The sequence below is a fragment of the Sebastes fasciatus genome, chromosome 2 (assembly GCF_043250625.1).
Source record: "Sebastes fasciatus isolate fSebFas1 chromosome 2, fSebFas1.pri, whole genome shotgun sequence".
In the NCBI taxonomy this organism is placed as follows: domain Eukaryota; kingdom Metazoa; phylum Chordata; class Actinopteri; order Perciformes; family Sebastidae; genus Sebastes; species Sebastes fasciatus.
Window position 1 is genome coordinate 27,076,477 of NC_133796.1, and position 288,358 is coordinate 27,364,834.

General features: G+C 40.8%; 4 protein-coding genes and 1 long non-coding RNA gene across 28 annotated transcripts in view; 4 read left to right on the plus strand and 1 right to left on the minus strand.

The window, feature by feature from the left end:
• The first annotated feature begins 13,943 nt into the window (after positions 1-13,943).
• LOC141762080 (uncharacterized) lies at positions 13,944-25,646 on the plus strand. Its single transcript, XR_012592721.1, has 3 exons — positions 13,944-14,109; positions 14,385-14,496; positions 25,109-25,646. It is a non-coding gene; the product is annotated as an uncharacterized LOC141762080 (long non-coding RNA).
• A 3,463-nt stretch (positions 25,647-29,109) lies between these two features.
• On the plus strand, positions 29,110-44,006 carry caprin1a (cell cycle associated protein 1a). Of its 2 annotated transcripts, XM_074616635.1 has the most exons (17): positions 29,110-29,267; positions 32,098-32,232; positions 33,637-33,699; positions 33,967-34,053; positions 34,434-34,675; positions 34,871-34,953; positions 35,904-36,059; positions 36,153-36,205; positions 36,335-36,418; positions 36,532-36,693; positions 39,812-39,920; positions 40,066-40,127; positions 40,434-40,565; positions 41,464-41,623; positions 42,250-42,438; positions 43,171-43,277; positions 43,408-44,006. In XM_074616635.1, the coding sequence occupies exons 2-17, from the start codon at positions 32,098-32,100 to the stop codon at positions 43,492-43,494; spliced, it is 1,911 nt and encodes a 636-aa protein (XP_074472736.1). In that variant the 5' UTR covers positions 29,110-29,267; the 3' UTR covers positions 43,495-44,006. The 2 variants fall into 2 exon arrangements, with proteins under 2 accessions (XP_074472736.1, XP_074472747.1); XM_074616646.1 differs by lacking the exon at positions 40,434-40,565 and having other exon boundaries at positions 29,122-29,267.
• A 525-nt stretch (positions 44,007-44,531) lies between these two features.
• Positions 44,532-52,879, minus strand: nucb2a (nucleobindin 2a). Its single transcript, XM_074616659.1, has 14 exons — positions 52,739-52,879; positions 52,226-52,372; positions 50,307-50,414; positions 49,485-49,617; positions 49,223-49,326; positions 48,561-48,746; positions 48,230-48,320; positions 47,910-47,968; positions 47,734-47,826; positions 47,492-47,581; positions 47,225-47,395; positions 46,871-46,931; positions 45,795-46,791; positions 44,532-45,730 (listed from the first exon to the last, which is right to left on the minus strand). The coding sequence occupies exons 2-13, from the start codon at positions 52,370-52,372 to the stop codon at positions 46,571-46,573; spliced, it is 1,464 nt and encodes a 487-aa protein (XP_074472760.1). The 5' UTR covers positions 52,739-52,879; the 3' UTR covers positions 44,532-45,730; positions 45,795-46,570.
• A 1,123-nt stretch (positions 52,880-54,002) lies between these two features.
• Positions 54,003-153,251, plus strand: plekha7b (pleckstrin homology domain containing, family A member 7b). 14 transcript variants are annotated; one of them, XM_074616576.1, is made up of 32 exons: positions 54,003-54,273; positions 55,159-55,367; positions 62,903-63,097; positions 63,197-63,273; positions 63,389-63,446; positions 107,328-107,411; positions 113,349-113,460; positions 115,070-115,174; positions 116,305-116,377; positions 116,831-116,931; positions 123,449-123,627; positions 125,301-125,723; positions 125,855-126,395; positions 129,760-129,843; positions 130,671-130,805; positions 131,715-131,783; positions 133,060-133,143; positions 135,993-136,064; positions 137,205-137,285; positions 137,421-137,570; positions 139,387-139,488; positions 140,028-140,139; positions 140,361-140,569; positions 141,633-141,824; positions 141,921-142,035; positions 142,210-142,301; positions 143,617-143,868; positions 145,855-146,082; positions 147,127-147,260; positions 147,911-148,059; positions 150,096-150,260; positions 152,610-152,750. In XM_074616576.1, the coding sequence occupies exons 3-31, from the start codon at positions 63,015-63,017 to the stop codon at positions 150,245-150,247; spliced, it is 4,248 nt and encodes a 1,415-aa protein (XP_074472677.1). In that variant the 5' UTR covers positions 54,003-54,273; positions 55,159-55,367; positions 62,903-63,014; the 3' UTR covers positions 150,248-150,260; positions 152,610-152,750. The 14 variants fall into 14 exon arrangements, with proteins under 14 accessions (XP_074472677.1, XP_074472606.1, XP_074472635.1 ...); XM_074616505.1 differs by lacking the exons at positions 54,003-54,273; positions 55,159-55,367 and having other exon boundaries at positions 131,715-131,768; XM_074616534.1 differs by lacking the exons at positions 54,003-54,273; positions 55,159-55,367; positions 150,096-150,260 and having other exon boundaries at positions 152,610-153,251.
• A 9,067-nt stretch (positions 153,252-162,318) lies between these two features.
• The window catches only part of sox6 (SRY-box transcription factor 6), a 152,265-nt gene continuing 26,225 nt past the window's right edge, over positions 162,319-288,358 (plus strand). For 2 of the 10 annotated variants that reach the window (XM_074616674.1, XM_074616711.1), the window contains exons 1-13: positions 162,319-162,599; positions 185,077-185,146; positions 194,659-194,710; positions 217,170-217,410; positions 220,969-221,179; positions 239,456-239,545; positions 251,132-251,304; positions 253,209-253,277; positions 269,716-269,839; positions 274,408-274,487; positions 283,979-284,128; positions 286,317-286,506; positions 286,639-286,826. In XM_074616674.1, coding sequence (XP_074472775.1) covers positions 194,676-194,710; positions 217,170-217,410; positions 220,969-221,179; positions 239,456-239,545; positions 251,132-251,304; positions 253,209-253,277; positions 269,716-269,839; positions 274,408-274,487; positions 283,979-284,128; positions 286,317-286,506; positions 286,639-286,826 — 1,551 coding nt within the window. In that variant the 5' untranslated portion in view covers positions 162,319-162,599; positions 185,077-185,146; positions 194,659-194,675. Of the gene's footprint in view, positions 162,600-164,093; positions 164,286-164,819; positions 164,919-185,076; positions 185,147-194,658; positions 194,711-203,729; positions 203,917-217,169; positions 217,411-220,968; positions 221,180-239,455; positions 239,546-251,131; positions 251,305-253,208; positions 253,278-269,715; positions 269,840-274,407; positions 274,488-283,978; positions 284,129-286,316; positions 286,507-286,638; positions 286,827-288,358 lie in introns of those variants that run through there. The other 8 variants (XM_074616692.1, XM_074616702.1, XM_074616706.1 and 5 more) reach the window with 8 other exon arrangements.

Below are 288,358 nucleotides of genomic sequence, written 5' to 3' on the forward strand. Positions count from 1 at the left end.
TTGAACCCTCCACCTGAGCTACATCTGCCTTCCCAGTATAGGTAACAACAAGGGGACCAGGCCTCACACTGCAGTACACACTGTTGTTTGTGAGTGTATGCTTAACAACAAAGTTACCAAGAATGTATGCGGCAGAAAAAGCTGTTGCCATTAATCTTTATAGCTATTTAGCAATAACCCACTGGTATTTAAATGGGTAATGCGTGGCATGTTTGGTAACCTCTCTTGCCCAGTGTGTGCCTCTACAGTACCTATAATTTAGCCGTACTGGCTCTACTGGGCGGGAAGCTTTTAGGGAGGTCTTCACTTGGCTTTACGATCTCTGGAAACCACGGCCACAAATATGTCCGCAGGGCTCCTCAGAGGATAATGACACTTGAACGTGGTGATTGCGCAGCTGACAGCAACAAATGTGATGGCAGTGTTTCAGAAGATGCTACTGTGTGTGTATTTTCAAGGACAGGGCAATTTATGTACTTTAGGTTACTGTGTGAACAATAACAAGTTGTTTTTCCATCACTTTCATTCATCCAGAATGGTGGCCAACTTTCAGAGAAAGGAACAAAGTGTCATTTGAGGACGAATTTGGAGGCGTATTGAAACTTCAGGTAAATCTTTTCATTGTTTGTGGGATACAACAATTGAAAAGATGCCCTTCATGCTTTCCAGTGCCAAATAAGCCAAAGGGCAGCCAGTACAATTGAAGTAATACACATTTTTAAGTTCCACTGCATGGCAAGTGTATAGGTGAGACTTTTTGAGATCTAGCTAATTAGGAGATGACAGATGAGGAAGTAGGAACAGGAGTGTCAGTGGGAGTTGCTTAGGTAAGAAAAGGCCAAGCTGGAAGTGTGGTTGTCTTTCACTTTCTTTCACACACTGATATCTACAGTAGGGTAAGAGACCTGCAGTGACTTTTGAGGTGAAGTTGGATAAGGGATTTATATCTCTGTACTTCTCTTAGGAAAGCTGATTTAACACAGCCCTCCCCTCTCTAATATGCCATTGTGGTTAGTCATGACTTTATACTAATGTCTGCCAACATTATATTTATTATGACTGTTGGGAGGTGCTAAAATGGTAATCTGCTCACATTAAGGGAAATACAAATACAACATTTTCTGCTGATGTATGCCATGAAATGTTATACTGTATTTACTGAATATACTATATACTGGTTGTTGTTGACCCCATGGCTGCCTGGTTTGTGTGAACTTAAATATCCGGTACTTATTGAGAAATATCTATAAATCAAAAAGGTTTTGAAACTGAAAGTATTTTACACTGATGTGCCCCAGTTAAAGGCAGGGTTGGCAATGATTTTAGAAACATTTTTTGTTATATTTGTTTGTCATTACATCCCAACAGCAAACAATAAATCAAATGCTCTAACCAAAAAAAAGAGAAATCTGTGGCTGTCGCAGGACTGTAATAAGCCTGCCTACCTACCTGTCTACCTAGTGACGGACTGTCAGTGTTGCCAACTTGGCGACTTTCTCTCTAGATTTAGGGACTTTTGGAGCTAGTGCTGCTACTTTCATTGGAAAATAGTTGGTAACACTGAGCTGGTTTTTAAAAATCTAATGTGCTCTTGCTAGTTTCTCAAGATCACCGACTGTGCCTTTAATTTGTCCGTCTTTGTCTTTTTACTTCCAGTCAAGTGCCGATTATTATCCATTAGGTTTTGTTCATTTGTTTGTTATTGCTACCTGCTTTTAATATTTTTAAGACCAACTACGCTGGTCCCTCTGTAGGGTTTCCTGGTGGCAGCAAGTAAGTGCACTGGGGACAGTTTCATGGGATGTAGCACCTGGATATGCAGTGGAGTGGTGTGTGTGTGTGGTGGAAGGCCCTGACACTCCAAGCCGACAGTCGGCCATCGAACAGTTTGGGGCCGTCGGTGAGCGTCTGTCGGCCTAGTTTTTGCGGTGTGTCCCGCACCGTTGGCTCTAGTCTGCCCGTGTTGGAGGCTTTTTGGCCGATTCAGCATGTTCAATCGGCGGCGGAGCACTCACTCTGATTGGCTGTTTAGCTTAAATTAATCAGTGCACGAGAAGAGAAACAGACGTGAGGAAAGCAACCAAACGACTAAAGTCAAGAGGAAAAACACAGACGGCTCTTCTTATTTCTCATCTTCATTTCGTTTGATCATTCCAATACACGGATATTTTCACAACGACATGGCCATCTGGAATGAAGCTAAGTGGTGAGTGAAAGTGAAAATGGTTGGTAAATGCCGCTTCGTTTCATGTAAGTATCATAACAACGGCATTTATATCCGCAGTCCTCTGTCTTCTGGTTTCACTTTTTGAATGGCGAATACAGATTACCGCCACCTGCTGGTGTGGAGAGTTATTTCATCTCACACATGCGCAGAACGGTACGTGGTAGTTGGCCGTTGGCTGTCGTCTTTGCAGTGTGTTCAAATGCAACTTGTCGGCCAAGACAAAGACGACGTGAGGCGACGCAACAGTCGGCCTTCACCGCCTCTAGTTCTTTGATGTTGGCTTGGTGTGCCTGGGCCTGTAGTTTGGGTGTGGTCACCTTAAGTTGTGTGAGTGGTGTGTTTTGGTTGTAGTGATAGATCTTTTACCATCAGTCTTTGATGCCACCTTGTGCTTCCCTCTCTGACCTCTCTCCCTTCAGGCTCTTCTTAGCAGGATCAGCAGATAGTTTTATTAATTTGAGTAGCAAATAAAACTGCCTGTAACAGTGCTGGAACTGGTTATTTTGACTGCTGTGTTTATTCAGAACTACACGTAGCTGTATTCATTACATTTTGTTGTCAGTCCACAGGCTACATAAGTAAAAAAAACAAGCAGTAGAGACATGTGATACTAATGTGTACCAGTATGAAGATACTGCAGAATCGCTGCACTGGCACCTCACCCGACTCTAACCACTTCTGAGAGATAATGCTGTGCAAATAGGTTGCAGGCTGCAATCTAGAGGACACTGTATTCTGAATAAATTACACAAATGTCCAGCAATTTGTTGTCTCCCTCCCTATACCACACTGTCTTTGTAAATGTCCAGATGCTGAAGTGTTGGTTGATGCTGTCAGCTTTTTTTGCTCCATTGGTTCTCCTTTCATTATGCAGTTTGTTGTTTCACATACTGTACGTATTTTTTATTCTTTCAAGTGTATACTTATAAAATAGTTTAGGATTTTTTTTTTAGATAGACAAGAATGCTGAAAGTCAACAATGTTAAACTGCTAAGGTCTGGTCTAGTGTAGTGTCTGTTCAAAACGTGTCTGTTCAGAACGGGCTGAATGCTTGGCCTGTGGTATTGCTGCTTCACGCTGGACGCTGCGCTGCCTTGGGTCCTCCTGAGCATGGATGTATAAAGAGAACTGGAGGCAGCGTGGGAGGGCGGGGCCCTTCATTCCTGCTAAATGAAAGTTGTTCAGTGGCGCATGAAGCCAAAGTGGCTCGACTGCCGAGTATGACTTACAGACGTCTCTTTGTCGATGTAAGTCTATGGGAAAATCCTTTTGGGCCCAATGGCATCACGTGATGGACCCGTGAGTTGTGATTCCACAGTTTGGCCTCTACGACAATTGGCTATAAAGCCCAGCGCTCTTCCTGGGGAATTGGTCCTCAGCAATACACGCCATGACATAGTTGCATCCCTTCGCAATGCTAGAGTGTACGCGTCATTTGGCTGCAAAAGCTCACATGAACATCAACGGGGAGCGAGCTGTAGTCCCGTAGATCTCAAGTGCGAGCGCTCGACACTGCACTGCCTTGGGTCCTCAGTAATACACCCGCTAAGTGTGATCGGATGAACGGTTGTCGAGAAAATTGAAGGACACACAGACAGACATAGACAAGAGTTGGGTAGAGAGACAGACGGAAAGAGACCTCTTCCATTTTTAGTTAGATGAGGCCACCTGTCTTCAATTTAGATATTTCCAAGGTCGCTTTCTGAAGATCTCCTGCCTCATACTAACCTCAACCATGTTTCTAAAATTTCAATACCCCACCATGAACCTAAAAAATGAAAGTTGATATTTGATAGTTGATGTTCAACTGTTTTCCAACTGTTTAGTTTCAACAGCAGATTGCTTATATCAGAAACCTTTATGGGTTTATAATAGTCTAGTCATATGAATCAGTGTGTTTGGATTAAGATTAACCACTGATTCAATATTTTTTTTTATATCTGTAATCTTCTTATGCAACAAAACCCTTAATATCTCCCATTTAAAGTTGTACTGAGTGATTTTCTGGCACAAAGTTGACAAACTCACAAGTGCGCTGATAAACTGTATCTTCCTACTGTATATGGCATATTCATGACTAATGTGTTAGCAAACAATTATACTTATCCATCTCATGATGGGCAGGTAGCGCACAACCAGTCTGAGCTGGTTTGCTGCGACTCATCCAACCCAATTAATTTATATTAGCAAATAAATCTTTTAGCAGCAAATACAGGTTTTCATCAATTTCAAACTATTTTTAAGATTGTGTAAATACAATCTGGAAGAAACAAAGAGCTACACAGATGTTGAGATTGGTAGAACAACACATTCACATACATGTTATATGTAACATATGACAAAATATTGCAAAATACTGGGCAGCACAGCTTGAAAAGATGTTGCATCCATTGAAGAAATGGAAATTAGTAATTTAGTTTCTAAATAAAGATAGACTGATATATTCTCATACAGTATGCTTTTACCTTTTTGAGATCCACAGTGTGCAGTAGCATGTGAGGAATGCAGGGAGGGGAGCAACGTTGTCTTTCGTGTTCCTGCAATCCTCTCATTTTTCTCTTGTATATGACTGCCATATGGAAGCACTTGTAAAGAAAATTAGGCACAAATAAAAAGACTTGACAGCCCTATTTATAGTGAGAGCAGCCCTGGTTGTTTTTAACTCCCCGGGTCATTTCTCAGGTGTTCCCTTGGGTTGTTTTATTACTATCCAGTTACTGTATGTTTCCCCGGATCAATTCAATGACAGTGTGGGCATAATTTGAGTTTAAAAGAGGGCATTTGTTTATTTCGTGCATGGCACAACTGTGTTCTTAGCTTTCTGGCATAGATGGTTCTCTGAAGGATTGGATTGTAAAATGCCGTGAAATTAAATTTTGTCATTTTTAAAAGGGTGCGTCTAGTTTTTGATGTGTTTTCTAAGACAGATGTGGACTGTTGTGTACTTCACTTGCGTTGGTGTGCATATTTAACTCTTTCTTTGGCTGTTTAAATGGGAGAAGAGAAAAGAGAAAGACAAACAGATGGTGGGGAAAAGCTCCTCAAACAGGAGTCCAGCAAAAGAAAACAGTCAAAACTCTCCCTCCACCGGAGTAAAGCCACATTCTGTGGAACAATGTCGCTGGGATAAAAGTTGACTGTGATCTCCGAGCTCGACCTTTGACCCCGACAGTATTTTGATTAGAGAAGGCAGGATCTGTGCATCCTTGGCGTTTAATCTCTGAGACTCAGTCAGAGCTGGACGGGGGGTGTTGTGGGAGGGCCGGAGCAGAAACCTCCTGTGTTTATTTTGGTGGGCAGATAGGAGTCTCGCAGCAAGGTGCTCGCTGTCATCGCTGTGACCTACGAACTCGGGCCGCCGGACATCACCAAGACTCCAGAGAAGAGGGCCACGGCAGCATGTGGGATGCTCAGTGGAGAGGTCAAAGGGCAGGGCTGCTGCTGAACATGTGCACAGATGTCAAGAAATAGCCCCGCTGAATTTTCTTTGACTTAGTGCAGTTTGTTCAAAAAGATTTGAGGAGACAGCTAGCTGAAAATAAGTAGCCTGCCAGCATATTTGTAAAAAATATACACCTATATCAACTATATCAGTTTTTTGTCATGTGGAATATGTTTAGAAGATTAATGAAATCCAGGTAATGTTCATATACTTGTGCTCTCTTATGATCGCAGCCTTTCCTTGCATGCGCTGGGGGGAAATCAGGGAAACACCATTGTTAAGCTGGGCAGGGCATCACATGGTTTACAAACACATACACTGACATGAGAACGTGCAAATTACAAACTTTGCATTTTAACACAAGAGAACATTTAAACTCACAGAACCAGCATTGCATTGAGGTTGATTAATTTTACGTGACAACTACATGAGCTCAAAGGTTCTCTATTCTACAGTCAGAGCAGTAACATAGTAGAAAACAACTATTTGCTCTGTAAAGATATAGAAAAGTAATGTCTACCTGAGCAGAGAATGAAGTCACTCTCTCTGTGAGTGTGTGTTGTAATCAGAGCCTCTGTTTCTGTGCTTTGTTTACGTAGCATGTGAGCATGCCCCAAAGGCTAATTTTTGGCCGCTGCTCTGCATATGATATAATAATAATATAATAATATATGTTACAGCTGATAACTCCGTCCCGACCGACGCCATCGTCGCAGAAGCCTAGCACCTACCCTCAAGTTTCCTCCTCAGGTAAACACTGTTAGCTCTGTCAGCACTTTCACCGTTGTTTGCACTTTCAGCACCATTAGCTGCAACTCCTGGTCGTGTCTAGATGGTAACCCATATGTTAAAAAACTCTCGCAAGATGGTCAAGGTTAGGCATTGACCTTGAATAGTTAAGTTTTAGCCAGATTTTGCAATTTGTGGGTCACTCTCTAGACACGACGAGACCCTGCGGCTCAGCCGTTGCCATGTTGAGAACCGTTGAAATGCAATAGATATGATTGTAATTTTGCGTTTAGCACCTTGAAGGAGTGCTTGATTCCAGTATTCAGACAACAGGTCAAAGCAGTCCCTGCCTATCTGTGGAATAATCTCTACATGAGGGAATGAATGAACTCTGAAAACATCATGTCACGCAACAGTTATTCTATTTCCTGAAATGTCATTCACAGGATACATTTGGTGTCATTCCTTCATGTACTAAGTGGTAAAAAAGACTCTCACAAAAGGCTGTCTGCATGTACTTAAATGGAAATGTGTTTTCTTCTGTTGCATCATGGGTACTGTATGGCTGCAATGGCTGACTGTTGATTGGCTGCACGAGAGAGACACCACAACATTTTAAAATTCAAAGCCAGTAAATGCCATTTTCACAATCAGGAATCATGTTTAGAGCACCATGGGGGAGGATTAGTCTCATAAACCAAAGAAGAACAAATGTCCTAATGTAGCGGTAAGGGGTTGAGGCTTATATCTCAACATAGTTAGAGTTATGGAGCTTATGCTGTTTCATAAACATGACGGTTCAGTAACACTGCTTACAGCTGCCTCAGGAAATCCTCATGTTAGCTCCAGTATGTATGTTTTATCTTCACTTTCTACCAGGAGGCACTGGATTGCAGCACTAAATGCTTTAGATTCATGTTTTTTGTGTCCTACCAACTCAAAAAAGATGCAAAAGAGCCACAAAAAGGGACGGAGGCCCTACAGAGAGATCCTCAGAGGGTAAGGAACCTTTTTTTTTTATTTTAAATCAGATGAAAGCTTCTACCGAGTTAACAAAGTCTCTGTGTGAGAGCTTTTAAGTTGTTTATCCTCACCAACATTTCTTCGTTGTCCAACACAAATAGGAAGTTGCATCTGCTCTGTAACAATAATGAACAAACAAACAATAAATACAATTTTCAGTAATGTAATTACTTAGAAACAGGGTAAATACCGAATTATAATCAATGTTTTGACATCAGCTGAGTGCTCGTCTATAACAGCAGCAGCAGTATAGAGTCTATGGCGAGAATGGGTGATCACGCATCGCTGAGCTACTGAGACGTTAGGCAGTGAAAGAGCATCGATGACCAGCATTGACCTCTTCAGCAAAGGTCAGAACCAAGAGAAAACAGAGAGCTCACTCACTGGTCTAATATCCTGGAATGTCCTGGAAGCTGCGAGGGAAAAAAAAGGTCCTTTCAAACAGGATCTTAATCAGAGTCATGTTCTTCATTTAATTGGGAGGATATTGGCACAGACGCAGAAGCCCCTTTATTCAGTCATGTATTCACTTAAGGAAATTTAAGGAATCACACGACAATGAATGGTTACTATTTCTGGGTTCATCAGTCCTGAGGCCTTTCCTCCTGTTAATGTATTCCCATAAGAAAAATGTGGAGCAGCTAAGGAATGAAAACCCCCCAGATATTTTATCCATACATGACAGCTTGTACATCTTCATTGGTCTGCCCTTTCTTCTGCGCCATATTGCTGTATTGTGTTGTTGTTGTTATTATACAATACGTGAAACTATCAGGACAAAGGAATAAAAGATAAACAAAGAACTGTGAAGATTTGGGTAACACTTCATTTTACAGGTTCGCAAATGTCATGGTAATTAGGTGATAATTAGCAAGTAACCTGTTTGAAATTTCTTTGGAATTACTGCCAAATTACCCCAATATTTACCTCAAAATGTATCGAAAATTACTTTATTATAAACCTTATTTAATAATTATATTATGCTATTTCCCAATAGCTGGTAAATTATTTAATACATTTCCAGGAAAAGAATACAAAGTTAATTGATGTGCTTTATTTCCATGTCTGCTGAAAATAATTAGAAAATAACTTATTTGAAATGTCTTAAAAAACTCCCTGAATCATTACATCAGCTACCAGGTTACATTTGTATAGACAATTAGTCACACAATGGTGAGATTTGTGCCTGATCAGAAGTGTCTTCTATTAGTACCTCAGATGAAGAGCAGCACACAGCCGCTTCTCACGCCTGAGGGCCCTATTTTAACGATTATATGCTATTTTAGCATATAATTATCAAATAATGTTTATAATAAAGTAATTGTTGATCAATTTTGAGGTAATTTGGCAGTAATTCCAAAGAAATTTCAAATAGGTTAATTGCTAATTATCACCTTATTATCATGTAATTTTCGGACCTGTAAAATGAAGTGTTACCAAGATTTGAAAGAGAGGTCCTAGTTTGGCTTTGTTTGTTTCTCATAAACACAATGGTACACTTACCAGCAGTTTATTACATCCTACATGTGCATGCATTAGAATACAAATACCTCTCAATATAATGTAACCCAATACAAAACAACCACTAACTGCAAAGTTAAATCAACACCTTAGTGTCAACAAAACTGAGCATTATAATATTAATAAAGGGATTATTCATTCCAGTGCTGTTGAATTGGATTTCATTAGATTACACAGGTCAGGCTGTTCTCATACACCGTACAGTAATCTGTAATGAGTATAAAGTATATCCCACCAAAATCAATTTGTGTGTAATTCATGCAATCGTGAACCAGGAAATATAATTAGCGGGGAACGCTGCGTAGGGAGGAGGTCTGGGTTGATGGGTGGGTCAAAAAATACCGGACTTTCGCCAAGGAGACTGGCGTTTGTGTCTCGTGTGAAACCAGAAATCAATGTTGATTTATTTGTCATGTAACTTCTGTACTTAAGTTACGCCACTTCCGTAGTTATTATAAGCCAAACCACAATCTTTTCTTAAACCTAACTAAGTAGTTTTGTTGCCTAAACCTAACCAAGTTGTTTCCTGTGAAGACAGAAGTTTATTTTGAAAAGACTGTACGCATGTAATGAGCGTAAATTGACACATATTGCTTGACATTTGTAGGAAATACCAAGAAAAAAGGAGGAATAACTTTTTCAGAAGATATCATACGAACCGTTGTGTGAGAATATGATGTTGCACAGGTGTGTCGTTGTATCTTACATATGCATCTTCTATCTTAATGACTTTAAGTCTTGCTACATAGAACAACAGGTGCTGTTCAGCAAGCATGGATACATTATAAGCAGCAACAACAAATAATGTATTAATAAAGTTGATTGCATTTTGTCAATAACACATTTTCATATGTTCCTTGTGTGTTTTGTAAATGAAATCAAATGTTTACACAGAAGGAGAAATTATAGTTTATTATCTTCCACAGCATCTTTGTAATGGTGATTTGAACATTGTGTTCATCATGTGTACACGCTCTCAACAAACAAATTATTGCATTGGATTGTATCATATTTTCCATTTAATTCTGTGTACTCTCCGTAACCTACTTTATTAATCACACACACCTAAAACACTGAATCTTTTGATTATTTTTAAAGTATCCAATATTGATTATAAAACCTTCAAATTGTGTTTAAAAATACTTTTACATGTGCTACGTCTGTGACAATGCATCAGCTCGGTATAGGGAAACATTTCAAAGTAAAAGTCCTCTTGGTAATTAGCAACAAGTGTTTGTAAATGAAAAACATGCCTCTGTGGAGTTATGTCATGGAAATTTGTGTCATTGTGTACTGTTTTTTTTAGAAGTCTGGCATTGCTTTTCCTGGTCTTTGTCAGACTATAGCTCATTGAAAAACATTGTTTGATTGGAATTCTAATTAATCAGTTAAATTAATTTCCCCACGCGATCATCCCACTGTTATTCTGAAAATATCTCTTATAAATCCGTAACATATTTCAGATGAGATTAGACCAAATGATGGCCATCAAACGAGACCAAATTAGGGAAACTGACTGAAATACTTTAGCACTAAATGAAACTGAAAGTATTATATTAACGTAATACAAATAATATTAAAGAAAATATAACTATTTTTTTTACTTCATGTCATTTTCAACATCATCAACATTATGACTGTCCATTTCGCTATAGTCTTTATTAGTAATACTATTATTATTTGCAGTAGAAGTACTAGCAGCAGCACAGGTTAGGCTTTTTGTTTGTTTTTTTTGGTTTCTGTGGTGCAGCCAGCTCTGTGGAGATGTGTACGTCAGGTTGTGGGAGCTGCCATGCTGGCAACAAAGCCCTGTTCATCCTGCTTCAGGGTGACCAAGTGATTCCAATTAAAGCTGCATGTGTTGTTTACTGAGGCTGGGGTCGTGCAAGTCAAACATGAAGGAGTCTGATCTTACCAGTAGAGAGCAGAACCTTGGATCACTCTGACCTGAGTCTGTTCACACAAACACTGAGATACACTGTGTTACTTTTCCAACCAGGTGATTAAATCAGTCTGTCTGCCATCTGAGACCTTTAACAGTATGTGTCTATATATTGTTTTCTAATTGATTACCAAAAACAATAAACCTTCATATGCAACACCCAATATATACAGCCATGTATGCAGAAATACAGAAAATAAGACTGAACTGCTGAACTGAACTGCTCAGATTGAATTAGATGCGACTAGGAAAAAGCAAGACAAATCAATTAGTTTTAGTAGAATGTGACATCCGCTGACTGAAAGAGAGAGGTGACCCGTCAGAGAGGGCAGAGGAAGGAGAAGATGAACGAGGAGTCTCAAGTGCCTGAGGAAAAAAAACACACACAGCACTGAGTAATGAGGCCTATACGCTCTGACAGAATCTTGTAATGCAACAGTTTTATCATCAAGCTTAACTTGTCAGACTTTAATAGTTGTAACCCACAGAAGACAATCTGCAAATGTGTCTCATCATTTTTCATTTGTGTTGTGTAAAGTCATATCCACAAAAATACAGAGCGATTTGCATATACGCATAACTTACTCTGTAAGCATGTATTTTAATTTCACATAAACTTGGACTATATGACACTCAGGAAGTTTTTAAAGCCAAGACAATGAAGTTAAAAGTTTATAACTTTCAAATGCGTAACACATTATCACTGTGAGGAACAGTGGTGTAAGGTAGTTACAACAGACCCAGTGCATGCTAGTTACTTGTTATGAAGCACACACACCATTAGGAATATACATATTTGACCAACAATATGTTGGATTTTCAAATATGTTACTTAGGCAGGCTGTTCTCATACAGTTTACTGTAATTCGTGTATATAAAAATGAGGAATAATTTTTCACAAGATATCATACGAACCGTTGTATGAGGATACGTTGTGACCTAGGCTACTATATTAGGAATAGCTCCCTCTCTACGGGCCCCTGTGCAACCGCCCATGGTGAGGGATTACTGACAACAAAAATGATAAAGTAAGGGTTAAGAAGTTAGTGCTTTTACAACAATGACATAAAGGAGAATGTGTAGAAGCAGCATATGGTGATCAAAGTCCTGCATTACTCTTGATATGCCAGCTGTTGGAATAGGAAACAGTGCTGAATGCTCAGTGGCAGTGATGTAAAATAGCAATAGCTGCACAGCAATTCAAGGTTTGTTTGTCACATGCACAAGTAAGTGTGGTGTGCTCCGAAATACTGTGCTAAAAGAGTTTGCAAAATAAGGATCAGAGTGAAGTTTCAAGTTCAAAACAGTTAAAAAAATTGTAAATATATTTTTTAAATCAAAATCTACATATGTCACAAGTGCAACTATGCGGTGTGCAGGGCAAAGTAAAGGGTTCAGGACAATGTAGCCAACTGCAATTCGGAAAGAGCGAAAGTTGCTAGATGAGCTTGGTTCAGCTCTACTCTTAAATTTTCCCCAAAATAGGCTATGGCTATCTTGAAACATACATTTTAACATATTACTGTAAAGTACTGATGGTCATTATGAAAGACTTTCCCAAGGGTATTTTTCTTATGTTGGCAGTCTAACTCCTGACCTTAACACTAAAATATAAATGGCACGGCGGCTCGGTGGTTTGTTGCCTCACAATAAAAAAGACCAAAAAAATGTCTGCTGTGAAGAAGGCCTATTGTAATGTTGCATCTACCAAAATTAGAAATTGAAATTGTTATTCCTCTATTTTTTTTGACAGAATTTTCTCCTTAAAGGAACAGTGTGTAACATTTCAACGGATCTACCAGCATAAATGTAATATAATATTCATAACTATGTTTTCATTAGTGTATAATCAACTGAAACTAAGAATCGTTGTGTTTTCGTTAGCTTAGAATGAGCCCTTCATATCTACATAGGGATCGGGTCCTCTTCACAGAGTCCACCATGTTGCTCCACCATGTTTCTACAGTAGCCCAGAACGGACAAATCAAACACTGACTCTAGAGAGAGACTTACACGTTTTTAGGTTACCTGAAGGCCACCGCAGTTCTCCGACACGCTTGTGAAACTGCTGTAACGTGAGCCGAAGAGTGCAAAACCGTAGTACCGCCAGCCGCCGTCTGACTTCTGTTGCTCCTAAAGTAGTGTTATTATGGTAAGGATGGACTCTGAGCGAGGCAAACGGCTTTACCACGGTTTTGCGGCTCACGTTACCGCAGTCCTGGAAAGGGAGGAGTGAGCGGAGGGGTACTCAGTTGGTTACAATCTGCAACCACACCACGAGATGCCGCCAAATCCTACACACTGTACCTTTAACATGTCAAGTTTACACTAAATTCACATACAGAAAGATGACACCGTTGATTGTTACAAAAAAGATATTTAAGAAAAAGTTCAACCTAATGCCCAAAATATTTTGTAAGTCTAAGACCTTTGGATACGAAACAAAATGACACACGTACTGAATTAATAGCTTTGCATGTGAGAACATGAAAGGCAGACAGGATAAGTTGATTAAGTCGAATTAAGACGAACAAAGGAGTGTGTTTGGTTGGACTTCACTCCGGGCCGAGCAGCAAAGGGCAGACTGTTGGCCGAGTGTCGACATCAGCTTGTGACTTACTGACTGTTAAAGTTAGGGACGGTGACTGTGTAGGAGGAGGGCTCGCTGAACAAATGTCCTTTTCATTTCATGCTTTGCGTCCATACACTCTGCTCCTCTGCCGCTGATTCAATTGCAGCTAATCACCTCAATTGAAATCACATGTATGAGGAAGTAAATAACCCATTCAAAGGATTGTGCACAGAAATAACCTTTTCTTCTTCAAGATGTCTGACAAAGAAGCGGATTCTGGTGTTTCTTGTGCAAATCGTATGACAGAGTTGTAGTTTTGTCATGTCTAATACATTTTGGGTTTTCTCACTGTTATTTCACATACGTGTTTTCCTCGACTTCAGGACACTACAAGCAAGGAAAGAGCCATGATGCAGCTTTGCTTGTGGTAGCTTTTGCCTGAAGAGGAGGAAGTGAAGGAAGGAAATAAGGTTTGGCATGTTGACTCAAGACAGAATGTCCCAGGAGCCCTAAATGGACAGCTATTAAAGGTTAATTGCTCTCTTTGCCTATAAGAAGAGCTGTGAGAGCACCGGAGTACATTTTGGAGCTACTGTGGGTATAGGAAAGCTGATGAAGGAGTTCCATGCTTGACTCACACCTGTTGCTAAAAGGTTAGTGAAGAGAAGCACTGACATACGTCCACGCTGTGTCTCAGAAGTTGTTGTATCAAAAGTAAAAGGAAAAAATAACAAAAGCACGATCCAGAGGAAAAAGGGTGGATGACAACAACACTTAAAATTTCCAAATGCCATCCCAATTCCGCCCTCATCCCAGAAAAAAAGACAGAGAAAACAGAGAGTATCTGAGCTTTGTTTCTCAATTATTTGCATAATACACTTTGATGGGTGGATACTCATCTCAATCCCTGGCTCTTTTGTATCTGCAGATTACAAAAGGCCTGTTTCCAGCGCCGTGCAGGCTACCAACAAGAGACTATCAAAGGGAAGGAATGGGCTTTCAAGTCAGGACCCTTCGATTGTGTTACAGATTGGTTCCAGGTGAGGCAGCTTTGGGAAGTTCAGCCGGAGGAAAATTGCCCCTCCGTGCAGCGCTTGTGAGAGGCAGGGAGGCTTCACGGTTGGCATGGTGCTCCGGAATTCCAATACCACTCACGTTTGGTGGGATTTCTGAGGGATGAACGCTGGGCCTCAAAAATCTTGTTGTGGTTGATTGCAGCTACATTAAAAGCTAAGCCCAGACAAAAAAAAAGGGTATACAGAGTGTCTGGCTGTTTCAAAAAAAGCATGCTGAATAGCTGGATAGCACCACAGTCCGCAGACAATAATTGCCAACATAATGTTCAAAACATCCCTTTGATTCGCTCATAAGATAAGTCCTGCATGGATTTATTTTTCAAAACAGACATTTTCCAGTTCCACTCTGGTGTTAACGTGATTTTCGAAATGAGCGGTTCATGTTCTTCTTTTTCACACATGCTATTACGGCAGGAAACTATCTCAAGGACGCCTGGCAGAGATGTAACAAACACATTTCAGCAAATAGGGCTCTAAAGAATATCATTAACCATTGTTTTTTTTCGCTCTAACACTGCATTGATTTATTGTCTTTCTCAGACCACACTCGCTGGAGAAAACTAGCTTTTGATCATTAGGAAATATATCTATCTAGATTTGACTGGCTGTCTCCTTCACTCAACTCATTTCATTGGGGAAGCAACACGCTTCAGTGGATCTCCAACTTTGGAGAGTTTTGGACAGATTTCCTGAGGATTTCGACCGACAAAAGAATTTGACAACTTATTCGGTTTGATGCAATTTGGATACAGTATTAAAGCCTGTCATCTCATTTGCCAAATGATGTTACCTTGACAACTTCACAGACTCCTCCAGTGGCGCCATTTGTCTTGTAACCGATATCCTGCCATCATCTTTATCTTCTTTTGATATGCTAGTAGTACCCACCCCACCCAGCCTCAAAGCCAGGGCCATCTGTACAGTTAAACACATCTTAAACAAGTCCTCGGGGAGACTCTAAACAGACCCTCAAGTGTTTCACACGTATGCAGAGAGCGATGCTGTGTGTCTGCTGCGCACACTGTGTCAGATCTGATCCGAACCAGGCTATGTGTGGGGAGGACAATTAGGCAGAGACAGAGCTGAGCCATGCACAGGCGTGCCAGGCCATGGCATTATGCATCACTCACCTGTCTGGCCAAATAAACCAAGACAGGGAAACATCTGCTCATGTTTTCAAACTTGGCAAAAAATGTCTGTCCCATTTTGTTCTCTGTGCAGCAAAAACAGTCAATTTTAGCTCTCTGTTGCAACATGGCATCACTAACATCTGCAGGCAGTAGTCACAAAAATAAGGTCTTAATATCATTAATGCTGCTTGTTTATTTTTAATTTTCTGTTTGAAATCACAGTCATTGCAAAAATATCAGGTATCTGTGGCTGTCGCAGGACCTTAATAAACCTGTCCAATTATTTCATTCGGCCTAATGTGATGATTGGATGGCCTACCTGCCTGTCTACCTACCTGCCTGCCTGTGCACTCATTGCGTGTCACCGGAGTGTTCCACAAGCTGCTAGGTTGACAGCTGTGAGTACCAACAATAGCCACGTTTGTTGTTTAAGTTCATTATGATATGTTTACATTCATAATGATAATTTTGTTTCTTTGGAGGGAGGCCTGAAGCGACTGTCAGTTTTGCTGACTTGGCGACTTTCTCTCTAGATTTAGGGACTTTTGGAGTTAGTGCTGCTACTTTCATTGGAAAAGAGTTGGCAACACTGGGCTGGGTTTTTCACTAGGTTGGATCATTTTTAAAATATAGCGTACTCTTGCTAGTTTCTTAAGACTACCAACCCTAGCTTTAATTATTCAATTCTTACTTAATTTCTTATAGATTGTCCTTTTTAATTTGCAGCATCAGGTGCATGCTTGTGAGCAGTGCACCTGTAAAAACCGCAGACAAAAATCAGGAGGGCTGTTGGGGTTAAATCTAATTTTACAATGAGTGAAGAGATTGTTTCCACCTCCGCCGAGCACTGCGGATCTCCATACATACAGGGCCAAGGCCACACAGAGCAAATAAGCTGTTATTCCACTGTTGTTTGGAAGGATTGTGAAGAGATTGGTCCTGTAATGAAAAGAAAATAGAAGTGATGTTCCCATGACGGATATGGTAAACTAAATTGAGAGAGGCCTCTCTGTCGGCTTGGAGTTCACACCTCTGGTCTCCCCCGCTCCCCCTCACATTCACCCTTCGTCCTTTAACCTCATTGACTCACCCTTTCCAAAGAAACTGATCCGGCCCAGAGGCCCATGCGCTCATGTCCTGTCGAGGATTTGTTGATTTCTCTAATCACTGTTCCAGCTCTGCTTGTCTTTGTTTGTTTAGCAGAACAAGCAGCAAACACAAGCGCTTAAGATGGTCCTGTGGAACAAAGAGAGGAGAACTGCTTGAGGACACTGAACTCTTGATTGCATCTGTAAGGTCACTGTAATTACTTTGCATGCTTTTGTCCTGAAGTACACTGCAGCAATATTATGTCAAGTGTAATTATGGATGAGATTTCTTTCTCTTTTTTTAGAAAGATGGCTCTGTCAACATGTGAGTGGACTGTGTTTCTTGTCATTTTAACGAGGTTCTCCACAAGTGGACACCCTGTCCTGCCTAATTGGAAGTGTGGGTATATATTTCTGTGTGTGTTTTTGTTTGCGTAAGATCTGGGAGGAGATGCACAGGGTGGAAGGAAAATGCTGCCGAGAATGAAAACCATGAGGAGGAGGAGGAGGAGGAAGTGCTGTATTTACGCTGTTCATGGTCTCCTCTCTTCACTGACAGGGGGAAACAAGCCCTGCTGGCGATCTGCACCGATTGGCCTTATTTCACTGACAGGAGAGTCTGCATTCTCTGAAGCCCTCTCTGTTCTTACAGTGTGTTTAAAACAAGAACCACAGCTCTGTTCCTATCCCGAGGAACCCAGACGCGTACCCCCTGACCCCCAAAAATGTTTATTGATATGAACTGAATAGGCATGATGGAGGTTTTCTTATGTTTTGCAAAGAAAGGAGTTCTTTTTGACTGAGTCAAGCCAAGAAAACTAGCAAAGAGACATTAAGAGTGACAGTTCATTTTTAGATAAGGAGACTAATATAAAGCGAAATACTGAATAAGCAACAAATAATGATTTTAAGGACACAGGGGCACATGGGACATCAAAGGCCTTGAGCACAAAGCATCACTGCAGTCTCCTCTTCACCACGCAGTCACGGAGCAACAGGAGGGATTAGCCACAGCTTGATATAAGTCAAAGCAAGACAAGCCAAACAGATGTCATGTTTGACCAAGATACATATATGGTTAGCACACATGGAGGCTACTGCAGCACTATGTGCTGATTAGTCTTGTTAGTGACACAGCCAATGGATTACCAAGCCAGAAAGTAGCAGCTTTCAATGCTGATTCGACTGTTATCATGCCAATAAATAGGCGTTATCGTCACCATAAGTGCCATAGATGTGGGTCAGTAGGGGCCTACTACCCCATGTTGTAAAAGTGAAACTTAAAAGCAACACGTTCTAACACATAAAACTGCATGAAACGTTATGTTTTGAACTCAAACAAAAAGGCTTCTTCAGGTTTAGGCAACAAAAACAGATAGGTTTCCTTCTTTCAGGGATCTACCATGTGAATATATGATAAAACCTACTATTGGGTGTAGTAGGTCCCAATTGACCCACATCTATGGCACTTATAGAAACCAATAATGCCTACAATATCTAATAGCCTGAGAATATTTTTTGAGTTTTGGTCATTTGCTCAATGAAAACAAGTTTGGAAAGTCTCGCTTCCTTCAATTTTCAGAAGTCCATTTTTGATCCCACAGTTTAACTCAATCCAAATTCAACACAGTCACTGCTCACTCATGTTGGTACATACAGTAACTGCGAGAGTATTTGCGTCAGAGGTGGTGTTAGGGATGGGGCTGCCCTTTGTTGAATTCTGCCCTGTTACCATTTTTTTTTGTCTCCGATTTAATAAAGCAACTTAATTTAATGGTTGACGTTGGGAAAGTAGCCAAGCCAATTTTCTGTGGCCTGTTTTTTCCTACCTGATGTAACATAAGGCTGCTTCACAATGAATGCATAGTCACACCACCACCAATACCACTTGATCTGCAGCTTTAACTACATAATGAACTGGTGCGCCTCAGATGTCAGTCACACACTGTCTCCCTCTCTCTCTCTGTTTCTCTGCCTGTATCCCTCTCCACAATCTCTCCCCCAACGACCATCGGCACACTTTTTTAACAAATTACGCTTTGAAAATAATTCAGTTTATCTACCAAGAAGAACCGAAAAGATGTAGTTGCTATTTTATTTTTTCTGAAGAAACAATTGAACTATAAGAAATTATTTTCCTTTGCCCATTCATGTTTTATACATATGAATTAACAATCCTTTTCTATTTCTTCACAAGAAGGAGGTATAATATTCGATGCGTAACAGAACGTCCTCAGGACATGATACCAGAAACCAATGTTTTTTTCTTTAAAAACAAGTTTTAGAATCAGTGATGTGCTATTTTTCATTTACAATTCTAATAGTCTTTGGAAACTTTGTGAGTGAGTAAGAATGCCACAGTAGCCTAATTTAAAATACACAGTTAAAGGCAGGGGTAGTGATCTACAGTACACTAGATTTGAAAAATTATCCAACCAAAAAACCCAGCCCAGTGTTGCCACCTCTTTTCAAATGAAAGTAGCGAGCAGTAATCTAGCGAGAAAGTCGCCAAGACTTCAACATGGACAGTCCATCCCTTCAGGCCTTCCTCCAAAGACACTCCCCCAAAATGATCATAATGAACGTTAAAAAACGCACCTGGCTATTGTTAGTACTCACAGCTTTCAAGGTAGCAGCTTGTGGAAGACTACGGTGACGTGCAATAAGGTCACGGGCAGAGTGCGCGCAGGCAGGTAGATAGACAGGTAGGTAGCTACTGTTTATTACAGTCCTGCAACAGCCACAGTTAACAGTTTCTTTTTTTTTTTCTGTCAAAGCATTTGATTTATTGAATGCTGTCTGGATATAGAGAGAATTTCAACTGATGTAACAAAAAATTTTTCTAAAAACTTTACCAACCCTTCCTTTAAATCGAATCAGCACTAAAACATTTTGCACATGAAATACCATTCAGTACTAAAAATGATTCATAGTTACAAAAAAATATTGTTGCATCACTTCACACTAACATCACATCTCACACACACACATTAAGGTTGTTTTCCACCCCTTTCTTGACTCAAACCCGCGCTGTAAACACGTAACATTAAAATGAGTTGTGTGGTTTGAGATGTTTCCATGAGATCGCTGAAAGTGTGCCTTTTTCCTTAACATGCAATGTTACCAAGGCACAAAAGACACACATGCAAACACACACAGTAAACACAGACAGCAAAACACAGCATAGTGCAACGTATATATACTGTTATACCAACATAGTAAAAACACATGACCCCCGGTTTCACACGCACATATAACAGAAATGGAGACTTGTTGTTGACTAAAACTGGGTCCAGTTGTGTACTCGTGCTTCTGGTACTTTTCTTAAATAGACGTCACTCTTTGCGTGCCAGTGTGTGTGTGTGTGTGTGTGTGTGTTTGTGGTGGAGTATAAAGGTGCTGGTTGCTCTGTATAAATCCACACACTGTGACAGATGCCTGGTGCATAATGTCAAAAGCCTGCCTTTCCTTAAAAGCTCTTCAGGCTCAATCCAGAATCTGACCCCAGATCATCCGCAGAACACCTGCCACGTCGGCCCTTCATCACCATCACAACGCCCACTCACTCACTCACCAGCTCCAGACACGGAGCTCCAATATAGCGCTACGACTGTGAGGGATGGGTGGGAATGACAAACACACAGCTCCATGTTATTCCCGTCATTTGAAATAGCAATCAAAGCTGATCTAATTAAGCCAGTCTGTATAATTGAGGCCTTTGGGGAAACGCTGACAGGGTCCAGATACTCTCTCTTTCTGTCCAAACGCCTTACCAGAAGCAAAGGGAATTCTGGGATACAGGGGGAGTCATGACAGAGACTTTTGTCGAGGATGTAAACCAGACGTCAACCGCCTGTGTGTCCTGATGTTGCTTATATAGGAAACAATCATGCATATATGAGATCTCTGTGCACGCTCTTTTAAAACAGTCATGTAGTTGTCATTGTCCAGGTCTACACTTGTTTGTTTAAGCTCATATTTGGCATATGATGAATGTGTATTACATTTCTCATTTAGGCACGGTGTGTTTCCAGGCCAGTCGTATAGGCGTTTTCTGTCCTCTTGGTCTTGTCATCTATATAGACATTAGATTTAAGCTGCTGCTATTGAAGCTCTGTTTATTTGAGCTTTCCTGCCCTTAAAGTTACGGTTCTATACCTGAAAGTAATAATTAAAGATTTTACTTTTTACGGTTGCAACACAAACTGTTTTTCTTGAGTAAATATTCAGACATTTTTTGTGGCCAGTCACACAGTTGGTGGTTGATACCATCTTCACGGTCAGGCTAGGTCCAAGTATGTTTCTAGTTTGACTTGCTTGGATGAAACATGCTGTATTATATCTCCACATCGCTTTTGTTTTGGCTTTTCAGCGGGGATAGATTTCACCCGAGGTAACAGTGGAAGTCCAAAAAACTCTTCCATGACTTTGTTATACACAGACCGACAGTGGAGGTTATTTGGCACCGAGTTTAGGTTTAATATTTCATCCAAATTGATTTGAATCTAAACGCAGAGTAAACATGACACACTCCGTCCGCTTTACAGCAAAATGTATTGAGTTTTGACGAAAACCACAGAAGGTTTGAAAGCGATGCACGGCTATGTATTTCAGCTCAACTCATCTCCTGTCATCTCTGGTGAGGATCTACTAAAATCTGCCATCTGCCTGTTTTGACTTTGACTATGTTGATTGTGTGTAGACCCTGTGTTATTATCAGTGCGTAGAAGTGCTAATATACACCTTTAATCTGATCTGCTATAAATGGACCTTTTTTATTTTAATCCAATATCTATCAACTTGTGTATGTTGCACCAAAACCGTGGCTAAGAAGTTGCTCTGTATTGTTATTCCCTCCTCTTCTATTAACATCAACATGCTTGCTCTTGAATATTCCTTTTAAATGTTATAGATACAACTTTGCGTATGGCATGCATAATTACATTTGTAGCACTTCTATTTCATTTAAAGCTATATTTTAGTCCAAGAAAATGGTAAAAAAAAGAAAAGAAAATTCAGAAAATGAGTTGATAAATAATATGTGTGTGACTGAATTGATATACTGTAATGGTGAAAGTTGAGACATTTTAATTGTATAGCTGGAACCAGAGAGCTGTCCTCACCGCATCCATGACTGACAGATGTTATTCCAAATCTAGTTTCAGAGGTGGTCGAATGTCTGTGAACCTCTGTTGGTGTTTCATCCCCGAGCCAGCTTCCTAAGAGTTCTCATGATGCCCTCTGGGCCAGGCTCTGTAGGACAGGAGAGCCAGGTCTGCTCTGGTTTCACGCTGCCAGATAAGATCAGTTTGTGTGTTGGATTTCTGTCACTGAGCAGACCAGGTTAGTGCTGACCCAGTGCTGGGGTTTGGGCTTCAGGAGCCAACACTAGTCACGCAATGCAGAACAGGAAGTCAAAGGTCAGAGTTTACCTTTCCTCCACCTCCTCAGTAACGTCATTCCTCACAGTGATAGCTGACCAACTAACAACAACAAATACCTGAACTTCTCTTTGTGCATGGGCGATATTTCAATATTATAATACAGGAAAGCAAGATTCACAGGTTATAAAGCATGCTGTTGAGGCCTCAAAGGTCATATATGTAAGACATATTGTATTTTTTTAGCTGAGATGTTATATGGGGACACAAATGCAGAACAAAAAAACAGTAAAAAGAAAGATGACTCAGACAGTTGTTGTTGTGCACACCCTCCTTTTACCACATGTGAACATCATTTTCAATATGTAAATACACTCTGACACGACAAAGACTGCATCAAAACAATTTTGAAAAGCTGTTTGTTCTTTTTCTCACAAAGAGTGCTGACTGTGGTTGAGGAGATATTTGAACAACACATCCTCAGTTACATTTTTGGAGAATTTGTAGATGTGTGGCTTTTTGCTATGTGGCGAATATCATTTGTCTTATACCTGCCGTAATTACTGTCTAATTCAGTAAGTCATTGCTGCTGATAACTTGCGTTTTTCATTCAACTCAAAATCTTTCACTCATAATTCTTTTCATTTGACCAAAATACATGTTTCATTAAGTTCTGGCCTTTAGACTGCTTTTGGTTTTTTTAATATCTAGTATTTGGTTAAGTTTATAACAATACAATTTTAAATATGCAAACTGTTCTTGAACTGTGTAATATGCAAAGCACATGTTCTGCACTTTTTAACCAGCTGTCACATATATCAAACTATGATGTTTTTAATGGGTTTTAAAGTGACTTCTGTGTGGCTTTCTGATGCAGATTAAGAACTTGTAATGAAAGAAAACCTAAACATGCAAACAAGTGGAAAACTGGAAACACTGGCAACTTGGAGGAGAAACCTCTGCTCTGTCTACCAGAGAATGGTTTTTAACTTATAAGTCATACAAGTTACCAACTTTGTTTTGTTGTTGTGTATTACCAGCTTTTACTTTGAAATAAAAATTTAATATTTTTACCATCTGGTCCCACCTCAAAAGTAAAAAAAAAATGTTTTAGGGCTGTTACAATATCAGATTTACACTACACGATTATCTGGCTAAAATTATTAATTCACGAAATCAATGTAATTGCAATATCTATAGAAAATAGAAAAAAGTAATAATAATGATATTGGTCAAATTCATCTTTAACTTTGTTTATCGTGTGTTTTGTCTCTTTTTTGGTAAATGAATTACACTCTTTTGAGTGTGTGGTGTTGGGGGAGAGAGACAAAGCGAGAACGGAATACAATATTATATGTGTATTATTAACATGATATAAATATTTCATTTTTTAAATATCATGGCTATCGTCAATACCGGATATATATCGCGACAGCCCTAATATGTATATACTGTGTATTTTTCTTTATCATATAAATAAATATGTTTCTCTTTGCGTTCATCATAACATGTGACACCAGCTGTGGACGATAAACAATCTAACAACCATCTACTCTCACACAACTATGTACACACATAAATGTATAGTGTGTGTGGGTCTTCAGTTACATTTGCTTTATATATATCTGAATCAGATTTGGATGATTGACAGTTCAGGTGTGTGTTCCTCTGAGCTCATGAAGTTATGGAAGATACTTTAATAAAATCATACAATAGTCCTGATTAGGAGAGGCAAACATTTTTGTGTCTGCATCTTTTTCCGATTAATGTGAGTGTCAAAATGCTCATCATGTGATGCTCTCACAATACTGGGTTACATTTTAGATTTGAGATGCAGACAGAGAGACAAAGATGTTCGGGTTGGACTGAGACCTGTTGTGAGGTACTCCAACAATGAGAAAGAATAAATGACAAAGAATACATCTACCGGGCGCTTTATACCAGCCCACTGCTCCTAAATGCTTAGGATTAACCCATCCTTTGTGTATGTAGCTGTAATGATTCTAATAAATGTTTAAGCTTTACGTTTTAAAGTTTAAAACTGAGGAACCGTCCAGAATCAGGTTGGTTACCAGACATGGATGGATGTGCATCTTGATGGATGTTTGTGGTAATTACCAGCAGGATCACCCTGCTCCTCTGCCGCTACTATGACACCTTTTGAGATACAACTTTTAAATCTACACATAACAATCAGAACATGGGCCCTTACAGAGCAAAAGGTTTGTAGCTACTGTGCCCTTCAAAAAATAAGTCATAAATGGATAGCATTTTCACAGCAACTCTCTGTGGACATTTATTAGTAGTCATTCGGCAGCTTTGAAACTTCACCAAAGGCATCACTGGTATGGTCTTGTGAAAGCGCTGCAGTGAGAAAACGTGCATTTGGTTTTCGTATGTGAAGGACTGGAGATGCTAATCATCATCGTTTGTCCCAAAGGACTGCATTGTAAACAAATCCACCCTTGAACCACAATCCAAAATCAAACCTCAATCGCATGAATCGCAAATTGCAAGATGGTGAATAAAATTCCCCGGCTGTAATAATGATAATGATGGTACTTAAGTGGAGATGCTTGTAATCTGTCTGTAACACATGTGGGCCATGAATTATTAATGTTGTCCAACTAACTAAAGAGAGGCTGTGAGTGGAAAAAAGCCGCTCATCCTCCCCAAAAAGTCTGGAAACACCCAAGATCCTGATTTCACCTCCGTGTTTCTGGTGACGTATCATAAAATAAAAACACGTTTGGGATGGCATGGTTAAGATGAATAAGAGTGTGAGAGTGGACAAAAACATATAAAGATACTTAGTTTGAAATGGAGGGTATAGAAACGGAGAAAAGGGGAAGCCAGAGGGGTTGCAGATGAATTCCTGTGCTTGCCTTCCTCTACATGTGGTCTGGGGGTGAAGTGTTTGTGGGGCTCTTGTGGTTTTTCAGCCAATAAATTCTCTGCACATATTTAATCCGGTCAGATGTGCTGCAGGAGAGGAGCACTGAAGGATGTACGGCCATTACTCAGCTGCCCACATCAGAGAGAGGAGCTAGATATCTGTACACCCCCCACCTCACTTGTTACAGACGTGGCCATCATCGGACAGAGAGCCAGACAAAGGGATCATAAAGGAGGTGTGAAAGTTCATTGAAAGTCTGAAACTCTGAAGGTTTGATAATATTGATGCTCTTGTATGCTGTTATTTTACTATATGATGTAAATGAGAGATATAAACTTTCAAAATATAAATATGTTTCTGAATCCTTTATTATACAGCCATAATGGAATACAACTGGACTTAAGTGATTAGAACATTTGAGAAATGTCTAAATGCAAGTGTTTGTTGATTACACAACATTTTAAATCTGTAAAACTTTCCAGTATTTTGATTTGAAATATTAAAACTGAATTTAAGACATGCGTATTAAATCAGCACTATTACTGTTAGTACACAAGTGTACTGGACTGTGTTTTGGCTTGGTAGTATATAAAACCTGGTCTTTACTGTAAATCTGGTATAAAAATCGGATGAAACTCCTGCTCTCTTCTTTGTCGTTCCACTTCTGTATTTCACTTGCTGCTTATAAAGTTCTTTCATTTCAGCAGTTAATACTGTGCACATCACCAGATGGTTGCTGATACATTGAACTGTACCCTCTGCACCCACTGAGAAACCATGTAAAGCACCATCCCGGTGAACACAGGATCAGCTACAGGACTTGGCTTGGGATGGTTTTAAGCACATTTAAGTCTGATACCCTTCCAGTGTATGGGACACCTGCGCCATCTTCTGTTCATGCTTTGCTATCACGAGGCGTCATTTTTTATTTCAGTCTGAACATCTATGTCCTCTAACACCATCATCAATTTATTACATCCTGAGATTTAACTTCTGTTCAAAGAGAGATCATGGGCTTGGGACTAGAGGACCTTTTTTTTCTTTTTAACCAAGTTTACACTCGGTTTATGACAACAGTAGCTGGGTTCAGATCTTAAATCTTTTGCATGATGCCATACTCAAATAATTCAGTAAACCTTTTTGGGATGTTTTGGAAATAAGTGGTTCAAGAATGACAGTCTTCCAGCACATTGCAAAAGTGAAATGATGTGTGTGAACCCACTAACCATCAGGGCTGAAAGCCGACTGACTGAGGTCATGTCCTCTGCTTTTTTCTGAGAATATAGGGGGGGTTACATTCATTTTTAAAAACCAACACTTAGTGGGAATTTTATAGGCTGATTCCAGTATATTTAGACTAAATATATTTAAAATTGACTGCAACAAAAACATATAGAAATAGATGAATAAACATTTGTATTCTTAGCAGTGTGGAGAAGGCTTTGAAACTGAAAGAAATTACAGATAAACTTAAACAATCAGGGCTGAAAGCTGACATTGACTGAAGTCGTGTCCTCTGTCTTTTTCTGAGAGTTTAGGGGGGGGGGCTTACATTATTATTATACACTTAGTGGGTATTTTATCGGCAGATTCCAGTATATTTAGACTATATGTTATATATGTTTAAAGTTTATATATATATATATATATATATATATATATATAAAATAGATGAAGAAAGTATTAATTACCTCCCCATCAAATTTGTAGTCCTGGCAGTGTGGAGACGGCTTTGAAACTGAAAAAAGAGAGAAAAAAATACAGATAAACTAAATAAATTCTATAAATAAATAAATATTTCAATAAATCATTCTTTATGAATTGCTTAAGTCTATCACACTCATTTTTTAGGCGTTTTAGTTGATGAAAAATTAAATTGGAAAAAAATATATACATTTTATTTGTAATAAAACTGTGAAGTTACTAGGAATAATCAGCAAACTAAGAAGTTTCATAAATGTTTCTTGTTTATTAACCTTATATTATTCCATGAGTTATCCCTATTTGATTTATGGTAATATTGTTTGGGCAAATACATACCCCTCCAATCTTCATTAACTTTATTTGTTGCAAAAACGAGTTGTAAGATCGGCAACTTTGGCAAACTCTAAGGATGCTTCTGCTCCACTGTTCAGGAAACTGAACCTTCTTTCAGTTTATGACATAAATATTCATCAGATATGTGTGTTTATATATAAATATATGTTCTTACCTTCTTCTTTACCATCATCGTTGAGCAACTTCTTTAAATCTAATTCTCAAATTCATTCACATAATACTAGACAGGTTAATCATCTTCACCTGGCTCTTTACAAAACAAAACATGGCCAGTACTCCCTCAGATATCGTGGTGTACAAATATGGAACACCAAAATACATCAAGAGCTCGTTATCCTTAGAACATTTTAAAAGGAAATTATCATCACATTTAATTAATGATGTCTAATTATCTTTTGATATGTTTAGATACATTTTCTTTTTTTGTCTGTACTGTTTTTTTGTATGTATTTCATTGTTTTTATTGGATTGTTTTCCATTGTTTGGTTAGGGTTTTTCTGCACATTTTGTGTTGTTTAACTTTTGTTGTATTTTTAAAATTATGTTAGTTTAGATCTTTCTTCCTTTTTTGTTATTGTTTTTTTTTTCTCCTGGGGTTGGGAGGAGGTCCTTTGTATAAGCCTGTAAGGCTTCTTGACCTCTTCTGACACATTTCTTTTTTTTTTTTTTTTCATTGACTGGATTTTGTGCAGTTTTATATATGTGCAAATAAATAAATACAAATTGGCTAAGCTATTTGTGTCTGTTATTGAAATCAAATCAAGCATTCAAAACAAAAAAAGTGCATAACATAAAGGACACGCTTTGACATTTAATAAGGTGAAATAATTTCAGACAGTGAAAGGAGGACCAAATAACAATAGGATGATGACTCCTCTATCCATGTTAAAGGTCCCATATCGTGCTCATTTTCAGGTTCATAGTTGTATTTAGTGTTTCTACTAGAACATGTTTACATCATGTAATGTTCAAAAAAACCTTTATTTTCCCCATACTGTCTGCCTTAATATACCTGTATTTACCCTCTGTCTGAAACGCTTCGTTTTAGTGCATTTCAACGGAATTGCAACGGAATTGCAACGGAATTGCGTTGCTAGGCAACAGTTCGGGTCCATGTTTACTTCCTGTCAGCTGATGTTCTTCTACCAGGGCACCATAGAGAGCCTCCTGACAGGCTGCTTCACCACCTGGTACGGCAACTGCACCAACGTGGACCGTAAGGCGCTGGAAAGGGTGGTGCGCTCGGCCCAACACATCACCGGGTGCGAGCTGCACGGCCTGCCGGAGCTGTACACCCAGCGGTGCCTCAGGAAGTCCCTGAGGGTTATTAAGGACAACACACACCCCCACAACAGACTGTTCTCCCTCCTGCCCTCTGGTAGAAGATACAGGACCCCAGGACTCTAACCAGCAGACTGAGGAACAGTTTTTTCCCCCAGGCCATCAGACTTTTAAATAGATAATTCGACACGACACCTGCTCACACAAAAATATATCTTATACTGTATATACTGTATATGTTCTTAATATCCCTGTATATATATTCTTAATATGCCCTTGTACAAAATATTCTTCTTTATAATTGTAATATAAATGTAATTGTAATGTAAATGTAATATAACTTATTATTTTAATGGAGCTTCCCAGCAAAAAGTATTTCACACGTTTGTACCTGTACAACCGGCGTGACAATAAACATCTTGAATCTTGAATCTTGTTATTTACATACACTGCAACAGGAAACAAACTGGGACACATGTAGAATGTTTACGTTTAAAACCGTGTACTATTTGTGACATCACAAATGGACAGAAATCCAAACGGCTTGTTTCAAACGCACAATTTCTGAATACGGGGCTGTGAGTATATTGTATATATCCGTATATTGAGCGTTTTGATAGTTTAACAGTATTTTATATAGCACTTAAACTTGCTTTATAATGTAAAAGACATGAAAAATCACTTTTTTACAATATGGGACCATTAGTGTTCATTTACTATCAGGCAGTCTTGAAGCCGCCTGAGGGGTCCTTGTAGCCGCTACCGTTAGCTGAGCAGCAGCTAGTCAGCTCATTGGCTAGTTAGTCTCTGAGAGCATCCTTCTAGAAACACCACTGAGAGCACAAGACTGCTCTTATCACAGCTAAAGAAGGAAATCTCTTTGAAGACAAAGAGTATAAAGGTAATGGATTCACAACAACACACAATAGATGTATATTAAACTGTGATTTGTTGAATAAACCGTCTTTAGTGGAGCGGACTGAGCTAACCGAGGCGACGCAGCGTCAGACATGCTCTTTGTTCTTCACACTCACTAACCGTGTCTATCGACGACACTTCTTCTAGTATGTCGTAAAGAATAAGTGTTTTTTAATTGGTTTATGTTGAAATGACACATCTGGTTAGCTCTGGTTATCAGCTAGAGGCCCTTTAACGGAGCTGTTAGCTCCTCCGCTAACAATGGAGCCAGAGGAGATTAGAGGAGCAGTCTGCTCATCACACTGATGTCATGTCACGGTAGCTAGCTGTGGTTAGTGTTGCTCTACTGGAAGACTAGATAGATAACTATGTTTATAACGCTGACTGGCATTAGGTGACTTAGTGTTAGTAGTGCTAGTATCTGTGAGATAAAGGATAGCCGGTGTCTCAAAGGAAGCTGTGGTTACTAACTTTCAATAGAAGGCCCACATTTTAACTTGTGCTTTCTATCTTCCTCTGTCAAGTTAAGAGTTTATTTCAGCGTCTTTACACGTATATATTCACAACTAACCATGTAAAACACGTAGCTACTAGGATTATGTAACTATAATCTTGTTTTATTCCTTTCTTTGCCCCAAAATCAGAGACTATTTGCTGGATAACGTCGGTATCACTTCCCCTGTCCCAGTGGTTTACAGTGGTTTCACTATCCTGATGTTAACCCCTGGACGAGATTAAACAAAGTTCCTAAAGCACTGTTAGATAAACATACCAAACGTTACTTAAAGTGAATAACATCATCCTGGGCAGGGTCTGAATTTAACCTTTTTCCTCACCTGCCACTGTGGCAGATTACTGAACATCTCTACCAGCCACTTCTGATATCTAGGTAGTAAACTTTAAAACTGTAAACACTGAGTCAGTGGTACCAGACACATTTCATGGTATTAGGTGATAATTAGCAAGTTACCTGTTTGGAATTACTGTCAAATTACCCCAATATTTACCTCAAAATCTATCGAAAATTACTTTATTATAAATATAATTTAATAATTATATGCTAAAATAGTATATAATGGTTAAAATAGGGCCCTTATTCGTTTCTTTGCCAACATTTTAACTTGTGCTTTCTTCCTTCTGTCTAATTAATAGTTTATTTACACGTATATGTTCCCCCAACTAACCATGTAAACACGTAACATGATGTTATGTCTCAGGATAACATTAATTATACTCTTGTTTTATTCCTTCCTTTGCCCCAAAATCAAAGATTTGCTGGATAACGTCCGTTTCACTTGCCCAGTCCCAGTGGTGTGTGGGTGTCAGTATCCTGATGTTAACCCCTGAAATAGTTCCTAAAAGCAATGACAGCACTGTGAGAAAAAACACACCAACGTTACTTAAAGTGAATAACATCATCCTTCCTGGGTAATCTCAGTATATCAGATGTATTATATGTGAAACCTCATCCTTGTCGTCAAGTGGCAGTCGACCCAGACAGTAGAGCAGGATCTGAAATTAAGTTTTTTCCTCACCTGCTACTGTGGCAGGTCACTGAACTTTCTACCAGGCACTCAATACTTTTGTCTGACACTTTTGAAATCTATGTAGAACGCTTTAGATTAGTTAAAACAGTAGAAATATGGAATATATAACCTAAAGCTAGAGTTGGTAATATTCTTAAAAAAACATGTTTTATTATATTTATTGAAATTGTCATTACAGCAATCAATAAATCAAATGCTCTGACAAAAAAAGAATAAAGTCCAGCATCTGTAGCTGTCGCAGGACTCCAAGCTCGTCCAATCATTTTATTTGGCTCAAATATTCCTTATTATAATATTCCTTATTATAAGGAAACCTTATTATAATATTCCTTATTATAAGGAAACCTTATTATAATATTCCTTATTATAAGGAAACCTTATTATAATATTCCTTATTATAAGGAAACCTTATTATAATATTCCTTATTATAAGGAAACCTATCTGCCATGGTGGCAGGTGACCTGAAAGTTTTACCTGCCACAGCCAACATTTACCCTGTATTTGGCAGGTGGCAGGTGCTAACATTCTAATATAAATAACATACATGTCTGCATATGTATAAATACCCAAAATGAGAGACCTGCCTCATCATTTTAAGTAATTGCAGGATTAGAGATACTTTTGTACAACTATAATTTTCTCCATTTTCACTCTGGTTGTCTATACACAGCAGGGCATAACCCTTATTCTCCCTCCTTTATGTTAAATAATTTCTTACACTGCACTGTAACTTTTATTCAAGTATATTAACCTGTCTTATTTTATTTAGCTTTGTTTTTAGTGTCTAATCTTTTGGATTTTTAATGACTGTTTTTAATTGCATTTAAATGCCCTTTTATAATGTGTTTCTTTTGCACTTTGTGTCGATGCTGTTGGTGTTTTATGTAAAGCGCTTTGAATTGCCTTGTTGTTGAAATGCTAAACTTGCCTTGCTTTGCCTTGTCATTGGTGGTTTAGAACAGAGCAGTCCATGCGATGACCCCTTATCATTGTTGGAGCCATGCACTTCCCTTCAGTGAACTGCGTGGTGTTATCTATTGTGTAGTTGGCGTATTGTGTCTTTGTCTATTCTTTGTGCATGGTGGCAAACCAGTTTCCCCTTTGGGGATTAATAAAGTTCATCCTATCCTATCCTATGTACTATCCTATCATCTCATCTGTACTTCTTTCAAAAGATGGACTTCTAAATCGCTATAATCTCTGCTTATCCTCAGGACTGAAAATGTAAAATCTTTTAATGCAAATAATAAATTTTCTCTCCATAGATGCCTTCAGTGATGGTTGGCAACAATGCTGTCCAGTCTGCCATTCCAGACCTGGGAAATGCAAGTAATTCTGAGACCATGAAACAGGTTCTTGCTGTGATTGACAAGAAGGTTCGCAATATGGAAAAGAAAAAGGTATCTCTAGTTCATTATTTTCTCTTGTTTAATTCAAAGCAGTGTGAGATTTGTGTTTTGTTTTTTGTGTATGTGTTGTAGTTGATGTCATCAAGCTTTCTTTCCATAGCATAGGATATGACATAATTATCCCTTTTACTAATTTGGGAGAACACAGATGAAGATATCTACTTTAAGCTGAGAAAGTTAAAGTATGTACTCAATGTCAGTGGGTTTACTAAGTGGGCTCTAATAGTACATTTAAAATGCTAAGCAGTATTAACTGCCCATCAGTGAACAGCAACTGAGTCTGTACCTAGTCCTGTCCCTTTCCCAGAACACGGCAGCTTGGTCAGAAACTGTCTTTGATTTCACCTAATCATTCTACTAAATACTGTTTTAGATTTTCAAGATTCAGAAAGCTTGCCCCAATTTGCTGCAAACAGCAGCAGCCAATTAGCTATCTGTCTTGGTTAAAATCCTAGGTCTTGGTCCTAATTTGTCCTCCATACTGCCATAACTTGTGTATAGCAAAAAAAAAAGATTTATCCTAGGTTCCACCTTTTATTTATAAAACCACATTGATAAAGGAATACTTCACCCTTAAAATGAACATTTGTATATCAATTACTCCCCATGTGTTACCTTGAATTCTCGAAGAAAACTTTGTTTTTCTCACATTCCTCCGCGGTGAAAAGAGAATCCGAAAACAGAGTAATCCTTGATGAATTGAAAAAAGTAAATGGAGGCCAAGTCTAACAACAGCAAAACTATATCAAAACATCCGTTTACAAACTCCCACACAACTCTTGCAGTATAATCCAAGTCTTGTTTATCCAGTCGTATGCTCAGTACTTCCCAAACATGTTTTTTTCCCCAAATCTTACTATTCAAAACACTTCCTCCACTACCGTCTCATGCACGGACTCGCAGAGTGCAAGCATGAGACGGTAGCTTTTTGCTCAGTGTTGGAAATTAGCACCAGCCACCAGCCAAATGCTGGTGTTATGTGCAAGTGGCTGCTAGATTTGCTTCACTCACCACCAGCCAAAAAAACAATGGTAATCTATTGATAGATTTTGGAATCCACCAGCTACATACAGTGGCAGATGGACAAAAATGTAATTTCCAGCACTGGTTTTGTTGGCTTCCATTTACTTCAATTCATCAAGGATTTATTTCGTTTTTGTATTCTTTGTTCACCGTGGAGGCATGCGAGAAAAACAAAGTTTTCTTCAAGAATTCAAGGTAGCACATAAGTGAGTAAATGAGTAATTGATATACAAATGGCCATTTTGTGGTGAAGTATTCCTTTAAGGCTCTCTCACCCAGCTGTGTGAGGGATCAATTTCTGTTATGCAAGGATGTGATTTCTTCATCTGTTGTTCATGAGTCTGTTTCACATTTTTCTCAATATTCTTACAGTCCAAACTGGATGACTGTCAGGCGAGGAAGAGTAAGGGAGATCAACTGAATCAGGATCAGCTGGTAAGATAAGACAATGGCAGTTTGTATACAGCTTTGCTTTTATTGCAGTCTGCTGCAATGTAAATGCAATGGCATCTTATACACCTACATAATGATAAATGAAATATAATAACAAAGATACCTTTTTAAAATATAATCTCATCAGTGTTATCAGCATTCTGAAAAACAGAGCGTCTTTATCTGTTACTGTATCCTGTTCTATTAGACTATTAAATCATTTTTAATTAATACACAAATCTCAATTTTCTTTCCATGATGTACCTGAAGGATGCCTTGACAAAGTACCAAGAGATTGCCAACAACCTTGAGTTTGCTCGAGAATTGCAGAAGAGCTTCCTGGCATTGGGTCAAGAGGTGAGTCCTTAGTTAAGATTGTTCCCATAACTTACTGGGGTTAATCAGTGGCTCTTGAGTAACATTTAGTGCTTACAAAATCAGGAAACCCTGTATTCCTTCTCAGTCTCCAGTCTTTATAAAACCAAATTATATATCGAGATCTTGCTTACAAATATCACCGTTACCATGACCTGTTGTAACTGATACTCTACACCAGGGATATCTTAACAACCAATCATGACAAGTATTCACTGAATACAGACTGCTTCAGAAAAGCTTGAAATATTGGAGGTCATAGAGAGAAACACTAGAGTGATTGGCATCAGCAATACTTGTAAGACTCTACGATTTGTTTTGAGCCCTTTTGAAACCAAACGTATGTCTGACTGTGTGTTCAGATTCAAAAGGCAGTGAAGAAGACTGCTAGACGGGAGCAGCTGCAGCGGGAGGAGATGGAACAACGGCGGCTGAAGACAGTGTTGGAGCTTCAGTTTTTACTGGACCAGTTGGGAGATGAGAGTGTCAGGCAGGACCTTAAACGGCCTGATGCCACTGGTTCCCCTCTGCTCAGTGACGCTGACCTCAAATCCCTGGATGAGTTTTACAAGCTGGTTGGACCTGATAGGAACTATGATGTCAGGTATGAGCTGCCACTAATATTTAAGTGCGCAAGTTATGTCTAGTTCTTACGGTAGAATTATCACTGCTTAAATTATGGTTATAATTTGTCAATAGCTGCATTTGTTTAACTGGGTAATAAATAATGGATGTAAGGATATTGAGGGCCAATAGCATACTACCAAGTTCTATATTCACCCTGTTGTGTAACTTGCAGGTTGACTGAACAATATGAAGAAGCATCATTACACTTGTTGGAACTGCTTGAAGGCCGGGACAAAGCTGTGGCAGGGACCACATGTAAGTATTATCATGGCTCTTGATCCCCCACCACATAAACACAAATCATTAGAAAATGAATGTGTATGTGTATTAGGGGTGTGAATCTATCTGAAGCTCACGATTCAATTTTGATTCTTGGGGTCACGACTCGATTCAAAATTGAGTCTCGATTCAAAACAATTCCAGATTCAAAATTGATACTTGACTCAGGACATAGGAGTGGTTTTCAGGATCTACCGAAGTCCGCTGTGCGCTAATAAAGGCGATGTGGCAAATTATGGCATGAAAGCATTGTAAAGTATGTGTGTATAAGATTATGGAGTTTTTATATTTGAAAAAGTTGTATCAACTGATTGCAATAATCTAAACACACAAAGGCAAAAGGTAACATTTATTCATGCAAAACTTGCACAAATAAACACTTTCTCCATTTTTTAAAAACAAGTTTAAGTTATACTAAAAATAGAAAGGTTGCCTGTTACATAAATTGGTCGCTCGCTTTGAAAGCGCCGCAATGGATGAGGAACAGCTGATTTGTGAAGGGGAAATGAGGAGTTACCTGATACGATACCTCCTCATTTCACTGCAAAAATCTAAATAAGGTGGCAGCTGGCTGAAAGGAGATTGCCTGAAAATGTCCTACTTGCTGTTGGCTATATTATAAGTCATTTCCCGTAAATAGGCCTATCACAATATAAAACGTGTTTTCTATTTAACTCTGTTTTCAAATTTAGGATATTCGTTGACAGCCCTAGTGTGTAGGATTACTGTCCATCAGTAGCAATATCTAGGTTCTTTTGTTGAAAAAAACCACATTTAAAATAGTTTTTGGAAGTTGTGAATCGATTCAGAATCTTAGAAAATAAGAATCTTGATTCTTACCTCCAATAGATTTTTTTCCCCACCCCTAACGTATATCATTAAGCCATGCTTTTGTTTTCTGACTTGTCACGCTGTCTTTGTTCCAGACAAGTCACTGAAGGACACTCTGGAGAAAGTGCTGCTGAGTGGTTACTTTGACAGAGCACAAACTCATCAGAATGGGAAGTGTGAGGAGGAAGAGGAGCAAGAGGAGCAGACTGTGGTGGCTGAGTCTAAGGCTGGGAAGCAGCCATCAGAACCTGGTAACTAACAACACATTAGCAGATATGTGTGTGTGAGATTTTTCCTTTTACCCAGTAAGAAAACTGTCTTCATGTTTGCCTTTTTTTCTCCAGAAGCATCAGCTACTGAAAAATACACAGAGCCAATTCAAGTGGAAACCACAGAGGTGAGATTTCCATGAGTATTGCATTAATAATGCATAACAAATCCCACAAATCACAACTTTGCAGTTGAACGTTTTTTTTTTATTATTTGTTACGTTACATTTTCTTAGTTTTTTTTTCTTGTGTTATAGTTCGTAAACAGACAGTTCATTCCAGAAACTACGTACAGCAGTACAGAAAAAGACCAAGTGGAGGAGTGGACAGTGGAGGCTCAGGTGATGCTACACCACTGCATCGGCACAGTTCTTAATGCCACTGTGCGTATGTCTCAACATCTTGTATTTGTGTGTATTCTAATGTGTCTGTCACGTGTCTGTGTGTTGAATAGATGGTGAATTCCCTCCAGCACCAGCCCCCTGCCCAGCTGGCTGCAGAACCAACCGCTACTGTGAACCACGGCAGTCCCCCTCCGGCTGCTGACCCAGTGGTCAGGAAGCAGGTCGTGCAGGACCTCATGGCCCAAATGCAAGGGACGTACAACTTCATGCAGGTAAAAAGGTCCAGCATACTGTGTACTGTAATGTCCAGGGGTCTCATTTAGAAAACAGTGCGTAGGATCCATACTTAAAATGTACGTGCGCACAAAAGCTGAAAATGGCGTGCGCCAAAAAAAATCTGACTTCTAAAACTGTGCGTACGCACACCTGCAGGCAATGTTCCCTTTTATAAATTCAGTACACCTTGAAATGTGCGTGCTTGGATCCGCCTCATAATCCGCTCTCTACACGCCCACATTCAACCATAAATGGTCGATGCAAAGCACCTCATGAATGTTTCTGTATGTAAATGAGCCTGTTGATCAGTGGAGCTTTACGGTGAATCACAGCAACTACCGAGAGGAAGACCAAGAAAAGCATTTTTTTCTGACAGAGATCGAGGTGCTTATAGGAGGACACTTTTTCCCCTCCTAATTCTTTCATTCACGTCACGTAGTCCTCAGTGCCGGTATATCCACTACGCAGCATGTTACGAGTGTCACCGCTGTGTTTATATGTTTACAGCCATCAGACGGATCGATTCACAACTTGCCAATCACTAATATCCACCACCTGGATATCATTTGAAAAAGGAAGTTTGATAGGTGAACACTATTTATTTATTTATTTAAGTTTGTTAATGGTGAACTTGGCCTGCATTTAAGATTTGGACTGATAATGATCATGAGGATATGGAGTGATTGTGTGAAAGCTGTCACTGGCTTTATTTACACACTTTGTTCATTTACACAATCCATAGTGGTGAAGATGTGCCGGGTGGAGGTGACTGGAGGAAGCGGAGTGTGTGTGGCGCACAGCGGTGGCGCACTGGAGACACAGTTGCATCGGATAGCTGTTTTTTCATTTTGTCCATGTATACTGTACCTGTCCCTGTCCCTGTCCTTATCTAATAAACCATAAATAAATGAATAAGTCATGTCTTGTTCACTGCAGCGATTTTTCACACAACAACTTTATGAAAACTAATATCATACTTGCTGATATATGCACACTATTAGAAGATATTATTAAAGCTGCTGGCGCTCTGTTCTGCCACTCTTTAATGCTATTTCATATAATCTTGGATTCCTACAACCCAATGATGATGAATTCAACAGCTGCTCCACAGCTGACCACGAGTGTCGGGCGTGATGGTGAGACAGCGCTGATGAGATATGAGCAGAATTTGATTTGAGTTGGTTTATATCTTTTACATTTGTACGGTGCTTATGGAATAGTTATGGCTCACGAGCACAAATAACACTGCTGGTTTATATGATTATGATAAAATGGATATAAGTATGAAGTGAAGTTAAATGTGTGAGGGGCATCATTATACATATAATCACATTTAATTTCTACAGTCTGGCTTCAATTCACCACCTCACCATCTTCGTCGCCAGTTTCCCCTGCCTCCATAATGTGCGTACGCGTGGTCCAAAGTTTCCGTTCAGGTGCGCACATTCTCCCGTTAAGTGTTTTTATAAATCACAACTGTTGCGTGGTGAAGTGGTGTACGCACATTTAAGGCCCCATTGTGCGTACGCAATGATTATAAAGGAGACCCCTGCTCAGTGCTGTTGCTTCTCAGACACTTAATGTGTCATTCATACATTAGCATACCTATGTGATTCATATAGTGAAATTGTCTTTTTTCACTTGGAGGTCACTGTCTAGCAGTCAGGTACGCAAAGAACTGAGTATGAGTAAAACATTTCTTTTATGGCACTTTTCAAAAACCAAATTATAATGTCTCACACGTGGAAACAAACCTACAATAATAAAAGGAAATGGAAAAACGTAGGTAAAATACATTAAATGGGATCAGATTACTAATAAAATAAGGTCAAACAAATTCCAATTACATCCAACTATAAAGCAAGGAATCTCTATGTCCTTCGCTTATTTTGAGAAGCACTCATCCGATCTACTTCACACTTGGCGGGTGTATTGTCGGGGAACCAAAGGAAGTGCTTTGATGAATTTGGTGTAATTTGGCTTCACGACACGTTCGATATTAATAAACTTTGCATAAACAAGCGTGTGCAGGGGCTTCAGGGCTCTGCAGACTAAGCCGAGCATGTCGTCCGCAGCAGGCAGCTTGCGGCTCATTGACTACAGTTCACTGCAGTTCCCCGGGCTCCTCTTCACTTCCCTGGAATCAACACAAGCATATAGCCAACTGGAAGCAGAATCAATTGTATTTCACCGGCCTGTGTGTTTCCCCCCCCGTGTGTAAGACTGTATTTCCCTGGTATAAGACTTAAAATTAACTTATGACACTAATAACGTTACCTCCAGCAAAATACCTCCGATAATTAAATCCATGCGCTACTTTATAACCGCAGTGGTTATGTCAAAGAAAGCGACTAATACGTGACTAATTACGTCCGCTATTTCACCAATGTTTCTGACTGCGAGTAACCCCGACTTGGGTGTGTTTTTCAGGGGCGGATTTAGTGAGGCAAACACCGTCTAGCTTTACTTTTCACCCTTTCTCTAACTGGGAATGTTGACTAATCTGAATCTGCAACGTAACTAGTAACATTTCTCTGTCCGGTAAATGTAGTACTTCAATGTTTTCCTCTGAAGAAGTACACATTAAGTAGTATACAGTCGAGTTGCATATTTCTTTACGTGCTTTGGGGGCTTTTTGTAAGATATTTTTGGGTTCGATGAGTTAGAATAGTAACATAATTCAATCATTTTCATATCTAAACATCATAATAGCTGATTGGGTTCCTTTTAGTTGGGCCCCGAAGCCCAGGTTGCCTATCTTGCCTAACAATAAAGTCTGCCCCTGGTGTTTTCCCCCGTGAATCATAGTGTATTTCACCAGTGTTTCTGACTATGAGTAGCAGCAACACCACAGGCTAAGCATTCAGCCCGTTCTGAACAGGCATGTTTTGAGCGGGCACTGCAAAAGTAAAAGTATATTTTAGGAAAAGATTTAAAAGAGGATACTGTCCTCTCAGCCAGCTGTATTCTCTCAGCAGCTCGTTTCAAAGCCATGAGCAGGGCAAATTCTTGCTTACATAGGAGACTTAACCCAGATCTGCCTCAATTCAATTTGCCACTGCGCCGCCCCTACATCTGATCCATGACCCAGCAACTGTTGTTTGGGTTTCCCAGGACTCCATTTTGGAGTTTGACGGCCAAGCTCTGGACCCAGCCATCGTGTCCGCCCAGCCGATGAAGCCTGGGCAGACTGTTGACCTGCAGCAGTTGGGCTGCCCTTCAAGTGAGTGCCAGTTAATTTACCTAGACTCTGAACAGATTCTCTCGCTGAGGAGGGTGTTGTCACTGTTTTGTGATGTGGATATATTATCCTAAAAGCCTATAATGCATCACTTAGTAACATTCTTTTTTCTTTTTCTTCCAAACAGCCCACTCAGAGTCCAGACTTCCTCAGACAAGTGAAGTGTCTGGACCACAGGAATCCTCACAAGTAAGTCGAGTGGAAGCACAACAGGAAGCGGTTGTTTTGATTTGCCTGAAAGAGTGGTAGTACGGGTTATTTCTTGTATTATGTGGATCGTATTTTTAAAAGCGCTACAATGTGGATTAAATGTGATGCTCTCTGACATGTCATGATTTTATGTACTGTGTATTACAGGGTGATATTGGAATCATGTGAATATGATGATATGGTAGAAGGGAGGGAGGGAAAAACAAAGATCCCATCTCTCCTGCTGACCTCTCCTCAACACTTGTTTCCTTACCTTCTTGATTCCCTCCTTCCTCCCCTCCTCAGGCCTCGATGTCTCTGTCGTCTGAGCAGTCCCCTGCCCCATGCTCCCTGTCCCCTGCTTTCCCACCTGTCTCCAAACCCACCCACACTGGAGGCATCAATGTCAACGCCGCACCCTTCCAGTCAGTGCAAGCGGTACGCCTTCTCTCTGGGTCTAAGTGAACAATACAACAGTGAACATGTTTGGACTTATTTAATACATTCTGTTGAAAACCGTGGGCTCGCCACAATAATGACATTTTTCTGCATCCGGGAGGCGTGTTCATGTGTTTCAGGCAGGAAGACATTCTTTTTTTAACCTAGGTCAGCATGTCACAGGAGTCACAGGATCTGTTTACTGATTGGCTGTGGGTTCTCTCTGGCTGCACTTCACCGCTAAAAGTTAAACTATCATCAACTTTTAGTTTGGCCGCTCTTAGCTGAAGAATCAAAGCAGCCTCAGCTCTCTGAGCTCGGAGCAGTCGCCGCAGCTTTCCATAAACATCAAAGGTCAAAGGTCAACTTTATTATCCCACAAGGGGAAATTCATGTGGTCATATACACGTCTCATAAAAACAACATATAAAAACCTAACACAACCTAACAGTGTACAGTGTACAGTATAGGGTGGTCTACAGCCTATTTGCCTCTAGTTTAGAAGTCTAATTGCCGTCGGCACAAAAGATTTGCTATACCGCGTTGTTCTAATTTTTTTCTGCAGGAATCTGCTATTTGATCTTTTACTCCTTTTGAGTTTCTGATAGAGAGGATGGGTAGGACCGTTGAGGATCTGATCTGCTTTTTTTAGAATAAGGTCCCTGCATGGCAGCTCGCCGCAGGCCGCACTATATCGCTGCGCTGGGTTAGCAAAGTAAATCAAATATTTAAGGCCAGTTAACACGACTTATGAGTAGCAGCAAAAAAATTGTTAATTATTGGAATACCATCTAAACGGGCAACAATTTCACACGTCCCCTCATTTCCCAAACCTACAGTACGTCTTGTTCTATGGAAATTGTAATTGTGATACAAAAACTTTTCTCTCCCTATTCAGGTCTTTAATCTGAATGCACCCGTACCTCCAGCCACTGATGGCCAAGCAGATCCTCTGAAGCCGCCCAGCCAGTTCCCTGGTGGCTACGGACAGGGCTTTAGCAGCCAGTCAGAGAGTACTGTAGACCAGCCTGACATCCCACAGGAGACATTCCAGTCAGGTGAGTGTATAGCTTTGGCTGGTTGCATATCTTCAGACCAAGAAGTTGACATTGTTTATTACACGGCTTTGTTGAATACTGGATTCTGATTGGTCAATCACAGCGTTCTACGGTCTGTTATGTCTTTATAACAGACCAGTGCTATGTATAACAGACCAGTGCTATGTATAACAGACCAGTGCTATGTATAACAGACCGTTGCTATGGGCACAGTTCTGATGTTGGACTCTGGCGGATCGTTTTTGTGTCAAATTATTGATTCCTTAAGTAAGTAGCTGTGTAATAAGCGGGATAATGTACAGCTAGCAGGTCATTTTTGTGAAATAAACCTCTTCAGAATGATGCAAGACCCTCAGGGTTTATTTCACAGCAATGACCGGCTCGCTGTACATTATCCCTTACTTGTGTGCACAAGGTAAAAATAATGTCAGGATTTCAGGGGGTTCCATGCTACTAGTCAAGATATCCCTTCAGTGACGATAAAGCTGCAATAGGAGTCAATCAGCATGCCATTAAGTGAAAAAGCTGCCTTTTCAGCTTGCAGAAAGTTGTTTTAAACTGCAACTAACCACCGACTACTGCATCATAAACTTATAAAATCTCCTGTTTCGTTTGCTTCTGTCCAGTTGTTGGTGGGTTCCAGCCCCAAGACCAGGTCATGCCATCAGCAGGAGGCCATGAAGAGCCCTCTCCAGGCGCAGGGTTTGGACAGTCAGGTCAGTCCTTTTACAACAGCAGGGCTGTGCCCAGGGGCGGACCCAGGACCGGCCGTGGCATGATGAACGGATACCGGGGCTCCTCCAATGGATTCAGAGGTACAAGCATCAAACTATGTTTTACAGAGATACAATATCGTGTGGCCTCATGATTCACTGTTAAGACCAGGGCAGGAATTTCACCGGCGGCCATGGCTGCCATGGCCCGTCTGTCTGGCTTTGATGCCCCTCTGAAAACCGTATGCCTTGCGGACACAGTGGCCTTGATGCCCCTCAAGCACTGCCCCAGCTGATTTCTCTGTTTTCTCCTCTGACTCTTTCCTGTCAATATGGTTTTAAACACCAGTGTCTTTTGTTGAGATTCCGAATTTTATTTGGGCAATATCAAGTGAAACGTGGCCCACATAACTAGTGGTGGGTTTGAATTCGTGCCTGGTATGAACCATTGGAAAACCGGGCTATTAATGAAGGGGCACAGCTACGCCGTGTTCCGGCTGCAATGCAGAGCCCAGACTCCCAAAAGCGGTACCAAATTATTTTTGTGAAATAAACAGCTTTTTAAAATCTTTTATTTCACTGATAGTTATACTATGTAATTGAAATAAAATCATCCTTGACCCTTTAGTTAAATTAATTATTTCCGTGGACTTAAAATCATTGTTTTATTTGATGGCCTTGCTGCTCTGGCATTTGGCCTTTGTGCCCTCAAAAACTTGACAACACCAGGCCAAGTGGCCTTGCCCCTAAAATGATGAAATTCCAGGCCTGGTAATGACACAATACATGTTTTTATGCAAGTCCGTTGTTAATTCTAATGTATTTTGTCATCAGGGGGATATGAAGGTTATCGCCCTCCTTTCTCAAACGCTCCCAGCAGCGGTTATGGTCAAACCCAATTTAATACTTCTCGGGACTATTCCAATAACACCTACCAGCGGGTAAGGGTTCCTTTCCTTATTAACATAATACACTTTATGTACCAAAAAACTCATATAATATCTGTTATTCAGTACATTTTCAAATTTGTAAGATTGCCAGTTATTGTAAAATCCCTGTTGTTTCTTCAAGGAGGGATACCAACAAAACTACAAGCGGGGAGCTGCCCAAGGAGCTCGAGGTTTGTCGAGAGGAAATGCTCAAACAATGCGATCCTAAAAGGATCCTAAGGACCGTCAAGTCGCGCCACGTTTAACATTCAGGATTTTTGAATGTGTTCGCCCCAGCTCACTTTTATAACAATGTTTTGTTTCTCATTGGTAATCTTATTTTTTTAACTCTTGGCATACTTATCAGAGTCAGCCTGCTTTGGTCTGTCTAGATCCTCTTAATGTTCTAACACAAAATGCTGAACTTCACCACATGTAGGATTATCAGCAAGTCTGTGTGATATAAAACAACAAATAGATATTCCTGTAAACTTGAAAGATTTCATTAATTTATTTTTTGTACAAAATAAATGCAAAAAATACCCTGCCACTGTCGATCTGATTCCATGAGAATGATTTTCTCCTGCCCTGTGCTGTCAGACACTTTTTCCTCTTGATCTTATAATTTCCATAAAGGCATTTTTTTTTTTTCTTTACCCCCCCCGTCACCTCTTGCGCCAACACCTCTTTGTACGTTGATGTTATTGGTTGAGACTGTTTCAATAAAGTTGTGTTCTATTACCTTCTGGTGTGTCTGGCAAGACGGGTCCTGCCCGTCACTCAGCCCTTCGAACCTATGACAGATGGGAGTACCAGTAGTCTTTCTTCTGTCAGTGTAATCAGGTAATTAAAGCCACTATGAGGATTCACAGCATTTTTTCAAATTACTTTGATGGCATCCATTTGTTCGTTGAAAAATGAGACAATGCCAGTGTAAATTGGTGAAAGGCTATGTGTTGTGTTCAGCCTGTTCACTCAAAGATGTGGCTTGTACTACATGTATACAGAACAATGAAGCCTGCACATTAGTAGCTCATGCCTTCGCTCGGAATAAACATGGTAAGAACAAACATCGCTAATTAAATCCTACTACAGTATTAGGGTCCATTCTTCTACGGTCATACTGAAGCTTTCTGTTTCAACAAATAAGGTGCCATTGCTTTACATTTAATATATTGCTTGTGTGGATTATCCACTTAACTGTGTACATTGTACTGTAAGAGTTTGATGGGTAATTCATTAAGTGATAAAATCTGTTACACAAACTGAAAGGTCATAATAACTGTTTTATTATCTTGAACTGAGGTTGTCAAATGACTGTATTTTATCCAGCAGCAAGCGATCGGAAAAACGCAATCTGTACATTTTGTGCAAATTATGATGCAGTATTGTCTCAAAGGAACACTTGGCACACAGAAAACAAATGACACCACAAAAAAAGAAACATATTCCTGAATATATCTAAATTTTGTATAAAGTAAAACCACAACATGTCAGATCTGTTATCTCACTGGATGCAAATGAAGCTTTCTTCAGTAAAAAGTGGCAATAGGTAAACAGCCGATTGCCATGGTCACAGTCTGACAGCTAGAAGAAACCACATTACATGAAAAAAGCAACCTGGATAGAACAGCAATTACACCAAACTGGTCATTTGTGGGGAAATATGCCATGCCGTGTTTTTCAAATTAGAACCAAGTAATACACATCTGGTGCCAAATACAATGACGTAGACTGAAAGCAAATTCAGAGGTTTTCATGTCACACTTTGACTTTAACAGACAATATTAAACAGATATAAAAAGACAGTGGTATCATCAGACTCAGCTTTGCCCTTTTTTCTGATCAAATCTTTAAATTAACTGAACTAGTTTATTAAATCCAGCAAAATACTTTGACGCAGAACATTGTGAAGAAAGACAACGGAGTAAAAGTCTACACCTTAAATCAGCAAAACTTGTTATATTAAAACAAAGTAAAAGCCATGACCAACTCATATACATATAAACATGTCACATACACTTTTTATGTATGAACAATAGACCAAAATCGAAAAGCCCATCATACTGTTGAGTGTACCAAAGCAAATGGATTATTTCAGAGGTAAGTAGCCTAAAGCTCCCATCATGTAAGCATCTGCAGGACTTTGGGCTGTAATGACGGAGGGGAAATAGTTGTTGAATGGAGGGCTGTTCCACACCTATCTTTATTTAAAGAACCTAGCACCTTTATTTATGTTGACATTTAAGTCAGCGGAGAGCAGCTGCAGTGTTTCTGTAGACCTGTATCCGATGTCTTTACAATTGAGAAAAATCCGAAGATGTTTCAAGGTAGGTAAACATCTGATGAAACATATGAAACATTAAGAAAGTAGCAAAAGTATTGGTAAGTCTTGAAAAGTGAACAGTCTGGCTTCATGAGGGCGTTTCTGGTTAAAAGACTGGAATATTTTGTGACAGTCGCGGCTAGAGATGATGGAAATAAAATGTTTTGGACAGATCGGACCAGACTCTTGTGGGTTATGATTACATGATACTATACGTGTTTGCATCAAAAAGTCCTTAATTTTACTTTTTAGGTGAAATAGTTCTGATTAGGGTGTCAAGATGCTGCACATTGGGTAAAATTGCTATAGTGCCTTTTTTGCTTTCAGGCTCTTAATGCTGTAATAGAAAATCTTAAAAATGTCTCTTGCACCCAATTTCTAAAATGTTTGATGCAGTCCAGTGAAACACATTTCACCATAAGTCACACATGTAAACTCTTTTTTTTTTTTTTAAAGTGTTTGGGGGTATCTTGATAGTCAAGTCAGAAAATCTAACTCAAAATTCAAATGACTTTTTACACCTTATCCCCCTCAACCGCTGCACTGTACATATCCAACCAGCTCTTAGCTCAGACCTATCAGGTTGTAGAGCCAGTAGCATTGTTAGAGGTTCTGTACGACAAACATCGGGTAAAGAAGGCTCACAAATATTATATTTTTGTATAATTGTATTACCAAACATTCTGGATAATTTCTGTAATCAAACACTCCTTGAAAATGTAACTATGCACGTCCATGGTTGGTCATTTTTACTATTGTAATTCTGTTATGTTATCCAAGGATTACAGTTATCAAACACCGGTGTCATTCAGCAGGGATTCCTTTCGTTCTGCTCTCCTTCATCTCAAGTGTCCTCCAAACCCCTAAGTCATGCTGGTTAAAGAGGCCCTAATACGCAGGAGGAACTGCTCCTCTGCACACTGGAGTGGAGGTGCTGCGAAAAGTCTGGTTTGTGGAGGTTCAAGTTCTGACAGCATTGTTATGGCAGGTGATGCTGCTGGCCCTGTGCAGCTTCCTGGTGGCCTGGTGGCAGATCATGGTGTGTCTGGGGCAGACCATGCTGGGCCAGGTCTTCATGGTGTTCCTGAGGTGTATATTGCGGATCGTGGGGTGCAGGATGATGCGCTTGCTGTTGGGCCTCATGTTCAGGATGCAGCTGGAGGTCGACTTCGTGCATCTCTGGGATGGCATTTCCTTCAACTGTAACAAGGAAACAGTTTGACATTCTCAGAGGTCAGGTGGTAAAATCACAAGACAGAAGGGTGCGATCGAAACTCACCGTGAACCTCTGGAGGGGGTTCTACTTTCTGTGATTTCAGCCGTTCCATGTGCTCGACTGCCTGTAACGAGTTTTCATATTGTTATATTTGGTGAATGCACACAGTACTGTGGATAGTCAGAGTCAGTTTAAGCTTAAATACAGAGGGTAATTAAGTCAGAAAATGTAGTTACACTGAGATTCTACGCACAGATTTGGTGTCTTGTTCAGGTGAAACCTCCTACAGAACTACATTTTCCTACAAAACTTACAGAATCAAGTTTGGATGAGAACAGTCCACTGTTGGAATAAAGCTACTGTATCAAACCTCGCCTGCAACTACAATATTTCCGATAACCGTGTACCACTCCGTACCTGTTGCAGCTCTACTTTCTGTGCATTCAGCTGCTCCTGCTGTCTCTCCAGCTCCTCTCTCTGTTGCTGGAGGTCAACAGACTTCTGGTTGAGATCCTGTTCCTGCTGAGTAAGATGCTCCTCAAACTCCTTCATCTCCTCGTCTGTGTAGGCCTGGTTCTGCTCCAGGGTCTGAGGAGCACAGAGCGGACGTGGCACCAGCTTATTACAGTCCTACTTCTTTTGAGATGACATTACTGTTGATGTGATAAATATATTGTGTCTCACCTCCCAGCTATCGGGCTCCAAGAATTCCTTTTTCTTTGTAGCAACCAGGAACTCCTCTAACGAGACCAGTCTGTCTTTGTTAGAATCCACCTATGAGGAAGACGGGAGCGAAGAGCTTAATGCAAAGAAATAAATCACATACACTATAATTTATTGACTGTCAAGGCAATAGATAACAAATGGGAGGCTCTATGCATATGCATATGCAAAAAACTATCATGTAACCGTGCAACTTACTGTACCTCGTTCATAACATGCTCTCTCATACGCAGCCTCTCTTCCTCCATCTCCACCATATCATCCTCTTCATTGGTGGGGTCATAGATTTTTTCCAGCTAAAAATCACAGAGACCAACAGTCAGTGCAAAGACCATTCACTGAAACGTGACACGTTTTCAGATGCCATGGCTTTACTTACCTCTTTGGTGAACAATGCCTCCAGTTCCTGTTCATCAAAATAGCCATCTCCGTTGGTATCTGCAGTATAAAGAAAGAAAGGAAAAAGACTGTGATGAACAAATACACCATTAGCAAGGAATAGCAACGGTCCGGTATAGCGCCCGCATAACTGCAGGCGCCGCACCGAACCGCCTTTCCATCTCCCACTCCATTTTACTCTCACTCATGAACAAGACCCCGAGATACTTAAACTCTCTCGCTCCCCCTCGGCAGGCAGATTATGTATAAATGAGCATCATCCCCTCAGCCTTTACAGTTGCCGGTGGATAAAGGTCTCACCGTGCAGGTTGAAAAAAGTCTTGGGGTCAAAATCTTCAGGGTCCAAGCCATCAGCTTCCTCCCACACCTCCTTCAGTTGATTCTGGCTACCCTGCAACATGGAAGCAAAATCACATTTGAATTACAGCTGGATAAATAACAACACGTTTCAACATTCTGGTAGATAGTTCACGTCAATACTGGACATACACTCCGTAGAAACCCAAAACCAACCATGTACTGGTCTGGACTAAAGAGTTTCTCTTCATGAAACAAAACACATCATATCTGTGTTTCAGGTTGCCAGCCATGTGTGTGTGTGTGTGTGTGTGTGTGCCTGAATCAGACTCACCGGGTGGTTGACTTTAGGGTGGTCAGCGTGCTTCTTCTTCATCTCCTCATAGTGCTCCTCCTCTTTTTTCCTTTCGTCGTCATCCAGCGTTTTCAGGTGTTCCTTTCTGTCGTGCTCTTTCGTCATCTCATACTTCTTGAACTCCTCGTGTCTCTCTTTGTCGTAGTTCTCCAGATCTTTAGTGGCCTTTACACATGGGGGAAAAAATGACAAAGGTTAGAAATCCGCTTTGATTGAAATTTATAAATTAATATGGTACAATGTCCTACCTAATAGTTATGGGGGAAATTACCTTATTTCACATTGTTAGCCCATCTGGAAACTAAACTAAGCTTATTTATTTAACTGCATGCATTCAGCGTATAGTACCGTTTACTGAGATGTCTGAATGCTTCTACCCCCCCAGGCTCCATTCATGCTGTTGCTTCAATTAGGTATGAAAACCAACTTGTAAAGACTTCAAACCTATGTCATGCATTTTAAAATAATTAATAAGAAATGTAATTTTCTTTGAACAGCAAATGAGCTAGAGGAGCAGGCCTAAACTTGTCCCCTCAATCTTGACAATTTGTGCTAATAATGAACTGAAATGAAAACTGAAATAGTGTGAACATGTCCTCAATTCAACATTCTTTATGGCATGAAGTAGCAATGAGATTTACCGATCTGATGAGCCGATCCAGGTCATCCACTTCAAATGTATGTGGGTTCATGTGGTTCAGGTACTCAAACTGTTTGAGCATAGCCTGGTGGTCCACTGCAATGTCTATTCAGGGAGGAATCAATGACATAAATAACAACATACACAGATACATAACATAGAATTTTCCTTATAATTTATTCACCTTTATGTACTATTTAAGTTGTAGCATCTAACTTTAAATATAGATCAAAATGAAATATAAATGTTGTTGCACAACATACCGTTCCCTCCTTCAAGGTCTTGCTTGGCCTTAATCAGAGTTCGGAGTCGGCTCACCTCCTGCCTCTTCAACTCGTCCAGCTTTGTTCTGACATGATGGCTGACAAAGTCCAGCTCTTTGGCCAGCTTGCCTTGCTGTATTATACATCAATACATTTGTGTCAGCTTGTGTTAATGAACACTTAGAGTTATAGCAGTACATGTAATAAATAGATAAATTCAACGTTTCACTAATATTATTCTCTAAACTTGAAAAAAAAAAAAATGGTGCATCGAACCAAAATTTTAAAAAAGAAGAAGAAAAGCTATTGGTAGTATTTCTTAAAGCTGCTATAGATAACCTCCCCTCTCCTCCCCCATTCCATTGCATTTACTTTACAACAAGTGGTTGCCAGATTTACCATCAAACTCAGCCATTTATCTTTTTTTTTCTACACTAACTGACGACCCAGAGATTCCATGTGATACCAACATTGTACTACTATTGGCTCACAAGCCTTGTTGGAAGAGGGAACCAAACGTCAGATATATTCCACAGATATAAACAAAACATTCATTTTAGACCCGCCAACATTTTTAAATGATTAATTCACAATCATAATAATCTTTTTCAGGAAAAGCAATATTTTTATTCGGCACCTTTCTAAAGGCTCTGTGGATGTATTCTTTTTTAATATATCCACCGAGCCTACATATAAATGTTATCAATAAGATCTTTAACAAATCCATGATCAAGTGAAAGCCCATAATTTACCAGTCAGAGTAATGATGTACGAGTAGTTTACACATGGCTGATAAGACTAAACAAAAGAAAAGCAGGCTACCTTGATGTCTTCCATGTCTGTATTGTGGAGCTTTTCTCTGAAGTGCTGATCTTTCTCTAGAAAATCAATGACTTCCCTGAGGTAGCGGTCGTAGTGGAGTCCTGTGTCCTATAAAATGGAACAAATCAAATGTCACTTAATTGTATATTACACATAACACACCAAGTAATCCTACAATGATCATCACTTTTTGTTTATTATGTTTTATTGTCAGCACTTCTTCAAGAGGGCTGATGTAGTGAAGACTGTGTAAGTGAGTGACGGGATACGCATCTGCTGACCAACAAAACAGATCCTCTGTCCAGATGTTTGATGTAGAGATAACAGGTTTTGTTATAAATGTCTACAAATGGTATTACTGCCTTCTGCAAATTGCCATATGCTGCAGCTGTTCTGTAGTTAAAGACCACTTATTTAATTCTCCATAAAAAAGGTTGCATTTGTATGCATTCTCACCTCAAGACACAATCTACATGGTATTTGTTTAAGCTCTGTTAACCCAGTAAGTCAATATTTAACATGGACAAACTCCTCCTGAGGCAGAAATCAGAGACAGAGCAACGACATCTGGAGCTGTTGTACTGATGATGAAATGGATGTGTGATTTTTGAGTGGAGTGTCTGATTGAGGTAATTTAATTGTAGCGCTAGAGACATAAGGCCATCTCTCATTTCAATTAATCTGGGTGCTGTTACCAAGCTCTCTCTTGTTTACTGCCTGTGAAGCAGCTGATAACAGCGACATAACTGCACAGCACCAGGGCTGTAACTAACAAGTTATTTATGCTCCTTATTTTCTGAACATTGATTAGTCATTTTCTGTATAAAATGATTAAGGCCTATCCCAAGTTACATAAGCCTACATACATTCTTAAATATTCATAATTATACGAAACAGAAAAACAATCTCCATATTTGAGAAGCTGTAGATTTGGGATTTGTAGTTGATTTAAAAAGATGTTAATTATCAAAGCCAGATAAAATGTTGGTGTAGACTCTTTAATCTGTTGTTTAATTTATTGTTTTTGCTACCAACTATGGCTGTAAGCAGGGAATGAAATTAGCACCTGCCACCTGCCAAATATACAGGCTAAATGTTGGCTGTGGCAGGTGAAAATTTCAGGTCACCTGCCACCATGGCAGATCGGTTTTCCTTATATTAATTAATATATTGGGTAACACTTAATTTTACAGGTCCACTATTTCTCAATAGCTGGTAATTTATTTAATACATTTCCAGGTAAAAAATACAAAGTTCATTGTTTTGCTTTATTTCCATGTCTGCTGGTAAATAGATAATAATTAGCAAATAACTTAATTTCATAAAAAAATTCCCTGAATCATGATATTAGCTACCAGGTTACATTTGTGTAGACATAAGTCACACAATTGTGAGATTTGTGCCTGATCAGAAGTGTCTTCTATTAGTTTTGGTTTTCCATGACCGATGAAGAGCAGCCGCTTCTCAAGCCTAAGGGCCCTATTTTAACAATTATATACTGTTTTAGCATATAATTATTAAATTATGTTTATAATAAAGTAATTTTCGATACATTTTGAGGTAAGCGTTGGGGTAATTTGGCAGTAATTCCATAGAAATTTAAAATAGGTAACTTGCTATTTATCACCTAATTACCATGAAATTTGCAGACCTGTAAAATGAAGTGTTATAAATATAGTCATGCATTAAGGTTACATGATATATCCCATAATTCTACGGTCTGGTACCACTGAGTCAGTGTTTACTATTTTAAAGCTTTCTACCTAGATTTCAGAAGTGGCAGACAAAAAAAAAAGAGGGCTGGTAGAAATGTTCAGTGACAGGAGAGGAAAAAGGTAAATTTCACACCCTGGCTGTAAGACAAAATAACAGGAATGATGATTTGCGTTATGATGTGTATACATCTTGTGTCTTCTTACCACACTAGCTGGAGTCTCTTCGGCTTTTATCTCTGGCTCTCGGAGGACTTTTGTCTTATCCATACTGATGGGCACTGCCTCTAAATACAACATCTGGACCAGCAACAGAAGAAGCCTGCCGGAGAGAAGGGCCCTGCTCCAACACATCTGGAAAACGAAGACAATTAATGAACAGTTATACATACTATAGTATTATTTACATTATATACAGTATGTGAAGATAAACAGTCAACACGGGTCGTTGTGTGGCCAGCTTCCTCATGTACCCTGATTGAAATAGCTCCTCTAGCCTGCACATAGGTTGCATATTATTGTCTAGCTGCTGATCTATGCAGAGGAAGCTGCTGGTGTAGCTTTAGCTCTGCCACTGACAGATTGAGCTAATCACAGTCAAGCACCTAAACTACTCATGTGTGAGTCAGTCTGAGCACAACATGGTCATGACACTAAACGTTAAAGGTCAACAGCTTCACTACAGAGCTCCATAGGTGAGCGTTTTCCCTGTATACTCACTTTATTATGGATCCTGGAGCTCGTCTGCTCTGCTTCCTCTCAGCTGGACTTGTGTCGGCAGCTAGCTGTGTGAGCTAGTCAGCAGGGTAGGTTGTGTGAGTGAGTGGCAGCGTTAACCTCATTGGTCAATTCAGCTGTCCGTCAATAATGGACTAGCACGTTAGGCTGCAGTGAGTTGTACGTGGCGAGATGACGACAGAGCAGGTGGGCGGGACCTTCTGGTTTCTAATCGAATCGATACCAACAGATTAAAAGAGTGAAGGTCAAGAAACACACATAATACATGATCATATGATACAGGGAAGATAAAGATAAAGCCTGAGTGATGCTAAATGATACATTATGACTCTTTTTTTATGAGCACAGTTTTTGATTTTCACCACAATTTTCGGATGAATTAGTGATTTATTTATGATTCGTAACCTGTGTAGGCTACATCTGTCTTGTTTATTATTTCATTTGTGAAAACGATAATTGCTTTTGAATTGAATTTATAATAATAATAATAAAAAACAAAATATATATATATATATAAATAAAAAATATATATAAATATATATTTATATAAATATATATGTAAAAATATATATATATATATTTATATGTATTTATATATATATATATTTATATATTTATATATATATATTTATATATCTATATAGATTTATTTATATATGTAGATTTATTTATATATATAGATTTATATATATATAGATTTATTTGTACATATATATTTGTATATATATATTTTTGTATTTATATATATATATTTTTTTATTATTTATTTATATATATATATAAATATATATAAGAAATAAAAAAGAACAGATTTGGCAGCTGTGCCAGAGAACATCGGCAAGAACTGCAGATATATATCTGTTCTCTGTTAATTTCTTTATTTAAGAAATATATATATATATATATCTATATATATATATATCAATTTATCAAACACATAATTAGTTTTAATTGTCTTCTTATTCTTAATGGTTCTTATCATGGTGCCAAATTGATGCAAAATTGCAATGGCAAATTTGTTTCTCATTACCTTCAAAACATATAAATATGTCTTTATCCTGAAATTGAATTGTTTGTCAAGTTTTACTTTTTTAAATAATGTTGAACAGCATCCCCAAAATATTATAAGTAATAAATAAATAAAATAATAAATTCTGGTATACATAACTTTTTTTTTTTATTCTGGTATATATTATAAAATCTGTGGTTCTTCCTTCACCCAGTGACTTGACAGTGACGTTGCTGTGGAGGTAAAGGAAGAGCAGAGTGCCTCCATGGTGCTACTTCAGGTTTGGTAGCTGCTGTTCAAACACTTCCTTGTTCTCTTTGCCAAGTGTTACGTTTCCAACAGTGAAAATGTCCTCCCAAAATATGAGTGCAGACGATGTTATGGACGAGGATGAGGACAACCCAGAGGGCGAGACGTGCAGGTGTTATTATGCATGAGAGTTTTCCTCCTCACCTGGACAGGTGTGCTGGAGCTGGACACCCTATTCAGCACTAAACTGCAGGTTTTGGTGAGTTTTATTTAGTTTCTGTCCGGTTTGAATGACGTGTGTTTTATGGTGAGTTAGCCTGCTTTAGTTCAGTGAGAGAAACTTGCGGTTGTTGTATTTTCTCGTAAGAATATACCTTCATTGACTTGTTGTGAGTTAATTAGCTCACGCGCAATGCATTCTGGTACATGTAGTCACAGCAGGCACGGCTCTGCAGCAGGAGAAATCAGTTTTTTTTTTTTATCAATTTAGCATGCACTGGGGAATTTATTTCTTCAGTGGACTACATTCACCATCAACACTGATTGAATATCCACATAAAAGGTGCTGAATTATCCCTTTCGCTGAAGTAAGCATATAGGGCCTGCAATATGTCTACTATTATTTCACTGCACAAGTAGTGGACTTGTGTAGGCTAGGCTTTTCAAATAATTTACTGAAGTGAAAATAGTAGGCTTATACCACAGTGTAAAAAATACATGATTATACTATAAAATGTAACCTAAGTAGAAGTACATAAGTAGCGTATAACCAGCAAAATGTTCCAAATAAAAGCATGCTTTATTCAGGCCCCTGATAGTATATTGCATATTATAATAGTGAATTGTTATTACTGATGCATTTATGTGTTTGCTGTATTGAGATGTTGCAGCTGCTAAAGGTGGAGCCAAATTGTAACAAATTTAGATAATGTTGTTTAGTCAATATCAAGGCATTGTTGGCATATGTTATGTAGGCCTATGTGTGTAAAATATTACTCTGCAGATTAGCTTGCAACTAAAGCTGTAGTGGATTCGAAGTAAAAAGTAGCATAAAATAAAATGGAAATACTTGTTTAAAGTACAAGTACCTCAAAATAGCCCTTATGTAAGTACAGTACTTGAACGAATTGTTTACTCAACTCAGGGAGCAGCAGTCTGTGATTAATGGGTCCAAGTGCACCTCTCACCCCACCAGCCTCGCTGACTGTGCTCAAGGGGAGATCTTACATGGAACGTGGTGGCTGTACTTACAGATGGATACACTCCTCTGGATGCACCCTGCAGCCTGCACCAGCTGATGTAACCAGCACGTCTGTGAGCTTTCTGGAAACACTCAAAGAAATTGTGAGAACTGTAAGTAATCTGAAAGAAGTGAACACTTTTCTAGGCTACTGCTTTATATGCAAATACCCAAACACAGTGATCCACTAATGATATGTGTTATAAACTGTTATGCACACATCTTATTTCCAATTAAGCGCTTACAATGTGATTAAGAGTAATTTATCAAATGATTAAACTCACTAGTAGGTGTATAGCTTTCACTGCCATCAAATGGAATGTAATCAAATATGTTACTCTAGTTGGTTAGTCATTGGGGACAGCGTTTTGTCACAACAGAGACTGAAAGTTGGTTAATTTAGAGCCACACTTTGTAAATGATCAATTGAAATGGAGGCTTTGGCTCAGGAGGTTGAGAGGATTGTCCACTCTTCCTAGAGCTCCTGTGTGTGTGTGTGAATGGGTGAAATTGTAAAGCACTTGGATGATGTAATATAAGTGCAGCCATTTACCATTTAAAGCTTCAGTAGGCAACACTTTTTGGCATCATTGGGCAAAATTCCATAATATCTTTTCAGCATATTGTAATTCAAGTGCTCTGAGAGAAAACTAGACTTCTGCACCTCCTCATGATGATCGGAGACTTTGACCAATTACAGGTTATTTCAGAGAGAGAGAGAGCGTTCCTATTGGCTGTGCTCCGGCCATGTGGGCGATGCTTGGTATTTTCTCAAGAGATCTCCACATGGCTGCCGGGTCACAAACTTTCTAATTTTACAGCTAAACCGTACACTACAAGATGATTCTGAAAACATTTGAGGAGAGAAATAGGCATTATAGTAACAGAATATTGATTCATATTTGATCAGCGCTGCCTAGTTTGACCGTTTGATCGGAGTTCGCGAGTGAATGACAGCTGCTCATCGACGGCAGCTGGATGGCAGACTCCAGATCACCTCTGACTGGTTGTTTTCCTTCGGTCTGTGAAATCTTGCAGATGCCATTAGGAGCAGCGGAGGACACAGAGGCACGTTTTTTGTTTTTTTTCAGATTACCTCTCTCATGTACTACTGTCAGGATATAGCGTTTTATAAAAATAACTTTTTATTATCTCCAATCTCACCTACTTCAGCTTTAATGCTTTGATTTGATCACTTCAACATTGATGTTATATGCAGAATCATATACTGTATACACACATATAATCCCCTATCCCTCCAACAGAGGGTGCTATTGTGCTGTATTGGCTGAGTTCCATTATTCCAGTCTGTTCATAGTCATGTAGAACTAGAAGTCCATGATAGTTTAACTGGTCAGGTAATGCCAGGAGCCACAGGAGATAATGAGTGCATGATGAAAATAAACCAGAAGCTATGGTCCTTGTTAGCCCCTGCAACGGTACAGCAGTAGTTGTTCTATTTATTGAGTTTTAGTATAAACACAGACAGATTAAAAAACGAGATTCAAACTGTGTTCAAATTAGATTCCAGATGACCCGTTTCTTTTATGATAGGGGGCATACATTTGTTGCCCAGGAGTTGTAAAAACAATGTCTTTGTGCTGGAACGATGAGTGCTTGAATAAAAACCCCAAAAGGCTATTTATGAGTCTTGGCAGGTACAGCAAGACAATGAATCTAATTTTTATCTGGTTCGGTTGGCTTATGACTAAATATAACATCCCTGCCCTGTAGATGTCAGAGTAATAGTTCAATGAGCTGGAAGGTAATTAATCATTGTCTTAGTTCCAACTAATATAGAAAGTGAAAGAATGCTAGAGCAGATGGGGAAGATCAGCACTTCTTTTTAATCAACAACTATACAATGATTAAATGTGCCGCATAATGAACAGGAGACTGCTGTCTAAATATTATCATACACGGTGTGTACTTAGTAATTCAGGCACTTTGAGTCACCTGTAAACATTCATTTATATAATATACCCTGCTGAGATTAAGGGATAATTAAAAAAGAAAAGAAAATGCATTTCTCACAAGGTGTTATTGATTTCCTTTGTGGGCATCTGCCAGATAGATTAGGACCCAAACTGTTCTGAGATGAAAGTCAGAAAAGAGAATCTTTATTACGTTTTCTACTCAGCACCTTTAGTAAGCTGTGATTCAGCGGGAGGAGACTCTCTGAGGAGAAGACAATAACATTGAGTCACCTTGCTGCATTGTGAGCCTCTGGCAGCCGAGAGGCAGGAATCAGCAGCAGCAGCAGCAGAGACTGTACTACTGCAGAGCTGCACTGGACTGCGCATCAGCTACTGTATGTGTGTGTTTGTGTATGAATTAGTATGTGTAAGTGTGTGTGTGTGTGTGTGTGTGTGTGTGTGTGTGGTGGGGATGATGATGATAAATCATAGCAAGGTCAAATAACAGCAATTGAGTGGGGATAGCGGATGATTACACTGCAGCATGGGTAATGTTGCAGCGACCCTGTGCTTCATTTTGCAGACTGGTTGAGGATAACACAACAAGTTGCATAAAATTTAAGTACAGCAATATCAATAATTGTTATTGATTAATCCAGACAGTATTTATGCCTATTGCAGACTTCTGCTGGTCTCTGCTTGACCTTACAGTGCAGAACACTGCAAAATGCAGCATTCTTCAGATCGCTGGTGTTGGCTGTTCTCTTATTGTTACCGAAGTAATATATAGCATTTTATGATCCACATATTTGACTTGTTCCTTTAAGGTAAGATATAATGAGTACAGTACACACAAGTGTGATATTAAAGGAAAAACCAACATACATAACAGGTGTTTTGGTATGGTGTTGGGCCACTACGAGCTGCCAAAACAGATTTAATGCTCCATGACATAGACTGATGATGATAGATGGCACTGACTGTCTAACACTCCCTTAGGTTTTCAGTTGGGATTAGACCTGGTGATTGTAAAGGCCAAAGCATATGATTCATATCATTTTAAAACTCATAAAGCCATTCAGTGCCCCTTGTGCCTCACAACACGTTCTCATCTCAATTTGTCACATTCTGCCTCTTTGTCACACCCCTCGGCGTCACTTTATTTTCAGCATCAAAACCACTATAGTAACCCTTGGCGTCACTTCAGAATTAGGCAACAAAACCACTATAGTTAGGTTTAGGAAAAAAATACATGGTTGGGCTTAAAACTACTATGTTTGTACAGTGAAAATGAAACTGAACGTTGTGAACATGGGATATGAACGAACAGCTGATTGTAACGTGACGCACGGGACACAAACAACGGTCTCCACTTCCCCACCCACCCACCCGGTGTGTCTCTTTTGCTCTTTAAACTACATCACCACACTTCCGGCGCACTTTATCGGAGCGTTTACTGTTGCCACGGGTGGGTTTACATAATAGTTAATGGAAAAAGCCTGGTGCGTTTCATACCGGCGCTAAAGGGTGCCTTGTGCGGCGGTACTGACGGCCGTGACAAAGCATCGGTATTTGACGCCCTGGGAATGAGAATGGGCTGCTGGTATAGAAGCATGTGCATAACCCGGTCTCACGGGGAGGCGTATAAATAGCACGACATTACACAAACATTCCGCGTGTCATGACGCCGCATTTTTGGCTTTTTTTGTGTCATTTGTACGCCACGCAACAAAACTACATTAACGTCCGCAGTTTAGTTTAGTTAAGTTAGGTTTAGGAAAAACGTCATGGTTGGCCTTAAAATATGTACGTAAACTAAGTAAAATACGTACGGAAACAACGTAACATCAGTATGGAAAACACGTCACAAATGTCACTAACATATCTTACGAAACAAAACAAAATACCAGTCTCGAACAGCAGTCTCCTGGTTGAGTCCTGTGTTTATTGGACCCATCCACCTCCCCTCCCGCCCATCATTATCAGTCTTTCCTCGCTTTTTATTCTACATCACTAGCTCTGATCGTAGCATATTTACGCAGATGCGTTTACATTGCAGTGCAGACTACATGGCGTACAAATGACACGCCTAAAGCAAGGAAGGTGTTCTTATTGCACGCTAAATGCCTCGTACATTATCGTGGCATTCATACGCCTTTTTCGTGTGAACGGGCTGGTTTCTAAATATATTCTGTTTTTTTTTTTCATTTAACGTGTCACCCATCTGTAGATCTCATTTACATGATAATTAATTTCTTATTATGTGTCCTATATGAACAGAGACCCCATATGTAAGGTTAGAAACCTATTATAGCAGGGAAAATCATTTTGTTCTTTGAGTTCTCTGTCAAGCAGATAGGACTAGAAGGTGTACAGTGAATTGGTTTCTGCACGGCAGCTGCACTATACTGCTTTTTTTTTCTTTAGAGGAAACGTTTTATCTTTCACTGTCTTTGAAGAACAGTGCCTTAAACCACTGGAGAGTGTTTCAACAAAGCATCCCCAAAAGGGAATCACAGATCAAATATTTATAATGTTGACAGATGCTCTCTGCTCACTGATGTGCACCCCATACAGTATTATTTTCCTTTCACAAAGGGCACATAAAGATTACTGTAATCTACACCTCCCAGGAAACACAAGGGGAAGGTATTTCTGCATGTCTTCATATGATTGTTTGACATGTTTATTGGGATACCTTTTGCTCTTCCCCATATGTTTCATCATATTAATGATAATGCAGTTATATAAGAGAACACAGCATGATGACTTGCTGCTCGTCTGCCCGATGCTCAGCAAAATAACTCCTGTGCCAACACTACTGTGACTTTGAACATTGCCTGCTCTGACATAGCCCAAGTGAAATTTATGGGCAGCACTGGTGAATTGGGCAGGTCTGTTTGATGCAGTGTAAGCATTATTGTAATGTGTCATGGTCAGGAAGGCTCTCTGTCCTCAGAGCGTGACTGCAGTGAAGGTGATGTGAAGCTGACGAACTTCATCTAAAGCCTCCATGCATGGACGTACATTCATTCACACATGCAGGCATTCCCCGCTCTGAGCACACGCACACCCTCTCACACACGCACACGCACACGCACACACACACATAGTTTTACATAGACCTTGTAGCACTCAAATGCTTTTTATTTCTTTGTCTCAAGGTAATACGTGTAATTGAAAAATGTATGCCAGCCTCTCTTTCCATACTCTGGGTCATAAGTGTGGTTGTGCATTTTTCCATTCTTGTCGTCATGCAGTACTACAGTTACCATGAACATAAGGGCACATACAGTATAGGGTAACATTCATAGAAGGATTCTTGGAGGGTTATTGCAAAAGCAATACAGTATATCAGAATCAATAGATAACTTTAAGTACTTGGAATATTTTCTTCATTGTACATTTTTCTGCTCAGCACCTTTAGTAAGCTGTGAGTAGTTTCAAGAAAATTACATCAGTAGAAGAGGGTCTATTGCAATGTTCTCCGGTGCTCCTAATGGCATCTGCAAGATTTCACAGACCGGAGGAAAACAACCAATCAGAGCCGAGCTGGAGTTTGTCGTCTCTGAGCAGCTGTCATTCACTCTCAAACTCTGATCAAACGGTCAAACTAGGCAGCGCTGATCAAATATGAATCAATATTGTGTTACTGTAATGCCTATTTCTCACCTCAAATGTTTTCAGAAACATCTTGTAGTGTACCGTTTAGCTGTAAAATGAGAAAGTTTGTGACCCGGCAGCCACGTTGAGACCAAGCCCCCAGGAAGAGAGCTGGTCATTGATTCCAATTTCCGTAGTGGCCAAATGGCGGTACTACAACTTCCGTGTCTGTCACGTGATGCCATTGGGCCCAAAAAGACTTTTCCCCATAGACTTACATTGGGAAAGAGACGTCTGTAACTCAGCAGATAATTTTTTTAGGTAAATCAACTCCCTAGTACCAACACTCTAATAGCCCTTATTTATATCATTAGGTCCTAAAAGTTGTAAAACGCACTAATAGCTGAATCCAAAGTTATTTCCCTTCCTCTGTTTACGTGAATGAGACCCAGACCGCGACGACAGCGCAAGCCGTGACGACAGCGTGACGTTGGGACCCTGTGCGCATGTTCTATGGGCCCAATGGATGTGGAAGTTTGACAGAAGATCCGGGTACTTTTCCAGACGGATGTCGAGCCATTTTGTCTTCATGCGCCACTGAGCAACTTTCATAGGAATGAACGGCGCCCCGCCTCCAACGCTGTATCCAGTTCTCTTAGTACATCAATGGTTGAGACCAGTTGAGGAAATACCAAGCACCGCCCACCAGCCGGAGCACAGCCAATAGGAATGCTCAATAGGAATGCTCTCTCTCTGAAATGACCTGTGATTGGCCAAAGTCTCCTGTCACAGGCTAGATTTGTTTAAAGCCTGAAAACAGTGGCACGAGGATGTGCTGGTCTAGTTTTCTCTCAGAGCACTTGAATTACAATTTTGCCATATGATGCCAAAAACATTCTGCCTATTGAAGCTTTAAGCATGTTAATATTTTGGTTTAAAGGGACTGTTTGTAACTTATTACACGTATAAATCACCCGGGTCGGTGTCCCATGCGTGTTTGCATATGCGCCAAAACCACAAAGTTGTATCTAGTGAAGCCCGTCTTGCAAAACAGTGTTGGCCACGGTCAGAGGACGCGGGGGAGACCGTAGCTTTGGTCTCTAGGGCCGGAGTCTCTGCTGTACTCTGCTCCTCTGCCTGCTTGCCTTCACTCAGCTCGCTCCACCTCACGTGCATGCGCGCACACTACACACTGCAGAAGACTTCGAAACTCTGAGAATATCTAGTGAATGTGCAGTGAACGTCTGTCCAGAAATAACTGCTGCAGCTCCTCCAGACCAACAGAGGTTTTCCGCGTCTTGTGAAGTGACGGGGTTCCGCAGCGAGAAACATTATCGTCTCCGACTGGGTGCCGGTGTCTCCCCCATTCCCTCCGTCCGTGGTCGGTAGGCTGAAGCAGGAAAAGCCAACACTAGGATCAGCATTGATTCATGGAGAGACCTTCGTCTGGTCAGCTAACATTACTGCCAAGCAGGTGAAATATAGAGTGATATTGTGGTTTTAGCTGACGTGTGTCGCCTCACTGTGTTGAGCGATGCTCGTTCATGTCTATGTAGAGCGAGCAAGCGCGAGCCCGACGCTGACTTTCGTTGACTTAACGGCCACAGGTGTCGCTGTTAACAAGCATTTCTGATTCTTACAAACAGTCCCTTTAAAAGCCTGAAAACAGAGCCATGAGGAGGTGCAGAAGTCTAGTTTTCTCTGAGCACTTGAATTACAAATATTGCCAAATGATGCCAAACACATTCTGCCTACTGAAGCTTTAAGCGTGTTGATATTTTGGTTTAATTGAGATATTCCTGTAATGTCCTGTAAAGGACTTTTTTTGCAACTAGAATTGATAAGATTGCTAGGATGTTTTCTTAATTTTATGCATATGCCAAACACCATTGTCCTGAAATGTCCCAGTCAGTCACACATGCAGGCTTTAATCCAGTGCACTTGTAGGCTCTACTGCACCCTGGGGGGCTACACCCTACTTCTCTCTGCAGTGGACTTCCGTTTAGAGATAACAGCTTTGTTTCCATCTACCACACTTTGTTTCAGCCCTTGAAATGAAAAACCGAGTCGTGGAAGAAGTGGTCTGTTCACAAGTTTGGTATTCTTCCCCTTTAAATAAAACTATGCAGCCCTAGCGGTGGTTTCTATCTCGGCTCCCTGGAAAAGTGTTTGGAGAGAGAGAGAGAGAGAGAGAGAGAGAGAGGAGGGACGAGCCGAGCCGAGCCGGAGAGAGGAGAGATCATGGCGGCTCCTCTCGGACGGGACACCCTACCTGACCACTGGTCCTATGGAGTCTGTAGAGACGGCCGGGTGTTCTTCATTAAGTGAGCAGGCTTTTAACTACTCAACGCAGTTTACGAGGCATTATTAATACGGGTTTTTGTTGTTTTATTACCGCTCAGTAACAGGTGTCTTTCTTGCAGTGATAAAACTCGTAGCACTTCTTGGCTACATCCACGCACTGGTGAACCTGTTAACTCTGGGCACATGATCCGCTCAGGTACGAGACTCAAACTATCTGATTTTGTTGGGACAACCACCAAAGGGGACATTTTCTTCTTCTTCTGCTGCAATGTGTGTTTTCAGTCTGTGTGTTTTTTTTGCTCGTGTTGTAGATTTGCCAAGAGGATGGGAAGAGGGTTTCACAGACGAAGGAGCCAGCTACTTCATCAAGTGAGTGAGCATTGGTTGCAGGCTGTTTGTTACCTTTTTGATCCTGTTATAGCTGTGTTGTTTTAAAGTGCAATGTGTGTGTGTGCAATGCTTTTTTTTTCTCTTTTCAATCACTGTGCAGTAGATTAAAAGGCTGCACTGTTAACACACTATTATCTATGAACACATGTATGTATGCAGCATGCAGGCTTCATCATGACAAATGACACAGAAACACACATCAGCATATGGATTAACACACAGGAGGTCCCATCGGATAGGTTGGGAGCAATTATCTCTGCCTGCATTGTTAATGGAAAGTGGCAGTGCCTAGCAGGACAGGAGGAAGGTTATTAAAATTCTCCTCACATCCTCCCATGCAGGACCTCTATACTCTCTCCATTAGATAGGTGTACAGCCTTAATGTGTGTGTGTGCATGTGTGTGTGATGGAGAGACTGTAAAGGTTGCAGGAGAGAGGGGTGTGACCATGTGGTGACAGAGATGTATGGCATGATTGCATTATTGAAGCAGAGAGGACAGGATTTACAAAGTCACAGACCGCAGCGTGAAGTTTTTTTTTTTTTTTGTCACATTATCACATGTCCTTCACACATTCAAATATAGCAGGATTCAGGTTTGAAAATCACCACACCATCAGTACCACCACACTGAAGGATTATGTGCATCACATTTGCATTTCCAGATTCTGCAGTGTTTTATATCGTATATATGTTTGCATGGCGGTCAGTATATGTATTCAGATGGCTACTGTGAAAAGAAACCTGCAAAATCATGCTGAAACCAACGAGATGAGTCAGGCTAACAATGACACACTGTAAAACAAAGTGTGAGACACATTCTTCACTGGAGCTGGATCATTGTGAATTACAGTGACTCCTCCCTCTGTAGCTTCGTTTAAGCATTTGTAGTTCCGCTACCCGTCGTCCTGTCGTGGCCCTTTTATTTTGCCCCATTTGTTCCAGACAGAGGGGCTGTATGGAGAGGGTTTATGCCCCCATAGCTGCAGTCTGTCGGAGGTTGGTGGATCCTAATAAGAGGTCTTTGCTCAGAGACATGCAGTGCTCTGCAGACACCAGTTTGCACCACTGACTTTACACATATACAAACACTTTTTTCATTTTTGTAATGCCTGCTATACAATCAGTATATAACAGTGTAACAAAAGAGATACTATAATAGTTGAGCCAAACGAACGAATGTCCATGTCATCCAAAGATGTCGGCTTTGAAAAAAGACATAAAACGGTTTCGGATAACACATTTGTTGTTGCTGACACTTATAGGCTATTGTGTGCATGATAAAGGAGGTCTTTGTGTTTCCCTCGTTCACTCGCTAAGAAGTGAGAACAATACAACAGTGAAGTTGTGATATATGGTAGTCTGAACGTTAAAGGCTATTAAATCAGTCGACTACTTGTTGCCCAGTTGGCTTGGTGGAAGGATCCTGTGTTGCTGCTGCTCCCTGCTTGTTTCTGTGTTTTCGAGGGCTAATTTCCTGGACAGGAACACACCAGGACTGCTCTCTTCTACCATTCAGTTTATCTTGAGCACAGTTGACATCTTTCTCTTGAGTGAGTAGGTGAAACTGCTGGGTGATTATTTTCATTCATGATATATTTGTATTTTGAGATATTGCTAATACAGAGATATCTTGGTTCATCAGTTCTGAGTTATGGCGGTCACAATATCAGATTTTCACCACACAATCATCGTGGCCAAAAGAATTCACAATAATGATATTATAGCCATATCTATAGAACTAAAGAAAACAAAATAATAATGCTATAAGTTGAATTAATCTTTAACTGTTTATTGTGCGTTTTGTCTCCTTTTTGGCAAATGAAATACACTCAAAATACGAGTGTAGGGAGGTGGAGAGTTTACGTAACCATGACTGTGCTGTACGGAAATGACTTGAGAGGTGTGTATTTTTAACATGATATCAATATTTCATTGTTAAATTTCACAGTTATCGTCAATACCGGTATATCGTGACACCCCTACTCTGAATAATGACGAGGTGAAGTTTACCAAAAGCGGATGAAATCTTAAATACATGAGAATGATCAGTATACATTTGTTTTTTGAAAGTGTAGTATTTATGTCTCCCTTTGCCTTGTTCACACTACACAACTTTAGCCGTGGTTTTCCACTCGCCGACAGTTTTTGGAGCTCCCCGACAAAAGCCCCAGATCAGAGGCAAATCTGCGTTGGCTCGCACATCGGCGCTAAAGCGCTCTGTGTGAACGGTTCAAAGACGCAAGTTGAAGAGCTCGCCGGCGCATCGCAGACGCATTCCAGATATCTAGTAGGGCTGTCCTTCTTGACCAAAGAAATTCTTAGTCGACTAACACTCATACGATTTTGTCGACTGATCGATTAGTTGATTTAATCGACAGATCTGTGAAAGTTCTGCACAAAGATCACACAAAAGCACCACTTTAAATCTTGTGTTTACCAGAGATGTGCTCTCAAATTTCTAGGAAATATGTCATTCAGCATGAAAAAAGCATATGCTCTATGTCATATAGGAAATAGTAAAGACGTATGGAAACAGGCTATTATGTGAACGCATGTGCAAACGACATCAACGAGCATGACTGTCACTTCTCACGTGTTTTCGTGACAAAACATAATTTGGAGACCTCATTGAGGATTCATATATATACTTTTCTAATATTTCATATAGTCAAAATGAACATATATATATATATATATAAGCTTGTATCATGTGACTTTGACTTGAATCATATGGATAATTACTTTGTGAGACAGCTGATTGGTGCAGAGCTTGTGATGAGCACAGCTTTTCCATTACAACTCAGTGGGGGACATTTCAGTTATTATGCTCTGGTGATGGAGTGCTGTCATTTTCTCGTTGTGGAGAGGTTCATCTCTGTTGGTTTATTTGATTTATTGCAGACCTGGATGATGCCTAGTTTCTGTATTTGTCTCATGTATCTACAGGGTAATTACAGGAATCGTTGCTTACCTGGCTTTTAACTCCAGCGCTCAGCTAATTATGCTATAAGAACAGGTACACAGGCCTGGTTAATTTGTTAGTTTGTTTGTTCTTAAAAACAAGAGTTGGTTTGTCAGATTAAAGGTTAAAAACAGCCTACTGTACTCTCCATGAATGTGATAACAGCTTTGGTTATTGATGTTAGCTGGCAAACCTGAAACACTGAAGACAGTGAAGATGCCTCATCTCAGTGGGATTATTCCTGACATCACATAAAAAAATTGGAAAGGGATTGGACAACTTGGACCGCGGCCCTATTTCAGACCATTAAAATCATCACAAGTTTTTAACTGGCTACAACTCAGCATTTTAAAATTCCCATTAATACTACAGGGACATCCCCCATTAGCACTCAGTTTAGGGGAGTTTGTTTTTACTGCTCCAGGGTGCAAATCATGGTTGTTTATGTCTGATGAAACGTCATCTCACACTTTCTACTTGAACATCAGACTTTTATGAGAAACTCTGTACGTGGAATCTGATTTTCAGCACAAAGCGAGCAGGCTTTTTGATATAAACCACTGGTCTTCATCACACTTCTCGTCTCTTAGCTGTCCAGGAAGCAAACAGCAACAAACTCAAGCAGGACTGAAGTCCGCATTGTGCTGCCGTGACAACGGTCGGTAGATTTGGTTGTGTGTCGGTGGTGGAATTCAGCTGAGATGGAGTACAAAAGAGGGATTGTTCAGACACGGCCGCTGGGGCAAAACATTTATTTACACCTCGCTGTAGGCCAGCCTGCAGACCTGAACTATCTGATTAATGGTTGCTGATGTTATGTTTGTTGGTATGTGCCAAAAGTGTAAGGGTCTAATCTTTTTCAGTGTCTAAACTCAAACTAAGAAGGATTTATTGATGATAAAATATAGTTTAAACCACGCAGTTTACAGTTTACATTAACAAATCAATAGATTAAATTTAATTAAATTTGGAGATTTGAGGAGGACGAGGTCTGTCGCCATCAGAAACAGATTGAAATAGAGTTTCTCTGCCTGTCATATTTCTGGCAAATCTCCAAGGAAGTGACCCAATTTGAAAGTCATCTTCCAAAATCCTCCCCCCTTCAATCTCGGAATATAATATGCCACAGATGAAACGGGTCTGTGTGGTGAGGTAAACATGTGTAAAGGATGCATATCAATGAAGAAATTTGACAGCAGAAGAAGGCTGAAAAACGAGATGTGTGGCAATGAGATGCGTATAACATATTGTATAACTAGATACAGTACAGCTAAGTTAAGCTTCTTTTTCAAGTTATAATAGAAGGAAGCCTCAATTGTCATGGACTTAAACGCATCCCTCATGTGGTTGAAGCTGGGGAAACTGAGTTCAGTGTGATTAACTCTCCACCACATCACTGGCACTCACGTAGCATAGGAAATGTGCAATTCTATAGCTCCCAAGGGAAAAAATGACCCCACTGAGGTACAATGGTGTCCTGTTGAGGACACAGTTCACATTGTTGAGTGGGTCTACAATGCTGTGGAAGGGAAGTCCAGGAAGAAGTGTGTGATGTATAACTCACATAGATTTCTCTGTCTCAACTTCGTTTACTCGTCAGGTGCGATAATCCCATCAATATTTTATAGTGTTTATCTTCCCATTCTCCTGCTGCTTGTTATGTTTTTAGGTTGCGCTTGCATTTTTTAACAAGCTGATTATTTCAGGACAGTATGAGTTAATTAGCTATGGGATGTTTTGGGAGTTTTGAAGCAGGGCATTTTAATGGGGGATAAAAAAGAAGTTTAAGATCCCTGCAGGCCCTTATCTTAAGACTGTTTAATGAGGGTTTCTTTTTCTGCCAACACAGCAAATCCATACCTCATTGCTGAGTTCAAAACATCATTGCCGAAAAAGATAGAAGAAGAAAAATGAGCCACGAGGTCCTTCAAATGACCTTTGCCCTTGTAGATTTTAGATTATTTCAAAATGAAAGACATTTATGTGTAATTCTAGGGTTACCATCGTGCTCTGTCAAGCAAGATAAACGCATGCCAGAATTCCTCAAATACTAAAAAAGAACTTAAGTTGAGCTATGTGGGAATATTATGTCTCTTTCTAGAACTGTCAAATTGTACCTTTGACACTGGACCATGGACTGTATATAAAAAGTGGACGTAGTCACTGTGATGTCACTCATTGGTTTGTGGACTTCCGTTTTGAAGCCTCGGTTTTGGCATTTTGGCCGTCGCCATCTTGGTTTTTGGCCGTTGCCATCTTGTTTTTTGCAACCAAAGTGACACGAGAGGGTGGAGATAAGTACAACCGAATGCTGAATAAGACATTTCTAGGTGACCAAACAATTTTATAGTTACCTTTTAATGAACTGAAAACACAACGTGAAAGGGTTAAAGTGGTGAGACAAAAACACAGACAACTCCCAGACCGGACAACGCCGTGTTAATGACCTGTCAATCACAAGGTAGCCACGCTGTAAAGCATACCCTGCTTTATGGTCTATTTGACTCTAAATGGGACCATCATTTACTAAATGAACATCATGCTGTATTGAAGAAGACTTGAAACTAGTGATTGAGATCATAAACTCATGTTTACAATGTTTACTGAGGTAATAAATCAAGTGAGAAGTAGGATCATTTTCTCATAGACTTCTATACAATCAGACTTCTTTTTGCAACCAGAGGAGTCGCCCCCTGCTGGCTATTAGAAAGAATGCAAGTTTAAGGCACTTCTGCATTGGCTTCACTTTTCAGACCCAGAGGTTGCTGCCTGCACTGGACATGACTTTTTAACTTTTAAAGTGAGTTAAAACTTGTGTTTCTTTGTGCAGGGCCATTCTGACCACAGTGGGTTTAGGATACGAGTTTTAAAGTGTTTTCCCAACTGGTCATACTTTGGGCTCAGGCTGGAAGACAATCCAGTTTTTTTTTTTTCAAAGAGGCAAAGAAGCAGCAGAATCTCACTTGTGACTCCTTTTAGAAATGGAGTGGAACCTCAAACTTCACCTTTAGGTATACTGTATATTGAATCTTAACATATTTCACTGACATTAGTCTATAATTCCATTGAGTGTTGTAGATGAGACAGACTACTGTTAGATTTGCTGATTAACCTCATGTTTGCACAAAGGGACATTCATGTAAGGGGATGTTGTTTGCAAATCTTTGTCGGGTGCCATTGGAAGTAATGAAGAAAGATTGAGAACACATCACAGAATACCAATCAGATAGAGGTCTGCCGCCCGCTGGCAGCAGGCAGGGGAAGGATCAGTTCCAATACTTAGTTTCAGCAAAGCTGAGGTGAGGGTGACAGAAACAGTGATGCAGTTGTTCATCCTCACTTAAAGTTACTATGAGGAACTATTAACTGGCTATGAAACAGCCTCAGTTTCATACTGATGCCCTCCCGGCTGGGAGCCAACACACCACATGACACCACCCTGCCGGAGGCCCAGGCTGTATTGCTGGGTCTGCTGGAGAGAAGGGAGGCACGGGAGAACCAGAACCAGAACTGCGTGGGGCTGACTGCCAGACTCTGCTGCAGTAAAATGAGAGGTTTTCTAAAGGGACTCTGGTGCCCGGAGACACTTTTGTCCACAGGGACCAGCAAAATCAACACAAAATTAAAGTTCCTTGTAGTAGCCTTAAGTAGAGCAGTCCTCTGTGTATCATAGAAATTAATATCTATAGATCTGTTGTGTTGTGATGTTACAGACTAGAAGGTATGGATGAAATGTCGTTGGGTTCATCCAGTTGGAACTTTTTTTGTCACAGATGTTTCACTTAATAAGATCCCATAACACCAACAGCTTTCCTACTGTATGTGTGCTCCAGTGAGCAGATATTAATTACATATTTATATAGTGCAGGCGTGCAGGTCTGCCCTCATACTTGCTCATGCTTTGGCCCACCTTGCAGACCGTGTTGCATTTGCCCTACAATTCCATGTCCAAAGCTGTGCCAGCTGTTGCTTGTTGAACTGGCTCTATAGGAATCAACAGAGTACAGTAGGAACCATATTTCTTGAAGCAGCGTCTTCAGACTCTTATAGCATCACTTTCAGTGTAGTTTATGCACCTTTTGCAGTGTAGCTTAGGATCCACTTAGTCTACATCACCACAAAGCAAAGATGTTGACATCAAGGCATCAAAGGAACTACAGCTGTTTCTAATATTTTTCTTTCTTGATACATCCTGGCTTTACTGAATCTGCTCTTGGGCTGTAAAATTTGCATTATGCCACTTTGTAGGCTCTAAAGAGCTTTTTTGTCTGCAACGGGATCTCACCCCTGATCGTCATACTTTGCTGCGTGTGCATAAGTGGCCTATTGCGTAGTATCTTGACGGAGAAGGTTCACGCAGGGTTAACGTTGTGAAACGCTTGCGGTTAACGTTGTAACTAGGGCTGTGTATTGGCAAGAATCTGGCAATACGATACGTATCGTGATACAGGGGTTATGATTCAATATATCCCGATATATTGCGTTACTGTAAACGAGGCGATATATTGAGATTTTTTAAATCTATTTTTAGGAAAACTGTCATAGTATTAAGAACATTGAGAAATGGTGGCAGTCAGGTTTAAGCAACAAAACTACTTGGTTAGGGTTAGAAAAAACCATCATGGTTTGGTTTGAAATAGTTACGCTAGTAATGTAACATAAGTTACGGACGTAACTTCATGGGACTAAGTGGAGTAGCGTCACGTAACATAACGTCAGTAAAAATCACAAAATTTTTGGTTTCACATGTCACCCACATACATTCATGCACGGGACACGAACACTGGTCATCATTAGTAAAAGTCCCGTTGTTTGACCCATCCAGTACCCGTCTCCCGCCCTCAACAGACTTCTCGCTCTTAATACTACGCCTGTTGCTCTGAGCGTCTAATAACAACGCGGATGGGTTTACATTGGAGTTAGTTGAAAGCCCAGTGCGTCGGGCTAAAGGGTGCATATCTTGTTAGTAGATATCAAGACGCCGAGGGCTACTGCCCAAGCATCGTCAGTATTTGACGCCCTGGGAGTGAAACCAGGCTGATGTCTGACAGAGATTCCCGATAAGCACAGGATCAGCACAAGCATGTTAACATTCAACTTAACAACCAAGCTGCATTATGATTTGATTTTTTTGTATATTTGAGCAGAAACACAAAGTCAAAAGGGCTATGTCACCTACCAACTTGTACAACTTATACACTTCAGCCCGATGAACTATTAGGATAATCTAACTTATTGATTTGTACATATTTGTTGTGTGACTTCATTCAATTTTTGCACTCAAAGTCATAAGCCAAACATATAACTATACAGTAATATAGACTAGCACTGTCTCAGTGTGAGCTCGCATGTAAACACAGTTCAGTCTCTCCTTTTCTCTTCCTCCCCTCAAGCTGTCTGTTGAGACGGTGACCTTCAGCTGAAAATAGATACTCTGAAATGATGGTGTCATTCATGACAGGCAAAATCCTGATGGATCAGATTACTCCTGCTTTATTTTGAAAAATAAAGAAATTTGATTTTGGGGGCATTATTACTATGACAGGGGACTAAAAAGCACTGCGTTCCTACACTATGTTGCAGGAAATGCTTCGTCAAGTGAGACAGACTTCCTCCCTTTATGCTGAAAAATGCCTGCTGGTTGGAGAATGTAGTTATTAGTTATTCTATGATTGAAACCTCCTCATCGTGCATTTAAATGTACTTGCTGATGAAATTAGAAAATCATCATATGATCAGCTGAAAACATAATATATGGTCCTTGGTTGTTGTTATTCCAGCATTAAAGTCCTAGTTTTTGACAAAATACCAGCACCTTAGCTTGCACTGCCTCATTTGAATTTAACTCCCAGCTTGTTGCGCTTCTCTTCCCACCATTGCACCATGTGTGCCTCTCAGGGAATGAGATTACTATTACTGAATGAAAAGGCTTGATGCATTTCAAGGTCAAGAGAATAGCAACATGATGTAGTTCTCTTTTGCACCATCATAAACGTGCCCAAAAATTTTTCTTTATTTTCTTTCTTTTTTTACAGAAGAAAATGATGATTGGAGAACTTGATTTCTCTCTTTCACACACCCACACACACACACACAAACCAAATGGAACATTACAGACACTTCATTTCCCGATAACAAACGTGCATAGACAGACACACAAGCTCGCCTTGAAGCACGAATCATTAATCCCGTGAAGATGGCAACGGTGCACATGCCAACACTGTCTTCAGCAGCAGATGCGGGAATACTGAAATTGAAAATTAGCATTCATGGCCAAGAAATTGCAAATGGGGTGTTGGTGAAGTAGCGCGTCCTCTCACTCCTGTAGGGTGATTTATGTTGACCGTTTGTCATTATCAGTAGATCCTCGTATGATGTTGAAATTGTCTCCTGCTGTTATGTTTGTGCATCTATCTTCTCTCCGTGCTTGTGAGGCGACCTGAACCTTCACTTGTGGCCACAGCGTCGTATAAACGGATCTGTGTTGTCAATATCATGTCATTTGGTGACTTATTACGAGGCTTGCGACAGTTAAACAATACATACTGTACAGAACTGTCGGGGCCTACAAATAGAGTCGGAGGTTAAAGCAGCGGAGTGAATAAAGACGATGAAAACAAAGAGTAGATTGAGAGTCTGGTACAGTGGACGTTTGTGTGCTGCAGAATACAAAGGAAGCTTTCCATCAGGCCTTGTTTGGACTTGCAATATTTAACCCGGGACCCTGCAATGAATACATTAAGAGCTGCGGGCCTGAGGTGTGCTCCTCTGTGGGATGATATGCATTATCTAGAATGAGTCACGCACCGTCCAGACTGCTTGAGCAGGTTGACCAGTCAGAGCTAGAGCAGGAGTCGGAGCAGAAACAGGGCAGGGGAGATGCCCGAGCCGGGATGGGGACCTGCTGCTGCAGTTGCCTGCCCCTTGGCCAGGGGACTGATCCTGAAACAGGTGTGGCTGCTGAGCTGGAGCCTTCCAGTTTGGAGGAGGAGAGGCAGATTGAGACAAGGTAACACTGGTTTAATGGTATTATAACAAATTTGTCTTTTCCTATGTGTAAAATAAATGTTTTTATACATAAACGCTTCTACGATCTATCTGTAACATGCTGTGATAATGTGCAGCAGATGTAAATGGACCTGGCATGCAACACAAATCTAATTACATAGAAAAACAAAACTTTTTTTACCCTTTTTTTTGTATCACTCTTTTTCATGTTGTTAAAGAAGGAAGCTCTGCACCTGAGTAAATCTCATCTTTCCTCCGGAGAGGAAAGAAAGAGTTTGCATCCCCTCCCTCTGATTGAATTCAGATGACAGATCTTTCTGCCGCATTCTGTCAGAGCCCGAGTGTGACTGGAGCCGCTGCAGAGAGAAGCAGGTCCCACACTGTTCTCATCGCACCAGACGTGTGAGAGGAGAAGTGATTAGTTAGCAGCCAGAAAGGTGGAAGATGGATGTCGTGTCAACAGAGAGAGTCTTTCTAGAGAGCAGGGTTCCAGTGTTTGATGTAAAAGTGATGAACAATAAAATAGGTATTTTAAATGAGAAAAGCTCACATCACCAGTAGAACATCTCATACAGAATAGTGTAATGCCATTGATTTTGTGCAAGCATAGAACATTTGCATTTAGATCAAAAGAGCTTAGGTTCAGTGAAGGTGTCCGTCTGGTTGAAGTTAAGATACTGCATGAAAAGTGTTTCACCAAGTCAGGAGCGGACTGGGACTGAAATTCAGCCTGGGCCGAAAATATTTTTGGCAGTAATATTTACTAGGGCTGTCAATCGATTTGAATATTTAAACGCACGATTGTCCATTGTTAATCGCGATTAATCGCAAATTAACCACACATTTTTTTTATCTGTTCAAAATGTACCTTAAAGGGAGGTTTGTCAAGTATTTAATACTCTTATTAACATGGGAGTGGGCAAATATGCTGCTTTATGCAAATGTATGTATATATTTATTATTGGAAATCAATAACCAACACAAAACAGTGACAAATAGTGTCCAGAAACCCTCACAGGTACTGACTTTAGTATAAAACAATATGCTCAAATCATAACATGGCAAACTGCAGCCCAACAGGCAACAACATCTGTCAGTGTGTCAGTGTGCTGACTTGACTATGACTTGCCCCAAACTGCATGTGATTATCATAAAGTGGGCATGTCTGTAAAGGGGAGACTCGTGGGTACCCATAGAACCCATTCACATTCACATATCTTGAGGTCAGAGGTCAAAGGACCCCTTTGAAAATAGCCATGCAATTTAGCGTAAGTTTGGAGCATTATTTAGCCTTCTTCGCAACAAGCTAACATGACATGGTTGGTACCAATGGACTCTTTAGGTTTTGTAGTTTCATATGATGCCAGTACCTTCAGCCCGCTACAACCTTAAAAATGGCAAGTTGCGTTAGTGGCGCTAAAACGAATTTGCGTTAACATGTTATTATTGTGTTAACTTTGACAGCCCTAATTCTACCACTAATACAGTATAAGGGCTTAGGTTTGCAACACTGAAAGTAGATTGGCCCAGTCTGACAGGCACTGTTACGCTCTGTGCTCTCTGCGGCTGCAAGGGCCAGGCTGGCCCATGCCAGGGTTGTACATTTAAACTTGTAAGAAGTCAATAAAGATCTTTATTAAAAAAAAAAAAGTTTAGACCTCACAAGACCGGCATACTGGGAAATCGAGCTTCCCGATGACCAGTCCACCCCTGCACTAAGTTCTACAATCAAACTGCTACAGAGTGCAGTACATGCTAGTATACATGCTACACAGAGAGCAGAATGTATGAAATGTCTTCTATCTGAATTACTGTTTTATAGTCTAAACAACAGTGTTAAAGCTGCACTAATTAATATTTTTATATTAACAATGGATCAAATGAATAGGTGTAATGTGAAAGGCCTCACTGGTGGCAAACCCACTTAGAATATCAAATCAACTCTGCAATCTTCTCCCATCTAAAGGCACACAGACAAAGTTAGTTACCAGCTGGGGAACACAGTGGGCCACTGAGCCGCTAAAGAGAAGAGTATTTCCCTCAGGAGCTGGTGGAGACCAAAAAGAGCTACGGAGGGAGTGCATATTTGACTTAAATTCATCCGGTGGCCAAAAACACGGCTCCAAACGACTGCTAATGTTTTTCTGTGTCTGCTGGAATTTCTAGCAAATTTCTCTGGCAACAGTTTGCTAACAAGTTTGGCACAACAACTTTATAAGGTGATATGTCAGATAATGTTGATTTTTCAGTTTGTTCCACTGACCTGCATGTCCAGATTATTAGCAGCCGTGACAGCAACGCTGGTGCTGTTTTCACCTTGTGAGTCTGTGTGTGTGTGAGTCCTGTTGTCCTTTACATTTCTGTATGTGGACAGATTTTGTCACCACGATAGCATCGCAACCATGCAAGATGCAGTCACAAAACTTTACAGATGCGTAGTTGAGATTTAAATGAAGGTCGAGTTCAAAGATGGATGTGGTCCGAGCAAGGGTGCCGGAAGTAGGGAGGTAGGAAATGGGAAAGAGGCCACCCCATACTTTACGCCCCCTGTCCTGATTTGGCGTTGTGTCTGGTGTGATCCCATCGCAAGATGATCTCTAGTTTATACTGCTTTAAGCAAATGCTCAATTAGAATATGACATATTAGCGTCTACAGTGTTTACATGCAAATAAGGAACAAGGTTATTGTTGGGAATCAGGTAACCACAGGAAATCAGAGAACAATCAGACTTGTTAAATGCAAGATGACCTTCAGCCTAACTGATTCTTCTGTGTGCTCTGTGGTCTTGTTGGAGAAGGAAATGGTACCATGTCCTAATTGAAAATTAATTATATTTTCTTGGGACCAATGGACCAATAGATTGCAAGTTCTCCTCTGTACTCACACCATTTTTTAACCTTAAAGCACCTTGAAGATCTGTACAGATTTGTCTGCTTAATCTGACATTTATTGCCTGGGTTTTGTAGCAATAACGGTGCTGTGCAGTGTTTTACTCCATACATATTCCTTCAGGTATATTATCTGAAGTCTGAATAACCTAACACTTCAATAAGCTTATGTTTCAGCAGCAGATTGAGTGCATGGGCTCGGAAAATTTTTTCTCACTGTGGATTACTTGATTGAATATTGCTGTTCCCATTAATGGAATATTGAGTGTGAAAAAGATGAATGAAAAAGCCCGTCTGGCCGCTGCTAGCGGGAGCAGATCTGGTGGTTAGGCCAATTTCACCCACTGCAGCATTTATTGAACACATTGACCGCACAGCTGTGTGCCTTCTCACAAAGCAGTCCAATTTAATTAGCTTTAGTGCAGAGATGTGAGGCTAATTCCTTATTCATCATCTGATTGATTCTCCTTTTTTACAATTCAAAATCTTTTTGATTTGATGATTTAAGATCGCTGTGATCAGTCATCACCTCCGACCATCCGTTGTTTGTAATTTGCTCAGTGAGATGGAGCTTGGGATTGTGCAGCAAAGATGTGCTGCTGATTTTGACAGAATATATTTTACATTTGGAAGTTTTCAAATAACTACTGTAACAACTGTTTGACTCAGTGATGATATATCCGACAGTGAAGCATTGAGACCTGGTGGAGTAGATGTGTAGGCATGTTTGTAATGATGTGCTGTTCCGTAGGTGGCCACTAGATAGTGCTGTTGAGTCTTTGTCTGTGTGGCAGTTTGATGCAGTTTCACTTTTGTTTTATTTCATCTATCATTAAAACAGGTAATACATGAAGTGTTTTAAGCCTTTCTTATTGTGCAGGCTGGTGTCTACTACTTACCATGTTGAAAAAAGTTTATATTTACTAAGGTTTAACTTCGTAACTGAGTTTAACACTTCAGTTATCATATGATCGGAGGGTAATAATCATTTCTCAGTTATATGACCCTTTTCCTGTATTTGACTGAATTTTTATTGTTTCAGTTTTGCTTTGCATTCTTACTTGACAATATTTCCTGAATTTCTGTAGTATATTTGCAAAGCCTTTATTCTGGTTTGATGAGTTTAAGGCTGCAACTAACGATTATTTTCTTTGCTGATTAATCTGTCAATTATTTTCTCGATTAATCGATGAGTTGTTTGGTCTGTAAAATGTCAGAAAATGGTGAAACATGTTGATCAGTGTTTCCCAAAGCCCAAGATGACATCCTCAAATGTCATGTTTTGTCCACAACTCAAAGATATTCAGTTTACCGTCATAGAGGAGTAAAGAAACCAGAAAAAAATGTCTCAAACCGTTTAATCAAACATCAAAATAGTTGGCGATTAATTTAATAGTTGACGATTAATCAATTAATCTGCAGCTCTCCTGGGATTATTATTATTATGGCTTTATTTTGTTATACAGCCAACAGCCAGGAGGACAACAGTGGAAGCAGGTGATAGAGTGAGGTTTGATTGTTAACCTGACTATCCATCATACGCATCGACCTAAACCACCCTCATCCAGCCCTCTGCTCTCTTATCTATACGTCTGTCTGTGGAGTATTGAGCCGGCACTGCAGCAGCCTGAGCCGGCCACTCAGCTACAGTCTGCCCTCCATCCTCTCTCCCTCCTTCTGACTGACTGGGACGTGATCTGATAAAGAGGACTCGGGGTGAGACTGAAGGCTCTGGTTGCAGTCAGAGACCAAGGTCAGCACTTTACATTGACCGGACAACACAGTGAGGTGAATACAGCTCATCTGTGGTCACTAGAAAGAGTGGTGGCTTCAGAGTTTCTTAACAAGTCGGGCCCTTCCTCCTTGTCTTCCTCCCTCTCCCTTTTCTTTAATATACGGGCTGAACAATGGAGCGTTATCATTTTATTCTTCCCTGGAGAGGCTAAGTAGAGCTACATACTGTAAATGCTGGCGGTGTTACTGAGTGATCCAGAGTAGAGAGAGAGGGCTGAAACAGCAGTTATACTCCTATCTGACTCCACTCTTTGTGCCCGTTACAGCACACCCACCTAGCGTTGTGCACACACAGTTAAAACAGGCTCAGTTAAGAGAATAGAAAGGTACACTCCCTAATGGTCGTCTTCAGGATCAGGACGGATTTGGACGTTTGAGACTTTTGAATTGGACTTACGGCTTTCCATATCTGATCACTAACCGGTGAGTAGCAATGTAGCTATTGAGAGGACTCTGTAGCTATGAGAGACATACTGGGAGTATGCTGCTGAATACAGTAAGATGAGGAGGAAGAATCCATTGAATATTTGTTGGGACGTCAGATATTGTTTCCTTGGAAAAAAAATAAGTATGGCCTATCTTACAGTACAATGGAAGGCTAGCCAGTTCAGTTTCATCTTTTAAAAACTATTTTTAAAAATCCATTGTAAATGTTTAACTAAGATAAGAGTACAAACATAAAGAGGCATCAGTAAAAAAATAAACAAACAAGATGTTATAAAAATGTAAGTAAAAACTCAAGATATAGAAGTAAACAGTAAAACAAAATAAAAATATATATATATATATTATACTGTGTATATATATATATATATATATATATATATATATATATAGCTAGATAGATAGATAGGTATAATAAATAAAATACAAATGAAATGTTTTATTCCCTTTTATTATATGTATTGAAATGTGTCATTGCTTTGTGATAGATGGGTAAAAAGCACATTTCTATATTTCAGTCACTTTCTATTCAGAATATTTGTTCATTTCTATTGTGGTCATGCAGTTTATTGAGGGTTATGCTATTAGCTCTGGGCAGTGGAGTAATAAGTAGAAAGACCTTTTACTTAACTAAAGTCAAAGTCATTCAAAATATACTATATAAGTAAAAGTATATTAGTATTAACAGCAACATGTTCTTGAAGTATGAAACGTGTAAGTACTCCTTGTGTGGCAGAGACCTCCTCCCTCTCAGTGTTATATTATTATATACATGTTTTTTGATTATTACTGCATTACTGTTAGACTTCTGTGTATATTGTTGGCTAATTTAACAGTGCATAATACTTTATAAAGTGATCACATTTTGTATGTAAAACCTAAATCTGCAAGGTAACTACAGTATATCTGTCCAATAAATGTGGTGGAGTAAAAAAGTAAAATATTTATCTCTGAAATGTGTAGAAGTGTACGGAAGCATAGGATTGAAATGCTCAAGTAAAGTGCAAGTAACTTGTATTTGGACTTGGACTTGGACTTATATAGCGCTTTTCTAGTCTTCCGACCACTCAAAGCGCTATGTACAGTACTCAAACAAATGTACTTTGTTACGTCCCACCACTGCCTGAGGGTGGGTGTAGGTTATTATTTATATCACTTTCATGCTTGGATCATTCTTTTAGTATTGCAAAACATTCCCCTTTCGGTCATTTTATCAAACCCATATTTCATTAGTACATGAGTTACTACAGTATGTGCATCCTTTGTTACTGCAGACACTTTGGAACCATTCTGCTCTCTGGCTGGTCGGTTGTTTGCCAGCGTGTATGGCTGTTTTACATTTGAATTGTATGCATGTTGTATTTTTTCATTGCAGTGAAATGGATTACTGTGATGGACAATTCAAATGACCATTGGTGGTGGTTAGCCCCAGAGATCTAGCACACTGGTATCATCTCCACAACGTTGAAGAGGTCTTTACTTGCAGTGCGAGTGCCTTCGACTCCGGGGGTATGCTAACGAGATGTGAAGGAGAGTGTAGATGGATGAGAGAGAGCAGCAGAGGATGAAACTCCGGGGATAAGGCCAACAGCAGCTGGATGCACTACCTGCATGTATGTGTGTGTATGTATGTGTGCAGGTGCTGTCAGTTTAATCTGTGAGGTGACTTCCTGAGTCCTTAGCTTGAGCAGAAAACATTTTTCACCTCTATTAGCTGATAGAAGGCGTTTGTAGCATGGCATAGTCATCAGTCTCTCCAGCTGTTAGGTCATAGCCCGGTCTTCACTTCCATTTCTCATGTTGTGGATTATATCTCCCCCAACTCACACTCTCCCTCCTTCATCTGATCTGGCTGCTGTTACAGTATTTCCTGTTTAAGCTAGGGCTGGGCAATATGGCCTTCTATCATGATATAGGTAATCTCGATAACAATGTATATCATGATATAGCATGTTTTCTGGTAATTCAATAAATAGTCTACTGTACATGAAATAAATATATATAAATAATTATAAATATTTGATATTTTATAGATTATTTTAATATTATTATTATTTAAATATTTTATAAATGTTTGACAAATGAAAAATACTGAGTATTTTCTCATGTAATTAAGAACTTTAATGCAAAATGAACAAAACAGTTTTGAGTGAAATTATAGAGAAAAATATAAAATATTTCACATCAGATCAGATACATTTCTGCTTGTTATTACAATTTAAACAATGTTATTGTGTATCACGACATCTCGATATATGATTTCATCACGACATGATTCCATTAAAAGACGATAAGATATCATATTGAATTATCGCCCAGCCCTAATTTAAGCTGTTGTCGGTCATCCTGCATAATAAAATAACTAATTATCGAGTTGAGATGTTGTTGTCGTTGTTGGACACTGTTGATATTCTATAATGACACTCATGGGGCAACGTATCCTCATACAACGGTTCATATGATATCTAACGAAAAGTTATTTCAAATTTTTTTTGCGTTTCCTACGAATGTCCAGCAACACATCACGACATCCAGTCATTACATTCATACAGTCTTTTCAAAATAAACTTCCATGTTCACAGGAAACAACTTGGTTAGGTTTAGGCAACAAAACTACTCAGTTAGGTTTAGGAAAAGATTGTGGTTTGGGTTTAAATAACTCCAAAAGTTGCATAACTTAAGTACGGAAGTTACGTGACAAATAAATCAACGTTGACTTCTGGTTGACCCCCCAACCTCCTCCCTATGTGGCATTTTTTGCTCTTTATAATTCCTGGTGTACAATTACGTGGATTACATACAAATTGATATTGTGCGATATATATATATACGAATTACAGTGCATTTGTTTTGCGGTTATAGCTATGAACTGTGTATGAAAACAACCTGCATGGAGGCAATGTCCTTATGGTACAAAATTATACCATAAAACATTTCTTGCATACTAACTGCAAAGATCAGCACGTTGTATATACTTTATGCAATTATCTATCATAACGTAATGTGTAACGTTAAAGTTACAACACACTTTCACTCAATCACTTCCTCATCTCTTTCTCTTTTTTTCCCTACTCCACTACTGTAATTCTCCCCCCTCATTCCTCTCTTCTTGCTCCCTGTGCATGCTGTGTATTGCCTGCATGACTGCGGAGGGAATGGAGCAGAGAGGGCGTCCAGTGCTCTGACGTTAGAGCTCCGCCGAGGAACGCATATATTAGAAGAGAGCAGAGGAGAGGTGAGGAGAGCGAGAGAGAGAGAGAGAGAGAGTACCACTACAGGGAAGGAATGTGAGAGAAGAGAATATGATTATGGCTAATGCTTTGTACCTGTGGTTTTACTTGGTGCTCTGGGGCCTCTTACATGATGTATTGGTGAGCTTGGCTGGCTTTAATAATACCCATCACAAGCCTAATGCCCTGGGAGACAGGGGACAGTCCAGTGATTACGTGTATTTTTAGCTCCACCTCAGCAGCCCAACACATGGAGAAGCGGGAAAGAGGATGTTTTGAATGAATCGACGCTACGGTGCACAGCAGAAGACGTCAGCAACGGCAGCACTACCAGCTGAGAGGAGTACACACACACAGACACAGGCACCACTGAGGAGAGCAGAGCACAGCACAGCACAGCACAGCAAATCACAGACCTGCAGCTAACATGTTGGGCCAACCAGGACAGTCAACCTCCCACGTCCCTTACAAGAGGCAGCCAGTGTATCGTGCGACTCACAGGTGTGTATCCCAGCCCGCCACATATGTGGGGATTGTACCGCTACGTAGCGACTCAGGAGGTGTGTCTGCTAAAAGCTCTCCAGCAGCTGCAGGAGATAAAGTGCATGCCGTTAAGTGTTTGTACAAAGTATATGTGCAGGCAGGAAGATTCACGCGCATGCTGAACAGTGTTCTGTGTATCGTCCGTTTTTTTGTGGCAGAGGAGGCAGCTGACTGTTTTGCTTTAACAAATCTTTGGATTGCCTTCGGGGAGTGCGGATATCAATGTGTACTAATGGTGCAGTCTCTCCATGAATGAAAAGCAAGAGAGATGCTCACTGCAGTGCCTCATGATTGCAGGTCACTGCCCGCCGTGTTGATGTCAGCAGAACTGTGATCTCTCAAGCTGATTATGATGCTCTTCCATATACATTCCATATACTCTTCCATATATCTCAGTGAGCCAGAGATACACTTCCCAAAGGAATGTACATGTTTACATGGGTTTTCTTCTCATTCCTTAGCACAGCTGCTATTAGGGCCTAGCCCACACACAGACAGATCCACAGATATATATACATATATATATATATACAGACACAGACATGCAATGTCACATCTGCTGACTATTTTGCTCTCTTTTTGCCTGAAGTGAATATTATTTGCATCGTTGACTTAAAGGTACTGTGTGTAACATCCTGCGGCATCTCGCGGTGAGGTAGCAGATTAAAAACTCTCCTGTGTGCCAAGCGTGTAGAAGAACTACGGTGGCCGACGTGAAAACGTGAATGGCCCTATCTAGAGTTGTTGTAGGAGCAGCGTTGGTCATTTGGTGAATAACAGAGCCTGTGTGTGTATGAGACAAGTGAGTGGTGAAGCCAGAGAGTGAGTGGTGGCGAATGTGTGTCAGCGAACAAGTGAGCTAGTGGAGCAGAAGACAGTTAGTTTAGCTTTGAGAATATCAATTGAAAGTACAGTGGAAGTTGCAGGACTTTCAACCAGGAGACCCGTTTGTAACGTTGTAATTAGTATCTTGTCACGTCAGTCTTTAGTCAAGTGACTCGTCTTTATCATCAGTCGAGTCCCGTGAGTCGTTATTATCTTCAGTCACGTGAGTCGTTTAGTATCGTCGTGAGTCGCTAGTCAGTGAAGTTAACGTCAACCACGACCGTTTCCTAACCCTAACTGAGTGGTTGTGTTGCCTAAACCTAACTTCCTGTGAAAACGGAAGTTTATTTTGAAAGGACACTATGCATGTTACAAGTGTATATTGATGCCCACGTCCCTGGCCCGTCCAAAAGTGGCGAGGGGCACTGACCAAGTGGCGGTATTTGACGAGTTGGGAGTGAGAACGTGTTGGCTCCCTATGTAGATATAAACGGCTTATTCTAAGGTAACGTAAACACAAAGACTCTTTTTTTCAGGTGATTATACACTAAAGAAAACATACTTATTAATATTATATTCCATTTATGCCAATTCATCCCCCTACATGTTACACACTGGTCCTTGAAGCAGCACCACAATTAGCTCTCTAACCAAAGTGTTTCACCTATCAGCATCAAAGTGACCTGAACATGTATGCTGCTGTATATGGCATGATATACATTAACATGGATTGAAAGTCACTGTCAGGGATTTACCAGCACGAATATGGTCATATTTCCGGGTATATTAAGTGGCAACCTACAGTTTTTAAGCTGTTAATTCTGTCTCTTTGAATGCGACATGGAAATGATGCCATAGATCCATGCACAAGATATCAAGCTTATTATCATTCTGTCAGGGTCTCGATGTCAGCCGCAGCGAATAAGGTTACTTAGCCTATTTATCATTCCTGCATGTGCTCCCTAATCGGCCAGCCCTCCTGCTGTGCTCTCTCAGCCACAGAGGCAATGGGCTGTAAACACCAGACCGCAAAATTTCACCTACAGCATGAGGTTCAGATAATAGAAGATTGGATTCAATATTATTTTCATTGCAGGATATGTAGCTACATTTATAACCTAGCTCTTGTTAAACTAACGTCAACAAGCCTCTTGTGGGTCTGTCCAGTCTTGTGCGGTGGTCTGTTTTTAATGGATTATGCAATGGTCGGCTCTAGCTTAGTCTGGTTCTACTCAGGGCGTTGGATAAGATCAGTCAGTTCCAGTAATGTTGAGTACAGCCCAGTCACACCCAGCCCAGCTCATTCTTCGCCTTTCATCCCTCGGCCACGGGGTGAAAAGTGGCCACTGCGCTTCGTTTATATGCTTAGCTCTGATATAGAGGTCATATTTTTGTTAAAGTGTGGCTTTGAATAGCTGGACCACTTCAGTCTGAAAAATGACACACCTATAATTGGTGCATGGGACAGAATACCCCTGGATAGAGGGATGACCTCTCCTTAAACACAGCCATTCTGCACATTTCCAGGGAGACTTAGTCCTTCTAAGAATAGACATAATGATGATACCCAACAGGAGGGTGAGGCATTTGAAAAAGGGAGTACATTCTCTGTGTATTAAGACCGTGACCTTTTAAATTCCCCAGATTGTGATCAGCCTCTGTGAGTGGGATAGCAATTCTAGGGATGGGACTGTTGTGGTTAAAATCTCCAGTCTGTAGTTTGAGAGCTGTGCACCAGATGTGGCCTACCTTCCACCGCTGATGCCTGACTTAATAAGTCTCCTAAGTCCTTACAAGCTCTCCCCACACTCTCAGGATGCAGAGATTTCTAAAAATAGCCTCTAAATTCAGTCACCCTCTGCCAGCCAAGTGGAACCTCACCTAATTCATTTAATCCATCTGTTTAATTTCCTTGATAAAATGATAATGTGATAGGGCTTTAGCAATCAAAAGGGACAGATGGGCCAAAACCAAATTATTAAATCAGTTTTTATAATTTTTGTAACACTGTGTATTATGTTAAAATAACCCCGTATTTGATGTCAGGTATTTTATGTCACTTCTGTATTAGAAAAAATGGCACTTTTGTGATCTAAATCTGGGAATACCAGAGAATAAATAGATAGTTTAGAGGGATCAGATTGTGAGAGAAACCTGCAGTGCTTTGATAGCTTTGTTTACAGCATGTTTATGCAGAACAGATGTGAAGACACTGTTATTCTTCTGCATAATACAACAAGACATTGACACTAAAAAAAATCAGTTTGCATCCTAGTAGATGTTGCGTCGACTGGGGCCTTTGTGTGCGGTGCCTGCGTGTTGTTCATTCATTGCCACTGAGCATTGCAGTCATGGAGTAGCTGTGTTGTCTTAACCCGGTGTATCACTGTAATGTAACTCCCCAGTGGGAGTGTGTTCAGTGGCTGCTTTTGCTCTGCGGCGTGTGTCTGCTCAGATTCTGTAATGAGAACTGCAGGAGAGACGTCCCTCCAGGCCTGGAGCCAGTCTGGACACAGTTAGCTCACAGTAGACAATAGATATCGCACACACAGTCAAACATGTCCTGCAAAGAGGGATAGTGAGAGAAGAAGGTATTCACCAATGATGAGAAGTCAGAAATGTCTTTGTTTTCCTGTTATAGATATACTGCACACACTGAAGCAAACACTGTTTAGTGGAAAGACAGGTCTGCTGCAGTAAAGTGTACTGCGCTATACAAGCCTGGACACCCTCAGGGCAAAGATTCTCTGCAGCAGAATTTACCAGACTAATCAGATTTCTTCCCATACAGTACCTCCTGTATTTTTGCTTAGATATGATGACTTTATCATTTACCATTGTTCCAAACCCCAAAGAGTAATGTAATGTAATCAAAGGTCTGAACAATAGATTTGTCTAGTATTGTCTCCCAGTATGCTTTACAGAGCATTTTTCAGCACTGGGATAATTTGATACATTCCTCCACAGTCATCCTGCTGACTTGAGCTTCCCAGTGTTAAAACACATCTTTGTTTTTTCATGTGTGTGTGTGTGTGTGTGTGTGTGCACCTTAGGATTGTGCAGTTAATCAAATTTAATTTTCGATTACGTTTTCGGCTTCCAACGATTATGAAAACAAGATAATCAACATAAAACGATTATTGTGCCGCCATTCCATTTTGCAATGACACTCTTGTGCTCGCTGTGCCCTCTCTACCTGCGAGGAGGGACGGAGCTCCCTTCTACCCGGTGCGACTGTCAACCGTGGTGGACTGTCCTCAGTGCGGCGATGTGTTGTTTACTATGCTTTGTTGGTGTGACTTTTTGGCTGGACCCCAGAGGGGCAGCCCTACACACGCAAAAGTCTGTCAATGACTGACTGAGTGATGAAGTTACAGGATTGGTCGGCCGAGTGTTGGAGTTTCCTCATTGGCCGTTGCCCCTTCAAAATGAAAAGGCAGAGAACAGTCCTTTATGCAAATGAGCCCGTGCAGTGTTACACATCTGGCTCACGAAACTTGGACCAAGCTGTCAAACTAGGCGATCTAGTTCTAAAAGGAAACGAGACTCAGCCGTGGCATAGCCGATTTCTCACTTAAAATGTTTTCAGAAATAGATTTTGGTGGATTGTTTAGACGGAATAACTGAAAATTTATGAGCAGGCCGCCTTTTTGTTTCCTGTTTCCATCAGGTGCATTCCATGATAGGGTACGTCACGGCTTGAACGGCCAGTTGAGTGGAGCAGCGCGTCAACTAGCGTCCTCCCGGACCTGGTGGACATGTACCGCTAGATTTAACATTAAAGACATGACCACTGACTATTTTTGTAACAATTTAGCCACAAATTCACAGACTGACTAAACACGGTCCAGACATATACTCGGTTGTTTACTAGAGCACAAAGTTCTTCATAGATCTAGCCTCTTCATTTTGCTCTCAAAGTGCACCAGATTGATGCATTTAACTTTAAATATTAGGCTACTACTAGGCTATTGTCTTTCTAAATGCATGATGTTTCCAAAGTCAATGAGTAATCGTGTTTGTGATCTCAATATTGACCAAAATAATCATGATTATGATTTTTGTCGTAATCAAGCAGCCCTAGTGTGCCTGTGTGTGTGTGTGTGTGTGTGTGTGTGTGTGTGTGTGTGACGGACAAGCGTTGGGGGTAGAAGGAGGGTATTTAGTGTTTGGATGACATAATATTGCCTCTGACATGATTGTGTAAGGGGTTTAGACGTGTTTCACAGCATGAGGGTTAGCTCAATCCGATTGTTAGAGGATCCAGTGGCTGTTTATCTGCCCCTCTGTTTTTGGACAAAGGCACTGGCAAGTGACATGGCTTTCATGAAACGGTATCAGAAAACAGGGATTACCCTGGTTCAGATAATGTAATCCGTAAGGACACAATGCAATTCAACTACGCCTGTCCTGCTTTGTTTCTCTACATTATAGAGAGCGTATGGTAAAACAACATGAAGACACTGTATCTTAACATACTTCCAGGCCTTGGGTTGGACGTTTCATATTTATTATTATATTAATGTATTATATACTGATATAAATGTCATTATATTTAAAGAAGAGATAGATGAGAACAGTTGTGCTTGAAGTATTGAGCTTAATTACTCTGACATCCAGCTCTTAAAGTAGGTGTCTCCCAGGAGCATGTTATTGATTTGCAGAAATTGCAAATATTGATCCACAGAATAAGCTGCGCTGCCGTGTTCACCTGTGTGCTGGCCCTCATTAGATAGTTTACCTCCAGCCTTTACACCCCCTTTTGCCATTACACCCAAGTGGGATGTCATCAAAGCTATCTACCTCTCCTCTATCACCTCTTCTTCTACCTAACTACCCACCTACCTACCTGCTATTTCCATTATTTCACAGGGTGGACACCAGCTCCATTACAGCAGGGGTCGGCAACCTTTTTGTTATGAAGTGCCATTTTTACGTTTTCTTGTTCATCAGTGTGCCATATCAACATGACACCACATCAAAATTAAAATCTCCAACAGATCTATAATTTATTCCATCCATATAGGCAACGTGCACAGCAACATTTAAAAAAAAAATTAAAAAAAATTCTCCCATAATCAGGACATTGTAATTATAGGCTTTATGAGAGCACTATAAAAGAAGGCTGCCGTCCTCATGAAAACAATCAATCTTTATTAGTCATTTCATTTTTGTGTAAGTCCCTGGATTTTTGTTTTAATAACAGCAAAAGGTGAACTGGAATTTCTGTCTCTTTAATCTGATGTTGTCGTGCGTTGTCTTGTACAAACATATTTAGAGTAGCCGTCTCTGCCTATTTTTTGCCATGCTCCTCTGATGTTTGATTTATTTTCGATGTTGCGGGATTACGGGGTTTAGAGATCAAACGGATAATCTGATCATGAACATATGCAATTTGTGTCTGTGTGTGTGTGTGTGCGCCTCTCTGCGTGCGCTCAGGGGAGTGTGTACGTAGTATGACAGATTGCCTAACTTTGGCTGAATCGGACGGAGTCACGCTGTGGATCATTCATTTGGTACCACCGGGAGCTGACAGACGTTTTGAGCTTGAAGACGAAGAAAAATGCTTGGAGTTAGTCTAGCAAATGATGAGGGCTGCTGCATGGGGCTTGCATTGAGAACCTGCAGGTAGGCCATCTTTTGTTTTGGTACACCTGCTCTATGCATTGTATCCGTTTGTGACCGACAGGACTGCGTTTGGAAGGTGCACGTGGCGAGGTATAGATGCTGACGGTTTGGTCTGTTAAACATTACTGCAGCTGTTTTGCTGCACAATGCTTAGACCTTTGATAGAGTGAGGGCCTCTATCTTGGTCTGTTCTTTTGTAAAAGCTCTTCTAACTAGTGACTAGGAGGTCTTTTAGCAGAACAAAAAGCTGACTATAACTTTCTTCACTTTTTGTTTTGCAACCCGGCATACTTGGGTTCCTTTTTTTTTTTTTTTTTTTTTTTACTTTTTATGATTACTGAGGGTGATTGATTGTGTTCTTCTACAGACAAAGCTGTCATCTCCGACTGACATCTGTGCTGCAGGATTGCTGCAGAATTCAGGACAAGCTGCCTCACCATAAATTATCTTAAAGACCTAAACAGCTGCATAAGTAGGCACTTCACATGGATGTACACATGCACCTATAGGAAGATGGTTGAGAGGCTCTGTGCGGCGATCCACCATCTCCATGCAGAATCAGTTTTATCACAGGGAGGATGCTGTGGCAGTTCTGACAGTGTTCTTTTTATGAATATCAATTGATAAATGCAGTTACATGTAAGTAAGATACAGAGCCTGTTTTCCCAGAATCCTCTCCTGTCTCCTAGCCTGTCTCCTCTCCTCTTCTGATTTTGCTTTGGCACGCATCAGAGAAATAGTTGAGAAACATATTTAATCGGATAGGATGAGCTGTCTGCTCTGTAAACGCACGTGTGCACGTGTATGTGTGTGAATATTGAATAATCTTCCTCCATTGTAAACAGAGATGGTCGTGATGGGGACATCTAGGGGGATGGAGAATGGTTAGGATTGCTGTACTTCACTACTGCATTGATAAGAACAGCTATTCTTGATCATCAGTTTCATTTGTAAATGCCACCGTTTAAACTAGTTGATGCACATTGACGACATTGATGACAACATTTCTAAAATAAAAATGGTGCAAATGTTAACATTTTCATAACAAATCTTTTTTTTTTCTTTTAGGTATAAAGTATTTCCACTTACATGCTGCTTCTACATTTCAGATGCATTGACTGCAATCTAGGCTGCTTATTGACAGATCTCTGCTTTTTAAATATTTTGACCAGGTCATTGGAGCTAGATTTTTAACCTTTGCTCTATCCTCTTTGAGGATACTTTACACTATGTATTTATCATCACTCCTCCCATTTAAAGGACCAATATGTAATATATATTTATTGTATTGAATCATAAAATGACCATCAGAGATAAAGGAAACATGCTGAATTGAAATACTGGCTTCTTTGACAACAATGCTACAGCCAGTATGTTCTCCTTTTGAAATTTCCATTACGGTCCGGAACGTCTGTTTTTGTTTTGGGCCGCTGTGATCCCGTCCACGGCCCATTTCAACACCCCGTTGCCATATATATGAAACAAACTGGCATGCAAACGCAGCCTTCTGCAGCTATGGAAGCAAGCAAATGAACTGGATCAACAGAGACATTGGTTAACGTTACATTCTACCCGACCTGAAAAGCCACAGCACATCTCTCTGTGGTCCGTGTGCAGCTGGGTTATCAAGGCAGCGAGTATTTGAGACACACAGCCGGTGAAGTGATTCTGACTTCTGCTGGTGGCCAGAGGCTAATGCGGTCGTGTCTAGAAGGTAACCCTCAAATTGCGGAAAAAATTTGCGCTAACTGCTATCAGTCACATCAGAGGAGCAGACGGCCAACAGATCCAATGTTTTGAATTCGGATTACCCATTTTAAATGCTAGCTGTCAGTGCTACACATTGTTCTTTTAAGACATAGAGATAAGATGACAAATTCTGCAGTTGCTCTCTATAACAACTAAAGTAAACGTAAAAGTGGCGTCCCAATTTCAAGTATTACTTTGTAATTGGTTGTTTTTTGCCTCTTGAACTTGAACATGACATCATGGAACACTTATTTTCATTCTTTACCTTTGTACACCATGTGACGGCAAGCATCAGAGCACAACAAAGTCTGCCTTTGTTGGCTTGATCTTTGCTTTTTCCAGTTGATGGGCAGACTCGATCCGTTATAGTGCTCTGCTGCTCTCGGATGCTGTGTGTGTGTGTGTGTGTGTGTTGTATTTGGTTCGAAATTAGATAGAAGATGGGGAACAAACCTCGTATTTCCTTCTAATATCACAGGATGTCTCCGACTTTGGAGGGAATTATGTATTTGGTTCCTAAGTTACCCAGCTCGTGGATAAGGATAATGAGGTAAAGTGGCAGGAGAGAGGACCCAAAGTCTCTTTATCTTGTCTGATTCTTTCTTCGTTGAACCTTAATTTTTATTCTGCTGACAGTGCGATGATCATTTTGCTAGTTAAGCCTCCTACACATGGGTGGAGCCCCCTGAAGGGATTCAAGGGTGAGTCGGTCAAATTCAAATGAATTACTACTTTAGTCTCTTTCTTGGGGATGTTAATAAAAGTTCAATCAGTAACCACCATTTCACACTACATTAATGGTCTTCATTGGTGCATTTTATTAGTAATGAAACTGACTGTTTTTTAGATATTTGGTGATGTTGTTGCCTGTGAAAGAGATATTCTCTGCCAGTGTTTTACATCCTACATAAGGTTTTGTTTTGCAGTAACGTCCCTTGGTCTCTTTGTTTTGTTTAGCCATATATGACAGTACATTCCCACTGGTCTTCCCTGTCCCGAACATGCAGTTTTCAAGCCCTCCGTCTATCTCCTGCCTGACATTTTCAGCTTTAACATTCCCCTGCACTTCACATCCCCTCCTGTCCTGCATTGCACAGTTAAGTGATTAACTTCGCAATGTGGGTTGGACTTTGCATTTTTACACTCAAGCAGATGTTCTAGCTATTTAGCCACAGGAAAGAGAGTGTGCAGTGTCAGGTTTTAAAAAAACAAACAAATTTAATCCACTTTGCCAGTTTAGATGTGATACTTGATATTTGATTTAATTGTTTTGGGTAGATTTGAAAGGGCCATTTTGTTTGATGGTTGTGATTCCTGTGTGTACAGCAGTCTCAGACCTCATTAGACTGGCAAATGAGGACTGTGCTTCAGCGCATCTGAATGGCTGGTCATAGCACACAAATTACATTTTGGAAATCATCCATGATGCAGATGCAGCGGAATGAGCTGGGATGTCTTCCTGGCTGCCTGCCCATCATTTCATCATGTCAGTAAGAGAAGAGCTGTGTCAGCGTGGGAAAGGCAAGGCAAGAAATGATTTTGGGTTGAGACGGAACATAATTACATGCATTTGATTACATTCATTCTAATTAGGGACCATTGCAGATCATCCAGCCTGCTGTGCTGACTGGCAGTTGCTCGTCGTGCTTCATTCTAGTCAGGTTCCCCTCACTGTGTGTTTCTATTTACGAGACTGCTTCTGTCGAGACGTCCTTCATCAGGACTGACTTCCTTTTTACGTGACCTGGAATCATTTGCTTGAACCCAGAGACCTCATTCTGCTTTCCCTGGACTGACTTTCCTAGGCCGACTAACTTGCCTATCATATACAGTAGCTACAACTTGCCAATGCTCGTCTGCCACAAAGGTCAGATAGAAGAGACGGGTTAGAGCCTTCTGTTCAACAGTGCACACATTGATAGGCATTACATTTATTTGAGAAATTTGACACTCCGTCTGGGATTCCGTGTTTTGCAAGCCCACCGGCCATTCAGGCGTAAGTTGTCCCCCCGCTGGGCCTATGCATCAGGGAATTACTTATTTTTAAGATGTTATTTAAACTAAAATGTGTTATTAAAGTAGAAAACTCCTTTAAGGAATATAGGCTCTTACACACCAGGGTCCTGACAAATAAACGACACAAAAATGCGAAATACTCTATATGTAATATTATATAATATTATATGTCTAGGGCTTTTTTTGTGAAAGGTAAGATTGGAAGGAGTGGATCTGGTCTGCGCTGCCTTAGTCAAGGTTGAAAGGAGAAATAAAGTTTGCTCTCCTGGTTCAGTGTACGGAGTCGCTGTGCTATTGTTTCATAAATATAGGTACAACTCAATCTGTTCCTCACAACCTGATTGGTTGATACCTTTATTCGCGGTGCGAAAGCTCAGAAAAATCACCCTTGGTTGGAAATAAGTGACACTTTTTTTCAGAGTAATATCCACGTTGTGTGTGTGAAAGTACACATGACAAAAACAATACCCCTAGCGAATAATTGAGGCCGTCTTTTTGGCTGTTTTGGATTGGTGACGTTATCTATAGACACGCCTCTGCCTCCACTCTTAAACCGTTAGATTCAGTTTATCACTCCGCCTTAAGATTTATTACCGGTGACGGTTATTCTACTCATCATTGCATTTTGTATGAAAAGGTTGGGTGGGCCTCTCTAACATGTCAGGCATTGGTTTCTATTTATTTATAAAGCCCTTGATGGCAACTTGACATCAAATATCACCTCCTAATTAAATTGGTCCTGTAGTCATTATTTGACTCGTTCAAGTGATTGTCTAACACTTTAAGTCCTGCGTGCGAACACTAAATTTGGGGGAAACTGCTTTTAGTGTTTTTGCTGCACACACTTGAAGCATATGTGTATTTATTATTTCTTAATTGTACTCTCGACATCATTAAAAAGGAGGGCATGCCCTCAATGATTCCTCGGGACTTAAATAAAGGTTTAGTGAATGAATCAACTACTGTAAAAAAAAAAAAAGAAGACAACTAGGGTACCAGTCGAATTCAACAATTTGGGACTCTTGTCTTTTCTTCTGGCGTATAATACACAAGCTCCTGTTCTTTAAATGCCCCTTTAAATCAGGATTCACTGCTTTTTCTTAAGGTATCACTAGAGCTAACTACTTGGCAAAAATTGAAGATTAACATCTTTTTTTTTTTGCTATAAAAGGTTCTCCCTGTTCCTCCTCTCCTATTTTTCTTTATCATCCATTATCTACCATAGCATGGTCTTTGCTGTCAAATCCAATTTGCAACCTCATATTTTCAGTAAGTGGGGCCTGTTAGGTATCACTGCTTGTGAGAGTGTGTTGGTGTAATGACATTAATAGCACAAATATGCTTAGTTCAGCTAAGCATATTTGCTGGAAAAGTGCTACCACAGTAAACAAGCTTTTACACTGATGAAAATGCATGCTTTAGGTGGGATTTTGAGTACTCGATGGTCCGCCTACATTTTGACATGACAAATAGGCAGTGGGCAGCCTCCGGGTCTGAGAAATGAATCCAATGCTTTAAGTGCCTTAAACTTGCATTATTTCTAACAGCCAGCAGGGGGCGACTCCTCTGGTTGCAAAAAGAAGTCTGATTGTATAGAAGTCTTTGAGAAAATGAGCCTACTTCTCACTTGATTTATTACCTCAGTAAACATTGTAAACATGATTTTATGTTCTCAATCACTAATTTCAAGTCTTCTTCAATACAGCATGATGTTCATTTAGTAAATGATGGTCCCATTTAGAGTCAAATAGACCATAAAGCAGGGGAGGCTTTAGGGCGTGACTACCTTGTGATTGACAGGTCGCTACCACGGCGTTGTCCGGTCTGGGTGTTGTCCGTGTTTTCTTCTTATAATACAGTCTATGGGTGTAGGTGGCGGACAAATAAGAAAAACCCTGCAACATGATAATGGGTGAGAAATTACGGACCATTCAACACTTGATTCTTGACTTGTTTATGGAAGTGTTTTCAACACTGTTTTGTAGAATAAAATGTTACCATTTTTTCTTAGGGCCACATTGTTGCTATGATTGTAGAAGTAGAGGGTTTTAAAAAAACAAACAAACTGCTATATCAACGTGTAAAGCAGTACTGCAGTGTGGGCAGTAACAGGACGGGCATCTGTTGTCCTGCTGAGTGCTGACGCGTTGCTTTACACGACCTACCTGTACTTCATCTTTCATGGTCAAATCCGTTAGTGTCAGTCACTGATGTACATCTCCTTCTGAACTACAGTGGTTGAAAGCTGTGCATAGCACCTATGGAGCCTCTGGAGAATGGAGGTCAAAGGTCACCATGTTACTTCTTATTAAGCTGTGTTCCCAAAGTGAGTGACTCATGTTGTCATGTCATCTGAGGATGGATCAGACCTTTGATGATAAAGCTTGACTCAGTGCTGAGGAGGTGTGTCTGTATGTCTGTGTGTGTCAGTGAAGGGAGGCAAAGTGCCTTTGAGCCTCCGTTATTGATGTGCTGATCACAGTGGGAGAAAGACTGGCATGAGAGAAAAGAGACATTGACTATTCTCATTTCATGAGTTTCAGAGCTGGCTAGAGGAACGATTTGAATAGTTTCCTGTCAGCTTATAACCTTGTCTAATTGATTAGACATTATAAGATGGACTGTCAGAAAATTATCAGTAGATGAGCTCCACTGAATATCCATGTGCAAGCAAGGGCTTACAATTGAGATTAACAGCATGCCCTGATGTGCTTTGCAGACTGTCTCTCATCTCTTTTGCACCGTGAGGTATGGGATGCTTTTGCTGATTGTGTGGTTTTGTCTTGGTAAGAGATAGTTTGCTTTGCAAAACTTTCCCTCCCGTAGCTTTTCAGTGCCCCAAGAACAGATTTGCCAAGCTAGATGAAATGTCAGAGCTTTCAAACCAGCTATGCTGATGTGATGTTTAGAATTACACAAGGCAAGATTTTTATATATGAAGTTTAATCAGATTAATTCCAGATGCAGCGCTGCAATAGAGACGAGCATCTCTCTATATCCTGACAGTAGTGCGTGAGACAGGTAATCTGAAAAAAATCATGTGCCTCTGTGTCCTCCGGTGCTCCTAATGGCATCTGCAAGATTTCACAGACCGGAGGAAAACAACCAATCAGAGCCGAGCTGGAGCCTGCCGTCTCTGAGCAGCTGTCAATCACTCGTGAACTCCGTCCAAACGGTCAAACTAGGCAGCGCTGATCAAATATGAATCAATATTCTGTTACTGTAATGCCTATTTCTCACATCAAATGTTTTCAGAAACATCTGGTAGTGTACTGTTTAGCTGTGAAATGAGAAAGTTTGTGACGCGGCAGCCATGTTGTGATCAGTTGAGGAAATACCGAGCACCGCCCACCAACCGGAACAAACTTTCTAATTTTACAGCTAAACAGTAAACTACAAGATGTTTCTGAAAACATTTGAGGAGAGAAATAGGCATTATAGTAACAGAATATTGATTCATATTTGATCAGCGCTGCCTAGTTTGACCGTTTGATCAGAGTTCGCGAGTGATTTACAGCTGCCTCCGCTGAGCAGCCAATAGGAACGCTCTCTCTCTCTGAAATTACCTGTGATTGTCCAAAGTCAAAAACTGTTTTCTATTGAGTTATATGATCTTATTACTCTTGGTCTTTTCTCTTCTTTTTGTCTAGCTTTCATGTGACCTTCCTGTTTGCTAAAATTAGATTCAACACAATGTTTTAAGGCTGTTATTGACTGCCACAATTGACTTTGTTGACGCCCATGGAGAAGCTGCTGCGGATGGTTGGTTTTTCGCACTCTTACAAATAAAGCAACATTTTAGTAACGCCTGGGTTGAAAACCATTGAGGCAATTTTTTACCTATTTCAAATTTCATTAAGTGTGCAACAGTATCAAACATCTTATATCCTTTCCCCCTCCTCACACACACTCAGACATTCTCACCCTTCAGATTATGACAATCCTTGTTAGCACAAATGAAAAGATGAAATAAAGATGACTCCTGGTTGCTCTGGGTCATCATTATTCAGTGAGTAAGGTGCAGGATAAATCTGTGGTATTAAATATTGACCTGAAGCTGCAGGGGCCCTTCATTGATTTATTCTCCAGAGTAATGCTCTCGCCCCAGAAAACTTCCTAACTTTTTCTTTGTCGCAGCCTATCCCCGTCGCTATTGATCCCTGAGATAAGTGCTTTTGAAAGTCACTTTATTGTCATGGTTGGAGGCATTATAAAACCACAATTTCTTTGATGAATTACTTCAAATCACCCTTTATAAATATTTATCAGTCAGCTAAATTTGTGCCAATGGAGCAAAGGAAGTGCTGATGTGCTCACAGTCCTGTAGGGATTTCAGGATCCATCTCTCGCTGAGGCCATTTTCTCTCTCGCTGCAGGCAGCTGCTGGAACAATTTCAGGTTTTAACAAGTTTATACAGTAACAGTGCAACCAAGAGCAAACCTTCCTGTGTACAAGATATCGATTTGGGTTTTGGGCTCTTTGTGAAGCCTGTGTTTGTACTCTGGAGTTAACCCTCTGAGACCCACTTAGACTGGTTTTTATCTTTTTTAGGGGGAGACAGCAGGTCAACAGTACACACATAGAAGTCACATAGAAGTGGTGTACATCATCTGAAAGCTGGGAACCTGAAGATTAATGTGAGATGCAGCTCAGCACTGTGTGTCAAGTTGTTCTAGTCATAAATCTGTACTAAACATTAATTAATTTATTAAAATAAATTGTAAAAGTGTATAAGGGCTACACTTATATCTCATAAGCTGTTGCAGACATTTTTAGGTTGATACCACTAAATTGAACCATTTTCGAGAATCGATAAAAATGGTCAAAAATCCCTCCAAAATATCACATTAAGACACCAAGACCTTGAGGATCAGTATAGAGAAAGCCATGCTGTGATTTGGTTTCAATGATTTTATTTCTGCAAGAATGTTTTGGCGATTGGATGGCAAGTACCTCTGTTGTGGAAACTGCTCAGAAACCCCCTTATTGTCATTATACCTAGGAAAGCCACCCATCCTCTGAATGCTCTAGGTCTCTAGTTTGTGGTTGTAAAGTTTCACGAGGCTGTGATTATCCTAGAGGTCACCAGAGGTCATTTTATACAGAGAGGTCAGGTTTATAAAAATGGTCTCACTACAATGAAATGTCTACTATGGAGACTAACATCATCACACATGAATACAGTTGGACTCATTGGATCCACAAGAATCTCAGCTGTCAAGTGATGCCCAATTTATGTAAATCAAGACTGTTTAGGAACCCCAATACGCAGAAATATTCAAACAGACCATTTTAGTATAGGCAAAAATATCACTATTACACTGCATGTATATAACTGCATGTTTTTTGCCCCAAACTGCATGTGATTATTATAAAGTGGGCATGTCTGTAAAGGGGAGACTCGTGGGTACTCATAGAACCCATTTTCATTCACATATTTTGAGGTGAAGTCGGTTGCGAGGGTTCCAATTGTCCTTTTTGCTGTCCACTTAGAGTTTGAAAAATATAATTTCCAAATGAGCTGGCATGAAATGAGATGTAACTGATGAGCAACACCTATTTTTTATATACTTAAGTGTCTGGACCAGGAACCAATAAATCAACATTTTCACTCAGAGTGCTGGTTCTTTATCAGAATTAGTTTCTGTGCATGGGGAGTAGTGTTTCCTTGCATCCTAATTCGGTATTATTGGACCAACACAGGCTTTTCTTGCATTCACTGCCATGCAATTAGCTGTTGCCTTGCTTATGTTTTGGAACGGCACGGCCTAAAGGACCGTTGTGACTACAATGAAATGTGCTGTGTCAGAACTGTGTGTGCGTTGAATGTTAATGAGGTGACAGCTCTTTCAATTTGTGCCAAACCTTCTGTCTGACAGGGTTTACAGACACTGGCACCTGTTTCTGCTCTCCATTTGGGCCTGTTTGAGCCTGCCTTTGCCCAGCGCTGCTTGAGTGGTTTGCTGGATGGCTATAAAAGCAAAACTTCTACCAGCGTTTTTCCTGTTTCATTGATGCTATTTTACACTATGCATGTGTAGAGAGGCACAACTGTTCACCAGTAGGGCTGTAATCACTGTGTCGTACTATCAACTCAGCCTGGAGTTGCTGCAGTTGTAAACAATGAAGATGATGATGATGATGATGATGATAATAGTCAATGAGTGTAATCACAGGGAAAAGCCAGTCAGTCAGTGTGATATGCGTTTCCCTCATTTCCATTCTGTGTGACGGTGGAATCTCACAATAACTCTGCCGGGATAATTCCTCCACAAATGCCAGGGAAATGAAGCAGAGCGAGGCTGCTGCAGTGCTCTGCTATGAAACTGATAAAGGTCAGTCAACATGTGCAAATCCTGCTGCAGAATGCTTATCTCCTTAATGGCTCCCTGTGTCTGGATACTGAGCACAAACTGCTGTTATTAAGGCTTAATTAATTTTGCCTGCCAGGCCTGCGATGCTACAGGGTGCTTCTGGTAGTCCATGATATCTCTCTCTCTCTCTCTCTCTCTCTCTCTCTCTCTCCCTCTCTCCCTCTCTCTCCCTCTCTCCCTGTCACACATGGGTGGGGTGTCGTACACGTAGAAATGACTGTCATTACAGAGTTCAGTATTGGTTCATGGCACCTCATTTAACCTCTCATGTGTTGCAGTCCTTCTTTGATTTGCTTTTCTCTTATTCTTTGGGTTTTTCAGAAGCATATCATCTGAGCATTAACAGCTCCCTGTTATTAATGAGACGTTCGTCACAGATAATTGAATTGGTCTGGAAATGAAGTCAACAGCCCGACTAAAATAAACGATTTCCGTCGTGTTCTCTGGTGATTAGAAGAATTGCGCAACATTGATTTGTGTCTTGGCTACAGTGTGAGGCCAAATACAGGCTACTCTAGGACATTTATTACACAAAGCTGTTTCAAGAGATGAGTTGTAAGATAGAGTTGACTTGACATCACATTAATGGCAACTTATACATAAAAAAATATTCACATTTAAGAAGCTGGAATCTGTTTACTCTTTTTTATTAAGAAATTACTCAAACCAATTAATTGATTATCAAAATAGTTGGCAATTAATCCAATAATTGATTATCGTTGCAGCTCTACTTTATATATATATACAGTATACAGGAGTGTGACCATAAAATAATTATTGAAGTTCTTAGTGGTTTATTACAATCAGTACATATCAGTAAATGTGCCAATTAATATTTTTAAAAATCCTTTGTTAAGTGTTGATTCTTCTTCTTCTTGTTCTTCTTGTTCTTCGCTCTTACTGGCTGGTCCTTGGCTTTGCGTGATTCCTCCCACTTGTTGAGTTTTCAGACACCCCATTGATGCTGTGATGCTTTATTACGAAGGCCACGTGGGGGGAGACAAGAGGCTCTTATTGCTCGTGTTCACAGCACTGAAAATAATTGCTTGCTATAAGAGCACCTGTTACTGGGCTTCCCTGTGGGTCGAAACTTTTAATTTAATTTTTAGTGTATCACATTGTTTGAATGTATTTAAGAGAGAGGTGTCATTGAAGTAAACAGCTTCTAAATTGAATATGTGTGGGAACGGAATGAAACATAAGCTTGGGGGCGAAACGGCAAATTGCTGCTTTTATAGCTCCCCAATCCTTGGTTGTCAGATTCAATATTTATACCACATGCCACAGTATGTTGGTACCACCTGCTCCTCTGGGCCGCATTCCTCAGGATTAGTGCCAATTCCCTCTAAGCAGAAGTCAGAGGTCAATGTCACTGTTAAACCAGTGCTTCAAAAAGTAAACACCAACAACCATGAGGTGCCCTTGAAGAAGTTCAAGTGTTTTATCTGTTTTACAGGTTGCAATATGTTTCTAGATGCTGGTTTAAATACTCAACTAATTAGTATAGATTGTGGATGACTTGGCCTGTCAAAGGAGGTTATCATACAGATCGAGAAAAGCTAAATTACCATCATGCCCTCTTGTTATTACTTTAGTTACAATGCTGCCACTCAGAGGATACTAGCGGTACGCCTGGGTGACAAACACTAACCAAAATCCATCCAAACATACAGCAGCTTCATTAGTAAAGGAAGTTTGACAGTTGAACCGACTTGAACAGAGTAAAAAAAGACGCTTTTCACAATACTAATAACAGTATGTCCACTTCAACAGCAGCTACATAACTTACTATTTCCTCGGAAGAGATGCTGTTTATCAGATTCTGGGAAAGAGGGGGTGACAGGTGGAGAGAGGGACGTAGAAAATGGAAAGGGAGGAGGATCTGATAAGCAGCTGAGGTATCCCCTGATGGGAGGGAGTTAGATCTCTACTATCCACCCAGCAAGCGTGGGGTGAAACTGTCAGACAGCACGCTTTGAGCAGGAAAAAACATAAAGAGCTCCCCCTCCCGCTCTCACCCTGCTGGCTCCACTTTACTCAGCTCTTTGCGGTTGCCAGCTGCTATGAGAGACCCTCTATGCGTCTTCCTCCTGCCCTGATAATGCCAGGAGGATTTCCATGACCTGCGGCAGCACAGCGAGTCTAGCAGCTGATTCACTCTCACAGCAGGCGGGACCGTCTCCACTGTGTGCATGATACAGCAGTGCATAGTAAGTATAGCAAACGGAAGCAGAGCGATCTGCGCTAGTAGTGGGGACAGTTTGGGGAGTTTTCTATTTCTTCTAAAGGGAAGACTGTAAGGTGTGAGCTCATGTCTTTGATGTGTGTTGTGGAGCAGTTTGTAACTTTCTATTGGTGTGTGAGAGAGAAAGAGGCGTTCCTGACCCGGGTGCCCCCGCTGCCAAGACTTATCCGCTGTGTTGGACAGGGATTACTCTGAGCCTCTTGTTTTGCTGCAAAAAAAATTGGTATGGTGTGCCAGGGCTGAAGCGTGGACTCCAGTTGTTGCAGCATTGAGAGAGAGAGAGAGATCTTATGGTTTGAGCTGCAGTACTACTGTTTCTGCACATTTCTTCAGAGAAGCTTTTGCTGAAATCAAAACTCAGGTTGCTGCTCTATTCTCAGGTTACTCATTATTCACAGTCAAGTTTGCCCACTTTACATAGTGGGGGTGTAAGAAAATATTGAGTATCGCGATATAATGTATGTGATACTGTATTGATTCTCAAAAAAACACTGTATTGATTTTTTATCAAGATGAACTCAGTCAACACTCAACAAAGAGATGCATCCTCTCAGTGTATGTGTCCTCTCAAAGTAGTGCTATGATGTTACAGGGACTGTGATACATGCAAATGCAGATTCTTTTCTGATCGCATAAAAAAGTAAACTTTTTTAAACTCAGATGCATATGATGGTGTGTTCTTTATACTATGACAGTTTTCCTAAAATTAGATTAAAACAAAATAGCAATATATTGAATCGTATCCCCCGTATCATGATATGTATTGTATCGCCAGATTCTTGCCAATACACAGCTCTACTTTACATCAAACTAAACTCAGTTTATAGAAAGTCCTTAATTTGCTGATGTAAGGGTTTATACATACGGATACAGTTTGTGTTTTTGCTTTGCATTTGGTAGTTTATACCTTACAGCCACCTCTGTTATCAGCTAGGGTTGAACTCAAGTCGTGTTTACATTGTGATAACACTTCTACTGTACATGTAAACACCTGCCACATTAGGAAAAGCCCTCTTGAGCCTCTCCGCGTTTAGAAATGCCAGTCATTCTTTCTCCTCTTTATCTGGCCTGATGGAAGCACAAACTCTACTTGACCTGATGATGGTTGGTGTTTTGGGGCCCTCTAACATGCTGGTGATGAGAGGCAGCGCCTGTTTTTGGAATGAAAATGTTATTTCCCTGAGTCTAACATAGAACTTCTCTCAGGATAAGTGTTGTACTGTTGCACAACATGTCTCTGCTGAGGAGGAAATATGTTGTTGATTCTTCCATCTTTTGATCTGCTGAATTATTGATAATTGTCAGCGTACGCTACCAAAGAACACATATTTACAAAAACGCCTGTGCCTCACTGCTGTATCGCTATATGAGGCTACTTACTGTATGGTGGCAGTGGATTTGTTTTTACTTACTTGTTACATTACAGTACGCGCGGCTGTAGTATAAGAAAGTGGAGCATTGATTCTCAAAGTGGGGTCCGTGGCACTCTGTCAGAGGGTCATTAAAATAATTTGCTATAAATTATAATAATTGTGCTGTATCATTAAAAAGTACATGTCTACAGATGGGGACCATTTGCACCAATAAAACAAGCATATTGTGTCCATATCTCCCACCCACATTAGCTTTGGGCCAAAAGAAACTCTGATATGATTGCGACACACAGCAATAAGTGGAAGCACTTACTGAAAGTCAGCTTTAGACTCTTTCTACACTATGAAACAGGTCTGAAGTATTTAGGTTGAAAGGCTTTAGAATACAAATAGTTCCAGTGGCATCTAAGAGTACAAATGGTAGTAAGCATTATGCTTAATTGGTGTTACGATTATGAGCGGGTCCTCGGAAAATATTCTCCCCTGTGAGGGGTCCCTAGCAACAAGTTTGAAAACCCCTCAACTAGAGTGATATTTTTATTATGATCATACTTATTTTGAATTTGAAGATAAATAACCTGAATAAAAACTACACCTATGTATTTTTCATTAGATTTATTTACACATTAATAAATACATTTGGAGGATGAGATGTAAGTAACAACTTGGTATTACTTTGTCAATGTTTACACCGTATCCTTAAGATGTTTTTGCCTCAAGAAGCACAAGTTATTGATTTAGATCTGCTGTGATTGTTAATGATTCAGAGCTCTCAAATCAATGTGCAAAGTGAAGACGAAATGAGTTGTTGTGATCTAAATCATCTTTCAAAAAGAAGCAGAGGTGATTGCAAGGTGTTTTTTTGTTTACCTCATATAATGTTTTATATGATGACAAACAATCCATGATTTATGTAGAGTCACTGCACAGAATCATATTTGGGTAGATACTAGCTACTACTGGCTGGCTCTGATAACAAAGCTGTTTCTCCTCCAGTACATAATGTGGAAGGCGGTGTGTGCTATACAGCAGCTCCTCTGCAGCAGGAGTTCATTTTCTCCTTTGGGACAATATTGTCACAAGCGTTGATGGAAGCTAGTTTTCTGCAAACAAATGGACCTACTGTGCTGCAGTGTTTGTACTCCAACCGGGGATGCTGCAAATTCTGTGACAAATAGTTCAGAAGTAATGCGGCTAAAACAAAAGCCTCAAAGAATGCAGAATCCTAATTAACAGGGAGATGCTGGTGCAGTGCTGTAGGAGCCCAGTGCATCTCAGCAAATTATGAGTTGTTACCAGCAACAAGCCTGGCCAAGCCTATGTATGTGTGTGTGTATATGTATTATGTGCTGTTTTTACATGAATGTAATGATTGTTTATATTTGATATTATGTTGTTTGTGTGTGCAGAATCACTCAGCATTACTCCTGTTCAACACCCCCTCTGAACTTTTCTGAAATGTCATCTCATAAATCTTTCCACCCCGCTCAGTTAGTCTCCCCTCCCTTTGCTGCATGGTGATGCAGTGAGGCACCACTTTCTGTTTTGGATCCTTCTGCACCTTTATAATACTGAAGTGTTGCAGCTGTCCTTCAGAGGATTCACACATTACTGCTGGATACATAGTCATTTATTTACCCATGGCACACTTTAAGTTAGGATAGTGTAAACATGTTTATCTTAGTTATGTCTTTATCTGTACCCATGTGTATGTGTATGAAAAAGCAGCATACAGCAGCAGTATTTACTCTATGGCTTTATTGCACACTTGTGTACAGTATTTCACAGCTTCTGTTGAAGAATAGTGTTGTGATTCTGCTGTAACAGATTGTGTATGATGGTGATGGGAGAAGATAAAAAAAGGGTTATGGGGAATGAAATACAACACTAGCAAAACGCCAGGCTTGAAAGCACAACACTGCAGTTCAGTGTGTTATCACACACGGTCAATCTCTGCAGTTTTTCAGCGAGCCTGAATGGGACGAAGACGACAGCAAATACATTTATATCTCTAGTCCTGATACTGCAACCTGATATCACGCCAAAGTGTGTAACTGACCCGCCTGTCCACCAGAGGATGGCGTATCCGTGTCACATTTTGCCACTCGGAGGTGTGAATATTACACATGTGCATGAAGGTGTAGTACCAGCAGGGGGCAACAAAAACTATTAGTTAGGTTTAGGAAAAACATCATGACTAAGTAAAATACGTACGGAAACAATGTGACATAAGTACAGAAAACACGTCACAAACACCACTAACGTAGCTTACAAAACAAAACACCGGTCTCCTGGTTAAAAGTCTTGTGTTTGTTGGACCCATCCTCCTCCCCTCCCGCCCGCCATAAGCGGTCTTTCTCGCTTTTTATTAGGGCTGTCAAAGTTAATGTGATAATAATGCATTAACGCAAATTCATAACACCACTAATGTCTTTAAAGCATTGATGCAACTTGCGAGTTTATGATTGTAGGGGGCTCAGTTTTAAAGCTAGAGAGAAGATATTGGTGTCAAACTGGGAAACCTAAGGAATCCATTGGGACATGGGAACCACGTCATACTAGCTTGTCAAGAAGGTCCAAACTTATGCTAAATTTTGGAGAGGAAAAACTGGCATGGCCATTTTCAAAGGGGTCCCTTGACCTGAAAACTGGTTCTATGGGTACCCACGAGTCTCCCCTTTACAGACATGCCCACTTTATGATAATCACATGCAGTTTGGGGCAAGTCATAGTCAAGTCAGCACACTGACACACTGACAGCTGTTGTTGCCTGTTGGCTTGAGTTTGCCATGTTATGATTTGAGCATATTTTTTATGCTAAATGCAGTACCTGTGAGGGTTTCTGGACAATATCTGTGATTGTTTTGTGTTGTTGATTGATTTCCAATAATAAATATATACATACATTTGCATAAAGCAAGCATATTTGCCAGCTCCCATGTTGATAAGATTATTAAATACTTGACAAATCTTCATTTAAGGTACATATTGAACTGATAAAAATGTGTGATTAATTTGCGATTACTCGTGACTTACTAGGGACAATCATGCGATTAATCGCTATTAAATATTTGAATCGATTGACAGCCCAACTATTTATTCAACGTCACTAGCCCTGAGCATAGAATATTTACGCAGATGCATTTACATTGCAGTCAGTACAGACTACATGGTGTACAAATGACACACCACAGGCTGCATACTCAGACAAATGGCTGTTTCCTCACTGGCTACACCTGAGTAGAGAAAACACACAGGCGTTTGCTGCTAGATATTAGTAGTAGTGCTGCTAGATTCTTCCATAACATTACACTGTATAATGTCTCTACAGAAAAACAAGTCTCTGAAGCTCCACATTTTTATATGTGCATGTGCATACAAACTAAAATTGAAAATATCCAAGATTCACTAAGGATCAGAAAGCCAGCAGGATCTCGAGGGCTGTGTCACAGTTTGAGGGGATGATGGATGGCAGTGCTGAGCACCAGTGGCAGCAGCCGGAGAACCAAACACCTTAAAGGCCCTCTGCAGTAGTGGGCTTTTCTGTAAATAATGAGAGAAACTAAATGAAATAGAAAGCCAAACACAATGAATGATTGAAGCTTAACCAGCCTTGATGGTTAGATGATAAAGTCCGGCATCGGATAAATACATCTGTGATTAGAATCTCTTTTTGTATAAAGCATAAGAAACATCAAGTAGCTGAGATCAATTTGACTATGCTTCCATGTGTCATACAGTAGGACTGTTGTGGTGAAGGAAATTCTCCTGCGGTAATAAGGATTTGCTCAACAGCGCAATATGCGGTATTATTGCCATTTTTTTTGCAAATAGACAGAAACAAAGTTTTAAAACTAATTAAATACTTGTGTATTATTAAATGCAGAACACAGAAGGACAATGGGGTGCAGCGTTTTTTCAGCTGAGACGCTTTGGTTGTGGACCCGCCGGTCTGTGTGTATTAATTTCTCCTACATTATTGTTGTTGTTCAGCACTATTACCCTCCTCAATTGTGATTGGACGGCTCGGTAAAAAAGTGAGCGCACTGTTTTACCCAAAACTGACCGTTTTTCAACTCTCTGCAATTGTAGTATAGTGTAAATATGAGATGATCCCATTGCAAAGAATTAAAAAAAGAAAAAATGTGAACATAGTGGTTGTGGTGGTTGTTTGCAATCCCCTACAGTTGGCCTGTCAATAACACGGTATTGCAATATTGCGGTTATTGCTACAGCCCTATCATACAGTGTGTGTAGATACTAAATATTTTCTAGGATTTAGTTTTATTTTGTTGTAGAACTGCAAATGAAATAGCCCAAATCTTGTCCATTCCTAGTCACAAATAAATATACGATAGACAACAACAACAGTTAGGGCATAATATTTCACTCCTCTCGACAGCAGCACCACAAGCCACTTGTCTGATTCTTATTCTGTCCTGTGACACTAACATGCGTTTATGCTCTAGTTAAAGCAATGAATGGCCCCATCTAACTGTAATCAATAAAGCCTGGTGAGCTGGCTACGGGAGAGTGCTGAGCCCTACACTTTGTGTAAAAGAATATGTGGTTCCTGACCCGGCTGCTGCAGTGCTGCCATAGATTTCTGTTTTACAGGTTTTGTGGTTTTGTTGCAACCTCAACCAGCAGCTAAATAGAAGTATAGATGTGATCATGCAGCAGTATGAATAATGACTTGATACTAATGTTATTATTTTTCTCCCTTGGTGTTGTTTTCTCTCCATCCTCCCTCTTTTCAATCTCTCTCTGTTCTGCAGCCACAACCAGAGGGCTGCATCGTTTCGGCACCCTGTGACCGGGCAGATATCCCCAGAAAACACAGAATACACACTACAAGACAGGTGAGTCGTCGTTTTTTTTTATTTCCATGGAATGATGCATATCCTGCATGCTTAAAGGTACAGATAGGTTGGTTCAAGGTCATGCTTTGGGAGTCCAGAAATAGACCAGGAAATAGCCTGTCACCCTCCCTGATGAAGCATGTCACAAGGAGGGGGAGTTGTCTATTGTCTAAAGCAAAAACAGTTTCAGTAAAGTGTTCATCAGGAAAATGAGCTGCGACGGTCGAAGTCAGACCACATAGTAATCATTTTCATCAAATTGAATGTTTTCATTACCATCATGGCATTCATAACTGACTGCACTCACTTTGGATCCCGGAGACTCTGAAGTATTATTCTTCAGATAGCCTTAATAGGAGTTATGGTAATGGCAAGATTGACACTCGCATATGCGTTTGACCGTGTTAATATCACATCTGGAGTCGTGAATCTGTCTCATCCATCAGCCAAATTATTTATTCACTTTTTTTCTGGTCCATTCAGGTCATTTTGCTCAGTGTAGTTGAAGTCATAAAAATGGAAATCTGACTGTGTGCTTTAACTTGTACTATCTAACTTCTACTGACATTGACAGAATGTCCCCAAGATTTTTCTGTGCAAAGTAGGTAGATGACGGTCGGCACGCCCCCAGTTTGGAGAAGCAGACGAGAGTTAGCGCACAGAACCAAAGCAATGTACTGCTGCGGACGGGGCTGGCAGCAAAACATATTTTAGTCACCTAAAAGAAAGACTCACCTAAAAAAATCAATATCAGTTTAAATGTACGCTATATTTAGAATATTTTCATTGCTTTACCTTTCCCTCAACTGAACTGAAGCCGTTGTATCCATATATGCTCTCGCCAAAGCCACCAGAATCCATTGCAAAAACCTGTAATTTTACCTCGCAGAACATGGGTGTTGCTGGTCTACCGCTGCCTCGATCGGTTAGTTAGTTTGTGCTATTGTGTGACTTTAGTGAATCCAAACTAACCAAAGTCACACAATAACACAAACAAACTAACCGATTGAGGCAGCGGTAGACCAGCAACACCCATGTTCTGCGAGGTAAAATTATTGTTTTTTTTCAATAGAGTATGGTTGACTTGGCGAGAGCATAGATAACAGCGCCAATTCCTCGTCAGAAACATAGACTATATAGATTTTTCATGGCAAGGTCAACCGGCGAAAATATTCTAAATATAGCGTACACTTAAACTGATATTGATTTTTTAGGTGGCTAAAATACATTTTGCTGCCGGCCCCGTCCACGGCAGTACATTGCTTTATTTCCATGCTGGTCTGTTTCTCCAAACTGGGGTTGTGCCGACCATCATCTACTGTAGGTATTACACTGACTATGGATAAGTACCTCGTACAACCCCACTTCAAAACATCCAAACTATCCCTTTAAGGATGAGACTTCTTTGACATAAATATTGTGTATTAAATACCAACAAGTCTGTGACATTTTGAGAAGTGGAATTGTACGGTTACATTGCGTTGTTTTCATTCACTACAGTATACATTTTTTGCCATGGCATGGCAGTTGGACTTATTGTCATTGTTTTATGACATTTTGTGAATCTCATCCTGTGAAGCCATCAAAGCTGTACGGCAGGTTTGGAGCACAGTATAGGGCAGCATGTGTCTGATCATATTTAAGCTGGCTGGTGTAAGATGATCATGCAAAGTGCAGATTCCACTTAAGGCAGAAGCAGGTTTAGAGACAAGCATGTGACCTTCACATTTCCAGTAATTAAAAGATGTTCTGTTAAAGCAATGCAAAACTGATTGTAGTTCATCTGCATCCTTCACTGTCATTCACTTTTTGAAACTCTTCATTATCCCTCGTTCAGTTCTGTTGAGCCATGGATTTATATACCATCAAGGGGCTTTAAAGTTATGCTTGCCTTACTTGCATATTTTCAACGGTGATAGACTAGATAGATTCCTTTACTTTGAAATGCCAGTCATAATCTCCTCAAGCTATGGTAAGAATAGCATCAGTTTAATGACAAGGTTGTCATGAACGGGCAGGACAAGGTTAAGAAACCGAAGCCTTGTTTCCACCAAGAAGCTCCTCGTAATTTTAGTCCCGGGACTACTAAAAAGGTGCTTTCAGCCCATTGTTGTTTGTGTCCATAGCAGCCTAAAGACCTACAAAGATTAGGCAAATTAATTCGCTGACGTGTGAAAACGCAACATAACGTGACGAGGGCTGCTGGTGGTCGTAGGGGTAAACACACACTGCTTTTTTAGGGGGTAAAAAGGCCCCAGAAAATGTCCCCAGAACTTAATTTAGACTCTGGTCCCTGCGGCCGAAACACTATGAGTTCCTCAAAAGGTTCCTAGTTCCAGTGGGAGGTTCCTGTGGTGGAAACGGGACTCTAGTCTCAGCATATACAGTAATAACAAGTATAAGTAATAACAGTAACAACACTCTGTATACCTAATTATTATTTGTATTATTAAAGGAACAGTAACAACATATCTATACATGCTGTCCATCCCACTGTCCATATGAACTCTTCAGCAGTCACCTCAGTGTTGGCAACTACTGTATAGTTGAGCTTTCAGCAAACAGATTGAAGTTCCTAAATCCTATTTTGATGTGGTGGATGACACATCGTACAGCTTTGGGCTGAGCATATATCCACTTTAATTGTTTCTTCTTACTTCCAGTCATTGCTAGGCCACAGTAAACGTAAAATAATTCTTTTGTGACATGTTCTCTTTTTTATTGTTACTTTCTGTCTTCATCAGAGAAATTGATGACTGAGAAAAAGCTCAATTGACACTTGTGGAGTGATGTCACATCAGTAAATGTGAACATTTGAAGCAGTCTATCAAACATCAGCTTTAAACACCCGTTACATTTCACGGTATTTCACGAGGCACGTTATCCTTCTCACCATAAATCCTCAAACTGCTTTAAGTAATAGAATTATGTTTGTGCATTGTTCTATGTATAGCTCAGTGTTAACGTAAGATTATGCAAAGTTATCTGGAAGAGGAGAGATGTGGAAAAGGCAGGTTTAGTGCAGATGTAGGTCAATTCAGTAACATTGTAAGTTATACAAAATTGAATTGTGAATTTGAAATAGCTATTTTAACTCCAGCACGTACATTACACACACAATGCTAACTGATGTGTCATACTTTTTCTTCTAAACCAACGTCTATTTACTTCATTGTAGTATTTTTGTGCCTCTCTTGCTCCTTTCTCTTCATAATGCTGTTGTAAAGTTTAGTGGAGAGCGTGACAGCCGGGTTGCAGTGGTGGTATCTAATGTGTGCGACACAGGAATGACTTCACTGTGGCTGCAAAATGTTGCTTCTGTTCACTGTCACGGTGATGTTATGGGCTTCTTTCTGCGTATAATGGTATCTGAAAAGGAAGTTGGTTTCTTCCATGAATCATTGACTGCCTTCCAAGTAAGGAGAACCTCAGTGTGTTCCCCGGAGAACCGTATCGGATTGAGGACAGAGCAGGAAAAAGAGCTTCAGGAGGCACTTCCCCATGGAGGGGTCGATCAGCCTCTGCTCTGCTGGCCTGGAGGCTTTGACTTTGTTATAGATTATCACACCATGATCAATTCGTCAACTCTCCCCATGTGCCACTGCCTTAAAGGATTAAAAGAAATGTCAAATATGCCCTCATTTCTATCATACAGTAGCAAGAGAAGCAGAGAGAGATGGAGCTTAGTGTCTTTTCCCTTTTTACACCACGTGATATATTGCTCCTCTCCACCACATGCCACAACAAATCTCCTGGGGAACTGTTTCAATGACAGTGGTGGTAAACAGTTTGAAAGCTTCACATAAAACAGGAGAGTCCCCTTGATACGACAGAAACATCCTGTAAAAATGCTGGCTGCAGTCCAAGCTGTGAGTGCAGATACTGTAAGTTTTATTCCACTGTGGTCTCTCTCTCTTTTCCCCCCTTGTTCTACCAGCTTATCTTTATTTCCTTAGCTTCAGTGTGGTGCAGCAACACAAAGCAGGAAAAAACAACAGGGTTAGTGCTGCTTTTAACCCCTTTTGCGGAAAACAATGCAGAGACAGGTCACACATTGTTTCCTATTGTAAGTTCACCGCTGCAGTCAGGAAGAGGCTCTGCCGAGTGGTGGACAGTTGCATGTCAATTATACTGGTTGAATAGCTGCAGATGATGACGATGATTTTGAAACCTCACCGAATACCTTCAGGTCATTCAGGCTTCAAAACACCCAAACTATCCCTTTAAGAAGTGATATCTATTATTTTCTAGGCCTGTGAGAGGCCTTACTCTTCCAGAGTTTACTAAGAATAATGCAATTGAACAGTCATAATCTCAGGATGATTCCAGGGGCATGACAGTGACTTCCTTTTAATCCAGTGGTCTGCACAGTCTGTATTTGTGGATGAAAAATATGCTGCAACTGCATGTCATTACTTAATCGGCACAGACTAAAATTCCTAAGAAACGTTTCTGGGACCTAGTTAAATCAAATTGATCCTTGTCATCACCAGTGTTCTCGTTATCTATGATGCAGCTCTTTTTGAGTACATAGGACAAATCAAAAGCGACAACAGCCTGGAAAAAAGTCCTTGCCATTATGGGAATGAATACTGATTAGGTCATAACTGCTAGTTTACCTTCTGGGTGATATTTCATTGTTGGATTTGCCGTTGCAGCAAATCACTTCATTATTATTATTATTATTATTTTTTTTTTTTTAGGGTTATTATATCATTCTGTAGCTTCCCAGTGGTGTTCCTTATGTATTAAAAAACGAACATTCAAATTTTGGTCAAAGTATGTCTTAGCGTCAAAATGCTAGTTTCCCAAGAACTTCTAAAAACTTTTTCCCACGTGACCTGACGTAGGTTTCTGCATGGTGACGCAGCTACATGCACATTATATAGACATCCTTATAGTCAGTGTATTCATTTCAAATACAGTAACTTAGATGGCGGTCGGCACGCTCCCAGTTTGGAGAAGCAGACAGGAGTACCGGCACGGATGATACAGTAAGCAATGTATGCAATGTATGCTTCCTCCGCTTTACCTCGACGTCACAGCCTGTTCTGATGGTGAACTGAAGCAGTTACATTGCTCTCTTCAAAGCCACCAGACTACATTCACAAAAGCAGTAATTTTACTTTGCAGAACACAGGAGTACACACACAACCCCACTTCAAAATCCGATCTAACCCTTTCAGTTATTTCCAAACTTAGCACAGCTAACTTTGACTCAGCTAGTGCTAGCGTTCACATTATTCATAACCTTATTGATGAGCTTACTTTGATAACCTACGTCACTGCTTTTTGCAACGGCTAAGTGGGCATTTCCAGTTGAAAAAAACTAAACGGAGCGCAGATGGACCCGCCCTTTAAAACCCACCACCACAACACAAATGTACAGTATATACTATGGTTGGTTGAGGATTAAAAGACCCTGTTTAAATCTTTTTAATAACGTAGTCTGCAATACAAAAAGGTGTCATTTGACACCAACTGTCACTTAAACTGTATGGGCTGTGCTGTATGTCTTCGATGTTAATTTTTCTGAGTCCATAGCAATATGATGATGTCATGAGGAAATGTGAGGTGGGACGTGGAAGCTGTCCAAAGACGCAAGGCTTTGTTTCTTTTTTAGTTCGCTTTGTTATCTGGGTGTGTGTACGATGTGTGCCCCAGGAGGAGTGTCAGACAAAGTTTCACTGGAGTGTTTGGCACACGGAGCATCCACTGTTAACTCATCCACCGCAGGCCCATTGGCTGTGACAGGTCGCGTGGCGGTGTCAGGAAATGGTCATATCCTTTATATGTGAAAGCTCAGCACAGGGCTGCGCTCTGTTTCCCTGCCTGTCTGTAGTTTGTCAGAGGAATAAAGAAGCAATATCACATATCCAATGCTTCTCATCCCGTCTGTTACACTGATCTTCTTCACCGCCGCCTTTTCTACTGCAGGATAGAAGCCCGTATGTCCAAGTCAGCGGCCAATCAGAGATCCCCGAACATGGTCACAGAGTCCTCCAAGGCTGTGACCTCAGCAGCAGTGGAGGCCACCTCAGGGTCAAAGGTGAGTGTCGGTGTTTGTCTCCACAGAGAGCCCAACCGTTTATGTTGAGTATGTTTTACTTGTGTTAGTCAGTTTTACTGTAAACAGAGAAAATTAATCCTAAAACAGAGTCAAAATGGTTTTTTTCAGGTTTTCTTATTTGACGTTTATCGTAACTGACCAAGCATTTCTTTTTGAAGTAGCGAATTTATGAGCTCATGTTGATAAACTGGTTTAATTAACTCTAGAAGACATTATCTCATTCTGATTAACGGCCACAGAGAGCAATAATCTAGTCATTTTTCAGGCATAATAAAACTCAAGTACACACCCTCTGGGACTGGACAGGGGTGCGGTGCACAGTGTGCATCTTTGTGATAGAGTTGCTGTTGTTTCCACAGTGATCATGGAAACTTTCGCTGCGAACATGTTTTGTCACTGAACATGGGACACAGCACAGAAGTACTGGACGAATAAAATCACAGAAAAATGATCAAAGTTTCAAAGCAACTTAACGTTAGAGGCAAATATTACTCTGATGGACGTGAATGCGTGAATACTTGCTGATTGAAAATAATTGTGATTTTTTTCTATTTCTTTGTTGTAGAGCTGAAATGATCAATTATCTAATCAATAATCTACATAAAATTGATGAGCAGCAATTCTAAAAACTGATTAATTTACAATACATTGTTTTTTTGAGCAAAAATGCCAAACGTTTGCTGTTTCCAGTCCCTCAAATGTGAAATATGAATATGACAATACACTAAATATCTTTGGGTTGTGAACTGTTGATCTGACAAAACGTTACGTTGGGCTCTTGGAGCTTGTGAGGGACATTCTTAACTAATTTCAAATTTATTTTATAGACCAAATGATTGAGAAAATGACAAGCAGATTAACAGATAACATAAAGAATACTACTTTGTCTGTGTGATGATTGTTCTCTGTGACTGACTCATTTTGTCTATTTAAGACTCTGTATGAGGAATTGGGTGTGCATATTTGTCCCCTCAACATTTGTGTCTTCTTTTAGCCCACTGGTCAACCCGACAACTCCTGGTATATCTTTAGAAAAGCACCTGAGAAAAAGTAGGATGTGATTTTTACAGAGCAAAAGAAGTTTGAAATGACCTTGTCTAAAAATATGCCTGATTATAAATGGAGCACTTATCCCCAGGAATAGACAGTTGGTATTTCCTCTTTTCGTTACGGGTGTTAGAAGGAAGAAGTTCCAGGAAAGTTATTTTTTCTTTCCAAAGCCCCTTAACTTAGTTCTCAGACTTTTTCTGTCATGGCCCCTTCAGAAGCCAAAACAAATTCATGATCCCCCTTACTCGAGTAAACTGATTTCATTTTTATCAATCTCTAACAATATTGGGGAAACTACAGGTAAAACAAGCCAAGTTGAATTTAATATAAACCATTCAAATTTAATTTCATTCCACACTTTTGGTCATCTCCACAATACTGGATCCACAGCTTCCCAGTTTGAGACCTCTGGTATCTATAGAACTAATCTCTAGTGATTACTATATGTTACCTCAGGTAAGCATAGTAAATTGGGTTTCAGTTCTTCAGCAAAGCCACCGCATAATCAAGTCTTTTGGTTTTTCTTTGCTTTCTGCAGGGCTCCAGAGGTACGGGGAAAGTACACAGTTTTGGCAAAAGGGATCATGCTATTAAAAGAAACCTCAACATCCCTGTGGTGGTGAGAGGCTGGCTCTATAAACAGGTGAGCTGGGCTTCCTCTGCTCTTATTGTGAGTCTGAAAGAAAGACCCCACTTGTGTCACATAGTTGCACATGTTGAAGAGGTTTGTGTAAAATCTAGGGCTGTCAATCAATTAAAATGTTTAATTGCGATTAATCTCATGATTGTCCATAGTTAATTGCGATTAATCGCAAATTAATCACACATTTTTTATCTGTTCAAAATGAACCTTAAAGATAGATTTGTCAAGTATTTCATACTCTTATCAACATGGGAGTGGACAAATGTGCTTGCTTTATGCAAATGTATCTATATATCTATTTTTAGAAATCAATTAACAACACAAAACAATGACACATATTGTCCAGAAACCCTCACAGGTACTGCATTTAGCATAAAAAATATTCTCAAATCATAACATGGCAAACTGCAGCCCAACAGGCAACAACAGCTGTCAGTGTGTCAGTGTGCTGACTTGACTATGACTTGCCCCAAACTGCATGTGATTATCATAAAGTGGGCATGTCTGTAAAGGGGAGACTCGTGGGTACTCATAGAACCCATTTACATTCACATATCTAGAGGTCAGCGGTCAAGGGAACCCTTTAGAAATGGCCATGCCAGGTTTTCCTCAGCAAAATTTAGCATAAGTTTGGAGCGTTATATAGCTTCCTTCCCGACAAGCTAGTATGACGTGGTTGGTACCACTTGATTGAGCCCGCTACAACCTAAAAATTGCAAGTTAAAGGAATTAGTGACATTAAAACGAATTTGCGTTAACTTCTTTTTATCGCGTTAACTTTGACAGCCCTAGTAAAATCTGATGTTCTATAAATTGTAACATTTTCAAAATGAATGCTCATACTGCCCTTACGAAACCATTTTTAATCTGGAGTGTTTTATGAGAGCACATCATTTTACAGTACAGAGTTACATGTAGAGTCTGCAGCTTTGTAAAAAAGTAAAAAATAAACTTTAATTAAATTATTGTTCCAATCATATACGTAAAGCCTTTTCTCTCCCCCAGTGCTCGCTGCTGACGAGCGCCGTATTCTCAAACGACACTTTTTAATTAAAAAGTGAATGAAAACGTATTCCTGTGAGGAGGATTTCTAAATACACTGTGTGTTTCGTTTCCCCCTTCACCTCCAGGACAGCTCTGGAATGCGACTGTGGAAAAGGAAGTGGTTTGTTTTGTCAGACTACTGCTTGTTTTACTACAAAGGTGAGTCTATGAAAAGTGCACTTGGCCAGGGTTTAACAGACAAGAATCAAAATGATCATACAAACATACATGTTCCCCTCTGAGGGAAGGTTCATTTCTTGATTAATGACAGCTTATAATTAGATGTTTGACATATCTCGCTATCTCTTCCTCCCACTTCTCCTTCCTTATTAACTTGAGTGTTTTATTATGGGATGTAATCTGTGCTTGTGTTGCCAGAGAATCCACCTCCTCTACTCCATTAATCATACTGAATAATAGATAAGCCACATACCACCACGTGCCACATGCAGCCACATGGTCTCGACCAGACAGGAGTCACCCATGAATTATGCCTCGCTAATTTTCCTGCTGTTCATAAATCTGCAGTAAACATCGTAAAAGTCCTTGGCATAATTAAAGATAGTTGATTTGGATGTTTCAATACTCTGTTTGTGTGTTCTTGCTTCACAGACAGCCGTGAGGAGACGGTGCTCGGTAGCATCCCGCTCCCCAGTTATGTCATCGCACCAGTTGAGCCTGATGACCACATAAACCGCAAATACGCTTTCAAGGTAACACTGAAGTGGTATTGAATCAGAGAGAGTCATGACAGAAGTTATCATGTCCATGTGTAGCCAGCAAAACCTGTTTACCACTTAGCTAGAATATTCATTACTAAATCACTGTTTGGTAGCAATCCTCACATACTGTGGTCTCTGTAACACAGGAAGGATGGTTAGGTATTACCTTGCTGCAAATCTCCGTTCTTCTTTTTTCTTTTTCTTTTTCTTTTTCTTAAGACTTGATTGCTGATTTACTATCATGTTCTGGGTATTGAACTTGACTACCAACTGAAATGTGTCCTGTGGAATCAGGTCATAGTTTTGTTTAGTCATTGTTTGATCAGATATCTTCTTACTTAAAGAGGACCTATTATGCTTTTGTGTTTTTTTTCCTGCTCCTGAACTGCCTGAAACGCCTTGATTGAAGTCCTGCCTTTTTTTTGCGTAATGTGGTGATGTCACCAAGTAACACATTTGCATAGTACCTGCCTAGCGGCTAGATTGGCACGCCCTCAAACAAAGCTAGTTAGAGCGGCGCTGTAGCGGAGTCTGAAGGGTTTGGTTCAGCTGACCAATCAGAGCAGACTGGGCTTTTCGGGGAGTATGCACCTGAAAATGAGCACAATGGGTCCTCTTTAAATTATAACCTTTCTCTTTATAGATCATTTTATTTATGCAAACTTTTACGGCTCCTTGTATAACAGTAAGAAAGAGGTTTGGCTTATTTTGTTAAATTAACAAAAAAAGGTTTTGCATAAAATCAAATTCTCAAATTAAGTTAGGGAAAAAAAGTATTGTTTTGTTATCAGTGCCGAAGCAGGTATTGTTTTGCATTTCTTTTCTGGAAAATTTCAACTAGTGTTCACATTTTTGTGCAAGAAAGATAAGATTTTGCTTGCAACTCAGCTTCTGATATCTTTGAAGACTTCTTTATGATGTCCAGTTGCGTGGAGTCTGATGGAACTTCTGACCTCCAGGTCGCTGATCTTTTTTAAACACAAACCCAATAGTGTTACAGTGGATGGCTGCAGTACAACCCTTTATGTATTCTGTTCACTTGTGCATGGTCTGATTTTATTAACCTATTATAAAAAGGGTCAGAAGTTCAATTTCCACTGTGTTTTCTGTAGCCCTACCAGTGTGCTGCAGAGGCTGCAGCAGTGCAGTCTTCAACATGGCGTGCACAGTGCAAGAGCTTTTCTTTCATTGAGATCTGAATGGCACAAAGCTCCCGTGTTACACTGTACCCAACAGAGTGAGCCCGCATTTGCAAATAGTGTCATTTTTATTTAAAAACCTGCGACAGAACTTTTCCTTGCATGCGGCAAAGTCTTTTTCTCTTTTCCGTCTGTGAATTCTGCCAGAGGACAGCAAAGGGATTTATGTCTTTTGGTTACGGCAAGAGTGTTAACATTATCCAGCTCCTCCTTTGTGGAAACACAGAGCTTGTTGCAAAGAACAATAGTGCCTGAATGTTTGATGCACCGCTGCAGCTTCAGGGCATTCTGTTGCAATCCTTTCAGCTCCTTTGTACTTCGGCTTTTGTTCTTGGATTGTGTGTGTGTGCGTGTGAATATGTGAGTGTGAATGTGTGGTACGTGTCTCCTGTGTTTTAAATATCATATTACATACAATGGAATTTGTATGATAATTGTGCTGCTGGAGCTATTAATTATGCATTCAGCCTGTTCACCGTCTCCTCCCACCACTTGCTGGGGAGTATATGTAAGGTTAGGTGAGCTCTGCTGTACCACCCTGTATTTAAGAGCTTTCTATTCCCCTCAGCTCTCTCTGAGCCATCATGCATTAAAGAGCAGGAGATTTCATTACGTGTATGTGAGGTGCTTTGGAAATTTTCCTTTACTGCTAAGTAAGCATGACAGCAGCTCAGTAGATCAACAACGGGATGTTTCAGACTGTTGGAGCTGCTGACAGACTACAGTTTGTGCTGAAATAATGAGATTTGGTGACACTAAATTTATTCTCTAAATAAATTTGATTAGCAGTTGAATGGAGAAGATATAAGAAAACCGGTTGTGTAAGTCAGTAAGGGTGGAGGAAAAAATCGATACAGCATAGTATCGCAATATTTTGTCAGGCAATATTGTATCGATGTCAAGTATCGATCTTTTATTATATAAACTATTAACCTCTTAACAATCTGACGGTGAGCCCAGCCGCTATTCTGTCTTTCAGAAGTTGTAGCAGGCTCAGTCTTAAAGCTAGAGTGAAGATACTGGAATCATATGAAAGTAAAAAACTTAAGGAATCGATTGGTGCCAACCATGTCACAAAAGCTTGTCGGGAAGAACGCTAAATAACGCTCCAAAGTTACGCTATATTTTGGCGAGGAAAAACTGGCATGGCCATTTTCAAAGGGGTCCTTTGACGTCTTACCTCAAGATATGTGAATGAAATCTCTGTGAAAACTGTATCTTATTAGATAAAACAGATGTTGACAAACTGCATCATTTGCATCAAAAAAGGTAATAAATTACAATATATCTTATAGCAATACTACTTTAAAATCACAATAAGATCAGATTGTGACTTAAAGCTTCAGTAGGCAGAATATTTTTGGCATCATTGGGAAGAAATTCCCTAATAACCTTTCAGCATATTGTAATTCAAGTGTTCTGAGAGATCACTTGACTTCTGCAGCTCCTCCTGGCTCTGTTTTCAGGCTTTAAAAAAATCTAGCCTGTGACGGGAGACTTTGGCCAATCACAGGTCATTTCAGAGAGAGAGCGCGTTCCTATTGGCTGTGCTCCAGCTGGTGGGCGGTGCTTGGCATTTCCTCAACTGATCTCAACATGGCTGCAGGGTTACAAACTTTATCATTTTACAGCTAAACAGTACACTACAAGATGATTCTGAAATTATTTGAGGAGAAATAGGCATTACAGTAACATAATATTGATTCATATTTGATCAGCGCTGCTTAGTTTGACCGTTTGATCGGAGTTTGCGAGTGATTGACAGCTGCTCAAAGACAGCAGGCTCCAGCTCAGCTCTGATTGGTTGTTTTCTTCCTGTCTGTGAAATCTTGCAGATGCCATTAGGAGCACCGGAGGACACAGAGGCACATGATTATTTTTTCAGATTACCTGTCTCATGCACTACTGTCAGGATATAGTGACCGTTTTATAAATATAACTTTTTTAAATCATATTTGCTCCATTTCTACCCACTGCTGCTTTAAATATCGTGATAATACTGCTGGGCCTCTGGTGATTCCCACCCCTATAAGTCAGTACAGTACTTCTCTGAAGTATTTATACCATTTTTTTTTCACCTTCTCTGAAGCACCAAAGCCGGGATGCCACAATGATGTGTCTGATTGTAAAGTGTCACAACACTTTCGATGCTGCCGCTGTTACTCATTCTTGCTTCTGTGATGACTCGACTGCCATAAGCTCACAGCTGGAGCCATCTCTGCTCTTTCTTATTGAGTCAGCAACTTCCTGTTGTTTTCTGCTGTGCTCTTATTTTTGCTCATCTCAATGTGTTTCTCTCATTCCCTGTTGGTCAATTGCCTCCCATTGTGACCTGGTGTGTGTGCGCGGGCGGAGTGAGTACTGTTCTCTGCGGGCGGGCGTCCTCAGTCACGCTGGCTTCCTGTCTTGCATGAATAGGTATTTGATTTCACTCTAGCCTCATCAGTGGACCGCCATCCTCAGCTCATTTTGTTTCACATCGTGCTAGCAGCTGCTGAATGCACATTTTCTAAATGTGCATCAAAGTCTCATCATGTACAGACGTGACTACAGTCAATGCCAGAGCACACAGGAGTGCCGTTAGTTTTAGTAAACAGCTTTAATGTTTTTTTTTGGACAGAACAGAACTTTTGTTTTACATGTACAGTACAGTCCTTAAGTATTTGGACAGTGACACATTTGTTATTGTTTTTGCACAGTACTCCAGCAAATTGGATTTGAAATGAAAAACAGAAAATTGCACATTCAATGCAGGACTCATAACTCTTTTTATAGTCCCCCAATTCTTGGACAATGTGATAGGACAATGACCAGGCTACAGTACTACAGTGTTGGTGAACACCGATTTTGGTGGAACAGTGTAGGTCCTACACAACGGCAACGGTTAGCCAGTTGCTCATTTTTATAAATGTGGTCAATGGGTAGAACAAGACACATCGCCAAGGTCACAATCTAATATACGTATATGCTGCTCAGTGGCTCTGGTATTTGTCTTGTCAAGCTGCGTATCATTTATCACACCCTCATCGTCATCGGAGTGGTCGGATGACAGGTTCTCACACTCCTCCCTGATTTCATTGCATTTTCTTTGGATGTTTGTTGCCATCAGCAATTTGCCCCCCTACTGTACATACATTCATTTTCTATTGTTTTACAATAGAAAATACAATATACACTGTTAACTTGTTTCTCTACATCTGTTTTTAAGCAGGTCCCTTGTTGGGAACTTTGCAATGTTTGGCTTCTCACATATTGCCGAAAGGTTCAAGATTTTTTTTTAGTAGAATGATGCATTCACTTTACAGGCTTCAGAATTGATGAATCATGGTGATGATTGGCTGGCAACAGTCTTTTGTTTTGAGAAGTTTTTTAAGAAGCTAAAGAGGTCAAAGGCTGTATAAAGTTTATTCACTTTGAAGTTTAAAACTAACAGTGTGTAAAGCTGCAATGATAAGTCAACTAATCAATTAGTTGATCGACAGAAAAATAATCGCCAACTCTTTTGATAATTAATCGATAAATGACAAAAATGTCATTTTCAGCCTGTCAAATATGGAGATTTCCTGCTTTTCTCTGTTTTATATCAGTGAATATCTTTGGGTTTTGGACTGACAAAATAAGACATTTAAAGACATCACCTTGGACATTTTTCACTATTTTCTGACATTCTATTGACCAAACTGCTAATCGATTAATCAAGAAAATAATCAGCAGATTAATCGATAACGAAAATAATTGTTAGTTGCAGTCCTAACAGTATGCAACCTTTTGTAAACAGACTAATAAAAGGGCAGAGCTCCCTTTACAGTGAAGTCAACGTTATACATATATATATATATACTGTATTTTATTATAGATTAATCGGTGGAGTTCTATTTGCGAGGATAAATATGATAAATCAGAATTGCAACTTCATAATTACCAAGACTTTTTTTCTGTGTCACTGTGGATATGTTCTTACAGATTTTGTTTATTAAGCATGTTGTGGTATTGTACTCGGTGAAGACCATGCTTTTTCCACGATGTATATGATGCAGCTCAGTCTTGTGTTGTGGATGCTCTTCTGGTATTGTTGGCGGCTGTTCATGAATTTTGTTATGCTGAAGTTACAAATAATGTGAAATAATAATAATAATAAAATTAACTTTATTTGTGTAGCACTTTTCAAGCTGGGAGCACAAAGTGTTTTCCATAGACAGCATTAAAAAACAACCACAAATATAAAAAAGACAGGATTTAAAAGCAGAAACAGTGTCAGCAGATCGAATACTAACTGGAAGACTGATCCAAAGCAAACGCTCGATCACCCTTTGACCTTAACCTGGACTCTGGAGGCCTAAACCAGCAGATCTGAGAGGCCTTTTTGGACAGTAAGGAGTTAAAAGTTCACTGATGTATTCTGTCGCCCGGCTGTGTAAAGCCATGTAAGTCATAAGTAAGATTTTAAAATGGATTCAAAAAGAAATTGGTAGCCAGTGTAGAGAGGCTTAAACTGGGGTGATGTGAGAAGAGTGTTTGGTGTTCTGCACAATCTGAAGTTTAGCTGTATCTCAGGCTCTGAGGCAGGGAAATGACTAGCATCTTACACTAAAACGTTGATTGTGGAGATATGCAGTATGATTAAACATTACTAACTAATCCTTTGCACTCTTTGACTATATATAGAGTAGATCAGTACAACATATTTTGCAGATTTAAAATGAAAAGGTAATCTGCATGATTATTAAGTAAAAGGAATTTTGCATTTGGGGTGTAAATAGGAGATGAAATACTCAATAGCTATGAAACTGTCCATAAAGGGGCTGAATGCTCCTTTACTGTGGTATATCCATCAAGCTATTAGGACAGATTTACACCACCACATAGAAATAACAAAGGGTAAGCTAATGTTTATGATGTGTGGTTATGATGTGTATCCTGATTAAAGTGATGACAGATGCCTTTTTTGTTGCCGCTGTACAGTCGTTTGCTGCAGTTGCTGTTTAATATCTGTGTGCTAAAGAGATTGTATATTTTTGCTGAAGCTTTTTTAAAAAGCAGCTTGAAAATGTAACCTGTGTTGTGCTGTGTTTTTCTTGCCAGAAACAGCACAATGTTCACATTGTTTCTGCTGCAGCACTTTGCTCCCTCCTTTTTCTTTGCTTCCAGTACAATGTTGCCGCAAACTTTGTCCTCACTGAGTCGACAGCTGTCAGTCTCAGTGAACAAGAAAGCAACGTTTTTTCACTCATGGCAGCTTTTTCCTGTCGTCAGTGAGAAGTTCTCACATCCGTCCTCTCTCTCTCTCTCCGTCTCTTTCTCTTTGATAGGCGAGCCATACAGGAATGCGCTCCTACATTTACAATAAGAACTCTGTGATTGGCTCACAGGCAGAACACTGCGGGATGCGGACATATTTCTTCAGTGCGGACACACAGGAGGACATGAATGGCTGGATTCGGGCCATGAACCAGGCTGCGCTGATGCAGCAGAGTCACACTATAAAGAGGTTGGTCTCGCTCTACAGAGTAGGATTCATTACTCCCATTGGCTGGGCTTCCTTCTGCTGGTACCAACATCTCGCCATCCCTAAAGCACAGCACTGTCCGTGAACTGGATATGTCTTGAGATGATATCATAAAGGGCACCTGGGTGCCACAGTAATCATCCGTTTCACTAGAGCATTATGTGTTGAGGTTTTTATGCATCAACTACATTGTCTACTGCTTTAATATCAGTTTCATAACTGAAATTTGCTTCTTTTTCTTGCCTTCATGTGCTTTATTTTAACAGTACGAGCAGCCTTCCACAGCAGGGCCATCCCTGTCCGTATGTTCTGGGGCACTAAGATGTCTGCAGGATTTGTGTGTGTGTGTGTGTGCTGCATCTGGGTCTAGGTCTGGTATAGATGAGGTTTACTGCAGCCCATTGCCAGCTTTCTGCAGCAGTAATCACAATGTACAAAGCAGATTTGTCAGTGGCAGAAATAGTCTGCAATACAGTCTGATACTCTGTGACTCCTGCATCTGCGGTAACTGCATTTAGACATCTTAGATTAGCTGGATGCAGTGCATGGTTTGAATGCTCTGTGCAATAATGCCACCTAGAGGCCAATGTAAGTCGGCACTCATGAAAGTATATGCCGACTTTATGCAAATGTATATGTATATATTTATTATTGAAAATCAATTAACAACACAAAACAATTATAGATATTGTCCAGAAACCCTCACAGGTACTGCATTTAGCAATATTCTCAAATCATAACATGGCAAACTCAAACCCAACAGACAACAACAGCTGTCAGTGTGTCCGTGTGCTGACTTGACTATGACTTGCCCCTAAACTGCATGTGATTATCATAAAGTGGGCATGTCTGTAAAGGAGAGACTCTTGGCATACCCATACTTACCCATAGAACCCATTTTCATTTACATATCTTGAGGTCAGAGGTCAAATATCCCTTTGTAAATGGCCTTGTCAGTTTTTCCTCGCCAAAATTTCGCGTAAATTTGGAAAAAGAAAGAAAGTTATTTAGCCTGCCTTATGACATGGTTGGTGTCAACGGATTCGTATGATACAAGTATCTTCAGTTGCTTAAAACTGAGCCCGCTACAACCAAAAGCTCGCAAGTTGAGTTAATACATTAAAGAAATTGGTGGCAGACTTTGAGAGCCCTACTACTCATATTTTGTCTCTTAGGAGTTATTTATGTCTTTAGTTTCCCTCAAGTGTAAGCAGTTTGTAAAACTATCAATAACATTTTGGCAATCAGACATTTCTTATTCCCTTAGGCGGGAAAGGGATTCATTAATTTAAATGTGAAACCTACTGAACACACTAAAAAGAGTGGCACACTACCCGAAGCTATTTCATGAAGACAGAAGTCATTTCTGTTCCCTGGGGATTCGCTCTGCATGCATTGTCCAGAAACTTTCCTGCTTAATGCCATGTAATCCCTTGTTTCAAGAATAGTGCTGCACTTCATCATAATATACGGTGAAGAGGGGGGGATTAGATGATGGTTAAATAACTGAACGAGTGTGTAGTAGTTGAAAGATGAGGTACTTTAACACTTCACTGCATTCTCCCTGCGTGCTGTATAAAGCCATTTATTTCAATTGTCTACAGGCAGGACTAACTTGTGTTGATATACTTAATCATCATGTCTTACTTTTTCAGAGAGGTGGAAAATCCAAAGAAGGCTGTGCAGCTGGCTGTTCCACAGACCAACCATGTCCACATCAACCAGAACTCATCTCAGCCAGAAAGCCTTCGCAGGACAGACAGAGAGGAACCTTCGGAAATCCAACTGGCTCATAGAGATGAGGTGAGGTATGGATTAGAGGTCCAAAGGAGGCCCAGCCAGTCAGCCGCAGAGGAAAGACTAGAGAGACTCTCTCCAGACTCTGTCGACGGTGTCGCCCACAAGAACGGACAGCCAACTGTAATCCAAGTGGCTTTACCACCAGAGCAGAATGGAAATCTCGTCTATCAGAGGGGCTTTGTTACGCGGCCAGACACCGAGAAACATGTGCAGAGGAAGAATACGCTGGCGCAGGTGGAGCAGTGGGTCAAAGTTCATAAAAGCGACCCACCAAAGAGGTCAGTTTGAATCTTTAACAGCAGCATGAATGATGAGTAAATGCCTCCATCTAGTGGCTAATATGAGGACTTATGGAAATATGACATTGTTTATATGAAAGTAAAAGTCATCCATGTGTTTTGTGTCTCAGTGCTCCCTCTGCTGAGTACAACCTCCCTCGGCGGACTCCTCCATTAAAGCCCAAAGCCAGCACAGCGGACGCCACCTATCAATCGTTGCCAAAGTCTCCCCGTCTCCCGTCCGGCAGCAACTCTCCTCCAGCAACATGCAACCTGCCCAGCGACTACAAGTATGCCCACGACCGGCTCAGCCACTTCCGCATGTCCACTGATGAGCGCATGGCCACCAAGGAGGGGATGGTGTGGCAGCTGTACGAGTGGCAGCAGCGGCAGCAGTTCCGTCACGGCAGCCCCACAGCTCCTATCTACACTGGCCCTAACTTCGCAGACTCTTCGTCTTTTAGAGTTACCGTGGAGATGCCACGCTCCATCTCTGTCCCTCCGTCCCCGTGTGAAGTCCCCCCGTCAGTCCCCTCATCCTTCAAACCCCTTTCGCCTCGCAGGCCACACACTCCCTCAATCAGACGCACAGTCAGGCCCCTGGATGAAGTGGCACCCGGGGACAGCACAAGATCCAGCTCCCCCGGCCATATTTGTGCCCATCTTTCTCAGGTAGGACACATAGAGAAACTCCCCCAGGTTATTTATACAACAATAGAGCTCATTTTTGTAATATGAAATATAAAACAGCATTTACTTTTTTACCAGTCAAAGTCTGAGATGTAGAGTATTACATGTAGTTATAAATACTCTGATACAAAGTCAAATACTGTGCAATATAGTGTCTTAAATACACAGATATATTCTATTGAAAGAATATTATTAATGTATTTTTTTATTTATCCCTTTGATATTTTATATAATGTATTATAGCTAGGATAGCAAACATGCAGCCTGGTCCAGGAATAAGTTACCCATGTAGAGCAACAAGTCACCATTACTCTCTATAAAACTAAAACATGCTAACAATTTGTGTACTAATTAACTTGATCTTAAGACATTTTTAAGAAAAGATTAGGCTACATTCACACTTAAACATTTTAGTTTTAATACAGCGTTTTAAAACAAAACTGATCTCCGTACACACGAGCATTTTAGAACCATTTTAGAAATAATCTCCTTCCATACTAACACGCCTGAAAACGCATATCACATGGCCATTCACGTACACTGGGCATACGAGTGCTGGTGTAAACAGGAAGCAGATTTGCCTACTCTGCGGTTGATTACTTAGTTACCGAATAATGGCTTGCCTCCTGTGCATGCAGGCGGTAGTATCATTATATAATGCAGCATTTAACTGAACAACAGCTCCGTTTCAGGGGTTGTAAAATGCCGGAGTAGTGTGGACGCTATGCACAAATGTAGCAAAAGTTATGCGTTTTAAAACTAAAACCTATTACTGTGGATGCAGCCTTAGAGGATCATTTAATAGTTCATATTTTTATAAATATCAACAAATACAATGAAAGCCATTCTACTAACAAGTATTGTCCATGTTGCCACAGGCTAATACAGCTAACGCCGCACTGGCTGACATATTCATTCATTATGATGAACATGGTCAGTGTAGTTAACTCCTGTTAGGAAATGAAGTCAACTAAGTTTTTATTTAAACTACATGTACTGGACGTTGGCCAAGTCGCTGGTGATGGACAAAGTCTGAATACTTTGAATGTTGGTGGGTTGTCATTTTAACCCTAGGGTTAAAATGATTGGTCAATTAATCGATTAGTCAATCGACAGAACATTTATCAGCAACTATTTTTATCATCGATTAATCGTTTGAGTCCATTGTCAAGCAAAACCAAATTATTCTATTGTTTAAGATTCCCCAAAGTGAGGATTTGCTGCTTTTCTTTGGGGTTTTTTTTCTGCGCCGGCGACAGCCGTGGCCGGAGGCATTATGTTTTCAGGTTGTCTTACCGTATGTACGTTTGGTCCATTCTTGTGGACACGATATCTCAGGAACACCTTGAAGGAATTTCTTCAAATGTGACACAGATGTCCACATGAACTCCATGATGGACTGATTAAATTTTGATGGTCAAAGGTTAAGGTGTCTGTGAATTCACAAAACCCGTTTTTGGCCTTACCTCAAGAATTCATATGCTAATTATGACAATTTCACACAAATGATGAAGTGAAGACGTTTTGGACAGACATGGATGTAAACTGCAACTTGATTGGTCGGAGGAGGCATACAACCGTGAGGCGGTAATTCTAGTTTCTCTATTGGAGTTTTGAACTGTTTGTCCAACAAAACAAGCAATGTGAATAAGTCTCATCTCACATCTCATCAGTGTGCCCTCAATCTGGCAATCCCACTGCTATCACAATCAGTCGGAGTGAGATATCTCATATGTTTCAGTTAACAATAAAACACTTGAAAATATGATTTTACTGAAGTCCCACCCCATAGACTAGCGACTAGTCCAGGGTGTAACCTGTAGGATAAATGGGTATGGATAACAGAGGGATGGAAATCCCACCCTTGATGAATGTATGTGCTGACACTCAGTCAGTGGTGTTTTAACACTGTAATACTGGCACCCAGTAAACACCAGTAGCCTGTCATTGGCATGGGACTGAAGCAAAATGTGATGATTCACATGTAGTGCGCCAAATGACAAAGGTCTCATTCTCACGGGAGGTTTGGATAGTGGATGTGAGGTATCTATTGATGTCGACTTAAAGGGTGTTGTGAGCTCACATGGGACGCCATGGGAAGATTAGCAGGAGGAGCATGAGAAGACTCCGACTTCACACACTTTGATGCTCATGTGAATCATTTGCAGATTCACACAGTCCACACCCAGGCCCGTTCCACAGGTGGTGTGAGCGTGTGTGAGTAAAAAGCTCGCTACTCCGCCGTTCCCCATTCCGTCGTAGCGCTCAGACAGCACCACCGCCGCCGCAGGAGACGGAGCGAGGGGCCGTCCTGTCATCCACACCCTGCGCTGTCTTCCCACCACACCCTCCACATGTGAAACGATCTCGCTCCAAACCATCACCACATTTGCCAACACACACAAGCCTCACAACCGACCCGTTGGCCTCGCACAAGTAAACAAAGTGACACAGATGCTCTGTTTCCCTCCATCATTCACATCAGTGTCAAGACACTAATTATAACCATAAAAATACTGTGACGCACAATTATGGAAAGCCCTTCAGAAGAAGATACATTTTTAACAAAGGGAGCCACAGTGACGATGTTTATGCAAACTAAATTTAGTGTGCAGTGAACTTAGTTTTGGTGCATCCAGCATCTTTGAGGCTGATGGTGCTCTCTGGCTGGAGTGCGCTTAAGTAATAGCAATCTGTATACCTCTGTGGAATATCATTAAGAAGTATGTTTTATTAGAAGCTAATCCAATTTGCCCAGGGCTCCTCAGCACCCTATAAACATCTCTACTGTATCTCAAACATCAGCAGCGGTCTCTTTCTTCTGATCTCGCATTTAAATAAAAAACCTATTATACAGCAAAAAAATAGTGGCATGGGAATCTCAAAGGGAATGGCTTACAGTGCTTCTCTTGCTGGTAGCAAACAAATGTTATTTTAAGAAAGCAGGTTTAGTATAATTTATGTGTAGTTAATTAAATCTCTTGTTGTTTGTGTCCTTTTAAGGTTCGGTGGTGGGCCTGGTTTTCGCTAATTCTGTGTGTTAAGCAAAAACGTCAGATTTTCCCAAGCCCTGTAGCGTCTCAAACTCAGGGCTCACCTTGTTTAGGATAAGAGTAGGAGTGATGAAAGGGAGAAAAGGATAGATGAAAAAATAAATCTGCGGTGTAGTCAAATTTGTTTGCAGACTCGGAGGCAATGGTTTAACTTTGATTCAGTGTGATAAAGTGGTCTATCTTTCACTTCCAACACTCGCATATTGAAGATTAGTTTAGTGAATTAGACATTCTGTTTGATTTGACTCTATAAGATCTGTAATAACAAGTTGATGAATTTTGTTTCTCCTCAGGCTTCCCAAATAGAGAGAAGGTCCATGCCAGCCATGGGCTACATCACACACACTGTCAGTGCGCCCAGCTTACACGGCAAAACGGTATGATCCTCTTTATTACAGTCACAACAGAACTTGGTTTCATTATTAAAGATATCTGTCATATAGTATTAACTAGGGCTGTCAAAGTTAACACCATAATAACGTGGTAACGCAAAAAAAAGCCACTAATTTCTTTAACACATTAATGCAACTTGCGATTTTTAGGTTGTAGCAAACTCAGTTTTAAAGCTAGAAGGAGGCTAAATAACGCTCCAAACTTACGCTACATTTTGGCGAGGAAAAACCGGCATGGCCATTTTCAAAGGGGTCCCTTGACCTCTGACCTCAAATTATGTGAATGAAAATGGGTTCTATGGATACCCACGAGTCTCATTGCTTTGTGTTGTTAATTGATTTCCAATAATAAATATATACATATGCATAAAGCAAGCACTGCCATGTTGATAAGAGTATTAAATACTTGACAAATCTCCATTTAAGGTACATTTTGAACGGATAAAAATGTGTAATTAATCTGTAATTAATTGCGATTAACTATTTTAATTGATTGACAGCCCTAGCATTAACATAGTCCAGTAGTCTAGGACAGGAATAACTCATTCCAAAATTTGATTTGTAAGGCTCATCTTGGTGACAGTATCAAGATGTAGAATCTGGAGCTGAATGGCCCCTATGAAGCTGGTTTAAATGTTATGCCATACGATATTTGTTTTAGTGTTATCAGCTCTGATAACCCTTATCTTCTGATAGCGCAATACATCATCTTCCCAGGCTCAGTTCCTGTAGCTCAGCTACTGTACTGCCCAGATGGTTCTCAAGTATTTTCTCTCATCCCTCTGGCCCCCTAAACCCGGGCTCGGCTGCAGCCAGAGGAGCTGACTCTGCTCCTCATTCAGCTTCGGAGGCACCAGGCCAAGATGGCTGGCGTGCATAGCCCCAGTGAAGCGTTCACTCACCTGCAGCACCACCAGCACAACGGCCTTCTAGGCCCCAGCATGCAGGTCAGGGGACATCGAACTTCCCTAACCTCCTCTGCAGCACACTGCAACAACCCCTGCCAGTGCATCGCGGTCCCAGTCTCCCCAGCCAATCCCACACATTACTTCCCTGTCATTCATAAGACTATGCGGTCTGTTGGCGTTGCTTGGTTGTCTTGTTCATTCAACCATTTGGGCATGGGCTGTATTGCACTTCAGACTGTCCAGATTGCCTTTTAGTGTATTTATAGTTGTTGTCACTCATCTACCTTGTTCAAAAGCCTCCAGGGGCTTGTGTTATACTATTTGTAAAAAGTAAAATGCCATATTTGAAGCATGTTGCTTGTCAACTGTGCCTGCATTTTATACTTTCCTTTGCTTGATAGACGTCTGTGCCTGCACAGCCACAAAAAGCACATGTGTTAATATTACATTTCTGTGTGCTCTGATAAATCTTTGGAGTTGTCATCCTGAAGCAGCGATCAGTCTCCCTTAGGAGCTTGTTCACAAACAAACACAACAAAGTGCTTTGCTGTGAGACTAGAAGACCACAGCGGAGCTGCAACAGTGCTCAGTAATGACAACTCCACCCAGTTTCTAACATCCAACCATTCTCTGACCATCCTCCATGCTTACGAAGAAACATAAACACTCGGTTTGACCACATGTCATGCACAAGACCTGTGCATGAGGTCAAATACGAGACATTAAACCAGTCCAACAATTACACGATTACTTAATTACAGTTTGGCTCTACTAATTATAGATGCAAATTCAGAGGTAGAAAAGTAACTTGTAATTGAGACCAAGTTAAGTAAAGTTCTGTTAGCAAAGCCTGAACAGCAAGTAAAGGCCTTATAGGAGTCATCTGGTTACCAATTCTCCTTTGCAGCTTAATTTCAAATGATTTATCTCTCCACTGCTCATTTAAAGGCTGATGATACTTACATACAACTGAAGAAGGACCTGGAGTATCTAGATCTGAAGGTGGGCCCCAACAAAGTAAATGCCACTTTATCCTTTTCATCCTCTTCTTCATCTCCCTTCTCTGGACTGCAATCTTGTTCTCCTGCTGCTGCCTCCAACATCTGCCTCCCTGTTTCCCCTTCTCCTGTCCTCCCTCTGTCCTGCGCTGTGCTTTCTACTGTCTCCTTATGATGGAATTAATGTGTATTTTTTTAACGTGTTTTCTTATTATGAAAGTTATCCATTGAGGATAAAATGAATCTGCTGAATCCAACAAATAGTCCAATATGATATCAATGTTTGGCTTCTTACTTAAAGCTGCAGTCGGTAACTTTGAGCAAATATGATACAAAAATATATTTTTATAAACCTGTCACTATATACTGACAATAGTGCATAACACAGATAATCTGTGACTTCCTAGTGCTCCTAATGGCATTTGCAAGATTTCACCACGCCTGAACAAAAACAAACAATCAGAGCCAAGCAGTCTCTGGGCAGCTGTCAAATCACTGCTCACGAAACTCACAAACTCCGATCAAACTGTCAAACTAGGCAGCGCTGATGAAATATGAATCAATATTCTGTTGCTGTAATGCCTATTTCTCAGCCTCAAATGTTTACAGAAACATCTTGTAGGGTACTGTTTAGCTGTAAAATGAGAACGTTTGTGGCCTGGCAAAACAAAACCAAAGCTCCGCCCACCAGCCGGAGCAGACTTCCTAGTTTTTCAACTACACAACTAACAACTAAAACACAGGAAGACGTAGAGGAACATAATTTTTTTTCACAGATTATCTGTCTCATGCACTACTGTCAGGACATAGTGACCTTTTTATTAAAATAACCTTTTATCATATTGGCTCAAAGTCACCGACTGCAGCTTGAAGTAGAAGTTCTGATGTTCAGCCTGTCACAAAGTTTTCCATTGGATGATAGTGCTGTACTTTCAGATGCAGTTATGTCATCCCAACACATGTTGATGCTAAGCTTGTAATGATGGGAATTGAAGTTTTTTACAAGCACATGGCTGAATTGAGTCATGTGAACTCCAATTCCTGTGTGAATGTTACAAATCGTCTAATTGCAGAGGCCTATTGCTGCTGTATCGGAGCAATCCGTCTCATTTAGCTAGCTACTGGCATATATTCCATTTGCACCTCTGCAAAGCGTTTGATCCTAATTGATTTGTATGTTTAAACACCACAATGCACTAAAGGTTAAATCTGGGTTGTGTTTTGGAGTGGAGGGAGGTCGTCTGACGATGTCCTGTACGTCCTGTAACTCCTCTCCATTTCCTGTTTCAAAACAGATCCAAAGTATTGACCCGATGATCGTTTCAGTACACAATGTGTTTGAAAACTCCACTCCACAGAGTTTTGGGTATTGTTGGAATGTAAGGACGGTGTGCATACAAAGTGAATCAGACCATCCCACTGCTTTTCAAAAGGAATGCGATGCATCCCTGGACATTATGCAGGATTTTGCACATGGATACCGTGATCCGATCATTCACTGCGTGATATGACTGCCTTGAGACTTGAGATGATGGGAAGGAAGTTGTAATGGCAAAGGGCTTCCTTGCATGCTCTCAAGCATTTGGGAATGTATTGAATGTCTGTTTGATATCTTCAGTTTGCTATTGTTTTGCTTGTTACAGTATAAGAGATGACCCAATGGTGCTCTTTAAGAAATATACTGGCAATGTGACAACTTCTTAGCATCTCATCAACATCTCCGGGCCTCTAGTTTCATCGTCGTAACTGGCACAAACGGACGATAACATGCAGTGGTGTATGTTCACTGTGGTCTAGACTACTAGACCGGTAAACACGATGTATGAGAATATAACACAGGCTCCCTCCAGAACCACAGCATACATTATAAAGCTGTTCTCACAGGCTGTGTAGTACCCCACATGACTAGTAATTGCCTTTGACATGTAAAATAGGTGGAATGCCCCTTTAACTGAGTCTCCCATTCGCACTGGTCCATACCGCTGCGTTGGGTGTGGTGATCCTGATGTGGGTGTGTTATGAATATTCCACCCACGCGTTTCAGCTTCATACATTACTAACTGTGAGAGATAACTGCCAGACAAATCTCTGCCCTGTTATCTGGAGAAGCTCTGGATAGGACGCACAGACTGACAATCCCTGTATTATTATACTGATAGCAAAATAGAGAAATATCATGAAGTCACTTCTAACTTCAATACAACTGATTACAGAAAAATATACGATTTATAATAGTGATGTTATAAATTACCTAAAATAAGAATAAAAGAAGAAAGTACAGTATATTGATCTCACTGTAAAGACACTAAACCCGACCAGATTATCAGTCAATCAAACTTTATTTATATAGCATCTTGCAAACAAGTCAAATGCAATTCAAAGTGCTGAACAGACAAATGCAGAATGTCAAAAATGGATTTAGAGACCAATGCACACCATAACAACCAATACAAAAGTTCATTGAACAAGGTAGTCCATATAGGAATATAGTAGGAATATACATGCCCTGAAATGATACAGTGAGTAAACAAGTGCTCCAAATTTTGTCCACAATTTTCCACATCCATTGGGCCCATAGAACAGGCGCAGTAGCGTTTCCTTTAACTCCGCCTCCCAGCCCATTCATTCAGCCGCGGTTTCAGGCTCATTCATATGAACGGAGGGAAATAAAGCTGGATTCAGTTATTAGTGCATTACACAACTTTTAGGACGTAATGATTTAAATAACGATTATTCAAGTGTTCATACTGGGAAGTGGATTTACCTAAAAAAAAAAAATATCCGCTAATTTACGGACATCTCTTTCCCAATATAAGTCTATGGGAAAAAGTCTTTTTGGGCCCAATGGCATCACGTGACGGACACGGAAGCTGTAGTACCGCCGTTTGGCCACTACGTAAGATTTGCTTCAAAGCCCGGCGCTCTTCCTGGTGACTACGGGCGAGGGGCTATGTTTCTGGGGTTCCGTTCCGAAGCCTGCTTGAACGTGATTGATCAATACTACTCAGACTACAAACAGAAACCAGAACACTTCCGATACCAAAATATTAAAGCAGAATCTGAATATATTTTTTTTAATTATAGAGATTATACCTTTTATGCATATGGAAATGGAATTGGTTAACTAAAAATAAATTAAATACTAATTTAACAGCATAGGAGACACATTTATTAGCACATTTCCTTATTTGTAGTCATGCTAGTGGCATGGCTCTAGGCATAGCAATGTCGGTCTTTCTGTTGGTCCACCACCTTGATCCAGACTGAAATATCTCACCAACTACAGGGTAGAGAAAAAAAATGTATGACAGAAAAAAATGTAATCCCTTTGTTGAGTCTACATCTAGTGCCGTCATCTGGGCAATTTTTTTTTCTTTTGTTTAATACCAAATACCTGTACCTGCCAAACATAATACCTGCTTAACATCAACATGTCAGAATTGTGCATGTATATGTACATATATACATATAGCATGATGAGGTTAGCATTTAACTCAAAGCACCGCTGTCCCTAAGTACGGCCTCACAGAGTCGCTAGCATGGCTGTAGACTCTTGTTAAGACGATGGTGTTTCTCTCAAAGCTGCAGACAGTTATGATCTGTTTGCCTGTAAGCAGAGGGATCTCATTGGTGAACTGAAATTTTACAGAAACAAAGTTAAGTTAAACTGGTTAAGAGGTCCATTATATCCATAACGCCATGGCAGGTGCAGGAACACACACACACAGACACACAGCTCATTATTTTTCATTTTTCCCACCTTTTTAGTCTCTACATACTGCCTTACCACACCGCCATGAAACTAGGGGCCCTACAGTTGGACATTTACCAAGGTGACACATAGCTTTTTGAAGTTACATAAATCTTTCCAGTATAAACCAATATGTTTCTGAATCATAAAATCATCATATATAAAGGAATTTACTTAAAGAAATAGGCAGCCAGGAAAGAGCAACTCACTCTGCATCAATGTTTTTGCACTTCTGCACAACGTTTTGTTCCAGCTCATGCTTTCTTTTCTTTTATTTTGGATGTGTGATTTTTTTTTTCTTTTTTTTCTTTATCATTTCATCTACTTCAGATCCATCCAGCTTGATTTGTCTAGCAGGCTCACTGTATGTTGACCCACAGCTGTTATCTGTTTACTGGAAGTATTAAAGTAAAGGTGTTCAAAAAACGTCATTTGATTACTGATATTAAAACATTTTATTTCATTTGGGAATTTCAGGTTACTGGACGTGACAGTTTAAAAACAGAAAGACCGGCGAGGCCTGTGAAAATCGCAGAAAGTGATGCTGACGTAAGTGAATCATTTTGTTCTCAGGATTTAGAGAAACAGTCTGATATCCACCCTGTTTATCCGTCTCTTCCTTTTCTTTAAGATCTCCGTTCCCGACTTCTTACAATCCACTACAGAGAAGCAGCTGACTTTAGTCTGACTTTACTGTGTGTTTTAGTGTGGTTTCTGTGTGTGTGTTCTTAAGTTGTGGTAAACAGAGGCGGCGGAGGGAAGGGAACGTATGTACATTGCAACACTGTGGGGACACCCATCCACGCTGCACAGTGAGGGCCTGAGAGTATCGACCACAGCTTTTATTTTCCTCCCTGCAATTTAAAGGGAAAAATACATGTAATGGGAGTTTTAGAAGTTGAGCTGTTAAATTTTTCAGTTTGATTTGCCTGACCCTGCTTTTCTCATTCTTTGTTTTCTGCTGAATGGAGGTAAATAAGATGGATGTCCTGGCTTTTCATCATTAGCATTGTTCCACTTTAACAATTTATAAGAAATTGCCAGCAAATTGTCTGAACAATGAATATTTCATGCAATTAAAAACAACAATATACGGCAGCAAAAATAAAAACAGCTTAATTATTAATTGAACAGAATGATAAATAGATCTGAGAAAAAAATTCACTGTGTGAGAAAGACTGTGAACTAGGCAGTCTTATGTTGTTTTCATAAACACATAACCCATTTCTGGGAAAACAAATCTGTCACTCTCAATAAACACGGTTTTCTCCAAAAGTGAATGTGAAAATATGGATTTTTGATTATGATTACTCATAATGGGTATTACCAGATCTCTCCCCCAAACTAGACAGTATGGAGCCTTTTGATATTTCTCGCTGCGCTGATGAGAGGAATTCCTCGGGGGCTTTTCACATAGATGAGCCTTATTGACATATTTACAGACAGCGAAGACGGCAGCAGACGATCAATTCGTCTTATCTGGCTGCGTTGTTAGAATAGAGTTGAAGACTAGAATGAAACGGCCTCTGTTGTAAACAGATACTGTATCTCGCTGTTTTGTCTCTCCTGTTTTTCTGTTGCATTATATCCACACTCTATACGTGGTTCTATTAGAAGTAATAAGAAGGAGAGGTAAATGTAGATTTTATCCTTTGTTTTTCTTATTGTTTCAATATCTTTTTCCTTCAGGTGAAATTAAGTCGACTATGTGAACAAGACAAGATCCTACAGGAGCTGGAGGCCAGGATACGCACTTTGAAGGAGGACAAGGTTTTTCTTTTATACTTAACATAGAATGTTTCTTTTGTATGTACAGTATTTATATGTGTCAGTTTGTATTGGTGTATTGGTGTGGTCTATAAATGCTTCTTGTGATATGACGGCGTCTCTCGTGTCCCTATCTAGGACAAGCTGGAGTCTGTGCTGGATGTTTCCCACCAGCAGATGGAGCAGTACAGAGATCAGCCGGCTCACGCCGAGAAGATCGCCTATCAGCAGAAATTACTACAAGAGGATGTGGTGCATATCAGGGCCGAGATATCTCAAGTCTCCACAGTAAGACACAAGCTGCACTCTATTATGCTCTTAATAGAAAATGCAGCTTCTTTGACTTATTTGTTAAAATATGCAATGTTATAGGGCTCCCTTCTCTTAGTCGATTAGTCAACTAATCCAGTGGTTCCCAACCTATTTTCCTTGAAGGCCCCCCCGTCACGTCATCACCCTAAAAAAATTACAAATCCTCGAACATAATCCTCAATTTGAATAAAGTGATTCAGTGTATGAAATGGGTTCAGCAGGACAGCAAACTGTTTTTTGACCGCATTGAAAATATTGTTGAAAGGCTAAACGCCAACAAATATGGATTTTGGAAATGATGACATCTATCTTTTCTCAATACATTTTGACCTTGGAGTTATTGGAAATGTTTGGATCACACAAGACGCAAACAATCCTAAGCAGCCTGGGAGCTAATTCTACTAATAGTGTAATGCTAATTATATTAGGGTAGCCTGATCTTTATTTGCAACTGTGCAGAAATACCATGTTTAAACTGAATGTGGCCCACTAAGTAGCAAAATTGTTTTTATACAGACTTTTGTATAAATTATCCAGTAAGTGTGTTATTAGGATTTTAGTTTTACATGTGCAAATCTAATTTTGAAAACCTCAGAGCAGACGAATCCTGACCCCAGATTGGGAACCACTGGACTAGTCACTCTTCTTGGTCTTGGTCGACTAAGATTTCTTTTGTCGATTAGTAATTTTGTAATGCTGAATTCTTTTCAAGGAACTTATGAGCACATCTCTGGTAAACACAATATTTAAAGTGGTGCTTTTGTGTGATTCTTTGTGGAGAAACTTACAGATCTGTCGATTAAATCAACTAATCGATTAGTCGACAAAATAGTATGAGTGTTAGTCGACTAAGAATTTCTTTGGTCGAGGACAGCCCTACAATTTTCATTTAGGTTTGGCAGGTAAGATACTCTGAATCAAACTATTCAGGCTGTCTCCACTAGTACATGCTACCACCTGCGGTATGTTTTTATTGGCTGAAAACGAGAACACTTATTCTCTTTTGATGGTTTCCGCAGCTGGCACAGTGTTTCAGTTTGACTGTGACTATCAAGATGAGTGCTCGGGGACAAACCTGAGGCTGCAAAGAAACTCATGAGTAACATTTTTCCGTCATTCTGAAGAAATGTTTTAGTCAAAATGTTCATTGATATTCAAAATACTCAGCGTTAAAATGAAAGACGAGTTTCAAAAGAACATCTATAAATAAACCGCAATATTACGCAAGAGTAACCAAGACTATTTTTGGCTCTCAGTGTCAAAGACATTTCCAACCACCATTTTTGACGCTCACATTGGACGCCTTAAGTGTAATAAAAGACTGACTGAACATTGGAAACAACAAATCAAATCCAAGTGATTCAGATTTTTAAAGATTTCTTCAGTCAATTAGTCTTTTTCCAGCTTTTTTCATGCTGAATGACTTATTTCCAAGCCACTTATGAGCACATCACTGGGAAACACAAGATTTAAAGTGGTGCTTTCTTTGTGGAGGATCTCAGTTTCACAGATCTGTCGATTAAATCAGCTAATCGATTAGTCCACAAAATAGTATAAGTGTTAATTGACTCAGAATTACTAGTGAGAAATCATGATAAAACTGAAGTAACTCAACACACGCTCTCTACTACACCCAACTGCATCTCACCGCACATGGGCTCACTATATGTGTAAAGTGTCACCGTAATTGTAAACTTGGAACCATGAAAGAAGTGTTGGCTCATGAGATGAGTACAGTATCTGAAAGTCTTGTCCCATTCGAATATGGAATGTGATCTGTTTTGTTTTGCAGGAGATGGAGAACGCGTGGAACGAGTACAGTCTGCTGGAGAGAGACGTGGACTGGCTGAAGTCGGCCCTGCAGGGACAGATGAACCGCATCGACCTCACTCAGGTCTGTGGCTCAGAGATCTCTGTTAACACCAGTGTTGTAGTCAAGACCACCTAAACCTAAACCGAGTCATAACCAAGACCAGACCGGTGCGAGTCTCGCACTGCGTGACACACTTACGATAAAATGTTGAACATGCAAACCAAAGGCACTCCTCAAATTGATTTAAAAGCACCACAGTAACAGAATATTAATTCATATTTGATCAGCGCCGCCTAGTTTGACCGTTTGATCGGAGTTTGCGAGTGATTGACAGCTGCATCCGTTGAATGAACAGCTAATAGGAACGCTCTCTCTCTCTGAAATGACCTGTGATTGGCCAAAATCTCCCGTCACGGGCTAGGTTTTTTGAAGCCTGAAAAAAACAGAGCCATGAGGAGGTGCAGAAGTCTAGTTTTCTCTCAGAACACTTGAATTACAATATGCTGAAAGGTTATTATGGATTTTTTTGCCCAATGATGCCAAAAATATTCTTCCTATTGCTGCTTTAAAGAAAATATGTCTATGTGTACGAATGTGTTTCTGTGTTTCTCTGTGATCAGCAAGAGAAAGTTCAGATCAGAAAAGAGCTGTGGAGGATTGAGGATGTCATCGCAGGCCTCAGTACCAGTAAAGCCAACTACAAAGTCACTATCTCCTCTGTTACCAACCCAGGTGAGACACCTAGAGCTTTCATGTGTACAAAGCAAAAGATATTTTCTGTCTGTGCAATACAGTACAAGCCACATGGTCATGCTAGTGTGTCTCTCACCATTGAAGCTCTTAATCATATACTCGATACTAATGCCTTGAACATTTCCCATGGGAAGAGAAACCACTGTCTTTACAGCGTGTGTGTATTCATGTTACATGTTCATATACATCGCATTCCCCAGAGAGGAAATTTGTGCCTTCAGTGTCGGCGTCATCAGTGCCTTCTATGTCTGGGAGCCCGTCTGCTATGGAGATGAGATTGTCCCAGCAGCAGCAGCAGCACAGCCCCCACCTCAGCCCCAATAGCCACACCCCCACCCTTTCCTCCAGTCCCAGCCAGCAGCCCTTACACCACTGGGTGGACGCAACCATCATCAGTGGGCTTAAATGGGTGAGTGACCCCTGCAACATCTTTGTATGAAAAACATAAAGTCTTGTGCCGTGCCGTTTGTGTAGCTTTGCTGACTAAACTAGTCACACTTTTCATACGCCATCTCCGATTGTGTGACCAACTGGGATTGGTCGAAAATATCACATGACTTTTCACTTTTGGGTCAGTATTTCCATTTACACCTTTTTTCAGCACTAGTTTTAAAGGGTTGCAACTGTCGATTATTTTCATTATTAATTAGTCCGTCAATTATTTTTTCCATCAATAAATTAATTGATCAGTTCTGTTTTATTTACTCTTTTGTAAACATGCCTTAAATGTGCCTTAAACACACAGTATGTACACTGTGTCTTTCCTGTGCGGTTGGATTAACATGGGGGCGGGACCACAGGGACATAGTGTTGGGAATCTGGTGTGTGAATTTATTTTATTCATTTATTAATTGATTATTTTTTATATTTTATTAATTTAGTTTTATAATTTGTATTTATTTATTTCTATTTTTCTATTGAATTATTATTATTACTACCAGTTTTTCTCCTTCCTTGTTTTTTAAAAATACTTTGTTTTTCAATTTACAGTTACTATCTGTCACTATATGTACACATTACTTAATCTGTTATGGTTTAGGTTGTTGTAGTCATTTTTCTTGAGGAAACAATAAAAGGCATGATTAAAAAAAATGCTTAAATAAATTGTTCAGTTAAAAAAATGTCATAAAATAGCTGAAAGCAGTGTGTTTGCCCAATAAATAAAACGATTAATTGATTAACATTAATTGTAGAATTTTCTGTTGATCGACTGATCAATTAGTTAACTACCCATTTCATCACTATCTAGATATAGCTCTAGTTTTGTTATTTTAAGATGACTTTTGTTGCCATTTTTGCCTTCATTGGATATCAGATGATATAGAGACAGACAGGAAACAAGGGGAGAGAGTATAGATGTGTACGTAGCATCAGAGAATCATTAAGGACTGATGTCACAGAGCAATGTGAGGTAGATGTTTGTCATTTCAAGTATTTATCAATAGTTTTTACAACAGTTCTGGTGTGTGCAGGGTGAGGAAGATGTGCCTCCCAGACCTCCTCTACCTCAGCTCTACAGTCCTGATGAGCATCCCCCTGCTGTGCCCCCGTTGCCCCGGGATACGACGGTTATCAGACACACTTCTGTACGCGGCCTCAAACGACAGTCAGATGAACGCAAAAGGGACAGAGAGATTGGCCAGTACACTAATGGAGACAGTAAGGTACGTACAGTATGTGTGTTTTTGTGTGTTTGAGCTGCTTAAATGTCTAAATTTCAGTTTCTCATCTGTTTTGTAATCTCTGTCTGTGAATCTCAGGTGGAACTCAGGCCTTTTCTGAGCGATCCAGAGTTTATGGGAGCTGGGGACGGCTCTAGCCACGTCAGTGTAATAACACCTGGACATGGCGGTTACCAGACGTTACCTAGCAGAGGTACATGGGTGATAGAGCCAGTAGAACTGGTTTATTTAGCTGTAGCATATTGTTTGGTTATATATATATATATATATATATATATATATATAACCAAACAATATATATATATTGTATATATATATATATATAAGTGGAGAACAGTGTTTTAAATAATTGTTGGCTTTCCCTCAGGAGTGGCTGGCTCCTCGCTTAGGCTAAATCAGTCTTCGAACATCTCCTCATATGTGACCATCCGAAGATCAGCTTCAGCTGTCGGCATGAAGGTGAGGCTCCGAATCAAATTGTATAGCGTGAATCAAAAGTGAGTACCCAAAGCAGCACAAATACAATACTAACTCCAATTCTAGATGATATCTAACTATAAAGCAAGGAATCTCTGTCTGTGTGTCCTTCGCTTATCTAGAGAACCGTTCATCCGATCTACTACACACTTGCTGGGTGTATTACTGGGGATCCAAGGGAGTGCGGTGTCGAATTTGGTGTAATTTGGACATGCGACACGATCGATATTAATAAACTTTGAGGGGCTCTGCAGACTGAGTACAGCGTGTCATCCACAGTGGGCTTTTACAGGCCACAACTTATTGACTGCAGTACACTTTTGCTGCTGGATAGGGCCAAGCAATCGGCCTGCTCCGAACAGGCTTGCGCTCCGAATGGCCACGTCACGAACGGGCACTGCACTAGTCTAAGAAATTCATGAATTAATTAATCGCGAGTGTAATGTGTTGATGTTTGGAGCTCATATTAATAATTTACTTCTGACTCGCCCAAGTCCTCCATCAAACCCAGGTGGAAATGTTCATTGGTGGGAAGTCAGTGAGGGATCATGTTTCTATTTCTGCCCTAGGGACTTGAAAGAATACAATGCTCTGAAAAAAAGAATCATGTATTTGTAAAATGTGGTGAATGGTAGCAAATGGAGTTTGTTTGCCTGATGGTATTATTTGAGTTAATGACGTTTAAAAGCCAAGATGATTAAATGTAGCAGCATTTTAAAAATGTCATGGCTTGTTTAATTTGTAAAAAATCATTATAATAATTCTAATACAAATTTAATTTTGTGATCATTTTAACAACATTATCTTAAGATTCAGATCTTGATATTTAAATTTTCTAGTATTTAAAAATCACAAAAAAATATGTTTTTGTTTTTTTTGGTGTTTTACTAGAAAAAAAATCCTTAATTTTCAAAAAGTATGTTTTTAATCATTCAGATATCAGACATCAGACATCATCAATCATTCAAATCTTGAACTATCATATCTTGATGTGAGAACTTTGTCAAGCTACAATTTTATGGATAGATGATAAATAATAATATTGAATTGCTGCCCAAACCTGGGACTGGACACTTTTTACAGTGTTTATGTGATTGTCTCTGTTTGCTCCCATTTTAACCTCAGAAATGTCTCCGTTGTGAAAACTGAATATTCTACCGTGTTCCTTTTTCATTCCTTATTAACATTAGCTTTCACCTTCACGTTAGGTTTGTTTTTATGTTCTTCCACTTCTTTCCCTTCTGCTGCACCTTTTGCTCGTGTTCGTATCAACTCTGTTTCCTCCCACTCCTCTCAGGAGAGACCAAAAAGTGCCTTGGAGCGTCTGTACTCTGGGGACCCGGCACAGCAGCAGCAGCAGCAGCAGCAGCAGCAGCAGAGGGGGAAGATGAGTGCCGATGAGCAGCTGGAGAGGATGAAGAGGCACCAGAAGGCCCTCGTCCGCCAGCGCAAACGCACCCTGAGCCACGGAGACCGCCACGCCTCTTCATCGTCACGCACCTCGTCCTCGTCCTCATCCCCGCGCCCGCTTTCAGCAGACTTGGGATCAGTATGTTACTAGAACAGTATCACACGTCACACTCTCACGCATGACCACAACCAAACCGAGAGTGGCGGTCTACAGTAGTAATGCGTGCATTTACTCAGTGTAGTCTGTCGTTTCTCAGTTCCTGACATTACTGATAGTTATACATTAGATTAGTGCAGTATGGCGATTCACTGTGTGTGTGCTTAATTCATGCATGTTGTTCTCAGACTTTAATAGGCCTTTTTCACAGCAGTCATTTTGACTTGTCATAGTAGGAAAAGCACGGTTACTAATAACATCGTAACGATGGGTCTGAAAAGTGAAGCCAATGCAGAAGTGCCTTAAACTTGCATTCTTTCTAACAGCCAGCAGGGGGCGACTCCTCTGGTTGCAAAAAAGAAGTCTGATTGTCTAGAAGTCTATGAGAAAATGAGCCTACTTCTCACTTGATTTATTACCTCAGTAAACATTGTAAACATGAGTTTATGGTCTCAATCGCTAGTTTTAAGTCTTCTTCAATACAGCATGATGTTCATTTAGTAAATTATGGTCCCATTTAGAGTCAAATAGACCATAAAGCAGGGGATGCTTTAGGGCGGGGCTACCCTTTGATTGACAGGTCACTACCACGGTGTTGTCTCGCGTCACTTCTGGGTGACGTCACGGTGATTACGTCCACTTCTTATTTACAGTCTACGACTGACATGTCAAAATGTCTTCCATGAAAAAGGCCTATACAGATAAGTGGATAACAGTTTCTACTTACTACACTTAACTGTTGCACAAAAAGTGTGTACAAGTCAGTGTTCATTATGAAGTGGAAATAATTAAATTCACAATGAACAGGGATGGTATTCTTGCTTCATAAGCTTTACAAATAATATATCTTGCCTATCAAACACATAACACACTAATTACCTCAGACACAGGTCTTCAATGTCATCTACCCCTCACATTCATGGGTATTTTTTCTCATTATTACTTGTTAGAGATCCCTAACATTGCTTCATCCATCCATTCTCACCTCTCCTCGCCGATCTTTCCTTTTCTCGGCTATGGTTGCTTTCACTCTGACAATTTATTTTAAATCATACTACCATAGTTTCTTCTACTCTTTAGCAGTGGTTTGTGCTTTCAGCCCTGTCACTCCTCATTTAGGTATCAGTGCACGCTGTTCTTCAATTAAGTGTTGTTGCTGTCTCTAAGCAGTGTATGTGTATGTGTGTGAGAGAGAGAAAGTGCCTACTTATTTTCTACTGACCAAATCATTGACATACTCTGAGCAATGCCTATTGAAGCCCATTCATCTCAACATATTCATGGCATTTTTCTTACTTTTTTTAACTCAAATGAAGATAGAGATGTTCTGAGTTTGTTTATGGATCGGGGCCTACTGTTGTCCCATCTCCCAGTCTTTATGAGAGACAATACTAATAATGTGTATGACGTCCATTTCATATCAAAACATAGGTTATACGTGATTTCAGTGTTTGCTCAGTGTCTTTATCTGCTAGTTAATTGTTAGTTATAAGAATGCTGTGTTTGCAAATGAATAAACATTATTTTCTAATGGACTCATATTGCCATGTTTTTTGTTTATTATATATTTTTTTCTCTGAATACATACAGTATGGTTGTGTTTGGTGAAACTGTCATCAGTACGAGTGAAGTGATCTTTCTTATTTTTGTCTGTGGTGTCGTGTCGTCTTCTTTATCACTGTTGTAGAGAATTCACAGCATGCTGAGACAGCATAAGCATGCATACTTTATCAATGCATGCTCCCTCCTTTTTTTTCTTTCCTCACCTGTACACACACACACACACACACACACACTCTCTCTCTCTCTCTGCAGCCTTTAAAATCCTGTTAGCATACCAGTGTGTTGTACAGTACTTGTTACATGAAATTATGTGTGAAAGCAAGTGAAACATTTTCAGATTGACTTGATAAGTGCTTGATGGCAGCATGCTGTAATTTGTTTCACTGTCTATTTTTTTTTGTCCAGTGGAAGAGAGAGCAGGAGTTTGACCTGCAGTTGCTGGAGAGGGCTGTCCAGGGGGAGGAGGCGCAGGGAGTGAGGAGCGTCCAGGGGGAGGAAAGACCTCCCGAGCACAAAGAGAGACCCCGATCGCACTCTGACGAATGGCTGACCCTGCGCTCCACCGCCACGACCCCTCCCGCCCATGAGGTCGACCTGGAACCACTAGAGTATGACCTGGACCTTAACAAAGAGGTAAGTTATCTTTGTCTCAGCAAAGAAACACAGCTGATGAGTTTAATGTTAATACATAAATAGGATGAAGGTCGAAGAAAATACATCACGCTCAACCAAAAAGGAGCTGGTGTGTGTAACCACAGTCGAAAAAAAAGGATTTGTACACCCAAATCACTAAGATTGCTCCTTTTATTCAACATATTGAATCTAAACACTGAGAGCTGACAAAAAAAGAAAACTAGCTGATTTGGCTGTGTGATCCCTTTTTTATACTTTCTAAATGCAGAAATTCAAGAAAAGACCTCAAAAGCTTTGAGCTGATCACCTCTGGCCTCAACCAAGCTGGAGAGTAAAGTTCAATGAAAAACAACCTATACAAATTTTTAAACTACAGTTCAGACCACAAGCTCTCATAAAAAGGTTTTATCATGAATACAGAGCCGTGCAGAGTCGAGCTGAACAGTTGATGAACGACAACGGCTGCAGCGGCAAACACAGCACGAAGTTGGTTATTTCCTCCACAGTGTCATCCTGCATGATGTTCATCGACTCTCAGCCTGAGCTTGATCGCAGGTTGTATTCCGAGGCATGTAGTGGAGGGTACAAAGACATTTGCTGACCACACAGTGAATACATTTCTGACACATTTTGTGTTTGAAATTATGGGATTGCTTGTTTTGTTCTCACAAAGATCGTGGTATCATCACTCCCCTTTTTGTTCGGTTGGTTAAACGGACATCTAACATTACTTAAAACTAACTTACAAATAATGATCTGTTAAATAAAATACAGTCGCAATCAAGTGCTTACAGCTCTGACCTATCAGCCGACATGTGCAGCTACCGTCTGGTCTGTGTTGTTAGATCAAAATGTCCAAGAACAGTTAAACTCCTTGTTGTAGGCTTAGCTTAGTGAAGGTCGTATATCCCACTTACAGTACATCCGTCTGCGTATCCTTCATCTGTGCAAGTGGACCGATTCTTTTTTGGGTATATGACCTGATAGCAAGGGTGATGATAAAGCAGCCTAGACCTTAACACACACTACATCTGTTATCTGTAGCTTTCCAAGCCTCAGAAAGTGTTGATCCCGGAGCGCTATGTGGATTCGGAGCCTGAGGAGCCTCTCAGTCCGCAGGAGGTGGAGGATCGTCATCGTAAGGTGGAGCGCATCAAGAGCATCTTGGCGAAGTCCAGGTAAATAATGTCCCATTGAGATCAAAGGTCTCTATTTCAAGAGGGAGTCCTTGGCCACGAATAGCAGCAACACAGAGTTTCGACAATTAACATAAACAATTAACCTAAAAGCACATAGAATTGATTAACATTGAAACTTATCATATAAATCATTTGCATACTGACATCCTTGACTCAGTAGTACTTCATAGTTTTGAACTTGTTCAGGATTGTTATGTTTTGAAGCTTAAGATCAGTCTGAAGATTGTTCCATGCAGAAGGTGCAGAAGATTGTAATTTCCATAATTCAAATTTAAAAGAGAAAATAAGTAGATAAGAAAAGCTTTAAAAAAAACAACCAGTTAAACCGAAATACTCGGGTTCAAGCCCACCCTACAGACTAAATTCCCATCACCTTCAAAGGCAGCGGGCTGTAGCTCCTCTCCTGCAGGCGGGCATGTGGCAAGAGAGCACCCTCATAGCATCAATGCATTTCCACTAGGACTGTCAATTGATTAAAATATTTAATCGCGAATTAATCGCACATATTTTATCAGTTCAAAATGTACCTTAATACATTATTATTAACTTTGACAGCCCTAATTTCCACATTATCACCAATGCATCATGTTTTGTCAATTCGGTGTTTTATTACTTTGTGCCCGGGACAGTGTGCAAATCCTCACGCCCACCGTGACTGTGGACAAGCCAGAGGTCGGGCTGGTGGCGCTGGACTCGGCTCTGCAGGAGCAGGAGAGGATCATCACCATGTCCTACGCTCTCGCCTCGGAGGCTTCGCTCAAGAGCAAACTAGTCACAGGTTGGTCACTTACACAATTTCAAATAACGTTCTCTTCATTTGAGCCTCTGGGTTGTTGTAGGTCATACATCTTTGCTTTATAAAGAATGTAAAAATCATTATTCCACAGAAACACTTACAGAAATAATAAGCTCACCCGCACTGACAGTTTCAGTAAAATTTCTCCCGGCATCAAATTGACATCTTTTGGTTGAAGAAGGGATAAAGAGCGGGAAGCAGCCTTTCAAGAATGCTGGATTGATGGAGTGGAGATGAGAAGGGCGTAAGGTGCAGAGTCAAGCAATAAGGCCGTTCATTTCCTAATAACTGAACATTATTCCTTCTTAGGAGCTCAGATAGTCTCTAATTGCGGTCCGTGTAGAATCTTTCAGACATGGGAGGAATAGCTTGATGAGGCCATTTTGTGTGCTGATCAATGACCCAGTCAAACTCTGCTCTCCTTCTGCATACCGTTGGTGCTGCTTTGAACGCAGCTCTGAACCTGCATAAAAGACACTGCGCTCACTTTTCATCTCTTTCATACTCTGCGGCAGACAGGCAAGTTCGTTTTCACTGGAGCTGCAGCAGATTGTCAGCCTGTCTGCCTCACACACACACTCACACACACACATGCACACATACATCTGTCACACACAGTAACACTCAAGCTGTCAGTGTGTGTGGAGGCTTAATATGCACAGTGATGCAAAGTCAACAATTATAACATTATTTCCAGCATAGAGAAATGTCAGAGAATATAACTGGTGGCATCTTGTCAGCGGAGACTGAATCAATGATTTTCTCTCCCTTTGGTGTTAAAGTAAGGTATGCTGGTGCTCTTTCAAATCCCTGAATTAAAAAGAAGAGTCTTTTTCACAGTATTATGCATGAGACACTTCAATAATGCGGGCATAAAAGCAGGAATATGTAGCGCTGCAATTACATACAGTATATATTAAAAAGGTGTTTTTGATTGTTGAATTTGTTATTCTAAAACGTTAAATAATTTGGTATTTTTGTAATTACTTGTCAGGGATATTGAAGGGAATCTCTTAAATTTGTGCTGGAAAAAATTATCTACAACATCAGCTTCCTCATGTATAGCACCTCTTCAACTATTCATTGCTTTCTTGTCTTTTTAAGATGATGAAATGTTTAAATGATGAAAAAAATAAAGCACACATCACACACGGCTGCGTACAGATTACAATAAAACGACTGATGGTGCAGGAGATATTAACTATCAACATTTACCATCCTGATGACTTTATTCTTATCAAATTATTCTTGGGATTCTGAAGGAAAACTCCATGTTACTATACTATTTTATTAGCACAAACTTGAAACCTGGTAAAAACATTATAACAACAAATATTGGATTAAGATAAGGATTTAACTAATGCTTATTTTCATTGTCGATTAATCAGTTGATTATTTTCTCGATTAATCAGTCACTTGTTTGGTTTATAAAATGTCAGAAAATGGTGAAAGTGTCGATCCGTGTTTCCCAAAGCCCAAGATGACGTCCTCAAATGTCTTGTTTTGTCCACAACTCAAAGATATATAAAAAAATTCAAAAATATTCACATTTGAGAAGCTGGAATCAGAGAATTTTTCCTTTTTTTTCTTTTAAAAAATGACCCAAGACGATTAATCGACTGTCAAAATAGTTGGCGTTTAATTAAATAGTTGGCGATTAATCGATTAATCGTTGCAGCTCTAGATTTACAGCATCAATGTGATGGAGTACAGGTATTTATCTTTTGGATTAACAGAAAACAACGACATTTCTATTGGTTATTTCAACTAAAAAAAGGTTTCTAAACTGACTTTCCAGAATAGCGATATAAAAGCAACATATACAATGATTTTATCCATTTCGCCCACCCTCAATGTCATTAGTACAGAGAACACAGGAAGTTTAAGTATAATTGTGTGTCCTAAACCAGTTCCAGCTTTCGTTGTGGCCTTCAAACTGTCCCATAACTGACCATTTGACTAACAAACCAATGTGGTTTTCTCCCTTTTCTGTTTTCCTTCTGTCCTCTCCTCCGTAGTTCCACCACAGGTTAACCTCCCCCCTCCTCCCCCACCTCCTCCACCTCCTCCGCCTCCTCCTCTTCCTCCTCTTCCTCCTGCTCCTCCTGTATCTCTGGCGCCTCCCTCTCCCTCTCCTCTAAGCAACGGAATTCACTACACGTTTGTCTAATCCGAGAAATACAGTAAGGCCTGACTGCATGTGTTTTACGGTGCTAATGTGTTCGAGGCCTCACTAATTCCCTCCAACGCGGGGCTCCTGTGTGCTCTGCACCGCGCTGCATGCTCGCTGCTCTGTTGTGATTGTAGGAAACACATCTTGTCTAGGTTAGGGAAGCCCTGCCTCTGCTCCCATTATAATCAAAACAAACATCTGCAGGCAGTCTGCTCATCCCACTGTGATAATTGTGTGTAAATTGTTTTTTTATTTCTTTTTTTTTTCTTTTTGTACCACTGCCAAAATATTTATGGATGGTTGAGGAAAGAAAGGGCTCAAAGGAACATGACTGTTTGTAGCATTGTGTGTAATTAACAAAAGAGACACCTTTTGATTTAGCACCTTGACAGTTCAGTAGTCAGCACAGCTGCATTCACAGCACCAATTAGCTCCCCATCTGTAGCCTGGCAGTGAGAAGTCAGAAAAAAAAATATCAGTGTTGTTACTGTTAACGCAGGAAGGGGGTTTTACTGCCTTATTAAAAAAAAACTCCCATCCATCAGCCAATAATGGGAAATATTTAATTACTACATTAACTCTCTGATTTCTTTTTTTACCGTTAGCCCTCTGTGGATAGGTAGGAAATACATTAGATTAGAAAATGTGGCACACATGGGCACATAAAGTAATCAGATGTTGATAAATGAACACACACACACAGTAACAAAGCGTCCATCTAGCTGTATTTGACCTTTGACCTCATGTCTTGTCAGAGGAAGTTAAAGCATGAAGTGACTCCTTGTCAGCCTGGCATGACTTGAGTCGTCATTCCTTGAGAACTTGTGTGGCTGCATGCTTTGCTGTGTATTGTTATAACTATTTTACTGTAGCTCTCTCATCCCAGGTTCAGGTCTGAGGGTAGTTGGTTTGTAAAAGTTGCCACTTAACAGTTTTGTGTTCATCGCTAAAGATCAGAATGACATACAGGATGTACTAATTAGATTTATTTTAAAGGGATAGTTCAGGTGTTTTGAAGTGGGGGTTGTATAAGGTACGTATCCATAGTCGGTGTATTACCTACAGTAGATGACGGTCGGCACGCCCCCAGTTTGGAGAAACGGACAGGAGTGCCGGCACAGGAGCAAAATAATACAGTGCTGTGGACGGGGACGGCAGCAAAACATTTTTTGGAAAGGTTCACCTAAGTGTACGCTATATTTAGAATATTTTCCGACAACTGAAAGTGAAACATATCTATTGTCTGACGACAAGATAAAGTGGTGAAAATATTCTAAATGGAGCGTACACTTATATGCGTATGCGAATATACAATTTTTTTAGGTGGGCCTTTCTTTTAGGTGACTAAAATACATTTTGCTGCCGGCCCCATCCACAGCAGTACAGTGAATAGAATTGAATAGAATTTCTTTATTATCATTGCACAGAATACAACGAAATGAATTAACAATCCTGACGGTGCATACACATCTTTTAAACAGTAGTACAAATAAAGAAGAGTAAAAAAAAAAAAAAAGATATATTATAAAGGATATAAAGGAAAGCCATCCATCCTATGAATGCCCTAGGTCTCTAGTTTGTGGTTGTACAGTTTCATGAGGCTGTGATTATCCTAGAGGTCACCACAGGTCATTTTATACAGTGAAGTCAAATAAAAAAAAAATGGTCTCACTATGGGGACTAACATCATCACACATGAATACAATTGGGCTCATTGGATCCACAAGAGTCTTTACAGTCTTTTATTTAATTCAAGACTGCATGGTTTTTGCCCAAAACTGCATATGATTATCATAAAGTGGGCATGTCTGTAAAGGGGAGACTCGTGGGTACCCATAGAACCCATTTACATTCACATATCTTGAGGTCAGAGGTCAAGGGACCCCTTTGAAAATGGCCATGCTAGTTTTTCCTCACCAAAACTTAGCCCAACTTTGGAGCGTTATTTACCTTCATCCTGACATGGTAGCATGACATGGTTGGTACCAATTTCATATGATACCAGTATCTTTACTCTAGCTTTAAAACTGAACCTACTAGAGCCTCTGAAAGACAGTAAAGTCTGTGGGGATCGCCCGAGACCCCGCACGTCTCAGGGGGTTATTAATGTGGTTGGTAGGATGATCTAATGTTTACTTGTCTATTACGTTCTCTATGTCAAGGAAAACATATGAATGTTGCACGTGTGTTTTCAGCTGTGGTGCATGGACAGGAACGACCTCTTTGAAGGCAGCGAGAGACCCTCTTTTTGGGGGATTCATTCATTTGTGGCAGCAAGAAAAACTCCAGTATTATTTCATTTGGATAGATTCTTCTGTCTTGTTTTCTGACTTTGTCTTTCTTTCTTCTCACTTCTCAGCTCAAGCAATTTCTGGACACTAAGGTGCTATTCCACAATGACAATAAAACAACTGCATTCTGCAAGAAAAGAGGATTTTTGGACATTTACGCCTTGCAGCGGTACAGGAACTGTACTAAACATGTAACCTGCTCTCTGAGGCTCGCGCAGCATTGACTCATTGACGTGTTTTCTAGTTGCTGAAAACGACTTTGCAACTGGAGCTGCTGTGCTTATTAACCATGGAAGTGTCTAACAAATGTTAATCCCATAATAATATTTTCTACATGTTATTGCACTTTGAATTGTACACTGTATCATGTTTTCACAGTATGACTGAGTTGCTTTTACCTGCAGTGTGATCTCAAACTGGGAACTTGTTTGTGTTTTTATTTTTGTCAGGTACAGAAAGAACAAGAGGTACTAAATGTGTCATGATGGTAGTATTTTTGTCAAAACTCAGATAATATTCTTACACCAAACCACTTGAAATATCATATGTACGTACCTGTAGCACTGCCAATCTCCTTTTAGCTTGCCAAAATGAATTTTATTTTTGCTTACATCAGGATGAAAATAACCTTTGACATATTTTCTGTGCGACTGGGGAAGGTTGCACAATGGAAATTTATAAAAATGTGAATATTAAAGATATTAACACAATATCTGGTTCACTGCATTGTATTTTTTTAAATGATTTTATTTCATTTTTATTTGAATGAGTTGAATAGTATATAGGATCAGCTGTCACATCAGCCAAAAGTATAAAATTCTGTGATATTTAAAGGGGGATTCAATAATATGACCTTCTGTTTAATACACATCTTGCACTGCCTTGTAATTGACTTGATTTGAGAAATTAGTTTAAGAAAGGCAGCTTTTACTTAAATGATTAACTTTTAACATAAAATAGCCTTGGCTCCTTATTATATTTCAGTGATGCGTTCATCGACCGTATCTTTATTCTAATCATGTACAAAGGAAAAGTACAAAATGTGCACTCATCACAGCTCCAAGATTCTCTTTGAACCTCCACATTGATTGCCTTGACCCATTAAACTTCTTTCTATTATTTGAAAAGGGAACCAAACTATGGCATGCTCAAAGGAGGTGAACTTTCAATACAAAAAAAAGAGAGGCTTCTTGAAATGTTTCTTAAGTTCAAAGCTTTTTCCATCTCAAAAGGGCATTTTTAATTCCGTGTATTTTCACCCAAGAAGGTGGATACTAATAACTCTGGATTCTGAAGTACAGAACTCATATCTTTAAATCATGAACTATGTCTCCATTGCAATTGTAAAAGAAACCTCTGAGAAATACATGTATTGACCTTCTGATTCAAAAAGAAGAAATGTGTTTCAATAGAAAGTGGTTGCCGTTATTATCAAAATTCTGCCGTTTTCAACACAAATATTTATCATGTTATCGTGAATCCCTCTGGAACTGATGGGGATGCAGCGCCCACGCCTTCCTTCGCTTGTCTGAGCCGTTGTTTTGCAGCTCCCTCCCAAGTGACATCTTTATCTTTAATTGGAGAGTAATCACTTTCACTCGTCTGCATCGCGGCACGCTTTGAAAACACCTGAGAGAGAGGAGTCTGCACCTCCCTCAGCAGCCACATCCTCCTCTCTGCCTCCGTCTCTCCTCCTCCAGGATCGGGGGCCCCACAGCGCCTGCTGGCCCTGGTGGCTAGGAGACCCATCGCATCCTCTGTTCTGCTTATTCTGCAATAAAATGGGATGTTTTTCCCTCCTCCTGCAGAAAAATTCACCCAAGACCCTCCACTGAGGATTGTGGCATTTCCATGTATTGACGTTTGGCTGGTGGTTCATATACATTTGTTATTCTATGCTCTGGACTTCAAAGAGAATGAAAGAGGGCCTATTATGCTAATTGGGTCCTGTTCTGTTAAATGCAATCAAGGCCTCCCGCATTAATCCGTAACTAAATACTAGCTGGAGTCAGAGATGCTTTTTTATCAGACACATACTGCTCAGTTTCCTGACAGGGATGTTTGTTAGAGAAGAGTTTTTGTATAAGTAAATAAAAGATAATAAGTAAGCAGCACTAAATGAAAAGTTAAAGTGGCTCATGCCAATGTTAAAGGTGACACTGGTCAGGTAAAGCTGCTTTTTTTTGGTTAGGTTTTCTTCTCTGTGTTGAAAGGAAGAGCCCGTTGAGACCCTGCTGAGGAGCCTGACCTTGTTCTCAGCTCTATATTGTTCACCGCTGTGTGAAACATATTCACACTTTCCCCCTGATAGGGGAAGAGAAAGGAGAGATTCCCACTGATACATATTTCCATCACATAAATATTATTGTTACTCGCCGTGAATGTTAGATTACAGTGGAAACACAGCCGGGCGCCTCCTTTGCGCGCCGTGGGGATCCAGATTGTACTCCAATTGTACAAATACAAAACCAAGGAAGCCGATGCAATAGGTGCTTTGATTTCAAAATAGTATTTTATGCTGTTTTATCATTTCCAAGCTCCACGCACGGTACATTTTTTAATATGTAAGAAATGGAATGGTGATTTGTTGAATAATTGAAGAGTTAGGAATCACTGAATATTCTTCTGAACGTGCGTTCGTGCTATAAAAAGAATAGAGAGGCGGCTGAATTACAGTCATGCTGCTGCACCACATTGACCTCGCTATTTGCTCTAACTGAAACAATGCCTTTGTGTAATCTTTTATTTCAAAGGTTTTTACAATTGCGCTATCATTTGGGAGATGATGCAAATGTAAAATATATATTAAATATTGAATAATACGTTTACGGGCTTAATATATTAAACAGTAAGAGAACACAATTCCTTCAACATAAATGATCAAGTGCTGTGTTACATTAAACAATGAATTAATCTCATGTCCCTTAAACGGAAGGCTTTTACAATACCTACAGTGAATTGGGCTTTTTGTACATAAAAGCAATTGCTTTGTAAATGAACCAAATGCCCCTGGGCCTCCTCTTTAATCTACCAGCTCCGTGCACACACACACACTGATCTAAGAGAAATTTACTATGTTCGGCGACTCCAGTGAAAACGCTACAAATGCATCTACAGGAACTATCACGGTGAAGCATCAGTCTTTTCACATCATTTTAGATACAAAGTAATAAATGAATACAGAAAAATCATGTGGTGACTGTAAGATTAGGCCGTAACTTGAGATGCATTGTAATGAAATACTTAAAGGTGCTATTGATAACATTGAAAACATCCACTAGATGTCGCATTTTCCCTCCCCCGTTCCATTGCATTCACTTCACAACAAGTCGTTGCCAGACTTACCGTCAATCTCGGCCATTAATTAGTTTTTTCCACACTAATTTACGACCCAGAGACACCACGTGATACCAAACGTCGTTTTACTCCCTTTTTGTGTCACCGTCATGATTACGTCACGGTGTTAGCTGGAGGCAAAACAAAGGAAAGACTGGAGGCGAAAATTAGCAGTGGGCTAAAGTTACACATCGAAAATGTGATCTTGCTGTGTTGTTGGGCGCCAGAATCGAGACATCACATACATTTGAGATGACAAACTGTGATTCGAGGCTCTAGCAAGCTACAGTCCCGCCAAAATGTTTAAAATCATCATCATTCACAGTCATAATTTTTTTCAGGAAAAGCCATACTTTTATTCAGCACCTTTCTTAAAAGCTCTGTGGATGTTTTATTTTAAAAACAATATTTGTTTACATAAATATAATATCAATAACACCTTTAAAAACACAAAGGTTGAGGCCGAAGAACAAAAAAATCATACTTATGTGTCGATTGCTTAAGAAGAAGAAGAAGTTTTCACCTAACCAGATAACATAGTGTAGGTAATGCATTTAGAAATACAGTATAAGACCATACCTACTTGATTTAAAGCGTATTCATGAGTACTACAGAGTTGATATTTGTAGTAGTGTTGGCATGGGCTGTATGATGGTGTCCCTGATAAGTATATAATTAGAATTGGCATGTTGCACTCCTTATTTCAACACGATTAATCAGTGGTTCTCTGTTAACTTGAAAGGAAATATTAGATCCTGACTAAACTTTGATGAAATCCAGAGTTACAAGTAAGAGATTTGGGTCAACTAATGAGAACAGAGCGTCCCACTTTGCAAGTCCAATTGGGAGAGAGGCGATTTCCATGTATGCAAATAGTGTTTGAGTTAATTGCATAACTTGGCATTTGATAATGACTAAGTTGTGTTTGTGGATGTCGGTCCTGGACTGTGTCAGCGGTTGAGACAAGAATCGCCTCACTGATGGCAGGTCAGGGAGTTCACTGAAGTTAGTTGTGTCACGTCTTCTATACATTTCCGCTTTTTATAGAGCACACTACAGAAAAACAGGACAATGCTTCAATATGGGCAGCTGTTTACAAAGCAAGAATCAACATGACCTGTATTTATATTCAGAAATGATACATTTCAAACATAGATGTATAACTGATAATGTAATATAAGTGAATTACAAAGGTATGTCTGCTCTTCAGCACATTTTCTAAAGTCAGGATGCATAGCTATATGCTGATTAAGAATATATGAATTAAAGATATCCCTCAGTTTTAATAATGAATAATTTAATTTGATTATGCACACGTACCAATCCTTTGTAGGTTATTGTTAGAGTTTAAAATTATATAGCAACTCTAAGATATTTATACACTGGCTTCTAACATTTTTAAAGTGTGCAAATTACACTTGCTTATGTATATAGTGGGTTATTCTATTTTTATAATTTAGATTCTATCTATCTATCTATCTATCTAATAAAGCATTTTGTGCTGACTTGTGTATTAACTTGAATCTTTAATAGTAAAACTTCATAAACATGTGGACGATAAATATACTTAATGAACAGTATTCTGACATTAATTAAAAAATATATTTTTTTAAGTGCATTTAACGCCTTTTTGGCCCCAAATAGCTTTATGTGTTCAGTGGTAGGTCTTTTGGTTTTTGATGAATAACTCTGGATTAGTTAAGACTTTACATATTAGCAGTAGAAAGAGCTCATCAAGAGCTTTCATTTGAGTTTATATAGATCATGTTCTCACCCCTCTTTATTAATTATTTGTTCACAGCAGCTTTACAACTGTTTATAAATGTATTTAAAACTACTGAAGACGTGATTATACAGTATATGACTACAACTATATTAAACCGTGTTATCAAACATATAATATCTGTTTGTAATTGCTAACAAAGACATCAGTAAACACTTAAATAATGTCCTTGTATCTATAACTACTGGGCTGTCCCATGACTGTCTTGTTAGGCTTTATTGGTTTAATGTCACGCTCAAAGGTTTAAAGTAGGGTTATCAGATTTTCACCACACGATTATGGTGGCCAAAAAAAATTACGATAATGATATTGAATGATATATCTATAGAAAATCTGAAGAAAAAAATAATGCTATCAGTCAGATTCATCTTTAACTTTGTTTATTGTGCGTTTTGTGTCTTTTTGGCAAATGAATTACACTCAAAATCCGACTGAAGGGCAGTGGAGAGAGGGTTACTGTATGTATATAAAATGATTTAAGAGGCGCCACATGATATTATTATATTAACATGACATCCATATTTCATATTTAAATATCAGTTATTGTCAATACCGGTATATCACGACGCCCCTAGTTTAAAGTATTCTGTATTCCTGTAATACAGTATACCTGTATTCCTATAAGCATGAATCAGCTGCACACCTCTGTAATCAGACCACCCCCCCCTCCTCCTCCTCATCCTCCTCATCCTCACTCACTGACTGAATGGCGCTCTCTAATTAACCATGCAGAACAGGAGAAGAACACATGTTAATTTAATGTAACAAAAATGTTGATTTTCATGCACTCTCCTTTTCAAATATTTATGGGCTAGACTTGAATTTCAAGATGCATCAAAGACTCACATGGGTATGCAAATGTGTCTGTCTTACCCCCCAACAAGTTGGACTGTCTTTTGCTCCTCGTGCAGGCGTCATGCACTCCACCATCTGAGCCATAAAGAGGAAGCCATTACAGTCACCACCTCTCTATAGAAACATTATAGTCTATATTTGTGTTTGGAGAACTATCTGCGGACACAGCTGCACCCAGACGTACGATAAAGCCTGGTGCTAAATACCACAATAAGCAAATACTAGGAGTCTTTTTGCATCCTTTTTTTTCTGATGCAAATAGCATCGTCATTTTCAAAGTAGCAACAACGCAGTCCAAAAACAGAAAGAGATAGGATACGATACGATACGATATGATAAGACAAGACAAGACAAGAGAAGCTAATCCTTTATTAGTCCCACAGTGGGGACATTTTGCAGTATCAAAGCTTTAGTAGGCAGAAATGTTTTTGCATCATTGGGCAAAATTCCATAATGACCTTTCAGCATATTGTAATTCAATTGTTCTGAGAGAAAACTAGACTTCTGCACCTCCTCATGGTTCTGTTTTCAGGCTTTAAATAATCTAGCCCGTGACGGACGACTTTGACCAATCACAGGTCATTTCAGAGAGAGAGCGTTCCTATTGGCTGTGCTCCGGCTGGTGGGCAGTGCTTGGTATTTCCTCAACAGATCTCAACGTGGCTGCCGGGTCACAAACTTTTGGATTTTACAGCTAAACAGTACACTACAAGATGTTTCTGAAAACATTTGAGGAGAGAAATAGGCATTACAGTAACAGAATATTGATTCATAATTGATCAGCGCTGCCTAGTTTGACCGTTTGATCGGAGTTCGCGATTGATTGACAGCTGCTCAGAAACAGCAGGCTCCAGCTCGGCTCTGATTGGTTGTTTTCCTCTGGTCTGTGAAATCTTGCAGATGCCATTAGGAGCACCGGAGGACACAGAGGCACATGGTTATTTTATTTTTTTCAGATTACCTGTCTCATACACTACTGTCAAGATATAGTGACCGTTTCCTGAAAATATTTTTGTAATCATATTTACTCCATTTCGACCCACTGCAGCTTTAAAGCAACAGAGGTCCCCTATAGTGCAAAGAACAGGAGGCATCAATAAAAATCAAAACAATGTATAATAAATAAGTAAGTAAACAATAAAGATATAATGAATCAGTAAACTGTAAAAAAGTACTATAAGTAAATTATAGTAGTAGACGGACTGAATGAATTGACTTCTAAAAGAGAAAGCTCAATGTTTAAAGGAAATGATTTCACTGCTAAGATGCAATCTTTACAATGAGCCACATGTGTCAAGATTTACCATATTTAAACATCATTTCAGGCAGCATAAATCAATCTTAGAATATAGGCTCAATGTTGTGGCCCACATGCTCTGATTTAGTCTCTAATACAGTCATCTGATTTGTGCGGACATCTGGAGGACATCTGGAGGAGTTTTTCCCTCAGTGACCAAAAGGTGGCGCATGAGACACGTGAAACTCACGTTCCAGTCCCGGTGAGTCCGACTCCTGAAGAGACTCCACAGTCCACACACAGCAGATAGGAATCATCATGCATGGATGTGAAAAACTGTTAAGATTGTTGCAGGATTATTTATAATTTCACAACACTTTCACTGTGTTTGAGTTTTTGTTTTGTGTATTATAGTTTTTACATTGTTGAATCTCAGGAGGCGGTCAAAGTGTGCTGCAGAACTACAGAAAAAGTTTCTTTCTGAAAGGTAAGTCTGTTTATGTCTTTTTTCCTTTTCTTTCTTTCTCATTTCAGCAGAAACATTTACACTCATACAAGCTTCAGAAAAAAACAAGTTATAGAGGGAAAACTTACACCAAAAAGTAGGAAATGAATGGAGGTGTATTGGACATTGTGTGATGCTCCTTGATGGAGATGTGGTGCGTTTTTACTTCACCTTGGACAAAAAAAAAGAGTGAAAGTGAGGCGCACTGGAGCTGATACCATGTTGAGGATGAGTTCTCTCTCTCTCTCTCTCTCTCTCTCTCTCTCTCTCTCTCTCTCTCTCTCTCTCTCTCTGCCTCTCCTCCCTCTTGTAGCTCTCTATGTGACTCTGCAGTTAACAATCAGATTTTCCTCCTGCTGTCTCCTGTCTTTGTAAGTACAATAACTTTCTTATTTCATTCATGTGATCCATGATCTGCTGCTGTTATGACACTTGAGGCATGTTGAACACATAGTGATGAGAGCTGTTGATGCATATTTTTTTTGTGCTTGTCACAAAAGGCTGCTGCTGATTTTTCAGATTACAACTTTATCCCTCAGTTGTCTTTCTATTCTGACTCTTCTCTGATTTGTGCACGTTCCTTATTGTCATTTTATTTAGTGTGTTTGACATCTTTTGGGCCTCTTCCGAACTCAGCTGATCATTTCAAACACATGTTCTCATTCAATACAGAGAAGTGTCTCTTATTGTAAGAGCTGCTGTTTTGACCTGTGGGTTGTCTGTCAGTCGCTGGACCTTTTGCTTTCATTCCAGATGTCAAACGGCTTAATGTGTTATAAAACACAATATAGGATTTATTTTAAATGAATGCAATCGGTTTAACATAATATTATTATAGTGCATATATGGTATGCATTATTTGTGCTGATGCAACATATTGATTATTTTAGTTATAATCTGTGTTTAAAAAAAAACCTCTGTGGGATTTTATACAAAAATGAAGAAATAAAAGGTATCAGTGTATGAAAGTTAAAAAGTGAAATGTGATGCTGGAAAATAACATTTTCTGTCGTGCCATTGCACACATTACATATTTGTTTTAAAGGAATTATACACTAATCATTTTTATTTCTAAAAATCGGTCTATTAATCTAAATTGAATGATTCCAAATTGTCACGAGAATAAGTTTTATTTTTGACATTTTTCTTTGGATGTAATAATTTATTTATCTAATGATAAATAGGCGGCGTGAAAATAAATCTTACACGCTCTGCAGGACGAGAGGAATTTATATGTTGGACGCACTTTTTTTATAGGATAATCTGTCCAAATAATTATTTTAAATTCTAGAAAAGCTGCATAATGTGACTTCCAGTCCGTGAAATTTGCAAATATCTGAAGAGAAGCATAGGGAGACCTCTGGGTATAGTGTGTAAATGAAAATGTCTTTTAGTCATTTAAAAAAATAAATAAATAAAGTCATAAGAAAAACAAGATTATATATATCGTAGCTGTTGATTTAATTTATGCAAATAAATGCAGTTTTATCACATAAGTCTAAAAAAAAGTAGTCATCTTACAAGGTTTTCTCTCATTATCTCATGAACATATTTTCTTCTGAAGAAAATTTTGAATTCTGAAACAATTTCACTGAAGTTGGAGAGCTTATTTATTTGTCCTAAAACAAAATAAATGTCGCTAAAAGAAGAAAAAGTGTATCATCTCTATTTGGGACTTTGCAGTGGCTGCACCTGTAAAGTGATGCTCATTTAAGTATAATAAGCTTATTATAAACGGACTAAACTGCGGCCAGTTACAACCATCCTCCCTGTCTCCACTTTTATTTCACCACAAATCTCTCTCTCTCTCTCTCTCTCTCTCTCTCTCTCTCTCTCTCTCTCGCATCTCTCTCTGGGAGGAGGAGGAGGGAGGGAGGAAGAGGAGGAGGAGGAGGAGGGAGGGTGAGAGAGGGAGTCCTGCCTCTTTGCCTTCCTCAGATCAATGCCCTGGCCACTCACTTTCTGATGTTGCACGACGGGAAATGCTTTGAATACTTGCGACATGGCTGCGCGCATTGATTGCCAAGATTGACAGCAGCTCTCTGCCCATCGTCTTCTCTTGTCTGAGTGTGAGAGAGAGAAAGAGAAAGAGAGAGGGACAGATAACAGATAGGCGAACAACAACAGAAGCTACTTGTAGTTGTGGACAGCTGAACTTCACAGTGTATATACGGGATCCCCTCATATGGCCCCGTGTGAGTTAAGTTTTCTCGCTCAACAGATAGTAGCTCAGTGATCCTTTTTCTCTACAAAGTGTATATAGCCTGTTAGTCTGCTATAGTGTTTTACGCACGGTTGGAGAGAGAGGACGCACACATATCTCCACGGCTCAGATCATCAAGGTAAACTCAACTACTTTTTCAACATGCTGTATATCTGTGTTCTCCTCATATTCTTCACCTTGTGTGTGTCTTTTTACTGCTTTTGGTTCTCTAAAAGTGGAGCGCGCTGTCAGACAGTCAGAGAGCTGTTCCGGCACAGTTGCGCGCAGCATTTTCGCCTTTAAAACAATTCTTTAGAAAGTTATTTTACGCGTTATTTTGCATTTTTGCAACGAGGTGAATGACTGTCAAACTTCCAGTATTGCTTTTTTAGTATTTGACGCGTCGCTTTTCACCAAAACAAGCGGAGTTTCCAGAGAGAGAGAGAGAGAGAGAGAGAGAGATGCTGCTCGGCTCCGGAGGCGCAACACAGAATTCTGCGTTAAATTCGAACATCTTAACTTCGAACACAACTAAACTCTGAGACATTCTGGAACATCTTTTGGAAGGTTTGAAATCACATTCTATTCTTCTGTTCTATATTCCAGCAGCGTGAAGCGAGCGGACACAGTTCAGTTGAGTGGAAGCGAGCCGGACCGATAATAACACGTTCACTCACCAAAACCACACTAACAAAGTGGCGATTCTTACTTTATTCTGTTTTATTTAAAAGGTTGACAGCGCTTTTAGTGTTTGTGTTGACATTGTCCCGTAACTTTCTGTCTGGGTGCTGGTGGCAGTTTCGCTTCTGTCCACAAAGCGGTACTCTTCGTTGACAGCGACGTTTCCTCTCTCTCTGTGTGTCTCTGCATGTGAAGTTTATCTGAAGCTCAGCTGTCTCATTACACCTTTACATCCAGGGGCTCTTCTTTGCTCACCCCAAAAATACATTTTTCTCAGATTATTTTTGTAATGCCAGAAAGCCAGTTTTGTGGCCCCCGTGCAGCAGCAGCAGCCTGGGAATCTGCTCTTCCTTAACTTTCTCGAGAGGTCAGAGGAATTGACCTCTAAAGAATGCATAAGCCATAAATTAAATTCAACAATCGCACGGTCTTGTCCATTTAGAGAAGATGGACTTGAGCAGTTTTCTATTTAAGTCTCTGAAAAGCGCTGAACACACACACACACACACACACACAGAGAGAGCTCCTCTTGTGAAACTTAAGGATGAATTGTTTGCTTACATTTAGACATATTTTTTAGACATTAAGATAATTCAGAAAAATAATCATCTGGACCTTTAAATAGAATAATTAGAGTTTAGATATATATTTTTTTGTAGTGTTGGGAAATCATTTTAAAAACAAAAAATATATATATATATTGTCCATTAGGAAATATTCATGTTGCACAAACTTAATAAATCATTTTCCAGCTTTATTATAAATGTGAGATTAAGTGAAATATCAGTATGATATTGGCAGCGCGGAGATGGCCCCCTTTGTTTTTTGATGTTTTCCAAAATTACGCACAAAAATAACATCTCCAAAAGAAGAGAAACAGCTCTGACAGCACTGGAAAAAACGTTCTTAAATTGAATCGCTCACTTGTCTCTTTCTTCTATTTCTTCTATTCATCAAACACAGAGAGCACGTGCGTTTTGTTGGACCACACCTGTAGCTAATTAATGACAATTATCTCTCCTTAAACTTCCCTGAAACATAAAACACCTTGCCGGGTAAAAAAATCCCTCCGCGGTGAAGTCGCAGGAAAGTTTTTACCCCCGGTGCTATTTTGTCTTTCTGAGGAGCAGGTTTTCCTCATAAGGTAAGGAGGTTGTGGAGACCAAACGCGAGTCTAAATGGCACATTTATAATTAGACTGCCCATTCAGCACATTGTCCTGCTCGCTATACAGAGACACTCGGCTCTGTCTCCACGAGAGTTTGTCTTGTGCAGCTCAACGTGTCTCAGTGAAAAGCGGCGTGGATGCCACACAACCGCACTCAACCGCACTCAGCTCTTATTTAACACATCTCACTTATTTCTTTTTTTTTATGCATGAGAGAATCTTAATTAATCACCTTCCTTTCTACACTTGTTCCAGCTTAAATGTGCATTTTAATAATAGGATAAATGTTCCTATAATTTAGACATCCCTTCAGATAATTCCTGCTGTTTAATCACTGCTGCCTCTGGACAGATGTGCTTTTTATTTCGCAGTAATTGTGGCTGATTTAAACATTAATCACAAACTAAAGACTTGGCAATTTGTTGGTACATGATCCTTAAACAGAACTTGCAGGGCAATAATATCATATTTCACACTGACTGGCCTTGCAACATTTTCTGTATTTTCAAGGACTAAATCTGCTGGGTGGATCTTGAGCTTTTTGCAAGACTGAGAAAGAAAAGCAGCATTTCCAACCTGGAGTCAGCGTAAAAGATATAGACTCGCTGAGTAAGTTCAAACATTTTTTTTTAGGACTATTTCATTTTTTGGCATGAAGGCAGAAGCCACCTGGCTCACTTGTCTAAACATATCCTGCACTCTGTCCAAGTCCAATGTCTCTCCAGTGTTGCAACTTTGCTTGCTGAGAATCATTATTTTTTTCATCATCATACATTGAGATAAGAGCTTTTTTTGTTATTTCTTTTGGAAATGTTGTGAATGAGCCCATCTTGAAATCAGTTTAGACTGAGTTCCTTGACGTAAACTGACTTGTGGCTCTGCTTCATCATGTAAAGGTATAGGATTTGTTAAAACTGAGCTCTTAGTACCAGCAATTAGTGGGATCAAAGAAAAGGTAGGAAAGAAAGATTAAAAAAGAAATCTACTTTATGTGATAATTTCTATATTTAACCTTGCATGTGCTCATTGATTATTGATCATGCTTTTGGTTGATGCTATTTACACAGGAAGTGAATCTGATAATTTAACAGCAGATGTTTTCTACCTACTGGGAATTTTATTACAACTCAAAAGTAAAAAGTCCCTTCATCAGCGTCATGCTCGCAGATCTATATTGGTAAAGTGGTCAAAGATCAAATATTATTTCTCTTAACGCCACACAGTGATGTGAAATGAAAGTGCTGCTTTCTGTAGGTTTCATTACAACGTTTTTTTTTTTTTTTACACTGCTGAACAGAAATCGTTGAAATTACAACCAATTCCAGCTCACGATGAGCTGATTTCACACACCTATAATTCTGCAATGGGATTATAGATAATAGTGATGTGTTGTCAGTTGCAGATAGAGCCACAAACAATATTAATAATATGTGTAATATTGTAGATTATTCCATACAACATTCTGAAGAGCAATCTCTCCAGACCTCCTAGATATTTTAAATTCTTGTAAAACTGTCATCGATTTATTATTGTAGTGTATGAGTGTGAGCGTGTGTGTGTGTGTGTGAGCCCCTGTACGCCGGCTTGGCATGTGTGCATGCATGAGTGATACTTTCCCTCTCCCAGATATTTTGCAAGAGAACGTTTTCATTCTTCACACAGATAAACAGTTGTTTCTGATTTGAAACATCAAAAATCCAAGAAGCCGCTCTGTCTCTTAGACCGCATAACTGAGACCTTACACATGGCGTTATATTTCCACATAGATATATATATATATATATATATATATACTGGGTTCTGCAGAAAGACAACTATTTTGTTCCGGGTGACAGGACGCTGCCGGGATGCGGGCAGTGAAAGTGGAGCTATAGAAGGAGGGTGGAGGGGGGTGGCTGACGGGTGCACAGGTACTAGTCTCCGTCTCTCCGTGGTCGTGGAGAAAGCGGCTGAGACCTGATGATAAACAAGATGAGAGGAAGTAAACAACAGCAGGCCTGGTAAAGGTAGAGGAGGGGGGCCAGCAGAAGGGTGGAGGACCGCAGGAGATAATAAATGTGGCAGCACATGTTGTGACATCTGTCTTTCTAAGTGTTATCTAATTTGCTGGAGAATATTTCAACAATGATCAAAACTGATGGGAACATGCCATAGCTTTCTTTTTGCAATTTGTCCCCCTTCAACAATAAGTTTCTGTAACAAGTCAGTAACATGTTCTGTCATGATGCTTAATTTTCCTTCACGCGACACTGTGGTTAGGCGTTGCACAGTGTTATGTATAATGCATACCTCCTCCTCCGTACACCAAAGTGCATCGGGTAGATTTGGTTCTTGACGCTTCGTGGCTTAAAGAAAGCCGTGCGGTGCAGATGTGTTCTGTCTGGATAGAGTGGATCTGTGCTTGCACGGGAGGAAATTTCAGCTTTTCTCAGTTCGCACCATTGTCACTTGTCGTAGAGGAGAAATAGTGATGAAATCGGTGGTCAACTGAGTCATCAGGAACAGACAGTGAGGCATCACCTCCACCTCCACCAAGTCACCCTCTGACATGAAAAGCTGTGAGCAAGTATAGAGCCTATTATTAATAGGAGACAGTGTGAGCTGTTTGAATCGCAAGCTTTTACATTTGAATTTCATCCAGATTCCTTTAATGTCAAAGGTCAAACTTGAGTACGTTTTATTTAGAAACAAATAGCACCTATGTGCACCAGCACTTACTGAACATCGACAAGGACAGGGGCAGTTTTTTTCTGCTCTATTAGCTCTCTGTGTCCCTCTGGCTGCTGTAAGTGAACAGTATTGCTGACATTAGGATTACAGATGAAGGGAAAAAAAATCTAAATATGTGTATCTTCACAGGAACTGCATAATTGCACAAGTAACCTAAGTGGCCCATTTTGATCTGTATCATTCCCTCTCCCGAAGAAAATGTTTTTCTCAAAATAATTGGACATTTTCTTTTAGTCCATAGCATAGTTGTGCATAATTAACTTTGACTTCAAAATGCAACAGTCCAGGCTATGGTAAGTAGCCTCTGTTGATTTTTTTTTTTTTTTAAATCACACATAAATATGTAGAATTAATTGGCGGGGCCTTGGTGGCCGCGCGTTTCATGACACAGGTCTGGGACTGTAATCAGGTGGAGGAATTAGTCGGGCTCATTGTTTTTTATGAATCAGATGAAGATTTGTACAGTGGCTGTGTGAAGACGGTTGCCTTTATTTCCATATCAAAGAGCCACACAGTGCAGCCGGGCAGTAATTAAAATGTGGTGGATTTTAGAGTCCCTGCACATGTACAGACACACACACACACACGCACACACTCACACACATTTTTTCTCCCTCCCTGGCATGGGGACACAAGCATGAGCACACACACGCACACACACACACACACACACACACATGCAGCATATGGACCGAGGCTGAGAACTGTCAGGTTGTGTGAAAAGAGTGCAGGTGGTTGAAACTGAATTTTAAACAAACACATGTCGGTCCATGTTCCTTCTGCAGACATTTGAGTACACAATCCAAACGCCAGTTTTTTTTTCTCTTTTCTTTTTTTTTCTTTGCGGCAACCATTTTGTTAGCTACAGTTTGAGAGAGCCGTGCATTAATTATTATTTTTTTCACTTTGACTCGGTAGCAGCTTTCACTGACTGCAGTCACACTAACCTTCTATTTAAGCCGCAGATAAATGATGCTTATTTATCAACTTTTCATAGATAGATAGATATATGGCCTACATGTGTTTGTTTGGGTGACCTTGCTGCTGAATGATGGGATTATTTCTTTTAAAAAGAAAAGAGGAAGAAGCTGTGATCTTTTGCCCCGAGTGATTTCCGTCCTGCTAGAATTGGAGAAGCTCTGAAGACCTGAGATTGTGTCTTGTGAGTGAACAAGGGAAAAGAGATTAGTGTAATGTGGGCTTTTGCGCTGCTTTCACACAAAAGCGTCACAACAAGCCTTTTCCTTGTGACCCCCCCCCCACATCCCCTCATTCCCCCATTGTGCTTGGATGAGGTCCTCCCATGGGCAAGCCACTGCCTTGGAGGAAGAGTTAAAGGACTCACTTGAGCCAACACGACATAATGTGAAAGAAGGCCTTAAAACCCCTCATCCTCTCAAAAGGGAGAAGAAGAAGAATTATGGCCTGGAGCACATACCGTATTTGAATTTCCTATTTGTTATGAATAACCCCGTTGAAGGCAGCAGTTATTTTTGTATCCAGTGTTACACAGGTCTCCACTGTCTGTGAAAGCTGAATGATTAGACATTATCCAGTTGGTGGAGGTTGACAGCCGGCTCGGTATCTGCCAGCTTGATCTGACATGAGATGTAAAATATGCTCCATAGTTGTGTCTAAGCCAGCCATTCTGGCTTCTTTACTCCGTGCTCCGGAGCCGTTTTGTTGGCGTTCGACTGTTTTCAGATCAGATTGGCAACGTAGTTTCTGTGTGCTCGTACATAGTGTGTATTTGTGTCCACACTCTTGAGACGTGTGATTTGAACACGATACTATGTGGTGTCGTCTTTAGCATGCGCTGAAGTGACGTGGCCGTGATGAGCTATTTAGGCTGCTCCGGATATTTGGCTTCTCCGGTTTGATTGACAAGTGCGAGTATAAATACAATACCAGAGGTTTGACTTCATCGAGAGAACCTCCGCCATGTAATTGCATAAATGCGAAGATTGGTCGGAGACACCGTATCTTACATATTTTCACTAATTCTAAATGTTGATTTTAAAACCTCAGTTCAGCTTTAACTTGGTGATTTCATTACATTGTTGAAGACAGGCCTCAAAACAAAAACACTTTGTCTTTGTCTTGAATTCCAAGCTCTCTCCAGATATTGTATATGTGTGTGTGTGTGTGTGTGTGTGTCTGCCCTCTTTGGATGGAAACAAATACCGATCAACCACTTGCATCATGGAGCGGCTACTGTGACATCTAAAACAGGCGAGGAAGTTATGGAAAAGAGAGGACGTATTGGGCCAGAAATCAGATTCCCGACAGTTTTTCCTGTGGAAAAATGCTAATGCACGATGCCAAAAATAAATCAAAGTGACAAAGACGGAGGGTGGAGGGTGGAGGGTGGGTGGGGGGGATAGATGGAAAGGGTCTTGTGGCTAAAGTTTTGATGAAGTTAACCATAGCGTCTCTTGTTAGGTCTTTTGTTTCCTCTCTGAATAATGTCTTTTTACACTGACTTGGATGTGTTACAAGGCTTTGCCCTTAATGTGCATTATGAGAAAATGGCTTCAGCAGACTCGACCACAAGCGTTCTCTCGCTCTCTGTCTGTCTTTGTTATTCTCTCTCTCTCTCGGAGTAAAGGGAGGGGGGGGTGTTTAGACCCTGTTGGTGAAAAGATGGGTTAAGAGCAGACTTTCTGAGACTAAAGACTCTGCACAAATAATGATGTTAGTGTTCATGTTGCCTCAGACCCGTCTGGTGATGTGTAAGGAGATCAAACTGGATTGATTTTTCTCCTGACCCGCACACAGTGAATTTTTCACGGGGGTAAAACATGTATTTTCAAGGTGGTTGAGAATACTTATTGTACTTATTGGGTGGAAATATATACGCCGTATAGCATCGAAGCAGCGGCTGACTTTTCCCCTTTCATTTGTTTCCAAATGGCACATTTTCCTACTCTCACTTTCTGGTGCATGGTGGGTACTGGAGCAACTTTATCCATCACTTGTACCATAATATAACCACAACAGAAACGCTAATGTTGGAAAATATGAACTTTCGGCTTAAACCAAATTTGAATTAACAGCCATTCGCTCGTTTCTTTGAGGGTTTATGAATTAACACACACGCTTTAGAAACAGTGGAAACATTTTGCAGGGACTAAAACTGGTCCAGTCAGCTGCACATTTTTATAAGCAAAGTGCAGCTACATGGTGAGGGAAGCCCAGAGAGCGGTACTCGCAGCACAAAAAACAAAGTACCGTCTGTGATAATCACTTTTTTGAATGGAACTAAAAAAGAGAAATCTGCTGAAATGATAGAGAAAGCCTGTGGTTTGGCCCATGCAGTAAATTTCCCATGAGCCTCTTTGACAATCTGAGGGGATAGCCACTCTGGCACACGCCACCCGCCCACATACAACACACACACACACACACACACACAGAGGGCTGTTTCTGCCATGCAGTACGGGTGTAGGAACCTCTGGGAGGAGGCTTGTCTGAATGACAGGAGGTGGGTGAGCGCTGGGCTGAGGGGGACCAGAGGATGATGGGAGGGGTCATCCCGTCTGAGCAACAGTCACACTCACTCTTTTTTCCACTAGACAAGACGATCTGTAAAATCTACAAAAAAAAACTTTGCTGAGGAGTGGCATGACATTGTGGAACAAGTATTAAGGAGCAAAAAATGTTTAGATTTAGAAAGAGATGAATCTTTTTTGCTTTTGCTGGAATATGATGCGACCACAATTAATGACCCTGAAGACTGCATACAAATATATATTTATATATACAAATGACCTCAAAACCCTAACCCTCCTGCAATTATGTTCATATGCAGCTAATTTGCAATGGCGATTTACGTTCACTGTCAAAGCTTGTTGTTCGCAGAGTTACGTTCTTGTGCCGCAGTGTAAAGTCCCAGGGAGGAGGCCGTGCAGGCACGTGACCTCTACGCTGGAGCCTGGGGTTTTGCATCCCGTCACAGTTGACTTTTTGAATATTTACCATGCGCATGATGTTGCTGCCAACCTTAACGAAGTGTTTTAGTTTCCCAACCTTAACCATAATGTGCTTACCATGACCACAGTGTTTCTCTGAGTCTTACCAAGTGCTTTGAGTTGACAAAACATAACCATAAAAAATTTAATTATGCTTTTAGTTGCAAGGAGTAGCAAAGACCAAAGAGGATCATTGACGGTAAACTCTTTGCAACGTTCAATGTAAAGGTTTTATGTTAATAAAAAACTGAAAAATGTCTTAAACAGATGGAATAAAAAAAATGAGAATTAGATTAGATGCATATGAACATAGATTGTAGAAGACACTGTTGCTCTTACATATGCACGTGCAGCCGGCCTACGGCTGCGCTTTTTTTTTGTGTTAGTGAGGAGAAAGGCTTTATGTCCTTGGTTAGGGGTGGGGTTGAGGGTTAAACTGGGGAGGTACAATGTTCCTCCTCATCCTCAGCAAAGCTAAATTTATTGGTTACCATCTGCAGGGTGGAGGAGTTTGGGTTGTGGCCAGGCCAAAGAAAGGCTTCTAATTAAACAGTCATCATTATCAACTTGTGGTCAGTGATCATCATCCCCAACACTGGTTCTCCAAGATGAACATGGAATCATTGAGGCTTTCCCTGAAGACCAATGCTGGACTGAATTAGAATAGAAGAAGAAGAAACAGAGGAGAAAAGTGCTAGCAAGAGTTTTTTTTTCTTCTTCTCTTGGCAGAACAGGCAGCATGAGGCCCTGTGCCATATCCACTCAGGTTTAAACAATTACCCGACATCAGAGAACGCAGTAGAGCCTCGGTGCTGGCACAACCGTCATGCTTTCGACTGCTCTACTTCAGGCCACGGTTTCAGACACGGCCAAGTGTCACATGTAAGCGGAGCTTTCGATAATTTCAATTAGTGTAAGAGGGTGTGCCTGCAGTATCTGTATCGCCGCTGCTGGAGGAGCTTTCCTTTGAGCTTGACAGCCCCCTTAATGTAGTATTTCTTGGTTTGATGTGTGAGTGACACCGAGGCGCTCCAAGAGGATGGCAAAATGGTTTATTAGGACCTAATTAGAGCCCTGTGATTAAAGGGGAAGTGACTGTGATTAGGAGACCTGCAGATGATGTGGAAACATGGATGAATATTCAGACAGTATGTATTAGCCCGTGTGTGTGTGTGTTTTGTGTGTGTGTGTGTTTTGTGTGCGTGTGTGTGTGCCTTTTGTAGAATATGTGAGCTCTACGGAGTTGGGGCTGCCTCAGAGCACTCGTGTTGTGATATCATCTTTACAGCAGAGGAGCTTTACAACTTGAGCTATTAGGCAGAAAATGCACAAATGAATATGCTTCTGTAACCTTACAGCTGCTGTTTTTTTTGCTTCATGTAGGACTTTAAAAAATTTGATGAGCAGCCAAAACATAATTAAAAAAATGAAGATGACTTCAGTTTTTTTTTTTAATGGTTTCTGTCCGGCATGTAACGCTGCAGACTTTCACAGCCAATTGAACATGAAACCATGAGGAATGTTCTGCAAAGCCAGGTCTACTTTAGGAAGCTTAGGGCACGAGCGAAGAATCCCACATTCTTGTGAACTTCAGTACTGTTTAATCAAACGGTCTCATTATTATTAGTCTTCATCAATTGAGAGATTCGCATTCTTTCTTCTCGCCTCACAAACTTCTAACTTTTTCCGATATGTGATAGCCACCGCCATTAGAAATCATTTATGGGAGTGTTCTGAGGGCAGGAGATTGTCAGCAGGGCCTTTGCGATTTTACAATTTCACAACTGACTTCCTCCTTAAAATGACACAGGCTTACCTGCCTATTACTCCCTTTGATTTCTACAGTACATGCTTCTGCGCTCTGAGAGGTATTCATAATAAGCTTAAACCCCACTGGCTTCATTGCTAAAGGGTGCTTATCTCTCGGCTATTCAAGAGAAAGAAGGGTAATATTTTTTCCAATTTCAACATTTTACTGTGAGGCTGCAGTTGGCCCAAAAACCCACGTTTAGGGGGCTGTTGTGGAGAGCAGGCATGCACACACACATGGCTATATGGACATACATGTACACACACTCACACACACACACACACACTCGGTCCATGGCAGTTCTTTGAAAATATTATTTTGCCATTTAAAAATTGAAGTGGTACAGCTGTGGATCTTTTTTTTTTTTTAGCTCGATGGAAGTCCCATATTTCAGCACATTTATTTATATGTTTTATTCAGCGTACATTTTAACTCACATTTCTAAAGGTTGTGGGAACCAGTTTTATTTAAAAGTCTGCTGAGCTCACTCAATTGAAATTTACGTCTGTTATATTCCGAGAAAAAGAATTCTGAAGTGTTTTTCTTTTTATTACATAGATCATACTTACCTTGCAGCACTTATTGCATGTTTGGACACGCAACTTAATCTATTTACATTTTCATTTTGTCCCAATGGAACGTTCAAAGCATGCTCGGCTTCAAAATGTATACTCGTATGTAATGTAAGATACACTTGAAAACTAGTTTGCGGTGAGCGGTAGTGGCCGTGGAGGGCCGTCTTTTTCTTTTGCTTGGAGCAATGTCAGGTTTTCTTGTAGAATAATGAGAAGCATGTGTTGGGCAAGTGAAGAAAACACACTGATCTTTCATGTGACCCACCTGTCGTGTTTTCTGCACGGTTAACGCCAACCTTGTATTGTCTGGCCAGCAACACCAAAGAGCCTCTTCCTCCTGCTCTTCTACTGACTTCTCCTCATTATTTTTTTAGCGCAAAGACACCTGAAGGTGCTCGGCCTAATGGTAGCACATGGAAGCCAACTAAACACTTGAAGGGGAAAAGTAAACCTTAATGACTACCAGGATTTAAATACACATAATCTGTAGGTGCAAAGTGTTTGTTTGAACTCCATCTTTCTGCAGCAGTTAACAGTGTGCAGTAGGTTTGTACTGTGAGTCTAAGTGCCTGTAGCCTCAGCCCGCTGAGCTTCTCACTTTTACCGTTGCCGGTGCCATGCTGTAATGGGCTCCCAGGACATGATGGGAATATAATAACTGCTTGACGATGTTTTCCTTACCCCCCTCATTCTCCACTAAATGTAAAAATGTGCCCAGAAACATGGCATATATGGCACAGGTTGTGATGTCAGTTGTTATTGCTGGATATGCGAACCAGTAAATTTTGGATTATTTTCCACAATCTGCTGTGCAGAGTGCATTATGTCACAAAGGCCACATTGTAGCTGGTTGGGTGTAGAGCAGTGTTGTGTCTCTCTCTCTCTCTCTCTCTCTCTCTCTCTCTCTCTCTTTCTCTCTTTTTCCCTTGTTCTGTGCGTTGCTCAGCCACCTTCTGAGCCTCCAGTCCAGACTGCAGTTGTACTTTATATACATTTTCTTTCCTTGAGCTGCAATCAATGGACAATGGGCCTATAGGGTACCTTACATTATGAGGGGAAACATGCATTAAAAAGTGTGCAGACTACGGATGCACTGATCCGACTTTATCAGTCCCGATACCGATAGCGATACATGGGCTTTGGGTATCGGCCGATGCCGAGTACCGATCCAATACCAGTGTTTAATTAAAAAGCTGTATGCCTCACTGTGTGGAAGTGACTGGGATCAATCTTTTATGTGAAAGGCAACATCAGTCTTGACTTAAACATTGCTTTCCTAACTTTGTAAAACAAAATGTGACCAATAAATATATAGATATAAATGTATTTAAATGTTATTATTGAAATGATAAATCGTACACCGGCAACTTAATAAAAATCTTCAGAATTAACAGGAATTTCAATTTAAGTGTAAACCTTTTTTAATGCAGCAACAAATTGATCAAAACTTAAACAGGAATTGAAATTACAGTATATAATGTATACACTATACAAACATTGAATTGAATAGATCGGCCCCATTGTCACCGATTCCCGATCCAGCTATTTGAGTCAGTATCGGCCCGTTATCCGATCCAGTATCGGTGCATCCCTAGTACAGACTAAAGACCAAGAATGTTATCCAGACTCAAGTTTTCCCCCCAATTTGATTATTTGCAAAATTTCTGTAGATATCTTGGTGATATTATAATATTAAGGCTGGATTTCTTGAAATTATGGGTGTTTGTAATTTATTAGGGCTGTGTATTTGCAAGAATCTGGTGATACGATATATAGGGGTTACAATTTAATATATTGCGATTTTTAAAAACTAATTTTAGGAAAACTGTCATAGTATAAAGAACACACCATCATGCATAAAATCTGAGTACATTTTGTTTAACTTTTTTATGCAATCAGAACAGTGGGATCTGCATTTGCATTTATCAGTCTCTGTAACATCCAACATCATAACACTACTTTGAGAGGACACATTCACTGAGAGGGTGCATATCTTTGCAAATGAAATAAAGTATTGATTGAGTTAATCTTTGCATGTAAACTATTAATTAAACATCAATAGTGTTTTTGAGAATCGATACAGTATCACAAAACATAATATCGACATATTTCATATTTTCTCACACCCCTAGTTCATATACCTTCACACCGATGTAGTTAGTTAGATACATGCTCTGTGAGTTTAAACGATGAGATTAATTAAGTGATATATTTTCATTCCTTTGCTGTACAATTTCTACTCCGATGCTGCTTTTGTTCAGTGCAGTAGGGAATGGAAGAGCCTCCTGTTTTTCCTGCTAATTAAATTTGCCACTAACATATGCTGGCAGGAACCTCTTACCTTGTTTGACTTATTTATTGCCTGACTGTAGAGGTAATTTGACCTTTCATTTGAAAGGCTCTTTTTTTTAATCCAGAAAAGGAGTGTTAAACTCAATTATAGCAGTGATCAGTTGCTCAAACACTACATCTATTTCCTCTGGGGGGGACAAGCCAAGCAGAGCCCTGCTCTCGCCCCCTCGTCCCTTCACTCCTGGCCCTTCCACCCCTACAGGGCAACTAGGGGGGAGAGGTAAATTAGGAGGAGAGAAATGGGGATGGGGGGGCGGGAGGGAGACATGAGTGAGATGAGAAAGGGAGAATGGAGAGAGAGAGAGAGAGAAAGAGAGAGAGAGGAAAGTGCCCTACAGTTCCTGCCATGTCACTGGAGATTTGTGTCCTCCTTTTAAATCATTTCCCTCTTAAGAAGATTAAGAAGGCAGAAATATTCTCAAACTGATCATTTTCCCTCCCCCTAAATGGACTCATTTGCATTTGCAAACGCTGCTATTAATTGTGGGTTTAAAAAAAAAGACAAATGACCTCCGCAACTGTAAATAAAAAGAAAAAAACAGAGGTTATAATGTTAATTGTTAAAATGGCTGTACAGGGGCCTGTGGAGCCAAAGCAAAGCATGTGCCCCCGATCGGTATCAGATTTACACCACGGCCACACATGCCTCACTTCAGTTTCTTTTATTTATATCACTGTTAAATCTTAGTCAAGATTTCAGTCATTTTTTTCCCAAGTAAATGGAGTTATTGGTGTTTAGTATTCCACCAGAGAAGAAAGACCACAAATTGGATCACTTTTTTATATATCACTTTTTAGCAGGATGCAGAGAAACATGCAGCACAGTGCTGTTATTCTGTAGAGTGTTGAGATATATGAATGGAAGATAAAGATGATTGAACATGAATGTTCAACTGTAGTCCTTCCTTTTCTGAGAACACTGCAGCCCATTTAAGACTTTATCTACTATGTTACATGCTACTAAGGTTTCCTCAGTGGAGTAAAGTAACTAAGTACTTTTACTCAAGTACTGTACTTAAGTACAATTTTGAGGTGTGTGACGTGTAAGAATCTGATGATACGATACGTATCATGATAAAGGGGTTACGATTCAATATATTGTCATATATTGTGATACTGTTGCTATATATTGCGTTTTTTTTAATCTAATTTTAGGAAAACTGTCATAGTATAAAGAACACACCACCATAAAATCTGAGTAAAAAGTTTGCTTTCTTTATGCAATCATGACAGTGGGATCTGCATTTATCACAGTCCCTGTTTTTTTGAGGCATGTGTACTTTACTTGAGTATTTCCATTTTATGCTACTTAATACTCCACTACATGTAAGAGGGAAATATTGTACTTTTTACTCCACCACATTTATTTGACCGATACAGTTATTAGTTACAAAAAACAAACATATGATCAGTTTATAAAATACAATTTGTTAAAAATGAAACCAGTGGCTGCTCTAGTTCGGCCCCCCACATTTTTCAAATAGTTTCATTTAAATAACTGTGTGAATCCCAAAGAGATCAAATTCTCCAACTTTAGAGAAGATTAGTCCAAAGTATTAATAGAAATTTGCGTAGCAGAACTTGTTTTTTCTTTTCTACCCGATTAATCATCTCACGACCCCTCAGATTTATTTTGTGACCCTGTGGAGTCTGCCCCCAGGTTTGGGAAGCACTGAACTAAACTACTGATATAATGTGTATATATATAATAATATATAATTTGCAAAACAAGTACTTTTACTTTTGATACTTTGAGTACATTTTGATTAAAATATTTTTACTTAAGCAAGATTTTAAATGAATGACTTTTACTTGTAATGGAGTACTTATACATCGTGGTATTGGTACTTCTTCCACCACTGGGTTTCGCACATGGCCTCAGCTAAAGTCGTCTGCCTGCATTGTGCTGAGCTCGCCGCTAAAACAATTATTTGCCAACTTAAGCCTGCGTCTACAAATGGAAATACGTGCGACGGTAATAAAAGTCATCGGTGGTAAAGGCCACTATCAAACGGTGCGTCCCCGCTTCTCCTCCAACAAGGAAAACCCTGAATAATTTGCGGACACCAATGCCTTGTTGTAACCTGATCATTTATGGATCAGTCGTTTCCTTTCTGGTTTAATTCACCATGTGATTGATTTTCAGTGCGGTACTGTTGGAAAATATCCACACTAAAGCGTGCCTGAAATGGGGAATCATTTGAATACAGATGCTTACGGCTTAGGGCCTTGTCACTGGAAACCACTCAGAGCCAGGAGACAATTGCAGGTTGATTATGTTGCTTCTGACAGAAGTTGCAACTCCTTTTGTACAAGGCAGAGATATTTGCATCTAAATGCTTATTGTAGACATCTAAACAGCATAAAGACTGATTGTAAATGCCAGCTGTTGGGTTGTACTCGGGGGAATAAAAAAAAGAATTTCAATAAGGAAAATTGGGATGGAAATGAGGGAATTATTTTCAAACAGTGGAGCTGAAATCAATAAGTAGGAAATGGCGGCGTTTGTTGCGCTGGTTTGTATTTGTCATCTTTATTGAGCGTGTTTGTACAATCACATATGAATCTATTTACAGTTAGCTACTGTATGTTGTATTTTAACGGGCGGTTTATTCAGATGAATTATTCTTTGGTTACTGCTGCAGGCTGTTAGATTTTCATTTGCAGGTGTTAGAGACGGTTAATTTATCAGATTGGAAATATAATACGACTGTTATGATATATTTGACATGTGCCCATTTGAGATAGTTGGAACATGCCATTCCAACCTTTTGTAATATTTGTGTGTGAGTGCATGTGTTTGCTCCATATGCAGTCATACAGTATATGTGGGTGTACATGTGTGTGTCCGCCCGAAGCAGAGTGATGCCCCTGCTGATTCTGCTCCTCTAGCTCTTTGTCCTGCAGCACTCAGTGTGTCTGCCTCCTCGGGAGACTGGCAGCCTTCTCTAGTGTGGCTCCACAAAGGCCCAGCCTCCTTTTGAGGTGTTAAAAACTTCCATTTATGCATCTCCCTGGACAAAAAAAAAAAAAGCACCAAGCCCATTTGAGTCCAGTAGCAACACAGGCACACATTGTGGCCACGCTTCTCTAGCACTCATTTCACAGATTCTAAAACCAGTATGTGGTGAACAGGATTTGAGGGGCTAAAGTGCCCCGTGAGGGCCCAGGCGATAAGAGGGGAGAAACGCCACCACGCAGTAAACTAGAAGATGGGTCCAGGAAAATAAAGACATTACCTGGGAGAGAGGGAGAGACATGTTTTCATACCCGCGGCCCCCAACATGCACAAATCCCACACTGAATAAGAAAAACACAGAGAAAAATATGTGTATATATATCTTAAGAAAAGAGGTATCATCAGCGTGCAAAAAGACAAGCCTATTCTGTGTTCTCTGTCTTTGGAGTGAAGAATATGTGAGAGGGAAATCAAAGAGAATTGATAGGTTGCACGCCCGCCTGTTAGGAACGCTGGGGACTGAGCGCCGTCCGCCGTGGAGGAAAAACATTCTATTTGCTGGTCGTTTCTTTTTTTTCTTCTTCCTTCTTCACCCGGCCTCAACCCAGTCGCTCAGTAAATAGACTTTTATTCTTGTTATTTGACGCAGAGGAAATGACAGATAATGTGAGCAGCACATGAAAGCCAGAGCACTGTATCTGTGTATCAGGCTCGTAACAAACTCCGAGTGAAATAGCTGCTGCTTTATCTGATACTATTGCACTTCAGCTCTGCCAAAATACCGGCCACTGTTTCACTCCCCCCAACAAAGATTATTTTAACTGGGGTGACGCTCTGGTAGTCATTCCTCCTGACACGTTGGTGCGAGACATTTTGTTTGAGCGTCTAGTCTTACTGTAGTTCAGCGTCAGGACAGGATCAGCCAGACACAGGAGAAAAAAGGGCAGTTTGAGAGAGACAGAGGGTAAAGATAAAAAGAGGAGAGGAGAGAGATTTGTAAGGCTCTGACAGTTAACTGTGTGCTGGAGCATGAAACAGCTGTTTGCACGTGATTGACCTGTTTCCAACACCAAATAACTCAATGATATGGTGGATCTCTTGTAGAAATACAGCTTGTCTTTGTTACAACAAAGCACTGGACCTCTTATTTTTATTTTTTTATTTTTAGTCCACCGCTGTAGTTTATCACCGCAGTAGGAAGTGACTAAATCCATGAGCTAACAATGACTCCCCCAAACGATCTGTGCCAAAGTGTCCACCACAGTCTACCTGAACACTCATGGCTGTTTCCTGACCAGCGACGTCCTCTCGTTCCCCGCTATATGGTGATTACTCACCACATGGAAGCTGTCGTTTCATATTTCACAGATGATGCTTCTGCAGAGAGGATTGACTTTATGGAACTGGATATTAACAGACAATCACATGTGTTCAATTACTATATCTGTGCCAGAATGTTCTGAGCTTCACCCCCTTCGCCCTCCACGCTACACCCCCTCCTCCTCTTCCTCCCATTTCCCTATTTCCCCTGGGACCACTGTTATAGCCTCACCTCATTGCATCCCAAACTCCCCCCATGCAGTCCCCGGCCTGACTGGCTGTGTGGCTGCTGCTTCTGCAGAGATAACCACACAGCATCCAGGTAGGGAGCAGCCTGCTGATGGCATAGATTACCTCTATTGTCAAAATAACTAACTCGGCAGAATTCCTACTTTAGCGCGTTTGGACGCAGGAGAGAGTGAGGATTTGGAGCGGAGGATTTAACATGTTGCAGATCTGGATGAATTCCAAACAGAAGTTGAAGTACAAGTTTTGGCTTGCCTCATGCATATCCACACAGAACTACACACGACGAAACGTGCATTTACATGCATGTGCGCAGCAGCAGGCACGTAAACGATTTAAACATGTCCCACATTTAGTAGTTTTAATACTATATAAAGTACATGAAACATTAAACCTGAATTTGGTCGGGACAGCTGTGTAGTGGTCGGTCTCCCCTGTGCTGTATACAGTTGTGGTGATGTTGTCTATTGATACTGAGCCACTGTCACATGACGGTTGAAAAACACAACGCTCTGTTATGGTCAGGGGAAATTAAATCAAGCGTATAGCCCGCACCGTACGTGAACACATGTCTGGAATTTGAAGGTTCAGTTGATTTGAAAGTGAATCTTTCTGAGCTGTGACTGTAAAACCGCTTTCCTTCACATTTACTGTACATGAGGCTTCAGCTCAAATGGCATTTCCAGCAGACGTGCAGTATGTTTGATGTGTAGGCCTGACCTCTATGGAGCGTTACACGAGCAGCTTCTGGGAGGTTTGAGTACAAGTTAATGGGTTAACCTGATATTGTACCCACTGTATCATTGCAGAAATGTGGAATTTGAATCGAGTGTTGTGCCCAGACAATTGTGTGTTGGCATATTTTTGTAGGCCAACCAGGAAGTTAGCATCGCCCTGGTTCCCTCGACAAAAAGCCAATAGGATTTTTCCATTGGGTTTTGGATTATTGCAGAAAATAAGATCTGTGGCAAACACACTTTTATGAGACTTACGCATTTTGTTCAGCAAGATAATCTCCACAAATGAACACCACTTTATGATTTTTGAAGTGTAAATGCAATTGCTAGAAGTAAAAAGCTAACGTTAGGCTATAAATGAACTACACCATGGTCGCATGAACGCGAGTAACATAACGAGGCTGTAAAGGCGGACGAGTCGGCGTGATGGCGTTAAGTAGTTTCATTGAGCCACTTGTTAGCAACCACCTTTTTTAAAACATATAAAGGCTTCAAATTTCACGAGTGGGATATTTATTGATATATTTCTGTCATACAACAAAACGTTAAAATCTCTTCAGCTTGTGTTAACCACAGACCTTATTTCAGGCATCTAACTAAAAAACCCGAACCCCAACACATTAACGCAAGCAATCTTTCGAAGGTTGTTGCAGGCTTGTAATGCTAGAGTGAAGATACCGGCATCATATGAAACTAGGAAACCTGAGGAATCCATTTCTACCAACTATGTCGTACTAGCTTGTCGCAAAGGAGGCTAAATAACGCTCCAAACTTGCGCTACATTTTGGCGAGGAAAAACTGGCATGGCCATTTTCGAAGGGGTCCCTTGACCTCTGACCTCAAGATATGTGAATAAAAATTGGTTCTATGGGTACCCACGAGTCTCCCCTTTACAGACATGCCCACTTTATGATAATCACATGCAGTTTGGGGCAAGTCATAGTCAAGTCAGCACACTGACACACTAACAGCTGTTGTTGCCTGTTGGGCTGCAGTTTGCCATGTTATGATTTGAGCATATTTTTTATGCTAAATGCAGTACCTGTGAGGGTTTCTGGATAATATTTGTCATTGTTTTATATTGTTAATTGATTTCCTGTAATAAATATATACAGGTGTATACAATATTACTATGGACAATCATGCAGTTAATCACGATTAAATGTTTTAATCGATTGACAGCCCTATTGACAACCAATTGATTAATCGTTGCAGCTCCAGTCTTCACTGAGTTTAACTACTGAAAGAGTGTGTGCGTGCGATTCCTTGACAAATGTCAGCACTGGAAATGATGCTATAATTTCCGACTCTGCTTTGCTACATATGAAAGCTTTTGCGGTGACTTGAATGTGCACGTTTGCATTTTCATGTATTTCTTTCGTGTGTGTGTGTGTGTGTGTGTGTGTGTGTGTATGTGCGTGTGTGTGAGGTAGCTATGACCAGCCAACGCTAGAGAAAAGGCCACTCTTTGACAGAAATGCCACAGGTGGCTGTGAGCTCTCTGTCGCCGCTCCTTTGATGTTCAGCTCCATCAGTCTGTTTGGATTCTTGTATCTGAGAGCTAAACCTCCTGTATTCTCAGTATTTTCAGTGTTGTGACTGTTCACTTGTGGCCTAATGGGGCCAAATTTCCTTTTCCTCTCACCCTCACAGTTTATTAAAAAAATAATAATGGAAAATAAATATATCGTTTCAAGTGTGTTGACAATTTGTTTAGAAAACTGTGATAAAACTAATAATTAGAATTTGGGCTTGACTGAAATTGTGTTTAATAAGTCCCAGATCCTCTAATTAGGAATGGGTGGGTGCCTGTTTTATGTTTCCTGCCTGTAGGTCGAATTCACAGCAGGAAAGAAACCGCTACATGCAGCTACAATAGGTCGGTTAACGCTGACTCTTATTACACCACAGGGATTACTACATTAGCTTCATTATAATATCATTTGGGTTCTCTCATTATTTGCAATTATAAATTCCTTTGTTTTTTTTTCTCCCTCACACAAATAATTAACTTAAATAACCAATGAAAAAGGAATACATCTCCCCATTTATTATTTACCTCATTGTTCCCAATTAACATCAGATTATGGATTCAAAGGTTTGTTAATGTCTACTCTGTGTAATTATAAGAGCTCTCATTTATTTAGGCACAACAGGAATTAAGTCTATAGTCAGATGTCTGACAAAGGCTGGTTTAATAAATTACCATCCATGTAATATGTGGTTTATCCAGCAGGCAGGGATTGTTGTGTCGAGTGAATAGCTACTAATACAAGATAATCGTGTGTGTGTGTGTGTGTGTGTGTGTGTGTGTGTACAGGAGTGGGTGGTTGCAGCTGGAGCATAGTTCAGAACAGTGGAATAGTGTGTGTTTAGCGTTATTGGAGAGGCAGGAGTAGACTTTAAACTCCGAGGTGCTATTCATGTAACAGCTCTCCATTCAGCCGGGGTCACCTGGGTCCCCTCTCTCCCATTGTCACCTCCAGCCTCAAGGCTGCCACATTCAGACCCGTCTGTAACTCTTGCCTTTATCTGGTTCATTCTGTTAGCCCTCCAGCCTCCCACGTAGCAGACTCCTTGCTGCGTTCCGACAACAATGCCGTGGCAGTCGGCACATTTATCTGGTCTTGTTGATGGTGGTTTTATTGGCCCCGATGATGGGGAGACTGAGGTGCTGCGGTGCAAATTAGTGACAGATCAGTTAAGCGTGACCTTAAAAAACCCTTGGCCTTGTTTAATTGGCAGTGCTGAGGCGGACTAATTGTATAAATCAGCTGGTAATGAGATCTTGGCTTATTGTGAAAAACAAGATAATGTGAGAAAATGAACATGAATGAGCTTACAGCGTCCCCATCCCTCCAGCTAGCGAGTGGTTATCTCTCTATTTTCATTTTATTTTCATCACTTCTATTGGAGTTATTCCTGCGTTCTCTAACAAAGCTCTTAAGTTGCAGCACTTCAGCAAACATGCTGAAACTAGCAGAGCATGGCCCCCTAAATAAATCATTAGCAGGCAGCGCTTGAAGAAAGAAAGCAAAATTAAATAAAACAACCGCTTTATGTGAAAGCTGTTTATTAGTGGAATCCGCCAACTGGAAGACAGATTAATGAGGTAGCAAAGAAGCAGATTTTAAACATTGTCTAGGACGGATTCCCATTGGTGACAGCTGTGAGGACTGGAGGTCAGACACTAACAAAGCTGTTTTACATTAGCTCAGCTGTGGAGACTCTGACCCTCAGCCAACAGCCACTATGGCCTCAATTCTCTTCCTCTTGTTCTCTCTCTGTTTGTCCTGATGTAGGTAAATACACTTATCTAGCACTCTTGTTGATTTTAACCATGTTCCAAATGTAATCGTGTTTTTTTTAATCAAATGAAAGCAATCCAAATAATTAATAACCATATTTTAATGTTGTATTTTTTTGTGGATTTTTAACCCATTTGTGCCTAAAAGAAAGAAGGAGGAAAAATGCCACAATATTTGTTCTGATTGGTCAAAATTTGAATTTGGGCAAGTGAAAAATCACATTTTCATTAATAGCCAAATTCAGGATTTTTGAAAAGTTAAGGAAAACGCAAACATTGTGTTTATTAAATAGTTTCCATAGTATTTATTCCTTTTTTTCTCCTTACATATGTGTGCATATCTGTAATATTCAACTTGTTATGAGTTCATAGATACCAAATACTTGATTGTGCTCCTTGTAGTTTCTGAGATACATCAATTTTCTTATCATACTATATATGGGATTTAGGCTCATGGGACTACTGTTTTTTCCTAAAATATAATAGAGTATATTGCAAAAACAGAAGTAATGTGTGTGCAAATACTAGATATAGTATGATAAGAAAACCTCACTTTTCAAAACTGTTTGTCTGATTTTGAAAATGGCTTCACATTCATGCTTAGGCATGCCCAGAGAGCACTTCCAATACAATTTCCAGTTGCGAGCACAAATGGTTTAGTCAAATGCAAGATATTTATACAGTAGTTATTAATACAAATTATGTGATATCGCAGACACATTTAAAAACAGTCCCTTTTCTGTTCTCTTTTTGCTCTCAGGTTTTTACATGAATTCAAAATCAGCCGACCAGTGATCGCTGGGAGCTGGGGATTGAGTCTTTCAGTTTTTGTAAGTATCAATTTGCCTCTTCAGCTGTTTCTGTCTCGTACACCCCCGCTGTCTCTCACCCACACTGAACACCTGCATCAAATGAGGTGGACAATCGGATAGGCACACAATGTATGCACAATTAGACGGTTATATAGGCACAAAGTTACTGACAGACCTTTTAAACGTTACATCCACCAACTTATTTTTCTTGCATTTTGTTTTGCTTCAATATTGTGTTGTGTGATTCTTTTTTTCTTTCTCCTTCTTTTACATGTTACTGCTCCTTGTGTGATATAATCCACTCTCTTGTGTGTGTGTGTGTGTGAGAGTTGCAATTTTAAGGTAAAATCAGGGTTTTTAATATTTATTAATAGTAAGTATCTTAATATGGCTATTTAAAGCCTTACAAAAGAAAAGGTCCCCCACTATATAAAATACCCGTCAGCCTTTGGAGAAAAGTCTTTTCGAATTTTTTTACAAGTGTGAAACCTTGAATGTGATTAGCTGAGAATAAGCCTTGGAAATAATATTGGAAGATCAAGTATTGTTGTGACAATAGCTGTATTTTTACGCGCATTTTGAAATATTATATTAGAAAAGCTGTATGGAAACGCCAAAATTCTATAAAACTTTAAACTAAAGTTTTTACAATTGCGTGATGTGTTTTTTGTCAAAAAAGAGTTGATGCGTTAAATGGATTATGGAAACACTTTTGCCGAATAAATTCTAACGTAGCGAACATTTAACTCACATGACTGATCAGCTGTTCCTGCTGTCACTGTCTTCTCGGATATTCCCATCATGTGTGAATGCTTGTCTTCGACTCCGGACAACATGAAACATGGCCTATACTAGCTGACATGAAAGAACAACTATAACTTGCCTAATTGAAACAAATTCCTGAAGACCTCTCTCCATTTTTCTTTCGTACATGGATTAGATGGCCAAGCCGACTTGTTTTGTTTCCAGTTCACAACCTCTACTTCTTCTACTGGCAGATTACAGCCATGCGTAACCTGTAGCGCCAATTTCTGACCAAAACTACTCTGTAGCCAAGAAGCCGAGTTAAAATATCCAAACATCTCCATCTCCATCATATTTTTGAATGCCCAAAATTAATTTGAACCTTGACGACTACAGTGTTTCCACTATCGCACACTTTCATGTTTTCATGGGTTAATCCATGATTGTCAACAAAATTCAATAAATTGGAACTCTATTTGGTCTCATTATGAAAAGTTAATGCAACAACATTTAGATAATAATGCCATAATAATTATCAACTGTGTACTAGTTGTGTATCGTAAAGCTTCCTTTTCCACCATCCAGCAGTATGAGACCTACGTTAAACCCGGGTCAGTCACAGATCAAGCTTTGTATAACTCTAGTCGACCAATATATGTCAGTTTAAATTTCAAAGCAATACAGTAAAACAGTTGCAATGAAACGCAGTATTTTGCTTTAAAGAATAAAGCAGAACAGAGAATACTTCAGTCCTCTCTGCATCTATAAAAATATTACTTAAACAATCTTTGCTCAGCTGCTGCTCGTGCAGGTTTTCTTATAAAAATGTATCTTAGATATTAGGCAAATAAAGGCGAGGAACTTCATTGATATTATTCTTTTCTTCGAAATGTCAGTTGGCGATATCATGGGAGTCATATTAATGTGGTTGAGGAGCTCTTCAATAACAGCTGGGAAATGTCTCCCTGAATTCAAAGTTCATGGCCGTTTACTATTGTTTAATCACACCACACACTGTCTCCCGTCTACCAGCGAGCTTCCTCTGCTGCTGCTGCTGCTGCACGCTAGTTTAGTTGAGTTTGTTGTGAATGGCTCGAACTCGTAAAATGGTCTTACTATGTCATCATCAGTCAGATGAACACAAATAGAGCATCTAATTAATCACACAAAGTTATTAAAAGCCATGTGTACGCATCAATAAAAGACATTGCTGCACACGTTGTTGACAGAGATGTAATAATAAAATCAGACAGTGGCCACAATAAAACACTTCTCAGTTGAAATACAGTAATGTACTGCATTGAGCAGATGCCATTTTTGTTTAGAACATGAGCACAATTGAATGCAATGTTAAGAACAATACACTAATATTAGCTAACTGAATCAACTAGTGCGGTGAGCAAGTCTTATATACCTGATCATTTACTTTACCAAAGCTATACTATGCTCGTTTGAAAATAATTTTGAAAAAATTGCAAATACTTAACAGAATATGAATAATCTACTTGTGCTAGTCGCCAACAGTGGGCAACCTCCGATTTGGAAAAGTGAAGCCAATGCTGAAGTGCCTTAAACTTGCATTATTTCTATAACCAGCAGGGGGCGACTCCTCTGGTTGATTGACAGGTCGCTAAAACGCCGTCGTCCGGTCTGGGAGTTGTCCGTGTTTTCGTCTTTGAACTTTAACCCTTTCACAGTGTGTTTTCAGTTCATGAAAGTTAATTATAACCTTTTTGGTCGCCTAAAAATGTCTTATTCAGCATATGGTTGTACTTAGCTCCACCCTCTCGTGTCACTTCTGGTTGCAAAAAACCAAGATGCGATGGACAAAATGACTCTCAAGGCTTCAGAACGGCAGTCCACAAACCAATTGGTGACATCACAGTGACTACGTCCACTTCTTATATACAGTCTATGGTCGTCAGCTATGTCTACCTCCCCCTGCTGGTCCAGCTAAAAATACTCCTCCTCAGGTAGCTAATAAATTGCCTCCTGAAGTTTTGATAATACAGACTTGATACTAAAGTGTTAATGGTTATGTTATTAAGTTACTGTAATGTTATTAGGCACATGTCAGTATTTATTATAAAAGAAAGTAACACATGAAGCCGTAGTGGGCTGGCATTCATTGCCATCCCGCTCTTCTGAGACATTAAGTCGGATCCTCATACAATCCGATGTCTAGATCCTTTGACCTACAGGTTTAATTAATCTCAAAACACGACAGCAAGTAATTTAGTTTGTGTCTGGAGCGCTTATGGAACAAGTTTAATTACACGCCTACAATCTCATTTGGAAACACCTGAGAATATATTGGACCATCTGAAGAGGCCATATACACTCTTTGTTAGCGTGTCCCATTTAACTAATGATCAACAGCCTCATAGTCTCACCGCTCTCGCTATCGGTGGCACCACTCAAGGGGAAGATGCGGGGGACACATTCTGTCAGAAATTAAATAAACAGCACTTCACCATAAATTGAAAATGAATAACCTTTGAATGGTTATTCGTCATCTATTATTTATCAAATGGGCCTCTTCAGCCCACTGACCCTGCAGTGATTATGGTCAATATGTTGCTGAACGGAGACCGCTTGACAAAGAGCGCCTAACAAAGATTTTAATTTCATCAGCCTCGATTACCTCCGAGGATCCCAGTGCGAATCTGGAAAACTAATTGTTGTACATGTCATTACCTGGCAAGAATGTGGAAAACCCCGCCTGAACTTTTATCCATCATCCTAAACTCTGCATTCAATTAATAGCTTGTATTACTCATGAATGACCACATTTTGAAGTGCTTAATATGCTTTTAGTGTTGGCAATTTGATTAGGTGGGTTGTTGTCTAGGCTCTCTTTACAGTGGGTGATTAAGTACGGTCTATATTTAATCACATGAAAAGGAGCTAACCTCTGAGTTTATTATTATTATTATTATCATTTGAAGGTTTGATGGACTTTATTTCATTCTCAGAAGAATAAAAACCTAATATGGACTTGGCTGCTGTCCTGCTTCTCAAGGTATGTTCTCTCATACCGTAGGACAGAGTTTCACCTAGCAGCTATATACGGCAGAAAACAGGACCAAAGAACGTGCCATTAATCTTCTTGCTACCCCAGCTGTGGAAAGTAATGCATAACTAAAAGTCCGGTAAAATGAATTAATGATTTCAACCATGAACTTTTCTCCCAAAACGCCATGAATCGTCTCCAACTGATAATGCACCGCGACCCTGGAGTGTGAAATCCCTGTTGCGTCGAGAGTAGCCAGTTAATTGATTCGCAAATTATTTAAAGTTTGTGGTGCCCGGGGGAGTGCTAGACTCTAATGACGGCCCATTTTGAAAGAGTTGAAAAACTCTTCCCAGGCAAGCCGGTATTAAATTGTAACAAGTCTAATCTGAGCCCCAAGAAGAGACATGGTGTCCAGTATTGTGTTGTTAGACTGGGTCAGCTGAATATGCTTTTTAAATTGGGATGAATATCACCCAAAATAGAAGATCTAATTTGATTTATCCTTTATTTCCTTCATGGTGCTTTTAACCTCTCTGGGAAAGCATACAATATGAAGGATAATCTGTTTTTTAAAGAGGACCTATTATGCTTAATTTTTCTCATACCCCCCCCCCCCCCATACCACCCCCCTCGAAAAGCCCAGACTGCTCTAATTGGTCAGCTGGCCCACTCTGTTGTGATTGGTCAACTGAACCAATGCTCCAGCTCCACTCTAATTAGCTTTATTTGAGGGCGTTGTGCAAATGTGTTACTTGGTGACATCACCACGTTACGGAAGAAAAGGTGGGACGTTTCAGGCAGTAACTCCCTTTGGCCTGGACTTTGAGCTTTGTATTTTGCAGACCTTTTACATGCACAAAAAACTATATAACACACTAAAGGAAAGGTAAAAAGCACAAAAGCATAATAGGTCCCCTTTAATACAGATACAAAGGTACATATTTTTATATAGAATCAATTTGCAAACGCCATTGTTTCTATACTTGACATTTGTGTCATTTGTCCGTCAGTATGACACTCATTGTAGCAAATTCAATCATTAACTTACTTGTTGAGTGTTGACTGCAAAATGAATGGGGTTTGACTGAATTGGACAACTCTCAAACATGCTGATACTCTGACTGTGACATGTGTGATATTTAAAAGAAAAAGCTGAATTTGTGAGTCAGAAATCAGTGGACAAAGAAAAATAAATACAGCATGTTATGTTGTGATAAGACCTACAGTAGATCAAGCAATGGCTGCTCATGCTGTGCAGAATAGGCTCATCTAGTAGCATACGCGCTGTACGTTCCGTTGCTTTTTAGTCAAATTTGTTTGATCTCTGTGTTAATATCAAGAAGCCTCTAATCTCGACCCATTAGCAACTGCTGTCATTCAGACACACGGTGTCGGCCTGATTTAAATAAAATGAAATGAAGATAGTTGTTTCTGGTCCCTTGGCTTCACTCATTGCCATAAACATATGCTCTGTGCCCCGCTTCTTTCCATCTTATTTATGACTTTAATTTGTTGTGTGGGCTGCGCAAGAAATCAAATTTAATCCAATCCTCCCAGGGACCCTGTCATATAATAACATGGTAATTTCTGTGTATCCTTTTGAAAAATGAGGAAATTAATTCTTCCTGACATGTTCTAATTATTCCAGTGTGAACGGCGGATGGGCTCCCCTCCTTCCTCCCATCCCCCCCCAGCCCCCTAAGTGTCAGTTGCCGACGGGTGGCGAGGTGCTAATGCTGACCAGCAGCGCGTTTAATTTGAAACATGAGCAGACACCTTTCAACACACCTTCCTAATGTTGGAGTGGCTCACACAAATTAATTCACTACTCATCTGGCAGCTCTGACTGAGGTGTGTGTGTGTGCATGCAAGCGTACGTGTATGTGCGGTGTGTGTTAGGGGATGGGGGAGGGGGTCAATGGGACACTATTGCCATTAGTAAAGGTAACATAAGGTGTGTCTGTGTGTGTGCACGCGTGGCTACTACACTAGGTGTAAATGCAAATATGTCAGTGTGTGTGTGGACACGTGCCGGACCAGGTATCACCATATTTCATGTGACTGGGTGTTGAGTTGGCGTAAAGCTGTCTGCTGGGATGTTGGGATTGCTTGGACAGCTTTTTTTCCCCCCTCTCTGGATCTCCCTCGTCTTGAACCAACAGTACCTTTTTCACACATCCCATTGCTCCACCGAGAGCATTGAAAGGCTTATTTAATTAGACTGTCATCAGGAAGTCTTTAGCTTATCACTTCAATTTGCATAGGGACACTACTGGCAGAGACGCTGTGGAACAATAATCTACAGTATATGTTTCATGTTCAAGAGTTAACATAAAAGGTCTAAATGTGTTTCAGTTTTTGGATAAATCCTCAGCAGATCCAACGTGAATTCTGATTAAAATAAAATACAAATAATAACAATAGATATTAATAACAAATTATATTAATTGATAGTGTTCCCTGGTGTGGTATGATGGTCTGTACAGGCAGACATATTGTTATCATAGAGAACAAAATTGGTTAATAATTAACATGTCTAAAATGTAAAATAGAATTGTATTCTGTACTTTTGCCGAGACTTTGTCTCTGTAAGTCCACAGCTCTGTAGACATTCAGGCTTCTGAGAGCAGAAATGTGTTTCCACTCTAATTACGTACAGTATCGAAGCAGCTGAGACAGGAGGAGAAAAGATAAACAAACAAAATTTACTGAACTTTGGAGTCGGGTTAAAACCATAGAACTCTAATTGATTTGGTGTGTGTGTGTGTGTGTTGTCTGTGGGTCGTAGAGCAGAGGGCTCATAGCCGTGGCGTCATGGTCGAGGAGAAGAGAGCATGGCTTTGTGAGCGGTGGGTGGGTCCCCCTATGACTCAGAGAGGGGAGAGGCGTCAACATGGCCGCCCGGCCCACAGGGATTAAAGTGCCCCCCCCCCCCCCCCACACCCTGCAGGGTTAATCACTGCCATTTTGGATCCATGCAGAGGGAGCAAATGCACTCTCCATCACTGTGGAAGAACTGAGACATAAGCCACCAGTTAGGCTGCCACTCTGTGGGTAGATCTGCTTCATAAGCTTGTTTCCACTCCGCACAATAGTGTGTTTTGAGCTCTGGTTTACTTGTCTTAAGAAGGTTGGAGTTCCTCGCTCTCTGTATCCTCCTCTTTGGATACGTGTTCTCATATGGCTTTGTTTAAGGGGGATATAACAAGTAACCTGGGATGTAGTTACCGGTAGGATCTGTGTGGCTAACTTCTGTGTCTCGCTGTGCGCCGCGCGCTACGTGAGCCTGTTAATGACTGAAGGCTGAGAGCGCCGTCTCGTGCCAAGACCCACATGGCTGCTGGCGGTGCATTAAATCAGCAGTCAATTTGACTGGAAGTTTGAAAATCTGGGCTAGGTTAAGGGGATGTGCTGAAGCCGTGTTAATAGCTAGCTTGTTGTCCATATGGTACTGCTTTAATAGAGCACATTTGTTGCAGATGGTGGGAGACTTGGTTAGGCAGAGGCAGCTTTTGGCAGCGGCTCATTCTTCGAAAGGGCTGCTGTGCTGCTCAGACTGGTCCAGGCCAACTTAGTGATGTCTATCCTCCCTGCTTCTAAAAAGCCTGCCCTTGAATTGTGGCCCAGCCTTAATTTAAAGACATTCTTGTTTTTTTGTGTGTTTGGAGAAGAGCAAATACAATGTGGCTCGGTCACTTTTTCCTGGTCACTTTGCTCTCCAAACCGCACCTTTGCTTCCATAGGCTAAGTTCAGTTGTTTCTGACCACAATGGGACTGTAGACAGCAGACACAGCTGAGGAAACAAGCACACAGAGAGTGAAAGAACAAGGGTTATGGAATAAGACCAAAGATTAAAGATAGAAACTGAGCATAGCCTAATCTATTTCATTTTCTCTGCTGCTACTTAGCAAGTGTGCTGAGGGATTCAGGTGGCAGTAAAAATAAATAAACACACATTCAGTGTGACTTGTTATGAGTTTCTGCATCAAACTCTGTTTCTATTCCTCTTCCTAATTTCTCGTTTGCATATACTGTAAGTTCAGAGCAAATTCACATTTGTGTTGGTAAATTGTTTTAGTTTGTGTGTGCCGCCTGTGTGCTTTTTGCACTCAGAAGTGAGGAGACACGCTTGATCTGCTCTGCACTGTTTGACGGTTGTTTTCTCACGTTGTCACTGGCTCGGTGTGCTGTGGCATGGTGATGGTATTATGTGCGCTGCTACGGCCCAGCTGAGTGGAGAAAAGAGCAGAGCTGCTGCAGCGCCCCTAGCCATGCCACTCCCGCCTCCCCAGACACCTTATTGTGAGAAAAGTCTCGGCTGAGCCCTCTGGGCCTTGTGGATCCACTGCCTCGCTAAGTGCTGGCCAGACTCAAAGGCACAGTGTCCTTGGGCCCGGCTCATTCTTTCCATTCTCTCAGAGGCTTTGTCTTATAAGCCACGAGAGCAAGAGGAGAGAAATAGCCAAATTAAACCCATGTCACTAAAACTTAAGGTGTTTAAGGGCTGAGATCAGTGGTGGAAGAAGAACTCAGATCTTGTACTTAAGTAAAAATAGAAATACCACAGTGTAGAAATACTCTGTTAAAAGTTAAAGTCTCGCATTCAAAATGTTACTTAAGTAAAAGTACAAAAGTATAACAGATACTTAAATCAAATATACTTAAAGTATCAAAAGTAAAAGTACTCATTATGCAGAATGGCCCATTTCAGAATAATGTACATTATATTATTGGATTATGATTATTGATGCGCTAATGTGTTCATCACTTTAATGTTGCAAATGTGTGGCTTTTTTTTTCTCTCCGTTGGTGTTAAAGAAGTAGTGATTTTAACAGCAGGAACTTTGATCTGCAAGTTCTTGAATTTTTAAATTAAGAAATTGAATGAAAGGATGGTGGAGTGATGAAATGTTGAAGTGAAACAACACGTTATAATGCTGAAAATATTTTTGCAACATCTCCTCGCCACATTTCAGTGGCTGAGTATCGTTTACAAGGTTAGTTGTGAGATCTCAGAAACAAAAGTTCCATTCACAAATCTGTTTTTCTGGAATCGCTGCTCATTTTTACCACTTAAAACAAAACATAATGGATCAATTTCCACCAATCAATTTAACAAATCTCAACAGAATAAAATTGTATATTATACAGACCAATAACATAGGCTAATGGAAACCTGTTGTAAGTCATTTTTAGCCATGTGTCTCCAGTATTTTGTGGGTAAGGCTTCTGAACGACCCCTACAAGTGGTGACATCATGACCACATCCTTTTGCCTCATTGACGCTGCTAGTCCCAGCTTGGGTCCCTTGCGGCCGGGCTCCCAGAAGCCACAGCACCCTCGCCACACATGGGCTGCAGCTGGACCACCGTTAGCTGCTCTGAACAGACATGGGCCTGCTCTGGGATCTGCGGTTACAGAGCTGGATGTCCCATGTATATATCTGCACACAGCCGTGGAAAAAAAGACCGTATAGAGATCAGTAGGCAGAGTTTATTTGATGCAAACATATCATCAGGCTCTCAGTGCAAACCGATGTTGTATGCAAATCCACTCCCTCGATGGAAAGAGGTATAATTAATGATGTCAGTTCATAAAAAGAGAGGACGGCTTCGTAGCCATATTTCTGCTTTAATTAAAGACAGGCCTTATTATAGGAGGAAGATGTATGCTCTGTGTGTTTTTCTTTCTTTCTTTCTTTCTCCCTTTTCTTCTTGATTATCACTTGTTTCATAGTGAAAATGGTTCTCTGTGATTTTCTCCTGCCAGAACCCCAACACGCTGACATGGAGGGCTTTCTTCGTAGCAGCTTTTTACTGAGGTTAGTTTCATTTCTGTTGTTGCCATTTAGGATCATACAGGTCGGGCAAGGGGTGGTGGCGGGCTAACAGGGGTTATGCTTTCTGACACATTGTTAGCTTTAGACTTTGTACTGTGTGTGTGCACATGTTTGTGTGTGTGCACCCATGTGTCTGTGTATTTGAACAATGTCAAACATGGACATATTTACCCAAGCTGTGTGTTATGATTGTGTTCTTGTAGTGTGAGTCAGACTGAAATCACACATCAACAAGTTACATGTAGATGAGCTGTCCACCCCTTTTTTCTTTCCATCCTCTCCTTTTAAAGGACCTGCACATGAGGCTTTCTGTGTCTTTACACTGCATGCTTTTGTTTGACCCCCCCCTCCCTCACTAACCGCCCTAATCAGGGGTGTTGGGGTGAGGCAGCCGCTGTCTTGTGATGTGCTGTTGTTTCCTGTTGTGTGCCCTGTTTGTATTCAACCTACCATAAAGATTTCAATTTTTTGTCTTTACCCTTCCTGTGATTCTAATTAAAAATTTGTGCTGTCATTACACACGGAGGAAGTAAATAAGAGAGTGTATTTACCATTGGCTCCTTTCCTAGTCGACTACCTTCTCTAGGCTCCAGCGTTGCTCCCTAATTAGGGCTGGCTCATTAGAAGCCACAGCAGCAGCATCTGCCTTTCAAAGCTGCTGTCAGCCAAACTTTACTAAAGCTAATGAATCCTCTTTGATTTCTTTTTTCAAAAGGTCACTTATTTGATTAAATTAACAGCATTTTTTTCTCTCCCTCAGAACTGTTGGGGGCATTTTAAAAAGAAAGGACAATTTGATACCATTACTCTCGCTAGTCAAAATGTCCTTCAGGAATTCAATAGGATTCATGCATTCAAATTTATGTTATTTATCATTTAAAGTCATACTAAAAGTAAGATTGAGCTTTAGAAAAAAAGCAGGTTGAGCTCTGACAGAATTTAAATTGCAACCAATTGTGCATTTAATCTTGCAGAATTATACTGTATACATTTTACTAACAGGGACTTTTTCATATGCATCTATGTCTGTTAACTGAAACAGTGTTTTTTATTTTATTATATTCAACCAGAGCCATTTATCATTTACATATAATTACATATATTTAGTATAGATTCATAAATACTTGATACTGTTTGATGCAGTAAATAAATATTATATGTAACGCAGAAATGTACACTATCTGCTTTATCCTTTAAGGGGTGACACAAATGTATTTGGTGTGGTATATCTGCTCTGATTTGAAAGAAGTTATTCAGGCATACAGCATGTTACGTTTTTAAGAGCGCGCTGCCTATGCTCATTTCTGCTTTTTTTTTTTTAACGGTACAAAGTGAATGGCAGCGTTTAACTCTCAGCACCTGTTTGGTGGATAACTGACTGCACTAAAGATGTACTGTACACTGGAGGAGGTCTGAAAGAAGCATATCTCAAATTCACCAGGAATATTTCTGCATCCAATCTCACATCTACAAAAGAAAAGGGGAAAAAAGTGACCTTTGACCTTGGCTGCTTCTCAACAATTTTCTTTTGTTCTTGTAGCCGTGAGGAAACACTGTGATTATTCAAAGTAAACACATTATTGCACCGCTAATCCACATCCTTCTGTCAGTGTCTGTTTTAATTAAAGAAGAAGCGGCAGTAGACAGATATCACGCACACTGGCCTCAACAATCAAGCCAAGATTAAAGGCAGGCTTTGCTTCAGGGTTAGCCCTTTTTGCTTGGATAAGACTTGTGTCCTGGAGTGGGCTGAGGGGTGGGGTTGGGGGTGGGGGTGAAAGGGGAGAAAAGGATAGAAACAGGGGTGGATGGATGTGGCAGTTCAGACATTCCTCCAGTGAAGAATCCCAGTATCTTTTTCCCAAGCAACTGAATTAGGTCAAAGGGGGCTTTCTGAACATGCATTTCTGCTCCAATGTGCAGATGTTATTGACTTTTTATACACTGTATGTCACATCTCAGTAGCGCACCGGATGTGCTTTTTCATTATTGTAATGAGTCACAAGTTTGGTTTTGAGTCATACATGCAGTGAGTTTTTAAAAGTGCTTCAGATGTGATGGGGAAACGTCTATTATATGTTCAAGTCAAAGTTTGTCTTTTGAAAATTCCCAATAATTCCAAAAGTTCTCTGAACTAAAGTATACAATGTGCAGCGTACAACTATTCATGCTTGTGTTATTGTAAGCCTGACAGTTTTTCTCTTTGTTGTGTTTTCATTTTAGATCAATTTTTTATATGTTTATGGAAGACGTTTAACAGGTTTTTGTTTGTGTACTCAAAGAGACTGAGGGTGAGAGAGAAAAGGGAAGGAAGAGAGATGTGAACAGAGAGAGAGAGAGAGAGAGAGAGAGAGAGAGAGAGAGAGAGAGAGCGATAAGCAGAGGAAGAGCGAGAGAGAGAGATGTCTTCAGTCTCTCTACTCCCAGTGGGCAGGACCTCCCCCTACATTTCTGCCATTATTTGATGTAATGAAAGGAGAAAGTGTGTAACATTGAGATTGTTAATTAATTTAGTCTAACAAGATGAAGATAAATGAAACCCACTGAAGGTTGACTAGGCTAAGGGGCCCACTTAGCATTCCTCCTGCCCTCGAGCTCTGTCTCTCTCACTCTGTTACAATGGAGCACGGCTAATAGGTGCAGCACCGTGTTTGTACAAACCCGCTGAGCTCTCACCCACTAAGTTTAGACCTTTTTGACAAAATATTTTAATTTCCATCCTCTATTTATCATAATCTTCTCTCTTTGGGGTGTTTTAATTTCCAAATGGCTGGGCTGCATTTGTAATGCAGTTAGTTTTGGAGCATAGATATGCAATTATCTAATTGAGTCATCTTGACATGTGGGATAAAGCTCAGTTGACATATATGAGTAGTGAACTAAATTGACTTTTTTTAAATATATGAATAGAAGTTCAAATGTTAATACATTATTCTTCTTGTAGATAACAAACACACCTTTTTATTATCATCTGCTAGTTGTATTTTTTGTGAAATGGCGGGAGGTTATATAAATGGCCATTCTCTCCAGCAACTATGTGGCCCCTTCACATGAGTCTGTGTGACTCCCAGCCTTTCACCGTATGAATGGTTCTTCTCTAATGCGGCTTGGGGGCTATTTGAGCGGCAAGACAGACAAAAAGCAGAAAGGACTTCTTTTTTTTTTTTACAAAGCCAGACAGTTGTCTTCATCCAGAGCTCTTACAAGCAAATCAGTAGTCTATCGAGGTCCTTCCTCAGTGGACACTTTGTGCAGGATCTTCATGGCAGCACAGACCAATCATTATGGCACCCATTCTTTGCTCCCTTAGTTCTCAAGTCATCAACAATGGGTTGTTGATTGTATGGAAAACACCAGAACAATTACGTCCTCTGTTTTGGTGGCAGGGCAGCGTTTTAAAGTGCAATCCTCGATAATGGCCTCATTATTGTTATTCTTGGAGCAGGCCTCAGGAGAGAGAAGTAGCTGCTCGCAGTGCGTCATTATTTCGTAAATTTCGATTAGCTCATCTCGCTGTCTCCTGGCAAACAGAATCATAGCTAATTAAAAGTGAGCGAGCGCTCTTGCCTGTGACTTAAAAGGTAGCACTCGATAGGCTGTTAATATGAAAAAAGTGGTAAAAAAAGGAGGATTAGAGCTGTTACCCTGGTAACTCCAACTTCCATCTGCGAGGGAACAATGAACTTGTGTTCCTCCGCCACCTAAGCTTGAAAAAACAGAAAGCGAGGAAGTGAGTGTTCTGAAAGGACAAGACCCTTTTTAACAACAAAGTGGGATCCAGGCCTAATAGGCTCTTTGGTGCGAGTTGTTAGGCGAGATCACTGGGGGATAGAGGGGCAGAAAGGTCAACGTGTAATCCTAGGACAGCGAAGGTCGTCTCAGGTTTTTACAATAGCGGCTTGTTTCCTGGATCCGTTTGTCTGCACGAGAAACAAAAACCTCAAGTTTGTCCATTTTAAAGATTTTTAAAAGAAAACAACATTGACAGAAAAGGCTGCTAGTAATATGTCTGCTCGTGATAAAGGGGGTAATATGCCCCACAGCCAGAATGTACACATTCCCTCAGCTGATTAAATAAACACAAACAAGATGCCAAAGAGTTGGGCCAATTAGAAGGAGCTGTCAGAAGCTGTTGGAATTGTCTCTTGCATCTCCTTTTACTCATACAACCAATTCTGCATTAGTTTCTGGCACCTTAACTCCTCCATGAATCTTAAAAACACCTTAATATTCAACCAATGCACTTAACAGCATTTTTTAGCTTCTTTCCGACTATAATTGAACACTCGATGATATTATATGTACTTTAGATGAAGCATTGGAAATCTTGAGGTTGAGAAGTGGTGATGAAAATGCTGTAATGCATTTTCATAACATTCTCTTTTTTTCCACCAGCATTCCAATAATTTTCTTAACCATTACAACAATATAAAAGTGTTTGATGGGCTCATAGTTAAGAGCTGCTAAAGAGCTGCAGGAATGCTCCCGCTCTAAAACGCTACTGAGTTATAATGATCCATGACTATGGAGGAGCAGTGTGTGTTTCTCTTTGAGTTTTATGTCCCTTATTACAGCTGCAATACGTCGGCTCACATTAAACTAATTTATGGCTGAGGCCAGCGTAACAGCAGTACAGGTTAATGAATTTGGCATTACTAATTAAACGTTATTGAGGGATGAATATGAATCCTGTGGTCGGGAGGGACGGCGGAGAAAGGGGGGAGGAGAGGAGAACGGGACAGAGGACTTTTCTCTTTCCTGCAGTTCTTCCTTCACAATGATGAAAACATGAGAAGTGAATGAGTTAAGGTGAAATGGAGGACAGCTTTAATCCAGTGCAACGCCCCGTCACAATGCTTTCTCTGATTAGATGCATCTGAAAAGAAGATTATTTATATGATTATGTATGATTCCACAGAAAGTGTTTGCTACTTGGCCATTTTTTTTTCTACATTTGCATTCCTGTATAGGCTGTGACGTAGCAAAGTGTTGCCGGGTAAAAGGATAAATGAACAGCTTAAAGTGATTAGACACTCGTGTAAGCTGAGGACCGTTCTGTTCAATGCAGAGCAGACATTCCCTTTTCACACAATTGTTGTTAAGCAATTATTTCAGTCACCTCTTGAATTTAAAGGCCACGTATAACACGGCCTACTCAAGCAAAGAGGGATGATGGAGACAGTGTGGAATATTGAACCGTTATTGAACTGCCTTCTGACACACTCTGTCCATGACCAGGAAAACTATACTGTATGTGTATATATATATATATATATCCCTGAATTTTGTCATACTTGCCCTTACTTGTTCATAAAGTATTACACCAAAAAAAGGAAAAAAAGACTGTTTTAAATGGATTTAAATTACTCATATAAGATAGGACAGTTACTAAAGAATCGCTAATTGAACTGCATGAGTTAACTCTACATTATTTTAGAGCAGGGGCGCCTAAACTTTTTTCTACGGAGGGCCAAAACTGGAACTTAATGGTGGTCAATGGGCCTAAAGCAAACACCTGTTGTGTTGTATTGTATTGTTAAGATGCAAAATGGTACTAGGATCCCAAGTTCCTCTAATTTAATATTCTTTTAGCTTTTACATAATTAACCCATTACCTGCTGAATACAATTGGGCTAATTTCCAGTCATACCCAATTTATGCAATTCCAAGACTGTTCAAGAAATATTCAAATGTAACATTTTCAGAATAGGCGAAAATAACACATTTACACTGCATTAAAAAAAAACTGCATGTTTTGCTGAAAACTGCATGTGATTATCATAAAGTGGGCACGTATGTAAAGGGGAGACTTGTGGGTACCCATATAACCCATTTTCATTCACATATCTTGAGGTCAGAGGTCAAGGGACTCCTTTGAAAATGGCCATGCCAGTTTTCCCTCGCCGAAATTTAGCCTGATTTTGGAGCATTATTTAGCCTCCTTCCCACAAGCTAGCATGACATGGTACCAATGGATTCCTTTCCTTTAGTCTCATATGATACCAGTATGTTATTAGCTCTAAAACCGAGCCTCTGAAAACAGTCGGTTGGGATTGCCTCTTTTAATTAAAAAGAAATGAAAAAACACTCGCTAATATCTGGCGGGCCAACTCAAACCTATATCACGGGCCAACTTTGGCCTGCGGGCCTCACTTTGGGCAGTAAGTAATCACAACACAACTAAAATAACCAGTGTTCAATGATTGTAAACGTGGCCACTTTTATGAGGATTTGGATATGTGCATTGAAGTGACTGAAATATTTAAAGATCAAATTTCATGACTTTTGTGTAAATGCTCCACACGTCTTCCCACCAAAGCTCTCTCACTTCCAGCTAGTTTTACCTCCTAACTGGATTATGGAGTCATGTTTGGAGCTTGGTATAATATTGGTATGATTCGTGAAGCACCCCTATTTCGTCATGTGTGTATTGTTAGCGGCTTGTGTACTACACGCTACACGCACAGTTTAAATCTTATTTTTCCTGCCACTCGTTCTCTCCCTCTCTTTCGCTCTCACTATAGCGCTTCTACACTCCACGTCTGACACACTCTCCCTGAGAGCTAAGCCTTTCAATTTAGATTTCAATTATCATGTTAGTTTTGTGATTAGACTTTAGTCCTCCAGGAATCAGACCTCTCTGCTCCTCTCTATTCCACTCTATTCCACTTCCCCTGCAATCACATCCCATCTGATGAATTGCGCATATAATTACGGAAGTTATTGAATATGCAGATCGCTGCTGACTCTTGGTGTGCGGTTCATAATGCGTCAACTCTAACTGTATCAAACAAGGGTCTCTGATAAAGACCCACTCTGATAATGAGAGAGGGCCAATGTATGCTATTAGTCAGAGATAACAGACACCACAAAGGCTGAGACTCAATTAAAACAGAGCCACGCTATAATCTGTGTGACTCCGTGTATGTGTGCGTGTGTGTGTGCTTCTAAACAGCACTCAGGCCAGTGTAGGGACTTGGCACTGGGCTCAGTCAGCTCTACCATTACACCCAGCGCAGCACAGACCAGTCTGAGAGGCCAGCCAGCCAGTGCACAAGGTGTTTATGAATCAACCGACATGAGGTATTTCCCCCATGTTACAGTATGTTGCTACCATCGTTTTACACCCCGTCCCATGATGCAATCCCTCAGAGCTTTTCAAGAGAGGGGGAGTGAAGCACTTTGCAGGCACACCCACAGGAGTTGGTTGTGGGAAAATTTGGAACTTTTGATAGCTTTTAGAGAGCTTTCTTAAAACCTGGCTCACAAGCAGAGAGGAAAAGGTGCTGTAATTTTTTTTTGCATTTTGCTGTCAAAATACCGGGGATTTGTTACTTCAACAGGTCCAAAACCAATACTATTTTTTTCCCACATAAAGCCAGTTTTACAGCGCGTCTCAACTTAAGTTTCACACACAATTGAGAATACAGGGAAACGGAAGAAACCGGGTCCTGTATTTTTAGCCTGAGCTGCAGTGATGTAGCTGCCATTTATAGCTGATACGCCAGGCTGATGCTGGACCGCTGCCCTGCTGACACCAGAGAGGAGGGTTTATAGACTGCACAAACTCCGCACAACACGATCCCAGACAGGCACATAAAATAAACAAATCAAATGTTGATTAATTTGATTTTTACCTGTTTAATTGTTAAAAAGAGGTTGATATTTTTATATTTCAAGATTTGTGGGATATATGGTGACACATTCTTCACACAGTGGAAGTAGTGCTGTCAATCGATAAAAATATTTAATCGCGATTAATCGCATGATTGTCCATAATTAATCAGGATTAATTGCAAATTAATCGCACATTTTTTATCCGTTCACTATGTACCTTAAAGGGAGATTTGTCAAGTATTTAATACTTATCAACATGGGAGTGGGACCTGTCCAGGGTGTACCCCGCCTTCGCCCAATGTCGGCTGGGATCGGCTCCAGCCCCCCCGCGACCCCTAACGGGATAAGCGGTTGCAGATGAGGATGAGGAGGAACATGGGAGTGGGCAAATATGCTTGCTTTATGCAAATGTATGTATATACATATATTTATTATTGGAAGTCAATTAACAACACAAAACAATGACAAATATTGTCCAGAAACCCTCACAGGTACTGACTTTAGCATAAAACAATATGCTCAAATCATAACATGGCAAACTGCAGCCCAACAGGCAACAACAGCTGTCAGTGTGCTGACTTGACTATGACTTGCCCCAAACTGCATGTAATTATCATAAAGTGGGCATGTCTGTAAAGGGGAGACTCATGGGTACCCATAGAACCCATTTTCATTCACATATCTTGAGGTCAGAGGTCAAGGGAACCCTTTGAAAATGGCCATGGCAGTTTTTCCTCGCCAGAATATAGCGCAAGTTTGGAGCGTTATTTAGCCTCCTTTGCGACAAGCTAGTATGACATGGTTGATGCCAATGGTTTTCTTAGGTTTTTTATTTTCGTATCATTACCAGTATCTTCACTCTTGCTTTCAAAGTTAGCCCGGTACAACCTCCGAAATATCGATTATGTTAATGTTTTGAAGACATTATTGGCGTTAAAACAAATTTGCGTCAACGCGTTATTATCGTGTTAACTTTGACAGACCTAAATGGAAGTGATCTCAATGTGCAGACTGGTGAGTGTGCTTTGAACCAAGAAACAATGCAAATATCAAAATAATAGATGTGCAGCAAGAAAGGAAACATGGGGGATGGGCATGATGCACCATGCTCTCATTTGTGCTTTCCCTCTTTTGCATGTGTTTTGATATTTGCAAAATTTATTTCCTCAATCTTTGTGTTTTGCACACACATATATGAATAGATATAAGTTTACATATGTTGATGCATACGAGTGTTCATGACAGCATTCATTAAGATACTCTTGGGGCCTTTTTGACCACACCCAACTAGTTGATTAATTAATTCAACACACCTTCTGCCTCATACCTTCTTTCTTCTGATTGGCCATTACTGTTTGCTTGATAGTCTATTTAAGTCTGTCAGTTAATGTGTGCTGTAAGTTCTGCTGACGATGGTCCTACGACCAAAACATTCACCTTTTATTTACATTTTTTTGCCCTTTTTGTATCTGGAGAAGTCGCTTTTTTTGTCAGTGTGCAGGCAGGCCTTTTTTTCTTGATAAAGAACGGGGCCGTTTACCTTGGCTACACACACCTGACACCACTTCTTGGTAAGTTAAGAGTGAAAATCTTTTCCACATTGTTCATTTAGGCATACATTTTCCTCACTATATTTGGTTATTTCATGGGAAACAAATTTTTGTAATTCTCCCTTTTAAATATGTTGAACTGAATCCTTCAATTAGCTTAAGACAGTCTTAAAACAAAGACACTAATCAGGTATGTTGTGAAAATCTTTTGTTGCCCCACATGTGGTCACTGTGGCAGGTATTAGAGAGCGTGGCTGGTGCTGGATCTGTTTCACTGTCATGGCTGTCTGTTGTAATTAAGACTCCGAGCAGGATTTCAGCACTGTGGCACCTGGTCACATGTATATTATTACGTTCATAGGATTGAACATGTTTACACCAACTGTTAGCTTAACGGGAGATCAAAAAGGTGACTTAAACTTTGTTAAGGGGCTTACAGAGGAGCTCAGATGGCATTATAGTGACGGACTAATGAGCTTGACACTGACAGAAAATACACAATTTATGGACTGCGCTTGTGTTCAGTATTAAATGCCTGTTCTTTGGTCGACAGAGTAAAAAAAGGGCATGGTTTGCCTAAGTGACCAATGAGCTTTGACTGCCCTTTACTGTAAAAAGTGTGTTGCAAGTGCAATGACCTTTGTCAAGTTCCAGCTATTGTTTGCAGATTGGTTACACACTCTGTAGGCTGTGAAAGACACATCTGCTACCTCCAGCTCAGTGGAGAGCAGATAGACAGTCAGGGGTTGAGGGTTAGGTGTGTGTGTGTGTCTGTGTGTGTGTGTGTGAGGGTAGGTGGGGTCCTCAGCTACCCTGTCGTACAGCTCAGCTACTGTCCCTATCTTATCAAATATTTGTCTGTCCTTCACTCCCTATTTGCCTTTCATTCTGTTTGCTTTGTTTATTGAAATCTATCTCAGGCAGATTGATAAAGTGTACAGAAAGTATTTTTTTTTTTAGTCCACGTGTGTATTTATCTAGGTGTGTAAATTACATATAATGAATTTGTTTTTTATTGTGCATAAAATGTATGCTCATAGATATTTGACGGTAATATGGATATTTCCCCCCCATTATTTAAGTTTGCTAAGGTTTATGAAAGGCACAGCAGGAATTGTTGTTTGATATCACAGGAGTATAAAATCAGAGGTCAGCTCTACAGAAAATTCCCTTTAAGCTTTCAACATCAAATATAAAACCATATTTGTTTAATGTGTTTTTGATTGATTCCCTGATTGAGATCCAAAGGCTGGTCATAAATGTTTCAGGACAAAGGGTCTCTTTGTGCGAATGGGGCCCCAGTTGAAATGGAGGAGTAGTTTGAGATTACCAGATTATTTCCCTACCAGCCCAGTGAGTGAGGCGAGGCGAGGCGAGCCGCAGCCCTGCGCCGTGCTGTGCTGAGGCTGAGCATAATGAGTGTGGTGGCAGGGAACCACAACAGAGCCGGGGCAGAGGCTGCCTGGGAACCAGAGGCCCGTGGCCCACAGCCAAACACACACACACACACACAAATCCTGCCGCACACTTGTGGCTTTTTAAGAAAGCAATTTAGTTAATGATTTCATTTTGAAGCACTGTCATGATGCATTGTGTCCTCTGCGCGAGCCAGCAATAGAGACTAACACAGAGGAAAAGGTATTAGTAAACACGAGCTTCCCACCGACAACCACAGAGAAAAATAACATGCAGCCGAGCGTAATGTGGCATTTGTTGTGAACACACGCACAGAAATCACTTGGGTAATAGATTGCGGTAGGTATATCACTTGCGGCTCCTGCTGCTTTTTACGCATCGCTCTGGACAAAATGCAGAGAAGAGTATAAGGGTCGGACACATGGTTAGCAGCGTGGACTGCTCAGGCATTTTGAGTTTTAGTCAGCGTATAATCCACTACAGTGCCCGCTTCCCTGGAGTGGAAATACAGCACATTTTTCTGTTCAACCATGTCTGTCAGCTCTCTGATTTTATTAGGGCTATGTTTCACATTCATTTACTCAGGTTTTCTCAGTGCCGGCCCATGAATGAAACCATCTTACCATTGCTAAAACAGCAGCTTGTACATGTCTTCTGTGAACCAAATTTTTGGGCAATTACTCAGATCAGTGGCTGGGGTTTCTGGTTTTGCTCTTCAGATCTCATTTTTTCTTCCACTCTCTCTTTTTTTTGTATCAGCCGTCAATCACTCACGGTAACTTTTAACCACCTCCAAACAGGGCCCGGTGCCAGCTATTCATTTAGACCTTCACTTTTGCTCAGCTTCTTCCTGTCCAACCTGTCAGAATGACACACACTGTTGACCATGCTTTCTATTCAGCACTGGCAAATTAATTGGTTTCAGTGGTTTAAATCAGCAATCAATGTCAGTTTCCCAACATAATAAGCCTTAATCATAAATCTTTGAGGTGTGGCTTGCCTGACCCCTATTCATCATGGCTCGGCTAGATGGCCTCATCTGGGTGGAGCAAATGAACTACCCCTGTTTTGATTTTCCAATTGACGTGTCACATGAAACGTGGCTACTCTCTCCCCTCCCCGAGTTTATCCCGGCCCTTCTTCTCACAGTCCTTTTAAAAAAAAAAAAAAAATACACAAGAGCCCAAAGACAAAGAGGGAAAAGAAGTCCAGTTGTCACAAAGGGAGACACATTTGTGTGCCTTCCCTTGTGTGTGAATGAATACCATTAATTTATTCAGACAGAGAAAAAAAAAATAGCAGAAAAGGGAAAAAACCCTAAAGAATTAGAGGTGGGTCTAACTGTAGCTAATGAGCTGTTGTCCTCACCGCCCCTAGAGTAAGAATAGAGCAGCTTAATTACAACAGTGTTGAAGGTAATTTCCTCAATTTTTCCACCCCCTAGCTGCAGAAATCTATTTATGAGATGAGAATGAAAGGGAACAAAATCGCTTTTCTTTTCGGTACACATTTCAAATTTGCCAATTTGGTGACCAGGAAAAAAGAAAGGAACAAGGATAGTGACGCAGAAAGTGAACCACTGTGTGTCGACATTCCAGATGTCCAAACCAACGGCAGTTGTACCAACCTCAGCTCTGCTGGGCATTAAAGTTGCCAATGATGACCTCATGATGGCAAGACCAAAGACTGAGGCCCATAGTTCCCCCGCCATACAGTGAAATTACCTCCCCCTACTTTCATAAACCATTCATGGTTCCCAGTGCACATGCTTTTATGGCTCCATGCAAAATTTCTCCTTCATAATTAGCTATTGTCCTTGAGTATTTGGCCAAAAGTCAAATTTTTTCGCTTGCTTTCTTCTTTTTAACTTCCCCTCCCTTTTGAGATTTCCATGCTCCCTATAGACTTATTGTGCATATCTTTGGTAACTTGGGATGCATCTCTTCACCCCCCAGCCAGCTCCTCAACTCACTTCTCTGGCAACTGTGAGAGATGTTACACTCGATTTGTTGAAGTGCAGCCATTTGCTGCAAACTCTCCAGCGCACAGAAGAAGTTATCTTTATAAATGACAGAATGGACCTTGCCTGAATGGCGCTTTGTTTACTGTTTAACAAAAAGGGGGGCCCCACTCTATATTTCATCTGTCACCGTTGCTTTTCTTTCCTTCAACAATGCTCGATTGTTTCCACGAAAATTTCAGGTTCCATGAACAGGAGAATTCTGTATTATTATGTTCCTGCCAAATTCCGATCTCTGTTTTCCTTCTCCTGCTCACAAAGGGCTCATAACTTACTGTCAGCTATGAGGCGAGCCACAAAGCTCCACTGTTGCTCAGCAAATAGGGCTGTGTTGGTTGATGGCTTGACTCGCTGTGAGGTTTGCTTAAGTGCAGCAGCAGCAGCAGCAACAGAAGTCTCTTTGGGAACTCCATCCCCCAGCAGGCCCACTGAAAACGAGAAAGTAAAAGAAAGAGGTAAAACAACAAGAAGCTTTTCTTGTCTCAGTCTTTTTTTTCTCGTCTCAGGAATGGAAACCGTTTGTCTGGTGAAGTTATTGTCCTGCTACTGTTCGTGTGTTTCTCTAAGTGTTTGACTCACAACATCCAGTATGCTCCGCTTCTAGTAGGTCATTTCTGTTAAAGCTGCAGTGGGTAGAAATGGAGCAAATATGATAAAACGGTCACTATATCCTGACAGTAGTGCATGAGACAGGTCTGAATCTGTAAAAATCAGAAAAAAATCATGTGCCTCTCTGTCCTCTGGTGTCCTCCGGTGCGCCTAATGGCATCTGCAAGATTTCACAGACCGAAAGAAAAACAACCAATCAGAGCCGAGCTGGAGTCTGGCGTCTCTGAGCAGCTGTCAATCACTCGCGAACTCTGATCAACCGGTCAAACTAGGCAGCACTGATAAAACATGAATCAAAATTACATTACTGTAATGCCTATTTCTCTCCTCAAATGTTTTCAGAAACATCTTGTAGTGTACTGTTTAGCTGTAAAATGAGAAAGTTTGTGACCCGGCAGCCATGTTGAGATCAGTTGAGGAAATACCAAGCACCGCCCACCAGCCGGAGCACAGCCAATAGGAACACTTTCTTTTTTAAAGCCTAAAAACAGAGCCATGAGGAGGTGCAGAAGTCTAGTTTTCTCTCAGAACACTTGAATTACAATATGCTGAAAGGTTATTATGGAATTTTTGCCCAATGAGGCCAAAAACGTTCTGCCTAGGTTTAAAGGATAATGCAAGTCCAGGAAAAAAAAAAAAGGCCAGCAGTGAATTTTTTTGGATCCTTCATTTGTGAAAGCATACGCATGAGTGAACTTGTGTGTGTCCTGGGGAACTGAGAGGCTGTTATGCCATCCAGCTCTGAGCTTGCGTCCTGGGATCAGGAAAAGGGCCAAAGGCACAGGGGACCGACGAGGAAGGAGGAGGAGGTAGAGGAGGAGGGGGGCAACGAGGGATTCAGTGTGTGAGTGCTCATCGACCCTTCCTGAGTAGACAGACAGGGACACTTAAGCGCTCTCACACCTGCATCTGCCTTCGCCTTGCGTGGGGGGCAAGGACACCAACCATGCTGTCATGGCAGCTGCACAAGTGTTTAAAGTGAGATACAAGGCAGTTCCTCTAGCAGCATATTATTGCAAATAATTTACCCTGCAAAGTAATTATCAATGCTCTGCTCAATATGTAAAGTGTGCACTTCAGGTGGCTTGCTTAATTTGCTCTGGGTGGCTATCATTTGAGTGTGGATTTTAGCTGTGGTAACCGTGGCGGTTTCTAATAGAGAAGGCATCAGGAGGGAGTGTGAAGTGAGGATGAAGTGCCGCCGTTGACTTTTTGCAAGGGAAGGTCAACAATAATGGAAGAACAATTTAAACAAATTCATTTAGACAACTCTCCAGGCACTGTACAGTAGGTTGCTGGAAAATCTGTATTTTCCCAGCCATTTACTATATTTTAATATCATTATCTGTAATTACTTTGTCGGCTGAGGTTTAAGAGATTTAAATTAATTTGGGTATCACCGACTCAAAGCAATCTCTTTTTCTGATTTCCTTGTATTTAAATCGGCAGGAATAATAGGCTACAGCAGACAAATAAGTATGTGTATGCACACTCTGTGTCAAAGTATGTGTGTGTGGAAAAAGAGGCTAACTGTGAGCGGTATACAGCCCGTGTTACGAGTTGATTATGTATCCAGAAACCTGGCTGCTGCACAGCATGGCACAATCACAATGGAGGGTGATAATTTAATTGTGCTAAACGGTGGATTCCGTGTCAATGCTCCTCCAGCTGGGAGCTGTCAGGTAGTAATATCTCATTATGGCAGGTGAAGAACCCAGAAGAACCCTACCACGACACCTGTTAGAACAGGAGGAACCCCTGAAGGGAAACACACAGATGATTTTCTCTCTCTCACACACACACACACACATATGGTTCGCAAACACACGGTTTAAAGCCCCTGAACTATTTCCTTTAGCTACGTCTTCTTCACTTTAAAAGAAAACTACTGATTATACAATTTATTTTCAAGGTTATTGCTTTTGTTTGGAAAATGATTTAATTAAACAGTCTCACATTTAATTTGTATTTTTTTTACTATTTAACAAGTGCTTAGTTGGTACACATATTTAATAGCTCCCACTGTACAATACAGTGACAAACAGACAGCACAGAATAGCACCTTTACTAATTGGCTCTATTGAAAGATCACGCAGTCAGTCCGACATCTCAATTCTTCTTTTTTATGCTTGAAGGCAGTTGGCAAATTTAAACACTTACATTTAGCTTTATGTGAATAAACTGATTTTGTATGTCTTATGTTTTTTTTTTTTTTGCATAAACACCGTTATCTGTGCATGCTTGAATGTAGATGGATGTTGTGCATTGAGTAGCTACTGACACTGTCACACATCTAACTATAAAGCAAGGAATCTCTGTATGTATAGACCCATGTGTGGGACCCGAGGACGTGCAGTGTCGAAGTTGGTGCAATCGGTTAAATTAAATAAATATTAATAAACTTTGAATACACAGGCGACCAGAACTCTGGCCAGCAGCGGGGATGGGGCTTCATGGTTCTGCAGTCGAAAATGTTCACAGCTAGAGTTTTTGCAAGATTTTGCAAGTTTTCACAATTTGCGGGTTACCCTCCAGACACAACCAAGTTACAGGCCGTGGCTCATTTCCTGCAGGCTGCAGTTAATTTTTCCTGTTGGATGCTCGATATACTAACGTTAAAACCAAACTCTTCTTCACTCCCCTGGACTCCCATCCTGGAGCGATGAGCGGTTCTCGGCCGTGTCGCGAGTTGGGAAACTCTTGCGAGATGGTTAATGTTAGGCGTGGTGATGTTACGTGCTGTGTCGAGGCTTCGGAGCGTGTGTCGAGGTTTTCTGTGAAGTGTGTATCGAGGCTTTTATCGTCTAAGACCAATGACGTAATTGAAGACGCCCGAAGCTGAAAAACACAGTCAAGAAATTATTGTTCCTAAATAAAAAAGGAATAAAGTCCCCTCTATCATTTTCCTATAGTTACACATTCACTGCCCTCTGCCAAGTTAAACCACTGTCTTACATCTGTCATATATCTGCTCTCTCCCACTTTGACCAACCCGTGGTTTTGTGTGCACATGAAGCCCAGATGAACCCATGTGAAATGAACCGATTTGCTGGAGAGCTTCAATGCTTCATGAAGCTTAATCTCGCCATCACCAGTTAGGCATTGATCTCAAATATTTAAAGGGACTCTTTGGAAGAATCAGAAATGCTTGTAAACAGCGACACCTGTGGCCGTTAAGTCAACGAAAGTCAGCGTCGGGCTCGCGCTTGCTCGCTTTAGATAGACTAGAACGAGCATCGCTCAAAACAGTGAGGCGACACACGTCAGCTAAAACCACAATATCACTCTATACTTCACCTGCTTGGCAGTAATGTTAGCTGACCAGACGGAGGTCTCTCCATGAATCACTGCTGATCCTAGTGTTGGCTTTTCCTGCCTCAGCCTCTCAACCGCGGCCAGTCAGAGGCGATAACGTTTCTCGCTGCGGAGCCCCGTCACTTCACAAGAAACGGAAAACCTCTGTTGGTCTGGAGGAGCTGCAGCAGTTATTGCTGCAAAAACGTCCACTGTACATTCACTAAATATTCTCAGAGCTAGACTAACTCTTCTGCAGTGTGTAGTGTGCGCGCATGCACGTGAGGTGGAGCGAGCTGAGTGAAGGCAAGCAGGCAGAGGAGCAGAGTACAGCAGAGACTTCGGCCCTGGAGACCGAAGCTACGGTCTCCCCCGCGTACTACGACCGCGGCCAACACTGTTTTGCAAGACGGGCTTCACTAGATATAACTTTGCGGTTTTGGTGCTTCCGTGTAGTTTGTGTTGGAGTATTGTCTGAACAGCGTAGCCACACGCGCGAGCGCGCATGGGACACCGACCCGGGTGATTTATACGTGTAAGAAGTTACAAACAGTCCATTTAAGGTTAGGCATTGACCTTGAATAGTTAAGCTTAGGATTGGTCATCAGCCAGCGGTTCTCGCGAGAGTTCTTTTGCAGGCTTCAGATCAGATTTCGTAATTTGCGGGTTACCTTTTAGACACGACCGTGGATCTCACAACGCTGGAAGCAGCACTTCCGGGTGCCAAGCAATTGCTCCGATGAGCATGTGTTCCGAACAGCCACGCCCCCTGACTACACGGCCGGTTCCAAACAAGCACGCGCTCTGAACGGGCACTCTTAGCTAGCAGTAACGTCATCTCTGTTAAAGTGGGGATTAAACCGTTAACCTTAGCAAGAAATAATGCTCGTAATGGTGTAAAAGAATCAGACATGGAGCTGCGATGTTGTTGAGTGATAGCAGCTGTTACAGCCTCTCTAGTTTAAACGTTGTCATGACAGCTAATATTAGATAACTAGTATGAATGTAGCTAGCTAGCTAAATCAGTCAGTTTGGCTTGTAACTTTGACAGGCCATATCATTGAGTCCTTCCAGTTATTACCAGAGCCATTAATAAATTGATCTGTTTAGCAATAATAGTTTGGTCATGTATCATGGTCTAACTATTTTGGGGCTTGAGTTGAGCTATATGCAGCTGCTGCTAGACATAGCCATGATCTGTGTGGAGACTAATAACAAGGGACATGCACATTTAAATATAAAACATTAGTCAACATCTCAATATGTTTTTTTTTATTTTGTGGAAGCATTTTTCAGTCAAAGGTGAAACAACACAGATATGCTGGGTTATAGTGGGACTTGGCATGTCTGCCTGTTAACTTTAATAGCAGTGTGGCACCAAAGTCTGGCACCAATGTTACATTTGAATCTGTTATTGCATGCTCTCACATTCCCTTTTTTGTGTTTAATAATTGATTTGATTTTCTCTCCTGTTGTCTGTTGATAACATGTGAAGAAAGAAGGTGTAATATCCCTCCCCCTGTTGGGACTTGGGATCAAAAACTTGAAGGTGCAAGACATCAGTAGTGGGCATGTGGGCGGGTTGGAGAGGCGGGGGGGGAGATGGTGTGGAGTTACTTATCACCATTGTCTATAAAAGGTAAACAGTGTGACAGAGCAGATACAGCGGGTGAAAGTCAGTCGGACCCTTTTACGATGAAAGGGGAAATGGGATAGCCGAGGACACATGGCCCCCTCGGTCACAAGATGAGCGGCGCACAACACTGCTCCTCTAATACTCGCCAATTAAGCAGAGGTTGTTTTGCACGATGATGAAACATTATCGCAGGGAACAATTCATGACTCAAAGCATTCCAAGGCCATATGAGCCCGCGGCTGGAGAACTTAAGTCCTAATCCTTCAAATGTGCGCAATATTGTCAGCTATATATAGGCCGGTTCTCTTTTCTAACCGACCCTCCGCCGTCTCTGCTTCAAGTCTTCAAAGTCACTGGGGCTTTGTCTTTCAGAAAGTAGGCAGCATTTCACTTATTGATTACTACTGTTTATTAGTTGTCTATTGTTATTGTGTAATCAAGCATGAGGGAGGGCAGCTTGTCAAGGATTTATGAGCTACCCCTTCAGTTCACCATATTTAGTATGTTAAAGCACATTTTGGGCTTATTTTCCAGAGAAATTGGTTCAATTATTAATGTGGGTAAAGTTATTTCAACAACACCAGAATACACTGTAGTTGTACAAACGGCTGTTTTGCTGATTTTATTTTGCCAGGCTGTAAACAGCGAAGTTTTATGAGAGAAAATATGATCAAATTTTACATGCATCGGTAGTACCCACATTCAGCTCCTTATTTTGCTCCTCATCAGATGTCTTTGTTGTGTCTATGCTGATCTATCGCACACAAACCCCTTTAGATCTCAGCGCTGTGTGATCCCGCACCAAATGTGAGAAATACCGAACGGTTGCCCTCAGATATTTTCAGAGAATTACTGCCACACTTCCCCTTTTCCCTTTCAATAATACGAGGCAGTATTGTATGGGGCTTGTCGGAGGTGGGGGTGGGGCAGAGGGGGTTCTCCGCACTCTTAAGCTGCCTGAGCGCAGCCCTCCCAGCACTGCTAATAAATTATTAACTCCTGCTGACAAATACTGTTATGGAGCCTGCCGCAGATCTGTTGCATTCTTTAACAAGATTGCTGTAGACACATGTTACAGGAGGATGGAGTCTCTCCCTCTCTCCTTTTCTCTCTCTCTCGCTCTCTCTATCCCCTTCTCTCGCTCACGCCTCAGCAGTTTGACTGATGGCTGGAGACCAAAGTAAAAGTGCCTGAGAGACTGAATATTTTAGTGGTAAAATAATACCACTTGATTTACTGTGTAATACAAAAGCAGTGCTTTGTTTCATTCTCACACTCCATTGAGGACGAGGTGCTTGTTGCTCCCGAGGCTTGAGCTTTTTGGGTGCATGAATAAAAAATACATCAGAATCTACAGTACGAGCCCGACCCGCTCCCACCTCGCACACACACACACACACACACACACACGCACGCCTCCCCCTTACAACCCCACTACTGCCCCCTCTACATGCATGCTCTGAACTTTGCTCTGACTTTTGATTTTCAATTAACAGTACCCAATTTTGAGATCACTTTCTATTTGATATAATTACAGGAAACAATTTAATGGCTGATTAAAATTGAGGGCTGAGTCCCACTAAAGACCCAGCTGACAACACATCGAGGCACAGAGGCTAAAAGACAGAAGGAGAGACAGGCAGACAGACAGGCACAGGTCTCACTCTCCTGCCTTTGCCATCTACCTGACTGACTGGTTCTGTTTGTACAGCTGCTGAGACACATAAGATTAACTTAGGCTACCATTGTTTAGGTCCGCCTTCACTACCCAGGTTGATCTGTGACTATGTGCCAGTGTGTGTGTGTGAGTGAATGAGCGTTAAAGAGAGTGTGGTAATGCATAGTGGCTGTTTTATTTGGATATAGCAGTGCAAATTTCTGAAATATAATTTAATACAGAATTATGTCTAATCTGCTTTCAGCATTAATTCCGTCGAGTCTGCTTACTGCTTTGAAGATTAAAACGAAACATGGTGACTAGGGATGTACCGATACCAGATATCAGGTCGATACTGACTCAAATAGCTGGATCACATATCGGTGACAATGGCGCCGATCTATTCATTTCAATTCTATGTTTATATACTATTTACATTATATACTGTAATTGATTCCTGTTTAAGTTTTGACCAATTTGTTGCTGCTTTAAAAAGGTTTACACTTGAATTGATTTTTTACGAAGTTGCTGGTGTACGATTTATTATTTTAATGATAAATAACAATTCACTAAATTTATATCTATGTATTTATTTGTTCCATTTTGTTTTACAAAGTTAGGAAAGCAATGTTTAAGTCAAGCCTGATGTTGCCTTACACATACAGGAATGATCCCAGTCACTTCCACACAGTGAGGCCTACAGTTTGTTAATTAAACACTGGTATCGGATCGGTAGTCTGTATCAGCCAATACGCAAAGCCCAGGTATCACCATTGGGACTGAAAAGTTGGATCGGTACATCCCTAAAGGTCTGCTCTAACTCTTCTAAATCAAGACTGAAAACAATTCTGCTATTTATTATGGAATTGCAACTGTACTTTAACAGTCTTTTATTATTGAATCTCTCACTATCGCATTTGATTTCATTTTATATTTCATATTTTTCAAATTGTTTTGTATTTTCCTTCATATTTTCCGTCTGTTAAAAGTCGCTTCATGCCTTTTGTAAAGCACTTTGAATTGCCTCTGTTTTTGAGAGGTGCTACACAAATAATCCTGCCTAGAATATCTGCAGACAATATCAATTCAGCAACGTGTGTACACAGACAATACACCTCATTTGACAGACTTCCTTGTGTACCAACCAAGAACTATTACACCCAAAGACCTTGCTCATAAACGCCCTTTTTAAATGGAACATATCTTTCCCGATCTCTCAGTGCCTGACTCTCAGCAGAAAGCGCAAGGACACCATCGCACCACAGCACTGCCTCAACCTTGAGAGTCCCCCCCTCTCTTAAACCCCCCAGGCAAACTGAGGGTGGAACTAAAGTGCTGTCACACTGACCCCTGTGGATAGAGCAGGAGAACGGGGCAGATGGTGATCAGTGATCAAATGTAGTACAAGAAGGACCCTGAGCATTTTGTCACATACAAACATACCTTCACAGCCCCAATTTGCCTTTCTTCTTCCTCTCTCTCACACACACACACACACACACACACACACTCATCCTCTAGAGAAGATTGAGCCCTAAGTAGTCACATCCTAGTTGTAATGGTCAACGTCCTGTAGTTGAGAAAAATAAGCAGAACAACAGCTCAGGGAAAAGCGGATTAGGAGTTAAATATGCTCCAGCTCCTTCTCTCCACTTCACATCAGTAGGAAGGCCATATTATCCCCTTTTTAATTTAATACCAAATGCATAATTAGATTTGCTTGGCACAGTGTTTAATTTCATTCATTGTAGCACACAGCATGAGTGCGGCCTCATTAATTCTGAGAAAAGGCGGAATTGGTTGTATAAATTCTGCACCAAAACGAGTTGGGTTGTAAAAAGGGGGAAAAAAAAGAAAATAAATTAGAATTAACATGAGTTTCCTTTTGCACCTGATATGTCAAGTACAATCTTCACTGTAATATTCATGAAAGCATATGACAGATTTGTGAATTTAGTCCTCCACTGTTAGCTTTTGATTTTTTAAGCTGCTTAAGTAGGATTTGTTGGCCTGAGGGAACACTGTCACACCAAAATGTTAATAATTTCCTAATTTGACGAGTGGAAACAAAAGGAGACGAGGCTGTTTTTTGTGTGTATTTGATTGCATCGGCATGAAATCAGCTCGCACAGAGAAAATGATAAGATGGTTGAAGGACAAAATCAATTAACGTAGAAATAAAAAGAGAATATTATCAGAGGAAAAAAAGCAACCTTGCTTTACATCTCTGTGTACCGGGACTTAACTTATTTGTGAGGAGGCTTTTTACCTTTTATCTAGATGGCAGTCCCATTGCCTGGCTGACCTACTGCCTGAGTAACTGTCTTGGGGTTTGGGCCAAGACCCAAGCAGGCACAGTTCCAGCCCTAGATCAAGCCATCCATCTGCATTAAACAAAGGATTAGGGACCCCACTGCCTGTTCCAAACTCCACAGGCCAGAGCAGCTACAGGCAACAGTTCAATCAATGCAGCATTATCAGCTCAGGTGCACCACGTATAATCCACAGCCATGCACAATCACTTGAACGTAACCGCCAGTCGTCCATGAAATACTCGAGCATTCTTTTCATGTGTTGTTGATGTTCCTTGTACGATATAATTCCTTTTTCTTGACTCTTTTCTTCTTTTTCCTGCTCCACAGCAGAGTCATGTCTTCCAAGCAAGCCACGTCTCCTTTCGCCTCCGTGGTCGATGGGGACGATGCCATGAGTCAGGAGCACTTGTCTTGGGAGAAAGAGGAGAGCGCCGAGGCCCACGGCACGCCACAGCTGCCCCTGCACAGCCTGCTCCACGGAAAAGCCCATCCAGATGAAATGCAGCCGCTCAGCAGCGTGCCGCCAGAGAGTGACTGGGACAGCCTGGTGTCAGCCCAGCAGCGCATGGTGAGACATGTCAATATATTACATACATACATACATAAACCTTTTTCATTCTAATTTGATGCCTCTGTGGTAAGAATGGAATAAAAGGAAACAGAATAGATGTAGAGATAAGAGAAGCATAAATGATGAAGTAAAAGTTTATTTTTATAGAAAACTTAGAAAAGATGGGTGCTCTACAGTTGTAGCGTCGGCTGATTTGACCACGGAGATAGGAGTGACGGCTGGCTTGACTGCACGTTACCATAATACAATAACGTTAGCTGTCCATGACAGAGTTAGCATGCAGCTTTAGCCATGATATTTTTCTGGCAATGTGTGAAACCCAAAGTGTTTCCATACTTTACTGTATGTGTAGTGTTTGCCATGTTGGATTTAACATGTGAGGGTGCAGGTCGTATCCATGTGGAACCTCTGCCGTTTTCTACTTCGACTTGTACTACTGCGGCCGACTGCGGTTTGTTTTGGTGACAGATATGGAACGGATATGACGTCCCGTTACTCAGACTACAATAATAAAAGTGATAACTTCCATCTACCACCGCATAGACTCAAACGAAGCAAATATATCGATTCTGGCATTAAAAAATAAATTTCAAAATCGTAAAAAGAATAAATAAATCGCGATACATAAATGAATCGATTTTTTTCTTTTCTTTTTTTTTTTTCAATGCCTATTCAACTTCTTGGCTCAGCAGTCTCCTATTGTTCCTGGCTTGTATAAAGAAGCTCAGCTGATATTTTATCCCTATAACTCCATCCCCATGGTTCCCTAATGCTGTGAAACCTCTGAGATAGTGGGCTCTAAACCATCAGCTATAATTAGGTTAAACAAATGCCCTTCTAACTCTCCCTTTAATAATGTGAATGGCTCATAAAATTGCATCATGACCGATGGAAGGCCACGATGCATTCTTCCATCCATCCATTAATTGTAACCGCTTATCCTATTCAGGGTCGCGACGATGCATTCTTGTTGCTATTAAAGAAACATGTCTTGTCCTCGGTGCACGCGTGTTGTTTTTCTCGCTGTGTATAAGCCACATCTGCAGCCAGACCCCAGACGCTGTACATTCTAAGTGCGGAGCTGCTTTGATGTGAGCGGAGCGAAGAAGAGCACAGGCACTTGTGGGCTATAGACACGGGAGGCAGGTGGTTGTCTGTGACAGACGGGTCTGTGGTAAAGAGACCCTGAGGGCCTCTGAAGTAGCTCTGCAGTTGGCCACTGAGACCCTCAACACCTCAGCATTGCAGCACGCGACACACACACACAAACAGACACATGAATAGCCTCTGTAGCCGCCTGCTCCTCGCGATGCTGACAGTGTAAGGAATTGACAGGCAAAGGATTGCTCAGGTGTTGTCTTCATCTGTGGCACATTACGGGATGTCAGCAACAGGATTTTAGCAAGTTTTATGACAAACAAACACAAAGGAGAAGTTTATAAATACCTTTAATAAATATCTAACTGATCAATTATAAAATCTATAATACTACTAATGAATATTTGTATAGCATCTCTGTAAAATAGTGTTTACTAGGGGTGGGAATCACCAGAGGCCCCATGATACGATATTATCACGATATTTAAGTCATAATGCAATCTTATTGCGATTTTAGTATTGCGATAAGATATATTGCGTTTCATGACCTTTTATCAACTGCAAATTATGCAGTTTGTCAACATCTGTTTTATCTAATAAGATACAGTTTGCACTCCGTTCATCTAAGAGTTTTGATTCACATATCTTGAGGTCAGAGGTCAAGGGACCCCTTTTAAAATTGGCTGTGCCAGTTTTACCTCCGCAAAATTTTGTGTAACTTTGCAGCATTATTTAGCATTCTTTCCGACAAGCTAACATGACAATCCATTTCTCAAGTTTTCTAGTTTCATATGATACCAGTATCTTCGGGCCGTCAGATTGTTAAGAGGTTAATAGTTTATATACTAAAAGATTGATAACTTACGTCAGTGTATCGATACAATATTGACACGCAAAATATCGTGATACTGTGCTGTATCAATTTTTTCCCCACTCCTAGTGTTTACAAAGTATTTACAAAAATGGCAACAAAATGAAAGTGAAGTCATATCAGTCCTAAATGATGGAAAAAATCTGATTAAAAACAAAAAAAACAAACAAACAAAAATCTTGATTCATTCTCACTTCACTCAGAGTAAGTGTGAGAAAGGACGCAGAAAGAGAGGAAGGGTAAAATGGAGGACGAGATGGAGAGAAGAAAAGGGAAAGGCATAAGGCGAAAGGAATGAGAGTGTTGCCTTTGCTGATTACCTGACTCCACTGCTGTGCCATGCGTCTGTGTGGGCTGTGCCCTGAACCTGCGCCAGCTGATTAACCCAGCACTGCTCCACTCCCCTCAAGCACTCTCCACTGTCTCTGCCACACTACATAATCATCCAACAGAGGGCTGGGAGGTGCAGAGTAGGCCGGTAGGTCGTGCCACCCTGGCGATTGGTACCAGACCACCCTACAGCACCGCTGCAACTCTGCCTGGAGCTCGACATGCAACGCGGGGATGGGAAATTGGCCCGGACAGCATTCCTGCCGGGTTTACCGTGTTCCTGACTTTTTTTTATTTAGGATTGTCAGTGGCTCCAGACATGGTTATATCATGTATTACACTCTGTTATCACACTGCTCCTGATTAAAGCTCACTTTTCCATGATAGGCGTGCAGGTACGGGTTGGATCCAGATTATTCCCTTCACTATGGGGCCCAAAGTTTAAATCAGAGCTAACTGTTCCCCCGTTAAAGGCTGCAAACTCCTGGCTGCTTAGCCACCTTCTGCTTTCTCAGACTCCACAAACCATAATTAACACCACCTCCTGTCAGACGCAACCCTCAGCCACGGTCTGTGTGCTGACTATACACTCCCATGTGTAGAGTATTCTCTCCCTCTCCCCCCCGCCTCCCTCAAGCTCTCTCCCATTCTTCTCCCCGTTTCCTTCATGTCTCTGTTTGTGCACAGGGAGCACTCAGCCAGTCAGCCAGAGACAGGACCCTTAGTTAAATACTAAACCATACACAGGTGGGACTGAAAAACAACAACAGCTCGAGACAGGACACAGATTTACGATGGCTCAAGGCACTCAGCTGAGAATAGGTCTCCACTAGAAAATGAACAAATTACACAGCAGTCACCCGAACACAAATGCACACTCAAAAGCAATTTGAGAAATTACAGTTGGGAGGTTTCTCTGTGTAGTCTCTGCAGATGAAAAGTAAAGAGCACATTATGGATATGCCCTATGAAAGTGTACCTCGTCATTACATCTCAGTTTTTCACTTGTCATATCTCATTTAGCAGCAACGCCGTCTCTGTTGAAGACACAGAAGCTGCTGTGTGAAAGCCAGAGAGGAGCTATTTGATATGGCCAAATCGGCCCACGAGCTGCAAAAATCTAGCAATCACTGCATTTGAATGAAAAGCCGTCAAGAAGCTCAATGGAGCCTTGACAGAACGCCGAGACACACTCATCATTTAATACAAATCCCATCCCTTGTTGCCACCCCTCCCAACTTTTGTTTGCCTTACAGGAATCTGACAGCAATAAAGTATGTTCCCTGTACTCCTTCCGGAACAATTCCACTTCCCCACACAAGCCGGAGGAGGGGGCCCGGGAGCGAAGCGACCTGCTGAGCGGATCAGCGTTTGGAACTCCGGAGCGCCGCAAAGGAAGCCTGGCAGACGTAGTGGACACGCTGAAGCAGAAGAAACTGGAGGAGATGACAAAGACAGAGCAAGACGGTATGAGTCCCTGTGTGTGTATGTCTGGGCGTTTTTCCTCCTAAGTACGCCTGATCTTCCCAAATTTCCCCCCCTTTCTCTCTCATAATTTTCTAGCTTCCTGACTGTCCGCCTCTTTTCCTCTTGTATCTCTCCGTCTCATACACTCATGCGGGCGCACACAAGCTGGGAATACTGACGTTACAGTGTTTCCAGTTTGTTCTGAACCTCTTCCAACGTGACAAAGACTGCGTGGCACAGCACCTCAGCACAAGTGTGGTCTTCTTCCGTGCCAAGGCAAACTCTTTGACTATAAAACTCATAGTGCTGACCTGATGCCAGGAACATTACCTCTTTTTCATTTTGCTACACAGAAACACTTTTCACTCAGCGCAGTTATTCATCAAAGTTTGCTTCTCACAAACAACCCTTCTTCACATCCTATTCAACACACCATGAATATGAAAAAAAATTATTTTCTCTGATAAGACTGTTAGGTTGATGCCGTATTTGCACCCCGTTTCACCCTGCTCAGCTCTCCCTCCCACAGCCTGCAGTCTATCAAGAGTATGGCGGAAAACAAATATTTGAAAGAGCTGCTGAAACACATCCCCCTTCTTAATTAGGGCTGTAGTAATATAACTACATCCAATCAAATGTGAAACCCCCTTGGGAATGCATGTGTCTCATTTAGTGTCTGGGGAGCTCTTAGCTTAAGCACTTCATCAGACGAATAAATTAGACCTCTGTTAGCCTAAAAATAATTTGCCACTTCTTTTTTAAGTGTTCGTTTGGTGATCTTTGTATCAGAGCATCACAGGCCTCTCACCGGGTAATCATTCAGCCACGTCCTGATATGCGGAGTGACGTCATTTAGGTAATAACAGACAGAACAATCAGTCCTTATTTACCTGAACACCTGTGATTTAGAGATCATTTCGAAAACTGAAAAGTTTGGATTATTGAAATGGATCTAAATGACCAACAAATGACAAGAGGAAAAAAACATAATACTCATAATACAGCAGATACATTGGCCTCTGTTTTCATGTTTTCCCCGTGTTCATGGAGGTTTCTTCATCGAGTTCATCGAGTTTTCTGACACACCAACAGACATGAATATTAGGAATATGCAGTATTCTTGCTACTGGCCTTAGATCTGGAGCTGATACCTGAGAACGCACAAGAATGTCGCCCCACAGCACCTTACAGGACAAATTCTGTCTGTTATACATCTTTGTTTTCCCCTAAGCTTAACCTATATTTCTTATGTGTCTAGTTTCTGGCTGTTTCAGAGTTGATTTTCAGGGCAAGATTGTCAGCGCTCTCGGTAGCGACGGCGGGCGTTATGGTAATGAGCCCCAGCTGGTGAAGGCTGGTTGTTGCAGTAATTTAAATGGTCAAGTGCAGCTTGTAATCCAGGGCCGTATGTTAACGCAGGGAGGAGAGGGTGCTTTAGAGTGCCATACAGCTGTTTTAATCTCCTGTTAATAATAGAAACTTGGTCTGCCTCATGCGCCGTGTATCATCACCACCTAAATAAACTCCCTTGTTGAAGGAAATTAGTTTCTGAGCGGGGAACACAGCAGAAGACAAGAGCCTCACAAAGTTCAGTATGCTGTCCCCAAGCTGCAGGAACTGAGAGATACTCTGTTCTTGAGAGCACTTGAGGAAGCTTCAGCGGTGATGATCAGTGATTACTGTAAAATGGAGGGAGAGGGACTCTTAGAAAACGCCAAAGGAAAACCTCGCAGAAACCGTGGAGAAATCATAATCGTGTGTCTTTGTTTATGCAGAGAGACACTGTTGGAAATTGAAAAGGGCAGGATTAACCGATTAAAGAACCAAAGAAGCCATTTGTTGTCTTAATGATGCTGCTAATGTGGCGCAAGCAACAGATGAGCTAAATATATCGCTTATCTAAGCATGACAACTGTTGTGTCTAATTCTGCTGCTTCGGTGCCTGCCTGGTCGGGATCACGAGGTCCTCGGAGACTCTTTACCATCTGCTACCATTCTTCTCTGGGCTTCCTTGTCTGGTCAAGATAGTTCATTGTACTGATGGACTGTGGATGAACGTGGTGACCTCAAGTGTAGAGGGAAAACAAATGGTCTGTGATACACTTTTTACACAGTACATTGCTCATATGTGGAACATGAAATCCCACCTAAAGTGATGTTAACACTGGAGGAAGCCTCCTGGACATGGGATCCAAATATTGTTGACCACCTTTATTAGCTGTTCCGGTGCTTCTTACTGTTGAGTTTTTTAGATGCAATTTTTTTTTTTTTATGCTGGGAGAACCACAAATTAAATTCCTGTCACCTCCATTTTAGCGGTAGCTGATATCTACGAAAATGGAATATAATATTAATAAGTATGTTTTCTTTAGTGTATAATCACCTGAAACTAAGAATCGTTGTGTTTTCGTTACCTTAGAATGAGCCGTTTATATTTACATAGGGGGCATGTTGCACCGCCATGTTTCTACAGTAGCCCAGAACGGACAAACCAAACATTGTTAAATTATCCTGCTTGGACCGGAGTCGATAACGTTTCTACCTCCCGTCGCCGCCGCTCTCTCTCTCTTGCTTCACTATTCACTTCCCACCTACGCACACACTTTACGCACTGGCTCTGCTCCAAATGGCTATAGAGAGGCCAGTCGCGTTTTCGCGTCAGCCACCGTAGCTCTCCAACATGCTTGGCACATAGAAAAGGCTTCATTTGGTTGCAATCTCTTTACCTCACTGCTAGATAATGCCAGATCCTACACACTGGACCTTTAAGAACTGGTGGAAAAAAAGGTTTTGCCAGGATAATCTTTCTAAATTACTTAAAAAAATTGTTAATCTGTGAAACAGAAGGAAGCATTCATGTTGTCTTCTAGGGGTGGGGGAAAAATCGACACTGCATAGTATCGTTCATTCGTTCGTCAATTTTTTGCTATATAAACTATTAACCTCTTATCGGACGCTATTCTGTCTTTCAGAGGTTGTAGCGGGCTCAGTAAATCGCAATATATCTTATCGCAATACTCAGCATATCACAAAATGTTTAAAATCGCAATAAGATCGTATCGTGACTTAAGTATCGTGATAATATCGTATCGTTTGGACTCTGTTGATTCCTACCCCAATTTTCTTCTATGTGAGTTAAATTTCGATAACTTGCTAACACACAATACATGTACCTTGTGTTTAGAGTGCATGGAGAAATTAAAACTCACCTGGAAGGAAACATGAATGCTTTTAGTCCTATATCATTCAAAGAAAAAATTATTGGCCACTTCCCTCATTGACCACGATGCCTTATAAACATTATAACAATAGAGGCGGTGCTCAGTATCTCCATCCTTCCATCTCTATATATTTGTACCCTTTCACCCTCTCTATCCTTCCACCCTTCCTCTCCATTTCTGGTCCTTAAAGTGCTTTAAGTGCTTGTGACTGTGCTAATGAATGAAAATGTCCTCCCAGCAGCGAGCACCGCATTTAGCTGAATAGTCACCTTTGCTGTAAAAGCTCTATTAGGCCCAGTTGCCAGCAGGGCTAACGATTGTGCCCCATGTTTATTTACTAGGTATTGTAAATGCATTATTTATGGATAAGTCTCCAGACAGCACTTGTCAAGAGTTAAAAATGTCAGTATAAAGTATTAGGGTGAAAAAGAAAAATAGCCACCATTATAAAAACCCCAAGGTGACCTTGATTTGATTCACATGCAATTAGAACAGTTTTATATAATGCACTAAAGTATGAATCAATACTGTGCAAGTCAACACAGAAAATACTTTGTGTGTTGAGTCTTTATGGTCGTCCCCCAAGACAAGGACGGGTAATTGGGTTTAAGCTTCCTGTCTTAGCTTTTAGGGATTTCCCTGGACTCAGTGTCTACTTGTTGAGTCCTTGCCAGTAAAACCAATACAGAAGTAGATGCAGTTATGTATCTTTTGTCATCTTTGTGTTATTGAATAGAGGTAGCCTCATTTTTTTAGCTGTGTTCAATAAGAATGCCTGTTTACCATTCAGTGTTACAGTTTCTTATTAGCTAAGTCAACCTTTTTCAACCATTTCATTATTGAAACTACAATAACGATGGTATCAGAATCAAGCAGCCGGTGAACAGGTGATGGTCTGAGGACATTTGACGCAGCTGTTAAACAGTGACAGTGGACACTTTTCACGTTACTATCTATAGCTATAATCTATAAATGCCAATCAAAATTTTCCAGCTCTAATTCAAGAAAAACAGACACTCAAGTCAAATATGTAATACTGAGGTGCAAAAAACTGACTTGGACAAGTCAGAGTGGATACAGTATGTGCTCAAGCAGAATACTCAACACCTGGAGCCCTTTGACAGAATCATGGCTAATTAGCTTAGCAAAGGGGAGCCATACCACCGCCATTCAGCCAAACTGCAACCCCCATTTAATCTCAGGTAGAAGGATATTTATTGGCTTCTGAGAAAAGAGTTCCCCCTATTACAGCGGCAGGTAACCTAACCATTGCTCGTGGCATAAAACTGCACAACATGGTGCACTAATTGTAATTGTGTTCGGGCACAGGGTTATACGTGTGAGTACTGTATGTGTTTCATCACTTAGACCTCTATTTCTCTCCTTTCGCCTGTACCACCTCTCCTCTATTTATAAATGTAATCCCCCCGGCGAGGATGTGTATTATCACTGTGTAATGACTGTGCAGTAGGTTGAGTGTGGGGGGAGTGATCAGCATTGTGTGCGTAGCCCCAGGTCATTATCCTCTATTACAACTGGCCATGTAATGAGATTCAGGGATGGGTGAAAGCTTTGGAAGAGAATAGGATCAGCTCTAAGCCCATGGTCTGATTAGCACTGATGAACTCTTGACTCTGTTGTAACACTGTCCCCCGTCAGTGTCACAGCCCCTGCTGACTCCTCATGGCGGCTCGCTGGAAATTGGCTGCAGGTGCTTAATAGCACCAACAGATCTCTCTTTAGAAATGTATTTAGTTTCAGTGTAGCGTTAAAAAAAAGAAATGTTTTCTAAAGGTATATAATAATTATATTCCAAAAAGCACCCCTTCCCTCCCCCCAAGCAGACTGATGGACCTTCTCCCCTCCTCTTTTAGCTCCCACCCTTCTCCCCTCTCTCCTCTCATCCCAGCTGCCATGTCATCTGGTTCTGCTTTATCCCACCTAATTAATAGGAATCTTTGTTATAATGATCTGAGCATGAGCCTCTGACTCTATGCATATGCAATGAGGCTGGAAATCCAGTTGCCTTGGTTGCAGATTTTGAGACGATCATCACACATAGCTCTACGCTGCCTCTCGCACCGAATGCAGCATCCTACCGGACAGCGTTAGTCCGGGACCCTCCTGGCAGGACACACACACACACACACTGGCCAAACATCAGTGAACATCTCTCCTGTGTTCTCACCTCCTTTTAATAATCTGTTGTTTATTCAACATGATTTCAGCAAGCTGCTTATCTTAACGCAAGTAATCTATTTGATCAAATCGCCGATATAGTTTTGTGTGTGTGCGCTTGCATATACAGTATGTGTCAGTGCGGGCCTTCCTGTGTGTGCATGTGTGTGTGTTCTCTCTTGGCCTGTGGCGTGGTGCACCAGCCCAGCGGAGCAGCGCTCTGGTCTGTCACTTTTGTTTGAATAGGTAATGTAGATCTGTTCAGGCTGAAGAGACATGAGCTGGAATCGCTTGTTAGGACACATGATCAAAAGCGGCTCTCTGCTCTCTGCCAATCAACCCTCTTGTCACCCTGTGAAGCAGACGTTAAATAGATTTTTCGGCTGTATGCCGCGGGCAGCCTGCCAGCCTGACATGTGAACTTTCACCAAAAAAAAAAAAAAGATACCCTGCCCCCTCGCTCCTCGCTAATCTCACTTTCCCATCCTCTTCCTTCGTGTCCAGTTCTTTCTTTTTCTCCTCCTCTTTTTCATGTTTTCCCTACCATCTCGACACTCGAACCTGATCCAGATCAACAATTTCCCTCCTCCTATGATTTTTGTCTCCCACCCCATCTTACTCTCCAGTGACAAGGTTGCTCCTCTGCCAGGCTGAGATCAGAGCCCAGGGCTAAATGGAGTGGCTGTATGAGGGGAATAGGGAGCACAGAGTGTCTGGTCCGCTGCTGAATTATGTATTTACTATCTGTTCCAAAACAGAGCCCTCACATAACACGGGCGCGTCCCCATAGGACTTGGGAGGCCGGCACAGGTTTCACTTTACACAAGCTAAGATATAGATTTTGTTGCTCCCTTTCAAAAAGGGGAACCCTTTCTGCTGTCTTGCTCATTCAGATGACAAAACAAGCAGCTGCTTCTTCAATGTGCCATTCTTTGCATTCAAGATCACCTTCCCCACTTCTCATATTCCGATTAGTCAACAGTAGCAACTGCTGCGGAGCATTCCAGGGGCCATCTTCCCGGGTTTCAGCTGTTGAGCGTGTCCCCCTGCGCCCATGCAGCACAAAACTCCCATTGTGATCCCGGCTTACTGGCTGCACAGGAACCCCTTGATAGGAGGAAACGGGTGTCTCTGAGAGACAAATCACAGCTAGGGTTGCACAGAGGCTCGCTTGTCTTTACACACTCACACACCCACACACTGGTTGTAGGTATGTCTCGTCAATGACATCACTGCTTGTGCAATTTGGGAAAATATTAACTTTTTTTGCCGTTAGGAAAAAACAATAGATTTGCCTCGAATGCTGTATGTGGGTGATTAGATCAGCACCAATTTGTAATGGCCTGACTGTTTTATGTGACCGCGCACTATTTGGAGGGGCACAGATATGGTGAAACGCTGACACATAAGAAGGCAGAAGCCCTCTAATGCTACTATATTTGTCATTGGGCCGTGAAGCCTAGAATTGGGAAGTAACAGCCTGGTTTTGCGGTTAAAAGAAACATGAAGAGGGACGAATACAGACAAACTGCATGCAGTCAGGACAGTGGAGGAGGAGGAGGGGCTGAGGCGGTCAAAAATGGGGAGAACAGGGGCTATTCCAAAATGGGATGGGGTGCAAAGGGAGGGCACATGTGTCCTGCTGTGTGTGTTTGTGTGTGTGTGTGTGTGTGAATGCCTGCAGTAGGGTTACACAGGGAGACTTGTGTGCCAGCTCAGTATCCCTGTCCTAGCTGTGGCATTCAGCTCCCAAGCATTCTCCACACATAACTTGACAAAAGAGCCGGTGTCATCTGACCAAGGATCAAAATAGTGCGAGTGTAACTCACACCCTGGGCACAGACAGCCTCTGTGGCCTGCTAATGATTTCAGAGCACATTGCAGGCTTGTTCTGGAAGTCAGACGTACGTCAGCCATCCGGCTAAGAGATCCGCCTTGACACAAACAAACATGACAACTGGTGTAGATGCAGCCTATTAACATATTTGCATTGTTTTTTCCCCCCCCGCAAACAGCAAGCATGTCACCAAACTTTGATGGTTGCCTTTTTGAACAAAGAGACTATTTAATCAGCAGCGATGAAACAGATGTTTCCTCCCACTCGATGCTTTTTCTTTCTCCTTGTTCAATAACATTACATGCGCCAGGAGATGAGATGAGGATGTCAGAAGAAACGAATAGAAATGTGTTTTATTGCACTCCAAAGCCTGAGTGCCAATGAGTATAATTATTTGACGAACGTCATGTCTCTTTGGAAGTACCTCCAGAATAATTTTTAAGTCTGCCCCGGTCGGGTGGTTAATATGCTTTAAGACCAAGTCGTCAATTTGACATCATGAAGTTCAATCTGTTAGTTGACGTTATTATTTGAAATAAGGATTAATGATTTGTTGAGGCGGCCTTTTTGCTATTCTTATCCCAATTAGCATAATATTGGAAAAAAGGAAATTGGGTCGTTTTACTACGCCCCCTACACACCTCATCTTCCTCTGTCCTCCTTCTTTGTCATTTTCCTCTGGGTGGGTGGCACTTTGCTCTACAAAGCTGATACTGTAAGCCTGTTGTTAACTTCCCCGTTGTGAGCTGGACCAATGAGCTCAGTCGCTCATGAGAAGCAAATTTCTCCATCTTTGCCCAGCAGGTCTCAGTCCGTATGGCTCTGTATCCCACAGAAAGGGAATGGGCCCATTTGAAAAGGAAAGTACAGCGTCTATTGTTGCTGAACCAACTTGAACAACAGCACATTGAGACACTTTGGGCACTGTGAGCAAATGAATGGGGACTTTCTAGGAGCTGGAATGCTTAACCTTTAGAAGTGCTATGGTTACTTCATCATTTCTTTATCCAGCGGCAAGGCAAAGAATCAGAATAGTACATTGTACAAACATTCATTTTTTTAAATTTTCTTTTTCTTTAAATTAATTCTAATTGTTCAGTAATTGTGTTGATCAAGCTTTAGTTCTGGTATGATGACACAATGTTAAGACCACAAAAAGATGTCTACTAATTCTTGAATAGTAAGAGTTTATATTAAAAAAATGGACTTTGGGTCTTACAGTCCAGTAAGCAGTGTGTGTGCATCCTGAACTCTGGCATCTTAGTAAACATAGTTGCCTGCGAGATTCAATAAACAACTTTAATTACTATTTGAAAATGAGCAATTGCAGAATTAGAAATGAATAATACCCTCTCTTTAAGTTTACGGTTTTTTTTTACCTCAAAATTTGTCGTTTATTTAAAGTGAAATTAGAATATAATATACAGTCTGGAGCATATTCACACACGCTTTAGTTAAATTCAACACATTTACAGAATGCCATATTACCAAACGTGCCGTATATCACTCATCTTATTCTTGTAATTTGTGCTTTTTTTAATATCTCATCTCATGGCTCAATCTCTGAAGCGCATCGCCGTCGTCCAGCGTTTATGATGAAATAAAGTTTCGACGTCTATACAAGACACTTGGCTTCACTGCAAATTGTAATGCATTCATGTGGATCCTATTAGTCTCTTTTTGTCCTTGTAGAGTCAGACACCCATTAATTTACTAAATCACACTGAACAGCCATGATCACAGTACTCACGCATTTTATTCACACGTCTATTAATTTAACATAGCTGAATAAATGTGAATGTTTTCGAGCATTGATTAGCAGGCAAGTTTATATCTGACAGTTAAATTGCAGGGTACCCCGAAAAAAATCTCTCCAATGCAAGGTACCCAGTAATTTAATTTCTGTGTGAAATTATTAGAATTTATTACAGTGTGTGGACCCTAATGATTACCGACATCAAATGGAAATTATAAATTGAAATCAAGTCCACATATTTCTCCTCGTAGTGTTCATCTTCACAAGCGCTGATTCCCTGATCAGCGTCGGCTGAAATTCCACAAGTAAATCTGCTTTTTCTTTCCAGTAAACCAAACACACTCTGACTATCACATCACTATATCTTTGTCTTTTTTTTCTCTCTTACTGCCTTTCTGTTTTGCTTTCCTGCTCTACTGCTATCTAGTTAAAACGATTCATAAACCAGTGTCGCACCAAGGCTTTATTAGGCTGATTATTATTAAATCAAATTTAAATTAATTGTTTGTGTTTTATCTTGCTGCATTTTAATAAATCATGTATTCAGTCTTCCTTAATTTATTCAAAGTAGCAATTGTTTGTTTCCCTGATGCATTGTATTGATAGCTGCGTTCAATAAATTCCCTCTGCTGCCCGAATTAAGACTTTAAAGCGAAGGAGGGGAGAGGAGAGGGAATGAAAAGTTAATTTTGCTATCCAAGCATTTAATGGTCCTAGTTCTTAAAAGTGACCTTGTGGGGTAGAGAGCAGAGCAGCACAGCAGCTCCTTCCAGATGCACACATGGCATCCATCGGGGGCACAATCACGCACAGTCCCAACACCTCAGGCTCGGACATATGTTGAGTTTTATTTCATTCTTCTGACATTAATCCTATTCACCAGCTGTTCTGCCAGCTGCCACTCTCCGGCTTAAGGGGAGATTGCAGTTTTGGGGGCTCTGAGTACTGGTTTATCTTGGCTCCTCATCTGCTCCTCACGAAGTTTTGATTGCATTTTTTTTCCCCTTGCCCTCCTCCTACTTCCAGGTTCCTTGAGTTGCGTACTTCCTTGCAATCTTTTCTCTCTTTCAACTTATTTGCTTTTGTTTTCCCCCCTCTCTAATTTGGGTAGATAAGGGATGTAATTTGACTTTGAATCATTGCTTTTTGTGGCCCGTGCCCTCTGCAAGGACTGCAAGTCTTCAGCAACATATGTTCAAAAAAATTCGCACATAATATTCATTACAAGCATTAATACCAAAGGCCCTCTCTGAGGAAGTGGTACAGAGATTGGTGAATGCACATAGCATCTCTCAGTATACAGCACACTAGCCTCTTATCTGCCCCTCAACTTCTCCCGCTCTTTCTCTCAAGAAAGCATTTGTAAGGAATCCCAGCGCTGAACGCTGCTCACCCTACAGTCATCTAACAGCATTTCTGTAGGATTACCCTGGACATGGCCTCAGCCTGTACAGTTATGATTATTGACATATTGGGTCTGACATATTTCACGTTTATGTGCATTGTCTGGAAGCATACTCAAGTGTTCTCAATGTCATTTCTGCTGAAGTACGGCCGGGCAGTCTGCGAGCAAGGGCCGCAATGAATTGATCATTGCTCACTGCTCACTTTAATAATTCAAGCCTGATTGCCACAGAGTGCCGCAGTAAAATGGATTGGGAGAGGTCACATGCTGCTCAGCTCAGGAGGTGAAGCCTCTCGGGGATGGTTAATTCATATATGCTTGATAGACACGTGTCCTATTTAGAGAGGTCAGCGTGCTGTGTGTGTATATGGCTTCTCAGAATGGCCAGGTCAACACTGTGGGATTAACACAGTGGTCAGTGCAGATAAAGGCGAAGGATAAGGTACAAGTTCTTGGTCACATAGGCCAGCATTTTTTAGCTTCCTGCGGAAAAAGCTAAAATAATCAAAAGGTTACCTGCAGTTAATTGCACCTAATATTCTTACCTAAAATGAGACAGTTTGTAATAGTTGTAACCTCTTTCAGTCCACTTAGTATTTAACTCTGCAACCTTCAGATGCTAATGGGATAAATACAAGGAATATAATTAATTTAGTTTAGGCAACCACAAAATGTTTTGCCAAAAAAACTCCTATTCATGAAAAGACCTTTGACTTATCAGGAAAAACTACAACTGGCCCACAGCCCCTTGTAGACAATAACAAGTGATGTTGCCAATCTATTAGGGGTGGGAATCACCAGAGGCCCCATGATATATTATCACGGTATTTAGCTCACAATACAATATTGTTGAGATTTTAAACATTTTGTGATATGCTGAGTATTGCGATAAGATATATTGCGATTTATTACCCTTTTTCAACTGCAAATTATGCAGTTTGTCAACATCCGTTAACAGTTTTCACTCTGTACATCTCAGAGGTTTCATTCACATATCTTGAGGTCAAGGGACCCTTTGAAAATGGCCATGCCAGTTTTTCCTCGACAAAATTTAGTGCATTTAGTGAGTTATTTAGCGTTCTTCCCAACAAGCTAACATGACATGATACCAATGAATTTCCTTAGGTTTTCTAGTTTCATATGATACCAGCATCTTCACTCTAGCTTTAAGACTGAGCCCTGCTACAACCTCTGAAAGACAGAATAGCGTCCATCGGACTGTTAAGAGGTTCATTGTACATATATAATAAAAGAGCGATACTTGATGTCTGTGTATCGATACAATATTGCTACTCAAAATATCGCGATACTATGCCGTATCGATTTTTTTCCCCACCCCTACAGTTTATGCAGGCAGGCATGTACACAGGTGAGATACGGTGTCATCCTGTTGAGGGAAAGTAGGTACAGTAAGAAAATTAGGATGGAAGGAAATGAGGCAGCAAGGGAAGAAAGAAAGAAGGAAGTATTGGAGCAGAGAAGATGTATCAGAACCTCACATGAAGCAAGTCTCATCCATGTTACCTACAGTATATTTATAGCAACTGTTTACATGAGCGAACAGGATAGTCTAAAGGTGACTAACAGAGATGTTCACCAAGTGGAATAATGATTAGGTGTCAAAGAAAGCCCACCGCAAGGTGCAGGTGCGCCACAATACACTGATGTGTCTGGACCTTTTTATTTATGCATGCCAGCACTAGTGATTACATATTAAAAAAGCTGGAATTATCTAACTGCACCCAAAAGTCTTCTAGAAACGGTAGAGGTTATTAAAACTGTTGACAACGAGGAAAGGTAATTGCCTGAAAATGAGCGACAACGCACTGTTGTGCTCCGAATGTTTTTTCTCCCCCCCCAGCTCCCTCTTTAGCGTTTGCATTGTGCGGCATCACCCGGGTGTGTAACCTATTGCGTTCCGATTGCTCCCTTGCAATTAGTGCCCTTTTTGTCCTCACTTCAATAACGCCATGATTATGGAGACTTCAGGAGTATTTGCAGCATCCAACAGCTGTTGTCTCAGGGACTACCGGCTGAATGACAAAAACATGTTTTCTCTCTGCATTTCACTTCCCTGCCTGCCTCTTGTAATTATTATGTTTTATTTGGTGTGATGATGGGGTCTTGTTTTTAGTGTGTCTGTGATTAAGATATTCAAAGGACTCCTTGGAGTGTGTCACAGTCATTTTCTTTTTTATCAACCTCGACTTTTGATTTGTTTCCCGTGCAGTGCAGTGTGGATGGGGGAATTAGACGTCAGCCTATCATTGTCTGACTGACATTCTGAGAGTTTTATCTCCGAGATAGAAATGTATGCCTCAATTAAAGAAATGGATATCTAACACTGAATGCAGAAGTGGAATTTAAGAGTTTTTTTAAAAAAATAAAATAAAAAGCTATCTAAGACATAACAGTTTATCTTCCAAATTCGACACATAGTTTTTACATGTGTAATCACATGATACAGCCAATATAATGAAGTTAATGAAAAGCACTAATATCATATAGAGGATTAATTAATGCATAATTTATGACTGTATAAATCATTGCAAAATAACAGTGATTTGTGTTATTTTCACACTAAGTAATGGTGGATATTCCTCATCCATTTTTCACTTCATTAGAGCTTTTAGCTTGTAGGGTGTATGATGTTACCCACTGTTTCTAGACCCCTCTGTGCAGCCTAAAACCTACCCTCACTTTCTATATTTTCAACTAATTGCATATGTTATGCTTGCACAAGAAGTTTAATCCATTTGTGCCCAAAGACTATATTTAGTATCATAAGGAAAAAGGTCACATTTGTTCAGATTGGTCAAAATCACACTTTTATTCATAGTCAAATTCAGGATTTTTTAAAAATGAGGAAAAACGCATACATTGTGTTTATTAAGTGTTTTCCATATGGAAGATTTTTTCATATCTGTGATATGATGTTATGCATTCATAAATACCAACTACTTGATTGTGCTCCTTGTAGTTTCTGAGATATAGCCATTTTCTTATCATATTATATCTAATATTTGTGCACATGGGACTACTGTTTTTTCCTAAAATATAATGGAGTTTATTGCAAAAACAGTAGTCCCATGTGCCCAAATACCAAATAGAGTATGATAAGAGATACTTTCAGCCAAACAGTTTGACTGATTGTTAAAAAAGTTATCTGTTATATAGTATCATGTTTTTGTCAAATGTTGTCTTAACAATGTGATTTTTTATATTATTGCAACAAAATATATTTAATTTTATGTCCTTGGTTAGAGTCGCTCTATATTTTTAAAATGGTGCATTCTTCAGTTTTGTTTTTGCAGTTCATAGATCTTCCTAACGCCCGGTTTAATGTTCTGAGGAGGTTTTGGTTTTGCTCGGCTATAACTGGATTGTGACAAATTGTAAAAATGTGCTCCATTCGAGCTGAAGCTTGTTTAGAGGCTCTAAACCCCATTTCCTCTGTTTGTTTGCTCCTCCTCACCGCAAACAACATTGTTTCCCTATTTGCCCCTCTGCATTCTGGGGAGGAAATTATTTATATGGCCAGTGTCAGTTGATCATTGATTTGGTAATTACATGTTTCCCCTTGAGGCTGGGACAACTGATATACAAGGCCAATGCTAAAGGGGAGGTCTCTTAGTCTGTTATCCATGACTTATGGCTCATTTGCCTCTCCCAGATAGCCCTCTTTTCTCTGCCAACGGCTTTTCAACACAACAAACACTCAAACACAAGTATCATCTTTCGTCCCAGGAGAATAGCGCACGCAGAGCGGCTCAGAATGTGGTGGCAGACAGTTGAAACGATTTCATTGCTGACAACACAGAGTAATAAAACACCGACTGCTGCATGTTGTAACAAACCATTTTTGTGCTTTGAGGCAGTCGCGGACTGTCTTTTGAAACATGATGGAGTGTTTTCAACAAATTTAGTAGATTGAAAACATCGCTTTGTCAAAGTGAAGATGTTTTTTTTTTTTTGCCCAAGCAGTGCTGGTATATTTTTGCTGGACCTCATATCTCCGTGGCAATCTGAAGAGCCATTTGAAAATTAGTGTGTCATGATTTTTTAAGATCTGCTTTATTACTGTCCAATCCAATTCCAAAGTGACAAGATTTGATTTGTTTGCGGCTTCGCTTATTTGTCTATTTGGTGTTCCACTCGATAATTTGATCTTTTCTACAGTTTGCAATGATCGTTTGAATGAACTACTCTGTTTAGAGCGGCAATAAAAACGTAAATTAGCAAACAACTTTCCCCTGCCTTCGCTCCTCAACCCACAGGCATTTACAACTAACTAGCACTCAATTTAATAAAATGTGTGTGAACAATAAAAAACCCAATTCAGATTATTAGTTGTTGCATTAAAACAGCAGCGAGTGAATGAAATATGAAAGGGAAAGACTGTCAGGGGGTATCAGGACAGACAGTTAATGTTAACCTGCCTCTCAGCTTCACTTCTGTGGTTTATACTGAACATGATATTCTGGCAGCACTGACTGCCAGGTGCTGAAAGCTTTGTTTATGTCGCACATCAACCTAGAAACATTCCTTTTGTTGAGATTTATGAGGATCATTAGCTTTGCTTTTAATACAGTAAAGAGAAAGAAAAAAAAGCTGTAGCCTAATCTAGCCAACTCATCTGGGTTTAAGGTGTCTCAATCCCTGCGCCTGTTCACCCACATCAGTAAGATCAGAGAATACCTGTACGGGAAAGCTGTATACCAGAAGATGACAGCGCTGATAGGAGATAAACATAGCGAATTTGGCAGTACTAAATCAGTGATGACTGTTCACTTTCTTCTCAGTGCCGCTTGGAAATTTTTTTTTCGGGGAAAGGGTTCAGGGCATTTTTCCAGCTATACAGCCCCAGCCCCAGAGAAGAGACAATGAGACCCAGACGGGCTTAGTAGTCCAGAAACCATTCCCCTCTCAATGGGAACACGTCTTGGACACACACTCCAATAGTTTTGTCTTGTATGTTGCTATCTGTGCTAGCTGCAGAGCGGCGGGGGTCTGTGCCAGGCGAGGGTCCATAGGGACCATTGGAATCGCCGGGGCTGGAGGAAGTTGGTCCGGGTCCAGTGGGGCGATCTGGGCTTGGTGACAAGCCAAGCAGTCTACTGCAGGGACGCTGGGAAAATGTAAATAAGAGCCTGATAAGGGCTATTGTTTTCATTCCATTCTCATCCCAGCTGAATGGCCTGCTCCCCAGCCACAGAGCATTTTATCTCGAGAGGGGGAGGGAGAGACATTCGAAGGGGTGGGGGGGGGGGGGGGGGGGGGGGGGGGTGCGAGAGATTTAAGAGCCCCCATAGGAAAATAAAAATAAACTCACTGGACTCTTCTCTTGTTTAAGCTAATTCCCCAGTATGTGATGTCCTACTTTGAGAGGACAAGAGCAGCTTTACACTAAACAACTTCAGAAGTTCTGCACTAACTGTCTTAGATAATCATGTTTGCCTTTCAATTCCACCAAGTGTGAATCTTTTATTAGAAATAATACATTTTATGGGGAATACAGTGTGTTTCAATTTTTTTTGACATTCTCCGTGACAGTAATTATTACGTTGATGCTAACCAGTGTTTCCATAAAAACAGACGGGCATTTTAGAAACCGAAATAGCATTCCTCCTATTAATCTAAATTCTTCTGAAAAAATAAGCCGTGGAAGGGTGTTTTGAAAAAAGCCAGACATCTGACTCATTTACTGTTTTCCTTCGAGCACGCCTGCGCAAAAAAGTTGCTCCGCTTCCACCAAATCCATTTTTGGTTGCCTGTTTTGTCCGCGCCGTTCGAACACTGAAAGATGTTTGAGAGTTATTTTATAGACTAATCCAGGCCATTATTCACCTTCTCCCAGGTGGAAGGCAGGGAGGACAGCGGTGCATTCCAGCTGTAGTCTCTCCTGGTGGAGGACTTGGCAGGTCGTGTCTGGCCCGACGGAGGGGATGGAGAAGTGAGAGGGAGAGGCAGCTCTCCTGGGAGGAGGAGGTGGAAAGGAGGGGGAGGACTGGAGTAGAATGGAAGCTGGCACCACATTATCTCCAACAGTTGGTGCATTCCTTAATGATCAAGTGCTGGAGCAGCATCTGTGATGAAAGTGTGTTTACGTATGTGTGTGTGAGAGGGAGCATATGTGTTCATATTAACATATGCTCCCTGTGTTTGTTTAATTCCCCCTTTACACCACTTATAAAATAAGCCTTTTCTGTGCTTTAGGGTAAGAAAATGTCATCCACCGATGTTGCTCTCTGTCTGTCTAAAGATTATGATTTGAGGGGAGTTTGTTGTTCTGGGAGAGGAAGCTGTCTCACCCAGGGGTGAGGCGCAAGGGAGAAGAGTTGAGCTCTGTTACTCGCCCCCCCCCCCTCTGCCTTTAACCCCTGTTTTAAGATCTTTATGCCATGGAGGGAGTTAACACACACAAACACACAGCCCTTTCTCTCTCCCTCTCTTCGGGTCAAGGGGACAAACTGTGAGTTGGGAATTGGAAAGTCAATAAAGCAGAAGTAATGTTATAATGACCCTGAGCTGGAGATGTCCTGTCGACCCCCATCACATTGGAGGAAGTGGACAATCAAACAAAATGGTCCCTCCGCTTGATCTCTCTGAAAGCCATCCTTAAACAAGGCCACGAGAGCTACTGACCCCCCGTTACTCCCAGTTCCTCTGAAGTCAGTGTTTGTCAGAGGGAACAACAGTGTTTGGTTTGTGGAAGAGATGTTGCAGACGGATAAAAGGAAACAACACTTGTATACATTCTCAAACTGTACAAATCTCCTCTGTGTTTGATGTCGGAGGATGATAATAGCGAAACTGGAAGCGTCCAGTATATTGCATGTGACAGGCCCCTCTCAGTCTGCCCTCCTGTTTCTCTGAATTTCACATTATGTGCAACTTGGAATCAAAAACACATGACAACTACATTAAACTGCGGACAACCTCCTATGTGGCATCATTTGAAACATTAACATGCTTCTGAATTGTGTCCTTTTATTGCCAGGAGTGTGTTCATAAACGATCCACTGTTAGATATGTGGTTAGACTATTCATTACGGAGCCCCGGGGCTTTGTGGTAATAATTAGCTTGTCTGCTTTGGTTTTGCATTTCGCTCCGAATCTAGAGAAACACAGTTTTACAAATGTTATCATCCTCGGGCACTACATGAAACCTAAGGACAATTTCTATAGAAATCAGCACAGCTGTTTTAGACAGTACATGAATTGTTCTCCCAGAACTGGATTGTACATGATTTCCGCTTGTTTTAATCAGACTCAAGAGGACTGAACGTTGTGTGTCTTGATCTGGAAGCAGACAGTTTAGTGGAGACAGTGTCTCAAGGTGGGGGGGTGGAGGCTTGCTGGTGTTTGATGGGAACAGGCTGACCCCTAAGCAGTGCAGGGATGGTGGAGGCCCGGGTCAGCCGGCCCAGTGTGTTCTTTATCAGCTACCCCAGCGACAGCATGGCAGATTGCAGCCATTCCTCCTCTGATTCATTGTCTGCTGGACAAATGTTAATTGTTTTCATCATTGGCAGCTATGTGAACGCTCGGACGTAGCCGGTCTCACTCCTTGCCTCACACTTTAATGTCTCTCTCTCTGCCCTTATTGCTATCCCCACAATGCCTGCTTCCCTCCGCACTCCACCCTGAGCTCATCTCTCAGCTGTCGGGCTGAGTCTCTTTTAATGTTCGCCGTGCAATGCCATCAAATAAAATACCTCCCTGACTTTCTTTAATTTTCATTTAAGCGAATAGATGTAGAGATTTATAACATCCACAAAACTATAATAATCATAAAAAATATATGACACTCTAAACGGAGACATTTATTTTTTCATTCAAATTACTTAAAATGTCTTTCTTCATTTTTCTTCTTCAGATCCCTCATGCATGGACACACTTCTTTCTAAAGACTGGAAAGAGAAGATGGAGAGGCTCAACACCAGTGAACTGCTGGCAGAAGTAAAAGGTAGGACTGCTAAAGATTGCAACACGCAAACACCCTTAAGCTGTGTTAACAAATCCCTCATTCCTATCAGACATACATAATCTATGTACTGTATAATCTCACACACAGCCTTGTACTCTGAAATAAAACAAAGGCCTTTGGCTGCCCTCCTCATTCATTTCTCTCCTCCCTTATCTTTTGTTGGAATGCCCGACTCTGTCCAAAGTGCTGTCTTCAAAATTCCAGCCCGTTTAGACTCATTTCGAGGCTCTCTGTGCTTGTCGGTGGTTTATTGTTGTTGTTCCTTCAGACGACGGCCCTGAGCCCAGCCACCCTGCTCCGACACACGCAGTGCGTTCACGCCGCTCTGGTAATTGTTGAACCCAAAGTGTGCTTGATGTAAACAGAGCATGGCTGAGCTGAGAGGAGAGGAGACGGCGCGGTGACGCACAGAGTCGTCTCCTCCGTGAGCTCGCGTTTTGAGTGGAATGTCTTGACTCCTGACAGTGAACGCCCTGCACAGCGTATCAAGCGCGGCACGGAAAAAAGCGCCGCTCAGCACTCCCCCGAAATCTGTTTATGAGAGGGCGAAGGTGGGCCGAGGATGGGCAGGGCCGCCGCTTAGCACTGACTGTTACTGAGAGCTGCTGTGTTTATACAGCGCAGGCAAGCACAATACCAGCTGGCTGATAACACCACCTCAGCCATTACCTTCATTATATTTTATTTAAACTCTCAATATAACACTTAAATGTTTTTTTTATTAACATTTCATGCAGACTATTCACACACACCTATAAAGAGAGTTCATTTCACAGGTGATTTTGATCATTTGCTTAATTGTTTCTCTTTATAAAACATGGCTGACATACATAAATAAAACAGGTTTTAATTATTGAATTACACTTCCAGGGAATTACAGAGGAGAGGAAAAAAGGGCTGTTGAATGTTCTAATAAGTATATTCATTGGCAATAACCTTAATGAACTGAAGGATAAATCACTGCTTGGTGAACTAGATTCATTGTACCTGCCCGTATACTGTATGCCACTGTAGATCAAAGTGCACCGGGTAAAATGTTTAAAATGATTTAGCCTTTTGAAAGCTGGTCTGTTAAATTACAGGCAGGGCATTTCTTCTGTTTGATGAATGGGAACGGGAAGGTTACTTGGTGGTCTGTAAACAGGTAGGGAGTCTGATAATAAACACTATGGCCTCTGTCTGTTGATGAGTTATGGAGACAGTCTATACACCACACAGTTACCAATATAAATGCTTCTCCTATCACAGTGGCAGCCTTAGATTTTTAATTAGCATGCCATTTCATATGACTGTAGACATTTCAAAGGGCTGCTTTGTGCTCCCCCTTACAAATGTCTCTCTCTCTGCGTTTGATGTCTGCCTGATGTAAATACGGGCAATTAAAAAGAAGCCCAGGGTTGGAGACGCACAAGGTCCGCCTAATTAAAACACAAACAAAGGTACCTCGCAGAAAACACCTTATGATTAAGATCTAAAGTGTTATGATGAATCGGAGGTCCCATTAATTGTTAGGTTAAAATCGGTACAAAAGACAAACATGCCTGTAGGTTTCAAATGAATGAAAGGAAGTGGAGAATAAAGGCTGACATGCAGATAAAGACTACAGTACCTACTGGCACAGTGGCCTTGCATATTCTTTGCTGATCGCTCACCAATTCCTCAACCAATTATACTGAGCACATTGTAGGCTACCTTTTGACATTGTTCCAGCAAAACCTTGAAAGACAAGTAATTGTGTTATTGCAGAGGCAAGTGGTGGAATCTGACTGGTGAGGAAATAATTTAGTCTCGCTCTTAGAAAACAAATAAAAATGAAAAACAATACTCTAGGTGTGACACAATTTGACCCGAGGCTTTTTACCCATGAAAAGAAAGACATTCTTTTACTGCAGTTGTGTTCAGACATGCCCCGAATACTTTATCCCGTTGAGGTGAACACGCACGTACAGTAAACAAACAAAACAAAACAATAGTATCAACAGCATCGGCGCTTTCAAGGTCTGCAATCCCAACCATGCATTTACCTCTCACAGATGACACATCTATAATTATAGCTTATTGTCATGTGGGTGCATGGCTACATAATGCGCTGTTTCCGAGTCAGTAGAAACAAGCGCTGTAATCCAGTATAGGCGGTGTGCTTAAGCCAGACATGAAGAATGGGGTTATTAAGGGTTAATGATCTCAAATCTCCATCTGCCTTTTTCTTGTATGCTGTTAGGGCTTAGCATCGGCAGGGGCAGGCAGAAAAAGGAGAGTTTGCGAAGGAGCATTAGTGGCGGATTTCTTTTCACCAGTCAATTCCAGAGCTAACTGTTTGTTTTCATACCTGAGCTTAGCTGTCAATCTGCAGGAACGATGAAGGAGGGAGATGAAATCTCAGAGCAAGAAAGGCAGGCCGGCTGGAAGGGCTCCAAACCACAGAAAGTAGCAGATAATAGGAGGCAAGGTGGAAGGAGGAGCGCACGAGGTAGAGAGAGAAAAAGATTTTAGACGGGGATACTTAGACTTGACATTTACAATTATATACCTCAAAGAGGTTTTTCCTCTTTCTTCACACGATTTAGGACACTTAAAGTCATTATTTCCCTATGTATATATGTACTGTATGTATGTATACACTGTACAGTAAACACACAGACATGTGGCAAATGCATACAAATATAGTACACAGTGTCCTAAGCAGATAAGGTTGCTCTCTGTTGCATGCTTGCTATGTGCAGGGTCTTTGAGCCTCGTACTCAACAGAGCTGTTTAAGTTTCCCTGCTGAGTGCCAGTTTCCCGGACCCCCGTTGGGAGAAAAAAAAAAAGGAAAAACAAAAATGCTCAAGCATTTACTCAAACTGAAGGAAAATATGTGGGTACTAAATTGGAACACAAGTTGTATTCATTCTCTTGGAATTTGTTAAAAAAAAAAATAAATTAAAATAAGAAAAAAGCTTAACATTGTACACTAGCGTTGAAATGGCGGCTTGAATTCTGAAGCAGAAAAATCGGAGCTCTTGCACTGTCACAATCAATTTGAGAATGGTGTCAACGTGACAGTGGTCGAGTGCACACAGACAGTCCTGTGGCAGGCAGATAAGTGGAAGCTGTTTAGGAGGAGAACACAGGGCAGGGCAGGGCGGCAGCTGAGACTGATTTGATGCTGGCCCTACCTGTGCTGGCTCTACTCCTGCACAGACAGAAAGGAGTCCACTGTGTGAACACAGAGCCCACATTGTTCAGCCGTGTGGGTTTAGCTTCAAAACACGATTATTCACTTTAAAAAATGCAACTTTATTCCTAATGGCTTCCATAAAGCGGGCTTTTGATGCCACTGGAGATGCACAGCACAATATCTGTGCACACATTTCCCCCGACTTATATAGCTTTAGAAACAAGTAAAGAATTGTGCATTTGAACAACATACTGTATATAAATATTATGCATATTAGATTTACCCAAACATACAAAAGCATTCACACAAACAGCACAGAACAGTATCTGTCCAGTTGCTCCAGTCAAAAAATGCCTCAGTTAGCATTTTCTCCACAACACTTCAGTCAACTGTTTGCCCTGTGCACTCAGGTGAAATATGAGCCACAGTAAATCATTATTCCTCAGGCCACATTTGCCAGATGAATGTATGAGAGTGTTGGACTGTGTGTTTTTCTCCTCTAATGAATTGAGGAATTTAGCTTGTGGCGATGGAGGTAAAAAAGGAAGTGCTGTGTGTGTGTGTGTGTGTGTGTGTGATAGGGATAGAGTTCTCCGTTTGTGTTTTGAATCATATTCCAGTGGTTTGTCATGGTTTGTTTAACTAATGACTTTTAAAACTGTATAATACATTTCACGGAAACAAGCGTATTACTCCCGTTTCCATTTGTAGAGAATGTAAAACATTTACGGAGCTGACAAAAACACACCTGTCATTTATAAAACGGCACTCCCCTGAAATATTCACTAGCTTTTCCCTCAGCAAAGCAAATAAGATGAGATGCTTTATTGTCATTGCATGTTAAACACAACAAAAGAGTATCCTCACAGCCATGAAAGGCTGCTGAAGGGCTGACCTACGTTAATACTTAGGATCTAAACAAATACATTATTCAGATATGAACAGATAGTGCACTCTGAACAGACGGAAATGACTTCTGAATTTTAGGGACCGTCTCAAAAGTGCATGCAAGACAAGAGAAGTTTTAAGATTTTTATCAATAGCTTTCTTATTTTTTTTTTGCCACTTGAACTTTATTTCTAGCTGGATCTTCTCCATAATAACATACAATGTCTGGTAGTTTTGGTTTTATGTTGTGTGTGCTCCCGCAAAATGAATGCAGTTCTTGGGAGGGCAGGCATGAGCAAACGGAGCCTTTGCGCTCGATGCAAGATATGCGATTACGTCATTTTTGGCGCGCGCACCTTCGTGCCGGTGAAATAAAATGCAGCATCGAATAACAATTTTTATTGGTCCTCTGCCTGAGCGTGCCAATAGAGTTGAAAAGAAGGGACATTTCGAGTTTCAATGTGAACAGAAAATGACGTTTACAACGCAGTGTTAACAGGTAAGTTACGAGCCAAATTAAACTCTGTTTCTAATTAGTCGAGTTGTGTTATATTATTGAACACTCGTGGGTTTTATTTGTTGCTAGTAATGCAGCATAGCCTAGCTGCTAACTAGCCTGGTAACGTTAGTTATGATATAATATGACTGTTTTAAACGGATTATTGAATTGCACTATATTATTTTGATACTAAAACCAATCTGAGCTATATATGAAATGCTGTATATAATGTAATAATACTAAAATATAATCCCTGAAAAGTGTATATAATGTGGGTTTATCAAATTTATGGTCATTTGTGGGTATTTTGCCGTGTAATTAATTTGAAGTTCATAGAATAAGCTTACATATGAGGGAAATGCTGTTTAACATCACCTTTTGTTTCTCTTGCAATATACAATTCACTCATTACCGTAAAGATAATGTGAATATGTTAAATATAAAAGCTTAATTGATTAGTTTGGTTGCTAAGCTATGCGACATTTGTCATTATTTATCAACAGTTAACATTAGTCACAAACTAAATGCATTTTGCAGTGCGCTGGCCACTGCTAACGTTAGGCCGCCATCACTTGTGATATTTCTTTCACATTAATGTTATCGTGGTTTCATAAAATGAAAAGAAAATGTGGAAGAGGTATCATAAGAAAGATTAGATTTAGTAATTGGATATTTGTGTTATTGGATCTTCTGCTTGCGGATTGATTTTATCGTTTGTGCAGATTTTGTTTATTGAAAGACTCAACAAGATGGCGAGCCAGTCCGTTTGGTTACTGTTCCTTCTTTCATGGAAGAACACGTGCCGGGAGACATCACCTGCCTTTTACTCTGAGTAGAGTGCATCTTTAAAAAACAGTTAAACTACCTCAAAGATATTTCATTTTACATAATGTCTCGTAACGGGCAGTCATCTTTGTGTGCCACTATGTGCTACTGATGCTAAACATCCTAGCAGCTAGTTTTACAAATGACTGATCTACATCTTGTTCTCAGTTGAGGGTGGGGGGGGGCATTTCACAGTGGACAGACTGGCCTCATTACAAGGAAGAAATGGCACTTTTTTAGATGTCCTTTACATCTGTTTTATTCTACACAACGCTCCAGCTCTGAATAGACATACTGGGAAGAAGGGGCTAGGAAATGAGAAATGTTAAGACTGTAACTCTAAGCCAGGATACTGTTGCTTTAGATATTGTTATTTGGAAAAACAAGTGTCTGTGTTTTCCCATTTTAATGTTGTTGGAGTTGTTTGTGAGTAGTCAACCTTGTAAATCGACATCAGGATGCTACAAATAAAGAGTTTTGAAAAACAATTTTAGTGTGTATTTGTAATTCAATGTAGTGGGAAGCTGTTACTTTACATGTTTAAACACTAAATGTAATTGCAAAAAAAAATTAAATATAACATTTTAAATAATTTTTTTATTGAAATTAAACCATTGTTTTACAGTCTTTGTATGTATTTATATTTTCACAGTTCATTGAGTTTTTGATCATAATAAATGAGGGATTATCACTAAATTAACAAGTTTTTACTCTAAAACTACAGTAATTAGTTTCATTTTACATTATCTAAAAGTTAGTTTATATATTTAAAAACAAAATCTAATCACAAAAGCTGTTTATATGCAGTTAAAAAAAATCATTTTACACACTAATTTCAAAGACATTTTAATTTTCTTTTCCGCAATAAAACCATTATTGTGCTTTCCTTTTTTACATTCTAATTTAATTATCAGCTGCATAGGTAAGACCAATGAATAAATGTGCTGTGAAAAGAACGAGACAACATCTAACTCCTAATTCACTTCCAAGGTTTTGCAGACAGTAAGCTGTTGCCTTGATCACTGTCTTGCGGGCTTTGAGCGCTTTGTATGAGACAGACCTTGAAAACTTTTCTTTTTTGAGGGCACAAGGGTCAGACTCATCACCATGAGCGATGAATAAAAGGATTGGAGACAATCTTTGTTTTCGTGTAAGCTTTGCTATATGCTGCCTTGCATACATATAACATCCTGCGTGGTGCCAGGATCTCTGGTTTGTCGCACTGTATTATAGAGTCAAAGAATGATGTATTCAAATGCTGAAAGACCAAAAGAAAAGTTTCTGTGCCGAGTTGTTTTTTTGTCTTCAGAGTGAATTTCAGGGTCGCTGGCATTCCCCTGTGGAGTAATGTGTTCAGGTCGAGCCTCTATCTTGGCTTTGATGAAGTACCTTGTCCAGTGTCATGGGTAGACAGTGAAGTGCTGGTGCTTTTACATTAGCATAATTATACTGAAGAGTGAGGCTTCGTCTATCATCAAAATATTAGTCTCCATCAGCAATCGGCATGTAGATGAAGTGTGCTTTTATTAATAACCTCTCCATATGCCAATCAAGAGTATTTATTTTTTTTAAAATCGTCTGCTGAGCCATTTAAATGATTTTGATTCCGTAAAAGTGTCTTAAAATCACATCTGTTGATACTCAAATGCATGTGCACACACATACAGATAGACGTATAGATATAAAATGTAAGGAACTTATAATACCAGACTGCTGTTAGCAAGTAAAGAGCAGTTACAAGTCTCAAGCACATAAGTGGTTTTAACAATTTGAGAAGATCTGACATTTTTTAACAAGATGATGGGTATGAATTAGCCCATATGTTCATACCATATAGGAAAGCAAAGGGACTGAGGATCATTGCTGCCAGTGGATGACATGTGCTTGTGAGTCATTGCTCATGCTTGTTAATGGGGTTTTATTGGCAAGATTAACAGCTTTTATATCATGGCAGAGGCAGCAAGCCAGGTAAAACAGCTGTTGCTCATATTGTCTTGGTTATAGGGCATGGAGACGCGTTAACACCATATTACTGGAAACACATTCGGCCCTGTAGCATTGCTGAACAAGTGTGTGCATATATATATAATAGTTGAACGCAAAGGGGTATCATAAAACTGCTACTCTAGCTTGGTTTTCTGCCAATCTAGATCCTCAATATGACATATTTATCTGACAAAAATGTTTCAGTTATATTCAATATCACAAAAGTGAGTTTGATTCAAACATTGGCTTGCGTTTCGTGCTTTTGTTGAAGCAGTTTTATGGTTTTCAAGAAAGGTCTGTGTGCAGAAAAATCTTTCTATTTTGAACACCAAAGAAGGTACCAATAGATGCCATTTACCACGACTCAATTGGCTCTTTGTGTTTTCCACAGAAAGAATTGACAAAGGGTCAGATGACCGCAGAGTTCACACACGTGCGCATTTACTCAGAGGCATGTACCTTTTATCGATTGGAACAGCACGCAACACACATCTGTACACACTCATGTCTACATTCACACACTCTTTAAGAGAGAGCAGAGAGCGAGAGAGAGCTGCGGCACACAAGGCATTCAAGTTTATGTGCGGTCTGTGGATACAGCTTGGTACAATCGGAGCATTTAGACAAGTCTTAATTTACTTAGGATGGGCTTGCAGCATATGGAAGCATCCACAATAGCTGACTGATAGCGAGACAAAGAAATTCCAGTCTTCTGGCGCTAAAAAACTCAATTCAGATCTGGTCATAATGGCTCAGCTGTCTTAACCAAAGGAAGGCAAGAGAATAGGGTGCCTTGTGATTTTCCCCCTTTTCACCCTCACCCTCCCTCGCTTTTCTTCTTTTTTTTTGTGCCTGAATCTTTTATCTGTGTTATTCACTCGGGACTCTTCAAAGTAACAAGCCTCCTTCTTTTTCCCCGGTACTGGACTTGGAACCCAAATTAGAGACTGCTTGATTAGAGCAGAGAGGAGGGAGCCAAGAGAGAGGGAGATGTGGGTATTGGACAGAACAAATCGCACCCCTACAAAGTGCCTTTTATCCAAAGACCCCAAGGCTCAAATACCCCCATCCCTCCCCAAGCAACCATGGCTCTGCTTGTTTCCCTCTTATCATTTATTTAGTCGCCCGTCGTCGATGTTTTCTGCCCTACTTTGTGACGTTTAAAAGAGGCAGGAATCTCAAAAGGTGAATGCGCTGAAACTGAACAACACAGCTTTACCGTCTCCTCCTCCTATGTGTCAATCTAGCATCTCTGAAGTTAACACGGTGGGCTGAGAAAAAAAACAAAAAACATGAAAAGTGCCAGCACAGCTTGACCACTCACTCCTGGGATCCTCTTCCTGTGTCAGGCTGGTATTGTCCTACAGGGCTTCAGTCGTCTAACAGGAGGATGTCACAACACGTTAGGTCTGGGCCGACTGCTGGGGTTTATGTAGCGCCAAGGCATCTCTGGGCTGTCTGTCTGCCATCGGAAGCGCAATGCGAGGAGACATGTTAACGGGCAGACCCCGGCCCCACCGCTGTTAAAAGCCATGCAATATGCAGGAAACGGCCTCTTTTGTCAGCAGGCTGGTCAGACACAGACCACGACTCTCCTCTTCTGCACCACCCAATAAAAGTTTTATCTGCATTTTAAAGCTAATCCATAATTTAAAGCAGGAAGAAAGAGATTTTTACACTAGCCGCCCAACAAAAAACATATGCGCCTGATTTTCTACTAAGCTTTGTACACTCTCGGAAGTAAAATTCTTCCACCATGTTTTCATTAGGGCTGTCAATTTAATTGCAATTCATCACATGATTGTCCATAGTTAATTACAATTAAACGCGAATCAATCGCACATTTTTTATCTGTTCAACATGTACCTTAAATAGAGATTTGTCAAGTATTTGAGTGCAATTATGCTTGCTTTATGCAAATGTATGTATATATGTATTATTGGAAATCAATTAACAACACAAAACAAGGCCATGCCAGTTTTCCCTCTTCAAAATTTAGCACAAGTTTGGAGTAATCTGAGTAATTCTTGTTGATATTTCAGCATTAGACTAGACAAAAAAAGACTGACCTAAGTGTTGAATAATTAAGATTAAAATTAGCAAAGAGGGAAGACCCAAACTGCAGTACAGAGGGCAGTTTAGACTTCCCACAATTCAGCTCAACATCAAAACAATGGGCCCTCTGTTAGTATTCTTTTGGTGTCCGGTCAGGACGGAGCTCTCCACACTCGCACTACTCCATCAGATCCTTCTGTGGATCTTTAGCACCAGTCCCCCTGCACATTCATTCACACAAACACAACACGTATGTGCTGCACATTCCACTTATTAAATGTTTTCTCACAGCTTTGACACTCTTAAACTAGTGAGTGATCATCAGAAATGTGTAATTATGCAGGCTGAGAGGGCGTCATTGAGTCCAGATGTTTGGTTCCCAACTCAAGGTCATCTGTGCCGGCCTTGAGTCCTGATGGCCGTCATCTTCACATGGACGATGATTTTCTTTTTCTTTTCTTTCTTTCTGTCGTTCTTTATTTCCTCCTTTAAGCCCTCCCCTCTCCCCACCACAGTATTGATAGCCGTGATTTATTGTGACAACGACTGATGTATCTTGCCAGTGACCTGTAAAAGGCAGCTCCTTCATGGACACAGCCAAAGGTTAATAAAATTGGTGCTGATTGTATCAATTTTACAGATAAGCCATTCACAACAAGTGTAGTCGGGTGAATAAGAAGTCAATTCAGGCCTTGGAAACTGCACGCAGGCCCGATGAATAGCTGCTTTTAGGTGCTTTTTTTTCGTTAGGAGGATAAATGGAGAATTGCAGCTCTCTTCCATTGCAGCAGGCAGCGGAGGCACAGCGAGGCGAACCGAGGTTCAGACAAGCCTGCCAGTAAATTGCCCTGAATGGGTTCTGGAGGTTGACAAGCCCTATTAAGACAAACGGCTTTCCTCATCGGAGAGATAAAATAAATCAGGTGTTTAGTCAAATTAAAATAGTTTGAGTGGAGAGGGCCCCTGGGAGCTCTCGGAGAAACTCAAGACAGATGTGGCCAGAGACGAGAGGAAGACACCCAGGAAAGAATTCAGCTCCTGCTGGCCCCGGGCCAGACTTCACTGTACTGTTATCTGGATCTCTATGCTTTTATCCTTCTCTCTCTCACTGTCTCTTCCTCTCTCTGTCGGTTTTCCCATCTCTTTTTTCGTATGTTCTCCGAGATCAGCTTGTCACACAGGAGTGCAGTGGGAGGAGAGTGAGTTACTGTCTAGCCTCTCACTGGCAATTATGTTGGCGGTGTAAGTCAATGGTAGGATCACTTAGCATTGATTAGGCGGAGGGAGAGAGCAGTGCAGCGGAGCCGCTCTCTCTCTCTCTATCACACACAGTGCGGACATGTGACTGTAGAGAGAGAAGTAAGCCTATTGGTCTGTCATTGCTTTTCTTTTTCAAGTACGCATACACAGATAGTAAAATAAAGAGTGTATTGTTCGGTTTCCCCTTTAATGATGATTGTCATGTGCACTCAGAGCATATTTGTGGTGTGTAAACATTGTTTTTTTGACAACAATCCTTTCTCAGTAGTCTGTAAGGAGTTCCTCCTCTAATGTGTTGCTGGAATAATGAATACGTAGTGTAGTTCTGAGGCTAACACTGACTCTCAACACTTTCTTTATATTCACCGCTGCTAGTCTGACATAAGCTGCCACCTCAGTTTGACAGCTCCCCGCAGCTCTTTGTCTATACGCCGGGAACAATTCCTTCCCTTTTCTTCCTGTGAGAGCTGTGAACACCAGCTACAGTAAATAGATAACTCCAGGCTGTGTATGACCTTAACACTTTCTCGTGAATTCACTGCAGTTGGTTACTGCCTGTGTGCTTTTCTTTGTATGATACATTGTGTACAGTACTATAGCACAATGTGATGATCGGCGTGTGCAGCATGGTCACTTTTCTATATTTAGTGTATAATAACTGAGGCCTTCTGCAGGCTTTTTTTTTTTACAAAAGCCTCCACCCTGGTCATTTAGTCATGGCCACTATGAAACCTTTTGTGTACTTTTTCAGTTTTTTCTTTCAGGTATGCATAACACATATAACACATACCTGATGTGTGTTTATGACTCATGCTCTCCACCTTGTGTTTATCCTTTACACTCCTGACATCTCTCTCTCTCTCTCTCTCTCTCTCTCTCTTCTCTCTCTAGGTACTCCAGAGAGCCTAGCAGAAAAGGAGCACCAGCTCTCCACAATGATCACCCAGCTGATCAGCCTGCGAGAGCAGCTCCTGGCTGCACACGACGAACAGAAGAAGCTCGCCGCCTCACAGATGGAGAAACAGAGGCAGCAAATGGAGCTAGCTCGTCAGCAGCAGGAGCAGGTAACTGCTCACTGTTTCCTCTTCTCACGTTCACAGTGTCTCTGTTTGTCTCTTGCTGCACCCCAGATAAATAGCTTTTTACTAGCATTTACCCCCTCACCTCATACCATATTACACACCTTTCTTTCTTTCTGTCTTTTTTCTGTCTTTCTTTCTTTCTTTCTTTGTATTTTTTTGTCTTTTTTTCTTTGTGTTTCTTTCTTTCTTTCTTTCTTTCTTTCTTTCTTTCTTTCTTTCTTTCTTTCTCTCTTCTGTCTTTTTTTCTGTCTTTTTTTCTTTGTCTTTTTTCGGTCTTTCTTTCTTCGTCTTTCTCTCTCTTTCTTCCTTTCTTTCTTTCTTTCTTTCTTTCTTAAAACATTCCCTTCCTCCTTTAATCTTGTTTACTCTATTTCCGATTCCATCTCTATAATAAACCCCATTAAATACAGTTTTAACAAATTGTCAATTGACTCTATTTCATATTAAATTTCATGGCTGAAATATGCCGATAAAATCTTCCTCCTCGGCAGGAATTTGGAATAATATTAGATTTAAGAGATGTTATATTCTATATTACCTCAGATATTTCGGTCATGCTCTCTCGCCCACATTTATGCTGCGTGGTAGGAAAACGTTATTATGACTTGTACTAACAAATGCGAGGGAATGTGCGAATGAAACGTTATATTAAACATGGAAGTCCTCTCTATCTTATAAATCGACTCCTATTAGGACAAGCCTGGCATTAGATTTGCAGCACAAATCAGGCCAATGAGCCATATTGTACAAATCAGCAAATTAGCAGAGGCCATGAAGTGTGTTAATGTCTGGGAAGAAATAAGGACACAAACTATCCACACGGGCGACACTTTTATTATCACCAGCCACCCTAATGGCTATGAGTCAATTATCAGCAAGGAGTTCACTCAGAGTTTTCTCAGCACACTCTCAGACCTTCCTGCGGTAAATGAACAGATAGACCATATACCTTGGAGTGATGCATTTGGTCATAGTACACTAATAATACATTAACAGTATTGATTTCTTTTTCAATCAATGGTGTTCATTTGCAAACTACACTCAACTGTGTAGGCTTTGTGGACATTGCAGCGTAAATGAACAGCGATGTAAGATATTTTATTATTTGATCTTATTTCAAAATGGAAGAATATTAATAAAATGGAAGAGAGGGAGAGAGCGAGGAGGAGAGAGGGAGCCCGCTGGGAGCCCGAATGTCATCAAGCCATCAAGATACAACACAGTAATTAACTGTTGACACTCGTGAGGAAGCCAGCACAAATTAATCCTGACACATTTGCAGACGACCGATATCTTACAGTGAACACTTTGTAATTATATTTAAAAATGAAAATTAAATGACACTTAAAACTAGGTTGTCATGCTCAATGAAGTGGGCATGTAGAAAGGGGGACTGCTGGGATTAGAAAGATTGCGGCGTGGCGGCTCGTCACTCAGGGGCGGCAGGGACCTCTGTCACCCGTACGCTGCCTGCACCAGTTATCTCCATCATAACCACACTCGTCTGTCCTGTAAATCATTTATTCTCTTTTACCACTAGTTTTGACTGTGCTGTTCATTTCATGTTCATTAGGAAAATTGAAAATATGTTTTTGTCAGATTTCGCAGCAATTTGGTTATAAAATCGTAGCTTGTCAAAGAAAAGAAATGTAATATTATTCTCCATCATTAATCTGCTTAATTATTTCCATTGTAACCACTATTGTAACATGTTCTCATACACTGTAACTGGCCTGGATAGCATTTAGGATCAGTGTCTCTGGTGTCGTACCTGCAGTTCCTGCTAAAAAAGAGAACAAAAAAGCATCACATGATTATAGTTCCTAATCCTCTTTATGTCAGTTTTAACCAGGAATCTTCTAATCTTTACTTCTGTTTCCAACCAGATTGCCAGACAACAGCAGCAGCTTCTGCAGCAGCAGCACAAAATCAACCTCCTCCAGCAACAGATCCAGGTCAGTCAATGTGTTTCTGTTGGCCCTCTAACACCCGGCAGCTTACACCTCTCACTTCTTCAACATCTCTTCCTCCTCTGTGTAATTGGTGCACCACCGCTCTCACCACATGAGCCACATGTCTGGATTTAGATCAATAAAATTAGACATTAAAGTAAATATCATTGCTAACTTCTGTTAGCCTCTCCTTCTCATCTTTTTTAAAAATGTCTTGTCTTTTTATCTTTAATTTTTTGTGTCACACTAACATTCATCACTCATCAAATGTTAATTGCCTGTTGGTAATCGGGAGGGCTTTAAAATATGGAGGAGAATAATTAGCACATCTTAACTAACAAAAAAAGGAGGGGGGAGGAGGGGGGCAACAGCAGCTAATGAGTCCTGTTGATGGAGAAGAGCCTGGAGGTGGGGGACATGAAAGAGGCTGGTAAATGCCTCTGAAGCGAGTTGGTCCCAGAAGGGCAACGTGGTATGCTTTCACACAGCAGAGCAACTGAAACTTACATTGTCATTATGCTGTGTGGCTGGCATTGAGCTTTTTTTCTTCTTCTTGTAGGTTTATGTGTTACTCCAGTTTTTGACCTGTCATGCTAGACATTATCATCGTCATTAGTGTGTGTATGCCTGTCTCATCGTGTGATACAGTGGTGTGATGAAAGACCACCCAGGCAGCTTGTAGCTGGACATGGTCAGACAGTACAGGGTTATCCAGGGCTGGTCACTGGCAGTGGTCAAGGCTGTGAGCCTGGCTGTCTGTGTGTAGCTAACGTTATCTCGCTGGGTGTGCTTAGTGTCAGGCACATCCCTCTCCGTTCACCTCCTCCTCCACTGCTTGTTCTTCTTGCTGACGACTCCCCGTCTTGTCCTTTCATTTACTTGCAACAAATTGTTCCTCCAGCACCTTTTAGCACTCCACTCAGGAGATACTATTTTCTTTTTCCTAAGAATAGTTTCTCCTATGGGGTATCATACACCAACCCAATATCACGACAAAGCATGTAATAGTCCCGCCTGTCCACCAGAGGATAGTGTGTCAGTGTCACGCATGTATTAACATGCAGTACCAGCAGGGGGCAACAAAACAACTTAGTTAGGTTTAGGAAAAACATCATGGTAGGGCTTAAAATAAGTACGTAAACTAAGTAAAATACGTACGGACACAATGTAACATCAGTACCAACACGTTCTCATCCCCACTCGTCACATACCGCCACTTTGTCACGCCCCTTGGAGTCACTTTAGGATTAGGCTACAAAACCACTATAGTTAGGTTTAGGAAAGAACTACATGGTTGGGCTTAAAACTACTATGTTTGTACAGTGAAAATGACCTAACCCTAACCCTGAGAATGGGCTGTCAGTACGGAAAACACGTCGCAAACATCACTAACGTAACTTGCAAAAAAAACCACCGGTTTCGAACACCAGTCTCCTAGTTGAATGTCCTGTGTTTGTTGGACCCATCCACCTTCCCAACCGCCCACCATTAGTGTTCTTCTCCAATTTTATCCTACGTCATTACATTGAAGTCAGTACAGACTGCATGGGTTGAATTCATTCACAAGCCTTTCCATGGGACCAGGCTGCATACTCAGGTTGTTATGATACACTTAGGCAAAGCAAACTTCTGGTTTCAAACATCAGTTAGCACATCAACCAGATTTACTGCTAGGACATGAAAATGCCTCCTTCAAGAGCTCTTTGCGAAAGAGAAAGGCCGTACTGTCAACATGTTCTTGTGAAGCCACACGCCTAGACCAGTGGACAGTCTATTAGAAAAATAATTCCACCGAAGAGAAGCACAGAGCACGACACTCTGTCTAGAAAACACTCTAAAATGAAGTACCTTATACACTGAGGGGCTAGTATTACTCATATCATGGAGGGCCCTTTACTTATGCTCATTGAGCATAAGGGCACAGCCCTAATGCGTCTCACTTTTAAAGGCCCTTGCCTTCATCACAAAGTTAAAGGCAAATGATACCTGAAAATTCCCCTTGATGCATAGTTTTGAGAGAGGGTGGGGGGTTGAGTGTGTATGGGAACGCACTTCTAAATATCCATTTCAAACACTTGAACAGAGATACAAGTAGAGTCCTTTCTTGCAGAGCCCAGTTAGCCAGCATCTCCCTTGACCAAATGTGCCACAGATCTTCGTTGATAAGAAAAAAAAGCCACATCCACAATTAAACAAAGGAGTTCCACGATCAGAAACCCTCTGATCCACTGCCCGTCATCAGTCTCCGCTGGCTGCACGACGCAGGCAGAACACCTACCGAGAACAAACAGGGATCGCTCTAAATAATTCAAATAAGTTTGATCGTGTGCAGCATTGTTTATCAGCCTCTAAGCAGACGGTGTTCTCTCTCCCTAACCTAAAATATCCAGTGTGGTGATGGCCACTCCTCTAAGTTGGAGTAGGGAAGAGAGCAGATAAAAGAGAGTCAGGGGCAAGTTAGTGAAGTATTTCTGCCACTCTGTTTTCATTACTGCTGCCTCTTAAAAATGCCCTGGCCATTTTAATACATAACAGCTTTGACTTAATTAGTTCTGTAAACAAGCCCCTAGCCTGTATGTCACTGACTTTTAGCAAAGTGGTGAGCAGTGTTGGGGGATTGAGTTACTCTGCTATTAGTATGGAGAGCACTAAACTTTATTGGGAGACCCCACTGGCCATCAAAGTCCTTCTGTTTTGGCCTCAGGGAGAAAACCCAGAGAGAGCCTAAGCTACTGTCTCGTATTGATGATGTAACTGATCACATCAGTGGACATTGTAAACTGTCCAAACAATAAAACCATGGGGACTGCAAGTGGAGATTGTTGCTGGCACGCTATGTATGTTCTATCAAGGCTTTTTTTTTTGCATGTGGATTGAAGGGAATCCGTCAGAAGTGTGTAGAGGTTTAGTTAGTGAGGTTTGGAGCAAGGCATTTTAATCAAGTTTTCCTTTTTGAATAGCCATCTCTCTTTTTTATCCTTTCCCATCATTCCTACAAGAGAGCGATAGAGATTTAGTCTTTGTCCTTCGGGATTACAATGTCACTTGTTTTAAGATAGCAGATGTTTTGATTGCAGTGTTGGGAGGGCTTATCAAAAGTTAAAGCTCAAGGCTTTGTGTGTGTTTCCCCTCAGCTTGTTTGTATTCCTTCAGTCCATCCTCGTCGTTGAAATCGTCTTGGCACTAATTCAATCCCGGGATAAGATTAACTCTTCATTTAGTTGAAAATTTGAAACGCTACCAAGTAACATGTGACAATTAAACATATATATTAGCAGAGAACTGGTTTATCTCATAAGTTACCTCTTAGTCTGTGTGTAGAGACTGGGAGATACAAAAAAGAAAATAAATAATGAGTACACTGTCCTGTTTTTCACTCAGGCACACTGAGCATTATTTGAGTCTCCTCTTTATGGCTTTCTGTTTCATAATCGCGCCCACTTTCTCCTGCTCCTAATAGCAGCAGTGTTGACTCAGTTGGCTGGCATTTTCTTCCATATGAGAGGCCGATAGTGTCACGATACTTAAGTCACAGAATGATATATATTATTGCGATTTTAAACATTTTGCGATATGCTGAAGATATACTGGTATTTATTACCTTTATTACCTTTTTTCAACTGCAAATTTTAGTTTCTCAACATTTGTTTTATCTAATAAGATACAGTTTTCACACTGAGTTTTCATTCACATATATTGAGGTCAGAGGTTAAGGGACACTTTTGAAAATGGCCATTCCAGTTTTTCCTCGCCAAAATTTTGCCTAACTTCAGAGCATTTTTTTTGGTGTTCTTCCCGACAAGCTAACATGACATGGTTGGTACCAATGGATTCCTTAGGTTTTACCAGTATCTTCACTCTAGCTTTAAGACTAAGCCCACTACAACCTCTGAAACATAGAATAGCGGCACGTCGCATCGTAAAGAGGTTAATAGTTTATATAATAAAAGATCGATACTTGACGTGCATGTATTGATACAATATTGCCACACAAAATATCGCGATACTAAGCTGGATGATTTTTTCCCCCACCCCTACTGTCTATAGCCATGCAGCAAGCACCCATCTCCTCACCTCTCCCATGGTAATGACCCCAGCTCATGCATTCCTCAAGGATGGCTCTGTTAAGATACAAACCATGGTTTGACTCTCACACGCAGATACTCATACACATGCACGGAGGCGATGGCGTAGAATACGCAGGCACACAGGGACCCACGTGTTGATACACACATCAAGAGAATAAATATTGGCGGAAAGGTCAGGGTGAACTTTATCTTCACAAACAGGCTGGAGAGACCTGAGCTCCCCAGATGAAACAGAGGGACACTTTTAATCCAAATCATTTCATTTAAATGATTTATCCATCACAATATCATGACAACGTCATTCGTCATTGGCCATGGCATTGATGTGCCAACCCTGAGTACACTGTGAGCTTTCTATGGAGGCCATTGTCTACCGTGTTGTTTACACACCTGTTTTTGAAAACTTAAAGGATGTGTTCATCAAGCAAGTCTGGTTCTATTTATCTCCCTTTGACCTTTCGTTCTCTCCCTATATGGCCTATCTTTAAATTCCAACCTTGTTGTATGTACAGTACACACACATTATCTGTGCCTCTACGTCCTACCTTTAACCTTGTGTCCACAGAGATACACACACACACATGCAGACAGACAACGTGTGTGTATTCCTTCCATTTAAAAAGAGAAAAAGGCCAGTATATTGTTGTCCACTGCACACTTCAAAGTCTTAGAGGCTTTCTCACATGTGTCTTTAATGGTGTAAAGAAACAGTGGGAGACATGTGGGCGTCCAGTGGTTAGATGCTAAAGGTCCTGAGATTAAAGATGAAATTTAATTACACCAGCATTTAGCTGCCCGCAATATAAAGGTGGACAATCTAGCGGTAGATCTTAAGGCATATATTCTGAGATGAGACAGAGGACAACAGATACACAGACATGTGGTCCGATAAAACAAGGATCTACAGTCATTCTTCACAATACTTATTTAATTTAAAGGTACAGTGTGTAGGATTTGGTGGCATCTAGTGGTATGGTTGCAGATTGCAACCAACTGAATACCCCTCGGTTCAATCCCCCCCTTTCCAAGACTGTGGTAGCGTGACCTGCCGAGTGCAAAACCGTGGTGATGCCGTTCACCTCACTCAGAGGCCATCCATACCATAATAACACTACTTTAGGAGCAACGGAAATCAGACGCAGGCTGGCGGTATAACGGTTTTGCACTCTGTAGCTCACATAACAGTTTCACAAGCGTGTCAGTGAACTGCGGTGGTCTTCACGTAATGTAAAAACGCTGAAGGCTCTCTAAAAGCCAGTGTTTGGTTCGTCTGTTCTGGGCTACTGTGGAAACGTGGCAGAGCAACATGGCGGACTCCATGAAGAGGACCCGCTCCCTATGTCGATATGAAGGGCTCATTCTAAGCTAACGGAAACACAATCATTCTAAGTTTCAGGTGATTATACACTAATGAAAACATAGTTATGAATTTTATATTCCATTTCTGCAAATAGATCCCCCGAAATGTAACACACTGTTCCTTTAATACAGACAGAATTGCCTTACATACGGTTGTTTACTTTCAGTTTTATATATATTTTTAGAAGAGAAAAATAATATCCCGACAGAAGTGTGTTTTAGTCAGTTGCACATGGATTTCCCATTTCCCTCTGTTACAAAGAAACCAGAGAATTCACAGGGGAAGTTCTGTTAAAGTGTCTTCTGTATTCAGCGGCTGTAGAGTCTGCCCAGTTAAACACACTGTTTTTTTAATGATGGCTGTTGCTTTCGTTTGCACCAAGAGTCAATGTTAGGGTCTTTGTCACTGAGAAGCCCCCTAATAATTGGCCTGTATCAGACTGTATTAACTGTTTGCTCACAAGCCCCTCACAGCCTGATGCTTCTACAATTATTCTTTGCAGCAGACTGCTATTATTTTCTATGTAGAGCTTTTTAACTAAGCATTAAACTTTTACATCTCTTTTCTAGTGTTGAACAAATAGTTATCTAACCAGATCTCCCAGCATGAACAAAAAAAAATGCCGTCAAATTGGTGTTTGGCCTGTATGATAAATTGGCTTTTAGTAGTACTGGTCTGTAATCATTTCTTTTGTTATTATAAAAAGAAATATGCATGCTTTCCAATCCAGTGCAGTATAATTTAATGCTCTGATTCTGTTTGGTTACCAATTTGGAGAAGCAAAGACTCCCAAACTACAACACTATGGTAAATATTTAAAATCAATCAGATGAGTTTAAATAAACACAGGGCTGTATGGTAATTGCACAAAGATAATAGCGCTAATTTGTGTATTCTCAGATGCTTTTGTTGTCTCCCCGGCACAAATGATTTTCTCAGTGTGAGACTCTTATTAATGCACTAGCAAAAAAAAAAAAAGGCGCAAAAATAGACATTGTTAAAGAGAAATGTGTAAGTCCCCCAATTAGCACAGCTAGATTGGAACTGTTAGCATGATAATAAGAGAATAATAGAGCAGGGAAATGATCGTGTGTGTGTGTGTGTTTAAATGTGCTGCTGTGTGCTCACTCGCTGTCTGTGTAGACGCTGCGCTGCCAGTGCTTTTCCTTGTGTTGAGGAGCTCCGTGTTAGCCCGCTAGTAGGATTATGCGGGGGCATTAACAGCCTAGTCAGACGGGCTTGGCTCTTGCCCAGGGAGGCTCAGTCCAGCATGTTCATCCTCCATTTAAGGAGACTGTTAGCTGATGAAGATGTGCACATGCAAGACTGAAGATAAAAGAAAGCGGTGACCCGACTCATTAGCCCCTGTGATTTAATATATTGACACTTGGATACAAATAATTCCAGTTAGTGGACTCTATATCGGCGGGGAGGGAAGGATCAATTTAATTAGTTATGAAATGTGACTTCTTGTCAGGAAGCAGAAGAAATGCTGACGTTAAACAAAGTAATGTGCAGTTTAAACAATAAAGCCATCGCGGCCCTGTTAAAACTTAATGATGCACAAAAAGGTGCAATAGATACAACCTCAGCAACGGCAGTGATGGTTTGCAAATGAAGCAGTTGGTCTGTTAAAACAAAGTCTTGCTTTAAGAATATAAACAGTAGAGGCTGTTTGAACGGTCTGCAGGCCCATTAGGTCATGTTGCCGTCTCCTTTTTTGTGTAGCCACTGATCACTGGCTTCATTGAGTCTATTTAGAAGCAGTCAAATGAAACATATGCTCGCTTGTACTGCGTCCTCGCCAATGAGGTAGGAATGTAGACAAACATAGATCCATTATTGCCGTAAATGACACAATAAAGCCATGCTTTTGTGTAATTGGCCTTTTGTATTCAGACACCTCAGCAGTTTAAGCAGCGATAATTAAGAAGCTCCATCCGAGAGGTGCCACATGAGCGGCTGTAATGTGTGAAATCACACCTGAGGGTCTACTTAAAATTAGTCACCTGAGGGGTTTGTAAAGCAGCCGTGGGACGGGTTAATTTATGACACAAACTTCCAGCCCTTCTATCAGTTCTCACAAGAAGTGACAAGAATAACAGACGCAAGACAGAAGATTACCAGGCATACGGGAATTTGCCTTTTAAATTAATCACGGTGCTAAATAATCCTGATAACTGAACATCTTTTCTTTACATGCATATATATGATGAATGAAGCACTTTCATGCTCTGTTTATATATCACTATAAAGCACCTGTTCAGAGCTCCACTAACCGAGCACCTACACTTAACGTCCATTTTACCCTCATAAGGAAAATATCAGTTGAGGGAGAGAACACATCCTCCAGTGTGATGTTGATTTAGTTTCCTCTCCCTCTCTGCATGGACTGGTGTTTTCTCTGCTAATGTTGTGCAAACTGTTTTGTCTTTGCGTTGGCTTTGCGCGGCCATCGTCCTCCTCAGCAGTGGGCACGCTCACAGGGAGAAGGAGCTGCATTAATAGGCTCTACTGTGTACGGGCAGCCGGCAGGGAGAAAGGGGCGCGTGTTTTCTTAGGACCGGGGTGGCAAAGCAAAGCATTCAGCCCATGACCCGACGCAAAAAAAGGAGCTTTTTGTTTTTGGGGCGGAGGAGAGTCCAAGCAGTCCCCGACAGAACACAATGAATGAGCTATTTTGTCCTGCACGGTTTTCATAGAAACAGAACTGTGGATTTTTTTCTTCAAAATACCTTACTTTCATCGCTAATTCTTAATTCAACCTGTACAGTATTTATCAAACAAGTCATCATATAACCTCTCGTTTGATTTTTTACAAAATTATCATTATAGGCAAGGATATTTGAGCATGTTTGAAAGTCTCTAATAATAAAGTTGCCCCTCCTGACGGGCCTGCTCTCTGCTGAACAACAGAATGGGCTCTGTTGTTATGTGTGGCCCCGGCAGCTGGGAGGTAACACTGAAGAAGACAGAGCCTCAGTCTGTGACTGGAGGACGGGACAGAGGGGGAAACCCAGCTGTAGTGTGGACAATACCATTACACAAATTAGGGGTGGTCCTCTTTTTCACAGTCAGACAGAATCATTTTTCTCATAAGTGGAAAAGAGGTTTTTCCTTCAAATTTTATATAAACCTTGGAAGAAAGAATTAAACATGCTTCATATTGAAATATAACACAGGCAATGCCAAGTCTAAAGGGAATATATATTTTTAGAATTTTTTTATACTACGCAAAACAGTTAACAGTGGAGCATTTATGTCTCTCTACTTGCTCCAAAGTGTTGAAGATGTAATATTTCCAACCTTAACAACCACATTATTTCATAAGCCTCACATACTTAAATCCCTCTATTTTCCACTCCCCCTGCCCTGTTCACATCACATGCTTGTAGCTGACTATCTGACTAGCCCGTGTCAAATGTTCTTTAGTGCCTCACTCTCCCCCCTGCAATGAGGGTCCGAGGCATTTCACTTATTTCCGTTTCCATACAGCGAGGATGTATACGCAGGATAATGATGCCGGCCCCAAACCCACTTGTGCGTTTGTTTATGTCTGTTCTCTTCTCTCCCGTCATTACACATGCTGTTTGAGGGAGTCCCCGCGGATTTGGCCAGTTTACTGCGAACCTTAATTTTATAGCCAGACCTTGGAAAAAAAAATATTCATTCTTATTTCCATGTAAGCCACCCCCCCCCCCCCCCCAAAAAAAGAGCTTCTTCGGAAAAATAACACTGAATTTACTGCTAAAAATAATCTGTATTTAAATTGTGTTGCCGTGTGCACACAATTCATGACATACATCGTGTCAGAGTGTAAGATTGCATTTTGGTTTTAGTGTGTTCAGAATCAAGCACACAATGTAATGTAATGGAGAGAGAAATCTCTTTGGTCACTTGAACATACACCAATGAAAAAGCTTTAAAAAGGAACAACATACCTTAAGGCTTGACTTTGATATTTATTTTCTATATCAAATCTATTTTTTTTAGACATTTAAAGAATTTCCTCTATGCACACAATTTACAATGAACCTACACAGACCACATTTCATGTCTACAAATGCATTTTTGCATCTTAACTCTTTTTTTGTATCAATGCATAATTTAAAATGTGCTTGCACAAGCGCTGACTTGTTATCTATAAATGTGTTTGTTTTACTTATTTCTGCTTATTTTACCATTTTGCGTCATGCTCGAGGTCAAGCTTTTATTATTCTTCCTACAACATTTAATACTGAAACATTAAATTAGAGCAGAAATCCTGTAAATGCCAGGCGGCGTATTTAAGCAAACAGTAGCCTGCAGCTTTACCCAGAATTCCAAGGAAGTCGGGAGGAGCGATGAGACGGAGGAGGGCTGGAGTGGAGGGATTTGGGGTGGGGTGTGTGAGGCGGGTCAGAGGGTTGGACTACCCTGCTTTCAAGCTCCCATCGACTTAATGTAGACATATTGGAATGGCTGTTTTCCAAGAAGGCTTGTTTTACTGTGTAAGGAATTAGTGGAACAAGAAGTCATCTATTGGTTATTCCCTCTGGATGGGCTGACCTCACTCAAGTGTCTGGATTTGCTGCACTTTATCCTGAACAGCACTCAGTGTAACACACACACACACACACACACACACAGGCATGACTGATGTGCAGCGTTACGCTCAAACCTGAGCAAACAGTGGCTGCTGTCAGAGTCGGAGCTGCACCCCAACAATTCAGAGGAAATGTTATGGGGCTTTTTTTCTTCATGCTAGTGCTTGTACATTGTTGATTTTTGGCTCTATCGTTGACTCTCGTAGGGAAACGATTTCAGGAAGGAAGTGAGGAGAAAGGTCAGAGACTTGACTAGGACAAGGGCCCTTTGTTAGTGACCTGAACCTCTCCAGTGTATTTGCCCTCCCCGTTCTCCGTGTGCCCATTTTCAGAGCAGGCGAGCAGGAATAATGTGCTTCAGTCTAGTGTGGTGGGTGGTAACATGAAGACCTGAAGTCTGGAGCATCAAAGTCTGCTTCAAATGTATTGATCTATTTGTCTGATTACCATTAGCTACAGACAAATCCATACACCATCACATCTCTGTTCGATCAATGTGTGCGTCTGCTGTGTGATGTAACTGTTCAGTGTACAGCAGCAGCATTATAACCGGCTGATAAGAGACCTGTAGTAATATGCGCTTAAAAACCGCTGATTGTTTCATGGGGGGAAAAAACTCCTGAAGCAACACAGAAGATTCAACAGCCCAGAAGTGCTTCCACCACTGAGTGATTTTCCTCCTGGTTAGGCTCCAGTACAGTGTACACCCAGCGGGCTGTGTACACAGTGGCGGGTGTTAAACATATCCTGCTGTCTAGTGTCAGTTTTACTGTGTGTGCTGCTGTTGGGATGTAGCCAGACTTGCCAGCTTCCTCAAGATCACTTTCGCTTTAAATGGATCACAAAAGGTGATTTCTACTCGCAGGCGTTCGGTGTGCAGCTCAGCGGAGAGCGAGGGGGGGGACAAAGTGTGAACTATCAGTTCTTACAGCAACAGCTGGAGTCTATCCTCCCTGGGTGAAATTACAGAACCCCTCCTATAGAAAACGTGAAAGAGAAGGTTAGCGAGAGCTGCGGATCTGACAGCTACTAAAGTGTGGAAGTAATTTTATTAAAATGAGATGTCAGTGAAAACGTGAGTCCTCTTCTAAATGATTACTGGTGATTGTGATCTTTTCCTAATGGGAAAGGCGCCTGTTATAATCTAAATGATTGTACAGAATTAAGAGCATCATCACCATGTGAAATTTTTTGGCTGCTCGAGCCCGTATTGTTGTCGGTATGTTCGTAAAATACTTGAAAGGGGTTTTACTTTTCACAAGTCTCCTCGAGGCAAATGAATGCAGATTATATCCGAGATAAGCACATGTGTCAGAGGTGTGTTAAAAGGTGTCAAGTAGCAATTAATCAGGATGTTAGACCCCAGGATCTCACAGGTCCTTTCAAGCTAATAACCATGAAACACAGTGAGAATAAGGTAGATGTTTGTCTTTTTTTTTTGCCCCTTTTGTCTATTAATCTTGTTAATACTGACTGATTCTGGCAGTAAAAACAAAATCTCTCCCAGTTTTCTTCACATAGTGCATTGTGGTGCATAGCCAGTGAGTGTGGATCAGTGCATGGGAGTGTAAGGGGGTTCAGAGGGAAAGCCAGCAGGGGTTTTTCAGGCCTCCTGGGTGCTTTGTAGAGGCTGTAACAGACAGTGAGGAACATGGGTGTTGACAGGGGCCCAAGTCAGTGCTGTAATGCGCTGTACATCTCCATTAGCACTCAGTGTTTTGGAGCCGCTTGCTCGTGTGTTGTAGGCGAATGCGTACACGTCTATAAAAACGAAACCGCTCACATCACCAGTACTTTATAGCATTTCCTGAGCTTAATACAGGTCTGTAGAAAAAATTTAAAAAGGTTAAATGATTTTTAATCATACACCTTGTCAGAAAAGAATCACAAAAGTGTATTTTTCATCTAAATATGCTTTTATTTCACCACAAGTAAGCCTTTTAGAAATAATACAAAATAAATCTAGTAGTAGCAAAAGTACAATATTCATGGGTTAATGCAGTATTAGAGCTGAATTTGAGAGTGTATACGTGTGTGTGCATATTGCGTGTGTTGTAAGTGCTAGGAGAAATAAAGGGAGCTCTTTTAAGTCCACCCCGTCTTTTACACCTTGAGTGTATTTACACTTCAGAGATAAGCGTACGACTCGTCGTTTGTCTGACCCCATGATGGGCTGTTGCTGTTAATCATTGTACAGTCAGCCGAGCTACTGTTAATCCTTTTTTGTATAACTTGGTTAATTTGTACTTTAACTTTTTACGTTTTATATGCTGACATGAATGATCAATTGGAAAAAAAAAGGACGATTAAAGCCTTTCTCAATAACTCTCAATGATGCAAAGCTAAAAGAGGTTAATTTTTGGCATAAAGAAACATATCAAGGACATAGGTGTGACTGAACTAAATATTGCAAAAATAATAAGTAAGTTGTTCTGTACTGTACAGTAAGACTAAAATAAATAGGCCTGTGTATTGGCTAGAATCTGGCGATAAGATACATATCATGATGCAGGGGTTACGATTCAATAGATTGCGATACTGTAAGCAAAGCCTTATATTGCGATTTCTTTAAATCAGATTTTAGGAAAACAGTCATAACATTAAGAACACACCGCCATATGCATAAAATCTTGTCACAGTCCCTCTAAGATCCTCCATCATAGCACTACTTTTTATGCAATCTGAGCTACGATTATACGCTGCATGAATATGGCCATTTTGAGATCACGAATATTTATCATGATTATTCATTATTTATTGCACTTTCACATTTACATAAACAGAGCGCTGCTTTCACTTCCCCGTGTGCTACATTATTGCTAATGTACAAATCTTTGCATGAAAATACGACATAAGACTGTAGGGTGCGCATGCAGCGGTATGACAGCTCCCCAAAAGTGGAGCCAAATCATCTCGATAGCCGGCTGGTGGTTGTCTGTTAGTTTAGGAAGCGTTTGATTTGATATGCAGTGGAATTTTTGATAAGCAGCTCACGCAATTTAAACATAAATATCATAGGCGATCGCAAAATCGTGATCGCGATAAATATTCCATTAATTGTGCAGTCCTAATCTGAGCCACTGTCTGCCATAAATCTCTGAATGTAAATTATTAATCTTAAAATGTATAGTGTTTTTGAGTATCAATACAGTATCACAAAACATAATATCATGATACTCAAGTGTATTGATATTTTCTTACACCCCTAAAAAATAAGCCTAATAGGCTCTTCCGCAATATGGTATCTATATGGTATCCTACTCTCAGTAGAACTGCAAGTTGGTTCTATTTATCAAACCCCAGCGTCTCCTTGAGAAGGAAACAGATTGCGTGCTGGCCTGATACAGACTTCATCAGGTCATCTGAATTGATGATACATGTTGCAAGGCGGCTGAGTTCCCCCAGAAACCTCTGTTGGAGTGCTTGCTGGCAGAGACGGGGGCCTCGGCCAAGTCTGTCTGACTGATCACTACAGATGCTCCTCTTCAAGTATTCCGAGTCAGATCCTTAGTGCCGGGTCTTGAGGGACAAACAATAGCACCTGTTCCTCATAAGATAGCCCATTCATGTATCTTTAATGAAGCCTGGGGGCAGATGGTGTGAAATGACATTATCCAGTACTTAGCAGTGCTAAGACAAAGGAAGAGCAGTGCCAGCACAACAATGCTGCTGTATTTACGAGGAGAAGAGAGGACGCTGCCCAAGTGCCCCGCTCACATCTGCTCCACTTCATTCTCAGACTCCTCAAGATCATCTTGGCAATAGAAATATCCTGGGCACTCAGCCCATGCATAGATGAACTTGAGGGTAACTCTTAAAGGGGTGGGGGGAGGTTGGGTTTGTAGTAACAGAGGGAGAGTGGAAGCCGCACATATGAACACAATTTCTCAGTTTTTAAAAAAATATACTTCTTTATTTTTTTCTTCTACTTTATATTAACAGTGTTTTTTTTGAGGCGCTTGTGAAAGTGTTCTAATCTGCTCAGCCACTGTGCCAGCTGTTAATTGACAGCTCAACTAACCTCCACTATTTGTTGCCACCTTGAAGCTCCTCACATTTTGATTTGCCTTTCTCTGACATTAGTTGCCGTAAATTAAACTTTAATGCGCGGAGCTCATTACTGCAAATCACAGCTATTCAAACTCTATGCATTTATTTCCCCTTCAACGCACATTCACACTCTGCCTTGCCTCGCTGAATCTTGTATATTCTGCTCCATATTTTAAAATAATAATAGTAATAAAAGCCGATATCCCAGATGAAATGATATAATTTACATTTAGTGCTGGGGAAAAATACGTCCAAGTGTCTGACACCTTTTGCTGGCTGTCTCTCGGTATATATATACTGTGTATGATCTGTTGACATCTCTTGTATGATTCAGTCATATTAATTAATGCAGTCACATTTGTCTTTTAAAATAATTTATGGGATATGGGATAGCTAGAAAACATATTTAAATGGTTCTTTCATTGTTTAGCTGTTGTTTCCTCTCATGAAGCAGCTGGTTGTGGATCAGTGTGTTTTGAAAAAAGGCTGATCAGAATTATGTTTATGAGCGTCTTTTACATTAGACCAATAAGGTTGCATGTGTACAGCAGTCTCACAAACTGGTTTTCACTTAGGAGAAGGTTTGGAAAATATTTGACAGTTGGTTTTTTTTAGGAAAAAAAAAAAATTGAAGTACCTTTAATTTACTGCTGAGGCATGTTAGTTAATTCATGAAAATGTATGAGCTACCATGCAGCACACTTGTAACATACTTGGAGCGATGTGGACTTGAGGGAGCCCTTTCTGCCCCGTGACTACCGCACATTCAGCAGCAGACTCCATCTGGTTTTACAGTCCAAATACACAGACAGAGAAAAGCTGTGTTCCCCAGTGTCCCCCCGCCTGTCACTGGCCCTACCTCATGTTGTGACATTAATTATTGTGTTTTTCCATATGTTCCATACATGCAAGGCCAAGATTCATCTTTCATCCATTCAGCCTGGAAACTTGGAACTCAAATCCCTATAAAGCAATGTTTTATTTAAGGTCATTTGTCGCAGTCTCCTTGGCCATTTATTTTTTCTTCGGCTACAGCACATTTTACAGAATTACTTTTGGAAGAATTACATACTTTTCTATTCTTCTATAATGCACTTTCTGCTCTTGCACTTCTGTAAAAGCTCAGTAGGCATAAAACGGTTCTATTTATTTAGTTTTCAGTCTAGCTCGGCACCTCTGGACAGATCAATAAAGCACTTTTAAGTAGGTTTAGCGTGCTAGCTGTGAGAGAAACTGGGTGCGACTGCTCCGGTAAAGGGTCTACAGGGGGAGCAGCGCAGGCTGAAAAAGTGGAGATGGTAGCAGACCTCAGCCAGAACATGGGGGGAAAGTCATTGCTCAGAGCAGGTTGATTTCATGCCCCAATGCAGCAGCAGTAATTGCACCCAGACCCGTTTTATTGCGAGTTGATTTTAAGGAGGGATGAATGGAGAAACATTCTGTAAAGTGTTTATTTTGGGGGATGACCTTTATTAACCCATTTTCCAGGCAGGTTCCCCTGAGATGGCCTGGCTCAGCGCTAGATTAACCCTTGCAGGCCCATGGTAGCTAGGCTGCTCCCCATCATAGAGCTTCAGGAAGCAGAGGATGACAGTAAGATTGGACCTTGCTGCAACATGTGTGCAAAAAAAACAACACACACGCCACTTTTGAGACATAAGCTACTCACCCACCCTTGACACACACATGCAGGGAGTTTGGGTTGATATTCCCAGTAGGCAAGTCAGCAACAGACTGGATGGTGAAGGTTAATATGTGAGTGGAACAGACAGTCAGAGGATGACATTAAAATGAAATACAGCGAGCGGCAAGCACTTTTCAACCGCCTGCTATTTTTCCTCTGCTGAGAACAGTAGTAAATTACTGGATTGTCTTTAGGCTTTTATCATCTAAATAAATGATCATCGCAGATTATGTGAGTAGTTGATCTTACCCCGAGGTGAGGGTCTCCTGTGTAATACATTCAACAATCCTCTTGCTAAATTGTATCTGCTGCAACAGCAATGGTGTCAGTGAATGCTTCTTTCAACACATACAGTAATTCTCTACAGACGGACCTCCTGAGCCTCTCTGCTCTCCGTCCTGCACGCCGCTTCTTCTAAAATGATGCTGGAACAATGTGCGTACGCGGGGGCCTTTTGATGTACCGAGGTGAAATTGTGCTTCGGATTATGAGCAGGCGTAGGCCGGCCAGGTATTGTGCGAGCACAGGAGGGCCGTCGGTGCCGCAGAGCCCCCTGTCAGCACGCGTTAGCAGGAGCTGTGATCTGGCCTCCCCCCCCTGAGTGGGCTCTGTGTTTCTGTGTACTATGCCTGTGCTTAGGCCTCTCTCTGATCTCTGCTCCCTATCTGTTCAGCAGGTCCAGGGTCACATGCCTCCGCTCATGATCCCCATTTTTCCACACGACCAACGCACTCTGGCAGCAGCAGCCGCCGCCCAGCAAGGATTTCTCTTCCCTCCGGGAATGTCTTATAAGCCAGGTATGAAACTTTCTCTCTGCTTGCCCTTACACTTTTATTCATAATTATGATTTTTAGTCTGAACGACAAACACACTTGAGGCCACTGGCATGCTCTGTCTGAACTTGGACTTGAGACCAGGGAATGGACTGGATGTGGAACAATAGATATGGGCAGAGAAGCAGAGGAATGTCAACATGTCTTCAGTATGAAAGTAGATTTCAGGAGTGTGCTGGCTCTGAAATTGTTTTCCAAGTATCCACTGTTAGAACTCAGGAGATGAAAAGTCCTCCTATTGTTATCTGCATAAAAAGCAACTCCCCTTTTACAGTTTCACACACGTATTTCTTTTGATAGTGAAGTGAAGTAATTAAAAGACAATTGTGAGGTGGATAGCTTGTGGATGATGTAAGGAACAGGTTTTCCTGCATGTACAACTGTTTGCATTGCTTGTAACAGCATGCCTCTTTCTCTCCCTTTGTCTTCTAAATTTAGTAAAAGAAAAGCCTTCCACAGCCTTCAAAATAAAAAAAAAGTTTTTCGAAAAATTGTTGCAACATGTTGACTGCCAAAGCAGTAACCTCGTACACCCTTATATCCTTGTGAAAATTAAAGATGTGCCACCACATACAACTGTACTTATTTTAAATATAAACATATATCCATGGCCTTTTTTTTTACTCATTGCTCCCTTGTTCTCAGTCGAAGCTTTTCACCTCACATGGCTTACTTGGTCCCAGAGCCTAGCGTTTTTTTTTTTTAGATGTGTCTGTTAGTTATTTAATCAAATTTAGCTGAATTTGAATGCTTTTTAAAAAGTTTTCCTATTTTCACTCCTACGCATGCAAATAGAAGGAGACAGTGTCTTGCGTGGATGAAAACCTCACTGTCAAAGAGAAAAGGATTTATGAGTCAGCTTGAAAAAGGAAAGTCCTCTTGTCTGTTATAAACCAGTACCAGAACAAGGAAGAGGACTGAAAATGGAAAAAGAAACACTGGGAAGTCAGCAGGTTCGCAGCAGAAACATTAAAAGGTGTGGTAGTGCAGTTAATGAATTAACTATAAAACCACAGGATGAAAAAGAAAGTCAGCTATTTTGGAACTATGGAGCCATGACAGCTTAAACAAAGTGCCTGAGGGGGAGACTTTTACCAGTGTGCTTTCTGCAATAGGTTTGACACGGAAAATGTTTTAGTTCAAATAACAGGAGCTATTATGGAATCATGGTCAGGGGTCGCCATGTGTATAGCTCGTGCATAATTCATGAGTTGGTGAAGAAAAAGCAAAGGGGGTCTGAAAATGACTCGTGTAGTCAGGAGAGGTATTTCAAAAACCTCTATTATTTCTCCCCGGCCAACAATATACACAATATATCCAGAGAGTACAATGTTATCACCACCACCTGCAGGGTGTACAGGATGCTGCCGTGTCCTTTTTCCATGAAGTGAGTGGCCAAGCATTCACTTCCAAGACTAAGGCACACTAATCTGATGTTATCATTATGAGAAATCTCCCAGGGACTGCTGCTTATGACCCCCAGCCCTGTGGCGCTCACATGGCAACAGAGTCATTCTGGCACCGTAGTGGCAAGTCATCACCCCGTCCACTGGCTGTGCTCAATGGCCTGGTGTTGCATGGTAGACAAGCACAGTCATAGAAACATCAACTCATCTTTTAAACAAATAGACTTCCCTGTCCGTTTGCACTGTTTACACAGACATGGCCGCATTCAGTCTGATGTGCCTTTAATAGTCTTCGGGTTCCTCTGCCAGTCTTCCTCATAGACATCCTGCTGACAGTTGACATTTCCTCTTGCTATTTTATTTTATAACTTGTATTTTTACCACATTTCAGGTGTTTAGGAGATGGTTTTTTTTCTTGATACATTGTAATTTAAATTAATTAAATCATTTTTGGTAATTTAAGTGTTTTTTACTTTATGGCCTCATCAGATATACTTAAGAATCAACTCTCAACAATATAAAATGATGTACATACGACGGCATATTAGAGCCACTGTAGGTAAAAATAATAATAATAATAATAATAATAAAATAAACAGAGCCGGGATGGAGGGGGTAATATTCAGAGATTTTTTTTAGATTAAAGTCATAAATTTACCAGATAAAAATTGGATATTCTCTGAGATTAAAGTGGCAAATTTACGAGATTATAAATTCATAATTTTACGAGAAAAAAAACTCGGAAAACTGAGCAAGGCGAAGGTCCTGAAAGATACATATACATGTTTTCTTTCATGTTCTTAATATATTCTTTTATGAACATATGTATTAATGTTATAGAAGTTTCAGGAGATGAACAACGTCTATCTTTGATTACACAAAGGCACGTGTCTTTTATTTCAGCACAGCTAACACTAAAAACCAACCCCTGAGAAGAAATTACTCTGAACACACTGCGTTATACAATAATAATATATTGCACTCTGCGGCTCACGTTACCGCAGTGTTTAATGGTGGCATAAGTGTGAAGAGGTTGATCCAACCTTGCAAAGTGAAGCAATGTGGATCCTAATCAAAAATACCCCACTATTTTCATTACCATGGTTTTGTATTCTACTATTTTACGAGTTTTTTTTCTCATAAATGTACAACTTTATAATCTCGCAAATTTTTCATTTTTTTCTCGCAAATTTATGACTTTATAATCTCAGAGAATATCCTAATTTATTTCTCGTAAATAGGAGGGTTCTCCCCATAAATCTACCACATTAATCTCAGAGAATATCCCAGTTTTTTTCTCGTAAATTTATGACTTTAATCTCGGAAATGAGTTTGAGTCTGAGTTTTTTCTCATAATATTACCCCCCTCCCCCGGCGCCATAATTTATTTTTTTACCTACAATGAGCCTAATACGCCGTCGTATGTACCTGTATTCTTATTTGCATGTCAGCCCGTTTTTCTGAGAACAGCTTTGGTAATTCAATAGAATTAGGAGCCAGTGAAAAGAGAAGATCAAGTTTGAGGGCTGCCGTCATATACTTCATTCATCATCATTTGATCTGGTCTAAGAAAGGTCTCCGCTACGTCTGTCAGCCCTCTGCGGACTTATGACTTATATTTCATGGCACCGCATGAGCAGGGAAATATAGCCTGTTGTGACCATGGCGTCACCTGCGTTACCCCCACCCCCACCCCCACCCTTAGCATTTAGAATCCAGGCTCTGGGCATGGGACCAGCCATGGCCAGTAAAATAAAAAACACAGTTTTAAATGTAATTCCCTTTCACCAGTGACGTTAACCTGGCACAGCGCCCATCCTGCTGGAGCCTGGTGCCTCGACTGTGTGCACCCAAAACCCAGACCTTGGAGACCCGAGACCCCCCCAGCAGTGGTGGTGTGCTCACTTAGCACATGACCCTCCCCAGGTTTCACATGACATCCAAAGACATCCAGCCATTTATTATTCCCAAACCCTACGTCACAGAGGGGAGACGGAGAGAAAGCGATACCAAAAAAAGGGGGTGTAGAAATAACCACAGTGTGCCCAGCACTATTTGAAACCACTTCTGCCGTGTGATTTTATTTGCTACTAAATGGGGATTGAATTTCCATGGCCCGTATCACATTGTGCTGTGCTGTACAAGATTGCAAAGTGAGGCGAGCGGGTGAGGGCAAAGTGAAAGAGAAGGTATATACATTTACCTTGTCTGTGGCTTAATGGCTCCATATGTTTGTGAGAAGAAGTGACAGGCAGAAGTGGGGTCTGAGCGAAGGCCAACTACCCCTCCCCACTCCCACTGTGCGCCCCACCTCCCCTCCTCCAGACACATGCTTCAAACCAACGCTGCACCGTCTCACTGGGGCTGTTCTGTCCATTGCAACACACTAGGTTGAGTGTGTGAAAGCGTCTGGTACTCAGTTATACACCCCCGTGGATATCACTCATACAGCAGCCGTTTTTATATCCCTGTCTGACATACGTGCTGATGGCAGGCCAACAGCAGTGAATAGTAATGAATAGTGCTGCTATTTGGACACCCATTCTTCCTTGCGTGATCACAGCGATGTGAGAGATAAGAATGTGTGTTTTTTTTTAAAACCTTGTTATTGTGACTACACACTTGTTCTAACCAGTTTGCACACAAGTGCTTTCACTGCGCTGCCAAAGCGATCACTCAGAAACAAACAATGTAGTGTTGAACAATAGCCAGACAAGTCTACAGCTGTATGAACATGCTGGTTCTTTTACATGACCGCTAATTGAATACCAGGGGAGATATTTAACATTTATTCTGAACACATGCACATACACATATAAACCTTAAAAGAACTTGTTAAACTATGTAGTAGTTATTTCCAGGAGGAGCTCTGTGCAGGTGGAGGAAGGGAGGGAATGGCGCGGAACGTTCCTAAGTAATCCTGCTCCAGTCAAACCAGCTTACCCTTTTGTTAATGCAGATGTTTGGGCTTGAAGCCGAGGGCTCGTTGCAATGTGCCACATTGCTGTGTGGCAAAGCAGCGGAGGGCCCGGGATCCGTGTTGGCACTTGCCTGGTCGCTGTGGGCCGGCTCATTGTCTGAACCTGTATGCATTGTTGTCTCCCTCTCTCCCTCCCTCGCTGACAGGTGATAACTACCCGGTGCAGTTCATTCCATCCACAATGGCAGCTGCAGCAGCGTCAGGACTCAGCCCCCTCCAGCTCCAGGTATGTACAGTGCTATGACAAAGAATGCTAGGGACGCCCGCCAAGCCCGGGGTAGAAAGGATGGCTAAGCAGCTGTACGCTAAGTAATGAGCTGCGCACTAAATAATCCTGGAGGCCCCCAGCTCACACACGCTTATCACCTTACATATGTAATTTATCCTGTTTTATAGAGGATTTATCCCCACTAGCTCAGCCAGACAGAGGAGTTAAGGAAGATAATAGTTATTAGAGGGAATGAGAATCACTTTGGTTGCTTTAATCGCCTGTCAGTGAATTTATCAGAAGACAATTGACTGTGTAAGCAAAGAATCTCCTTCTTATTGCTTTTATCTAGTAGAAGCACTGTAATATTAATGCTATCTCTGTGAGGAACACAAATGACAAGAAAGAATGGACAAAAAAATCTGAGTAATTTTAATATGTACTCATGGTATGTTATACAGAGTGAGCCACATAAAAAGCTGGGATAGGCTCCAAGCCCTACAGGCTCCTCCAGGACTTTTCTCACACAACATTTTAAAAAAAGCTGAACCCAGGTCAGGGCTTAACCTGAGGCCATAATGTTTAATATAGATAATTGTCTTGTTGTGACAATCATAAATACCACTGTTACCAGGGCTTCCCTCAGCCTGTGCATGATCTTTGTTTCCAAATTGGTGATAATGATTCCCTTGCTAAGTTTTAACCGACTTTTATTTGCATAAAAAAGCATACAAGTAGCAACAGGAAGCTGAATAACAACTATATTTATTCAGCTGCACTGCTGCTTCTCTAATTATCCATTTCCTTTGGCGTTCTCGGTAATTGTAGATCTTAAGTCTGTTTGAAACGTTAAATCAGATCTTTGAAAACAAAAGGAGGAAACAAAGGATTAAAAAGCCTCTCTCCTGACATGTTGTTTTGTGGCCACTGCTGCTTTGTCATCAACAAAAAGTTCTTGAAAGCTGCAGCATGTGATGCTCAACAGCAGAAAGAAGCATGTCAAGAACAGCTCAAGACTGAGGGGGGAATCTCTTTGCACACTGATATATGTGGCATTTGTCCTTCTGAGGTTACCACTGTCAGTGTTAACGAGCCTTGGCAAGTTCTAACAATGCATGCAGCTGGCTCTGAAGAGCTGTGCGTCATTATGCAGCCGCGAGAAGAGCTATTAGAAGCACGCAAGGTGTTAAATGAGTCTGCTCATGTCTGAAGACGTGTGTCCGTGAGAGCGAAAGGTGGAGGCTGCGTATGTGAAACCTGGAGCGTATATGTGTCGCATTAGTTTGTGTATCATGGAGAAGTCCATTGGAAAGGAGTGGTGGTTCAGACAGGCATGCGGAGTCTATTTATAATGGTGTATGAGGTCAGATGAGACAGTCATATATCTGAAGGTTGGGGTGAGGAGGGGAGACGGGTCTGAAGTGATTAATTCTGATTATGTATCTAACCCTGGGAATGGGCAAAAACAGTGCCTCCAAGACCATGACTTGGCTGACCTTTACAGAACACAGTAAACAAAAAGAGGTGCATTTTCCATTAATTGAAGTCTGTCAGCCTGTCACATATTCCGCCTGCTGGCTGCTATTTACCCTGCATAGAGACTCCCCTTAAAACAGCAAGGCAAGTCAAACATGCCCTTTTCTACATGGCTGGGATCAACAAACCATGTGACTGCCACCACTTCCTCTACAAAGCACTGGGAGCCGGCTATGATTAAAAACATCATATCAAGCCAGACATGGAATTAAGTTTGAGTTGTCTCCTCCCTTTTAGAGCAATAATAGCACCGGCACCCTCCTTCTTCTTCTTCAAAATTAAACTATTGAAAAGTATACTCCAATATGTGTGACAGCGAGCGAGAGAGGACTCATGAGTACAAAAGAAGCAGAAAAAATGTCCTTCTCATAAACGACAAAATCACAAGAGGAAAACAACACGATAAAAACAATTTGATTTAATTTGAGTTGAAAGTAGTGCAATGCTGTGGCTGCACTCTAGACGTGTCTGACGGCCGGTACACACTGGACGCATGAGCATCGCGTGACAGCTACCTCTCTGAACTGCTGCCTCTCTCACGCGTGTGGAGTCCACTCTGCATAGAGTTTGTCTCTCATAATGGCCATTTCATTTCATTATAAATGTCATTTATATTTATTTTATACAGAAAAAGGTTAAGAAGCCTGTGCTCATTTGTAAATAATAATAATAATTCACAAATAAAAGCCAGTAGTCTATTCATTTAAGGAGCCGTGCAAGTCACTGCATTTTCTACAACACTGTCCTGCAAATATTTCAGAATAAAAGCCTTGTGTTAACAAATAAAGGAATACTGTTCACAGAAAAAAATGATAGAGCGCTTTTATTTTGAAACGGGAAGTGTTGAGTTAGAAATATTTTTTTTCCATGTCTGTGACATATTCTACAGATGTAGACATTGAGACTGTAGTAATGGTGCTGGTGTGATGTCAATATATGGTCAAAAATCATTTTGAACCATGCAGCACACGGAAAAAATAGGCTTGAATCTTTAGAAAAGACGCAGCTGATACGCAGCCAAGCTCTAACCTGTTAATATGGGCTCCGGCATAAAAAGCAAGAGGTTCCGCGAAGTGCACGCGCTACTCACGTGTCCTATATGTCCTGGACGTTAGGGTCCTGTAGTAAAAAAAAAATGTGACAGATACTTTGAAATTAACACATTATGTCCAGTGTTATAATTATGCAACTTGTAATTTATACACCACTGGTAAGATTATTTGGAATAAAAACACGACTAAAATAAAATATAATAAGATGATTGAAGCCACCCCCGCTTATTACTTATCGTGCTACTGAGTTTATTCAGCATGCATCATCAAGCACAATACTCCACTAACCCTTTAAACTGTCCTCAACTTTTCTAGTTTCACCTTCGCGTCTATTCTTTATCTTCCCAACACACACACAAAATCCCACACACACATATGGCTGGATAGGCTGCCCCCCCAATTAAAATATCTCTTCCTGTCAGCTGCATGGCAAGCTATAATTTTCACCAATTTACTCAGTTTAGATTGTGCAATATATGAACCTTAAAAATTATCTTATTGGAAGAATTAATTCCCACAATGCTGCAGCGGTAATGTGATCAGCCATCCAGTCAGAGAGGCTAGCCGCTCCGTCAGTCTTAATGTCGGCCGCGTAGCCTCCTCACAATCTCCTCTGTCATAACAGTCTGGGATCCTCCCCCCGTGTTCCCCGCCCTTTCTCTCCGAAGAGAAGAAAACCCAACAATGTAACAAAGGCTTAGAGCTGATGGATGTAAATGAATCTTCCAGGATGTGTTTGAGTGTTGGAGACTGTAATTTGCTTGTCAATACGAGGTGGTAGCATCACTCCGCTGGCTGGCAGTCTGCAAGTGGCTGTCACCAGGCATTGCTGTACCACGGGGCAATTTCACTCAATGTTTTCCTGACAGATTGGCTCTCGTCCTCAACTCACAGGAGAGGAGGCGGGTAAACTATCCCAGCGCGACATGCCCCTCTTCATTAGTGCCCACACAGGGCCGGGATGAGCCCGGGACCAGCAGGAAACAATGGCTCCGTCCCTGCCTGTCCTTCCCTGATTACAACTGACACCTCTCACCTAACAGAGGAAATTGTGCTCAGATTGTAGCCCAATCTGTCTGGACACCTACTATATTCAATTGAGTGAAGAGACAAGAAGGGGATTCCCTAATTCCACAAAAGAATTTTCTATTCGGGATAGCACTTAATTTGCTGTTTGTACACTATATGTTGCATCAGTTGCCAAGTGAAAAACAATTTACTTACGGCCAATATGAACTTAATATACATCGCCCTGAACCAGTAAAACAGGAGGAGGACCTTTGAGAAAGCCCTGTTTTTTATCATTGGAAGCAGACTTTGTGGCTTAAGCCATTTTAAAGAAAGCATTATTGGATAAAACGGAACATCTGGGTTCTCTGTTTGCAGTATCACTGTTAGGACTAAACAAATAGAAACCCTCTGCTTTCACTCAGTCAAAGCTCCATTTTCTATCGCTTGCTGTCTCTGTCTCACCGTCTTACTTTTCCAATTTCCCATCCACATCTTGAACCATCTCTTAGTATCTTAGTTTGTGTATTTCTCTCTGAATTACTCCTTTTCTTTCTTTTTTTTTTTGCTCATTCTGTCTGTGTTTCGCTTTTTTTACCCCTGAATTGTCCAGGCCCATCACATCCTTATGCTTTGCAACACTGGAAGTCGAGCCGCTTGAGTTAAGACTTTAACGCCGCAATTACCACCCGCCGTATTTGCCGTGGCAGCTCTCTAGGTCCGTGATAAACCTGGGCCCAGCCTCGGCTCATGCTCCCACTGTAAAGATGAAAAGCAGCCCTCATGCTCAGCGACAACCCGGACCAGATCTCGAGCAGACAGACACATCTGAAGGAGTACTCAGAGGCTTAGAGACGACTAGAGCGATAAGAAAGAGTGTTACACAGTCAGGGACAAACAGGAAGAAAGTGGGAGAGCAGCAAACCGCACATTATCTTTTGTTTGGATGTAAATGCCTGTGTAGTACAGATGTGAAGAAACGGCTTCCATCATTAACAAGTGAAGCACTTTTGACTTTGAAAGAGAGAGAGAGGAGGAGGAGGGGAGAAAAGAGAGAACAGACATACTGTAGAGAGCAGCTGTTTCTGTGTTTATGAGCAGAGGAGCCCGGTCTTTGAAGGTAACCCAGAGCAGTGCAGCGATGCTAGCTGTGTGTGGAAGGCTGGCTAATAGGACGGCTATGTGAGCAGCTGGATGGAGGCAGTGGTGAACAGAGGGACAGATGGACCGATAGAGTGGATAATGCAGTGAGCTGCACTGAATGGGAGGGCTGGCTCTGGGGCCCCTGGGCCCGGAGAACCCACACACACACTCACAGAGGATGAGCTGTGTTTGTGTGTGTGAGAAAGAGAAACTGATAGAGAAGGACTTCAACATATACTGTAGATGTAAGATAGAGAAAGGCAAGAGGAGGGGTTAGAGCAGAGCAGGTTGGGTGCCAGCAGATGAGACAGATGTTGGGCCATACTGGAAAGCTTCGGCACAGTGCACCAGGACGCCTTCCTCCACTCCTGACATCTGGGCCTAGCCTGGGTCAGCTTGCCCGGTCGCCCTGGGCAATGAGCCTGTACAAGCCTTGTGGCAAACGGGGCTGGCGCTGCGCTGCCTTTTAAATGGTGCGATGCACTGAAGCACAGTTAATGCCCTCATATCCAGCCCAGTGCTCAGCGCCCGGGCCAGGCAGAGGTGAATGAGACATTGACAGACAGACACACCCGCACACAAAGAGACAAGAGTGTGATTAAGAGTGTGGCAGGCAGTCATCACACAATGCTCACCCCATGTGAAATGTAGATGTTAATTGGTAGTAGGAATTGTTATGGTTTTAAGGCAGTTAGTTTGTCTTTATTTTCATATTTTGCAGGCTGCAGTTGTAAATGTGCAATGCAGCGTCATCGCTGGCAGCAAGAAATCTGACAAATATCTGCCACTGTATTTTCCAGCACATATTGCCATGCTGTGACTTTATTAAAGAAAAACAAGATGCACATTTGTTTTTCCACAGAAAGTTTCTCTTTATACTACAAGGCATACGCTCCAGGAAAAAAAAACATTAATGGGATTTAGGAGCATATTAATGTTTTTTCTCATAATTGATTATATTGTATATTGAGCTATCAGCATTTGTTGTTCTACTAAACAAACAGAAGCTGCCCGTCTTAATTGCGTAGTGTACTTCGTAGATGTCTAACATCATTAGCAGATTGTGTAGTCTTGGCGTAATGTCGCAGGCAGAAAAGTGAACCTCCCCGTTTAACCTCTGCTGCCTCCAGAGGGCTTGTTTTTAATTACCAGAGGCTAACAGGCTGACCTTGGGCGTGCTGCACTCACTTTGAATCCATGCTTGCCGAGATCTGCTCCGCTCTACTGGGAAACAGGGAATGATGGGGGTCAGAGGGAAGACCTTAGACTTTGTGTTCGTGTGTCTCCTCATTTATGTGTGATGTATCTGTATTAAGAAATAATCGTTTTTAGGAAAAAAGCAAAACCTTTCAAAGAACTGAAGAAAAAAAAAAGGAAGTTGCTCCTGCTTTCAAGCTAAGAGGAAACTTAAATATAAAAGCACATATTTCTCATTCGCCAGATTTTTTTAATACCCACATTGCAATCGCATTAGCCGTTATATTCATTTTGCTATTTCCTGTTTTCATACAAGCAGTGCCTTAGTGTACGACTCTACAGCTTTTCATGAACAGAAATATTACATGTGTCCTAGAAGATGTTCGCAAAACAAATAGATCAAAACAGCTACGTTAAGAGTATAAAGGGAAAAAAGGAAACCGAAGAGTCCCAAGCTCCACTCAGTCTTTTTCCTCCTTTAAACTCTAATACCCCAGAGTTGGAGCACTGACTTTCAGCTTGACCCTAAATACCATGAACCTTTCGCCGCCCCCACCTGGGAAGTAGATATGAAGAAGTGCTTATTAGATGAGAAAGAGTCAATTGGGGGAAGCAGACAGATGTCTTCTGCTTAGGGAGACCAGCCTTGGCAGGATGCATAATCCCTCCCTGTACTGTTTTGTGAGGTTGTTGTTTCAAACTTAATTATGTACCTGGTGTCAAACAATAATTTTGTAATTCAGTGCAAATTCGCAAATTATTTTTCACCGAGACATACCGTAATGCTAAAGCTGGGGACAAGCCAACCCAATATCAGAGAACTAGTGGCCGCCTGTTGCGTCGCCTCACGTCGTCTTTGTCTTGGCCGACAAGTTGCACCGAACACACCACAAAGACTAGAGCCGACGGACAGTTAGCACGTTCTGCGTCTGCCTGAGAGGAAATAACTCTCCATTCATCATTCAAAAAGGGAAACAGGAAGGCCGAAGACTGCGTATATACAAGCCGTTGTTATGATACGTACATGAAACAAAGCAGCGTTTGCCGACCATTTTCACACCCCTCTCACTCACCACTTAGCTTCATTCCAGATGGTCATGTCGTTGTGAAAATATCTTTGTATTGGAATGATCAGATGAGAAGAAGATGAAAACTGAGAAGAGCCTTCTGTGTTTTTCCTCGACTTTACACGTTGGCTTGCTTTCCTCACTTCCGTTTCTCTTTTCGTGCACTGATTCGTTTAAGCTGAACAGCCAATCAGAGTGAATTCTCTCAACGATAAGCTCCGTCGCCGATTCAACATGCTGAATCAGCCAAAAAAAAACTCAGACTCGGGCAGACTAGAGCCCGACAGTGAGGGACACAGCGAAAAAATTCGGCCGTCGGCTTGGTCTGTCAGGGCCTTAGGCGAAAGCCTCCAGACTCCTCACATTGAACACTGAGGTATTTCATATCTGTCCTTGAGCAGTGTATGGTGGGCTAACACAGCTTTCATCTGTCCTTCTCCCCTGATTGTATTTATTGTTCTTTGACTCTTGGAAGCAGAGTGTTCCTTGTTACAAGGAGAACCATAGCTTCTCACCCCATGGCACTGACCTGCTAATCAGCGCTGAAAAGAGGGAACCCTGACTGCGTCTAATTTGAGGCAAAGTCTAATTATGCTCTTTTTCCGGCACAATAAAGTTCTTCCCAGTCAAGGTCAGGGGCATGCTCGTTGACAGGCCTGTTAGCAAACATCTGTCCGACAGACTCCGCTTCCGCTCCTTTACTGAGACTAGCCTGGAGTGACAGCCAGTGAATAGAGACTCCCCTCTCTTACTTTCTCTGTCACTGTTTCTCTCTCTCTCTCTCTCTCTGCCTTTAACCCCCCCTCCCCCAGACACACAGAGTGTCTTTACCGCTGACATTAACTAAGTCTAGCTCAGATGAGAAGAAAATAGAGTTGGCTCCTGTGTCCATTCCTGTCGGAGACAAAAGGCTGTTTGTGAGGGAGGTGGGGGCAGTGCTATCATTGTAGGAACATAATCAGTCTGTCATTTCCGCAGCCCATGTGCTGTTGTTATCCCCAGGTCCCCTGGAAGAATGGACCTTTTGTACTGCCGCTTATGTGGCAGCGATAAAGTTTCTTACAGGAGCACATATGTGTTTATAGCTGGAGATATGTGCACGGACATAAAGTGCTTTGTTTGGCTTTTAGTCTGCATCTACACTGTCAAAGGTGAGGCCAGCGGGGCCGGGTCGCTTTTTCCCCCCATCCACACAAACGCAGTCTGTATGTGACCAGTTGAACCAGGAAACGAGACGGGGTTTGCTGATTGGCCAGAGGAAGAGAAATTAGATTTTCCCTGACAGCACCAACTGACTGAATAAACTCAACAAACCATGAGGTGTATCTAGTGTGAGGATAGCAGGCCAGTGGGGGAGTTAAGGGGTGCTATCTGTCTGATGAAGTGAGACTACATGGAGTAACACTCCCTCTCAGACAGTAGCTCTATTTGACAGACCCCTGCAATTTGCAGCTGGAGACAAAAGCCAATTTCATCACTTACCTGGTGGCCAATCAATACAGACCTGGGGCGGATAGAAGTCTCAGCGGGGCAGAGCTCTGTAGAAAAACAAGCACAAAAATAATCATCACATCAGTCTGGTATTATTTGTTTCAGGTTTTAATGATATAAGAAATGGGCGCACAACTTAATGTCAAGACATTAAACTGTAACTTTATCCAGGATAAAGGATGAATTACTACGTCAAAAATCTGATCCAACAGACAATTAGCAGTCTGTGGCTCACCAGATTTTTTTTAATACTTCCAAACCCTCATATCAACGTCTTTAACCACCCTTTCTAGCGTATGCCACATAATCAGCCCAGTGGTGGAAATGTAAATTGAGCTCTCAAGAGTTCAACCCTGTTACAGGCCCAACTGTTATTGAGTGCTTCGCCCAGTCATTTGAACCACCCTCTTGTGTGGTAATGTCACCAACAGTTGGACATCTTACTGATTTAACGCCAAGGAAAATAACGGTGATTACATCAGTGTTCTTTGTGCAGGTTTCTGAGCCTTAATAATGCCTGTGTTTAACATATTCTGTGATGGCAGTCCAAACTGAGGTTGGGTTTCTAACATTGTGGAATGGGACTGTCTCACATGGCTGCGTGGAGACGAATCCCAGGCCAGAAACTTCAATAGGAAGCTGTGTAGATCTAGAGAAATGAGAGATCTTTGCTAACACACTTGCATCCAGTCTGCAAACTTTTTCTCTGTGATGAGTGGAAAATAGGGGCTCCAAGTATTTTGAATGAAAGCCATCTCTGTGTGGTTTTTAAGACTGCTGTCTCTCTCTGGGTTCAGCCTTTGAAATACAGTTAAGACCTTTGATGGAGGTTCTCTGCCAGCCTCATGGAAAGAGAGGAAAGACGTAAAAGAGAGAGAGAGAGAGAGAGAGGGGGGGGGAGATGAAGGCAGACACAGAAGCAGAGAGAGTCTTCTAGGGAGAGGAAAAGACAGAATATAAAACTTTGAATGTTTGCTGGATTTGGATGTTAACGGCTTTCTCCACCTCCCTACAGCAACTGTATGCCGCCCAGCTTGCCAGCATGCAGGTCTCTCCTGGAGCCAAGATGCCTCCACTCCCCCAGCAGCTCAGCGCTTGCGGGCCCATTTCTCCCTCTTCTCTGAAGAATGACAAGAGTTCCTCCAGCCCCATCACTCACGTCAAGGTACAACCCTTTAACCTGCCCACCCACCAGCTCAGGCCTTGAGTGGTACTTGACCTAGCCTAGCCTAGTTGGTGTTGTCTACACTGTTCACTACTTCAGTGTTACAGCGGGCCGGTGCTGAGCCCAGCCTCAAACAGGCCATCAATCTGTAGGGCTTTAACAAGGCCCTCTCTCTCTTAACCAGAAGTCTGTGGACATGGTTGCTATGGCTATGCCTGCTCCAAGCCAGTAATTTGTGGAACACATGGTTTCTAATTTTTTTTTTTTTTTTTTTTTTCACAATGAAAAGTTTTTTTCTTCTTAACTGAAAAGGAATAAAACCATTACAACGGTGCCCACACAAATGCTGACAAAACTGAAGCAAAAAGCAGAATTGACGACTTTGTTTGCCTTGTAAACAAACCAAATGCAGGATGTGTGTTTGCTGCTGCTGTATGGCACGGCTCCACTAGGCCTCCACTCAGAGGAAAGGCCATGAACATCATCCCCACTCACTATAAGGCCATAATCAGAAACATACGCCCATTTGGAGTAGTTTAGTGTAATAATATCACAATGGAGAAGGACCATAAATCATGTCGTGGTAGAAAGGCACTCTGGCTTTCTCTTCACACACAATCCTTCAGGTCTCCTGCCTCCTGGGATTTCCACTGAAAGAGTACCATTAAACTGACTCAACACTGTCATTTCATCACATGAATACAACCCTCTATTTATCAGATTAGATGGATGCCAGTTAGGCCAATATTAACACAACACTGATTCTAGTCAAAATATTACAAATATTATCACAAAATTGAATAAAATGAATTATACATAAATGGAAAGCAAACACAGTCCAATGGAATCCGATCGCCTTTAGTTTTGTTTGTCTGCTTTCAGCTCCACTGCATGACAAACTGTTATTGGCACAGCAATAACAAGGCCTTGGGGCAGTCTATGCTTGAGCCATATGTTTGGACAAGGAGACATTTGGGCTTTGAAAAAGACTGTTAACGACAGCGTGAGCCCTAATCTGATTTAAGAGACTGCTGTATACACAGGGCGATTTATACTGCGCAAAGTGACATTTCTCTTCTGGGTGTTTGAGTTGTTTCTATTCAGAATCATTCAGCATTTATTGTTTTTAAGCAAATCCACTGTGTGCATATTGATTTTGGTGTGGGAATTTTGTTATATTTAGGTGATCAAATATCTAATTATTTAATTCAGATTTATATTTAAATTTATTTAAATACTGTATGATATCTGGATTCTGTATCGGTGCATCCCTAATATTTCAATATTTGCAAAAAATCAAGTCTATTTTCTTTTGCTCTTTTCAACATGAGTTTAACACAACTACTACCAGCTTTGCACAGATTGTTGCTAATAAGTTATATCGGTTACTTTTGTTTTGAGTGTGTTTATCCTCTTAAGAGCTCAGTTTTTAAACCATTTTAAGCAAAGGAGCAGGCTCTGAAAGGTATTTCCTATGCTTCCCATTGTTGATCTGCAGATACGCACATAAAACATGTTTGGTCCCAGTTGACAAGCTGCTGAGGGTGATCAGTAACTGGTCTAAAAGGCTGCAACCAGCCCAGCAAATACAGCACCAAACACATGCATCCTCTTCTGACCTCAGAACTACACTATTAAGTTTTTTTATTCCAAATCACATCATATTTTTTAGGAATAGGCATATCAAAGCATATGATAAAACCAAGTATGCACAAATGAGGAGTGAAATTAGAAAACAAGTTAATGAAGTAGATAATGCAAGTCGACATCTGATGAATGGAACAGCTGTCTTTGATCACTGGCACCGCCGTTATCTGGTCATTATTTATTCTTCGAACCAGAGTGCAGACACAGAGAGCAGGGAGGAGGAGAGGGAGAACAGATGAAGACGTACAAGGAGACAGAATCTGCTTTAATTAGTGTGAACAAAGGCGCTGGGCAACTGTGAAGAAGATCGCAGTGGCACAGCTCCTAAGGAAGGATGGATGAGAAGAGGAGAGGAAAGGAAAAAGAGAGGGAAGAACCAGGGAGGAGGTGCGGGTCAAGATAGGGATCCTATAATTAACCAGGAACAGAGGAGAGCTGTGCTGTCTGAGAATCCTGAGCCCCTCTAAAAATGGAGGGGAGGGGGGCACCAACCACCAACTCACATCTGTCTTCTCTCATGCTCCTATCTCTGCTGCCGTAGGAGGAGGGATCGCAGCCGCTCAACCTGTCTGCTCGGCCAAAGACGACGGACATGGTGAAATCTCCCACGTCCCCGACACATAACCTGTTCCTCGGCAGTAAAAGCAGCCCCAACAGTCTCCTCGGCAAGGGCGGCATCCCCAGCCCACTCGGAGGGCTGGGCCTGGGCCTGGGCCGGGGCTCGTCTCTGGGTAAGACCTCATTGCAAGGTTTTGGTACTTCATATACGTACATGCCACTGTCAGGATGTTGTTTGTCTTTATTGGCAGTGTGTGCTCTACAAACTAACTCTGCTATGTATGTGTGTGTGTGTGTGTGTGTAGATATTCTGTCCAGCCTAAACTCTACCGCGTTGTTCGGGGACCAGGACACAGTGATGAAGGCTATCCAGGAGGCTCGGAAAATGAGGGAGCAGATCCAGAGGGAACAGCTGCAACATCACCAGCAGGGCATGGAGGCAAAGCTGTCCGCCCTCAGCTCAGTGGGCCTCAACAACTGCAGAGTTGACAAGGTTAGACTTACTATCATATAGTCTGTCTCCGTTTTTATCCCTGATTCAGGTCTTCTCCATTGCAAGCTTTTTCCGTAGAGCAAAAAACAGTTGACCACAAAGAGTTCTCCCTGCAAGTAGTGGAGGAAAGAAACTATTAAAGAAAGTGGAACATGGTGATTTTGATATAGCGGTAATTCTTAAGGCTAACATTTTTTATTTAATCTGTGTCCAGGGTGGTCGTATTGATAAGAGCTGGCATAGTTCAGTGTGTACATGTGTGTTTACTCAAATTAGTACGAATATGTTTGTGTGTGCGTGTTTAGAGGGCTCGGCGTTGTTGATGTTGGTGTGAGGGCCATGACAGGCCATGGCGGTGCCCGGTGTGGGTTAAAGAAGACTCTGAAGTCTATGCCCAATTAAAGCAGACTTGCAGCCCTCTCCGTCCCCTGACACAGGATGGGGCTGCTTTGTACCAGGAGCACACACTCCCAGGGATTCCCCTTTAAAAATATCTTCAATCGATGAGTCAATCAAGGAGAGAAAAAAGCTGTCCTCCTCTCTTCAGCTTGATGCCATGTTGCCAGTTGGCTGTGAGGAGCAGGCAGGAACTGGGAGCGATGCTCATTAATATTTCAGCACCTGACACTTTCAACCAACAGCCTCAACTAGGTCAATGTATATGTAAAAAAGTCAATGAATATCTATTTTGATTTCCCTCTAATTTGGTGTTTGGAAGAGATCACTGTCTACGCAGGTGGCAATCAACTATGCTCTTACTGAAGTGAGGCAAATAAATTGGTGCAGCCCACAGAGAGAGGACAGAGACGGAGCCTCTCCTGCACTTAGCCCTTACTAAACCCAAACAAAAACTGATCTTTACAATTATCAATTATCTCATTTTTGTGCTGACAAGCTGTCATAAATGTCACAATTTCTCACTAAATTGAAACAGGCTGTTTATGGCTTTCTTTGTTTAGTTACAACATGGTATGTGAGGCTTTCAGCACAAGCACACAGGAGCTGGTACAGCTACCTCCCTACCTCCCAAATAAGGTGAACCTGTGGTCAACCAAGCAGCCGAATCTGCCACGACATGAAAGCAGTAACTGAACAATGCCTGTAAAGAGCTATTTTTCAACAGGCGGCACACACCTACAGCTACATTGTCCTCAGCAGGTAGAGCTTAACGTTTTTTTTTGCTTAGTCTTTTGTGTAGGATTTAGTTTTGTTTCCTCTGAATCTTGGACTTGTCTGTTCAACGTATGTCAAAGCAATCATCTCAGAGGAGGAGAATGCTTCTTGTTTTTTCTAAAGGGATCTTCTGCTTGAAATAGTCAGTCACTCCTCACCTGTAATCTACCTTTTGTCTGTGTTTGCCACCTGCGGAGAGAGAGTGTGTTTTTAAGGAAAGCGAGACAGAAACAGAAAGCGAGAGAGTGTGTGTGTGTGTTGTGTAGGGTAAGTGAATGTGAAGTAGTGATAAAAGGCCATACATTGAAATGCTATTTAAGAAATGAGAACATTAATGGGATTATAGTATTCAAAACACA

Bases quoted from the DNA above. Each gene is read 5' to 3' on its own strand.
- plekha7b (XM_074616576.1), top strand. From the start codon at position 63,015: ATGGCGGCTCCTCTCGGACGGGACACCCTACCTGACCACTGGTCCTAT. The intron at 125,724-125,854 runs GTCAGTTTGAAT...TTTGTGTCTCAG, and splicing joins AAAAGCGACCCACCAAAGAG to TGCTCCCTCTGCTGAGTACA. The intron at 136,065-137,204 runs GTAAGTGAATCA...TTTTTCCTTCAG, and splicing joins TCGCAGAAAGTGATGCTGAC to GTGAAATTAAGTCGACTATG.
- caprin1a (XM_074616635.1), top strand. From the start codon at position 32,098: ATGCCTTCAGTGATGGTTGGCAACAATGCTGTCCAGTCTGCCATTCCA. The intron at 36,206-36,334 runs GTGAGATTTCCA...CTTGTGTTATAG, and splicing joins TTCAAGTGGAAACCACAGAG to TTCGTAAACAGACAGTTCAT. The intron at 36,419-36,531 runs GTGATGCTACAC...TGTGTTGAATAG, and splicing joins AGTGGACAGTGGAGGCTCAG to ATGGTGAATTCCCTCCAGCA.
- nucb2a (XM_074616659.1), bottom strand. From the start codon at position 52,372: ATGTGTTGGAGCAGGGCCCTTCTCTCCGGCAGGCTTCTTCTGTTGCTG. The intron at 49,327-49,484 runs GTATGTTGTGCA...CTCCCTGAATAG, and splicing joins AGACCTTGAAGGAGGGAACG to ACATTGCAGTGGACCACCAG. The intron at 47,582-47,733 runs GTACAGTAAGTT...TCTTCCTCATAG, and splicing joins GAGAGCATGTTATGAACGAG to GTGGATTCTAACAAAGACAG.